This window comes from Hypomesus nipponensis, chromosome 17 (genome assembly GCF_054491055.1).
Source record: "Hypomesus nipponensis isolate SF chromosome 17, ASM5449105v1, whole genome shotgun sequence".
In the NCBI taxonomy this organism is placed as follows: Eukaryota; Metazoa; Chordata; class Actinopteri; order Osmeriformes; family Osmeridae; genus Hypomesus; species Hypomesus nipponensis.
Window position 1 is genome coordinate 10,033,424 of NC_140377.1, and position 254,077 is coordinate 10,287,500.

Below are 254,077 nucleotides of genomic sequence, written 5' to 3' on the forward strand. Positions count from 1 at the left end.
ATCAAAAGCACAAGTCAGACAACCACAAAAAAAAAATGAAATGAACATCAGATTTTTTAGTCCTTTTGTAATTCACTTCATTTACATATTTTGTTCTCTCAGGGGTTACACTTTAAGTATTAAACAATGGACAGGCGTTTTGACCGGTAATCAAATATTGATGGAGATACATTCCTATTGTGAGATGTTTGCATGAGGATCCAAAGTTCGATCATTCAGTCAGGTCATTTATTATTTAAACAGCTGCAATTATATCAATCATTTACCAAGGTTCCCTCTCCATACTGTGAATGGCACAGCCCTGGTAGTTGTCCCTCATTTGTAAAGAGTCAACGACTGCCCTTTTCTGCGCAAAAAAAAAAACCCTTGTGTGTTTTGTTGGGGCAGGGACAATCAAGGTCAAGGCTCACCCTCACTCAATCGGTGTAAAGAAGACCACATTAACAGAATAGACAGTGTCCATGATATAGACGGCAGTATTGATGGCAGTCATGAAGGACACTACAACCAGGTTGTCCCACAGGCAAGGCCGTCCATTGCAAGGGTTGGGCCGTGGGTTGTTCTCAAAGCTGTACAGAGGCCATATGACCGTGGCCGTCATGTACATAAACGCCGCCAGCCCGTTGTAGACGATGACCAGCTTCTCAAAGCCAAACGGGAAGATGGAGAGGCGCTGGCCAATGGTGAGGAGGACGATGAGGAGGGCGAAGATGAAGCAGATGGAGTACGCGGCCACGCACCACTGGAGTCCGGGGGAGTGATACTGTCCTGGGTCTAGGGAGGTGAAGATGATGCACGCCACGAAGGTCTCCAGGATCTTCAGCAGGCCCGGGACTGTGGACAGGAACCCGCTGACCTCGCCGGCCCGGAAGCGGGTCAACGCCACTTCTCCGACGTAGGCTCCGAAGCAAAGCAACGAGACAACGGTGGCGGCAATCTGGCGGTAGCAGGTGGGACAGGTGAAGAAGGTGGGGTAGATGATGGAGGCGGCCAGACACATGAGCGTGGCGAGCATGGCGAAGGCGGTGGTGAAGTCGTCCCAGGAGATGGGCACCTTGGTGCTGAGGCTGGTGAACTCCATGATGAGGATGAAGAGGGTGAAGAAGCAGCAGAAGCACCAGGTGAACATGCTCCAGGCCCAGTAGGAGCTGCTGTTGTGGCCCACCGAAGCCACCAGGCTGAAGGAGATGCAGGTGAGCACCACCTCCAGAATCCGCAACACACCCACCGGTTGGGTGAGGGACCTTAGGTTCAGGGTTACCATAGTCACAACAGGAAAGCTCTCCTCAGTTAGAAAGTGGAACTAATTTAGGCGGCCAACGGTTTGAGGTTTTCTAGTTGTCTCTGTCTTCCCTTCTTTCTCTCTCTCTCTTTCTCTCTCTCTTTCTCTCACTCTCTTTCTACCTCTATCACTGTCAGTAAACCAACCTGCTTTACGGTTGAATTGCTCCCATTCGGAATCCCGACTGTGTTTCACTCACTCTAAATGTTCCAGATAGTCCTCTCCATGCCCACCCTTTTTTTTCACTATCGCTTTCCCTCTTTCACTATTTCACTCTTTCCAATATTTCACCTACACATCTCCTATCCTCCTCTCTCTCATTCCCTCAAGTGTCCCTGTCGGCTGAACAGTTGTGAAATTCCTGTTCGATAAGGTAAAAAAAAAAAAGAAAGATTTCTCTTGACAATTTATCCAAAGGTTTCACTCCTCGTTCCGTGAGCCTAAACAGTTGTGTGTGTGGAGGCAGTCAGAAAATGTGTGGGTGTCTCTCTTTCACCTTATCTGCACGCTTTACAACTCGTCTTCAAGGTCTCAATTGGCTGTAGGCTCGTTCTTATCACATCAGCAGTCAAAACTCATGGCGGACTCTGGTCTGGAGCTGAATCCCCTCTCTGATCCCACGCACCTGGAGGATCGCACATGCTTACCAAAGCTCAGCTCAGCCCGAAGCTCAGCTCAGTGTGTGTCCAGGAATGGGGAGAGATTGAGGGAGGGGAGAGAAGTGTTTCATGAAAATGTGGTTGTGAAGAAGGTAGGGCTGTAGTTCCTTTCAAAAAAGGATACAGCATACTCGTTGATAAGGGGAAATAGAACCATAGTGTTGTGTAAAGATAACGAATATCGGAATAATGATTGAAAGAATCAATTTGCACCAAGGCAGTCTGCGTGGTTACTGTGGGAATCGTTTTTTGTTCATTCTTTCATTGCATAGAATACCATAAAACAGCCTTTACAAAATAAATGTGGTTCATTGCCTTCCACTTAAATCTTCCTTTCACCTCTCTTTCTTTTCTTCCATGTTCCATCTCTTCCCTAGCCTGGCTGCCAGCCGAACTTCGCCCCACCCACAAATACATTTGGTCTGGAAATTCGGTCTGGAGTTGCTCGGTCTGGAAAAAACTAACGTCCGAACAGGAGCTGTTCGGACCAATCGAATTGTCAGGGTGGGCTTTATACGATGATGGACAGATGATCAACAGTAACGTAATCAACCACGTTACCAAATAGCGCTTGGGTTGAATTCATTTTCAACAAACAACATATTACGCTGCTCTGATTGGTTGGAGGTCTATGCAATTAAGCGAAGAGGCAATTTTTTCCGGCTTTGGTTTAAACACGCCCCATACTCACCGCCCAACGGAGCAGTTTCAGACTCAGATTCTGACTACAATTATGAGTATGACAACGTCAGGCTATCTCCTCCCTCCATCTTCTTGATCTTTTCCCTTAAGGACATCCTCTCAAATCACTGCAGATCTCTCTGCATTCTTAGGAAGACAGAGCAGCATTGCTTTGTCAAGGTAGCCTGACATTGTTATACTCATAATTCTGGTCAGAATATGAGTCTGATAACACTCCGTTTGGCTGAGAGTATGGGGCGGGTTTTAACTAATGCCTCTTCGCTCAATTGGATAGACCTACAACCAATCAGAACAACGTAATATGTTGTTTGTTGAAAACAAATTCAACCCAAGCGCTATTTGATGATGTGGTTGATTACGTTACTACTGATCATCTGTCCATCTTCATATAAAGCCCGCCCTGACAATTCGATTGGTCCGAACAATTCTTGTTCAGATATAGTTTTACCCCAACCGAGCTGCCCCAGACCCAACTTCCCGACCACATTATTAGTGGGCGGCGATAAGTTTGGCTGGCACCCAGGCTATTGTCAAGGGTTACAGAAGCCTAAACACAGCTCATGCCCAAGAAGATTGTCCTATTAATGTCACCATATGCAGATCAAAACCAACACTACCCCACTAATTAGGAAAAGTGTTCTTTGTTCGTCCACCGTTGGCCTCAGCACTACTCCTCTCATTCTCCATCAGGAGGAGTCATTTTCGAACTATTCGAAAACCTGTGTAGGAAGTGATGTCATCCCGGTGAGACAGAGTGGAGATATCTCTTATCTCTCTGTGACACAGTAAACACAGATAGGAAACAAAAAAGCTTCTCAGGGACCGCCCATTGACTCAACCCAACATCCCACACCTTCCATCCTCAGAACTGTATTATCAGCCATGCCTTAGCAACACAGGCATGCAGGGAGGGAGGAAAGAAAGGGGAGGGAGGGTGGTTACGTAATGTGTAACCACCTGACTTTCTTCTTTTAGTCAGACTTTTGTTTCATGGAAATTAGACTAATAGGCATTGCTTAACAAGCACGATAAAGACAGTGGACTGGGTTAGGGAAATAAGGAGACAGAATGGTTCAGTCTGTTTCTATTAAATTGTACTGTTTTATTCCTTTAGAGCAACACCGTTGAGACATGAGAGGTGGAAGAGTTTGGTGATTTGAATGTCTATTTGAGCTGGAGCTTAGTGTGGTCAAATTGGTCATGACGGTGCCAGAGGAGGAGGAGGAAAAGGATGAGAGAGAGAGAGAGAGAGAGAGAGAGAGAGAGAGAGAGAGAGAGAGAGAGAGAGAGAGAGAGAGAGAGAGACAGAGAGAGAAAGAGAGAGAGAGAGAAAGAGAGAGAGAAACAGAGGGACATCAATCAATAATCTAGCCTTAGTTTTAACTTTTCACCTTAACATTTGATCAAAATGAATACTACATCATAGAAAGGCACATACAAATTTGAACCTGCTAGAAAGAGGCCAAAAAAAGACAAATCCAATCCTGCATGTAGAGGCTGTTTCTTTTGCCTGTCAGGAAACTGTCAAGCCCTATACTGGAGTGAGGAAGAAGACCAGCTTGACAGAGTAGATCGTGTCCACGATGTAGACGATGAGGTTGACACAGGTCATGAAGGAGACCACCACCTGGTTGTCCCAGCTGCAGTGGTTGCAGTTGGAGGGCCTGCTGTTGTTCTGGAAGCTGTAGAGGGGCCAGATGACCACAGCAGTCATATACATTAAGACCGCCAGCACATTGTAGCCGGTCAACACCTTGTCCAGGGGAATGGGAACGAGGGCCAGGACACGGCAGATGGTGAAGAGGATGATGAGGAGGGCGAATATGAAGCACAGGGAGTAGACGGCCACGCACCACTGGAGACCGGGAAACCTGGAGAATCCAGAGTCCAGCGAGATGAAGATGATGCACGCCACGAACGCTTCTAGAACCTTCAGCAGGCCTGGCACGGTGGACAGGAAGCCACTGATCTCGCCAGGCTTGGCGCGGGTCAGGCCCACTTCCACGGCGTACAGGATAAAGGCGATACAGGAAGTGACTGTGGCGCCGATCGCCTTTCCACAGTTTGAGCAGGAGAAGAAAGTGGGGTAGATAATGGAGGCTGCCAATACCTGATGAGGAAACACAGGTAACGTTTGAAATGCAGGTTACATATGAACCAAAGATTACATATGAAGCAAGTTACATTTTAAGACCAACCAGAAGGCAAATCTTTAAGACACACAGCCCACTTCGAACCATTCCTTACAACTGCATTTTGGCATTTTGTACTTGTAGAAGGTATAAACATCCAATGCAAATATGTTCTGCATTATTAAAGCTGCTGGCTGTTCAACAGACTGCATATGTATTCTCCCCTTGTCTCTGTACACTCCATCAGTTCTTACACTGGAACAATCTGTTGCATATTATTCATACTACTCTCACTCAATCATGGTAATCATATATAATTAGCGATCGTGAATATTTCATTTCATCCACTCTGTTTTTCTGCGTTGGCTCAACTTATGGCCTCATTACGTCAATTTCCCACGTCCCTCTGTGGTTCCTGTACACACCATGTTATGCATACAGTAGAAACTGACTGAAACTGACTACATGCTTTCTTTAAAAGCCCAACACATTATATAAAAAGCTGCCTGAAAAAAATAGAAAAAAAGCTGTCTGACAGGAATGAATCACCCACCATGAGCGTGGCGAGCATGGCGAATGCGGCGGTGAAGTCGTCCCAGGAGATGGGCACCTTGGTGCTGAGGCTGGTGAACTCCATGATGAGGATGAAGAGGGTGAAGAAGCAGCAGAAGCACCAGGTGAACATGCTCCAGGCCCAGTAGGAGCTGCTGTTGTGGCCCACCGAGGCCACCAGGCTGAAGGAGATGCAGGTGAGCACCACCTCCAGCATCCGCAACGCACCCACCGGCACCGTCAGGGTCCGCACGTCAAGGGTCACCATGGCAATGCTGGTTTGGTGGTTAGACCCTGGGTCACTCGACCAAGTGAAGTGTTTTTAACCACTGGTCCCAGAAAAGCTCTCCAGCTCCAACAGTTTCCCCTTTCACACCTGCAATTAGCTGAATCCGACACGGCTCTGTCTGTGTCTGCCCTCTCTTTACTCTCCTCAGCCTGTACACAGCCGTATGGTTTTGTGTTTGTGATGTCGTAGTCAAAGCCACAGGAACTGGGGAGCAGGGCGTTGAAAACTCTGGCCGCTCCCAAAGTCTCTTATCAACCCTTCTTCCTCAAATGGGTGTGTTTGTCTATGTACGTGTGGGGGGGGGGGGGGGTGGATGTGTCAGCTTGTGTGTGCAGTGCGTGTGTGAGCACACAAGTGTGCGCTTGTATATATGTGTGTGTGCGTGTGTGTGTGTGTAAGAAAGGATGGATGAAATGCCTCTGTGTGTTCTCCCCCTCTTTATATACAGTATGTCAGACATACTAAAGTGTGTATGATGTGTTCAAGATACACACCTCTATTTTATCATTTAGTATCTCTCTGATATCAAAGTGCACACATACTGGTGAAAGAGAAAGAAAGAAAGACAAAGGACACATGCCTAGATGGACGCACACATGCACAAACAAGCACAACACACGTGGCAGCCCATTTTTCTCCACGGGTCATTCTCACTCTCTGTGGGAGCGATATTCCTAAAGAGAGAGGACATACACACAGACAGACAGAGAGAGAGAGAGAGAGAGAGAGAGAGAGAGAGAGAGAGAGAGAGAGAGAGAGAGAGAGAGAGAGAGAGAGAGAGAGAGAGAGAGAGAGAGAGAGAGAGAGAGAGAGAGAGAGAGAGAGAGAGAGAGAGAGAGAGAGAGAGAGAGAGAGGAAGGATGGGTTAGGGAGTAGGGGAGGAGTCAAAAAGATCTGTTTTTCTAACCTTAACTCTTTCTCAGGCCTTTTGTGACTCATTTACATAAACGATTAAATGTTGTTTCTAACGTCATCCAACAATAATTCAAATTGTACTGCGCATCAAGTCAACAGCGTAATTCTTCTCGTGATCATTGAACCACAGATGTGGATTGCTCGAGATCCCATCACGTTCACTGACCAGTCAACAAAGGTAAAGAACAAGCAACACACAGTGAGGAGAGGAGGGAGAGGACAAACATATCTGTGGTGAACTGCCTCACAATATCAACAAAGAAACATGCACAGCATCGGCACATCTAAGACCAGAATAAGCTTCCAAGTTCAGAACTCAACTGGACCTAAAACAGCAAGCTTACTGACTGTATGCCTCTCCAATTTAATCTCCATTATCCATGTTATTTTAAATGCAAAGTACAGTACACTTTTTCTATTTTAGGGGGAATGTTCTTGTCAAGATTAATTTAACCGAATAAGGAGATGTCTTGCCTTGTCACGTCACACAGACTGTAATCCTCTTGCTCTCACACACACACATGCATCTCTCTATTAATGCCAGGAATCTGTGAGTGTGTGTGTTCGTGTGTGTGTGTGCGTGTGTGCAGGGCTCTCAAGTTTTATCAAAAGTTTAGTGTGAGATTCCCATACCTGTCAACGTTTGGGGGAAGGGGGGGGAGGGGGTGCTGCCGGTGATGTTTTCTGATTGGCTTTTTACTCGGTCTAACACTATCATCTCAGTATGCCTGCGCCTCGTCCATTCATTGTATATAGCGGGTCATCCCTTACTTCTCAGTGTGAGAAATGGTTAGAGCATTGGCAATTTGTTTAAAATAATAAGAAATTGCTTTGATAATGTGCATAAGTGACTAGAAAAGATGATGTGGAGGTTGAACAAGTACTTCAGAGATGCGAGAACTGTTATCACCAACTGCATCACGGGCACTGCATCTATAATTCCAGAAATGTGTGTGTGTCACCAACATCATTGCGGGCACTGTGCCTTATCTACAATTTCAGGAATCTGTGTGTGTGTGCCACCAATTTTTATGACGGCACTGTGCACTTGATGAATATTTCGGAAAATGTATGACCCGCCTTATCATGCACATCAAACAATTCGAGTCAATTTTGCGAATAAATTATTAAGGTTCTAACATCATTTTCGACACAGGAAAAAAACAACAATGTACTAAACATCCAGGGATGATGAGCTGGTGCTTCTTTTAATGAATTGAATTTGAGACTGAGACAGAAAACAAACAGAATCTGAAAATAATTTTCAGAAGCCCTTTTTTGTAATGAAGAAGAAAAGATTGTTATAGTGTGTCCAGTGATGTGGATCTGTTTTCTTAGAGATCGCATGGACGCTCAGTGGTTGAATCAAAGTACAACAAGGTGGTTTTATTTCTCAATAGGGTAAACAGAAAAAGTATGGCAAGAGTGTCTGGCCGAGCGCATGGCAGAGAGGCGCTCCGAGGCAAAGACAATACAGTCCAATATTTATACTGAATATTGTCTCTCCCCAAAGGAATTTCAACAGCTGATCTGAAACTCCCTATCACTGTTCTTTTCTGATACACAAATCTATTCAGAGGGCTCCTGTTCTCATGAAACCTTTCATGAGGCATCTCCATGATATCTCAGATGTCGTCTGATTTAATCAACCCTCTCTTTCAGAGAGAGCGAATAAGCTGTGTGCCAGGTTTATTTGAGGGAAGTGGGTCTAAGGTCATCTTCTAGTCTTTTCCTTGTTACCAGCTGACGTGTAATTAACCTGAGAGAATGTTATGTGTTACTTATGGCCTTTGGGTTTTTACTTAATGAATATCAGTCAGTTTTTCTGCCACGACATAGCTATTATATTATCTAGCACAGTTGGAAGTTTAAACAGATACGTTTCACATTTGAAGCTTGATATAAACACACACCATCGTCACACTGAAGCTTCCATGTATTCCTCTTCAATGTCTCCATACAACGTATTTAAACTTGTAACTTGTCCTTGTTTTTTTCTTTTTTTTATCATATACAACCGGGTGTTGTGAAGTACTTTGATGGTTTGACTATGTGATGTAATCAACAATATGCGTTTTGATTGGTCAGATGTGTACGTGTCGCCGCAAAACCTCAAAAGAATCGACCTTCATTCGAGAAAAAAAATGCCTCAAAATCGCTCAGAGGACTAACTTATTATTAATTTGTGAATTCGTTGCGCGAAAAAGGCGTCCAGTGTGCAAAGACCTTTAATCACCAACTGCATCACAGGCACTATGCACTAGTACCATTAATTGCCTATAGGTGCCCACAGGCACTGTATGTCTCATTATCTAAGTTTCTGATTCTCTTTGAAAATGAGCCGGACCGTTTTTTGATGAATAGGTAAAATATGTATTCATGGAGCCAGGCAGAGAGAATTACTCCCTCAGCAAGATGTGTGTGTGTGTGTTTGCGTGTGGCGGGGCGTCTGTGACTTTAATGGTGTGTGTACGGATTTGTCTTTGAGTGTGTTTGCCTGTGAGTGTGTGTGTGTGTCACTGAGTCAGGTGGGCCTCAGCCTAGCCTCTGTCCTATCCCATTTACCATAGCTACATCTCTGCATTCTTGTGCGCACATTCAGTGTAAACTGGAAGCAATTCACTAACCACCAGAGAAGACTTGGCTAACCAACAGAGGGACATAGAGCAGGACCAAACTGGATGGCCAGTTTAAAGTCACGCATTATGTGTTATGAATGATTGTATATGGTATATGCAATGTTTCTTCTTTCTCACTCTCTTCTTCTCTCTTTCTCTCTTCCTCGCTTTCTTTTGCGATCTATTTCTGAAGATAGACTTTTGCCAAATCATGTCAAGCTGTAACATTCTCAGCATCTAGAAATGTAAACAAAACTGAGAGAGAGAGAGAGAGAGAGAGAGAGAGAGAGAGAGAGAGAGAGAGAGAGAGAGAGAGAGAGAGAGAGAGAGATCACATAGAGGACACAGGATGCAATAATGGATCAATAAAGTGCTCATCGTCTGATCACCTGGCCACTTTACACACCAATTTACCACGCATCAATTCCATCTCACTGCAAAACCAAAGAGATTCACCCATATCGAAATACACTCCCACACACACATAACTGAAACTATCCCTTATTAGCACATATTGCCATACCCACACACAACCGCCTTGACCCCAAGCATACACAAACACACATGCACACACACATCAAAGACCAACAATCAGTCAAGTCAGCAGTTTAGTGTCCTCTCCCCCCTATTTTGTCTATGTGTGTTTTTCCTGCACTGCTGATGTCATGACTGTGTGTTTATAGTGTCTATCTTTCCATCGGTGTACAGATGCACCTGTCTGCAGGCAGAGCAGAATTAATGGATCATAGGGGGGCCTGTAGTTGGAGCTGCAAGACACTGAACTGACACTAGAGCTTAACACTGTTTCAAATCCTCTCATGTTCCGTGAGAGTTGACTTGAATCCTCCCACTGTGTTAGATGGGAGGGTTTGACTTATGGCGTCAGACAAGATAATTCAACTCAGATAAGTGTCACAAAAGGTACACATTGCCGCTGTGACGTCTGAATGCCATGTGATTTGTTTAATTAACAATGACAAAAGTAGACACTGTGGTTTTGCGAGTGGTACCAATATTGGAGCCACCCTCTAAGCTCTCTTACCCCCCCTATGGGTGACAGAGGAGAACTTCACAACACACCCATTTGTTGTGGCGTAGGTGACTCAAGAACCGGTACGCTTATGTGAAAACCACCTTAACAATCACGCCACGATGCTGTTCCACTGCTAAGCTAAAACATACATTAAGAACAGAAATGTATGTTTTAAAATGATCGTATACAATTTACAGTATATTATATTATTGAAAATGATTAGACTCTCTTTGTTTAGTTCTCTCCCTATTGCTCCATATCTTTCTGTAACTCTTCTTAAAGACCTCTCTTTCTCCAGCTCTCTCCCTGAAGATCTGTCTCCTTTTTCTCTCTTGTTATTCCATGGATTTGTTATCCGCAAGGTACAGGACAATCTGACAGGGTGAATAAAAATGAGGAAAAAAAGGTTGTTGAAGGAGAAAGGAGATGAGGGAGGGGAGAATCAGAGACTCCAAAAGCCTTCAGCGTTCCTAGGCCGACATTTCCTCCGAACATCCTCTCTTCTCAACAGGGGGATTTTTAGTAAGGAGAAGGGAGGGAGGGAGTAACAGCTCTTCAAAACATAATCTATCTGACACTCCTGAAGATGTGTGTCTCGACAGAGAGCGAAAGCTCCTTCACATGTACATTACCTTAGAAATGGCATACATATAGAATCACTCCTACCAAGGACAGCAGTCTGAAACATGTGACCGCTCTGACCAAAAAATATCAGATTGTACTAAATGTTATTACGTAGTATGCATACAGCATACAGGGGAGGAGGGCGAGGGGGATGGAGGGTGTTCAGCTCCAAACTCGGATTTGCCTCTAACATTCCGCAACTTCTGTGACATATTAGGCTTTTCATCAATTAGCTGGTCATTTTATTGAAACTGAACACATCAGCCCTCATAGTGTGAATAACTTGATATATTCATGTAATCAAGCACTGGTAGCTCCATGAAGAAGTCACCAGCTGTGAACAGCACGTACAGGGCTGCAGCCTATGTTGTTCTGATTAAAAACATTGTGTTGAATGACATGCCAAGTACCTAGTTCCTAGTAATCATCTGTGCTCCTGTCAATTTCCTACAAAGCTGTGCTGCGGGGACAGCCAGTGTTGACACTCAGGGCACTTCCCTCTCTAGTTCCTCCGTGGCCCCCATCATTTGAGGGTATGGAGAGATTGGATAGCTACTCTGAAGGAGGAGAGGAGCTTTAACAGACACTTTCTCTCAGGCAACTTTCCACCAATGGAAGAGAATGGAAGAACGGGGTTTGGAGAGGATAATGAAAGAACTGTTGACAGCTCTCTGCCCTCCTGCTGTGTCCTGGTGGTGTGCTACTCTGTCACAGGGCTGGCTGACAGCCCAGTGAGGCTTTCAGACTTGCCTAAGAGAGGTTATGATCATGTGTCTTTATCTGCATGTCTATGAGTCATACATCTGACCTTTCCAACCTCAGGGTCAACATTTGCTCAATGTCTCTCTCTCTCAATCCATGTGCTGTATCAATATCAATCTCTCACTATTAAAGTTTTCAGAAAAAACACAGCAGGCATCCTCCTCTAAAAAGATGATTTTATGGATGCCCGCTCCACAGATTAAGTGACGCTCTTCAAATGTCAAGCTGCCACTTTGATTTTCTTTATCAAACATGTTGGCAGCAATTCGTCCCACCACCCCCTTTGTAAAAGATGAGTGTTTATTTGAAGTCTAATTTTAACTCACAGTTTGTTCATCAGCAGGTCTTGGCTTTAGAATGGAAGATAATATTTCTTGCAGTGGAATTCTTATAATCATAGTTTAGGAGGAGAAAGAAAGACATTTATGAATACAAGGACACTTAAGACTATAAATCACATGTTAATCAGATGGGGGAGAGGGAGGCAGAAAGAAAGAATGACAGAGTGAGAGAGAGAGAGAGAGAGAGAGAGAGAGAGAGAGAGTGGAGGGGAGAGAGAAGGGGGAGAGAGAGAGAGAGAGAGAGAGAGAGAGAGAGAGAGAGAGAGAGGGGAGGGGAGGGGAGAGAGAAGTGGGAGAGAGAGAGAGAGAGAGAGGGGAGGGGAGAGAGAAGGGGGAGGGAGAGAGAGAGAGAGAGAGAGAGAGAGAGAGAGAGAGAGAGAGAGAGAGAGAGAGAGAGAGAGGGGAGGGGAGGGGAGAGAGAAGGGAGAGAGAGAGAGAGAGAGAGAGAGAGAGAGAGAGGGGAGGGGAGAGAGAAGGGGAGAGAGAGAGAGAGAGAGAGAGAGAGAGAGAGAGAGAGAGAGAGAGAGAGAGAGAGAGAGAGAGAGAGAGAGAGAGAGAGAGAGAGAGAGAGAGAGAGAGACAGGGTCTCACGAAAGATAAGATGTAAAGAATATCAATTTACCATTGACAGTCTTCCTTGCTGAAACAAATTACATTTATTAAATGGCCTGTAGGTAAACCATGCTGACCAGAGTACCCGGAAATTGCTCTTTTAATGACATTGTCCATGGCATAACTCCGGGAGGCTTAATTGATGTTTGAGCCAAATGGTCAGGACTGTTCCTTGTCATTGTGCTTGACATTAGGTTTATTTGATTACTTAAGCCCTTAGACAAGGAAACGCTGGGAGGGAGGGGGGGGGGACGGGGGACGGACACAGTCATTGCTGAATATGAAGATGGATTGTTGGTGGAATTAGATGTAATCATATTCGACATAGGTCTGATTTGTGGTCTTGGATTGATTGTAATTGTATCCTAATCCTTCAAGGTGATGGATGTCATAATTGATAGCGATTTTCCTATTGTATACCTTTTCCCTGTATTGAACTTTAAATTATTATAATATTTAAAATATATATAAAAGGGGGACCCCCTTGTGCCCCCCTAAACGTAGATCAACATGGTATTTTGCCTGTTAATGCCCTCCCCCCCTACCCCCAGTGTTTCCAAGCATAGAGCTTACATTTTGTCACACATGCAAAGGCTACAGAAAATATCAAGTTATAACATGATTGCAAATGGGAAGTGTTGCATGAACTATGGAAGGTAGCCGACTCGCTGGGGTCTTGACATTGGCCATCGCTGGGGTTTTCACGCTCCTCATAAAGTTGAGAAAATCCAACTTTCGCCGCCCCGTTCGCCTTCCCACAATGCCCTACGCGAGCGGCGACGCCCCGCTCGCCTTCCCACGATGCCCTACGCGGGCGTCAACGCCTGGTTTCATTGAAAATGAATGGGAAGCCGAAGCCCCGCTCTGCCCGCCCGCTGCAGTGTGAACGCACCGTTATGCGCAGCGTGTTGATGACGTTTATGATTCTTTACCAAAGTTTGTTTGCAGTATCCATGGCAACCGGAGGACTACACATGGGTTTACGTTACACGAGTGAACTAGCCTGCAGAAAACAACTATTTTGTATTAGCTATATCAAAAGTAAGTTTTCTTGCTGTACCAGTTAACAGAAACAACACCATGGTATTCACTTTAAAAGCTGCTACTTTAGCTAATTCAGAAAGCTAGTCAGCAGCTCCCCCATCTAGCTAACTTTGATAACAAAAAATCTGACAAAGTTTAGTTTGAGAGCTTTTTGTCTGAGAACGATGGCATTTGGTTTGAGAGCATTTGGTCTGAGAATGTTAGAGGTTTATCTGACGGCGTTTAGTTTGAGGACGTTTTGTCTGAGAATGACAGAGGTTTTTCTGAGACTGAAGCCGTTTGGTCTGAGACTTGACGCCTTTTCGTTTAAGTCTGAGGATGTCCTAAAATGAACACCGTACTGCGGTCTCCCACTCTGCTTGTTGTATCATTGATAAACTGTCATTATGCTGTTAGCTTATACGTTAATTGTAAGGTGTGACTAGGAAATGCCTGTGACACTAGTGTAGGTCAGAGGTCACAATATTACCAATAATAAGTGTATAATACCATGCAACTTTGAACAAGGAAAATAGAAGGAAGGTCAAAGCCATAAGAGCCATATCTAGAGACCTAAACAAAAGCTATCTGGCATGCAGTGTCCCTTTTCTGTGCTTGCTAAGGCTATGCTGATCTTCACGTATCCTTCCATATTGTGATACTATTTAACTCCCTTGATTTCATGATCCAGTCTTCTGAGATGCACTTCTGAGATTGACTTGAGTATCAGACACCTGCACCTTATAGATCTATAATAAATACGTTGATTTTGTCTGGTACTTACACAGCAATGAGTTCTATACGTCATCAGCAGTGTTGGGGAGTATTGGAATACAATACATGTACCAGTGTTACGTAGGGGAGAACTGGGGCGAAAGTAACGAAGCGATTGTCTCAGAGCCCTGACTACATTTGCATTCCAAGTTATGATATGATAACAAGTATGGATCATAAAATTGACAGATATTCCTTAGATGTGATAGAGTGGGAACTAATACAAAACCATGGTAAAATCAAACATCTTTATTTTGTGTTGATGCCAACATGCTTTTACTATTCAGTCAGAAGTATGTCATTGTGTAACATATTATTTGCTTCATTAAAGTCAGGTAATAAACGTAATGGCACAAGTTATTGGTGTCCACCAGTGCAGGCGGATGGTATCAGGGCTGGGTCGTAGGGCGGGGCAGGAAGCACGGTGTTATCTAGCAGCAGGGTGGTCAGGTCTAGACCTCTGGTCTTGTTCTCTTGGTCCAGAGAGGCTAACTTGTCCTGCTCATTGGTGCTGTGCTCCAGTTCAAATATGTTTCCTTATTGCATGAAAAAAGGGTGGGGATGGAAGGTGAGAGGAGAGGGAACGGTCCCGGCTGGACCTATTGTAGCAAGAACCTACGTTGATAGAAGGCACCTGACGGGCCCAGGCTGGATGTATGGGCTTTCTTCGCCTTCTTCCGCTTCTGAGCCTTGACCAGGGACACGTTTCCCTTGGCTATGGCAGGAAATAGGCAGGGAGGTGCTGGTTCAAGGACAGGAACCACCTTGGGCTTGTTCATCTCAGCCCTCCTGGCCAGCAGGGGGACTCGGTGCACTAATGGATTGGGGTTCTTGGGACCGGGTTTCACCTCTCTGGCAGGCGCTCCAGCCAGGTCCAGCTCCTTCTGAACCAGGTGAGATTTGCTGGGAGTAGAAGTAGGCACTGGGTTGCCAGGTCGTGGAGGTATATTTCCAGGCTTGTTGGGATGAGAGTCAGACCGAAGAGTAGGACTTCTAGTCTGGATCGGGGCCAGGAGGTGCCGCATAGGCTTTGCTCGACGTGTTGCCATGATGAACTTGTCGGTGTCGACATCAGAAAGTGAGGGAGCCCGGGGGACAACCGTCAGCTTTGGGAGGGAAGAGTGCCTTGAGTAGAAGACTGGAGCACCACCGTCTTCTTCGCTCTCTTGGGGCAGTCTTCCAGAACGCCGTGGAGCACAGTTGGACATTGGATCAGCCCTTTTCAGGCTGAGTTGTCTCATGATCTTCAGTTAGGCACGGACGATCTTGGTTTTATGCACTTATCTGTGAAAAAAATGTTGTCCAGTTGAAATGACAAGTTTTAGAAGTCTGTTGAAGAATGAGACAATTGCACTTATGGCTTCAACTAATCATCCATACCTTTGTATATTATCCTTTTTGATTCAAGAAAATGATATTATTCAATTGAGCCAAGAACCAGGTTTACAATTTTTAGAAAGGAGCTATTTTTCTTACCTTTTAAAACGCTGAATGTCAAATCGCGAATGATCTGAGTTCTCAGATGACATCTATGTATTGGAATATTGTACATTGTGACGCAACAATACACCAATCCCGTTTGATGTCGGCAGAGTTCACGAAAGCCCCACAACAACCACCAGATAGCAGTTTTAAGGAATTGACATATTAAATACATTTGTGTTTTTATTTTTTGTTATTGTAACTTTATTGACAAAGACCTTGCTATCACCCATGTTACCCGCATTTTGTGGGTAATTTATTATTCCATGTTTATTAATGATTCTCCTTTGACTTTGCTTTCAAGCTGAGGAGCTGGCGGGTTGGGTGCTTATGGGTCAATTGTTTTACTCAGTGTAGCGATTTAAAGTCGGCATATAAATTGTGTAACACAACAATACTTCTTACGGGAAACTTGCTGACTTCAATAATATTTCCGGTTTTATATTTTATTGATTCTCAACAATCAAAATCAAATGTACAAAATGTTGTACATTCATATTTTGCAAATATTTTTTTGAAATACGTAATGTCTTCTCCTTTGCAACTGTGGAATGGATTGTGTGCCCCAGCAGACGACCTAATAAGATAACATCTGGCACAACCGATTGTTAACATACGTTCAGCATAGGGCTGCCTCAAAGGACTTGAGAAGGTTTTGCATATTAAAAAGAATTCCTGTTCAACCAAACTGGTTCCATATAGGCCCTACTTTTTGCAACGAGCCAAACCTGGTGCTGTAATGGTTGGGTTCAGCACAGAAAGTCTGTCTTTCTACTTAGATTTCGCTATTGATGGTCCTCCTCTTGCATATTATGACTATACCTTCAGCACGCAACCATTGATGGAACTGCCAAATTTCACGTTATATCGTCAACGATCGTTTGCCGCAGTTAGGTGCGGAAAGCACTTTTCGAGTGTGTAAAGTAAATTACTGAGGTGATCCTTTTTTGCTAATGACAAGTTGTGTTTCCCGTTTCATGTGTCACAGTAATGATCAATCTACAGGTTATTTAGTGCTGTACACATTCTGAAGGTTGCCTTGTCAGAGTTTTTCAGTATAAAAGTAAATCTGGTTTAAATGTCAGGAGTTCCTGTCTGGAAGAAAGTAACACTCGTTACGTTACATGTGTAAATATTATAAAAATGTATATTGTTGAAGATCAAGAGTTGGACCCACGAGAGCAAAATTACTTCATGTTTGGCAAACAACAACAGGTTGAATGGAGATTTAAACTCAAGAGCTTATTGTTGCAAGTCAGCCTCTCCATCCTCTCTGCTACACCTAAACTGTTGAGTTTATATGAATAGATGAGGCAGAGTAATAGCTTTGGTCAATGTTAGATCCAGCCAAAGTTCAAACAGCTGGAATTCCCGCATCTTTTGACATCTTTTGATTGGATCACCCTGATCCAGATACAAACTTTTCAAGATTACCAAATTCGGAATGATCTTGTTTTTTACATATACATTTATTCACTTAGCAGACCCTTTTATCCCAAGCGACTTCCAAGAGAGAGCTCTACAAAAGTGCATAGGAGCATGTAGTTAAACAAGTTACAATAAAACATCATGAACCTCAAAAAGTGCAAGAGTGAACCTGTAGTAAAGCAATCAAAAGTGAAATATTTCACAGCGAGTACAAGAATGTGTAATCCGTTACAACAAACCAACAAGAGGAACAAGTCTCTCAATAAGAGTCATTGTGATCCTGGGAGGAAACTAGCATCAGGTCCAGCAAATCATTCCTAAGTACCGTTGTAGCACCGGAACAAGTGCGTTTTTAGATCAAAGGTACAATACAACAATAATTAAAGATAATGATTATTTTATTACTTTTAGACTGTATTCTCTGAATATAATAAACAATGATTGATCTATACTCTATATTAAGATCATGAGAACATAACTATTAATCTATGAATTATGTTGCTTGTTGTATCATTGATAAACTGTCATTATGCTGTTTGCTTATACGTTAATTGTAAGGTGTGACTAGGAAATGCCTGTGACACTAGTGTAGGTCAGAGGTCACAATATTACCAATAATAAGTGTATAATACTGTGCAACTTTGAACAAGGAAAATAGAAGGAAGGTCAAAGCCATAAGAGCCATATCTACAGACCTAAACAAAAGCTATCTAGCATGCAGTGTCCCTTTTCTGTGCTTGCTAAGGCTATGCTGATCTTCACGTATCCTTCCATATTGTGATACTATTTAACTCCCTTGATTTCATGATCCAGTCTTCTGAGATGCACTTCTGAGATCAACTTGAGTATCAGACACCTGCACCTTATACATCTATAATAAATATGTTGATTTTGTCTGGTACTTACACAGCAATGAGTTCTATACGTCATCAGCAGTGTTGGGGAGTATCGGAATACAATACATGTACCAGTGTTACGTAGGGGAGAACTGGGGCGAAAGTAACGAAGCGATTGTCTCAGAGCCCTGACTACATTTGCATTCCAAGTTATGATATGATAACAAGTATGGATCATAAAATTGACAGATATTCCTTTGATGTGATAGAGAGGGAACTAATACAAAACCATGGTAAAATCAAACATCTTTATTTTGTGTTGATGTCAACATGCTTTTACTATTCAGTCAGAAGTATGTCATTGTGTAACATATGATTTGCTTCGTTAAAGTCAGGTAATAAACGTAATGGCACAAGTTTTTGGTGTCCACCAGTGCAGGCGGATGGTATCAGGGCTGGGTCGTAGGGCGGGGCAGGAAGCACGGTGTTATCTAGCAGCAGGGTGGTCAGGTCTAGACCTCTGGTCTTGTTCTCTGGGTCCAGAGAGGCTAACTTGTCCTGCTCATTGGTGCTGTGCTCCAGTTCAAATATGTTTCCTTGTTGCATGAAAAAAGGGTGGGGATGGAGGGTGAGAGGAGAGGGAACGGTCCCGGCTGGACCTATTGTAGCATGAACCTACGCTGATAGAAGGCACCTGACGGGCCCAGGCTGGATGTCTGGGCTTTCTTCGCCTTCTTCCGCTTCTTAGCCTTGACCAGGGACACGTTTCCCTTGGCAATGGCAGGAAATAGGCAGGGAGGTGCTGGTTCAAGGACAGGAACCACCTTGGGCTTGTTCATCTCAGCCCTCCTGGCCAGCAGGGGGACTCGGTGCACTAAGGGATTGGGGTTCTTGGGACCGGGTTTCACCTCTCTGGCAGGCGCTCCAGCCAGGTCCAGCTCCTTCTGAACCAGGTGAGATTTGCTGGGAGTAGAAGTAGGCACTGGGTTGCCAGGTCGTGGAGGTATATTTCCAGGCTTGTTGGGATGAGAGTCAGACCGAAGAGTAGGACTTCTAGTCTGGATCGGGGCCAGGAGGTGCCGCATAGGCTTTGCTCGACGTGTTGCCATGATGAACTTGTCGGTGTCGACATCAGAAAGTGAGGGAGCCCGGGGGACAACCGTCAGCTTTGGGAGGGAAGAGTGCCTTGAGAAGAAGACTGGAGCACCACCGTCTTCTTCGCTCTCTTGGGGCAGTCTTCCGGAACGCCGTGGAGCACAGTTGGACATTGGATCAGCCCTTTTCAGGCCGAGTTGTCTCATGATCTTCAGTTAGGCACGGACGATCTTGGTTTTATACACTTATCTGTGAAAAAAATGTTGTCCAGTTGAAATTACAAGTTTTAGAAGTCTGTTGAAGAATGAGACAATTGCACTTACAGCTTCAACTAATCATCCATACCTTTGTATATTATCCTTTTTGATTCAAGAAAATGATATTATTCAATTGAGCCAAGAATCATGTTTACAATTTTTAGAAAGGAGCTGTTTTTCTTACCTTTTAAAACGCTGAATGTCAAATCGCAAATGATCTGAGTTCTCAGATGACATCTATGTATTGGAATATTGTACATTGTGACGCAACAATACACCAATCCCGTTTGATGTCGGCAGAGTTCACGAAAGCCCCACAACAACCACCAGATAGCAGTTTTAAGGAATTGACATATTAAATACATTTGTGTTTTTATTTTTTGTTATTGTAACTTTATTTACAAAGACCTTGCTATCACCCATGTTACCCGCATTTTGTGGGTAATTTATTATTCCATGTTTATTAATGATTCTCCTTTAACTTTTCTTACAAGCCGAGGAGCTGGGGCGGGTTGGGTGCTTAGGTCAATTATTGTATTCAGTGAAGCGATTTAAAGTCGGCATATAAATTGTGTAACACAACAATACTTCTTACGGGAAACTTGCTTACTTCAATAATATTTCCGGTTTTATATTTTATTGATTCTCAACAATCAAAATACGTAATGTCTTCTCCTTTGCAACTGTGGAATGGATTGTGTGCCCCAGCAGACGACCTAATAAGATAACATCTGGCACAACCGATTGTTAACATACGTTCAGCATGGGCCTGCCTCAAAAGACTTGAGAAGGTTTTGCATATTAAAAAGAATTCCTGTTCAACCAAACTGTTAATGTACCATTTGCAACGAGCCAAACCTGGTGCTGTAATGGTTGGGTTCAGCACAGAAAGTCTGTCTTTCTACTTAGATTTCGCTATTGATGGTCCTCCTCTTGCATATTATGACTATACCTTCAGCACGCAACCATTGATGGAACTGACAAATTTAACGTTATATCGTCAACGATCGTTTGCCGCAGTTAGGTGCGGAAAGCACTTTTCGACTGTGTAAAGTAAATTACTGAGGCAATCCTTTTTTGCTAATTACAAATTGTGTTTCACGTTTCATGTGTCACAGTAATGATCAATCTACAGGTTATTTAGTGCTGTACACATTCTGAAGGTTGTCTTGTCAGAGTTTTTCAGTATAAAAGTAAATCTGGTTTAAACGTCAGGAGTTCCTGTCCGGACGAAAGTAACACTCGTTACTTTTGTCCCGCCCCAGACAGCAAAATGTGTTTGGGCCAGATTTGGCCCAGGTCTTCACTAGCATTTGACGCAGATCCGTTAAACGGACCTGGACCGGGCTCATCCTTTCCAACGGCCCAATACCGGAACAGGTTGGAATTACGGATCAGAGACGGATCTGGCCCAGAATTGGCCCAGAACAGTTATTAATGCCATGACGTGTGGTTCAGGGGCTCATCTGGCCCTGGTCTGTGATTTATACTTAGGCTATCAGACAATTAAGGGCCAAACAAATACCCACACAATTTGTAATTTTCAAAGGTTTTATTTTATTTTAAACAGGCACAAGAGAACATTACAGCATAAAAAACATCTGTTACGGGATTATGTACCAGTTCATTTCAATTTTATTTCATAGCGTGTTGATGTTGAAGACTATATGTGTATAATACAGTGAGACTTTAGACATGGTATTGACGTACGAACGAGTAAATGTATTTGGACTTGAGAAGTCGGTGCTAGCAGTAGCTAGCAGTATAGTACTATTAGTACTAGCAGCTAGGCTAGCTACAGACAAAAGAGTGGGTATAGTGGCTATAGCGCTAACATGGCTACGATGTTGCAGCTAACACACAATGGACACAATATTCAGCCATGTTTGTGAATAATAAGAAAAGATAACCGATTTGGCCTCATGTTCACATTAGTTGTGGATGTTTAAAAGAACCTGCTGTACCAGCTAACAGTAGCTATGCTACTAGCTTGTCTAGCACGTAAGCTACGTCTGAGGTTGTCAGAACAATGTGGTGTAAACTAAAAGTTTGTAAACTTTTATGTTTAAAATAAATATTTAACAGACTAACATGACTTCAACACCAGGCCTACTAATAATGCACTTACCAACAATCATAAATCACAACAATCACAACGACGTTGCAGCCTGCGGTCTCCCACTCTGCAGTCAGATAGAGTGGCAGGTTTATGCGGGGGAAAAGCGTTCCGTTAGTTGTGGCGCGTTTGGCCTGCGTAGCTCCCGCGGATCCGGCCCACACCCGCCGTGCGGACTCGATTCAGTTGTGGCGCGTCTGGTCTGCGCAGCTGCCGCGGTACTGCCACCTGTTGTATATGTAAGGAAATCAACACATGTTGAGTAACAATGATTATCACATAAACAATAACTTACTAGGCTACTACTACCGACACTAGGCTACTACTACTACACTAAGTTTTCACATTTAAAATCTTATTGGAAGTTCTTTGTATAATGACTTTCTAATACGATGCCAAGAGGGATATCAATCAATTATGTTCTTTATAATGTGGGTGCGTAAGTGTATGTGTACCGCTTGTGGGCGTCATTGTTACACTTTGACAAAAGTCAAGTGACCAAGCGTTTAAATAGTTGGAAGTCGCCAGGTGGTGCTATACCTTCATCCAATATGCCTGAAAGCCTGCTTATGCTGTAATTGAATCCTTATTCCCCAACCAGTTGTTATGGATGAAGGTCCAGAGAGTGGTTAGCGCTTGTTGCTTTTTGCAGTGCAGAATGTTGGGTCACTCGCTTTAATCGTGATGATGGACTAATAACCGCGCGCCGATACGAATAATACATTTTGGAGTGTCCGACACCATTGCGCTTGGCTTGGATACCGTGCAACACAATAGCGCGAGGTCGTTCCTGCGTTTTAAAGGGTTGAATTTGTGAACATTTTAAGTTCTGTGGTGGATTTCTCTAAACGTAATGTGTATTGTGAGAGTGATTTATCAGCGCGAGGATTTACGTTTGGAAGTTTGCAAGACAATGTTGTTTTTATTGTGAAAGTTGAGAAGCAGTAAAAAAAACTAAAACATTTATAACAGGCGTCTCTACTTTGGAAACTAGCACTGTTCTTATAAACAATTAGACATTCCAGGACTGTGGAAATGTCCAGCGATTTGAAACCGCGGCTTTGTTTCATGGTAAAGGGGGAGAGTGGGTATGGGTTTCACTTGCACGGCGAGAAAGGAAAGAGTGGACAGTACATACGCAAAGTTGAGCCCGCGTCGCCCGCTGAGGCTTCGGGGCTGCACGCTGGAGACCGTGTCATTGAGGTGAACGGTGAAAATGTGGAAAGAGAAACGCACCACCAAGTGAGTATACCGAACTTGACATGAATGGACAACTTAAACTTTTGCCCACTATTATAGGCATCATATAGTGAGAGTTTTCATAAATCAAGTTACTTTGAATGACATGCATGTTCCAAATCCAGGTGAGAACTTTTACCACAGGGCCGCATTTTTTATGGGAGACTGAAATCCCACGTGTGAACATAGCATCTTGTTGAGTCAACAGTGTTATATGCCTCAAAGCAGCCAGTCTGACATTATTTTCTGCTAGAGATAAATTGATAGCAGCCGGTTACAGAAAAAAACGTCAGATCTCAACTCTTTACTTTCATCTAATAGTGACTCTCGAGCGACAAACACCCAACGAAAGTCCACCTCAACATCACTTTAGTTGTGCGCAGACATGACAACCCAGCAACAAACCTTAAACAAACCGCATCAAACTGCTGTTTAAACAGCTAATCTGTGTTTGGCGTTTCACTTTCAGGGACGTTTCTTGGTATCTTGGAGGCGCCGTCTCTTGGCGCGCTGTCAAATGGTGACAGAAGGCTCAGATAATGATTTTCCCAGCTTCACGAACATACTGAAAGACACCCAGTTACAACGTCTTTCTGAAACTATTAACATGGGGGAAAAAAACACAGGGCAAAGATAGAGACTACTTGCTGTTTTGTTTCTTACAGTGTCAGTTTGTTGGCATTAACAACATACCTGACTGTGCAATCACTCTCTTTTAAGTTCCAGTCCCTCTAGGGTCTCTAGAGTGTTTACTCTGCAACCCCCTGCCTCCCGTCTGCCTACACTCTTGTAGTTTAAGTCATCTGCATAATGCAAGAAAGAGAGGCAGGCAGAAAAAATGCATGCATGCATAAACAAACTTCGACAAACAGACTTGACAAACCAGCGGGTTCCAAATGAGAAAATTCCAGTGGTGGCGACATGATGACTGTCCCATGTACAGAAGGTGTCTTACTATGCTGAGAACCAGCCTACTGCCAAGGGGGATCTTTCTATCGTCTCTTTCCTCCTTCACCTTCTCATTCCCTGTTTGATCCTGTCCTTCTGTCATCCCCGACCCCCCCCCACCCCCCACCCAGGTGGTGCAGCGCATCAAGGCGCTGGAGCAGGAGACCAGGCTGCTAGTGGTGGACCGGGAGACGGACGAGTACATGCGGAGCCTCCGCCTCACCTGCACGGAGGATATGGCCCGGCGCGTGACCGTCGAGCCCCCCTCCTCCTCCACCCCTCCATCCCCCTCGCCCTCCTCCCCTGTCCCGGCCACCCGCTCCTCCGCCCCCTCCTCGCCCCCGGCCACGCCTGCCAAGCGGGAGAACGGCTCGGTGTCCAAGCTGCCCCTGGGCCTGAGCAGCGAGATGCCCAAGCCCACCCGCAGGTCGCCGTCGCGGGCTGCCAAAAAGGTACGTAGAGCCGTGGTGGTCCTCATCAGGGGACAGATCGCTCGTATGGGTCACATCACTGGGGGACGTCTGCTCGATGAAGTTGTCCACTGTATCAAACTGGGAATAGGACGATAAGACCTTAGTTTATTCTTCGAAAAACACTAGCTTCAGATATCGAGGGCGACTCCCTGTCAGTTAAATATATATCCGTCATGTATACCCATCTTGCCTCCCTTGGTCAGCGGATCCTGAATGATCATCATTCAACAGTCAGCGATGGCTCTCTATCAATGAACAACGTTACCATGGTGTCTTAGAGACAGATCATAGATCCAATTACCGTCGCCCAAACCTTCAACCTTCAGAGACCTTCAGCCTCTTTTCACCCAACTCCCGACACTGATCGCCACTCCATCTCATAGATTACATGAGAATATGGAGATTATGTTTTTCAAGAGATACAGTAGATCCCAGATCAGATGGTGTAGATGAGATGAGATAGATTAGGCCTATTTAGGGTCGCAGAGAGTTCTAACCATAACCCAGACCCTGAGACCACTTATTCTCAATGGCAGGCTACTCTCCTGGGATTACGCAACATGGCTGGATGAATTGCTTCCAGATTCCATGGTGGGGTCAAAAGGGTACCAAAAGGCCAAAGGTTGTGACCTTTGGGCAGGCAGGCTTCTGACCAGGGACAGTGATCTGATTCTGTTGCAGCTCACTCTGAGAGGTCACGGTGGGCCGGGGGAACTGAATTCTACACAGCTGGAAGCTTTTTGAGTCTTGGATCCTTTGTGGTCATATCTTACGTTTATGGCGAGCAGTGTCATGTGAGTTACGAGACTGAAAGATGACTCGGGTTTGCAAAACAAAAAAGTGTGACTGGTATGTTTTGGTTTTACTCCATGTTTTTCTTATTGCAGATTCTGTTTGGGTTTTTCTATTTGGAAAACAGGATATGTTTTCCTTTGGGTCGTCTTCTTTCCTGAGATCGTCTCTGATTCTGTTCTACATCTGCCGTGTGCAGCAGGATGAGGGCTGTTTTCTCCATTCACACATGTGTTTCTACTTAAGCTCCGCTTGCCAATATCTGTGCTCGATCCAGCCTCGTTTCTACATGAGCACTGACAAGGCCAATCAGTTCCAAGTGGCAAGAAAGAGAGATAAAAGGAGAGAGGGAGATGCACATTTGGATGCATACATGCAAACACACTGTATGCTGTCTGTCTGAGCCATGGAGACTAGTCATCTGCAGCCCATGGGGTCAGAAGACTCGGCTAAGCTCTGGAAATGTTTGGATCTTCGAATCTAAGCCTCTCTCTCCCTTTGTTGGTATGTGAAGAGGCAGACAGAATGCAGAGACACTTCTGCAGGCAATCTCATCTGAAGGAGAAGAAACTAGAAGGGGAGAGAGAGAATAGGGGAGGAATGAGAAGGGGTGGAGAGACGAGGAAAGAGGAGGAGAGACGAGACGAGAAAGGGAGGGGAGGAGAAGAGCAGATCAGCTGGGCTTTAGGCAGGCTCTCATTAAGCAGCATGCTAAAATGCAAAGTCTGATGTTTAAAAAGGATCTGTTTGCTGTAAGAAGTAGCATTTTAGGAAGGTTTTACGAGTCAAAAATGTTGCTATTTCTCAGTATATCAACTTAGTTTGACTGGTGTGTGTGTGTGTGTGTGTGTGCAGAAAGTGTGGCCTGTTGCAGCTGCACAGGCCTACACTCATCTGTAAGAGAAGTGCTTTTTTCTGTTTCCTCTGCATGCTCACTCATTTGTTGACATTCCACCTATTATGTCACATGCAGTGAATCTGTCGCTGCATGTGTTTGATCATAGTATTTGATCTTTGTATCTCCTGCTGTCTTAATCAGTTAGTTTTACCAACCACACGGGTCAACGTCCCACAGAAAATCCACCCAAATATCCAAGAAGACAAAGTTTAATCTGTATGTCTTTTAATATTTGAATACCTCAGAATCATGACTACTGCAGCTCTGTGTAGTCCAGACAGCAGTAGACTGGAGGGGGGCAGAAGGGGGGTCAGGAAGTGGGGCCTCGTGTATGGGGTGTAGAAGTGGGGGGAGGGAATGGGGGGAGGGGGAATGAGTCACTGAGGGGATAGGGGTTGACGGGGAGAAAGCGGAGGGACAATGGGGGACTTAAGAAAGTGAGAGTAAATGGCAATGTTCTCTGTGGGACGAGAATTCTCCTCACATTGTGTGTGTGTGTGCGTGTTAAGCCCTGGCTGTTTCACACTTCCTCTGAGCCAAACGTGTCAGCTTTATGTTCTCACTCTCCTCAGAGGGCTGTAAAGACAGCCATCAAACAGCCAGGTGGAAAGGGAGACAGGAAGTGACCGGCTGCCTGTGTGCGTCTCCTCCCTGGACACTCGTGTCTTTATGTCATGTCTTGTCATGACCTGGTTAAAAGTGGGGGCTGATGATCTAGTCTTACATTTTCTACCTGACTCTTCCATTCCACTCCCCTCTGCACTCTTCACTCCTCCCATCTCCTCCACTCTCATCCCCTCACCTCTGCTCCTCTCCTCCCCATCTCTCCAGACTCTTCCCTTCTAATCCCATCTCCTCAACTCCTCTAGTTGCTACACAAAGTGAGCGTAGGCTCCCAAGCGTTGCCATGGTAGCAGGACTCCTAGAGTTACCTGAATTCCATTACTTCCTGTCAGGAAGTTCCAGGCCGCTCGTGTTCTGCAGGCAAACCCCTGTCACCAGCCATAATCACGAACACGTGTGTGGGTTTGTTTGTGTAGGTTACGTGACACTGACTGTTCTTTTAGGTTCTGTTTTACGGCCTATCATCCCCCTGGTCTCCTTTTCACTACATTCCTCTGATGTTTACTCTGCTGTTGATTTGTAGGACAGCTAAGAGTGTCCAAGGACCGAACCAACTCAAAACCTCTCTGCCTTCACTCTATGGCTGTGTATGTGTGTGTCTGTGTGTGTGTCTGTCTGTGTGTGTCTGTGTGTCTGTGTGTTTGTGTGTGTGTGTGAGTAGCTGATGTAGCACCAAATCGAGAAGAAACCACAACCTCAAAACACTCTCACAAACCTTATCTGGGTCTATGTGGGTGTAATTACAGTGACAAAACCCACAAATGTTATAAGATATTTCTCTAACTGGTCAACATCCCTGTCAGTCTGGCTATGACCCATGTGTCCGCCCAGGCTTTTCAAGAGCTCATGTTGGAGGGCTTTAATGGAAAATGACAATACAGGACAGGACAGTGTGTGGTGACTGGAAGGCTTATGTAAGGCAGTCAAGCCCTGGTTCTGCTAAAGGCTACTCTGTGCTCTCGCAGGCTACGTTCAGAATGAGATCCAGAAAATGACAAGGCCTTGACTCAGGCTTCTTAAGGTGCTGGTTTCACTCTGCCGTGCCTGGTGATGACGGAGGACATTGCCTTGAATGTCAGTTTGGTTTTGTCTTTGTTTCTTTTTTCTCTCCAGTCATTTGTGTTGTAAAGTTCTACTATTAAATCTGGGTGAATGGTGTCTGTTTGTGCGTGCGTGCATGCGTGTGTGTGTGTGTGTGTGTGAGAGAGGGAGAGATACTGAGACAGACATCACCAAGGTGTGTGGAGAGGAAAGAGGATACATCTGAAGACCACGTGGGGATGTTCTCTTTTCTCCTAATTGCGCGAGCGCACACACGCATGCACACACACACGCATGCACACACACACACACGGCTCTCTCCTCAAGGTATTCCGTCAGGGGTACAGTCTCATTCTCCATTGTCACCAGATCCCTTTGACAAAGAGTCCAGTGTCACTTTCTCACCACAGAGAGGGTACCCTCAGCAACACACAAACACAGAAACACACGCAAGGGTGTAACGTAGCCGGGCATTCCTTCCTTGTCTGCTTCAAAGCGTGCGATTGGACGCCTACCCATGTGGACGACATCAGCTGTGTGTGTCAAAGGTTGCAAGGCAGAACTATCTCCATCACTTTGACGTGGGAGCATGTGTTCTTGCACCCTTTGATTGCTTTCATGTGTGTATGTGGGTTGACGCAGCCCACACACACACTCCCAGAAGTGTGTGTGTGTGTGTGTGTGTGTAGGTGGAGCAACACTTGTTAAACAGGCTTTAGGGATCATCTGTCCATGCATTCAGACCACATTGAGAAACCTCTCCATGAAGAAATTGGAAGTGGAAGAAATTGGATTTCCTAAGCGCTTATGTTCATCCCAATCAGCTATTACCTTATCATCTGTTCATACATTCTGTCGTATTATCCATTCATATATATATATATATATATATATTTATATATATATATATATATATATGTGTGTGTTCCTACTGTAACCTACTATGTTCTGATGACAGTCACAGTGTTACGATGTTGTGTCCGCCTGCCTATAATATCAAACTCCCATTGGCCGTATGTTATCTTTGTTTTTCTCTATTCACTATAAACACCATCCTTTGACCTTCATGTATGAAAGAGACTGCTAGTACCGTTGTGTCTACAGATTGCTCATACGTATAAAACCTAGAACTCAACCGAACGTAGTCACTCCGTTATCGAAGAGACGAACAAAACACGTCCTTCATCACTGGCTAGCTCTGTAGCTCCATAGGTAAGGAACCTGGTATCCCCACACCACGCACTGCGAGAGCACCAGGCCTTTGTACACCTCACGGGTCAACCTGAGCCTGGCAAGGGGCAAGGGAGACACAACAGGTCGGGAACATTTGAAATGATCCGCAAGAACCAGAAAGAGTGAGACAAACGGCTGGACAAAGAGGGTAAATGGCCAAGAGTGAGAGAGGGGGGAAGGGGAGAGTTTAGAGGGATGTATGTGTAGACATGCCGAGAGAGAAAGAGAAAGCTGACATAGGAACAAACTGCTATGATTTCCAACCTTGCCCTTCTCAGTTTGTTCCATGATGAGGCGGGACAAAAGTCATGCTGGGATTGATGTGGCCATTCCTCCCACAGTCAAAGCAGGGGACATATTTTGTGTTCTGTGGGTTGTTTTGAAGACGGCAACATTTTTGGACAATCTCTCGCTCCTTGCCTTCTGGTGCTTTTCTGCTTTCTCAGTCTGTTTCTTTCTCACTCCATTTCTCTCACCCTCTCGTTCTCTCTTTCTCACTCTTTCTCTCTCTCACTCTTTCTCTCTCACTTTCTTTCTCTCTCTCTCTCTCTCTCTCTCTCTCTCTCTCTCTCTCTCTCTCTCTCTCTCTCTCTCTCTCTCTCTCTCACTCTCTTTCTCTCGCTCTCTCTCTGGTGGGTCTAAAGACATTAGCTCCACCCTAGTTGGGTTATCTAGCCTGCAATATAAAAACAAAGTAGGTTGTTGTTGTCCTCTCCCCTGGTGAGTCACATCTACAATGTTGCAGTTGATGATTAGAAATAATAATATTAAAAACAGACAAACACTTGCTGCAGTGCTTATAATTCGGTAGGGGTGCTGAGTTGCATTTTCAAAGATCTAAATATGTCTTGGGTGACTCATAGGAAATACATGCACACTTCAGCACAGTTGCAGAAACGCATGCATTGGTTACACACACTCACACACAAAAACACAAATTGCGTGCCCATGTGTATATACATGCAATATAGAATGTATAGTATGCATGCCCATGTGTATACACAGGCGGAAAGTTCACAAACCAACAGTCACTACCCACACACATATACACATAACTTCCACAGGGTATATAATAGGGTAAATAATGAATGAGGTCGTTCCTCTAATGGTCTCCTCACTGGGTTTCCTCAAGCCCTAACTGCCATATGTGTCCCATTTACCAGTATTTGTACACTTGCAACCCATAACTGATTCAGACTCAAACACACACGCACACATGTGTAAACGGTCAACACGCTCTTCAATATCAAAACCATACCCCACATTATCTTCCAACTCGGTGGTATTCTACAGCTTTACTACAGAACGCCTTTGTTTTGTTTTTGTTTCAAAACAACATCATATAGTTCAGTGTTAAGGACTTGATGAGGGTCGGAACACCTCCTTCGTGAGAGCGGGACCATATCCTCACCAGGTGCAGGACCACTGGCAGTTCTAGAACATCATTTGCCGGGAGTGGGAGTGGGGAGTGGTTGAGCTGAGACGTACGATAACTTCCTGTAGTGCGTGCATCTCCCTGAAACATGATGTTTGGTGTTCAGAAAGACGTCCTGAAAACGCCCTGCCCGGATCCTACTAAACATGAGTTCAAACATCTCGGTGTTTGCGTGTGTGTGTGTGGTGTGTGGTGTCTGTAAGTGTGCGTATGGTGTGTGTACGTGGTGTTTGTGTGGTGTACGGTAAGCCCATGGGTGAATGTGTCGCGGGCTTACAGCACTGGTCTGCTTCTAAACAACAGCACAGATTAAACACGCCACGGCTCAATGTCAGCCATGGAGCTGGAGAGAGAAAGAAAGAGAGACTCAGAGAGGGATGGATGGATGGACAGACAGAAAAAGATCGATGGAGTGACAGAAAGAAGCGCTCTCGACACACAACCAACCCACTGGGGTGCTGCAGGATAAAACAGCCAGGAGCAAAGCGATGGATGAAATGATCTATGGTCATGGTCCCTGCTGAGCTTGGCTGAGCACCACAAAGGAATCTGCGTTGGGGGGGGGGGGGGGGGGGTTACAGAGAGTACACAGTGGTCAGGGCTGGTGGGGTCAAAGGTCACGTTTGTGTAAACAGAGAGACAGCTCCTGGATTTGAGAGAGGGGAGAGGGAGAGAGAGATGGATGTGAGGAGGCGGTAGAGGGAGGGCAGAGGTGGATAGGGGGCGATGAGAGGCGATGGAGAGAGAAAGAGATGGAGGTCGTTCTGTGGACAGCTAGTCGTGCACAGCCATCAAGAGAGAGGTACACACACAGAGACGCATGCGTTCCCAGGCCGCCTCTATCCTACGTTCTACAATACGGCTTTTCCATTCTTCTGTCCACAGATGTTGTTTTTGTCTCGGTCTTGGTTGTCAGTGTGGTTCTGTGGCCTCACTGGTGCCTCGTGTCCTGTTCTGACTGTCTGTTTTCACTGTGCTGTAGCCTTCTCCTATCCGCTCTGCTCTCATTTACAGTAATATCTCTCAAAATGTCTCTTGGTGTCCCCTGGAATCGATTCATTCAGGGTCCTTTAAAGACTAGAAATCATGATAGTCATGTTTTTAGTCTCCCCCTCCACCCCCCCCTGTGCATGTGCTGAATGCCAGCTGTGTTCTGTCCAGATGTAGGGTCTGGGGGGTGGCGTGGTGTCAGGGCTGAGGAATGCCTGAAGAAAACGCTGGCATGTGGGATATGGGGTTCTCCCCTGGTGGGGGTGGTGGGGTTGAAATGGGGGGGCGGAGGGTGTTGGTGGAATTTGACTTATTTGTGTGTGTGTGTGTGTGTGTGTGCGTGTGTTGGAGAGAGAGAGAACCATATGTGTGTGTTAGAGAGAACCATGCGTGTGTGTGTGTGTGTGTGTGTGTGTGATAAGAGTGTACGAACCAAACTTGTGGGAAAGAGAGGACCGGCTGTTATGTCTCTTATCCCCCCCAGGCGTGACCGCGTGGTCAGTGCTGGGGTCGTTCCCCCTGCTGACCCTGCACACAGAGGTCTGACACACACACCCCAGGGGAGGCTCTGCTGGAGCAGAGCGTCTGTCCACCTTGGACCCTGCTCATGGCTCAAGCAGGAAGCGCTTCCTTGCGCTGCAATCTTTAACCAGCGACCTTGGACAAATAAGAAAGCCGAATTTCCGATCCATGTCGGAAAGTTGAATATTTCTCTCATCCAGTAACCCCCAACCCCTCCCACGCACACCCACACTTCTTCACAGGACTGTGGTGGTGCTGGAACAGTGCGCTATCAGAACAAATCCTAGATAGACGAGAGATCAATACACTGCCCACTCGCAACCACACTAGCTGAGTAGGGGGAGGGGCATTTAGTTAGACGGAGAGAGGAGAGTTTTGTAAGGACCGAGAGTGTGAGTGGGAGAAAGAAACGAGGATAGAGTGAGTTGGAGGGAGAGAGGGAGAAACAGCAGGAGTGGTCGAGAGGAATATAGATAGAAAATGGGTGGGAGAGAGAAGACAGTCCAATATTCATTGTATTCCAAGATTCATATCCAATATTCAGTGTATTGGATATGACAGTGTCTTTCAGTGAAAGAAGCCATCAAAAGTGCACATTTGGAGAGTTGTCTGTTCATGCTGTGGTCCTAAACTGATTGAGGGGAGATGAATGTTCACACACACAGCAACACTGCAGATATAAAGAGAGAGAGAGAGACAGGTAGGCTGGCAGACAGACATGTAGGCAGGCAGGGAGGTCGTCAGTTCACTGGAATGCTGAGTCCAGCTGTGTAGCTGCAGTCCTCGTTTCATAGCCCCCACACAAGCACCCCCTAACCAGAAGGTTCCTACAGTCTTCCATACTGCTCACCCCACTCTACCCAACCCACTCTCTCTGTCTGTCTCTCTTGATCCTATTCCGCTCTCTCTGTCTCGCTCTTTCACCCCTCTCTCTTCCTTTATTCTCTCTCTCCTTCTTGCACTCTCTTTCTCTCACTGTCACAGGCTGAAACACACACACGCTCCTTATCTCATTTGGTCTCTCCCTGACCTTGGACCAGATTCCCTGCATATCCTGGTGTCTCTCAGCCCTCTAAAGGACTGCTGGGATCAGTGGGTTGTGGCCATGGTCACTCTGTGGCTTTTCTAAACCCCTTGGTGTAACACTGTGTGGCGCGTGTGTGTGCATGCATGTTTGTGTGTTACAGTAAACAGGGCTTCAAACCAGAATTGTTTTTTCAATCGGTTCGTTCCGTGCCGAATCTGTATTTTAACGTTCCAGTTTTACGTTCCACCTTCACATTATCGTTCCTGAACCGGTAAGAGCCAAATGACACCACTACCCAGGCCTGGGCTGGTAATTTGGCATACCGGGCAAATGCTCGATGGGCCAACGCACTTGTGACCGATATGATATGATATTATAATATTTATTAAAACTTTTTTATAAACTTTAAATTGGTCATTGACCAGACCATAAAGCAGGGACAGTGGCCCATTGGTTCATTACCCCGCCCCCCCCCCCCCCCCCCCCCCCCCGTTTCTTGTGTCAGATGCAGTGGCTCAGAGTCCGACCGATTGTGGGGGGCCGGTCTGAGCAAAAATGTCAGGGCAATTTTATGGGTCCCAGTCCAGCCCTGCCAGTACCGGTTACTAACTTTCCATGTAGGGATGTGGGATATGTATGCTTTGTATCTTTTAGACGCTATTTTGATAGAGACTTTAGGCTATAGAGCAAAATATCTATCAATGTCACAAAACATTACAAAACCACACAATTTGCATTACAAACTAGGATTACCTGCATCTGTCTTTGGCAGACGTCCACTGTGGCTTCCCGGTCAATTGATTGATTTGCAATTGTGGTCAGTCAGAACTGGGGATTTTTTATTCTTGCTTCGTTTTTGTTCCTCGCAAAATATCAATTTTTTATAGTTTTCTTTTTTGTTCCTTGAACCAAATTCAAAGCCTTGTTAAGTTTCAAAGTGTTAAGGTGCCAAGTGTTGAGGTGCCAAGCATAGAGAAGGTCTCCATGCTATGTAGATGGGAGGCCATGTTGTACACTGAGAAAAATGTAATTGATTCAGCATGCTTTGAGAATCTGAGAAGGGCTGGAATCCTGGTTGATGTGTGTGTGAAAGAATGTAATTATTTGCTGGAATCTGTCAAGCTTTGTCCATGGGTTGTCAAAATATGCATGGGGTAATGATGTTGAAATTCTGAGCAGCAGTTTGCTGGTGTTGATATAATCTCCTTCATTCCCTCACTCCCTAACTCTTTCCCCTCTCATCGCCCATCACTGTACATCCTGTTGGGCCTCATGTTTCCTGGTTGGGGAGTGGGGGGGGGGGATACACACACACAGCAGCGTTCAGACGTGCACTATATAAATGTCTGGGCCTCTGTCGTAATAGATGGCCGGGGGGGGGGAGGGGGGAGGGGGAGGGGGGTTCCAAGGCCCAATCAACCCTCAGAGGTCCCCCATGTATACAGTACACACACACACATATTACGCTGTCTGCTTCAGACTGATAACAGGGGCGGGGTCCTACGCTTGTCATCCCCCTCAACTACATGTCACATAAACACAGCACACTGGCACATGCACAGATGGAGAGTAAGAGAAATTGAGAAACACAGTACATGGGAGAGAATGAGGGGTAGCGAAGGAAGGATGGGGGGAGCTGATGAAACAGAGACAAAGGTACTAAAAGAGACATTGTGAGATGAAGGGAAAGGGTGTTAATGAAGGGGACAGGTGTTAATTAATAGGAAAGGTGTGGACCTCTTATCACTGCTGATGAACCGAGTAATCCAAAAGAATCTTGACTAAATGATTTAGTTCAGACTGCCCGTTTCCAGTTAAGGATTCTTATGGTGAATCTTTACACCGACAGAAAACACGACAGACATGTGGAACCGCTGTTCCTCTTGATTTAACATAGCACACGCATGGCATCCATTTCCACTCCAGTCCTTTACAATGACCACGAAAACGCATGCAGCATGTTTCTTAGAGAAAGTGTGTCTGTTTGTGTGTGTCTGTGCGTATAGTTGAGTACTCTCCTTCACATATCTGAGATGTACAGTAGGCTACACAATAAGTTTGCACGAATGGCAAGGATGTGCAGTCATTTGCCCCTGTGTGTGTGTGTGTGTGTGTGTGTGTGTGTGTGTCCGTGTGCACTCCTAAACGCTTGGTAGATGTAGAATTGCACCGTATGTTCTCGTGGAAACAAAGCGGTTTGCCTGTTGCAACTGAGTTGCATGTGTTTGCTGTGTGAACCCAGTGAAGATTTTCAGGGTAGGAAGATGACTCAATGTGCTAGTCCCTGATTACACAATGCGATTGTGTGTCTCTGAGGTGGGCTGTGCTTCAATGCCTTAATGTAGTTTGGTCTAAGTTACCCCCTGGGCTGTGAGCAAAGACTGGAAAGCATGACAAAAGCAGCTTTCTTCAATTACATGCTATGGCTTTCATTTTGGAATTCTTTAGAGTTATATATTCAGTGTTCTGACATTATTGTGGAGAGGTAAAGTTTGACAGAGGATGTACTGTGCCAAGTGACAGCAAACGTGACAGCACGCATGACACCCGATGACACACACATTTGTGGAACATTCCGGGAGCCATCATGACAGTTGAACCTTTTTTACACCTTTTCTCTGCCTTGTCACACCAAAGCAATGTCGGTTATACTTTGGCTGCAATAAATCATGTAGCAAGAAATCAGCAGCACAAAATGATTGATGGTCAGGTGAACTGCTGGTTGCAATTGGTCATGGCCAGCAATAAGACTTCCTGAATCTTTACCTGTGGGATTTTACAGGGCTATGCTCAACATGAAGGGAGATTGTGGATGTAACTCTCACCAGATGAGCTGCCCTGGCACCTGGGAACTGTTAGAATGGAGGGAGAGAGGGCATGGAGGTGAGGCAAAGGAGGAGAAAATGGATGTAGATAAAGAGAGCTTTGAATCATGTGCAAAAGGGGGATCTGAGGAGGACTGAATGGGTGTATGTAGGGGAGATAGAAAGGCTTTCCAGGTTTTGCCAGGTATACACAGGACTCCTTTATTTAGCTTTACTTTGATTCAGTTCAGGGATTTATGGTCAAACAATGCCCATACATCTGTATTTCCTCAAATTCAATTTCAGTTGGAATAGCTTCTCTGACCCACTCCCTGCTGAGTCACCCAGCCAGAAGTGGATTAATGGTCCAGCTCACTAGCGCTAGTAAACAACCCTGCACTAGCTTCTATTGTTGCCTGCACCCCAGGTTGTGTTTGGGCTTCAATAGCCTGGCTCACTGATCTGAGCATCTGGACCTTAAATTAGGGGACAGCTGTGACATGGCCAGAATGTCCTGCCAGGTAACTGTGGCTGCTCTGAGACCTGTTTGACTTTCCTCAGTCACAGACTCAAAGGGCTCTCAAGTTGCTTGACAGACTAGTGTGTTTTGTGTGTTGGAATTTGGGAAGGTTGTGGATAATATGTGTGTGACTGTTGTACAGGAAAAGAGTCTCACCTTAATTCCCTTGTTTTGGGGTGAATGTGTGTGTGTTTGGTCAGTGACAGCATCAGGCTTCAAGACATCCCAGGCCATCTGCAGTCAGTTTTTCAAGCTTTTGTTATTTCGCAAACCAACGATTTTGTCCAACCTGGCCATCTTATCATTTCTTTATTTATTCATCTCCCCGCCCAACCCAGGGGAGAATGGAGGTGAGGCTGAAGCCCTGCCCAACACCAGGGTGAAACTAGAGTTCAAGTGAGACTAGTCTACATTTAAGCTCCACAGAGAATACATCACAGCCTGTATGGATAGGGACTGGGCTCCAAAGAAAGCATATGGTTGAACTCACTTCACAATAAAACCCCTGGAAGGCTGTAAATAACTTCACAAGGACAGACACATGTGGGCATTCCCTATCTCTTTATCTATCTCCCTCATTGACACACACACACACACACATACAGAAACACACACACACATAGACGCTATACAGATGGACAAGAGAGAGGGCTTTGAAAAGGAAGACTGTGCATGGGATTCCACGCTGAAGTTGACAGAAGCTGGGATCTTGCACATTCTCAGCACATCTGCTCTAGCATTAGGTAACAACAGGGGGGATAGTGACAATAAATTCAATTTGGTATTGTTGTTTAATAGTTCACTTTTTAAGGTTTGCATGCAATGTTTGGTGGTGTAAGAGATCACTTTAAGATCCCTTTTGATCTTAAAGTGTGGGATGGGTGTAGATACTAGACGTCCTGGTGTCTCCATCTATAGATGAGATCTATCTGATCTTTTTAGATCTACCAAAGAAGTATTTCCTGCTGTGCAGTGCACTGTGCTGTGCCCTGTGCTGTGCCCTGCCCTGTGCTGTGCAGTGTGCTCTGCCCTGCCCTGTGCTGTGCAGTGTGCTCTGCCCTGCCCTGTGCTGTGCTGTGTGCTCTGCCCTGCCCTGTGCTGTGCAGTGTGCTCTGCCCTGCCCTGTGCTGTGCAGTGTGCTCTGCCCTGCCCTGTGCTGTGCAGTGCTAAGTGGCCCCGTAGTGTTTCGTCTACATGCAGACTGATAAGGGGTTCAATCAGAGGTCATCGCAGGAGAAACAGTAGCACCTTTCATCGCAGCCTTCACGACCCCCTGTCCTCCTCCCTTGTCTCTTTCTGCTTTTGCGTCTCTCTTTCTTTTCCTGTCTCTCGACTCCTTATCCCTTCCACTCCCCTTCATCACTGCAGTGCTGTGAACTCTGAAGCGGGGAGAGTGCGACACAGTCAGCAGGTTTCACTGTTTCCCTCCTCTTCGCTTCTCTCCCCCCCCCCCCCTCCTCCTCTCTCCCTCCCCTCACCCCAGCAGTGTGTCCCAGGCGGTGGAACCGCTGGATCCGTCACACATTACAAACAGGCCTTACCTCAACACACACCAACCCCAGGGGGGGAAAGGCTTTGGCAATGCAGCCAATTGAGCCAACCCATCTTTCTCTCTGTCTTTCTTTCTCTCTCTTGTACCTTGGGCACTGGTACTTACTTTATATATTACCTTCATCCTTTTCTTTCCCTATATCCCTCTGTGCTCTCCATCTCTCTTTCCTCATTCATTTGTTTCCACTTTCTCCCAGCCTATCTCTTTATCTCCCCGTTTCTGCCCTTCTTTCTGTCTTATGTTCGTTTCCTAATCCCTCTCTGGTTTCCCCAGAGAAGGATTTGGTCACTGGCCCTTGCTTGTTCCCTCTTCCTCATTCTCTCTTTCTCTCTCAGCTACCCCACTGAGAGTTCTTAGCTTTATATCCTCTCAGAGTGAGTATAAACACACACACACACACACAAAAGCACACACGCAGCATGCTTTACGTCTGTGGGCGGAAATTGTTCCATCAAACAATCCTAGACAAGTCTAATTGTTAGCCTTCCGAGGGCTCTTCAAAATATACATGTTGACATGTGTTCTGTGTATCATGTGTAGACATTCAACTCTAAGTTGTATGTTATTGACTTGATAGTGGTTTTATTGTGAACAGTAGGTAATTGTGTCTTCCTTTGCCTGTAAGCCACGCCCTTCTCAGACCCTGAGACAACAGACTCAACAGGCTGAGCCGGTTACAGTCACACAGCCATCCGCACGACAACGGCTAGTGTTCATGACATCTGTAGTCTGTCCGTGTGCTTCTTTGAGTGTGTGTGTGTGTGTGTGTGTGTGTGTGTGTGTGTGTGTGTGTGTGCGTGTGAGGTTTCAGGATGAAAAGGACAGCTACAGCTTGCCTCACTGTTAAAGAGGGGAAATATTTCAGGTGGACGTGTTTCATCCAGCTACTCCTTCAGTTGTGTCTCACTCGAGGTTTTTTAACAGAGAACACGGGGGAAAACCCTCACACCATCGACACAGTGTTGACAAACTGGATATTAACCTCAGGAACGAGGATCATGAAATCCTATCCTTGTGTATGAGTTTCTGACACACTACATAGAAGCCCGTAGGCCTCAGAAGACACCTGATCCCTGACCGAGTGGGCCAGGCATATTGACTTAGCTATGATTCCCTATAGGAAGAATACATACAAGACACACACATACACACACACACACACACACACACAGGGTTAGGGAATTCCCCTAGGTTGAGAACTCCACACATGGAACTCCACACATTCACTCGTGTGTTACAGACACACATACACGTATAATACACACATACAGTGCAGTACACACACAATGGCTGCCACAGTCCAGTGGTGCAAAGACAGCCAGTGATCCCTGGCTGTGAAAGGGTTAACAGTGGTCATGATCCAGCTATTCCAGCAGTCTCACTGTGAATAATTCAACAGCAGGAGATCTGGTTTCACCACAAACACCATGACCAGTGGTGGCATTGGAGAAAACACATAGACACACAGATATGTTCTTTCTCATACTGTACACACACCCGCTCACTTGCACACACAGACACACACACACACACACACACACACAAGACACACAGTGTCTGACACTTCCCCATTGATAGACAGAGAGATGGAGAGACAGACAGCACAATGGCTGATTGTGACAGGAAATTGGAGGAATGCATGTCAGGGCACATGTCCACAGACCATCCGGTCCTGATAAACAGGGCGGTGCCAGTGGGGCAGGGTGGGTCAGCTGTGGGACCATGAGGACCAGGGTGTGTGGGGAGTGGGCCACAGGACAGCATGTCCTATAATGGCCGTGGATAGCCTGGAGAGAAAAAACCTGCATTCCATATCTGCCTCCCTATAGGAATGATCCTGATTTATTTCCATAAGTTTCCTATGGCCTTACTCCATGGACTAAAACAGTAGTACTCACATGGCACCACCACCAGGCTATGGAATTCTGTTCTCTTTCAGACCTTGGCCGGGTTTCCCAGATTTGTTAAGAAGCTCTTAACGCTAAGATCTTCTAAGAGCGCTGTCGAACGCTCTTAGAATGTTCCTAAGAAGCTCTTAGCGTTAAGAGCTTCTTAACAAATCTGGGAAACCCGGCCCTTGCTGTTCCTCTACCCAAACAGGACTATGTTTTCCAGAACATGAATCCCGTGTTTTCTTTAAACTTCGATTTCCTGATTATAGGCTAGTTTGCTGACAAATGTGGAAAAATCATACTGGACTGCATCTGTTCTTCAGCTAAACATTTAGTCAAAGACCACAGGTCATAAATCCACCCCCTCACGATAAAATGATTCAGTCTTAAGAAGCTTTAGTTCTAAATCGTTCCATCCTTAACCTCAACACAGGGATGGAGACACCCTGGGGAATATCTATAGTAAAAACATTCTAAGTATATGGGAATTGCTTTGTAAATAAAATAGTTTTACGTGTTAGCCAGGGGCAAATCTAGGTTCCCACTTTTGGGGGGGCTAAGCCCCTAGATAAAACCTATTATTTTTCCTGTGACCCAGCACACCTAGGGGGCCTGGGGGCATGTTCCCCCAGAATAAATGTTTGAAAATATTATTTTTAATAGTGTCCTCTAGAGGGGTTTCGGAAGAGAAATGAACAAATTGTGATTTTTTTTTTTTGGGGGGGGGGGCTAATTAAACTTTGGGGGGGCTCCAGCTAGATACACCCATGGAGTTAGCTGTATAGGTTATTATAAAAGTGTAGGAAGGCACAACATGGGGAAGGGGTGTAAGGGTTGAGTGATTGTTGTAAAGGGGCAGTTGAATGTTACTATACCAAAACAAGATCAATGTTAACATCCTCATACCCCTGTAAAGCCCAATCTCCACCATCATAACTTGTATCACTGAACAAAGTGTGATTATATTGCAGTTCCCATGTAGCTACAGTGTCGTTGCCATAGGTGTTGCTAGGTAAATACATGAAAGGTAATGTAACCTAACCCATAAAGTGTTGGCGGGATGGATGGCCATGCCACTCGAGACAATGCTCATTTCTACAGAGGAAATGGCGTTTCCAAACATTCCCTACTTTATATCCTTCTGGATGTCATTATTAAGAGGAAATTACATTTTCGGTGTCTCTAGCATAGATGGATTCGAATCTGATGCCTCTTGCCAGGGGAAGAAGAGTAGCCCTTAGACCTTGCAGATAGTTCAATGATAATCAAAATATTCCCAAAACGCTGTGTGGGATATGACAGTTGTTTACCAATGATCTAATTTGTACCGTTTTATTTGTTTGTTTATTTTGCATCTCTCATATTTCCTCAGTAATGAGGAAGTATTGGGGAAACAGTCACGCAACATTCAAACAGTCACACAAGCACATCCTGGTTTCCCTGGGAACACCATTTGATTATCTTCCTTTGGCTGGCAGCAGTCCCATTTAGCTTTTCACTGTGACGGCATTTTACTGGGACCACTTGGCTGAAGGAGATGGCTCTATTGCTGAGCAACCTGTGTGATCTGGTTTTGTAAACCTGAACTGTGTTTCTCCTGTGAGAATCCTGTTAGGTCTCTTTAATGAAGATCTCAGTCTCCAAGTGGCAACACTTCAGTATGGATCTGTGTGTATCGATTGGCGCTGATTAATGTGGGGCAGCAGGGTATTGTTCCACACAAAACATAGGGCTATGACGGGGATGGACATGTTGCTAGTGTAGCCGGTGTCGATTGGTTAAACTCACTCCTCAGGTATGTTAAAGGCCATCCGCGCCAGTAAAGAGCTCGCTTTTCGTTGGCGTAGCTGGTAGTGGTTGTGCTTGGTATGTCAGAGGTGGCGGGTTCGATCCCAGTGAGGGGCGAACATCCGCCAGTGTACGTTTGATGGAGCAAAGCCACAGCTGTTACACTAGGTTAGGGTGGCTAGTCTATGGCAGACAGTCAAGTAGCCAGGCAAGGGTGGGCAGACGGCCAGGCGAACATAGACAAGCAGCCTGGCTAACATAAACACATGTAGCTAGACTAGGGTAGACAGACATGTAGTTAGGCTAAGGTATACAGACATGTCGCTAGGTTTGGGTAGACGGGTATGTAGAGGCAGTCCGAGCTTAGCCTGGGAGAGAAGGCCATCTCCCTACACTAATGTCTACCAGCTGTGCTGCTCTGTGCTTCCGCTGTTTATGTTACTCCAGCTCTTCTATCAAAATCTCTTACTCTATCTGTCTGTCTCTCTTTTTTTTCTCTCTGTCTTGTCTCTCTGTCTCTCTCTCTGTCTCTTTTCTCTCTGTTTCTCTTTGTCACTCTCTCCCTCTTTCTTTCTATGTATCCCTCTCTCCCTGTCTCTCCCACTGTTCAGAGTGTTAATAGCTAAGGGACCTCTCTCCAGGAGGCCCCTCCCCTTCCTGGGGCCTGGCAGGAACTCCCCCCCCCCCTCCCCCCCTGTGTGGATTGGGAGTGATGGGAATGAAATTAGGCTGAATGATTCCATTGTGCTTTGGACCCGGACCTCGTCTGGCTTGGCCCGACTCGGCCCAGCTAGCTTTGGCAGGGCAAGCTCCCCAGTTCACTGTTGGTTTAAGACATTATGCGCTTAAACTAGGCCATGTATCTTGTTGATGTTGTTTTTTTAGGCAATTTTTTACTTGATTTATGGCTGTTACTAAAGCATTTATGGTCACTAAGCTTGTTCTCTGATGACTCGGGGTAGGTGATGCATAGAGGAGAGGGAAAGACTGAATACATTTTCATAGTTTATGAATTTTCCGTTTTATTCCACCCCCCTCCTTTCTCTCTCTTTTTCTCTATCTCTATCTCTCAGTTATTGTCTCTGCCCCCTCAGTCCCAGTGTGTGTATTTTTAGCCCCCCCACACACAGGGCGGAGTGTGAACAATAGCTTGAGTTTTCCATCTGAACATTAACGTTGCGTGATGTGAGGTTGATAATATGTGGCAGGCTGGACTTCCTGTTTGTCCACTCAGAGTACAGGCAGTCCTGATAAGCCTTGCCTCCTGTCACTGTACACTGGCTTCACCTGTACGTGACTGCTCATGAAGAGGTAGGGTTACACTGCTGCTCAACACTAACTGTCCCTTCCTCGCACACACACACACAAACTGTTGTGTCAACACACGCACACAAATATTTACATGCAAGGGATTCATCATGTCAATATTGCCTTGACTTTTCCTGGTTTCCTATTGTGACGTACATAAATAGAAATGATCAGTTGAGGAATTCCCATAAACTGCATGCACTGTGCTGTATGTATTATGTACCTGGTGATAGTAGTAGCCCATTTCAACTGTTCACAGATATAACTTCTAACTGAGAAGGAGTGCTGGTGTAGAACCTGTCAGACTGCATGGCGACCGAAGAAGGTTTTTCCCCATTAACAGGTGGATAAGTGCTTCGGTGCTTTGTTCGTGTGACAGGCTTTGTGATGCCATCAGGATATCCTGTCAGTGTTAAGCCTGTCTACTTGAATGGGAATCTTCTGAGATCATTCTGCAAGCATTCCGTACAATTAAGAACAGCATTCAATTTAGATGTTGTAAGGTGGCTACCAACAGATGAGATTTTACCCATCAAATGACATTGACAACTGGTCAAATGACATCAGCTACATTGTAGTTTACCTACACAGCACTGGATACACACATTCAAGTGAACAGTAGGAACAGTATTAATATGGCTGTCTGATTCCTCTAGGAGGCCCTGGCTCACATGCAGGCCGAGGCGGAAGCCAAGGCCAAGGCACGTCCCCCGGTCGACCCCTCGGAGCTGTTCCCCCGGCTGTGCCACCTGGTGCGGGCTGAGACGGGCTACGGCTTCAACCTGCACAGCGAAAGGTCCCGGCCCGGCCAGTACATCCGCTCCCTGGACCGGGGCTCGCCGGCCGACCTTGCCGGGCTCCAACCTCAGGACAGGCTGGTGGAGGTGAGGGAGAGGGGGCTGTAGAGGGCGGGGGTCCTCGGGGGTGGGGGGGGTGGGGGGGGAGGGGGGCATGGCGGGGGTTACGAAGCGGTGGAAACGAGTGAAAGATAAACTGGTGGGAGTCATGGCGGAGGGACAGTTTCCCATTGGGCGGCTGGCAGACATGATGAGACCCTTAGCTAATGAGGCGCTTATTGATGGATGGAGGTCAAAGCCAGGTCACAGGGACGCCCGGGAGAGGAGGCTTCATAGGGACTGTTTACATCAGGCACACCGGGGATGAATGACAGCGATAACGGGAGAGTGCTTTATCCCTCCCTGGTCTCCACCTGTCACCCCCAAGGCATGTTTATGGACTGAAAGCATGCCTGTATTCTCCGACACCCGTTAGTATGCATTTGTCATGTCATAAAATCAAGGTGTGTGTGTGTGCGTGCACATGCTTGTGTAGCAGCAGACCCACCAGTCAGACCTATCACAGCCAGTGTGTGCTTCTCCCATCCCCCCCCCCCTCTTACAACAACACCGTCGGCACCCCAGACCCTCCACAGTCTGGAGGAGCCGCTGGTGAAGACGACAGGCTATCAGTCAGACAGCAGATGCCCATGAGCCCGTGATTGGTTGGAAAGAGAAGGGAAAATAGAATAGGGGGCAGGGAGAGGAAAGAGGGAGGGCTGCAGCCGGGGTGGGACACATACTAAGCACTGAAGGATGGTTCGATAAAGTATGATGGTTCAGGACGCGCGCATGCACACTCACACACTTTATCATCATTACCACATACTGTGTTCAGACACCCTGTAATCCCTCATCTCTACAAGCTCCAGATGTAGTGTGTGTGTGTGTGTGTGTGTGTGTGTGTTCAGTTCTGGAGGCATGTTCTCGTGAGCTCTAACATTAAAGCAGCAGGTAAAACCCTAACAGGGCCAAACCAGACTAAAGAGGCCCATAGACCCTACCAAACCAACTACACCATGTCAAACAGGACCCAACTGGGTCATATAATCTCACAGGGTCATAGAACGGTTGAACAAGGCCAATAAGAGTTTAAGCACATTCAGTAGCTTCAGAGTTAAACCAAAGGTTGGAAATTACCCAGCAAACCCCACTATTGGTAGTGTTTTCTGCCTTTGTGAGTATTACAGGGTGGCACCAAATTGACAGGAATGTACCAGCTGCTTTGATGTCAAACTGATAACAGGAAGCTAGGGAGATTGCATGGGAACTTCCTGTGGTTTGGGTAGTTGATGACAATAGCAGGCCCATCCCTATCCCTGTGTGGGCTTGTCAATAGACTTAGCCAAGTTTATAGAGACAGAGAGAATCTGGCCCTGACCACACAAACATAGTCACTCACTGTACATTGTGCAGTGCATCCTGTATGCAGAACCCAAAATAAAATGTTCTCTTAGTTCTGAAACCTTGGGTCAATCACCTTAGTGTCAATGGCCTCTTGTGAACCCCCAGTCGAAGCATTGGACCTTTTCCCTGTGGAGACGCATGTATCTCGCCAGTGTTAGCTTAGCCTTGTTAGCGTCGTTTGAACAAGGCTCACAGAGAGGGATTTCTAATAACCACAGTCTGTTCTTTAGAAAACAAAACTGCTTGTACAGTAGGTCATCATAGAACTGAGCTGAGCCACTCTGAGCCCCCAGGCTTTCACGCCTGTAATCTCGGGTGGCTGGCTGCAAGTCACTTGTGTGTGTGTGTGTGTGTTAGGGTTAATTGCTGAGAGTCTCCGACCAACCACCCCGCTTTCATTGTCTGTCAGCAGCTCGTTATGGAGGTGAGGACCCATGACAGACCTTTCAGCCTCGCTGACTTCCCACAACCCCCCTCTCCACCTCCCTCCCCCTCCTTCCTCTCTCTCTCCTCGCTCCCGCTCTCCTCCCTCTCTCTCCTCCACGCTCCAGTACACTGGTGCTGCTGGGGTTGTGGTATCGTCATCATTACTGTAAGGAGAAAGATGAGTACTGACATGTGTCTCCGTAGAGACCGGGCCGGGAGAGGGACCCGTGCCCGCTTAAAGGTGTGTTACACCTTTAAAGCAAAAGAGGGTCCACGCAGCCAGACATTCTGCCCACTCTGCCCACAGTCTGCCCATTTCTGATGTCATGAATGACCTCCTGTACATCTACGTTCTTTTCCTTTCTTTTGATTCTTTTGATTCTTTTGAAGCCCTCTGTTCCATGACCGGTGACCATGAGTGTGATAATCAGCTGTCTCTCCACCTCCCACATACGTTGCACATCCTGATAACGCTCACAGACACACACACACACACACACAGTCCCCATCACTTCACCAAGCCCTGTAGGACAAGGTGAGGTGTACTCTTCCTGAAGGGACAGGCTTAGATACAGGTGCTCAGACACAGCCGTGGCATCAAAACACGCACATACACATACACTTTGTGGAGGAAAACACCATGATAATGAATAGTACTTCTGTTGCAGCGTTGGTGCGATTAGCTCAGTGTCCCTACTGTAGTGCTCTACTGTACTATTCATTAGCTGAGTGGCCTGTTCTGGTGTTTGGGATGGTTAGCCAATGAAACCTGACACAACACCTGCCTGCTAACCCTAACACAAAAGCCACTTGTTGTTCCCGACTCAGCGCTGCGTCGCCCCCAGAGCGGGCCAATCTGTCTGACTCCCTGCTGGCTTCTCACACCCCAGCTAATGTAGGGGAAAGGGGGGAGAGAGATTTGGGATGGGTTCCGCTGAGACGTTGCTGCGCTGCTGTTCTCTCACATACTCGTTCTCTCACATACCCCATGTCTCGATTTCTGACTCGGACTCGATCCGGTTCAGTCATGGTTTGGGTTCATCTCTCTCACACACTCTCTCTTTCCCTTTATCTCTTTTTCACAGACAAGCCCTCTGGATTTCTCTGTCGTTACCTGGCCCTTCCTTTGTCCCTTCTGAGAGTTTATGAGAGACTTTCATAGGGCTTCCCCTAAAGACTCGTCCTCCTTTTCCTCCTCCACCTTAGCCCCTCATTTCATAAGTAGGGTGAATTTTCAACAAATTTCCCCTGTGTACAGGATACCTGAAACCCTAGTGCTGGAGCGGAGGCCTGCCATCAATATTTGATGGTGCACCAATGTTAATCCAGCCAGTGCCTAGCGAAGCTACAGCTACCTAGCTTCCTAGCTCCAGCAGTCCTGAGAGACATGGACTCAAGACAAACAATACTGCATCTACACAGTAGAAGGACTAACTCTGAGTCTCACTTGGCTTCCCAACGGTTCTTCGTTCACAGATAACTCAGACACAAGACATACACTTGTACTGTTTTGAGCTAGAGGATGGCTCTCTAGCTGGAAAAAAAAGATTATAAGCTACAAAAACTTGGCCAGCAGCCCAACTTTGTGTTTCTCAAATCTTCACTCACTGCCATGACGTTTTACTATCGAGATGGTTAATGGTCCATTCTGATAACCGTAGGTATGAACATTGGAGAATCAAGACAACACTACGTTGAGCCGAAGCATTTAGGAAAAACTGCTGATAGACAGCCTCAAGCTAAGATGTGCGATTGATATCCCAAAAGGTTTTTCTCCTCTGCTGGGTCCAATGTATTTTGGCTACAATGGTCCATAGCACCACCTAGTGATAATAATGTAATAATGCAGCTAGTGTTTGCTCCTAGAAAATAATTGCCCTTCTAGACCTAGAGCTTTGCCAGTGTGATTGTCGCTGTTAATGCCATTCAATAACAGAAACAGTCTGTGTCATTACCTAGGAATTGTGTTGTTGCAAATGTCATCGCTCTGTGTGTGTACTAAGTTTGATGTATCATTATTTCTTTCTTCCTTTCTCAATTTCTCAATCATGTCCAGGTGAACGGGGTGAACATCGAGGGCATGCGCCATGGCGAGGTGGTGGCCTTCATCAAGAGCGGAGGAGATGAGACCAGGCTGCTGGTAGTGGACCCCGACACAGATGACCACTTCAAGAGGATGGGCGTCATCCCCAACGTCAGCCATGTCAGAGGTAAGAGGCAGGACTACGCCGCCCACAATGCACTGCGGCCCAACAAGACCAAGTGTACCTCGTCAGTCAGGCCTGCATACTACTTTGCTCCCATTCAGTGCATCTCACGACTCTGTTGAACTAAGTAATATTGAACAGGTTCAAAAGTGTTTTTAATGATAAACTCTAGCCATTGGAGTGCTTTCAGCTTCTTCTGCTGGATTCTGTATGCTTGTGACGTGTGTGTGTGTGTGTGGCATGTCCGGTACATTCCGACCTGATCCTAATGAGTGTGTGTCTCTGACAGACTACTCCGGTCCATCCATAACCAACGGCTCCTCGCCCAGCCCTCAGATAAACGGCAGCTCCTCCACCCAGTCCATCAAATCCACACACTCAGACTTGAGCAGCCAGGGCAACAGCACACAGGTAGGGGGCGCGCGCGCGCGTGGGTGCGTGCTTGCGATACGTTGCCATTCATTTGGTATGCCGTCAGCCCGGTGTGTGTACCACCAGAGTGCGTGCGTGCGTGCGTGCGAATGGATGCATGTTTCGCCATACGTCGCTATGACTTTTGTATGACGTCAGAGTAGCGTGGGTTCCAGCCAGTGTTGGAATGCCTACAGGTGACATGTCTCTCTCCCGGTTCCGTTCAGCTGTGTGAGGATGAGCCGGGCCATCTGCTGGACCCGTTCGCAGAGCTGGGCCTGCGTCTGAGTCCCACGGCGGCCGAGGCCAAGGAGAAGGCCCACGCCAAGCGGGCCAGGAAGAGGGCACCACAGATGGACTGGAGCAAGAAACACGAGCTCTTCAGCAACTTCTGATGGCTCAGCGCCGCCGACCCCAACGACCCGCGTCTTTTTACACGCACGCACCCACACACAACCCTCAATGCTAACATCATGGCACAGAGAGAGACTTGGAAGGATGTGCTTCTCAGTGGTACTGGGGTTAGCCGGAAGTCCAGCCCTTTGTCAAAGGACAGGGTCCATGGGGAGAGTGGATATAAGCTTTGTGTCAACTTTTGAAAACCTTTTAGTATTCCCTCTCTTCCAACACAGAGTCCTACGTAGACTTATATGCAGGGCTGGAAGAAAGAGATGCAAGTTTGGATCAAGCTCTGGAAGCCTTTATCCACCTGTTTAATTTTTTCAACCTTCAACCACTAGACCGTAACCCTAACCGCTCAAGACTTTGGTTTTGGACAGACATGGCTGTTATTTTTGTATTTAAAGGCATAAAATAACGATTTAGATGAAGTATTACCCCACTGACAGAACATGGACGTGTGTTTTAGAGGAGAAAGAACACTGTGACTTTTATGATCATGGACATTTTGAGGGAAGCTCCTCTTCTTTGTGTTATTTTATATGAACACCTTCAAATGGAAGACCCCACCCTCCCCTCATTGTTGCTTTCTGTAGTGTTCTATGTTGTTGTTAATGTGACATGATCTCAGACTGCAAGTGTTGACTCGTCAAAAAGAAGCACAAACTGAAGTGGAATAGATTTGTTTTGCTAATAATTGTTATGTTTTGTCGTCATTGAATTTGTATCTCAACTTTTTTCTATATTTTTGTATAGAGCTAAGGAGCTTTTAACCATCTCATCACCTGGATATGCCTTTTAACTCAACTATCAAAGTCAGAAAGCCACTACTGTCTGCTGAAACAAACCCTTGTTTTTCTCTCAAGTCCATCAAAGGGAATGGCCAGTCACGTAATGCATCACTGGCGTTGTCTCCATGAGTCTCAAGCCACCCAAACATAAATGTTGCCCAGCCCAATCTATTTCAAATTGTTTTGAGTTTTTTTGCATTCATTATAGTAATTTTGCACCTCATAAAAGCCCAGAATTGTCTGTCATCCAATCAAAGAAAACCACCCCAAGTCAGAGGTAGAGACTGGACTGCTTCAGTGAGAAGGCAGGAGATGTTGGAGAGTGAAAAGATGAATGCTGTCCCCCCAAGGGGGCGCTCTTTATCCACTCTGGACCGACTCCCCAGACTACCAGCATTTTTAAGATAGACAAGCAAGAATTTGTGTCGAGTAGTAGGGATCATCTAGGAATGATTTAACCCCAGGGCAGTTTTTTATTCTGGACAATGGATCTTATGGAAAAGTTCATGAAATATAAATAACCTGAAAGGAGAATGCGAGTGTTATGTGAGATGACCAGTCCATGACGACACTGTTGGTAACCTAATGGATGAAGAATGTGGAAGTGGAAAAGATGGTTAACATTTAGTGTTAATGTGATGTTTAGCATTGCTATGAGTAATATAATGCTGTTGCTACATGTGACATTTAACTGTTTGTATTGGAAGCGTTTCTAGGTGGGTTGAAGACAGATGAATGACCTCATGCCTACGTTGAGTAAAGTAAACAATGTTTAGAGAAATAACAACCCACCACTAAATATAAAAAAATTAGATGTCTGGAGATGGCTGGAGAGCAGAAGAGGTCGGTGGAGCAGGTCAGTTGTGAACAGAAAGTGAGTATACTGAATGTCTGTGAAAAGTATATATCCTTCGTATAGCCTTGAAGTCACTGTAGCTACTGTGGCTGCAGGAGTGAGGGGGCAGATGATCGGGTCTGGGATAGAGGGGGTAGAAGAGGCCTGGAGGTCAGAGAGAGAGATAGATGATGCGTGTGTGTGTGTGTGTGTGTGTGTGTGTGTGTGTGTGTGTGTGTGTGTAAAAATGAATGAGACCAGGGGAGCCACAGGGCTTAAATGGAATTAGGGGAAACATTGGGACAGCTGTCATACACACAGACACATCCCGGAACATGCCACCATCAAACCCTGGAAGGGGGTCAGGGGTTGCCTTTAGAGGGGACCGCCCTGACCCCTGAATGCTGGGTGGGTGGTACGGCCCGTTATGCAAGCTGCCATTCCCTGGTTCTGATAGGTTGAAGGAACCGGGCTGGGTCCGCTGTGCTATGTGGCGCCAACGACACACTTATAGGACAGGGAGAGAATATCTGTTAACATTTATAGCACAGTAATCTGAGTTATGTCTATCTTTACTATTACTCCTAATAGTACTGCACATTGTTTTGATGTACTCTTGTCAATGTTTAGAGGTCTAGCATTCTCAGCTTTGCAGTAAGTTGTGTTACTATTGCATACGATGATGGCTGTTGACCTTGAGGTGAATGGAATGTAAGGAATGGTGTGTATATATGACAGAATATATGCGTCAGGTTGCATTTTCTTTCCAATAAAGTGTGACAATCTCATTCTTGAATATACAATATGACATTGTGTCCCTGTGTGTCTTCTTCCTCTGAGACTTTCTCTCGTTCTCTAACTCTCTCTCTTTCTTTGATACACATTTTTTCCCATGTGGTGCGTTCTTCTCTTTAAGTCATATGTTCTGTGAGCTAATCTGCCCACAGCTGTGACACTGTTCTCTGTCTGAGGAACAGGCATAGTATCTCTCTCTCTCTCCTGTCCTCCATCATCCCTCCATCCCCGTGGATTATAAGAGAATTGGCGTACGGTTTCAGTTTGTTCCCAGAATTCTCTACCTCCCAGCTGCCGTGCGTTGTCAGTTCAGTTTGAGGTCAACTAGAGGTCACAGGATTGTGTGAGAGCATGTCCAGCCAGGTGTGTGTGTTCACTATTACCTAATGCTATGCTTGACCTGACAGGAAGCCTGTTTGCACTGGCTTCACACTGAATAGAAGTCTTCCCAACTGTTAAAAAATGTGAGCGTGCATGCCTGTGTGTGCTTTTGGGTATGTCTGTGTGTGCATGTACTCATCCGTGTCACTGACAGGTCAGGTTGGTGTGAGACAGGAATGCAGTGGTGACATGTCTTCATAAAGGGTCACTGTTGAGGTTTTGTCTGAGGAAAGTTGAGGTCAGACTTGCTGTCAGTAGCCACGGAAACACTTGAAGTATGTATGAAGTGTGGGAAAGATCCGCAAACACGCAGCCCGACGTGACATGAACGGCAACATGTGCATGTCACAGTGGCCTATTGTGGCGGTGCAGACTCGGAGCAGTGAGCACATACTCTCACAGACAGAGAGCCGTCAGTGACAGCACGTCTTCCACCACGTTCGACATAGAAGGAAGATCTTCTCTTGAGGTGCTTGTTCACAGTCAGAATCGTTTCGGGAGAAGTACCGCCAGTTGACGCACATTGCAGGAGCAATGATGGTTCAGCAGTTAAAGTACTGGCTTACCCGTAACCGTACTGGTTTCGCAATAGCCCTACTGGTTCAATAGTAACAGCTCTGGTTTGTTAGTAACAATACTGGTTTAGCAGCAACAGTAGTGGTTCAAGAGTAATAGTTTTGGTTTGATAGTAACAAAACTGTTTCAATAGTCTGGTTCAACAGTTACAGTACTGGTTCAGCAGTGTCAGTACTGGTTCAACAGTGTCAGTGCTGGTTCAGCAGTACTGGTTCAGCAGTAACAGAACTGGTTCAGCAGTACTGGTTCAGCAGTGTCAGTACTGGTTCAGCAGTACTGGTTCAACAGTAACAGTACTGGCTCAGCCGTACTGGTTCAGAAGTGTCAGTACTGGTGCAGCAGTAACAGAGCTGTTTCAGCAGTACGGGTTCAACAGTACCAGTGGTTCAGCAGTATCAGTACTGGTTGCCATCGCTAGGGGGAGGTGCAGCAGCAGTGAGAAGTTAGCGTGTGGGCAGTGGTTGCAACCACAGGCATATCTTTTCTTTGTGGAAATGAAACAGCCCACGTGACCACATCAGAACCTGCTGGCAGGGCCAGACGAGCAGCGCCGTGACGCCAGCGCTTCAAAGGACCAGGCAGGTTCAAAGCTAGCTACAATTTCAGAGCAGCAGAGAGGAGAATGGATCCACAGGTGGGCATCTCTATTCTCTATTCAGGCTGTGTGTGTGTAGGTGTGTGTGTGTGTGTGTAGGTGTGTGTGTGTGTCTGTGTTTGAGTGTGTGTGTGTGTGTGTGTGTGTGTGTTTGAGTGTGTGTGTGTGTGTGTGTGTGTGTGTGTGTCTGTGTTTGAGTGTGTGTGTGTGTGTGTGTGTGTGTGTGTGTGTTTGAGTGTGTGTGTGTGTGTGTGTGTGTGTGTGTGTAGGTGTGTGTGTGTGTGTCTGTGTTTGAGTGTGTGTGTGTGTGTGTGTGTGTGTGTCTGTGTTTGAGTGTGTGTGTGTGTGTGTTTGAGTGTGTGTGTGTGTGTGTGTGTGTGTGTGTGTGTGTGCGCACAGGCATGTTCCCCCTCTCATTATGGTGTATGATGGACACTTGCTCTCTCTCTCTTTGTTTTCTGGCTTTGTTGTCATATATTTCTCTGTCCCTCTCAGTACTCTCTGTACTAAACTGTATTGCGCCCCCCCCCCCCTCCCCTTTCTCCCCAACACACACACACACCGCCACCAGCCCTGCCACAGCCCAGGTTGGAGTGCCACCTATTGGCCGGTCCTGGAACAGTCAGTGTCAGACAGGTCAGACCAGAGTTTGCCACGGAAACACACAAGCTGCGAGGGGGAAGGGCAAGAGTCTCCATGGTGATGGTGTGTTTTTGTTAGCGCGCGTGAGTCAGGCTAGCGATGAGTCACAGTCAGGAGGAAACACATACTGAGTCACTTCACACACACACACACACACACACACACACACACACACTGGGACACTCACATGCATGCACTCCCTCTCTCTCTCACTTTCTCAGGGGGAGCCAAATAAGGACAACTATACCAACATACAGACTGAGAGAGAGAGCCCAAGAGACAGAGAGAAGAAAAAGTCCGGTGAATAGGAGAGACAGGAAAAGAAGGAAGGCAAGTCGGGGCTGAGATTAACGTCAAAGAAAGAGGAGTGAAAAGGAGGACAAATAAATAATTTGCCGATAAGAGAGTCTGCCGAGGGAGGCAGACAGAGAACGAGAGAACTTTGATGACAAGAGCACACAAAGAGGGAAGGGGGGGGGGGACCAAGGAAAGAGGGCAGGATCGCGGGCACATGCCCACTCCCATGAGCAACGTTTACATGGGTGGGGGAGGAAACGGACACACCTAGTTGGTACACACACCTCACCCTATTAACCCTAAGCCTATCTATTCCAAGATAACGCCTCCACATCATATAGAAAAGGCCCCACCCTTGTGCATTGAAGGGCGCCATGTCTTTGACGATTGGCTGACGGCCCTGGTTTCGCTCATACCGCGTGTGGCCTGTGTGCAGGCCCGGCCGTCGTTGTCATCTTGATCCCCTTTCCGCAGTTTATTTTCCCACAGCTGGCTGTTTGAGTGGAGGAGCCTGTGGCAGGGTTAACACGGTGGGTTCTATTTACTTTAGTGCTCCAGGGCTTCGTGTGTGTATCTGGTGAGGTTTGTACACGCTCCACACAGATCCACTGCTCATCCCCACCCCACTCACTTCATGTGTGATTTGGCTGCCACTGGCTTGTGTGTGTGTGTGTGTGTGTGTGTGAGCATGGACACATCTATCTGCATACTGTACTTTTGGGAGGAATGAGGGTGTTTTTTCCATCTCTGTTTAAGAGTTAATTGTCAGTTAATTGTAGATTGCTTAACTACACGTTCTTCTGGTTCTACCCATTTGCACTTATTTGCTTTTCACAATGTGTGCTTCATTTTTTGGCTACCCGCAATGTTTTTGGGGCTATCTCGTCGTTTCATTTCATTGACCTATGCACTTTTTGTAAAGCTCTCTCTTGTAAGTCGCTTTGGATTAAAGTGTCTCATAAATGAATACATGTAAATGTAATGTAAGAGTGTGTGCATTTGTGTGTGTGTCTGTGTTTGGGTACTTGCTTCTCTAGAGGCAAATCTCAAGCGGAAAAGACAGTGCTTACACTCTCCCTGATGTGAAACGGAATAGTAGACAGAGACCAAACCAAACAGTAGCCCTCTAACTCTCCACACACCAAAATCCTTGTTTTTACTACATCATAAAAGCAGTGATATACTCCAAGTACTCAGCACTCTGCATCATAAACATCCCTCACACTGACCCCTGGTGTCCCCATGTGCCTTCTGAGCTCGCAGATCAATCTGTCGGAGATAACATTATCATTGTCAGCCTGGTGGTGTAGAAGGAACGCTGGGTCGTGATCTTTGTTACGAAAGGTTTGTTACGTGTCGGTTGTGTAACATGTGAATGTTCCTCCTCACACGAGCAGGTGAATGGTTAGAAACAGGTGCAGACAGCCTGACTGTAAGTTACAGGCCAGCCCAGATGCACTGCCCCCGGGAGACAGAGATCAAATTGGGTGTGTGCGTGTGTGTCTGTTGGGGTGTGTACGTGTGTTGGGGTGTGTGTGCGTGCGTGCCTGTGTGACAGAGGGCAAGCATGATTTTATTTGTGAGTTCAAGGAAGTAGACAGATCCGATGATGTGACAGATACAGTCGGCGGGTCGGTTAAGGGAGCGTTGTATGGAAATCCCCCTCGGTCACCTACTAGCTGACCACACTCCCTGTCCACTCTATCAATGCTTACATCGTCCCGGTTACACAGTCGCTCTGAGATGCTGTCTCAGAGAGTCTACCACTCACTTTTATCATCACATTACTAACCGTGGTTCTTGTAAATATCGTCATCTTTGTTATGTTGTTTTTCTTATTTATAAACAGGATATTATGTTCATCCTGTTGTGCACATTATTCCCAGTCTTGTGAATAATTCTAAAGATCAAGTATTTCACTAGAATTCTTCTGTGTTTGGAAATTACAAACTCCCAGAGTAGACCTACTGGTCTTATGTTACCAAGGGATATAAGAGGACTCACTTTAGGTACTTCATATCCCAGCATACATGCCAGTACCATGATATATTCTGAAAACAAAGACTACATACATTATACTAGTTGTGATGACATATTAACAATTCATAAACTAGCCCCCCCTTTTTCCCTGCCAGCTCCACCCAGCTATCCACCCTTTTTTCTCTCAGACACCTAGCGCCACATATCCAGATCATCCAGCCGATGACCTCATCTCAGGAGAATCCTCCCTCACACCCTCTCTATTTGGGTGTCGGGAGAGAGACAGAAGGAAAGTGGGAGAGAGAGAGACAGACAGACAGAGAGAGAGAGAGAGAGAGAGAGAGAGAGAGAGAGAGAGAGAGAGAGAGAGAGAGAGAGAGAGAGAGAGAGAGAGAGAGAGGAGAGAGACTAATCGGTGCAGAGTGTTCCCAACCTGCCCTCATTATCTCTGCTGGCTGCACTTACACTTAGTGACACGTTGAGTCCGCCTCAGGGGACTGGGTGGAGGCACCCCTATCACAGAGAGAGAGAGAGAAAGAGAAAGAGAGAGAGGGGGGGGGGAGGGAGGTTTACAAGGAGGGGAAGAATTGGGGAGTTGAAGAGAGGGAGGAAAGCTGTCATGCAGCAGATAGTGTGCGACAGAGCCTGAATGACGAGCGTGAGAGGCACGGAGGTCAAGAGAGCGGGGCAGATCGAGAGGGGGGGATGAGGGAGGAAGAAAAGAAGGAGAGGAGGGCAGGAAAGGTGGTCTTGGGTGGATATATTTAGTTGGTTGAGGAGAGGGCAGTCTCCTCACAAGGGGGTTTCCAGCTGGGTAAATTTAGACTCTGGCTGTGTAGAAACAGGCAGGAAGGGAATGATGTGCATACGGTACAGGACTACCAGACTGACGTAACCCAGAGCAAGAAGGCCACACACAAATCAACACATACACACACACACACCCATAAACACGCATGTGTGCACACGCATATACACACTTGCCCAGCATTTCATGTGGGACGCCTGCCATCGGGGACAAGCCTGCCGCCGTGAAGTACCACAGCGGACTACACGGATAGCTTTTCAGTCCAACCGACAGAAAGCGTTGCGAGTGCATCGTCCGACAACCGGGTGTCAGACACCACCAGTGGATTCGACAGCAAGGGAGCCCACACTCCAGGGACGCAGTGTTCTGTGAGCATCACTGTTGCTACTGTGGCTCACATGAAAGAGGAACCACAGCTGTGAAAGCAATGCTAATAATAAAGAGAACCCAAAAAGAGAGCCGTCCGGGCAGCGTCGAGGATAATAGCATGCGTCCTGGCCGTGGAGACGGGCGAGCGACGAGCCGCAGTGACGCCATTGTGGTTCCACGGCACTTCCTGTCTGCGAGCCACAGTGTTTGTGTGTCTTGTCTCCATGGCGACTGCCAACACATAAATACCGGAGTGAGAGAGAAAGAGAGAGAGAGCGGGAAAGAGAGAGAGAGGCACAGGGGGAGGGGTGGGGGGGAGAGCGAGAAAAATAAAGACACATCCATTACCCTTCTAAGTCAAGTGGACCCTGCCTGGGCCTCCCTCACAAGAGAAGCCAGGACTGGGTCGACTTTATGACTGAGCTCTGGACCCTCTTTTGTAGACGTGGTGTTACAGAAAAATTATATTGAGCTGAACTAAACCTTGGGTACCTTGGCCAGGTCTTACTGTCCCATGCCATATAGTATAGTAAAGTATAGTATAGTATAGTATAGTATAGTATAGTATAGTATAGTATAGTATAGTATAGTATAGTATAGTATAGTATAGTATAGTATAGTATAGTATAGTATAGTATAGTATATCATATCATATCATACCATAGCATAGCATAGCATAGCATAGCATAGCATAGCATAGCATAGCATAGCATATCACAGTATACTGTAGTATAGTTTAGTGGTAGTAGTGGAATAGAACAGTACAGTTCTGTTCAGTATGTCACTGTATATAATGTAGTGTGATATCATAGTGTATATTGTCTAGGGTAGTGGATTTGGTTCCCACTATAGACACACTCCTCTCTCTCTCTCTATCTGTCTATGTCTCTCTCTTTCTCTCTCTCTCTCTAACTCTCTCTCTCTTTCTCTCTCTAAGGAAGAACGATTTCCTCTCTACTTGCTGATGTCTGATTACATCCCCGCTACCATGACAACCAAATTGAGTTTTCATCAAGGTTGAGATTAGTCACGTAGAGTCGTGTGATTCACTGTCTTAGATGAACATTCACTCTGATGTACCCACTTTAACACACACTTGGACACACACTCATTATGATATGAATATACTGACAAAATCTGGACTTTGCCCTCGACACCTTTCAAGTACGTATAAGAACTGTGACCCACAAGGGCACTTCTGTTGCAAGGTTAGCACTCTTCTCCTTTATGATCCAAACACACAGACACCTGTCAACATGCACACCCTCCATATATACCTACACTAACTTACCACACACACCGGACATAGACTGTACACTCAAGGGCACACACAAACACAGCAGCCTCATGCCCTACTGGAGGTGAGGACTGCATGAGAAGTGCAACAAGGTGGTTCGCTGAATATCGGCAATGCAGGACAAAGGTTAAAGTGGGACACTTAAGCCTAATCTTCTGTAAAGACAGTCAGTCTGTCAGTCTGTCAGTCTGTCAGTCTCTCTGTGTGTCAGTCTATCAGTCTGTCAGTCTGTCAGTCTGTCTGTCTGTCTGTCTGTCTGTCTGTCTGTCTGTCTGTCAGTCTGTCAGTCTGTCAGTCTGTCAGTCTGTCAGTTTGTCAGTCTGTCCGTCTGTCTGTCTGTGTGTCTGTGGCTCTATTATCTCAAAAACCGGGCAATGTATGAAGCTGAAAATCGACTGGTGCATTGCTCAGGAGGACACAAGTAATAGTTGTGAAATCGTCCCACTTTAGCAACATTCTCCATACATGTCTGGAGAGCAGAACACGCTGCTGTCAGAACTGAGATCCTCGGAAACACTTCAGATCCAGGTGCTTGTAATAAGCATTAGTTAATAGCTAATAAGGCCTTAATGCATTACAAAGTCTTATTAACACATATTCATCTCAATAAGCTTCTTATGAGAGTCATATTGCAAATGACATGTGCGCTTATCTCATCTTACGATCAACCTAGCCCTTACTTATACTGTTAAGACTTATATAGTCTTGTAACACATAGGAATGTTACCAAGCATCTAACAAGGGCCTTGTTACATTTTAACTAACTCTTATGATGGGCGCCTGGATCTGAAGTATTACCAGATCCTCTCCTACACACCCAACACAGGCCAACCACAGGCCATCTGAGGTCTCACACACGCTGGAGCCAGATGTATACAGATGTGTGATGTATTGTACACACACACATACACACACACACACACACACACGAGAGCCTTGTACACATCTACAGTAATGGCACATGCTGTCACGCAAACGAGCACCCTCATCATGCATGAATCAGGACGATACAAACAATCAAAATGGATCAATGCAAGTCTTCCAGTGAACATTCCCCAGTTCACAAAGGTCATTCATCTTCAATGTGAAACAAACAGAACGTCCATAAACAAACAATCCGAATTTATTCTATTCAAAGGCAAATGATGTGATCGTCTGTCTTTGCGGCCTAGTTATGACATGTGCCCGTGTGTGGGGGTTGCTAAGATACTGCTTGTGTGTACAAGTGTGCATGTCTGTGTGTGTGTGTGTCTGTCTGTGTGAGGAATGTGTGACGTAGGTTTAGTGCTCACAGGCCCTGCCCGTCTAAGTGGCCTCCCTTTTTCTCACACAACCCACGGCTCGCAGCAGTAAGGGAGGAGTAGACGGGATGGAGGGAGGGTTGGAGAGAAGGATGAAGGGAGGGCTTGAGGGAGGGATTGAGGGGAAGTAGTAAAATCCCTGATGGCCTCTCTCTTTCTCTCTCTCTTTCTCTCTCTCTCTCTTTCTCTCTCTCTCTCTCTCTCTCTCTCTCTCTCTCTCTCTCTCTCTCTCTCTCTCTCTCTCTCTCTCTCTCTCTCTCTCTCTCTCTCTCTGTGAGTCTCGTCTTACCCCTGGGTGAGGAAAGGGAGGGTTAGAGGCTGTTTCAACAGTAGACAGGTGCAGATCAAACCACCATGGAAACACCCCGCACAGTCACTCCCCACCCGCCCAACTCACCCCCACGCCTTCAGGCCTGTTCACCACCAACCACCCCCCCCGCCCCTGCCCCTCCCGCCCCAGCACTTTAAAGAGACCAGACAACTCATAAGATGGAGTCAAAGCCGTTGGTCCTCAAACATCCACCAGAAAACACTTTGCAAAGATGGAAAATGAATACATTGTAGTAAATGGCCGCGCAAAAAAAACGTAACTTCTTAATTTATTGATTTCCAACTTTACATGCTTTTGCTTCTTCTTTGGAACACAGAGCGCCTGCAGTCGTGAAGCCAACTGTGGGGTGAAATAAACATTGCCCTTTATGACCAGCTGTGTGGCTAATTAGCTCCCTACCCCCTCCCTTACTCTTCTTCCTTTCCTGCAGCCCAAGCATCCTGCCAGTCAGCCAGACAGTCAACCAGTCAGCCATTAAGCCAATCAGCCAGCCAGTCTACAGGGCTAAGAGCCTGTGAGCAAGGGGAGGTCCCAGACCGTCTGACGTTTTCAAACAGGAATCCCCTGACTGGGGTGGGGCCACAGAGCAGAGGGCCGGGCTAGCAGGATTGGCTGCTTACTCTCACCCGTCTGGCTCCCAGACACTCTCTCTCACACACTCTGTCTGCACCGCTGCTGAAGGAAGGAGAGAGACAGAGAGAGAGAAAGAGAGCGAGAGAGGCTGCAACCTTGAAGTTCAACTAAGGCTGTGACAGAGAGGAAAGAGACAGGGAGCAAGGATAGAGGAAGAGAGAGAGAGAGGGTGAGAGAGAGGAAGAGAAAGAGTCAAACAGACTTCACCCAGGTACGTTATGCTTCCAGACTGGACGTTATTCTTGGTCTAGACAAGAACTGGATTGTTTTATTGTTTTATTGTTTTATTATCCTCTGAAACTAGACGGTATTCTTTCTCGTAGCTTTCAATGGAGGGTGTGTGAGTGAATTTGTGTGTACTCATGAAAGGAATAACTTCTCTACAACAGCCTCAACAACCTGTGGATCTCTTTTATGAGACTGCAGTTTATGATAGCTAAACAGACGCAGTTGGGATATGGGAAAAATGGTCCTGATCTAAGAACTGATTTCTGGCAATAAAGTGTCCACTCAAAGGTCAACTGTAAATAGTTTCTATTGAATGGGACATCTGTTTCAACTGTCTATGTGCCTGTCTGTATGTGTGTCTTCCTCTCGGTCTACACGTCTGCCTGTCCTCATGTTCTGTCTCTCCTCCTCTGTGTGTGTGTGTGTGTGTGTCTGTTTGTGTCTCTGAGTGTGCCTGTCAACCAGCCTTGGGTTTGGCACAAGGAGCGGACAAGGTCATAAAAAGTTCTGGAAAAGCAGGCGAAAAGACGCTGAGCGGAGCGCCCAAACATTCCTCTCATTGTTCTGAGGCCCTGTAAGTCTGCAGAGAGCAGAGAGCCTCCATGAAAGGCAGGGAATCCAGCTATCCTGGTCGCAGTCTAGGGGATTAGTCTGTTCAGGACTGGCCCTATCTATCTCTCAGACTCACCCAGGGAATGCAGCCCTCGCGGAGCTAACCTTAAGTTAGGGCCAAACGGTTCCAAACTAGGGTAAACTGAGACTAGAGTTTACTGGTGTCCTAGACCCTCCATTCTCCAGCAAGGCTACTGTCTGGAATTTCACCCCCAGACCACAGCAGCCCATCTGGGGACGGTGGCTTGGGGAGAGAGCTTAGCTGCGTGGAGGTTTTTACTCCCTCCTCTCTCACTGTTCCCATTAGCCTACTGCAGTCTGTGGGCATTGGGGAGAGGGGCGGTTGTCAGAGATGGTACAGAGGAGAGGGATAGAGGGAGAAGGAGGAGGAGAGGGAGGTGGAGATGAGGTATTGGAACAAGGCCAGGTTTGATGGGGCTGATGGAGTTCCTAGGAGTGGGCCGGGACTGCGAGATGGTGGCGTAGTGGAATAAGACAGGGTGCGTTGGACTGGCAGGCTAGTGTGTGTGTGTGTGGTGTGTGTGTGTGTGCACGGGTGTGTGATGTGTGTGGTGTGTGAGGCAGTGCAGTGTGCCTGTGGCTCAGCGGCCCTGGGCTAAGTACAGGGCTGGTGCTGGTTCTGGTGGTGGTGGTGGGGTTTGGCAGAGGATCAAGCCCAGGGTAGGGTTACACACGCTGGGCTGGGGGAGAAGACCACGACTAGGCCTGGTCTGGCCGAGCTGGGCTGGGCTGGGCTGGGTACTGGTCTGGAAAGCCTTTGAGATTTTCACAAAGCCTGAAAATACTTTTTATTTTCAGACTTATTTCCCACATGAGACCCGTTGTGTTGATTCCACCATTGCACGTTTCCTTTCATTGGTTACCGCTGCAAAAATGGAACAAAAAAACTTGAAATGGAGCCATCTTGAATTTGAATGTCATTGAATGTCAGACACTCAACATAATTGTGCACTCACACGCAAGGCAAATTACACATGAGCGTACACTCACATGCACACAGCACACACTCACACATACTCTCACAGGAACAGGGTGTGGTATTTTGTAAAGGTGTGTGGGTTCAGAGAAGTACAGTAGGTTAAAGTCAATGTGAAATCCTTTCTGCTGTGTCAGGGTCCATTATATCTGGGGTTTTATCTTTTCAACCTTGTCGACTAGTCTCGAGAAGTATATTTTTTCATGACAAAAAACATTTCTTTTACTAAATATTTGGAAATTGTTACCTCACACAAATCCAGATTTTTTTTTATCAAACTGAAAAGCTAAATATTTAAACTATTTTCTTAAGTTTCCAAAAAAGTCACATTGTGGTCTAATCATGTGACTTTGACATGACTGCTTTCATAACATTAGTGACAAAGTTTTATCAACAAATTCTGTTTTAGAGTTTTTTCACACCCACCAAGGTGAGACTGCTATCAACCTGGACTCTATTTGTACTCCATTGTTGATTTATAAGACTTAGGTCAAAACCCTAGTTCACACACTGCACATTTGCTCAGCGGAACACAGACCACGTTGTTTGTATATTGATTGTGAGCGCACTGTGAGTCTGTGTGTGCTGAGTGGTAATTGAGTGTAGTGTATGCGTGTGTTGGCCCTGCGGGCCTGCTTTGGTAGGCCTGGGTAGAGAAGCTATGTGTAGAAACAACAGAGACTTGAGGGCCAGCTGTCTCAACAGAGTGTTTTCCACTTAATGGTATGCCCTTATGTCAACGACCCTATCGATGCTGCAGTCAGAGCCGCACACAGGGGAGTGAGGACATCAGTCTCGGGCAACACCCTGAGAGGAACAGGCCACGTCTACACACAGTCACGGTGTATTAGCATACAGAATATGTGCACGCACATTCACACACTCACACACCAGTAACCCCCAAAAGTAAAAGATGTTGCCACTGTTGGACATCTGCTTCTGAGTATCACTCAATGATCGCATTTTCCTCACACACACTTTACACTTTGCTCAGAGTGCAAAAAAAATTGGCATTCGTTGCACGGCCTGAGAATTAGCAAGTATCCACATGGGTGGCGTGCTTCCAGCACGGACTGGAGGCTAGAAGTCTGGCGCACTGAAGTAAGAATGGGAGAGAAAGGGTCAATGCAGAAGTGAGAGACATTAGTTCAAGATCCTTAAATGAGAGTTTGAGGTGAGGCGGCGTGCGTCACTGTGAGTGCTGTCATTGGACAGGCGAGGGAAGGAATGAGCTCATGTGTATTAAAGGCTGCGGGTTCGATTGAGGAAGGAGGAAAAGAGCGGAGGGCCAATGGAAAAGATGAAACGATACAAAGAAAATAAGAGGACACGAGTCCGAGCAGCAGCCTCCCGAGATGTGGGGACAGAGAGAGAGCGGCTTTGACTTGATGTACTAAAGGAGAGCAGGGAGGTCTATTTGATGGGTGTTGGAGACCTCAGACCTCATATGACCTTTGGTTTCAAGGTAAGGATAGTTGGCCAAGGGCCACACATGGTGTGAGTATGTAGTAAAAGGCAGAGGCCTTTTGAATCATGGAAAGGATTTACAGGAGAGTTCAAGTAGTTTCATTTATGTTTATGGTCTCTGTGTCTGTGAACTCTGAGCCAACTGTAGCTCACTTTGTGAAGAGATGTTCGATGGTCACTCAGGTACTTCAAATTGAACTGTTAATTGAAAGTCAGTCAATGCTCATACCACAAAAATGCCTCTGGAACTTCAAATTATAGAGGAGAGAGAAGAGAGAGTAAAACTTGCACACACAGATAGAATAAAAAGTAGTGGAACTTTTCTTTAATTCCATTTTCTTTTCAGCTCTAGAATCAGGTCTCTTGTAGCTGTGTCACTAATGTCCAGTGATTGGTAAATTGAACCAAAGACTGCAGTACAAGACTGTCAGAGCATGGGGCCTGGCACACAGGAACAGATATTTTGTTCATGTTAGCATTTGCCTGTGGTGCGGCGCCACAGCATGCTAACGTTTGTATCTCTTCTAAATGTTGGTTTGTGTGGGCTGCACCTCACAATGGCATTGTTTGTTACCTTTTTAAAGCCAGCAGAAAGCTAACACACTGCTGGCGTTCTACGCCATTTGGTGGTGATGCAGCATGTTAGCGATTTGCCGTAACGATGGCTCATAGGTTTACTCCCGAATAAACGTATTTAGAACCTGGAATTCCCCAAAAGTGAGGTGACTCATCTAGTGCACAGGGTCCAAGAATACATCTGTTGTCTAAAATAAGAAACATTAAGTACCACTGAGACCATATGACATCCACGTCATAGAAAGGAAACGGGCAAAGAAACTAAATAGCTAGTGAATGTTCTTTTTTTGCTGGTCTCATTTAGTTTTGAGCCTTGCCATTAAAAAGTCTGCTACCTCAAGCTTGAACCCCAAAACATTTTGTTGTGGGGTATTCTGACGCTGTTGTTTGTAAACATAGGCAAGGTTTTGTTAAGGTTGTCTCTGACTGAGGACCCATGCTCTCCGACCTTTTCCCCAGACAGGGGCACAGAAAGGAGCAGAGCGCAACTCGCGTCCGCATGGGAGTGTCACTTGGCGGGACTTCCTTCAGCCCTGATTCTCCATGCTGTCATTGAAAAGCTATTTTTATAAGAGGCCACAGGAAGCTAGCCTCAGAGAAGCACCCACGTTGCTGAAAAGGGGCATCGACAACGACCTGCACGTGACAAGGGCCCAGCAAACTCACAGTCTCTCACGCTGAAACATGCGCGCGCTTGTCTCGGCTCGGCTAATTCATAAAACTGGAAGTAGTGAGGGAGGCCAAATGAGGAAGTAGAAGAGAAGCAAACCCACTGATAAACCCCACCTCTGTCCTCTCCACACATGCTGGCTAATATATCGTCTGGCAGCCAGGGGAATTCCTGGTAGAGTGATTTTTGCACCTATGACTGAATCACATTGCCAGGGATTTCCAATGGCTGGCATGAAATGATCAACCTGGGGGTGGGATGAGCCGGGCTTGTCAGGGCACCATAACACAGACATGCTGTACTATGAGCCAGGCTTGTGCACGTGCAGTCCCACTTGCATTCTCTCTCAACTTCCCTTGCTCTTTAACGTTTTCTCTTTCTCCACATAGTTAACACACACTCATTCAGGACACAGGACCCCTGGTTACGTGGCAGCAGGACTTAACCCACATGTGAACACTGTAAGTTCCCTCCATGTTCACAGTGGTTAAGTTCTGCCACCACAGAGCCTCAGCCTGCAGTAGTGGATGATCAGCCCAGCGTTATAGAGCCCTGACCGGGGGTGAAAGTATCAGAGGACCCCTGCCTGCCTAAGGAAGAAGTGTTACTTTGTGGTCCAGTTTTACTCTTAGTTTTATGGGAGACACCATTTTCCAGTCTTTTGTATCTGTTGCTGTTCTGACTGATGTGGCTGTTGCATTATGGAGTTTGTTTAGTGCGTTATATATCCCATGTACTGGCTGTCTTTGAAGGTCTGTGTACACAGGTGGTTAATGTCAGTTTAACCCTCTACATGAGGGTTTGAAGCTGGAGCTGTATTCATATCTGACATAATGCATGCCCATCCATCACATTCTCTATTCTTTACACGATTAGGGTTAGGGTCTGTCTGCGCTACAGTGTGTCTGTGTCTGTCTTGAGTCCATGCATGTATGTGTTTCGTAAGGGCATTGTTATTTTTGTCAGCGTGCTACTACTCTTTCTTATATGGGTTATGTCGACTTCCCAATTTCCTCAGTGGGCACATGTGAGTCTTAGTCGTGTGGTGTGTTCCCATAGGGTGACTTAGCCTGCCTTCACATCCACTCAACATATTCTAACATCTGCTCTGCAGAAAACTGCTGGTGGAAGTCTGGAGGTTACAAAACACAACGTGTTCTTTGTCCAGCTACTGTTAATGAACCCTCTGATCTCTTTGTACCATTCTCAATAGCATGGTAATACGTGAATGTTTTTGTAATAATCAGTCAAATGGCGTGCAACTTTTGCACTTAAAGTGTTATCCTCTGACGTTTCTTTGAATGTGTGCAGGTCTGAGGGTGGGCTAAATACATTAATGTGTTCAATGTGTGCTTGCATATATGTGGTGTAGGCCTAAATGTATATCATATGTGTGTCTCTCCATTCCCCCACGGGGCTTGTCTCCCGTGCCTGCTGTGCTGATAATCAGTGTGTGACATTCGCTGGCTCAGTTCAGCAGGAACAGGGGCCTGGTCTAACCTCCAGACCCAGAGGGAGAGACAGGGAGAGAGACAAGTCCCGGCGATGAGAAGCTTGTATGGGAATACCATGTGGTAACAAAAGTTTGGACCAGCAGCCAGGCCTGCCAATCTCCAGGCCATGCGTTCCCTCTGGCTGCAGGGTAAGAGTCCTGCTTATCTGCAGTGCACAAACACCCACAGCAACACATCCTCCTCTATCTTCTCTGACGCGAAAGGAGGTAAGGTAGGTAGGTACTTTGTTGATCTCAAAGAGAAATGGCTCATGTCGGCTGACCTCAACGAGGTGAGTCATTCGCTCCTTCCTATCATTGTTATGGTCTCACCCAAACCTTCAACAGCACTTAATGGACCTGAAGGTTGTGTTGTTACCAAAACTGGACTGTGTGCTGTGACCGTATACTGTGCAGGAAAGTCATCCTTGACCGTGAATTCCAATACTGTGAATTTACTCATGCTCATTTGTGTACTAATGTGAATTGTGATTGGCTGCCAGAATGAAATAAACTGAAGATACTTCTATTGTGAGTGTCTGAGTGGTGTCTGTAATGTTTGTCATCACTGGTAGACTGGCTGACGCCAGGTATAACTTGCAAAAAGAGTTTGATTAATGAGGTCCTCTGTCTGAAAACTGTGCGTGCATCGTTCTCACCCCATTATCTTTCTCTTCTGTGCTCTGTCTTGCTTTACGATGGAATTGTCTCTGTGGTGAAATCTGCCACCTTTCACAACACTGTTGACGTCTATTGGGGAACAACAGGCTAAAATCGTAAATTCCAGAGAGGCCACACAGCAGAAAAAATCGAACGACTCTTGTGCAACTCGGGTTCAAACGTCATAGCTGACAATAACTTCATCCACTGTACACCTGTATTCACACCCCGAGAGTCAACATTGTAGAGACAGATGTTAATAGTTTTTTTACAATGTAATTACTTAATGATAATGAGTGATGATTCTGTGAGATACTATGAATGGGGTTTTAAGATATGGGTGTTTACTGATAACAGAGGATCAACTAATATACAATTACGCAAATGTTGTACATGGCAGGAATGCCCCATCAAAATATTTTAAAAGAGCTTGCTTATACTTAAAACAAGTACATTTGGAAGCAAGAAAATGTTCCCTGATGAGATTTCTTAAAATAATGTGTGCTAATATCATGTCACTAGATAATCCATTGATACCCAAAACAAACCTAACTAGATTTAAAATCTAAAAACAAGTTACCACACTCAGATGTAGAGTTTTTGCAGTGCAGAAACGAGTAGAGTAGTGATGATGATCAGGACCAGGTGTATTTATTGCTGAAGAGGAACAGGTGAGAGACGATTTGTTGCCCAGCAACCGGAACGGGGTACGTTCAGGAACGTAACACAAAACACAATACAAACCAGACAGACAGGGAAATCAGCTCAAGGGGATGGGGTTGTGACAATCATATGGCACAAACCCCCCTACAGTTTCAGATCAGGTTGTGGTCTGTTGCACAATGGGACATTTTCTCAGAGGATGTCTGCCTCCATGGTTGCCTAGGAGATTGAAGTGTTTCTGAACACATGAGATATGCACCATACACGACACTGTGGGCTAACATGGCAGCTGATCACACAAGGTGCTCCAGGTGTTCAACTGGAGGAACAAGGTTCATCGTCCTCGTCTCTCCGCCATCCCTCCCCCCCGCCCTCCCTGCGACAGCTGAGGCTGCAGTCCACCATCGTTACCAGGGTGATAATGGCAGTAATGATAAGGATGCTGATAAAGAGGTTACTGCCGGTCTGAATGTTTGTGCTCCCTGTGTTGTCACCGAGGCAACCAACGCCTTGTCTGTCAGCAGTGGCAGTTGGTTGCGTCAGCGAGGGATACGTGCATCAGGGCTGCACTTCCTGTTTCTGAGAAGGCAGCTAAGGTGAACCCCCTTCTCCCCTCTCATCTGTTCTCTTTCTCAATCTTTGTCTTTCTCTTAGTTCCTTTCATGTGCTACACTCTTTCTCAGTCCTTCTCTCTTTCACTTTGAACCCCCCCACACACAAACACCCATGTATATACACTTTAGTTGGCATGTGCCATTTTTCCCTTACACGCCCCAACTCACCTGCAGGTTAGCCTGGCAGGGTGCTTGGGCGGGAGTTCCCATGGCAACATAACAGGTAAACAGTGGAGAGAAAGATAAGAAGCCAGGACATTGCTCTTTGATAGGGAGTTTCATGCACACACACACAGATAGATACATACACACAGATAGATACATACACACACAGACACACACAACAGACTTCCCAACGCTTTTACTCCACCCTACAGCTGTGGAGCTGCTTATCACGTTTCATGCGCATCATGTTCTCTGGGCTCTTTCTTCTTGCCCGCCTGCCTTCCTGCCTCCCCTCCTCTCTCCTGCCTCCCCTTCTTCCTCGTGCCTTCCCTTTTTCCTCGTGCCTCCCTCCCTGCCTCCCTTTCGCACAGTAGAAAGCTGCCACTCGGGCTGCAGCACAGACATAATTGCCACTATGACTGCAGTGCCCAGCCACATCACACAGACTGCTGATTGTTCCAGAGGAGAGGGGGCTAACACTGTGGACTCTGTCCACAGAAGCCACACAACATTATCATAGCGTGACTGCAACTCATCTATGTTCGCACACACACACAGTTCTGGCCAGCACAAAGCAGATTGTCACACACACACTGTGAGTACTTCCGAATTAACAATCATACACACATACATGAGCACGGAAATATACACCCACACACGCAAAAACTCCAAATGAAAAATACAAAGAAATATGTCAAACGTGGACACATACAGTCACTACCCAAGCACTATCTTCCTTCTTTCAGTCACTCCCTCTCCCTGTCACCATTGATAAAAAAAAAAAAGTTAAACAAACATAAGCATCCATAGGTGATGGAAAGTCCATACAGGGAGGCCTTTGTACAGTCAATCCAGCTTCAAGCCTTAGGTAAACACACACTCTACAGTACACGCACACACTCTACAGTATGCACACACATGCACACACAGCACCACAGAAGCAAACAGCCAATAGGAAATGAACGAAACATTGAATGGAAAAGCAGTTTAAGCAGAAAGAGAAACGCCCTGACAGGAAAGGACACATTGGGCTGAGGTTTCGGGAAAGTTGACCTTATCCCACTTATATATTCTCTTTTTTACCCGCCTCTCTATCCAGGAAGGAAAGGTCACACAGTGCTTGCTAAATATGAAACTGACAAATACACATTTCCCCTACCGCTCGGGGCTACTTGGGACAATTTGGAAGCTCCCAAATTTTGAAGGTTGCAAATATTATTAAGAGGGGAGGATGACGTGGATGGGAAGTCAGGGGACCGATATTACATACCAGAGGGTTTAGTTCCCATAGAAGAACACTGTTCTAACAAGGAACAACACTTTGTCACCACTAGAAAAGTTCTAGGTCTCTCACTAAAACCTGGTCACAAAAACTTTGATTTTCCTAGACACTTTGCAAGGTGAATAAAAAAGTATTATTATGAAAGGAACTTGATTCTTATTGAAAATACTGCAGCTCAGACCATGTGTTCTGCACGCATGTTAGTGCTGACAGACATCGTCACAGAATAAACCACGCATGCAATTTTAAATTCCCTCTTGAGTTCTCCAGGGGAGCGGAGGGGGAGGAGCCTCACCCCCAACAGCAGCCCAGTGATTGGTGGAGTTGTCACCTGACAGGACCTTGCATTCCTCAGAGCCCACAGCGTCACAAACACACTTGAACTCAAAGCGCTCTCACCTAGTCTACAAAACGAGCCAGTGCCAGACCTTCTGCCACACCTTGGCTGTATAAAAGGTAGTCCATAGGTGTGACGTCATTGTATGAAACTGACCCAATCTAAGAACTGCTGTTGGATACGCAGGCACTTGGTGCAGCAGTCCTATTTTGGGATACCAGAGATGAGCCCACAGCACTCATCATAATCTACTTGATGGTTCACAATGACGATGCCTCCTTCCAGTTACAATCACGACTGACGACACTAGATGAGGTGCTGGAGTCCCCTTATGGATCTATCAGGCATTACAGCGTTTGGTCAATATCCACTTAAACACACACACCATCCCAGTATTTGTATTTATTTACATGTACAGCCATGTTATTTAAGTCATATTTAGGACAAGCGCAGGTGAGGGAAGATCATGTAAAAACAAGAGTTATACGATCATCACATTAATCCCTTGTGTAAACAGAGATGGGATCTATGCACCGCCAAGGTGTTTCTCTCTTAAGTTAAATACATACAACTTTTAACTGAGACAGAAAAACAAAAATTATTACTTTTATCCGAGTGAGATAACCGCCTAATAATTGCGATAATTAACTTACTTGCTCTGTCTCATGTATAACAGTTTATTACACCGCCCATCTTTGGTAATGTACACCATGCTAAACCCTCGGCTCATCCTAAACAAACCTCATACAACCAGGGCATAGACAGTGTGTGTGTTTGTGCGCACACTTACTGTGCTGTGTCACAGTAAACTTGACTTCAGTGTCACTTTATGTCTTTCTTCCCCTTTTCACCAGGTCCTGGAGCCCTGCTTTAAGTGTAGGGCTGGATTCTGGTCTGACATACTTTTTGCTATAAAAAAATACATTAAAATAAATAGTATTGAAACTTGAGAGAATTGAGAGAACTCCAGACGTGCTGCGTGTGTCAAGTAGGGGAGATTCCCTCAGTCTTTCCTGTCGGCCATCAGGCGGTCGGCGTTGAGGGCAAACGTCTCAGCTACCAGAAGGGGGAAGACTATGGAGGCATCAGCGTACACCTGGTGGGACCAGGAACAACAACATCTAGTTTACCAGCCCAGTCTGCTTAGGACAACAATGGTGGCATGAGACTCCATTAAATATGATTTGCACACAGTGCAACAAAACTTTAGATTGAGTAAATTGGTAAAAGTCTGTGAAAATAATCTAATAAAAAAATACATATATCAAATGGTATGTAAATGTATGCAAGTTCAATATTAGTTATGAACTTGCTTATGCTTATACCAAGTTAATTTGGATACAAGTGCAGTAAGAAAATTGTTTTACAAAATAATGTGTAGTTTACATAAATTAAGTCACTATTAGAACTAGAAACACGAGTCCAACAAGAACACTAGAAACCAGTCCAATAAGATTTAAGATCTAAAAACCAAGATGATCACACTCAGCTAGATGGAGAGTTTTTGCAGTATAGGATCTTATTAATCTGGTGATGGGTCTGGTAGAGGGTCGTAGTGCCGTTGAGGTACCTTGACGGGCTTAGCCTCCATACGAATCTTCCCCCAGGACACTGCCTCGTCAGGCCGGGCCCCTGAGTCAGAACCGTCAAACTCCTGGCCCGTGTTCACAAACACAGCGTAGTCTGCTCCGTTCCTCTGAGGAGGAGGCGGAAGTGGTCGAGCGAGAGAAAAGAAAAGAGAGACACAGAGGAACAAAACACAAATCATATAGAATGAAAACAAAGTTGAAATTAAGATTCCGCCTTTAAGAATTCAAAATTGAAATTACACAAAGTACTGAGAACTAGAAATAAAAGAATATGGTATTCATATCCAATTTAAAACTTTCAAAAGCACCATAACCAAACTAAACTGATCAACCACTGGAAAACAAAATGGCAATAAAATAACAAACAAGTAAACAAAAATAAAACTAAAGATCTGCTAAAGTCACTGAATGTATTCACCATGAGGTTTGCGTTGGCAATATGGTGCTTGATCAGCCCTCCTCCAAGAATGATCATCCCTGTGCTCTTGGCAAACACAGCTCTGCTGTTTAACCTGCGAATATCTGAAACATACTGTTCGTGAGTGTCACTACTAGCGACCATGTACTAACTTCTTGTTAAATGGTGATGGCCCTCCCCGTCTCTGACCTTCCACTATATCCAGCACCAGGCCAGGGTTCTTGTAGGAGTGGAAGTAGATCATGTCTCCAAGAGAGCCGTCAGTCAGAGCAGGGCTGAACACCGGGATGTCATTCTGAACCCCAAAGACGACAAAATAGATCAACGATAGGCGTACAGTAGTCCACAGCTGCGGTAAGCGTCTCTCTAACATTTCCTGTCATTATACACTATATCACAATATAGTAGAAATGCCCTTGAAAACATTTAATACATTCTTTAACGTGCAATAGTCCTTTAAGTTGAATTCATAGTGTCTCCGGCCATCTTTAGTGCTCTGCAATGTCAAAGAGGAGCGGGTTCAGATCTCACCTTGTAGGCCCAGTAGTAGACAGAATCCGGGTTGTTGATCTCCTTCCCCAGCCTGTGGATCATCTTCGAGGGCGTCCAGTGTGTACCCTGAAGATGGTAGGAGGTCAGAGGTCAAACTGGCCATTTGCCAGGTCACAATACATGCTGGCATCATGGTCTTGTCACAAAGCCCCACCTCTGTTGTCTGCTCCTGCACCATCTGGTCCAGGATGGGCATCAGCCAGTCCTCAAACTTACAGTAGTTGTCATTGGGCACCAGAAGGTTCCCTATTCTATATGGGTAAGGAGGGAGGTAGGGAGGGAGAAAGAGCAAAGACAAAGAAAAACAAGGAAACGAAGAGGAAGTGTGAGGATGAGAAACAACACTATAAAACAGTAACGACCAATTCCTGCAGTCCAGACCGCAGTGCCCAGCGGATTTACCACAATTTTCCTGAGGGGATTAATAATTAGTACCCACCCATATCTCCCCCTCTCCCCTCTCCCCTCTCCCTCCCTCCCTCCCTCCCTCCTTTTATCGTTATTGAGCCTTTCTTTAACCGCCAAAGTCACTCTTGTACCGTTCCACTGAGCTCTTTCAGGTGAGATCCAAGTCTAGATCCTCTCTATGGCGATGTTACCCGTTTCTATGGCGATGTTACCTGTTAATGCCTCTCTGGCGCAGCTCCTTGCCTGACAGGCTGAACTCTCCCAGGAAGGTGGGGGCCATACACTTGATGAGGTCCTCCTCTACACCTCCAGCTGTGGTCACTATCACATCCACCTAGACAGACCAGGTGGGGGGAGGTAGAGCGTTAGAAGTGAAACCTCTTTATCACTCTGATCCAGTGGATGAGACTTCTGTGGAGAGCTGGTGGTTGTTTTTATAATGGGTTGTAGTCTCACCATTTTGTGCTGGGCCAGGTAGCGTATAGACTCCCTGACTCCAGAGCTGATGAGGTTGGAAGTGTACCCCAGAAAGATGGTGCAGCCTGACTGGGAAGAAGAAGCAGGCTCTGACGAGACTTCACTTCCCTCTTCCTCCTTCACTGCCTCCAGACGCTTGTCAATCTGGGGTTATGAGGGCAGAGGCCAGGGAGAACCACGTTACCACGGAACATTGAGAGCATTTAGGTCGACAGCTACCATGAAAACCACATCCAAACAACTCAGCAGCCTATGGCACTGTGTAATCCATCTGCAGAGTTCTTCAGTAGGAAACATCAACATTATTAATATGCCCTCGGCAACCCAATATAATAACATACAATCTGAGATACGAACAGCCGGGTCCTCTACCCACCATTTTGTTGATTTCCTGGATGGCCTGACCCATGCTACTGGCCTGGAAGCCTGTGGTAATGTAGGACTGCAGAAGGGCACGGTGGTCCACCCCCTGGTTAAAGTCATAGCCCCGGATCTTGGGCATGTCCTCTGGGAGGGCGGAGCTTGGCTTCAGCACCGCCTCCATAGCCACAGAGGGGGCATGGTCTGCCATGACTTTATCTTCTGATAAAACAACAAGAATAAAAGAGAAGGCATGTATTAAGGATGCAAGGGAAAACGTTTAGATGTGCTACTGTTTTAATGAAGGTTCGTGGTGCACTTCTTACAACCCCAACTCATTTAAGTGGACTTCATTGCAATTTCACGCTACTCTTACTAAATAAGAATAAGGTTTGTTTTGGGAGGCAGGTTCAAAGAGCAAAAGACCGGATCCAGTTCGTGCCATCAGCGGACAGCAGCTTGGCTTGAATAACCACCCAGAAGGGCAGAAGAGCGCTAAACATGGAAGATGCCACCTCAGAAGACACAGGCTGTGCTCCATCTCAACATGGACTGTTAATGTAGCCAGATAGGGTCTTACGAGTTGGCACTGTCAGGTTTGGGTCCAGGGTTTGACAGAACCTCTTGAATGATGGACTCTCCAAAAGACTTAAGGGCACAATGTTCTCTGCTATGGCATTAGCTAACAGAGTGGGGCTCTGTAGTGGGCGAGCATGGGTTGGACTTGATTTCTTCACCCTGGGCATAGACTCAAAGAGGGCAGGATGTACTCTCTGGAACAAAGATGGATACAAATGTCTATCACTTAACTCATGACTCATAAGGTTAAATCAGTCCCAATTACACATTTTCAGTATGGAATGTATTACCTTTATATGCGCGTGCAGATTGGAGAGAGCCTTCCTGGAGCACGCTATTGATCGGTTGCAGTGTCTGCACACAGCTTTGAAGTTTCCCTCTGTGTCTTCAGGCATGATGTAGTGTTCCACAATCTTGGATCTCCCAGGTGCCATCTTATTTTGCTTTAGTGCTTATTGCGGCTACTTGACTACAGAAATGTTTAAAGGAATGCTTTTATCTGCAGCAATGTCTAAACTCAAGAACTACCAAGCTAACTTACTAGCAAGGTACAAAGCCAGTTCTACAATGGCTAGTTTACAACTTTACAGGCCGACTCCATCTGAATTGTAAACTAACTGATGTGCTCAATCACCGGTTTAACATGGGCAGCTGTAAATTACAAACTAAGATTTCTAGTATTGTATTTCGTCTGTTTTCTAAGCCAGCGATGCTAAAAGAAAGAACTGTCCCGCCTACTTTTGGTTGGTGGACAGAGCAAATTTGTATTGGACACCAAAACTGTCAGTAGCCGGTCAGTGCTACATTTGTGACAGGCCAGAAGTCTAAAGATTATATTGTTAATGTACAGTGACAAACGAAGCAACATACCACGTTTTGTAGATAAGTGGGTGGTCGTCTTATCAGTGGATGCTGGTAAAAATGGTCATTTCATTGCAATAAAGGTATCCAATTACTACTGTAGCTAAAACCATAGGCTAAAACGCATGGGACTTGCACGCTGCGCACAAGTAATATGTGCTACGGAAAGCGCAAAGGTTCAAATCTAGCAGACATGTGTTCTCACTTGTCAAGTGTTGCCAAGTGTTATAATGCGGTAGTAAGTACTAGTATTCAGATGTTTACCCTACGCCGCCAATACACATGCAGGCACACAAACACTAGAGTTCTTCTTTTCGATATGCACACCCTTAGTTCTAAAAGTTAGTTTTATTTTCTCAGCATCAAACGTACGTAGGTGTGAGCTACTTAATTCCATCTCCCACAATTTCCTTTTATCCAGTCTGATGGTGAGGGATGCGTGTGATGTAGCTGTGACATTTTCCAGACCTGTGCATGTGACCTTTACTCCTGACACACTTCACATAAGCTTTTGAAGTGGCCTCTGCAGAGTCCACAGAGCAGAGGAAGAGAGGAGAGGTTAAAAAGGAGGCCAGACCCCACACGCAGTCAGAAATGAACATCAAGCTTCATGCATTAGGTTCCAATACATATTTCTTTTCAATAGACATATAGTACTTTGTTTGGTACTTGGAATCAACGGTATGTGGGACATGCATTTTCACTTTGGGGAATTCCATTCCATGCACATTATAGTGGTCTGATTTATCTTCCTTGATCTACATTTGGGGAGAGGAAAGAAACAAATAATTTGACCTCCACCAGGGCTTGTGTCTTCTGCTGAAGAGAATGTCAGGGAAGGTGTGCAGCAGCAACAGCGTGTTACAGGCACGGAAGGCTGTAGAACAACTACGAGTGGAAGCTAGCATAGATCGAATTAAGGTGAGTGCGTTTGTGTGTGTTGTTCTGTCATGGTGAGTTTAACATTTAATTGGATACAATAACAACTTTTTTACCCAATTTCTATGTCGCAGTTTCCATCCAACGTTCTAGTTTTAAGTCGTGTGTGTTTCTCGCATCCACACCACATCCTCCCCCTCAGATTTCACTGGCAGCTGCAGAGCTAGTGCAGTATTGTCAAGAACACAAACGAAGTGACCCTCTCCTCACCGGCATCGCTGCCTCCTCCAACCCCTTCAAGGACAAGAAGACCTGTGTGTTGTTGTAGACCCTCGCCACTCTAGACACTGATGCCTAGGTTACAGATTTACACTTCATTGTTCATCTAAATGGTTACAATTCTGCTGCGGACTGTTCTCCAATCTCTCTAGATAGGTAGCATAGTGTCTTGACATGTCAGGTTTGGACACAGCAGCCTGTAAAGAAATGAATGTTTGTTTATTTAAATTGGAGAAATTACAAAGTTTATACACGCAGTAACAAAGTAATTTGTTGAATCAACATTGTTAATATCAGGGTTGGGATGACTTCCATTTCAATCCAGTCAATTCACAATAAAATAACACAATTTTCTGAATTAAAGTGTTGGAATTGCCTTATGTTCGTCCTTGTTAAGATACTACAATGTGACAGTAGCTACAGTACAGTAGCCTGTACAATAATAGCTAGGGAGAAGCTTGTCGGTTGGACAAAATGAATGGATTTGCTCTTTCTACGTTGAGGCACTTCACCATGTCTGATAAGATATAGTTGCTCCTATATGGGTAGACATGCTCAAGATCTACAAAGACCAAACTACAGAGAAAGATTCAATGACAACACACTATGAAACTGTGACAATTAGTCACCAGGCCCCACATTCATATACTGATCTACCAAAGACAATTGGTATGTCACAACTTGACTCGGCTTAAAGCAGTATGTCTTTTACATCATCTTATATTACGGACCACAGACAAGTTATCAGTTATCACTACCTTCTTGGCTCACTATATGGAATGCTTAAGGCAAAATGCCAGTTTTTCTATGCGTAGGAATCAGTCCTTTGAAACAATGCACTGTTAAAGCTTTAAGTATCACTTACGTATTCACCCAATGTTCTTGCCCCATGAGGAAAGAATATGTATACACACAAGGACAATAACATCTCCTTAAAGCTATACTCCAGTTCATTACTTTGGAAGCCAATAAAGGCTAGATGAAAAGGGTGGACGAGGACACACCATAGTGGTACATTTAGCCACAAACTCCTTCATTTAAACATGCTTACAGCCTCCTTTCCCAGAAGGAAACAACAACACCATATATTAATTGATAATCTAATGTCAGTTTCAAACACCTTTTCAGTCTTGAATGACTTCAATGTCATGACAGCAGTGTGGACTGTGGGGAGCGTGGCCCAGGCTCTCTGTCCAACTTGGGCCGTCTGCCCGTCTGCCTTATTTACGAGCTTTCCAAACCTCGACACACATGTCCCCTGAAGCGATAGCCAGCACCCCGGCTTCCACGCTCAACTGGAGGAGAGAGGGAGAAAAAGACGTCGACATCTTGTCAGCTCATAAGCGTGCCGTCTGCATTGGTCTCGGGAAATGGCAAAGACAGAAAGACGTACCCCGTTGACACTAGCTTGGTGGCGCAGAGTGCATAGTGTCCTTGGAGGGGCGCATGGTAGATGCACCTGGCACAGTCAAGGATCGCATTAGACCATAATCACAGAAGGGGGGGAAAAAAAACGGTGGCTCGAAACATTACAGGTTGTTAGTTCATTGATGCCATAAGAAAAAGTAGACATAACGTGTCAAACAAAGGAAAAAGGACAGAGGAATAACAGCACTATGCTTTGTTCACTTAATGCAAGCAAAACACAAAAACATCTGTGACTGTGATAGCAAGTCCATCCTCTGGGAGCTCGCTGTACCTTGATGGTGCGGTCTGAGGAGCAGGTGTACAGGGTCCCGGGGGACCTGTGGATGCCAGTGACCAGCGAGGTGTGTCCCACGTCAAACTGCGACACGGGCCTGAGGGCGCCGGAGCTCACGGAGAAGGAGTGGAGCATGCCCCTGTTGTCTCCAGCCCACACCTCGCCGCCGCTGTAGCACATGGACAGCAAGTAGGAGCTCAGCTGGGTGGAGGGGGAGGAAGGCATTGGAGAGGGAGGGAGGGAGGGATGGGAGGGAGGGAGGGAGGGAGGGAGGGAGGGAGGGAGGGAGGGAGGGAGGGAGGGAGGGAGGGAGGGAGGGAGGGAGGGAGGGAGGGAGGGAGGGAGGGAGGGAGGGAGGGAGGGAGGGAGGGAGGGAGGGAGGGAGGGAGGGAGGGAGGGAGGGAGGGGGGAGGGAGGGGGGAGGGAGGGAGGGGGGAGGGGGGAGGGAGGGAGGGAGGGAGGGAGCACAAAAAAGAGAGGAGGGAATAAAGGAGGAAGAGAGTGAAGAGAGAGGAAGTGAGCATAGAGAGAACAACCAACGGAGAAAAACAGGTGTGCACAGTAACAGCCTTGCTTATATGAACGTGCGCGCACACCTGGAGCTTCTGGAGTGGTTTTCCTGCCCTACGGTCATATATGGCCACAGTGTGATCTTTGCTGCCAGAAATGATGTAGTTTTCATTGGCGGCCAAGCACAGCACTGCATTACCATGGAGACGGAGACTTTTCACCAGGGGCTCCGCCACTGCCGGATAGAAAACAGTATGACAGATGTCAAACGGAGACGCTCTGCATTATTTTTCTGTTATTCGGCTCTGCTGCGAGAGACGACGGGCTCAAATAGGGTCCCACTTGAAAAGACCCTGGTGGCGTGCGCGACACTCACCTCGGATGTCGTAGATGCTGACCTTCTTGTCGTAGGTGCCGGCCAGCAGCACGTCCGACTGGAAAGAGAGGCAGAGCACGGCGGCCTTGGTCCTGATGAGGCCCTGCTCTGTGCCCCCAGACCCCAGGTCCCACAGCCTCACTGTGCTGTCGAAAGAGCCAGACGCCAACTGGTTGTCGCGGGACGCTAGGCACCACACCCACCCCAGGTGGGTACTGAAGAGGCCCTGCCCCCCCAGTGTACGCAGCAGCGCACCCTTAGACCCTTCCCGCAGGTTCCAAAGGTTGACATTCCTGTCCCGTGAGCCTGAGGCACACACCGCCCCCTCCCCCCCCACCAGCAGCACAGAGTTAACCTCAGCAATGTGCCCTGACGGGAGGGAGATATGTTCCAGGGCCGGGGGAGGACTAGGGGACCTGGCTGGCTCTCTCTCTCGATCCACAGCTCCCCCCTCCTGCCTCTCTGCCACCCCCACCCTCTCCTCCACCTCTATGGCCTCCATCACTCCTCTCGCCGCCCTCTCTTCCACCATGTCAGCCTCCTGCCTCTCCTCTCCCTCCCTCGGCCTCCCTCCAGCAGGTGGACCACCATCTTGATGCCTCTCTCCCTCTCCATCTTCTGGTGCTACCTGCCTCACTTCCTCTGGGACAAACCCTGCATCCTGTGCCAGTGCCTCTACCCCCGCCTGGGCTTGGCCCGGTTTTTCCCCTTGGACACCACCCACTTCTGGCCCCTCAGCCCCTCGTTCAACACCCACACCATCCCCCTCTCTCTCGGCTTCTCTGGTGGCCCACTCCCCCTGACCAGCCCAGCAGGTAATCAGCTGCTCCATCTCAACACAAGCGGTGGGCCAGTCAAAGTTGTCCCTAGGTCCCACTGGGAAGCATGCCCTGGGGCCTGTGAGTCTGCGCGCTCGGAGTTGCCATGCTGTGCTGTCCTTGCACACATTACCCAGAGCATGGCACACCTGTACAGGGTTATAGAGAGGCAATAAAGATCAAGTTCAAGGTCCTAACAATAATTTCTGGATCAAAAAGTCTCTGGGCATGTTTGTATATAAAAAAAAAAAGAAGAGCAGTAGACATTGTCAGCTATGCAGTGTGTTACACACACAGTGTGTGTGCTTGTCAATGGAACCCACTCACCCGTGGTAGGACTGTGATGACACACTGAGCTGGAAGATGGGAGGCAATGCGAGCCACCATCTCCCACGGCAACGATAGCAGGGCACTTCCCTCCCCAGAAGGGGAAGGGCTTGGTTCTGCAGAGGAGAGATAAGACGCTGAAGAGAGCCTGTGGGACAAGTACAGGGTTGTGAGTCATCTGGAAAATGAGATCAAGACAAAACAGCAACATCCAAAAAGACACTAATAGACACACACCGTAACTGTTCAGGTCTGGGGGTTTCATTCGACTCCTCGGTTGAAGGTCCAAGCGGCTGACAGTCAGTATGTCTGTCTAGCTCTGCCCCCTGCTCTTCCACGTTGATATGTGGCTCCGACATTCACTCCTTCTACGACAGTAGAGAGTAGAAAACATTGTTAGAAAATTGACTAGCATCGTGGGTAAAAGGATTGTGTACCAGCTAACAATTATGGCTGACCAAGTGTATGTCAAGCTAACACTTACCCACAAAGCACTGTTTAGTAACTTCCAGCCGCAAGCTCAACGATCTCCTCGTTCAGTCATGTTGATCAGTCAGTGGCCATTTTGCTATGAGTCTAACAATTACGGTGCATACGAGTTATCTTTTACCATCGTCGGTTTAATACTGTAGTGAGCCAACCTTTGTTCAGAATTGGCGAGCACTTGTCTTCACAACTTACACATACTGCACTAGCTACTCAAGCTACTGTAGCTGACTTACTGGATCTTACGACCACTCAAACGGAGAACGGTCTGATTGTCACATCTAAACACTCTCCATCTTTTATGTTATTTATGAAAACCGTGGCATTTTATTTAACACATTTTACAATCAGGATCATTCTCAATTCGATACAGTTAAGTTGCTAGCTTCTTCAAACACACACCAGCTGTTGTCTTAGTCAATTGGTTCCGTCTTCCGGCGCCGTCCAAGTGTCGTCATCCACAACCAGGACGCCAGTGACGTAAACAAGGCAACTAAACAACGAGTCACAGCAAGTAAACCCTAAAAGTCCATTATATTGGATTGTTTGTATTGATGTAGCTTTTATTCTGGAGAAATAAATACACACAGCTTCAGTTTTTCCCAGCTTGATAGAAAACATTTTATTTCCCCATTCACAAAAGTAAGAGAAAGGGATACATCAGTTAACATCCCACCTGCACCACAGTTGAGAAGAAATACCGGTACTACATCAAATTAATTCGCGAGACTGATTAAAGATTGCAACTAAATTATGAGTTCACATTCTTCCCTTCTTCCCCCAGGTATGCACCAAGCTCTGTCTATCCCTCAGTCCTACCACTTAACACTAATTTGACAAATCAAAATGGTCCGCTATAAAACAACGAAAACAAAAAAAATTCTTTAAATAAAAAGAACATTACTGAAAAAAAACTTTTAAAGTCTAAAACATTTGTGCACTTCAGCACACAAACAAAATTAAAATATAAAAAAAATCTCAAAGCAAAATGAACATAAATAAAATGGCAAATTAAATTAACAAAATAAACACATTGAAATAAAATATAAAATATAAAAAAAGAAAGAAAAAAAAAAACAATTCTTGAAACTAAATAACTGTTACATCTGAAATAAAGTTTGCCTGTATTTTGAGATAAAAGTTTCACTCGAATTTTAAGAGGTGTTTTAGCTTGACATTTCACCCAGTCTGGCATAACAACAAGGGTCATTTTAGGGCAGATTGCAAAGATTGTGGCATTTGTCAGAGTCTGTGCACACCTACCCCCTCTCACCACCTGAGAGCAGATACCCATCTATCAACACTTGCACGTCAGTTCACCCCTTAAAACATACAATTAGGTTTCACCATCTAGGGTGGAGCAGTTTACAAAAGTGTGTAAAGATCGAAAACAGTGTAGTATCAAGCACATGCGCATCAGTGTGTTTGTGTTTTAAAATAATCCATGTTACATGGACTAAAACAGATACTTCTGTGCCTTAATTTCAAGTTACACTTTCACAGTTCTGCGCTGATGCTTAAGGCAACGTTATCTTTAGCTGGATTTTTTTTAAGGATTTTTTTGCTGCAAATCTCACAGATCTCAATATATTCAGTAAGAACCCCCTAAATGTTAGAAAGCTGAGCGACCTATGGTCCAACTGTCAATCACAAAGTGATATGGTAACTGAGGGGCAAGTGTTGATACTCTGGGTCTCTTCGCAACTCGAGATGCGTGTCACATGTCTACGACATCACCTTGGGGGAGGGCCGGCGCAAAGCCTAAGCTACACACACACACAGACAACCATACGTACAGTAAGATACAGACAAAAGGACTCACAAACACATGCACACGCACATTCAACTGAATAGTCAGATGTGATAGACCTATGACGCTGGCAAATACAAATGGACACAGACGATCACCCAGGCTTATAACGTATATCCAATCTAAGTGGGGATATTAACAAGAGGGGACCAGCGTACCCCCAACATCCTACACAGTATCAACGGAGGAGGACATGGCTCATGATGGCGACCGCCACCGGGCCAGAGAAACGTATTCAACGTTCTCGGCCCGAATAAAGAGCCGCCGCATTCCGTTATCATCACAGCAACGTGTAGCAACCGAAGCTCTTATTTATATTTAAAAAAAAAAAAAATAATAATAATAAAAAAAGATTGCTACGAGAGGGTGCTGGTCTTGAGATGATGGCCTAGAAACTTGTTTCCCCCAAAGGAAAATAAAAACGCATCGGTCTTTCGTTTATGACCACTGACAGCAGGTTTGGATGACCACCACCAACTCGTCACAGCCACCTCTCATTCTGCAAAAAGCGGAACCGCTGGGAGCACTACAATTGGACAGGCTGGAACACTGGGATGTGCGCCGAATTCAAATACTTGGGATGTCCCTCCCTTCTAAAGCTGTCCCACCATCTCATTGGATGGTGTTCTTAAAACTTCCCTAAGAACGGAGGCCTTAGTCTTACCTACTCACTTACCATTGCTTTATAATTATCCTTACATTGCTTTTTACTTTAGCAAGCTTTAATGGTCTAAAACTCATTGAACAGAGAGACCTTATGACAGGTATATACCTGACATTAAGAGACTAATTTTACAAAACAAAAAAAAGTGCATTATATCAGTAAGAACCTGCAACTCATTCTCTAGCTCTTACTGAGGCCTTATCACTCTTTTTAAAGTCCATTGAAAATAATCTAAAAACCAAGAAGCAGTAGCAGCAAACAGATTCATCTTACTACAGTATAACGCGCGCTGCAGTGAGTGATTCTCTTACTATTGGGTGAGTTAAACCTCGTCTTAACTAAGCAACACTGCTCAACACTAAATCACCGGTTCTATGGCAGGCAAAGAAACAGGTAAGACACGATCACAGAGTAGATGTAATGGAGTGGGTGATACCTATTGGAATTTACTTCTTCCTACGAGCATTGTGTCTGAATGTAAAAATGGACTTGCAACATAACAAACACACACACACACACACACGTCAGCACACACACAGACGAATCACATCACTTGACAAGAGATGATCATTGCCATGCAAACCTTGTCTCGTTCCCTTATCACAGCTAATAAAAGAAAAACATGACAGACTTCAGCATTACAGTAATGATTCCCAGAAGTATGACTGCTGCAGTATCGAACAGAAAAACAGACTACACTTTAATTAGTAGTTCTTTTGAGGGGGGAAAAAAATGAATTCTGCAACCAAGGGAAGAGGGAAAATTCTGCTAAATGTAAACCAAAAATAAAAAGAATAATAAAAAGGATTAGACCCAGTATGAAGTGTATATGTATTCTCTATGAATGCTTGTGTAGTAGTAAAGGTGCAATTACACTTGGAGACCTCCCCCTTATTACGTACGAAAGCATCTCATGCTTTTGCCTCTGGCTAGTCTCCGGGCTGCTAGAAACATTAGCGCTACGTCAGTCCCACCCTGTTAAGAGATTATCGATGCCTACTGGAATAAGGATGCATGTGCCCAGGCCTCGGGCCCAGGGCAGCTGCCTGCACGCCTGAGCACGTTCAGAATATGTGTCAGCCCTATTTATTATGAGTGTCGTCATGGTTATCCGTTTTTGTTGTTGTCGTTTTGTTTCTTGTTTTAAACTGTGGCTTCCAGGCTGGTTTCGATTTTCCTCGAAAGATAGTATCCTGTGAATGTGGTCGCTGCCGACACCTGCCCTCCCCCCTCCCAACACTGCTGTCCTCTAACCTGGGTATTGAATAGACTTAGTTAATAGAGGGGGTCCCCCCCCCCCCCCCCCCCACCCGCGCGAGCGCTGGGCCCCCGTCTACGCCTCCCTCCCTCCCCGTCTAGAATCCCTGTGGCTTTGCGTGTCATCGTTTTTTTGGAGAAGTGTCGGTTGTAAGTTAGGCGTTTGATCCAGAAGGTTGCGTGTTCCCCCCCAGTACCCTCCCCCCACCACCCTCCCACCCACCCTCACAGGAGACACACAGGGCGTGGGGCCCGTCCGGAGGGGCAGGCTAGTCGCGTCCCTCCTCCTTCCCCCCACGATCAGGGCAGTGCAATTACACAGATGGATGAGTTCCCCCAGTAAACCCTCCCGTACATTAACCTGGGAGAGAGGGAGACAAAAATGGACGGAGACGGGTCAACAACCGGTTTCATCCAGACGTCACCCGAGGAGAAACCCCCCAGCAGGTGGGGAGAGCGCCTGCGGAACTTACAGGCGTGTCCCGCGTTGTCTAGGGGTGGTGGGGGGGGCTACACGCCATAGCAGGCCGACAGCCGCTCCTTCAGCAGAGGGGGGAACTGCTCGGAAAACTGCTGCCAGTTCTCCTCTCCCACCTGGTCCTTGAAGCCATGTAGGATCTAGAAGGACCACAGGTGGACATGAGGAAGCGTTCTGGCTTTAAATGGAACCTTCTTGGCTTCCGGCACCCCTCACTTGAAATATCACCTCGTTTGGGGATTTTTGGAATGTCTACAGAGATCGTGACCGTGCGCCGAGGCCGTTCTCCCGACTCGAACATACGAAGCATAAAACAGCACGCTTCCTGTCGGCGAGCTCACCTTGTAGAACATGTCCCTCAGGTCATCCTTGGGGCTGACCCAGGAGGCTACGGCGTCACAGAAGAAGATGAAGTCCTGTGCAAAAGAAGACACCGCCACAGTGCTTAGGACGACACCCATGAGGTTCATCTGGCCTCCTCCGTGTTCCCCTGACCCCCCCCCCCACCCATCTTGCTCCTACACTCCAGTCCTCGTGTCCTCTGAGGACTGGAGTGTAAGCCTGAGAGCAAGAAGTTCAGGGTCTATCTATGCACCCTTACGCAGACCAGCTTCTCTATATCACTCTCGTGCAGAAAGACTTATGAACACCCAAAAACTTGAGATCCAGATCCAAAATATGTGACCATATCTAATCCCTCCACGTCCCTCTAGGGAGCCACCTCTCTCAGCAGTTTCTCAGAGTAAAAAAAAACAAAAACATCCACATGTCTGATTCAGATTTCGAATGTCTTAAAGACTTCGTCACGGACGCATGGAGAGGGGAGGGACACGGGGACCCTGAGGACGTCACGTGCTAGCCGGAGTCGTGGCCACAGCTCTGCTCTCCTACTGTGGGACTAAAGGAAGTGTCCGGACCACAGGGCGCTACCTCACCTGCACCACTCCTCCGGGGTTGACTCCGATCATCATGCAGATGCCGCGGAACGCAGAGTCCTTCTCCTCGTTATCCCGGATGTTCCTCAACGACGTGCACCTGGGCAGAGAGGAGGGGGAGGGGTCAGCAACAGGCCGGCCGCGTTGGAACGGTCAACTGGTCAAAACCGACCAATGGAACGAGACCTGGAAATTCCTGTGTGTGCAAAAAGAGGGACTCACCATGGTCTAATAAACTGCTGCAGCTGTGGCGCCACCTCCTGTGGACACACATAGCCCAGCCGGCCGATCGTGATGGCTGTTCAGGGAAGGCCCAGAGAGAGAGAGGAGGAGGAGAGGTTAGTCAGTATCACAGGATGGTATGCCCCATTCGAGCGAGACGCGCTTTATATCCTAGCCACACGCTCAGAGCTAAAAACCTCCACAAAGAACAGTTCAGATTTCGAATGTCTGTTAGAAGAGTTCATCATTGGTGTACACAGCCAACAGAGAAAAGGTCGCGTGTGAGTGTGTGTGTGTGTGTGTTTGTACCTGTATTCTCCAGTAGAGTCTTAGGTGTGTTGGGTCTGTTGATGATTTCCACCAAGTTGTTGAGGACCATGCCCACGTAGGGCTGCATCTCTGCTCCTGAGGTCACAAAAGGAAGGAGCAGATCACACACCTGCCAACACGACATCACAGAATGACCACATCCCTCCTTAGAAAAGTCAAGGACCACAGTAAGGCCTTGTACTACGAGCGGCATTCAGTCACCACCACGTAGTGGTTGATGAAGATTGAGTGTCGGGGGGGGGGGGGGGGGTCCTGCTAACTGGTCCGTGTTGGGGTCTGGTCTCCCTAGCTCACCTGCACAATCCCCTTCCTCCTGCTTGTGATCTTTGCCTGTAGAGATAGTATACACACTGTCACTACTCTGACTGCTGCTCTGGCATGCGGGCACAAACACACGCACGCGCGCATACACAAACGGCAAAACGCAGGCACACTCGCAACGCACATGGCAAACGCAGGCACGCGCACACACACAATTAGTGGGAGCGCTGGGCCTGGTGGCTCCGGGACACCCGAGCACAAACAGGTTACTGGGAAGTCCGTCTCTCTGCTGGGCTTGAACACTGAGCATGCGTCAGATGCAAGAGGAGCACCAGCTGAATGCTGGCCACACTCCAGCAGGCTTACACCTTCTCCACACACACACACACACACACGTGAGGTGGCTGCAGGAAGCACAACGCGTATCTACATCCACTCATTCAGTGGCCAGACAGGGACAGAGCGTGCGAGAGAGACCTAGCGAGAGAGAGAGAGAGAGAGAGAGAGAGAGAGAGAGAGAGAGAGAGAGAGAGGACGAGCAAGAGAGAGACCTAGCTGGAGAGAGAAGACGACGAGCAAGAGAGAGACCTAGCGAGAGAGAGAGAGAGAGGGCGAGTGAGAGACCTAGCTAGAGAGAGAGAGAGAGAGAGAGAGAGAGGGCGAGTGAGAGACAGAGACATGCGGCTCACCCATCTGCATGGAGATCTCTCCTATGGCCCAGGTGGCGTTGTTGCACACAGAGATGAACTCTGGGTTGAGATTCAGCCCCAAGATGGGCATGAACTCAGCTGTGGGGAGGAACACACACACACACACACACACACACACACAGGTTAACATTCAGAAATACGCAAACATTCGCATACAACATTACCCAAACACACAGATATACCATACCACCAACACCACGCATACAAACATCAGCATACAGAACAAAAACAAAGAACGTTTATTTCCTGTGAAGGGTGTTCTGCTCTGTGTGTGTGTGTGTGTTGCCACTCACCAATGCAGGGTTTGACGTGAGGGAAACAGGCCTTGGTCAGGTCTCCCAGTAGAGCAAAGGAGCTCTGTCTCACCTCGGGCATACTGTCCTGGAACACAGAGACAGACACACACACAAACACAAACACTCAGACAAACCCAAGACTCACAGTACGAGTACAAATACATTGAAAACACACATCTTGGTTAATGTGTACGAAAGCTGGAGAGAGAAAGAGAGCAATGCACCGGCTACGTCTTAAATGCACTCAAGTTAGACGGAGCCCGGATGCGATCTCTTAACTACAGCCATGGGGAAAGGCAGAGTCGGGCTACCGACATGATGCACGCCATGCTGAAAACTGAAAAGCGTCCACGTCCCCGTGGCTACTCGGGCTCCCAATGGTCTGTTGGGAGGAGTTCCTCACAGACAGCGGCGGGACTCCTCCTCCTCCTCTCCCTGCCTGGGAGAGGGTGACATACCTGCATGCACTGGAAGAGCAGGGTCATGATGTTGGAGCGGGCCACCAGCTGCTCCACGTGGCCCCCCAGGCCCTCGGCCAGGCCGCTCAGCAGGTCCAGGGCCACGATCATGAAGTCCTTGTCGGGGGCCTCGTACTGGTCTGGGTGCTGGTTGTACATCTGGAGGAGGGAGGGGGGGGGGGGCACGTGGGAGTGGGTGTAGCCATGAGAGTTCATACTCACAACTTGGAGCCTGTTCATTCTGAACGTAGACGTTTGTTTGACTCAGATTTGACATTATTTAGTTACACAAATAGTGAAAGGATTTTGGGCTACAGTGAGCGGTGTGAGAAGATGGGTTTGCACGTGTGTTTATGAGAGTGTGAGTGTGTGTGGTTTCACCATGGCCTGGGCCTTCTGCACCAGGGTGACAGTGCTCTGTGTGTGTGTGTGCGTGTGGTCTCACCATGGCCTGGCCCAGGGTCTTCTGCACCAGGGTGACAGTGCTCTGTGTGTGTGTGTGTGTGTGGTCTCACCATGGCTTGGGCCAGGGTCTTCTGCACCAGGGTGACACAGCGCTGGTAGACTGGCTCACAGTAGGGCAGGAAGCCACTCTGCAGTGCTGTGGCTACTGACGACAGACACTGGGGGTGGGAAGAGAAACATCCGAGTCAACACAACGAAAAGAAACCAGAGCAATCCGCTTCCATCCCACCATGGTCATGACTTACCTCCAGCAGCGGGAAGAGATCCTTATCCTCGTCCTTCAGCTCGTTCCATTTGGCGATGAGGGGGGGCATCAGCTTCTCGATGTACTCCTGTGAATGGAGCAGACGGACCTCTTTAACACAAGCGTCCATCTGTTGGACTGAGCTGCAGAGACTACAACTGTCAATCTGAGGCGCTGCGGAAAGGAAACTTTTAGGACACCCGTATCGGGCTCTCTGGATCAAAAGAGTTGAGGCATTCTGGGAGGTGGAGTTCTGTTAGCAGTACACAGCCGCGGGGTCGTCTCTGCGTACCGGCTGGTTGAGGTGGTGTGTGTGTGTACCGGCTGGTTGAGGTGGTGGGTGTGTGTGGTGTGTGTACCGGCTGGTTGAGGTGGCGGGTGTGTGTGGTGTGTGTACCGGCTGGTTGAAGTGGCGTGTGTGTGTGGTGTGTGTACCGGCTGGTTGAGGTGGTGTGTGTACCGGCTGGTTGAGGTGGTGTGTGTACCGGCTGGTTGAGGTGGTGTGTGTACCGGCTGGTTGAGGTGGTGTGTGTACCGGCTGGTTGAGGTGGTGTGTGTACCGGCTGGTTGAGGTGGTGTGTGTACCGGCTGGTTGAGGTGGTGTGTGTACCGGCTGGTTGAGGTGGTGTGTGTACCGGCTGGTTGAGGTGGTGTGTGTGTACCGGCTGGTTGAGGTGGTGTGTGTACCGGCTGGTTGAGGTGGTGTGTGTACCGGCTGGTTGAGGTGGTGTGTGTACCGGCTGGTTGAGGTGGTGTGTGTACCGGCTGGTTGAGGTGTTGTGTACCGGCTGGTTGAGGTGGTGCGTGTGTGTGTGTGTGTGTACGCGTACCGGCTGGTTGAGGTGGTGTCCCACGGAGTCGGCCAGCGTCCCGATGGCGTCGTAGAGGATCAGCAGGTTCTTGTGTTGGTACTTGCCGAAGGCGAACACCAGGGTGTCCAGGATGAAGCTCAGGTAGGGGACCAGCTCTGTGCATGCCTCCTCCTCCAGGGTAGCAAACGCACTGGGGCGGGGAAGGGGGAGAGTAGAGGGGTTAGAGTCACATTTGCGAGGCTAAGCCATCAAAACCAAAACCACCGCTGACCCACTTTGCATCAACACATGGGGGGGGAGACTGACAACAGCAGTCTACCAGCGCTGTGTCACCCTGGTGTGGCGTGTCAGATACAAATTTGGGAGGCTAAGCCATCCAAACCCTAAACCACCGCTGACCCGCTTTGCATGAACAACCTGTGGGGTGTTGTAAATAAATAGAAACACAAACCAGCTGCCACCCCTACACACCAACACACTGACACACACCTGCAGGCAGCCTCCTGAACCCTCTTGTTGCCGTCCAGGATGCGTTTGAGCAGCTCGGTCATCAGCGGTTTGAGGTGGGAGTCCGGCGGCTGGCTGACCACCCAGTGGGCGTAGCGGCTGAGCGTCCAGCAGGCGATGGAGCGCACCAGGGCCTTCTTGTCACACAGGCATTGGATGAGGTGGGGGATGAGCTCCGGCAAGTAGGGGACCATGCCCTGCATACAGCCTGGGGGGGGGGGGCAGGGGCGTTAGTTCACCTGTTTACAATTCAGGCTCAGGAAAACAATTCCGAGGATGTGCGCCCTTGAGCGAGCACCAAACTCCTGGCTGAAGGGAGCGCGCATCGGTGGCATGTCTGGCCGGCAGCGGCACCGTGGGCCACGGCCGCCGCGGTGGCCTCCGTATATCTGTAATGTCGATCGCGTTGAGGGCGTCGTTTTAAGCGCTAGCTTGAAATCGCTACTTTGCCTGGCTTGGTACGCCGTCCATTAGAGCTGTAGCCATAAGGGGTGTGTGTTGTGCATTCATTAAAAAAAATAAACAATTCTCCCTGACGGAATCCACTTAGTCGACATCCTATTAGTGTTAAGTGGGTCAGCAGAACTGATGTGTCATTACTGAGGGCGGAGTGGAGCAGCTGAGCTCAACATCTGCAGTCAACAGCCTGACGACACGCTGCTTTTGGGAAGGGCTGATGGCTGTGGCTCCATCTGGAGGACTGGCCACGGCGGCAGGGCAGGTTAGCCTCACATACCGTGGGAGACAAAGCTCCAGATGCCAGGAGGGGAAGAGGTGGACGTGTGTCCGTGTTGCTTTGAAGCAACTTCTGCTTTAGTGGGCAGAGTGTGACGAGTGACATATGAGTGAGTGAGTGAGTGCACGAGAGAGAGCGAGAGAGAGAGAGAGCACGAGAGAGAGAGAGCACGAGAGAGAGAGAGCACGAGAGAGAGAGTGAGTGAGTGCACGAGAGAGAGCACGAGAGAGAGAGAGAGAGCACGAGAGAGAGAGAGCACGAGAGAGAGAGAGCACGAGAGAGAGAGAGAGAGCACGAGAGAGAGAGAGCACGAGAGAGAGATAAGTGTGTGATCAAGAAGGGGGGAGAAACAGCCAAAGACAGTGAAGGGGGCGCCGGGGGCGCCGGGGGTGGAGACAGTTGCGAGCGCGTACCCTCAGCGATGGCCCCCAGCACCAGGATCCCAGACTCCTTGATGACCCAGTCGGGGTGGAAGAGTAAGCCCTTGAGCAGCGGCAGCAGGTGGGGCAGCAGCTCGTCACGGAACACGTTAGCCAGCACGTCCAGCGCCGCCGCCGAACACTTCCCTGCACGCCACAGAGAGGACAGGCAAGTTACCACTACCGCTTACACCTTTGGCTGTCCCCCCAAGACACTTTTGAACTGTTGAATGCGAGCGGATGAACAGGCCAGTGCGCTCACGTAGGTTCCAGTCAGACAGCGTGTCGTCGTCGTCGTCGTCGTCCTCGTCGATGTCCTCCCCCTCCTCGCCCTCGCCGCCCTCGTGCTGGAGGGTGACGGTGCGGGACTTGTGGAAGCGGGGCTTGATGTCCTGCTCGCTGTCGGGCACCGCTTCGTCCTCTTCCACGTCGCCCTGGAGAGGAGATGGAGAGGAGGGGCCGAGGGGGGGGAGAAAATATATGTTAGTGGGTGGATTATAGAAGACAATATTAAGAGAAATGAGCGGTCTTTAAGTTGTTGGTTTTTTGGACGTGATTAATGGGCCCGCCCCATCTTGCTGAACTAGGGCCATGCTGGATAGCCATCCAATAGATATCCCCCCACCCCCCCCCCCAAAAAAAGCAGCTAGAAATAACTGCACTAGGCAATCGTCTAAATCACCTGCTAAATGTGCAAATGAGTGTCTCGAGACAAAAATCAGTCAGGGCTGTCTGTAAGAGTCTCTCTGGTTTAACGTGACGATGTGGTGGGAAACGTGGTGAGGGAGAAAGCATGAGGAAAGAGGAGAAGAAACGCCCCAGATTCCGGAGCCAGCCCAGGAGGCCATGAGAGTCCGTTTCAAATCCCAGGAACAGTGCAGCTCAAGGCAAAGAAGTGAAATAGCCAGAAGGGGACAAGGGCAAAGACAAAAGAACCTGGGAGGAGAGGCGAGAGGGACAGATGGGGAGGGGGGGGGGCTCACCAGAAACAGAGAGCGTTACAAGGCACGCGTTACCTTTAGAAGAATGATGTCGATCTCGGAGTACTTCATGCCATTCACCAGGATAGGAATGAGTCTGTGGGATGGTTGAAGGAATGTTAGGTCAAACAGCATTCCTGAGCATTGCACTAATTCCTTAACTCGACAGCCTTCGCGGTTGCATCTCCTGCCATGCACAACGGTCCGAAAGACACGCCATTTTGAGCCCATACAGCCCCCCCACAGACCACATGGTAGGCCCGGGGCCAAATATTAGCCTTATTTTGCATATGTATCGCAAGCGGCTACTCACTGCACCAGGTGTCCAGCCAGAACCTCCTTGCAGATGGGCTGCTCGGCCAGGGTGAGCCAGAACTCGCAGGCCTCCAGAGCCACGTTCTCGTCCGGGTCCTGGGTGCGCTGCAGCATGTACTGGGAGTAGGGAGACGGGGCCAGAGTCAGAGATGGGGGGGGGGGGGGGGGGACCGACCGGCTGGACGTTGCCCGGTGTCCATCAGGAAAGGAGAGCCTCTCACCTGGATGATGCTGTGCATGTGGGGGATGAGGCGGTCGATGCGGACCTCCAGCAGCATGACCAGGGCCCGGCACACGTTCTTCCTCACCTCCGAGTCCTCGTCTGCAGCCAGCGCAAACAGACTCTGGGGGGCGGCCGGTCGGTGGAGCGGAGGCAGGGTGGAGGAGGAGGAGACTTGAGTTAGCATGACCAGTTGACAGCCGACTGCGGCTTACTGTGACACCGTTTGACACCCAATGATACCGGTCCCAGCTCACCTCGATAAAGGTGTCAATGTTGTCCATCAGAGCCTGTGCTCTGCCGATGATAAACTGGTTCACACACGCTATGGCATGGGATCTGGACGGGGGGAGAACATATTCAGAAACCACGGGGGAAACACGCTGGGAAATGACCGTCCTTCGTGACTGTACTGCAGGGTTGTTTCAGAGATCGGTCTAACTGGCAACCTGAAAACGTACCTGATCTTGGCGCTGCAGTGCTTGAAAAACTGCAGGAACTTGGGGATCATGATGTTGAGGGGGCGGTTGAGAGCATCACTGTCCAGAAGCTCTGAGGAGTCCTCGCAGATCTTCTGCAGGGCGCCAAACGAGCCCTAAAGCGCGGAGAATCGAAGCAAAGGCAGACAGGCGTGAAGAATCCAACCCAGATTGGGTTGCGGACGTTTTCGAGGGCAGCGGGACTGGATCAGACAGTATGAATACGACAAGCGTCACTGGCAATCACCGAAGGTATGTTATGCATCACATCCAGGACATAAGGGGGCGAGGGCCAGCCTCGGGAAGGGGGGTACAGACCTCGCAGGTGTTGTAGTCCTCCGAGTTGAGCAGGTTGCACAGCTGAGGCAGGAGTTCCGGCCATGTCTGCAGCTCCCCTTTGGAGGAGATCGTCGTGATCAAGATGCCTGAGGAGGTTTGGGGGGGGAAAGAGGTGGAAAAAGAAAGCCTTTATCCGACTGAACGGAGTGCGGTTTGGTGGATGGAGAGAGCCGAGAAGAGCAGGGGGTGGGGGGGGGGGGGGGGGAGTCTCTGGATCAGACAGTATGAATACAAACACCTTCACGGATAGTCAGCTGTCATAGTGTATGCATCATCTCCAGAGAAGGGAGAGACAGAGAGAGAGAGGGATGGGGACGGGGACAGACTGGATTTTACAGAGGGTAAGCTCGAGGGAGAACTTGTGTAAGGAGGGGCGAAAGAAACACCAGGACTGCAAAATGCCCACAGTTGGCGGCAACGGTACATATTTCATAAGAAAGGAAAGTTCACGTGCAACAACAGACTAAGAAGACATTTGTTACATTTACAAGCAGTCGTACACACACACACACACACACACACACACACACACACAGGGCCAGACTCACCGATGGTGGCACGGATGAGTGGTGAGGGGTCGCCGATGTTGTTGAGACATTCCTGCTTGATGAAGTCTGCCACGGCCGGGGGGAAGTTCTGGTAATGGGCCTTCACATTGTTCTTCAAGATCAGACCACTCAGGGAGCGAGTGGGCTCATCTACAGGGAAAGACATCAAATATACACTGATATGATTATATAGACCTGGAATGAGTGCAACCACCATCTTGCTAGCTGTGACCAGTAAGTGGAAGGGTGTGCAGGAAAGGAGGGGGACCCTCAAAAGGAAGGAGGTGGCAAAATGTGTGACCATATCTAATCCCTCCATGTCCCTCTAGGGAGCCACCTCTCTCAGCAGTTCTCAGAGTCCAAAAAAACATCCACATGTCTGATTCAGATTTCGAATGTCTTAAAGAGTTCATCACAGGTGCATTGAGAGGGAAGGGGACTTTGGTAACTTTCTGCAACTTCAAAAGACGCGTCTGTCATTGCTTTATTGCGGTTTGAAACTTTTATGGTCAAGTTATAAAAGATGGCAATACAGGAACCAGTCACAAGTGAATTGATTGGTGAGGCAAGTATATGAGCTTTTCTTCTTTGTTTCTGTCTACTAAGAGAAACAAAGAGGTCCCAACCCACCTTCGGTTTTCAGTCTTGTGAGTACAAAGATGAGATAGTTGTTGAAATCCGGGAACTGGTTCAGCTGCTCAAGTTTCTGACAGTGGGGTTAAGGGTCATCCCAGACTACGTCGTGAGCATATCACAACAAAGAGTAGACTCCTTAATTCAACTCTTTTAAAAATGTGAGGTGCCATTCAGGTTCTTCTTTCAGATACATCATTCCCGCAGATAGCACTACTGATACTGAAGTTGACAGGATGACGTAATCAACCCAACTAACAAAAAAACAAACACAGAACGGCATACTTAACTAACGGGAACTCTTATGTAACACAGCCACCCACCCACAATCCCCACCCGTCCCCTTCAATGGCACTCAATGGTGAGGATACTTGTTGAACAGCTCTCTGTGTGGCTGTGTTGGGTGACTGGGAGTCCTTTAGGAGCTGGAGGACCTGCTGAAGTCCCTGTTCGTCTGGCTGCCACTCCATCCTGGACACACACGCACAATGAAGAGATGAATGGTAAACGGGAGTACTGACGAGTTTGCAGAGGGATGCAGATGAGCGTGTGAGGGTTCTGGATCAGACAGTATGAATACAAAACCATCACTGAAAGTCAGAGGTCATTGTAATATGCATCATCTCCAGGGGGATAACCCAATAGAAACTCAAAAGAAAATAGACATGTACCTGCAAGCATTTGTTACAGTTCTAAAAGTGGTGTGGCTTTGGCTCCTTATTGTGAAAGTAGCAGATGGTCACCTTTTTACAGTTAGAACGATTTATGAACAATTAACAATATAGAAGGCATGGATTGTTAAGGGAGGGTTGGTGTTCTAGAAGACCTAGAAACGCTAAATTAAAAGTGAACGTATTTATATCGAAAATAGAGCCCTCTGCGAGTTTGTGTAGTGTGAAAATGTTTTTTTCAGCAGAGTAAACACAGACAACACGCTCGTTTCTGGGTGTTCACATGTAACGCCTAAATTATAATTGGGAATCGGCTTGTGGCACAAAACGAGGCCATGTCTGTTCCAACACAGGGAACAAAATCTCTCGGTGACCCGGCTTAACCGCCTTAATCCTCCCCCACCCCCACGCCACCCGGCCGTTTCCGCCGGTGAGAAACTCTGGTTAGCAGTGTTACCAACTTGCAGCGTTTAATAACCTTCAAATTAATTGATTGTTAGGATATAACATATTCGAATGAATTATACATGGATTCAATTAATAACACTTTGCCGTGGATGGCATGCTAAAGCGCTGGTGTGAAAACAGAACTCAACTTAGTCAGATGTCCGTGTTGTACAAGATAGCCTTTGCCACACTTACTGCTTGTGAGTAAATTAGCTGCCTCCGACTAGTAGATTGCTTTCTTCTAGAACGAGACACTTTGTATAGTTATATTCAGAGTTAGACACGATTGGTCAATTGTGAGTGAGGTCCATGTCGTACGAGTATAAGTTGGGTCTAAGGCACTGAACTTGCCCTTCTCACCACGACAGCCCCCGGCTTCACCATCCATGCATTTTTAAGGGCCAAACATGCGGCCTCAACATTGGCATGGGCAATAAAGGTCGACAAATACCTCACTCGTTTTACACTAGATAATACAAATTATTATAAACCTGTGCTATAGTATTAGTCAAATCGCAACGGCTAGCTATTTGTTTCATTGCTTGCACACACCACATAGCTACGCTGTCTTCGCCTGCTTGCTAGCTAAACCAGTTGGCCAACCGAGGCTCCGAATATTCACTGAAACATCCACGATCAATGGCGGTTTGAGTTGCATGTTTACAATTTACCGTCGTATGTAGGAACCAAAACTAACTTGTAAAATCACAGACCCCTATACGCACATGATTAACAACACTAACAAATACTACACAACCAGGGAATAAGTATTTGGCCAGACCACAGAATAGTTTGATTCCAGGAAATACACTAAGCCTAATGTATGGCTAGCTAGTTAGCTTCCTAGCTCTAGCTATAACATTGGCAACGTCTAGCTAACTAACATTCCAACTGCTCAGCTATTTGCGAAAAAGCAAACCATTTCGTCTTCAACCATTTTACGGATGCCACTCGGCTAAATACTAATTTAAAAGAGACAATTTGAATGAATACATTGTAAGGTATTTACGTACAATATTGATTTATAGATTGAAGTTTTTCGACGGGGCCGCTTCTTTCTCGTGCTCGTTCGCGGATCCTTGCTAGCTACTGAACCTAGACGAGCACGCCGATTCACTCACTGATCCTTTTCGCCTTCCGTAATTTTCGCGAAGCGTTTAATCGAAAAGGAACAAAACATGGCTGGGGCACCTATGAGAAACCCTAATTCATCTTCTAATACCCATGATAAACCCTAAACCCCCAATAACATTTTTACGACACAAAGTGAGACAGTCAATAATTATGACAATATTTTATATGTAGGCAACTATTTTAAAATAGTTTTTGACAACGGCATATAAAATAGCTATATTTGAAATGGTTACTTGTAGGCGTAGGCCTAGTAGCTACTTTTAAACTATGAAAACATTACAATGTGATGATCATGCACACACAATTAAGCATTTTAGTCGTTATGATAACTAGAGTAGGCCTGCCCGAACAACTAATTGTCAGTCAGTGTCCAAATACTTTTGTCGTTAACCACAATTGCCTACATTGTTTTTCATGAATTTAAGATTCACACAGCTAAGGTCTTAATTCAAATGTCCTCAAAAGACCACTTTCTTTGAGTTTGATAACTCGAACCTAACGTGTCAATTTCGTGATTGTTTTAATGTTTGTAGCCTAATTTGTCGTTCGAGAAGGAATAAAGGAAATTTATGAAGTTCCCTGATCTCACCCTTTCGGTTTTTGTTATTTTTAAATAAATACAAATTTCAGAGTAATTCCATCATCCATGCTAGCAGACACATTTTGCAGTTAATTATTTCCACAGGTCCTACTATATAACTAAAAAATATTTTATTTAACAAACAGGACAACATAACATTTTGTATGACAGTGGCAGTATGGCTCAGAAGTCTGTGAAACAATACCATCTATGTACAATCTTAAAATGTCTTCTTTTTTTAAGCTCTGGTCATGCTCATAAAGAGAGGACCCTCTTCATAGATTACTTAAATACAGTACATTTATCTTCTCTTGATTCTCAAAACACCCCTACCACACACACACTTATATGCATAAAGACATGTATGAGATCTCCTGAACATAGCTGTGCAGCTGTATTTTTGTCAAAGATAAAGACATGAACCAATAGAAATAGCACAGTCCCTTATTAATCATCAATTTGTGTCTGCATACCCATTTACATGTTAATACAAAATGCAGGGTAAGAACATATCTATACAACAGTCATACTAGTTTGCATTAACAACCACACAACGAGGTGGGGTAAAGGTAGAATAATTGATATACAACTCTATGAAGGGGTCATATATCCATAGCAGTAGGCATGAAGTGCTTCTCATAGTCTTGAAAAAACAGTTCCTCCTCTGACAAACTAGCCGTGTCACCTCCAATCTTCTCTTCATCAGTGTCAATCATTGTACTGTAAGCTTCTTCATAAAATTTACCCTTCCCCTTTGTTTGTATCCATCCCCTTTCCATGTCTGCATTTTTTTTCTCTTCTTCGGTCCCTGTTCCTGTACACTCCTCCTCATTTCCCGTTTCCATCAGATTATTTGTTTTCCCAAGGAAGGCCTTGATATCCCGAGGCTCAATTTGGACCACCTCCAGCTGAGAGATCTTGGGAGTTGGCTCTGAAGGAGCGCAGATAAAGGAGCAACTGACCTGCAGAATTACACAGATTTCTGTCAGGTGTGTGATATATCAAAGCTGAGTTTTCACATACCTTAAGATCAGTGTCATTCTTGCTGTATGGCTGTATAGCATACATATAACTGTTTAGATTTCCAGCAAGATAGAGGAAATTCTGTCAATTACAGTTGAAATGGCAGCACACATTACATGACAAATCAGGACAGAAATTATAACAGTAGGTCAACACTGACCAGTCACATTAACATAATGGCTTGTCTCACCTGGGACTTTGTCATCTGTTGGAACAGTTGGCTGTTTTTGGGGTCAGGCACCTTATCACACCCCACCAGCACTTTGTAGGCAAACCCCATCAATAGGAAGGTTATGACCGGTATGATTAATATGTACATTGTTATATCTGTGAATGGGAGAGACATAGATTGAAAGAGAAAAAGAGTGAGAAATCAATGCAAGGTTTAAAAAAAAAAAAAAAAAAAACGTTGAACTGTTGGCTAACCCTAACATAACCAGCGAACACAATGCATAACAATCCCAAGATTAAAAACAACTAGAGGGTACAGTACCATAGTCTTGCTTGTCCTTGGTGGTGATGTTGATGATTTTAGCTTGTCCAGACCCAGCTTTAGTTACAGCACGGATCCCCACTTTGTAGGAACGGCCAGGGGAGCGATCTAGTATCACGTAGCTGTTCTTCTCTGCACTCACATTTCCCACTGGCCAAGAGAAGAGAACTTCTCATGAGAACTAGGATACTGTTGCTTCATCATAGCTTGAAACTACTGTTTTAACAAGGATGTTATGGCAAGGCAGGCTGTGTGTCTCAAATGTTCTGTCCAGTCCAAATGGGTGGGGAGAAACATTGAAATGTTTGGTAGGTTACTAGAACATGATGTTTCAAGAGGGGTCGCTACCTGTCTGGTCGTCTACTTCCAGAAGGTAGTGCAGGATGAAACCTCTTGTCTGGCTCAGGGGGATGTGACCCCAGGAGAGGGTCACCTGAGAGTCAGTGATGTCATGGATCTTGATGAAGGGTACCTGGGGAGGGGCTGAGGAGGTGGGTTGAGAAGACAGGATAGTTGGAATGAGTAGATTAGAGGTATGCTGGCACATTAAGGATAGTTAAACAAAGTATATATTTCTGTACTGGGTACAGGGCACACACTTCTGTTTCTTTACATGTTAAGTGCATACATTGTGTATATGTATTTTCATCAACAAGGATTTAGGTGTATCACTGATGTGTAACAAGGTCTATGGATCTCTATGATGATAATGCATACCTCCTTCTCGTGCATATGCAGTAGTGGATGAAAGGAACACAGAACTGTTTCCTAATACTCCAAACAACGACACAATGTAGGAAGTGTAATTTTCAAAAGAACCTACAGATGGAGACAGATTGTTTGCGATGGATTGAAAGCATAGGCGATTCTAGGTTTTAAAACTGGGGGTGCAAAGGGTAGTGATTTTCTTTTTTTTTTTCGCTTACAAAGAACATGCTCAAAATTTATACAAAATATTAAAATTTAAAATTCATCATTAGAGTACAACAAACCATGATAGAACATACAACTCTGACATTTCTCAGACCTGGCAAAGGGATTGACGTCTGGCTGTTGTTGTGTACTTTCCTCCAACCAAACCCCTGGGATGGAGGAAGTCCTGCCTGCTTGTACTGCACTACTAGCTCCAGTAGGTTGTTGGTGAGTTGGGAGGACAGATTCCATGATACCAACAGGCTCACTTCATCCATGTTACAAATGATGTGTGGCTCTGGGCCTTGCACATCTGTAGGACGAATATACTGGTGTCATTTCTGTGGCATCACACTAAGGCACCAAACTTCCACAGTCTCCGATGCAAAATCAGCCAACACGTGAAGGCGCAAACACAGAGGCTGTTTTTAAACGTGGCAGGTTGGATATGAGTCATCAGCATACCTCGTGTCGGTAGAGCGAAGGAAGAGGGTTCTGTAGCACCTTGCGAGGTATGTGTTGACACGTGCACTCCTGACACACCCAGAAGAGAGGAACGGAGATGACACTGTTCTCCCGTACAACCCGACTGGCCCCCATCATCTGTCGTGGACACGTTGACAATTTCCACAGTGCCATTGGTGTACGAAACCGTCACCACGTATCTCAGCCCATGCACCACAGGAGGAGATGGCAGCTAAGAAATCAAACAGGGTTCAGGGGTTAGATTTTCTTTTTAACTTAAAGTATTTTTGTGCTTTTGATTTGATGTTGTCGACACACCTTCCACATCAAAGCACATTTAGAGAGGTCAGAGAGGCTTTCACAGTCACACCACACATCCATCTGTCCTGAAGGCCCTAAGATTGAGTAAAAGAGAGAAACAGTGTGGAGAAAAAACAATAGATATTTCAACAAAAAGAAAGTGAGTGAATTCATCCAAGGCTGCAGTGTGGAAAAGAGAAGTACCAGTACCTACCAACTCTCTGCACTGAGTTCCACTCACTCATGATGGTATCCTTACATCGACACCGTACCTGGAACTCATACTTGGTGAATGGCAGTGGATACAGGAACTCAAACCTCGTTTGGAGGTTGTTCACCACCTGAATAGAACATACAAATTACATACAAATAGTAGACATGGTATTGTTCAACAGGAATATATAAAGATATATGCTGTGTTGTTAGAAATAGTTCTGTGTGTGTTATGCAAGCTTAAAAGAATACTGTTCAGAAAGAGGAACCTCTCATAGTTGCGAGACTGACAGTTCTTCAGACAACTTTGTATCACCATAGACTTGTCTCCTTGCTGCATGCTGCAAGCAATAACCTTTCTTGACTCCAACAACTCTGTGCACTACTTGATAAAAGAGTTTCCTTACATGTTGTCACTGGGTTGGTGAGACAGAATGCCTAGTGCTAGTCTGCACATTTGACCTGGTATTGTATTCTCTACTTTGGGAAATAGAGGATAGAGGAGCCTGATGCTTTGGAACGCTTCCTCAAGAGATGTTTTCAAACCATTTATTCACAACCTGTTTGTCTGTTGATTACTGGAGATTGTTTCAATGAAAGATTTACACGTACAGTAATGAAATATGCACCAACTATTCTATCTGATTACATTATCTGATGAACAGTATAGGACACTGCTCCATGTGCGTATCTAGACCTATGTTTGGGGGGCTGGAGCCCCTAAATATAAATGTGTTAATTTCTCTTCCTAAAACCCACTAGAGGACACTATTTAAAAGGATGTTTTCAAAACTATTCTGGGGGAACATGCCCCCAGACCCCCCTAGTTTTGCTGGGTCACAGGAAAAATAATAGGTTTTATCTAGGGGCTTAGCCTCCCCAAAAGTGGGAACCTAGATTCGCCCCTGCACTGCTCAGTGATGACACTGGCTAGCACAGAACAAGAAAGAAGTGAAAATATGATCTGGCATATGTCAGGTTTCACAAACCCTTATTGATGTCTCAGCGCAACAGCCTTATTTGAGTGCTGAACTTATTTTTCAATTCAGCAGCAGGAACACAGTGCATCCCTGTGTCGTAGATTACATTTATGAAGGTGGCAAAGGTTATACGCTTCAAAAATAAAAGACCTATAACCAGTCATCCTTCTAGTCTAATTTATGTTTGCCATGTCATCCTGTAAATATGAACCAATATAGTTATAATATGTTTTGATTGAGAGGATAGCCCATTGTAAGTTCCCTTACCTCAGACCATTTTTGCTGGTCCTCAGAACGGTAGCGGACATCACAGTCTCCTTCAGACAATTTAAGCAGGCTGCAGCCAGAGTCCCAGGTAATCTCCAGGTAATCTCTAGTGAACATGGTTGTAATGGGAGCGGGAGGCATCCCTGTTGGAGAAATAAAAAAAGGTTGCATAAAAAAGACGAGAGGGAAAGACGAGATAGAGAAAGGCGTGCGTGTAAGGAAAGGGAAGAAGTCAAAGTTAAGTGAGATACAAGGCGACTCACGGATCAGATCTGTTCTGAAGGTGGCATTGTCAGACTGGGCAGAGCCGTACTGGTTCTTAGCCACCACCCACACCCATAATGTTCTATGACTAGGGTAATCATCGCGAGGAATGACACCACTGGACCGCTCAGACACATTGTAGCTTCTGCATCAGTCGTGGAAGGAAAAGGATGTAGTAGGTAATTACATACACCTCAGGAAACATTTAAAGAATCTCACAGACAGCGCCTGTCGTGTGGTAATGTTCACTCTTCATCTTTGTTTGTGAGCTTGTAACATGTATACATACAGCCTGTATAAACATGACAAGGAGTTGTTTCAAAACCAGTGTCAGCAGATGGGATTGTTTTTACTTGGTATCTAGGTCTGCGGCCCAGTGAATGCTGTAGGATGTTGGAAGACCTGGATCCTGGTCTGGCCCTGGGTCCCAGGAACATTGAATGGTCAAGTCTTCATCAACGCTATAGGGGATAGAACACTGGGGAGTGGAAGGAGTATGGGGTAGAGGACCTACAGGGAGAAAGAGAGAGATAAAGAAACAGAGACAGAGTAAAAACAATCCATTTTGAAACCACAAGGAACTGAAGTGTGAATCCAATTTTCAAAGAACATTGGCTTTGTTGTGGAGAATGTAAACAGGAAACCAGACTTACTGCATGTTACCTTCATCTGTCTCAAACAATTGCTTGAATGATTTATATCACTACTAAAATTAGAACTAAGGAGAAACCATAAAAAAGGATAAACATAATGTAGGCAGCTATTTAGATCAACCTAAAAACACGTACCTAGCTGATGCAACAGAATGGAAAAATAACCAACCAGTGCAACTGCTAGATGCTCAGAAAGTATCATAAAGACACTAAGAAGTGGACACTAATGTCCATACAAAACTACTGCTAGATCTAAAGGCTCACCTGTATGGACTAAACTGTTAGACTGAGTAAACAGCAGCATCAACAGGTGAGATATGAGCCAGGCCCTGGGTCTAGCCATCACAAGGGCAGACTGCGGTTACCTTCAAATGAAAAATACACAGGCTACGTTATACTTATGGCTTGTTCTGAAAGCACGGGCAGGAAGTAAAGTAGGCTAATTGGTGAAAGTAAAATGACAACACTAAAGAAAACAGAGATAGGATTTAGGTCTAATTGCACAAATGCCAACGATAAAGGACAAAAGTAGAGAATTGTATAAACAGATTAATCAAATCATTAGCCAAAAAAATGATCAAGACCGATTTGATTTACAAAATTACCGACACTTACCTCGTGAAGTGAATCAAACTCCATGAACTTCCTGCCATGCTAATACTAGCCTATCAACTAATCAAGTTCTATTGTTTCACTTAATCAAGTTGGATACTACACACAGCAAGAAAACTGCTGTTAAAAAAGTCCGCCCATCTACCGGAATTGCCTTGGCACGTGGACATGACAGGTTCCCGGAAAACCCGTTTCCCTAAAGCACAGCAGAAAATCAAGGATTAGAAGTGTCTCTAACTGTTAGAACAGTGTTTGGGTATATATCCAGCTGTATTTCTCAGGCAGAATATTTTAAAATAATATATTTAATATGCCGCAGCACCCAACCAAACTTGCTCTGGCCGCGCCACTCTGGCAGGAATCAAGCGCGTTTTCTCTCCTGGGACCTGAAGGCTACTACGAATCAAGATTTGGAGTTAGCGAGGTAACTTCAGGTTCAACCCAGGGTTTTCTGTACTACGACGGTGGATCACTTGTTACCGGGGTAGATCGCCATGGTAACACATGCTGAATGCCGGAGAAGGGTCCAAATGCCGAAACTGGTCGGAAGCAGGTTAAGTTGGAGATCAGAGATCAACCGGTATAAAGCCGCCCACTAACTCATTCCTGACGATAATGTCGTCACCGCTCATAGAAGATCCTGTGGAGCTTGGTGCGCGGATAGTGAGAGGTGCGCTCAAAAGAGCCAGAACATTTAGAGACCGACAAAACCTTTTCACATTCCCTCATGAGTAGGCCAATCTTTATGAAAGATATAGATTCTTAGCAGAGAGAATTACGTAGCCTATCTTTTCCAGCTTCTTGAGCCGTATGTTGCTAATGCGACACATTGAATCTGTGCACTTAAAGTTCCACAGACTGTATGCATAGCGTTTCGTTATTTCGCTATGGGTACTTATAGTGGGTGATGCGGAGAACCAGATCAAGAACACGGTCTGCCGCGCAATTTGCAACGGATTTTCTTTAATGGCTGTTGCCATCATATTCTGCGTAATGGAGTGATGAAAAATAGATTTTTCCTTGCCCTTTGTAAAAACTTAGGACTCTAATATGTTGACAATTTTCACTCAATGTTCTTATTTCCGTTCTGGAAATGTATGCAAATGATATCATATTTTACAACTTAATGCATCATTTGCTCATTTGAACATATATTTACAGGAAACTAGTCATGAAAACAATATTTGACCTACTATTAGTTATCAACTGGGGAGGTTTCACGTTAATATGTTATCCCATATTCACTGGGGTGTCTCCTCTTAACCCTTTTGTCCTTGGGTTGCTTTGACCCATTTTCTAATAATTTCCATATCAGAAATTGGGGTTTCTTTCAACCAAAACCTTTCAAACCAAAAAGAACAATGTGTATCTGTACAATGCTCTTCACACGTTAAATAAATTATAATTTAACTACTTTAATTGAATTTTGATGTTTCATTCACTTTTATAGCAATTTTTCAAAAATAATAAATATGACATTTAAAGAGAGAAGTGGCGAAAAAACCCTAAAAAAGCACAACAAAAAGGCATAAAAAGACCAAAACATAGAAAAAAGTTAACAAATACATCCTCACGTGTACTCCCTTCCCTTAGCCTGGCTGCCAGCCCAACTTCTCCCTGCCCACAAAAAAATGTGGTCGGGAAGTTGGGTCGGGAGGGTCTCGTATTGGGAACAACTACATAAAACCAGGATCTGGGCGGACCAATGAAATTGCCAGGGCAGGCTTTATACGATGATGGACAGATGATCAACAGTAACGTAATCAACAACGTCACAAAAGAGCCCTTGGGTTGAATTTGTTTTCAACAAACAACATATTACATTGCTTTGATTAGTTGTAGGTCATCCAATTGAGCGAAGAGGCATTTGTTTTACGAGTTTGGTTGAAACACGCCCCATAGTCACAGCCCAACGGAGAGTTTTCAGACTCATATTGTGACTAGAATTATGAGTATGACAACGTCAGTCTACCCTTCCCTAGGAACACAGAAAAGAGAATGTCAGTGTAACTAAGAGTCATTCATTCAGTCATATCTCTTCTCATATTCCAGTTTTTGTATCTCCAGCCTTGTTTTTTAATTAAAAGCCTCTTATACTCTATATCGAGCTACAGGGTTCTTTTATACAGGGCCCTCACATTGTCTGCTCCAACCTGAAACAAATAAAGAACATTGTCCCTTTGCAAGGCACATTTGGAGAAAGTTGAAGGTGTCCATTTGTATCATGGTTCATTGCTTATACCTTGTGTCTTTGTCTTGGCCTTGAAGTGGAGGCCCTAGGCTCAGGGGGAGGAAGAAGTTCCTCTTCCTGCTGAGTTTAACACCATAGCAATTTAATCAATTGAGTCATGTTTTAAATGAGCACTTTAAGGACTTGTGTCTTATATTCAGACCACCACCATTAGTAAGTCATTACAGACATTTTAATCACAGCCACACGTTCACACGCTCTCACCATCTGTGTTGCAAGTGGTATATAAAACTCAAAAGTGTACCCCCAAAATGCTCTCTGAGCAGGCGGACAGTTTCCTGATCATCTAGGACCTCCACTTGAGAAAGTAAATGGCATATTTGATCAATATTCAGCAACCACATATGGCATACATACTGGCGTATGACTATTAGTTTCACTGTTATTTATTTTGTATTTGCTCCCACGATCATTTGCCACTGCCAGGGTTGCAACTAAAATAATATAGCAACAAAAGTTTAACGTTATGGAATGCACAAGTGTAATTATGGTCACATCTTGTGACCACAAGATATCAGTAAGTCATGTAGCTTACGCATTTACAGCGTTTGCTATTTTCTTAGTTGATTTTTGCCTATATATGTCTGTATTCCAGACATCCCAAGTTGCAGAAACTAATTTCCGGGAGGTCCCCCCCCTCCCCCCGGGACGCAATCCGGACGCATTAAGTACCCCCTCAACCAGCACGTAACCCCCCCCCCCCCCCCCCCATAGTCGATGTTTTGCATAGTCGATGTTATAGGTCACTTTTAGAATAATGTCATTAATTTGGACGCCCTGATGGGGGGGGGGGGGGGAATGTCACTCTTGCCTGTCTTCAAAACTTGAGAGCCCTGTATAAGTTTATGTATGTAGCTCATATCTACGGAGTGCAAGGAAGCATTCAAGAAGAAGGTTTATCTTGTCTAATGCAAATAAAGTTTTTATTAAACAGTTGTGACACATACAAAATTCCAATGAACTTGCTGTAACTTTAAATGGAGACATGTACCATTCATAACCATTACAAAAAGTACAGAGATTACAAAAATGCTATTTTATCCTAAGACAAATGGTAAGAGAGAGAAAATCATAGTCGATATGCCGTTTTTACAAAGAGTACAATATTGTAATGCGCAGGACACTGAACATAACACTTCAACTGAGGAACTCTGCAAATGATATGAACTGAGTCATGGATAGTGAGGTGTGTCTGTGAAGGGAAAAGATTTTCAGCAAAGGGAACTGATTTCACCCTTGCTGCAACCCCACTTACAGCAGGCGTTGGACAGCCCCACCACCACGTCGCGACCCTTGCGGTCAGCCGTACGCAGAGCCTCCAGGATCTCCTCTGAGATGATGGAGCGAGCTTGCCTGCTGACAACAGTGTCCTGTCCGTCTCTGGCCCGACCCTGGACCTCTAGGTCATCAGCCAGCTGAAAGGGACGGTCTGCCACAGAGTCTGCATTCCAGCCCTCAGAGGACTCATAATTGTGGGAGCTGAATGGGTCTTCAGAGAGGTCCCCTGCAATACAACGTAAAAAAAGACTGCACTGTGATCTCCACCATTACAATGCAGCATGGCATGCATATCTAAGTTGCAGTTGTTCATATACTAGTTCATATCAATATACTCCAATACCACACACTAAGGGATGGTGGGCAGCTGAGGATTTCAATACAAACCAGATTTATAGGAACAGCCCAACACAAAGATGGAAATACAGCTTGATATATACCCAAACACTGTTAGAGACACTTCTGATCCTTGATTTTCTGCTGTGCTTTCCAAATGCACAACAATTTGTTGCATTGGATAATATTGGATTGTATCTGCATAACAATGCCAGTGGATTGGTTACAGATAAATAACCCAGAGATTATTCCAACTATAAAGTAAACCCTGGACAATTGTGAAAAACAACTATGAAATAACTATGAGGCACCTCTGAAGGTGTCTATTCTTGCACATAAAGACAAAGCCAATGCAAACCAGTCTCACCTTCACTCATGATGGACCTTCTCCAGCGAGAGCCTCCACAGGTGAAGATGACCGCCCGGATGAACTCCCGGCCACACAGCTTCACTCCATACGTGGGGCCTTCTATCGCCTGCACCCCTGCCACCAGCAGAAATACAGCCAGGACTACAGCTTTCCACATCATACCCAGGGAAGTGAACAGAGAGCCAGAGGGTGAGACGACAGAACAGATTCTTCAGGTAATACTGCAGTGTTGGCTTGATTGGAGAAGATGTTTGTTTCTCTAGGTTGGTAAATGATGTGACTTTCCCAGTGACCTGGGGTAGGCTTATAAAGGGTTCTCTGGTCCTGTGACGTGTAACATGCGCACACAGGCCCTCACCATCGGAGTCACAGATATAAACAAGAGATAGAAAAAGAGACCTTTATGGAGACAAAGCCTAGATCAGAGGTGGAATAATTAACCAATGCAGCCCAAACAGTGCATGATGTCACCATGCACTGTAATCAGATTGAGAGAAAAAAAAACATTTTCATATCCTCCAGTCATTCACCTAAATCATTTCCCCCTAAAACACTTAGTTTTAAAGGTAAACTAGTTTTACAATTAAATATTATTATTGTACTTATGTCAGCCATACATGTGATATAGAACTGACCCTTTATGACCCCCCCAAAAAAACATTTAGCATGCCAGAAAGAAAACAAAAACACACTAAAAGCTTGTGGAATCTTTAACCTCTTTTTCTACCATGAGTAGTAATGCATGTTTTATGTTTTCACTTTAAATTTCATCACTGTCCCTGTATTACAGGGGTCCCCAAACTATGGCCCGCCAACGCATTTGGACCGGCCCTCTGAACAATACCAGATTTTTTTTAAATAAAAAATAAATAAAATACAAATGAATTTACACTGATTAATATGCATAAGCAAGTCAATGTTTTGATTTCAATAGCAATGAATATGAAAACATGTTATTACGATAGTAATAATGCTCTTTTAATAGGCTATATATCCCTTGATATGTACGGTGCATAACAAAATAATAAACTAATCTAGCATAATAAATACATTTAAAATCATAATAGCATCTCCACGATAATACTGGTAGTGGCCCTTGTAATTTTCTGTTACAGTCTGACCCGGCCCCACATTACAGAAATATAAAATTATCTGTCCCTCGCAGAAAAAAGTTTGGGGACCCCTGTATTACTTCAGTTTCCCTCCCAATTCTTTACTCTTTAGTAAGTAGCTGTCATTTCTCTGTCCCCCTCTGAAAGGGAGGTGCACAGAGGTGGAATAGGGGCGTTGAAACAGTGAGACAGCCCCAGTGACATTTACAATGTCAGATAACATAGAAGTCATAATAAGAGTCCAAAAAAGGGCAAGGCTCTATCTTTGTATCCGCTTAGTCAAAGGTCTCTCTTTTTGAAAAGGACAATGGGGTTGTGAATGTAATTAATATGTTGATAAAATACAATTCTAACAACATGGCATTTCAGGGGACATCAAGCAGAATATTCACTTGAACTGACTCAGAGGTGACCTGAGGTGTAGACTTTGAATAATATATATTTTTCCTTTAGAAATTGAGCAGTGTCTGCATATTTGTCACTGTGCCTCCCTGTGCAAGTAAACATGTGCAACTTTGCTTTCAATACAAAAAATGAATGTAACACTTCACAGCCTTATATGGCCATTGCAAACATGTCAAATTAATGTGTCTAGTTCAACGTCAGTGAGGACCACACCATGCATGGTGGTTCATTTTCCGGGTATAATTATTTTAGCCGCAAAATACATTTGTGGCTTTTTGTTCAGCACGTTCAGTTTCATTCTGGACGTGGTTCATTATCATATATATTAAACATATTGAACTATGTATCATTACAGTGGCTGCATATTCGTATCATTGTATGAAGGAGAATAAATCAACATTCAGTCACGATATAACAAATCATTGTCCTCAGAACGTCATTGACAGGGTCATGCTCCAATGGCCTTTAATATTATGGTATACGCCTTAGTTGTTCGTTTCATATTTTTGACTGACAAGTATGCTCAGCAAATCACCAGGAGATGCTTTGTATCGACGACATCGAAGATCCTATTGCCTTTAGACAAGATGGGAGTTGTCTACCAATCACTGCGGGGAAGAGGGCGGGATTAAATCGGGTGGGTAGCAACAGTTGCCCCGGTGAGGACGAGGCGCCATAGCCACGGTAGCCCTGGCGACAAGAACCCAGCAACGAGAATCAACAACAACAGCCCGAATCCTTGAAAAAAATAAAAAGCAAAATTACCGGTGGGAAATTCACGCCGATTCAGAGGTGAAACTCTAAACATCATAGATAGCTTTTGTGTAGACAAAGGTATCAAATGAAAATAATTTCATTGCTGCTGTTGTTTTTTTGCCTGCTGTTTCAGTAGCCATTAATAGCAAACTAGCTGCCAACGTTGGCTAACTAGCTTGATGACATATCCTATTGAAAGTGTTTAGAAACGCATAGCTGTATTGCCCGAGTATGTTATGCCTGTCATGACGCTTGAGCCAGCCACAGTAAATGCCCAGGCCGTTGTTATGACGATGTCAAATGCACGATAGGGGTACAAAATGGCGGGTGCATAGACTAGCAGAGACAAGCTAGCTTGCTAACGTTAGCCAGCTAGCTATCCGTTTGCATAGATACAGCTAGCCTGTTGCTGACAAGCTTACTAGCTTGTTAGTTAGCTAGGCTAAATAACGATACCTCGCCAACTGTACAGTGCCTAGCTAGCAAGGAACGAACGTTATGTGTTTGACTTTTACCAAATGTTTGGTAGTTATGGTGGTGATGTCCTAGACACAGAGTAGCCTAAATAGCCATGAAGATAGTTACACATTGTGTCAGTTATATTGTGAATTAGAGTGCTGGCTTTCATATTACTTGCTGTCTATCTCAAGACTTACAAAAGTTTGGTTTTCGGGCTCATGTAAGCCACGAAGGCAGAGAAGGATGTGGAAAATGTGAAAGGGGCGTGACAGTGATGGGCGTGACTTTCAGATACACTGCTGGTTTATCTAAAAGTAACCAATAGTAGGCTACCCGCTTATCTGGAGGTAACATTTGTGAGAAAGCTATTTATCAATTTAAGTTGGAGAAATGTGCTTGAAAGATGAAATATGATGTCCTTTGTATATTTGTTTCAAATCTCAGACTTTGCTCCCAAAAGTCAGACTTTGCTCCCAAGCTGGTTGTAAAATGTAGTTTTGTCTTCTTTTTTTTTACCAAGCGTGGTCACAAAACATTAATTTTATAGTAATTCACCCTTGTGGGTGAGCGCGCGCACGTTTGCTTATCATAGTAATGTATGTCAAGGTTAGAGCGTATTCTATTAAAAGACTGGTCTAAATTCTGATAGAAGACCTAGGCTAACTATTTCCTATAGGTCGCTGGTTAACAAAGCACACAATAACCAGCTACATAGCGTATTGTAAAATTGGTTCAGCAATTAAAATATGGGTCAACCCTTTAGACAGTTATTGCGAAACCACAGTATGTGGCTGTCGGTGATCGCATTTCAAGTAATGGGACACCGAATGCCTTTTCCCCTTCATCTCGCCCCCCCATCTCCAAGTTGCACAACGTTATGTTCAGGGTGAAGCACAAATAAATGAGGAATGAAATGTATTTAGATAAATTATGTACATGATTAATTTACCACAAATCATTAATTATGTGTGTAGGCTAGTCATTTAATATGCTTACAACTCAGTGGAGGTGTCACATGTAGATGAACATCCCCATGGTTTATGTCTAGCTTGACTCATGTTCATGTTTCACTCACAATGAAGTCTTATTTTAAAATAACTTGTCATTTAACTATTTGTTGTCCAGCCTGAATCCTTCTTAACTGGTACATTTTTTCCAACTTGTCACCAGTAGTGGATCCCAGAGTAAGTGATGGCCACATCAGGCTACGTAGGGGAGTTGCAGCCAACCAGCCAGCCTCAAGGGACAGGTGTAAGTGTGACAACGGGACAGACATCCACCTCAGACCCCTCCACACCGCAGTTCCTGGCTGAAATTCAGACCACAGTGACCACCCCGCCTACAGCAGCACCTGCAGGACAAACCACTCCCCCTGACCAGGCCCCTCCCACACCCTCTCAGAACACCACTCCGCCAACTCAGACTCAGTATGTGACTGCGGAGATTCAGAGTTCCCCCACGCAGTCTGGGAATGCCCAGAGCACACCTCAGTACATCGTTGTCACGGTCACAGGTGAGGGTCCAAAATCTCTTTACATCTTTCACCAGTACACACATTAGGCTTGACTGTTAAAAGTGATTTTGTCTCTTCATTGAGCTTTACTTGAATCATTTCAGTTGCATATCAGAGACTAAACAGATGCCCAATGCAATAGCTCCCTTTTTAATGTGTTTTCATAACAAGCATGGTCTGATGGGTGGGGACATTTGTGTGGACCGACAGAACGAGCTATACACCTCCTGGTCACAGCTAAAAATATTTAGTTAAACAACAGCCCCTGCACTATATCACAGGAAGTGGTCTGACTCAGCTTCAACTTCACGTTCAGACTAACAGAAAATAACTCGCTGTAAAAGAAGAAATGAAGGACGTGTGAAAAGAGTGTCATATGTTGCGCTGGCTGACAGAGCACTGAATATCACAATGGTCTCCCTTTTCCCCACTAACCTCTACTCTTTCCCCTCTTCCATCTCCCCCCTCCCCCTCTAGAGGGGTCTCTCCACTCCAGTGACTCAGTGTCCGACTCCAGCCCCCCTCCAGCCGTGGTGCAGACTGGGGTTCCCACCCAGGTTGTGCAGCAGGTTCAGACAGCCCAACAGGTGCTTCCCCCCCTACACACCCCACCCTCACATAACACACAAAGCCAACCATATCAGAAACCACGGTACACAAGACTTGCACAACGTCAACTGATCCAGGATGTGAAATCTAGAATTGTTTGTGTCGGTTCGACTGGTTTGCAAAGTTAAAACCTCATCGGGGGTCGTGAGGTGTTGTCTTTGAGGAGAAACCAAGCGTGGCAAAGAGTTTTTTTTTTTTGCGGTGTCCCGAGAATCAGGAAATGATTAGGGGATGTCATTATGATACTCTACAGTCTAGATTCAAGTCACATGCTCCCCGACTGACAGCAAGTTAGGACATGAGTAATATGGGAAGCAAAATGTGTGCTGTAATCAACGGTAGCTCTGGACGCTGAGCATGTCTGAACACAGAGACCCAAGGCCGCTAGCTTAGTTTAGCTTTGCATGCCTTCGCTTTGAAAAGCTCCGTTTATCTCATCTTATCTTATATGAGTATACAGAAATCATTTATGGACTCACGCAGCACTTGCTCCCTTTATATTTCCCATCAGCAGAGGTCAGTGGTACAGGCCACCTCTCAGATAGCCAAGACTGAACCTGGCACCCAGCTCAATGTCACCAACCTGCAGCCTGTCCACCTGACCCAGGAGGTGAGACATACACACATACACAAACACACACACACTGTGTTTATAGTATTGAACCTCTTAGCAAACTGTTAAACTGCGTTGTCGTTTGACTCGTTTAAGGCAGAGGATTCACAGCAGGTGTACAATCTAATACTTCCCGGTTGGTTTAAGGCTAGCGAGCAGAGAAGGAGGGAGACAGTTCTAAGCAGAGACAGAGAGTTAGCAGAGTGGACAGAGAAGAGGACAGAGTACCTGGCATGGGCAGCAGACAGACAAACAGACACCATCCAGGCAGAACTTCACCCAGCCCACAGCTTGGAACACTCCCCCTACTACCCCCTCCACCTGGGCTTCCAGCCCTTTGCCTTCCCCCTGCCAGTGCTCTCTGTGGGCTGGGAGACGGAGCTGGGCTTATACCCTGCCACAGGCCGGGGCCAGCCCCTGCTCCTGGACCCTGCCTACACACTCAGAGTAGGTCACTGCAGTAGGGAGAAAAGGAGTGAAACTGGTGGAGAGGTGTTAAAGGGTAACGACATCCACATTTCAGCCTTAGATTGTCCCTTTCTGGTCAAACATTTTTTTGTGTGTGTTTGGTGAGGTGAAGGGGTTAACGATTATTCCTCCTCAAATGCTCAAAGTGTTAAATGAACGCATGAGACAGTGCAGTCAGTGAAGAAAGGGGCAAACTGGAAGATCACCTATTAAGAAGATATGAACGAGTGTGTAATTGCTGTGGGAAGAGACTAAATGACTGATGTGCGTGTGTGTCACTCAGGTGCAGCAGCAGTTGCAGCAGGTTCCAGTACAGCATGTGTACACCAACCAGGTTCAATATGTGGAAGGAGGAGACACCAGCTACACCACCAGTACCATGTAAGTACTTACTGTCTATCTTTGGGCATGGGTTTCACTAGGGTGACCAGACATGGTCTTTTACCCAGACATGTCCTCTTTTCAGGATCTAAAAAATGTGTCCGGCAGGTATTCCAAAATCATCCGGGCTTTTGCAGATATTTGTGTTTCTCTGGGTCTTTCACAAACTAGTTTTTACGTCCTTACAAGTTTTGGATAGAGTATCTCTCTTACGTTCCACCTTCTTGCGCGAGCTCTGACTGTAGAGAGAACTGTCATTGGTGGACCGCCTTCTCAGTGTTGCCTGATGCAAGATAATTATCCTCCAAATACAACCATTTTGAGACTTTGGTATGATACTTCGCCATTTCCAATATGACAACACTGAGCACCTTGCGGCCTCCATTGCATTGTTGACAACAGCATGACATCTGAAGCCACGCCGAAACGTAAATGTAAGTTCACAGACAAAAAAATTAAAATAACCATGTTTTCACCTAGGCTATTATGCTGAGTGCATGACATGCAGAGCCGGCACTTATCATTATTGCTTTAATATATGGAAAAGACACATTAAATATATTAAACAACCACTGAAAGCCACATAAGCACTGGACTAAATGCCACAAAAAAAGATTTGCTTTACATTTTCACTTAGCAATTTTGTTAAGGTTCAATAAATAAATGATCTTGTAAGATATTTTATTGTGAAACTTCTCAGTTGACGGGTAATATAAAGTTATAGTAAATAGAGCTTTTATTGTGACAAAGGGTGTTCGATTCGGACGGGAGGCCTATGTCTGGGTTGAGTGAAATAAAGTGAGACGTACAGTGCTGTCTTGGTTGAGGCATTGGAAGCCTGTGTCCTTTTAAATCCGAACATAACCTTAGACTATATAAGAAACCCGCCGGCTACAATCATATAGCCTATGTCATTTGGGACATTTGTATGCATTCACATTGGCATGGTGCAGCATGCAATAGGCCACACTACCCGCCACCACCGCGGCAGTATGATTTTTCACAAACTCAAATCTGGTCACCCTAGTTTCACTTCCCTTTTGAAAGTAGTCATCTGCTGCAAAAGAGAAAAAAAAAATACAAATCAAAGATTTAGCATTGGCAACTGTTTTTTTTACTTCCTTCCTCCTCCTTGTTCCAGTCGTTCCGGCAGCTTCTCCTACACAGACACCCCTCTGTACACCCAGACCACTGCTGCCCCCTACTACGAAGCCCCTCCCTCCTCCGGGTCACCGGCCGCCACCCCAGGGACCCCATTGACTGTGTCCGTGACAACGGGCTCGGCGGGTGTGTCCATGTTCGTGGCAGGGACGGGCCAGATCGTGGCTAACCCTGCCACCACCGCCGGGGGAGGGGCCACGGTGGTGACCACTGGAGGCACGGCCAACGGGTCCGGGGAAGGGGCAGGGGCCAACGGTGGCGGGGGCAGCTATGTGATCCAGGGGGGGTACATGCTGGGGGGAGGCGGTGGGGGCAGCAACAGTCAGAGCTACTCACACAACGCCCGTGCGTCTCCTGCCACTGTGAGTATTACAGAGGGAGAGGAGAGTAGCGTGCCGTCGGCAGACAAAAAGGTATGCAGAGACGCCAATCGCCAAAACTGTTCTCACTCACAGTCTCGAAAGAGGGAGGCAGGGGCTGTTTGGGGGACGCACACTGATGATGTCATTGTTGAGTTTTGTCATTCTGAAAGCACAGTTAAAGTCAGTTGTCGTGGACTTTTTGTAAGCACGATGGCACAAATTTCATGAACATTTTGGCCAAGAGTTCCTTGTTATTATTGAGGACCTGAGAACGGGATTGATCTGATATAATCGGAATACTCAATCTTTAACTGTGATTTCGTCATCATAGACAATTCAAAGCCAGCCCATGACTTCACCATGTCTCATATCAACGGTGCATGTGATAGATGGGCATCTGTATCTTCTGTTCCTATCCAAATTCATCATATTGCCCTATATGATAATTGTTGATAAACTCAGCAAGCATTCCATTGGTAAATCAAGTCATGAATCATTGCATACCCAGATTGTATGCCACGGCACGCAGATGGTGTTTGTCAGTGTGTGTCAGTGTGTCTGTGTGTGAGTGATCAAATATGAATATATATAAGTGTAAATCTGTATCGTATGTGAACTGTTGTTGTCACATGATGAGTTAAATCAAGTCGCCTAACGCATAAATGACCTGCATCTGCTGCACAGCACATTGCCATGGTTTGATGTGTGTGTGTGTACACGTCAGCGATCTGACTGATCCCTCCAGTCCTCCTGTGTCTCTCTGCCTCCTGGCCAGGTACAGTGGTTACTGGATAACTACGAGACAGCAGAAGGAGTCAGCCTGCCTCGCTCCACCCTCTACTGCCACTACCTGCTGCACTGCCAGGAGCAGAAACTGGAGCCGGTCAACGCCGCCTCGTTTGGCAAACTCATCCGCTCGGTCTTCATGGGGCTGCGGACGCGCCGCCTGGGAACACGGTGAGCGGCAGAGAGACAGACACACACACAGACGCATGCTCGTACTGTACACACACAAAACGGCGTGGACACATACACCCGTCAGGCCCCAAAAGCCCCAAATACAGGCTTGCTCATGTCGGTTTGGTGAGCTGTGTGTGTTTGTTCCAGGGGTAATTCGAAGTACCACTACTACGGCCTGAGGATCAAGGCCAGCTCGTCTCTCATCAGACTGATGGAGGACCAGCAGCACCTGGCCATGAGGCAGCAGCCCTTCTCCCAGAAACAGAGGTGGACCCTCCCTCACCGCTTTTACAGCCCTCCGCCGTTTTCACTCCAACCCCTTTCTCCACGTCCCCATGAGTCATTCCCCCCCCCCCTCCCCGTCATTCCTTCCATTTTGCAGTTGTATTTCTGAAAGCCTGCGTGCCCGTATCTGACCAGTGGTGTGTTAAACCCCCCCCCCCCCCCCAGGTTGAAGCCGGTGCAGAAGGTGGAGGGGATGACCAATGGCACGGCGGCAGGCTCAGGCCAGCAGCAGCAGGGGGCGGGGCTCTCTGACATCAGCGCCCAAGTGCAGCAGTACCAGCAGTTCCTGGGTGAGGGGCGGAGCCTGTTTAGAAAGGACTAAAAGCACTTCTACGCCTACCTTTGCCAGCATGAGGGCGGGGAGGCTCCTCATGAAGGGGTATTTGCGTTGTCGTCGTCTGGACCGTGTGTGACACCTCTGTCGTCGTCCGTCCCCCCAGACGCATCGCGAGCGCTCCCAGAGTTCCCTGACATCGATCTGCAGGGGAAAGCCCTGCCGGAGGACATAGAGCCAGAGCACATCAAAGGCTTCCAGCTGCTCTATCGGGAACACTGTGAGGTGCCTGTCTGTATGTCGCACTGTTCGTTCCTCTGACTGACTGGTTGTGTGGCTGGCTGGCTGGGCTGGCTGGCTCTTTGTAGGTGTATACCACTGTCTGTGTGTCTGGTTTAGGATCGGTTATCTTCTCCATCGATTGACTTGTTGTTCTCGTGCCAGACAGGTCGCATTGAGTCCTTGTCTGTTTGCCTTTCTAAACGACATACATTTTCTGTCCGAGGAAAACATTTAGTATTTGTGAGATTGTCTGGACAACCCTGTCTGTGAGAGTAAGAGAGAGAGAGAGATACTGAGGTTGTTACCTTCTCCTTTGCTGTAGGCCATCCTGGATGTGATGATCAATCTGCAGTTCACCCTGGTGGAGACCCTGTGGAAGACCTTCTGGAGGTTCAGCCAGAACCAGGCTGGAGACTCAGGCACACTTGCCGTGTGAGTGAACACAAACTCAAACCCACACACAGTTTTACACGTCGACACAAACGTCGGCACATCTACGTACACCCGTATGACAGCCACAGTAAACCTGATGTCCGTTCGGATGTCTTAGGCATGACGAGTCAGAGAAGCGTCTGCCCAAGTCCTGCCTGGTGATCCTGTGTAAGTATGACCCGGTGCTGCGCTGGAGCCGTGACTGTGACAACACGCTGTACCAGGCCCTGGTGGAGATCCTCATCCCTGACGTGCTGCGCCCCATCCCCAGTGAGTTCCTGCCCGCAAAGGAGAGCTGCAGAATCTCCGCCTCCACCTTCTCCTCCCCCAAACTCCTGTTCCTCTTCCTCCTCTTCAAACTCCCATCGTCTTTCTCCTCTTCTCCTTCTCCTCCTCCACAGGTGCCTTAACCCAAGCAATCCGCAACTTTGCCAAGAGTCTGGAGAGCTGGCTGACCAATGCTATGATGAACATCCCAGAGGAGATGGTCCGCATCAAGGTGTGTGTATGTTCTTGTGTGTGTGTGTGTGTGTGTATGAAGCAAATAACACAAACATGCATCCTTTCATGTGTCATGGTTCTCTCCATTGGCGCCCCCTGACCTCTCCTTACCGACCCCGAATAGGTGACCTCTGCCAGTGCGTTTGCCCAGACCCTGCGGAGGTACACCTCCCTCAACCACCTGGCCCAGGCGGCCCGTGCCGTTCTCCAGAACACCGCCCAGATCAACCAGATGCTCAGCGACCTCAACCGCGTGGACTTTGCCAATGTGCAGGTTAGCTGAGCCGCGATGCCAGCCTAGGGGGGCTTCATTTGTACACACTGATAGGATGCATTATCTCTCTAATGATATCAATCGTCCTAACCACAGTTGGAGGCGTCACCGGTCAGATGGGCCTGGTTCCTGACCCCCAATGGGGAACGTGTTAACTCTAACAGGGATAGAGGAACTGGTAGTGTGTCTCTACTTCTACCTCCCGTTCTCCTTCTTCACCTCTCCTTCCACACTTTCAGGAGCAGGCATCATGGGTGTGCAGGTGCGAGGACCGCGTGGTGCAGCGGTTGGAGCAGGACTTCAAGCTGACCCTGCAGCAGCAGAACTCCCTGGAGCAGTGGGCTGCCTGGCTGGACGGTGTGGTCTCCCAGGTCCTAAAGCCCTACCAGCACAGCGCCGCCTTCCCCAAAGCCGCCAAACTCTTTCTGCTGAAATGGTCCTTCTACAGGTGAGGGGCGCTGGAGTCAGGGGGAACCTTGGGGGAGGGATCGGGGTGACAAGCAGACACGAAGGATGAAGGCTGGGGTAGCACCCTGTCCAAAGCCTCTTTCTCGCTTCCAATACACTTGCTTACTCCCTTCCACTGAGAAATTGCTCCTCTGACATGAGTCGATTGGTTAATGGCTCACACAGGCTTTATGGATCTCCCCTCTATAGTTCCATGGTGATCAGAGACCTGACCCTGCGTAGTGCTGCCAGCTTCGGCTCCTTTCACCTGATCCGGCTGCTCTACGACGAGTACATGTACTACCTGATAGAGCACAGGGTGGCCCAGGCCAAGGGAGAGACACCCATCGCTGTCATGGGAGAGGTAGCTAAGACACACGCACATCCAGAAGCCTGCTGATATGCTCCGTTGTCACCCTTTTACTACGACTGGATTGTTATCACTCGATAATGACACAGGTCTGTCTTTCCTTTCCAGTTTGCCAGTCTGGGCAGGAGTTTGAACCCCTTGGATCCTGACAAAGGTAGCTGGCGCAGTTTAGTCATTGGTATGTTATTATTGACTCTTTCTGTAGGTAACCTTCCTACCCTGTGTGTGTGTGTGTGTTTGCCTTTCAGAAGAGGAAGAGGAGGAGGACGAGGAGAGCGACGATGAGAGCCAGGAGTTGTCTCTCCCCTCTGACGGGGCGGGGCTGGGGGAGGAGTCACTGGAGCCCCCGGCCAAGCTGGCCAGAACCGACCAGAGAGTGCTCTTCTCCACGGGCTCGACAGACTGAGCGCACACACACCCACCCTGTCTTTCTCTCTGTGATTAACTCTAACCACTCACTTGATGTACAGTCATACACAAACATCTGATAAGACACTAATTTGTACATAAACACTCACATGCAGATGCTATATACACACACCAACACACTCAGAGAGAAAAGTGCTGCGGTCACCTTCAAAGCAAAAATGGGCCCCGCCAGTGTACTCGTACACGCACACACACACACACACACACACACACACTCATACAGACAAACAAGCCAGTCCCACAACTGCCCACTGTCACTGCTTAAAGCACAGACTCACAGGCACAATTGGGCGCACAATCACTGGCATAGTTGTCATTGGGAACAGGGTGCTCCTCCAACAAAGATGGAAACTTAGAACCTGTCGGAACCAGGAAGTGAGGAAAAAACTTATGTCACCTGGTGTCTCCTTGTGTGTGGAGTAAGATAAGCAGGGTGGCTCTACCAGAATGAATAGCAGTGGTCTGTTCCTCTGTAAGGTATGGCGGACTGCTCAGAGCAGCATTCTGGACAGGACACCTAGCCTTTGCTCCCCTTCCTTAGCTGCTCCTGCTGTCACCAAGTGTCCCAGGAACGTTTTGGGAGATGCTGAGGGAGGCATTAAGGCGTCTAAAGTAAACGACCGCTCTTAAGTGGCCCACCTCGCTGTCGCTCCTATGTCAATCAACCTCCCCCCCCCAGAGCCAATCAGAAGAAGATGGGCCTGCAGGTGTCAGCAGACTGTAATTGAGTCGCTAGCGTGTGTAATTTGTAATGTGTTGCCTGTGTGCTTGTGTGTGCACTGGGGTCTCGCTGCTGTGCTGTACTAGTTTGAGTGAACGTATGGTTTTTGTGCTGTTGGTGTGTCTGGTTGTATGACTGCGTTAGTTTGTGCTTCATACGATGTGTTGACTGTTTCTTTGGTGGATATTTTCAAAGGCATTCTGCTGTATATCAGTTTGGGGAGAGTGTTCTTTTAGAGTTTCTTGTGAAACACGGTTGGTTTGGTTTGCCTTTGTTTTCTTTTTACGAGTGTCTGGGGTCTAAAGGTTCCTGTCCTATCCGTTCACGGTCTCATGAACCATCCTTTTAAAAGGTGTTTTCATCCACCCCTGGAGCCATGAAAAAGTTCTCCTGATTTCTTAACTGCACGATACCCTTCACAACAAGTGAAGGGTAGCTCTTCAAGAAGGACTTTGTTCATTATGTGTGTTCCATCTGTTGCCTTTCTTTGTCCAGATACATCCATTTGATTGTTTGTCTGTGTTCCCCCCCTCATTTCCGTGCCAAATCTGTTTCATTCAGTATGTCTGCCTTTTTTTTTCGTTCTCACTTGTCTGTGTCGGTGAGGAGGACTGTTCTCGACAGAGTTCTATCAAAATATATCCAATCCTTCTGATTCTGTTGTGTCACTAAGTGAACCTTTGTATGGTGATGTGGTATCACACACCGCAACTATCCTTTTGTGTGTATTTATTGAATGTTTAATTGAGTGTGAGCCCTACGTTCGATTTCAGTCCTAATACAGTCAATCTACACATACATCCAGTACACAGGCTATAAAACTGCTGCTTCTCTGCACAGTCAACGATAGCCAGATGAGATTACCTGTCACAGGGTGACTTTTTTCAACCTCCAAAATTCCCTGTGGTGCAGTGCGGCACCTGTGTGAGATGATGGTGTTTATGGCCACAGGTGTCAGATTGCATGTCAGTAAGCTGCAGTCAAAGGGCTTGGTGTGTTTCTGAGAGATTGCTGCTCTTTCTGTACAGTCCTCCACCCACTACATCCTTTGTGTCTTTGAAGCGTACACGCCCCTCCTGCCAATGTGGTTTTTTTTTCTGTTTCTTCCAACAGTCATATTCATAAAACATTGCCCTACCGCCGTTTGCCATTCAAAATCATACATGAGAATATTAACAGATTTGATTTCCTATTTGTGGCTGCGATGCCCTCTCGGAGATTCATTGTGAGGTATCAACCAGCATGTTTTTAACCTCTTGAGGACCTTACTGGTACTATCGCTGATGTGACATATCACTCAAAAGACGATCTCTGAATATGGCCATGTTTTTCCAGACTAAAATGTGTTATCATTTTTCTATTGTTTCTTATGTAGAAAAAACTGTGAAAGTGGCAGTGTTTCATGAATTTGATCAGTTACAAGAATGACTGTGCCTTTGGAGGTTGTAGAATGCGATTCAGATGTTTTTAATTTGAAAATATATAAATTAAGAGTTTTTAAAATTGCTGCCGTCTCAATTGTTTTATTTTCAGACAAGACAAGCCGGAAGGGTGCTTCTGTTTTGCACACATTTTCCTGGCACAAACAGCAGGCGGTCACATTTCACACCTCCTTATACAAGGTTGCATCCTGCCGTGTTGCAACACACACGACATGTCGTCAGTACTCTTTTATGATCTATTACAGAACTCTACTTTCTGCTTCTCCTTTGTTAAAAAAAAAAAAAAAAAAGGCCAACCTGTCTCGGGAACTTTAACATTTCATGGCAGCTGGAGAGTCCAGTAGTCTAGAGGCCTGGTTCTAGGAACGATTGATGATCACACAATGTTAAAAAATCTAATCTTATCACTCCTCTATAACCCAAAGGGATCAAGCTTTCGAAATATCACCCCATGCATGTGTTAATGAGACGGGCCTCAATCCAAACAGCCCTGAATCCTTGCCTGCAGTGACTTCTAGTGGAGTAATTAGGACAGGCAGATCATTTCACAGGAATCAGTTGGGGGTTCAATGCAAGAGCCCTGCTCAAGGGTGACAGTTACGACTGCGGTGACTCAAGTGCACACAGTAGCACATGCAGCGGTAACAAAACAATCGGACACAAGTTTTAAAATACGTTGACGTTTGCCCTTTTTAATTCAACAGAGTATTGCTGCTGCTGGTGGTCATTTGTTCACAATATTCACACTGTGCTGCCAAATACAGGCTCGTCAGTGCCCAAGCTGCCATTCGTTCTCAGCGGTATTAATACAAGTCCGACAAAATAAACACCAATACTTTACTATCCTATGAAGGGATACATTAAAACATGACTCCAATCTTAGCCAGTTTCAGTGCAGCCATTTGTCACATGAGCAGGCTATGTGAATCAAAAAGTGATCTAAATGACAGAACGGGGAGGTAATGACGTCATTTATTGTGAAGTTTTTAAAAACGAGCCATAAAAAATAAAAGCCAAGCATTCAATAAAATGGGGTTGCAGACCTAGGAGAAACATGACACCATCACTCATATGATCAACAGCTGTCAAGATAAACTAGCATTCCCAAGAGCTGGCTTCCCATTGTAGATATAACCGTGGCTGTTGACTAACTTTCCACAATCAATAAAGACATCTCCTGTGCCATCACAAACACTCACACATGCATGTAGCAACATGTTCTTCACATTCAGACACTGTACACAGTCGGCCAAACACATATACAAAGGGAGACGATCAACAAGTACAATTAGGAAAATTTCAATTAGACTCCGGTCAGAACAGATTGAGGCCAAGCCATCTGGGCTATGGGAATGTTCCAAATCAAAACAGAAAAAGTTGAGAAGCATATTCATAATGAAGCCATTTAAAAAATGGGATCTTACCATCCACTAATTTATACAAGAAATGCTATTGATGGTAAATTAACATGAATTGCTATAAATGCAGTAATAGGATTAGAAGTCGCTTTACTAGAAGATCTTGTGGTGAACACTTGGGACAGTGGAGAAGTGGTGAGGTGATTTAATGAGAGAATCTGATCAGCAGTTTCCAGGGTCAATGTTCTTGATTGGCAGATGGACAGAAGGAAGGAAAAGCTTTGGAAGGGGAGGAGTGGAAGAATAAGGGGCTCAACCCTGCAGTCCATTCCACCAAACAGCAAAGTGTGAGAAAGGTTGTTGTTCTTTTCACGTTTTTTTTTATTTTTATTTAAAAAGGAGATGGGTGATGGTCACGGAGATTGCAGTTGTAGCACGGCGTCCCTCATGGAAAAACTCAAGATTATTTTAAAACAAAAACAAATAAGAAACTTAAAAAGAAGAAGCCCAGCAGCTATTAGTTGCTGTCTGGGTGAAGTGGTTTCCTGTCTGTCTTCTCCTCCTCTCATGCTCAAATTATGACATTTCCATTGTAGCCTCTCACTGTGTCTGAAACACAAAATGCTGTTATAAGAAACATAGGTCGCATGTATGAAAATACTGTGGGTTTTCCCCCTTGACACAACAAAACTAGAGATTCATTGTCTGTGCACGCATTTTTCACACGCATCCGCTCATCTCCACAATGCCCTTCCAATCTGCATTAAGGCCCCCCCACCCTGGCTGAAATGTGTCCTACCTGGCCAGGCTGAGGGGCAGCTGCCTGTCCTGGGGCCTGTCCTGGCTGGCCGTAGTAGGCAGCCTGCTGTCTGTAGTACTCAGCCCAGGCCGCGCTGTAGTCCTGCTGGCCTCCCGCTGAGGCTGGGGCCCCGGGGGCTGCAGCTGGCCCTCCGGCCCCCGCCGCCGAGCCTCCGGCCTGGGCTGGGTAGGGGAGAGAATAGGCGGGCTTATCGACATGGTACCGCACCCGTGGAGCGACCCGACGTCGGCATATTGTCGATATCCAAACTTAAGCGAGCTGTAGGATCTTTCGGAGCAGTTCTACGGGCATGCATAAAGCCCTCTTTGACATGACTTGGAAAAAGGCTCTTCAAATAAGTCTAAGTAATAGTCAACAAACCGTGTTCCTCACATTTTGTTTTCTCTCCCTCGTTTGGCTTGAGCTCTGTTGCAGTGGCTAGGACTCACCCATCTTCTTGTAGTACTCTTCCCAGGCCTTGGTGTAGTCCGGCTGTCCTCCGGGGGTCTGGCCGGCCTGGTCTCCAGGCGCCTGGGCGGCGGCCGGGTTAGCGGGGTGCTGGCCTGGCACGGCTCCGCCGGGCTGCTGGTAGTACTGGGCGTAGTAGGCAGCCCAGGCGGCGTTGGGGTCCGCGGCAGCTGCCTTGCCTAGAAAAGATGGCAGTTGGAGTGAGGTCCTCATAGGGGTGAGCTTTCCCTGCTAGTGGTCTCTGCTTGGAAACCAGAGGGGGGAGAAACAGAGACAGGGTTATCAATCACCGGCCCCGACACGGGACTGATCTGCATTCTCCCAGCGCAGACTCTGCACTGGTGCTAAAGGCAGCAGGTTCAAACGACTCCCGTTTGTGACCGCTGCTCTGAAACGACTGGGAGGGCCGAGGCGTTGTCCTAACTCCCAGGCTAAGCCCCGAGCCTCAGTCTGTGCTTAGCCAACGGTCTTTTCAACGTCAGCAGTCACAAAAGAGTACCAACGTATGCAATATCAATATCCCAACAAGCGAGTAGTAGCTCCTCATCAGACATGCCACCACTTCACTAGCAATAGAGTCGGGTGGAAGGTCGTGGGTCACTCACTGGGGTCATGGGGAGCCTGAGGCTGCCACTGCTGGTAGGTGTTGCCCCAACCCTGTGGGGGGTACTGGTGAGGCCCAGGGGGACCCCCACTGGTAAAAGAAAGAAGAACACGTTCATCATTTAGGAGCTATACATTTTCCATAGACTGCAGTTTACAGTAGACTGCAGTTTGTCGTAATGGCATATCTCCATGTACGACATTAATCCGCGACATACATTCAGAACTCCTCATTTCCCTTCATTTTCCCGTCTGACGCTTATCACCTAAATGAATGACGTACTGGGAAATATGGTGCTTAAATATGTGTGTGTGATAAAAACAAGACTCACTGTGGGCCAGGGGCCCCAGGGGGTCCAGGGTTGTAGGGGTTAGGGTTGTAGGGCCCCATAGGACCAGCTGGGCCCGGCCCTCCAGGACCTGGGCCTACAGGACACAGAGGACCCTGGAAAAACACAGCAGGAAGCGGCAATCAGAACCCACACTACTGGGAGAAGTAGTGACAATCCACCGTGACAGAATACCAACACACACAATAATCCATCAGCTTGAGAGAAGAAAAAAATCCATCCATAATCATCTCAATGTTGAGTCTCCGGGGTTTGTTTGTATCCCTATCACACTAAACGGCCTATTCTAGATGAATACGCTAGAATGAACTGTACCTCGATCTTGTCCTCAATGAGCTGCTTGGCATGGTCAATCTGCTGGGGGGAGCCCCTGATGACAAAGAGCTTGAAGTTGGGGTCCCCGTTGGGCGGCGGCTGACGGGAGATCTCCACGAACGCCCCCGTCTGCTGGTTGATGGACTTGACGTTCTCCCCTCCCCTGCCGATCACCAGGCCACACTTGTGGGCTGGGATGGAGAAGGTCATCTCTCCCCCGGGGGGGCCCCAGCTGCCCTGACCCCGGCCACGGCCCCTGTTCCCTGGGGGCATGCCTGGAGGACCAGGGGGTCCCTGGGGAAGGGGAGGAAAGCAGACTGTTACATTGCAGCTCATGCACGGTGACTGTCTGTTATGACTCATATTTAAAGGCATTCAGCTCCATTTCCTGGATTTAGATTGTTCAGCTGTAAATACTTACATTTAAATACATTAAATAAATGTTCTGATCTATAGCAGCAGCAACAAGGCTGTTTCATACACCTGTGTTGGAACAGCACCTCAGTAGAGTGTGGTTATTATACATGTTTATCCATGATAGAGCGAGCCAGCCAGAGAATATTAAACAGTGTGTGTGAGAGCAGAAGAATGTGTGTGTGTCCTGCAGAGGTGACTGGTGTGTTGTCGGTCAGCACACACCCCTTGCTCCTCCTCCCTGACCCGGATGCTCTGCAGCAGTTCGTTGATGATTTGGGCCGCGTGGTCACAGCGATCAGGAGGGCCCATGATGTGAGCTATCTTATCAGGACCTGTGCCGTCATCTGAAAGGGCACACCAGTTAGGCCAAACACCAGTAAAAAAAACAACAACAAAAACAACAACAACAACAATGTGACTTTCAACAAGAACCTACGCACCGCCATCAAGTCATACCTGGTTTGAACTGTATCCTAACTCCAGCATCATTTTGAATTTTCTTAATCATCTCCCCACTGCGTCCAATCACCACACCCACAGAGTGTCGAGGCACCGGGACCTGACCAATCAAACGAGAGTCATTTTGTCACTTACAATCCATTCGGCCTTTGGCTAATCGACTTCTCACCGACTCAAACACACTTACGTCCATGCCTCCGCCTCCTCCCCCCCCCATGCGGGAGCCGTACTCGCCCCTGTCTCCGTAACCGGGGTGATCCCTCTCCCTCAGGATCTCCTGAACCAGCTCCTGGGCTTGCTGAGCAGTTCCATAGGACAGAGCAGATATCAGGGCACAAGCACAACGCTAACTGCTGCATGGACTATTGCTACGTGAGCAATACCGTCACAGGCTGAGACTAACTGGGATGGGAACGACAGTCTTTAGATCAATGGTTCTCAACCCTGGTCCACGGGCCTTGTCCACACTAATAGGTTTTAGTTTGAAAAGGCATTTCTTTCCATTCGGTTTTGGCCTTCCGTCCACACAGACAGCGTTTTTGTCAGCGAAAACTGAGCTTTTTGAAAACACATTCCAAAGTGAATCAATTTGAAAACCCTGCTTTCGCGTTGTAGTGTGGACTGTGAAAACCGGTCACTACTTTTGAAAACAATGACGATAAAGATTAAATGTCACTCAGTTTGTACACAGTAATAAATAACTAAACACACCTAGAAGGAAAATGACGCATGTGGAAGCTTCTTAAATGTTTGTACAAAGACAAAAGCATTTTCATACGTTTTCGTGAGGATGAGAAACTTTTGTAAAACACTAGCGTGGACAGGGAGCATTTTGAAACAAACACACAATTTTCCGATTGCATCCGGATTATTGTAGACAAAGCCTCAGGGACCACATGCCCTGCATGTTTTTAGATGTTCCCCTGCTTCAACACACCTGATTCACATGAATGGGTCGTTATGAGGTTTCTACTGAGCTGGATAACAACCCTTTCATGCGGATCCGGGGCGCTGGAAGAGGGAAACATCTCAAACATGCAGGGCAGGGCGGTCCCTGAGGACCAGAATTGAGAACCGCTGCTTTTGACGCTTAAAATCAAAGAAAGAGTCGTAAATAAATATTGAAATATTTCGGAGAAACCCTCCGTAAACGCCCCATGGGCAGCCAGTGTACCTGGACTTTGTATGGTTCTCCGATGATGCGCAGGGGCTTGTCCATGTCGGGTCCCTGGGAGGCATCCTGGATTAGAATCATCTTCACCCCAGCGCGCTCCTGTGAGCACACACAGACATGTTCAATTAAGTATTGCAGTTGCAATACTTGCAGTTATAACACACACACACACACACACACAGCCAGTTCCCACTGCCCCAAGAAAACACCAATCATTGGGTTCTGTTGGTTTGGTGGGATGTGATATCCCACCAAACCGTCACTGACATGCCTGTTGGCGTTTGTTGGGGCAGTGTGAAACTGGCGGTTACTTTTCCAAACATTCTAAACCCAAAAGTAGAATATTTGGTGTTTGTTAGACATTGTTGGGGCGGTGTGAACTGACCTTTACACACCGAGTCTGGAACATTCCTCTGGCTCCGTACCTGTAACTGTTTGATGGTCTCTCCTCCCTTGCCAATGATGAGGCCAGCCTTGCCAGCAGGGATCATCATCTCCTGCACAGAGCCGCTCTGCCCATTGGTCGCCTCGTGGAAGGAAGAGGGAGGCGTGCCCCTCCCTCGAGACACAATCTCGTCCAACAGCATTTTGGCTTTCCTAACCAGGGATCAAGACAGCGACCGTCTCAGTGCAATTACAAACAAGCAGGCGGCTGAATAAAAACAGCTAATGCTAATTAGAAGGGGGAAAAAAGAAAGGGGGACATATGACATAACTGTTGACAAACATGCAATAAGCATGCAGCTGTGGTCCGGCACTCACTGTATGGAGTCAGGGGACCCTGTGAGGGAGACGCTCCTCTCTGGCAGACCTCCACTGTCTGAACACAGGCCATAGCCATTAATACTCAGCACAGGGAATATTCAACCGATCCAACCACAAAGAAAACCTTTTAGAGGTTAAACAATAACTTTATTACCAACGCTGATCAAATAGGCTTTTGACGTGGGCAGGGCCCCTCGGACCAAAACGAGACATACCTGGAGCTATCTGAACCTTGCAGCCCGACTCCTGCTGGATCTTATTGATCTGCTCTCCTCCCCGGCCGATGACTGGGGGAGAGGAGAAGGTTACTGTCCACGCTCAGTGGGTCTCTGAGAATTCTGCAGTTGCTTCTGTGGTTCCATGTTCAAAACCTCCAGCATAGACAAAGGCTGACGTGCTGATAGATGTACTCACTGAGTCCGACCATGCTATCAGGAACGCTGTACTCCTCTGAGGTGGAAGAGGGTCTGCTGCTACTGTCAGGGAGAGAGGAGCAGGTGGAGATCAGACACAAATCATACCTACGCTCTGACTTTTACAAGGGAAATGCAAATATTAAGCATTTAATACATCAGGTGTTGTGAAAACACAGACTCGTTACCTTTGCTGGGCAAGAGCGGCCAGTTGTGCTCCAATAGCTGTGAGGAAGGGGGAGACAGCAAGAGGATTCACATGAAGAAGAGGACATGACAAAGACATTTCATATAAACATGAGCACCAACCGGGTTGCTGTGAGTGACTGGCTAGTGCTCAAATATGAAATATTTACAGTTTGAATACCGCTGTATACAAGAAAGGTACTACTTACATAATGCTGTAGCTGAGTCAATATCACTCTGTGTAGCCATCTTCTTACTCTCCGGTTGATCTATAAGAAATAACATGATAGATTTGAAAGTTGACTACTGTTCCGTGTGTTCTGTGTACATGCAAAAAGAATGAATCTTAGTTACCTGGGTCTTCCAACTGTCTTTTTTGTGCAGAGAATGGAAAGCCATCAGATGCATTACTGTTGTTCATAGGGGGCACTCCGGTATCGCCACCAATCTTTGCAGCAATCTGGTACACAGAACGTAATATCTTCTAACGAAATGTGTATGCACAGAGGTAGCTACAGACAGCCGGGACATATAAACATTTAACTTTTAATGCGTTGATTTCAGGTCGAATTATCATCTGGAATTGGCAGAATCTTGCAATACGTAGCTAGCTAACTGGCTTACCTATGGGTTACCTGCTGACAGCTTTGCATTTGTAGGCAAGGGAGCACGCTAACTGGCTAGTTTGCTTGTTAGCTAGCCTAGCTAGCTAGCTAACAATAGCTGGCAACTACACTATAACACATGCTCTTTAGAACAGAAAGGTACCCTCAGCTAGCTACATCGAAGAATTGCCTAAATTCAATCAAGCATAATCTCCCTTTTAGAATGCTGAGGCTCTCGAATTACTGTAGCTAACTAACTGCTAGCAAGATAGCTATTTGCTAGCTAGATAGCACAACGACACCCTCCTCCCCTTCTCACTGAGTTGCACTCACGCGCATACTAGCAACCCTCCCCTTCCCTTACCTGCCGGGCCCGTTGTACGGCGTCGGCAAAGGCATCTTTTTTTATTCCTCCACCGTTCCCGATTGCTGCCTGACCGCCGAGAGCTGACCCGGCCCCGGGTGGTGGTACCGCACCGTACTCTGACATGTTCGCCAAGAGAAAAACGGCGGTGAGAAGACCAAAGTTAAATCACTGTTTAGGCCAGGGTAGAGCTGCGCAGGAGCGGGAAGTCGAACGGCCAAGATTCGGGGAGGAGCAAGGCAAGGGAAGGAATCAGAGATTGAAGGGCGGGCGTAAAGGTTCATTTGAGTTATCTTATCTACGTCGTAAAGTCAACTACACAAATTTAGAAATTATGTCATGCTAAAAGTACATTTCACAACATGAAAAAAAAAATTCCGTCTGTCTTAAAGCTCTGTTATCATAATTTAAGGATGTCATGTCAACCCATAATAAACCCACCGTGTTCAAACTTGTCACAGTAACAAAGCAGTGACGCATTGACCCTGTCACTTTTCAAACGTTATCATAATTTATTATGGTTTGCAAAAAGTATTTTGCAGACTTTAGTAAATTTGCTGCCATTGCCAAAAACATAACATCTGTTTATGTCGTCTATTTTCGTGATTGGTTGCGCCGGTAATGTCAAAGGTTAGCTCACTGGGCATAGGTGCACTCGTTTTTGTAAACTTTGTTTTCCAGTTGGGACTCCTGTGAACGGAGTTTGCTTCATAAGAGGCTACATGTCGCGAATTGTAGAGAAAAGCTAATATAATGTATCTCTAGTTGTTAATTTACTAGTTACATAAAGATTGTATATAGTTGTTATATCTTGTAAGGTCCACCCCACCAACCCCTTGGACAGTGGAAATGGTGAAACCAGAGAATGTCTAATATGGAACAACGCGTTATTGACGCCTTGCGTTATTGGGGACACCCGGCGTACAAAGCGTAGGTACTCTGAATTTGGCGCTCTTTGTATAGACAGTACAGGCGCGTTTTTTGAGAAGCATAGACAGTGACCAGTTTTCAATTTTACGAAGCATTTGGAGTTATTTCTTACACATGCATGACTTTATTTGCATGCATAACTGGTTTTTAGACACAATTTTGCTGACAATATTTTTGTTATAGTTAAGTATTTTGAGCAGCTAGTTACTATTGACTCAAGCCTTTAAGCTATGACACTGCCATAAATTGCTTGCGTCGCTAGTAGTAGCTAGCTAGTAACGCTAGATAATAGTTTCTTGTAAATGTAGCCTCTTTACCTGGCAGCAACATAACTGAACTGTACATAATGACAGTTGCTATCGTGACTTTGTCTAGTACATTGGGATTTATTGAATTTATTCGTCACTGGATGTGCGCGCGGACATTATAACTGGCAAGTACTCTTTGGGTCACGCTCGTGTACTGTACAGTACCATTGTTCTGCTGTCACTTAGCTCGCGAAGGCGCTGACTTGTTTTCCAAACCTGTTCTATTATTTTGCTTGTCGGATGTGACGAATATTAAGCAGTAGTGTAGACCTGGCTAGCTTGCACTTCCAGCTCCAGTTTCTAGACATTAAAACAACGAAACAAACCATTGTCATTATTATAGGTCTGTTGAACTATGGCTGACGTTGTTGCAATGGCATCTGTCATTGAAGACTTTGAGACTCAGGTATGTATGTTTACGTCATTGATTTGGAGCAACAGTGCGTGCTCAGCATCCATACTGAATGGGCTAGTGCATGTCACAACATTGAACTTAAACGTTGGTCAATGTTGGGATGAGGAATATGGGCCACACATTCTCTGTGTACATTCTCTTTTCCACAGCCATGCAAGAAACCACGCAAAAGTGTGGACACTCCAGCTGTCAAGACCATCACAAACTACTTTTCCCCTGTGCCAAAGTCGATGGAGAAACCCTTCTCTCCCCCTCGGTCCAACAACATCGTGGACTACTTCAATCGCAAGACCCCACCCGAAAGAGAGAAGGACACCACCGCAGAGCAGTCAAAAGAAAACCAGCAGGGAAACGAGTCCCATCAGGTTGTTAGCGGCACGGAGAAGACTGTGAAGCAGCCAGTTAAGCTCCCCAAAAAACGGGGGAGGCCCTGCAAAGCTGCTAGGCGGCTCCAGGAGAAGGAAACGGAGGGCTCCACAGATGAGTGTGTGATTGTTGAAAGCCTCGGCGATGATGGAAGCTCCGGGGAGATGACAGTGAGTGGCTCTGGCATCTTGGGGAGTGACACAGCTGCTCTGTTGGCCCAGGTCTGTGCTGACGCTTGTGTGGATGAGGACACCATAGGAAAAAAACGATCGGGAACTGTCACTGCACAACAGGGTCATAAAGAGGAACCTGATCAAAAAGACTCTACGTCTACCAAGAAAAAGTCAGGGAAATCCGCTGACGGTTTCGTCGCTAAAGGACCCCCCGTTGACCAGGTAGAACGTGCCCAGCCTGCTGGGATAAGAGCAAGGAAAGGGAAAGCTAAGCAGGAACAGGAGCAGCACGATGGGGAGGAGTGTGTACCTGAGGTGGAGGAGGCCGAGCAGTCCTTATGTGACGTGAGCATGGAGGTGAACGTGGATGAGGCATCTCAACTCAATAGCAGCACCATCACCATCTCTTTCGAGGACTTCCTGCAGAGTCAGGACCGAGAGGAAGACGAGGGGAGCAAGAAAGATGGGATGGAGGACGAGAAGAGCAAAGACAGCGTGGAGTCGAGAGAGAAAGAGGGAGATGTGGCGGATGTCCCCAAACCAGCTGGTTGTGAAGGTCCTCAAGTGTCTCCCAGAACCCTCACCTTCCAGGCAGAGGTGCACGCCATCTCCCTTAACCATGAGCCTGCCAGGGCTGTGGAGAAGAAGGTGGCCTCCATCTTCGCCAGGAGGAAAGGGGAGGGGAGCCCATTGGAAGTAAGGCCTTCCTCTTCTCTGCATCCCCAGCCAAGGCCTGAGCTACTGCCTATCCCCAAACGGAAGTCTAATGTGGTTCTCCAAGAGGAGGACCTGGAGCTGGCAATGGTGGAGTCTGATTCCACACCCAAGTGCAGCCAGGCCGAAAGAAAGCAGTTCATGAGTGCCTTCAAGCAGCCCAGCCAGGAGGGAGCAAAAGCCAAGCTAGCTAAGGGACAGGGCAAGCAGAAGCAGCCTGCAGATAAGGTCCCAGAGGAGGCTGGGGATGAGGGAGCTGACAGGGACATCTCCAGTGTTCCTGCAGTTGAACAGCCCAGTGATGGCGACAAGGAGGAAAAGGGAATGAAAAAGAAGCCAGGAAGAAAAGGGAGGAAGAAGGCCCAGAACGAGAAGTCCTCTCCCTCACCTGCCACACAGGCAGAACCCGACCCCAAGGAGACAGGAACTCAAGAGGCAGAAGAAGAACCGGCAGTGATGCCCACCACGTCCACCTCCACCACCACACCAACAGTCAAGAGACCCAGAAGAAAAATCCCCCTCAGACCGGTATGTGTAGCCAAGGAGGCTGGGACTTTGAACCCAACTCGAAAGACAAAAAGCCGTAAGAAGGGTAACGATGCCGGGGTCCCCCCGGACAGCCCGGCCCACATGTCAACCCCCAGGTCCAGACACCAGCCAGTGTTCCTGGCTCAGATGGTCTCCCCTCCTGACGAGAAGGAAAGTCCCATCAGGTAAGACGTTAACAATTGACCATTTAGTGTCTGTATGTTTTGTTGTGAAAACATATTTTGTCATGTTTTGTTTATATTGATGTATATTCCCGTTAGGATGAAATTCACACGGGTCTTTCCAACGCCTGAAGCCGTTAGTGACTTTGAAATACTGAGTCCTCCTGCTAATAAGGTAAATGTTATGAGCTATATGAAAAACAAACTGCTGTGCACATTTGTATTGTATTAACAAAATGACATTACAGGTGGCAATAAACAATCATTTTTGTCTTGCTCAGGGATCAAATGCCTCTAAGAAAAGAAAGCAGGCCAAAAAGTTGGTAGAAAAAGCCAAAGCGATACAAAAGAACAAGAAGGATACCTCAAAGGATCGGGGTTCTTTACGAAGGTCTTCGCGGAGTCATACCTCCACCATAAGGAGCTTCTGTGAGAATGAGGTACTGGAATCAGATAACAAGAAATAATTATATTTGAAGAGGAGGATATTTCTGTCTTAATTTGCCTACCTTTCTGCAAACTGCTTTAATTAATCAAAAATTGTCTTTTTGTTTGTGTGCAGGAGTCTGTGGTTTGCTTAGAGGAGGGGCAGAGTGACTCTGCACAGACAAAGAGAAAATCTCAGAAACGGTTACGGAGTCTTAATGAGGTTTTGGGGAAACCTGCTGCCAAGAATCCAGCAGGTATTTTGTCACTCTTACAAGGGTTCCACTGGAAATTCCCAATGAGCATAAAGAAAGCAATCGTTCGGAATGTTAAATCGTGTTTTTAAAAAAATTTTTTTTACTTGAATTCTTTCCAGCTTCCAAAGCCACCCCATTGGTCCTGGGTAGAAAGGCACAGAGGGCGTCGACAGGCATATCCATATTTGATGAAAGCAGGTAGAGACAGAGAAAAGCATGTACATGTTTCTTGTGAACTCAGTGCCTTTACGTATGCCAAACTAGTTCTGTCATTCATATCATTTCCAACATTGTAGAATTCTCCATGCACTGACACTCCCATACTAACCTCACATGGGGTCTTCTCCAGCCACGAGGGCTCGGAGAACTCCCAGGATGAGGAGCAGTTAAGAGCACGCAGAGAGTTCCTGAAGAGTGGCCTTCCTGAATCCTTCAAGAGGCAGATAGCCAGAAGTGTTGCCTCCCAGGAGGCCTACTCCGTCTCCTGCTCCTCCTTCCAGCCCACTGTACACGTCCTGCAGACGCCACAGGGTGAGTTCGATATGTTCATCGGAAATTCATTGTGTGGCTTGCAGCAATTGTCACACAAACGGACAACTACGATACCTACAAAACCCCAGCACCATCAACAAACAACAGAGCACCTCAACGTGACACATGTCACCAAAGTGCTTTACATATTACAAGGATCCTCATACAGGGGTCCAGTTATTTTTGTTACCCAATTTGTCGAGAGTCGCACAGCCCTCACCCCCTTTTTTGTCTTGTGATGTCATCTCTATATAAGACTTAATGGGTAGGTACTTCAGAGGAGCTTTGTTGTCATGGTGACATGTTGAATTTGAGACAGCCCCCTTTGTGTTTATATTGACAGATTGCTCTCTCTGGACTCTCCCGTGGCCTGTCACACCTTTACTACAAGGCTTAAAGGAGGTGAAAAGCCTCTCATCGAACCCTCTCCCATGTGTACACACTTCCCCCTTCTCTAAGACTGTGCCAGTGTCTCGAGTCCATGCTAAGGAGGTAAGTCCAAACGTTGTATTTGACAAGGGCCCAGGAGGTTTTCTCTTTCGACACCCGGTCATGCTCAGTATCTGCCGTTCTCCCGGGCCCAGGGCTCCGGCTGGAGGGAGGAGATCTCTCAGAAGGCTCGTCAGCTGCTCGCCGAGGAGATCAGCGCGGCCAACCCTCCCTTCCCGGCACACAGGTTCCTCACTCACTTCCTGAAGAGGCGGGCCGATCACCTCCAGCCGTGCGCCACCTCGGGTGAGAGGGGAAGATGAAAGAACTCATCATGACAGGGGGGACGGGACGACGACTATATTTTCTGTTTGATTCGGTGTAATGTCAGCTGTTTGTCGTAATACTTCCTCTTGTCTCATGATGCTGTAGAGGTCCCGCTTGTGCCCAAAGCCCTCGGCGCCCCTGCATCTGTCGAGGCGGTGGGGGGGAAGAGGAAGCGGGTGGATGAGGTGGTGGTGAAGGTGACCAAGAAGCAGAGGTCCAGCAGGTCTGAGGGGGAGGAGAAGGGCACAGAGGCTCCAGGTGCTGCACCCACCCCGGAACCCCAGCCCCCCAGGAGGCGAGGGCGGACCAGGGGGGCTGACAGACAGCAAGACCCCTCAATAGAGACCACGCCTCTCCCTCCTTCTGGAGACATAGTGGTGGTTCTGGACGACTCTCCTGTGTCAGAGGAGGCTGGGAAACTAGGTGAGAAACCTGCCCTCGCGAACATTACAGGGTTTCCCGCAGCACTTTTCAGTCAAGGCGGTCGCCAAAGCAACGCACGTCGTCTTTAATAGCGATATCCGCCGCGTTACTCTGTCGTGTTTTCTCACTTCCACTCCAAAACGCCAGTCTCCCTTCTCTGCAGAACGCATTCGTCTATCGCACACACTAGCTCTGTCTCGGAAGTACATCTATTTACGTTTGTTTCCCGTCATTGTAAATGTCATTCGACCGTGTTGGGTGACTTGCCGTGTCCATGTTTCAACAGACTCGATGAAGGAGGACGTGTTGTGGACCGAGAAGTACCAACCGCAGCACTCCAGCGATGTCATAGGAAACACCGGCTCAGTCAGGAGACTCCACAGGTAAAGGCGAGCGCGTCTCCTCTGTACACAAGGACACACGAGTCACCCCGGACGATACAAAACAGTGATTCAGTGGGCTTAGACGCGCTAATTGGACAGGCATTTCGGTCCGGTATCGTCCGCCTAAAGTTCGACTGAACCGCCCTACCTTGCAGTTGGCTCAAGGAATGGAAGCTCCGAACCGACCGAGAGGACAGCAAGGAACAGAGGAAGCAGAAGGAAGGAAACAGCAACGGTGAGAGCCCATCCACTCCGGGATCTCCCAACTGAATTTGACTTTTGTTCATGGACGGTGACAGGAACTGTGTGTGTGGTCCTCCCAGACTCGTGGGACTGTGGGGAGGACGACTCCCAGGAGGGTGAGGAGCTGACGTGTAACACCCTGCTGATCAGCGGCCCCACAGGGGTGGGCAAGACCGCCGCCGTCTACGCCTGCGCCCAGGAGCTCGGCTTCAAGGTCCCCGTCCTCCCTCTGACAAACCACACGTACACACGGGGGCCCGGTTACCCCCACGTGGATTAAGCCGAGTCCTAGACGAAACGTTTTCAATCCAGATCTTCATAGAATTTTACTCTTTAGGACTAAGCTTAATCCATGTTGGGGAAACTGGGCCGAGAAGATTAAGGTCACTGTTGGAAAGGTTGTCAAATCTTCTGTCTTGTTTCTCGATATCATTTTTGTAAATGCGTGCCTGCCCGCCCACCCACCTCCCTCTAGGTTTTCGAAGTGAACGCGTCGTCGCAGCGCAGCGGCAGGCAGATCCTGTCCCAGCTGAAGGAGGCCACCCAGTCCCACCAGGTGGACATCCAGGGAGTCAACACCCACAAGCCCACCTACTTCAACAGCTGCTCCGCCCGGCTGGGCTACTCTCCCAGTGAGTGGAGAGCGCACTTCATACCCCCAGAAAAACGCGTCTTGTTTTGTAGTTAGAGTTTATTGACTTGTTTTAAAGAATCGTTAAGTAGGGTGCCATGCTAGCATGCAAAGGGATGAGAAGACTGAGAAGAACAAAGAATAAAACTCTTTAAGCGCCTTAGTAGTTTTAGTCTTAACAGTTGTCGTCTCCATCCCGCCCCCCAGGGAAGGTGAACACCCCTCGTAGGGTGGTGTCCTCCCCCAGGAAAGTCCCCCAGTCCCCCCGCGGCCCTAAGAGGGGAGGCCTGGCTCCCACCTCCCTGGCCAGCTTCTTCAAGATGGGACGACCCCCCAGCAAAGAGCCCGCCAACCCTGACAAGACTCAGCCAACAGGTACGAGTCACCTTACGTCCTGTAGAGGGTCAAATGGCCCTTTTGGCTCTCCGTAGGTCTACGCTGTGTATGTACCCCACCGCACCTGCTGTCTAGTCAGACACGTCATATCCCTCTGTCTCTACCTCAACGCAGTTGCTCCTCATAAGGCCCCCAAACCCAAGGAGACTGCCGCCAAGACCCTCAAAGAGCCCCCGCCAGCCGGCAGCGCCACAGAGCCTCCCAGCGAGGAGAACAGCAAGAAGACGGCCACGTCGCTCATCCTGTTCGAGGAGGTGGACGTCATCCTGGATGACGACTCGGGCTTCCTGGCCGCCATCAAGACCTTCATGGCCACCACCAAGAGACCTGTGATCCTGACCACCAGCGGTGAGAGGACCAGGCCCACGGGGGCCCTGGTGGTCTTGTAGATAGAAGTGTAAATACGGAGCAGGAGTGTCGTCTTTATGTGCCCTTATGCTCTTGATGGTATTCTGGAACAGTTATCTAATATCTATCTCTTTTTTTGTATATATATATATATATATATATATCTTTTTAGATCCAAGCTTCAGTACAACATTTGATGGATTCTTTGAGGAAATCCATTTCAATACTCCATCAGTGGTAAGAAATCCACTATGGTCAACACCGTTTGCTGAGTACCGTGTAACTAACCCCGTAAACAAACAAACATGGCTACCTGAGTGATCCAGGCTAGCCCACCACAGCGGTGATCCTCATTCGTTTCCAAGTGAACAATCACGAGTGTGTGGGCTGCTAACGGCGCGCCTCCCCTCGTCCGTCCAGGTGAACGTGGGCAGCTACCTGCAGCTGCTGTGCCTGGCTGAGAACACGAGGACAGACCCCGGGGACGTGTCCACCATGCTCAGCCTCAACGGCTGTGACATCCGCCAGAGCCTTCTGCACCTGCAGTACTGGACACGCAGCTCCGGGGGGCGCCCCGCTGCCTGTGTGCCCCCACGCTCGCTCGGCACAGGTACTGACGCGGGGAGAGAGGACATCCTGGAAGGCAAACTCCCGGGGAAAAAAAACGTTGGAAAAACAAAATGGCCGTTTTGACACCTTTTTTTGAATCGATTTTCCGTAGTCGTCATGTTGTTTCTGCTGACTGTGTTCATCCGCAGAGTCCCAGGCGAAGGCCGGGGTGGAGGTAGAGGGGGCGGCAGGCGGCGGCGTGTGCGAGGAGGTGGCCCTGCCTCCCTGTGACACGGGCTGCACTCAGCAGATGCTGGGACTGCTGAATGTGGAGCCAGACAGAGATGTGCTGGACATGCTCACGGTTGGTGTTTTTTTTTTCCCTCACGAGGATTCACTGAGATTTAAAAAAATATCTTTTACAGCTGTGCCCTGGCCAAGTCGGGCATGAATATATATATATATTTTTAAAGCCCATTTAAAACACAACATTAGGAAATCAAAACACAGCAGCCATATCATCCAGTGCCAAAAAATAACCAAATAAATACAGCTGCAGTAATGACCCTCCCTGTGGTACATTCAGTGTAGGATCAGGTGAGGGGGCCTGACACTGTCCCGGAGTAGGAGTCGTGTTAGACCATGGCCACACAAAGACAAAATAAGTCCAATGATATTTACAGTATATGACACCTCAGGGAACAAGCCTAGCGTAAACTTCCAAACTTAAATATGCGGTTTGTTCTGTGTGGACAACCAAAACGAAGTTAAACGCTCATACATCGGTTCGGTGTATACGTAACGATGATAAAAACAAAATCAACTAATAACAACACGTGTGTGTGTGTGTCCTCAGAGCCAGAACGCAGCAGAGCCAGGCTGCCTGGAGGTGCTGAGGGCCAGCCGGAGGAGAGGCCTGGACCTGCTCTACTCCAACATGGAGGCAATACTACCCCTCCCTGTCACTCACCTGACCATCACGGCACCGAGGAATCCACAAGCGCTCGGCAAAATCCAGGACGTGCCTTTCGCCGAGCCCCTGGAAGCGGCCAGCCTCGCCCCTGACGGCCTGCCCCCTGTCGGCCTGCCGCAGGCGGCAGAGGGCTCGGACGGCGGCAGCCCGTTGAAGCGCTCCTCCGCCATGAAGAGGAGGAAGAAGAGGCAGCATTGCCTGGAGGACCGGGACCCCTTCCACTCCGACTCGGACTCTGGCGACGCCTTCCTGTCCCTGCGCGAGCCGCACCGCGCCCCTCAGGCGTCCCGGGTACCGGAAGACGCCTCGACGGACGTCCAGGAAGAGAGCGGCGGCGGCACCGCTGCTCCCGTGAGGGTGAGAAGGGTGCCGTTAACCCCAGAGCAGAGGGTGAAGAGTGAGCCCGTCTCTCGCTGCCTGAGCTCCCTGGCTGAGTTTCTGGACCACATGTCGTTCCTGGACTCCTCCCTGCTCCACCCAGCCACGCGGCCAGGGGGCGCCAGAGGCTCGCTGGCGTTTGGCCTCGCGAGCAGAGCAGAGGTGAAGGACGGGATGACAGACGAGCCCAGGGAGGAGTGCGATCGAGGGAGCTGGGCCGAGGGAGAGAGCAGGCTGGAGATCCAGGCTATGGTGGAGGCTCTGAGCTTCCAGAGGTGTAGACGAGGGGTGGAGGTGGGATTGACCAGGGCCCAGGCTCTAGGGGGGGAGCTGGGAGAGGAAGCAGTGAAGGAGCTCTCTCTCCCGGTGGCCCCTCACAGACAAGGCTTCAGCCTCACCCTGGACCTCCCCTGTGAAGCCAAGTAAGTCCAATTACGGTTCCAATTCCAAAATATTGTGTTCACTCTTTAGCGATGGAACGATGACAACATGTGGCGAATGAAGAGGAATGATCTGGCTACTGTTGCTAAAGGCTGTGTTCACTGTCTTATGTGTTTCAGAGTGCTCCAGGCTAGGAGGGGAGTGATGGACACCTTCCTGTCGGTTAACGGGACCCTGGGGAACCGACGGGCGGTAGCCCTCGACTACCTGCCCACACTACGAGCAATCTGTAAAACGGAGACACTGAAGGAGCAGGGCAAGACCAAACGCCGGTGAGACCACAGGCTCGGGATTAGAAATCGGGGGGGGGGGGCAGGGGGGGGAAGACCTGTGAAGTTATACTGACACGGGTTCATGGATTGAGCTCATTTCATGACGTACGACCACGTAAAGCTTAGATGTCCTGATTGTTTACGTCCCTGTCCTCCTTTTAGATTCCTCCACTACCTGGAGTCCATCCACCTGGGCCTGCCCAAGAACACATTACAGCACCTGGCCGAGGGCTTCCCCTGAACCAGCGGTCGCCTGGAGGTGTTGCCACTGGAACTCTATAAGAGCATGGCAAGTGCAGGAAGTCCCACACGGAAGGTGGTCTCCGTTCTCTCTCTCTCCAGCGTCCTCCTGCCCGTACGGCCCCAGGCAGCAGCCCTGTCTTTTAACACGCTGCTCATTCATCTCAGGACGGGGTGCAGTCAGAGTGGATTATGGGGGCCGTGGGCTCTTTGTGTACCTGACTTTGATTGCTAACAGAAGAGATGAGATTGAATCAGTCCTCTCGTCAGGTGCCTGAACCTGGGGCCGTACTGACAGCTCATTATGCATTTGTACAGTAATTATTAAACGGTAGTTGTGTCTTTTAATATGTGGGAGAGATTGTTTTAGGGATGTTGTTGCGTAGAAACGGAAACGTTTCTAAATGCTGTAATAAATGAGGCTTTGCTGGTGGATGCAATGGTGTATCTTTTTTTGTATTGGTGCTTGCATGAAGTTAACACACCTGTACAGTATAAAGCACACGTGTAGAAATGATTGGCTTGTATAAATATTGTTTCTGTCAATACTAACTATTTTTTATTAATGCACTCTCGACCTCACTTGTTGCCCTTATGATTGTGTGGCATCTCTATATAATTTCATCATGAATCACAATGTTATTTTGAGTTAATAAAGTTTTCACGTTTTAGCATTTGGTGTATTTTGATTTAATTCTTATTGCTCTACATTAATAACTTTTTGCCTCGAGGTTGTCTATGATATTGCAATGACCAAACTGGTGCAACAGAAGAAAAAAAATGCCTAAACGTTGCGCCATGTTTTTGTAGTGTTCAGCCGTGGGAGGTATAAACCCCGGGGTATTCGGTTAAAAGAGAAAGACGCTAAGAGTTGATTGGCATACAGTCGTACACAAATTCCAGTTAACTAACTGCTTCAAATTAGGTCGTGTGGAGTGCAGTATGCACCTAGGATTTCCAATACCACACGTAGCATCTTTCATCGCAAGATAATGGAAGGACGGGAAAGAAACAAAAAGATTTTACAGGAATTAGTGAAACTGCCGGACAACAGTCATTGCGCAGACTGTGGCGCGCCTGGTGAGTGTGCGTGTGGGAAATAATCGATAACAAGTTGATTGTTGAATTACTTCAATCTAGCAACCAGCAATTATTGTAATGTATATACATATATATGTGTGTGTGTAAAGGATGCGGGTCAATCTAAACATGAAGTAAAGTAAGCTGTTCTAAACATCCAACAGAGCCAGAATGGGCATCGTGTAAACTGGGAGTGTTTGTGTGTCTAAAATGCTCTGGGGTACACCGGAACTTCTCCGGTCGCATCAAATCTATAAGTCTCGACTATTGGGAAGATGATTTGGTCAAGGTATGGAATAATACAGTTATATTCTGTAATTTGTTGGACCTTAGTTTTCATTACGTCATTCTGATGTACTCTGATGTACTATGTTTTTATGGATGTTTATTGGGGTGTAACTGAAGTTCATGAAATCCAATGGAAATGCGACTGCTAAGGTCGAGTATGAGAAATCAGTCCCGGTGTACTACTACCGGCCCCAGAAAGATGATTGTGCGTAAGTATTGCCTGGCACCATTGGCTGAGAAAGATAAAGTATGCATTTTTGAGAAGTAAGTCTTGCTGATTTGACACTCCCATGTAGAAAGGGGAAGCAAACGGTCTTGTATAGTTCTTGAAAATACAGAAGTTAAGCACTGATTAAAATGTAGTGTAATTGTATCAGTAACATATTGGCTCTCAGAAGTGTTTTGCCCCAGATGTTCTGATTTAAAATGGCCTATTTTATACGTTTATTCACAATGCCTTGAAGCTCTGCAGGCATGTCATGCCTGGAACAATATAAGGGGATCTCATATCAATTAACATTTTTCCAGTGTCTTGAGGGAGCAGTGGATTCGAGCTAAGTATGAAAGGATGGAGTTTACCGGAGTGACAAAGTATCCACCTCTGGGATATACCACAGGTGAAGAAGTGTCTCTATGTCTCCTTAAAGTCACATCAAAAGACATTACACCTCTTACACCTACATTTTTGCGCACTACTTTGCATTTTGCAAAATATTTTAACTATTGAACTACTTCCAACTTCTAGGTGCAACTAGATTCTTCTAGGTGGAGCTACTTGAAAAACCAAACATACAGGAAAGACTACAATATGTAGTGCATGTTATTGGTTTCATTCCAGGTTTCTATGAGGGAATGCTGTTGAAGAAGGGGAAGGTGAATGGACAGTATCTGAAGAGGAAGTTTATCCTGTCACAGGCAGAATTCACCTTGACTTACCATAACAAGGAGGATGTAAGTCAGCTTTATCTTCCTTCTCACACTCAAGAGATGGGTGTGTTGAGTCCAAGTGTGGTGAAGACTTCATAATGAAGCATCCGCTTGTTTATCTTTGCATCCATCCAAACAACTAAATGGAACTCATGGAAACTTATGTAAAAAAGTTCAAAGTTGTTTTCTGACTGGACATCTGTGCATTATTTTGTTTTATCACCAGGAGTCCAAAAAACCTAAAGCATGTATCCACATAAAAGATCTGAATGTCACCTTCCAACCTGACAAGATTGGTCATGCCAATGGACTTCAAATCAGCTACCTGGTGGACACCCACACTAGAAACCTTTATGTCTACCATGAGAGTGGTGAGGTGGGTCCGATCTTAAAGGTATCTAGTTTAGGGATTGACTCTATGCTACACAGGTGGTACAACAAGGGCATACCAACATATTGTTATGGAAACCTCTTCTAGTAGTAGTAGTTGGTACTTTATACATCCTCAAGGGTAAATTGTGCCGTTCCAGCAGCCAATATAAAAACAAGAAATTGAAAAACAAAATGAATATAAAAACAGGTCACCAAAACAAAGTACACAGTATGCAAAATACAAAGCACACACATACAAAAAAACGACGTACAAATATATAAAACATTGAATACAAATATATAAAATACCTGTTGCATAAATACACATTGGCTGTACATTGGATAAAACACAGGGTTGTTAAACAGGAATATACAAGTGCAAAACGATTTGATCATTCTTCCCTGCAGGAGATTGTCACTTGGTTCAATGCCATTCGAGCTGCTCGCTTTGCCTACCTAAAAACAGCCTATCCCACAGGAAGTGACAAAGAAGTAAGTGCTCTTTCATTTAAATTCTTCACAACACTGCGTATTGTACAGTGTACATCTATCTGAAATAGACTGTATCAACTACTTCTTCAAAGGTGCAATGCATTTAGCCCTTTCTTTCCCAATCTACTGGTTTGCAAATAAGAGCTGTGCAAAATGTTGTCTCTTGAACCAAATTTAGCCATTGACAACAATGTAATTCAAAATAAAGACCGTAGTTCTTTGTTTCTTTAAATTTCTTTGAATTTTGACAGTTGGTTCCCAGGATTACCAGAAACTACCTTAAAGAAGGGTACATGGAGAAGACAGGCCCTACGGTTGGAATTTCTGGAATGTCACACACATAAAATATTACCATTTGTTACCAATTCAGTATGTGTTGAGATAATGTGCATGTGTCTATGAATGTTTGGATAGCAATTGGAGCAATTCAAGAAGAGATGGTTCATCTTGGATGCCCAAGAAAGAAAGCTCCTCTACTTCAAAGGCCAACTGGTAGAAGAATCAGTTACCCTTATCCTTTTCAGTTCAAGCGATTATTCACAGACCAAATTCTACACACACCAATGGTATATAAAAACTGCTTGTGCGTATGTGTTTGTCCAGGATGCCACGGAGCAGAAGGCAGTGTTCATCGGCACGGAGAGCAGCGGCTTTTCTGTAAAGGAGAGTCTTCCAAAGGGGGCCAGAGGGAACAAGTGGAAGTATGGCATTGTTATGGAGACCAAAGAACGTCAGTTTGCCTTCCTGTGTGAGCGGAAGGAGGAGCAGAAAGAGTGGATGGAAGCCCTCAAGCTAGTCATGGCGAAACCCATGCAACCTCAGGACTACACCAGTAAGAGCCAGCACACAGCTCAGCTTACACAAAGTCAAATGTATTAGTGGATTCATTAACTAAACAATAAATGGAAAGTAATGATGACTATAAGTAAATGGATCTTGTTTCAGCTGAAGCCAACCTGAAAGGATGACGGAGAGATGTACAAGAAAATACTACTGCCACTGCTGAGCCACCTCAAACCAGTTACACTTATCTATCCCATGGAACAATGGGATTGTACTGGATTATTGTACTTTTGGTTACATGAATCAAATGACACCATCAAATGCTGTTGTTAGTATCCACCATTGCATCACCACAACTTACAGTTGAGCTGAAACCAAATGTAGCTCTGAGGATTGTTGAACTGTTGAGACTGTTCTATAGTAACTAAAACAGCATGATACATAGGTCACTGTGGTGGTAAATAACTTACTGTGCACATAATTAATCAGCAAACTTCAGATATTTCATAAATAAAGTAATTACTTATGAAAAGCAGTTTGGTTGATCACTGTATCACTCATTAACTAATTTTATATACAAAATACAGTACAAAAATAATCTATTCAAAATGTATTTGTTGATATCGAAGTCGTGTATTTTATTTACAGCATTGACCATTTTTATGTTGCTGTTTTTAACAAATGGCTCTAGGCGGCAATAAATTGCCTTTGTTTACTTCTGCCTGGCTACGTTTGACAGTTACGGCCTGCCGTAGTTGCCGGATACTGGAGGTCAGCCGGAGGAGGTGTGCGTTGAAAGCATCTACAGCGAAATGTCATGAAAGTACCGAAACGAGAGGAATTAACATAACTTCAGGAATTGTGTACATCAAGCACCTGTTGACTGTATCACTGTTGGGAGGGAAACTAAAATAGTTGAAAGGAGAACCAAGCTCCAGAAGAATCTTTAAAAAACCTTCCGTCCGGTTTGTCCTACAAAGAGCCGCCGACAGTTGATAGTGCGAGGTGCACTGCGCAGGCCTGACATTGCATTAGCTACATAAAAGATTGCTGTGTCGGACGGCACCTGAAATTGCAAATGCTATTTATGAAAGACTTTGATTTGTGAATAAATAAGCAGTTGCAAAGATGAGAAAGGACGTAAGGATATTACTCGTCGGGGAGCGTAAGTACCCTATTTTATCTTGCCAGCCTGCTTTTGGGGTTTATGATTACTTGACATCATTAGGTAATGCTAACTTGCTTGCTAGCATTATGCTGCATTAGTTAGCTGGATGGACAATTTAATTAATCGAGCTAATACAACATTGAACTTGCGTATTTATATTATTCTCTAGCTAAACTAGTGGACTGTCGTTAGCAACCGGTGCTTGTAATCGGCAGAAAATTAGGGATGTTCATTGTACCTGACTTCAGTATTAAAAGCATTTTTCTGCTCAATGTTTTGCAGGAGTGACATTTTAATGCTTAAAACATTCGTTTTTAGTATGTTTTAGCGCTTTTCTTAAGGTACTGAAATTCACAATGTAGACATTTTTGTCGGTAGGTTTTTCTGTCTCTGGTGACCTTGCTCAAAATGCAGCTCATATGTTCCCCCTATAATCCAAGTTATTGGAGTGACACTCCTCTGATGGTAGGAAATGTGTAAAAGACAAATGTCCGATAACAGTTATGGGTTGAACTCGTCCAATTTTCGTGTTTGCTTTCTGTCTGACACACTCAGTTTATCATCAGGACTATTTTTATAGCAGGATGGTGAGATGCACATTACAGCACCTGGCCGAGGGCTTCCCCTGAACCAGCGGTCGCCTGGAGGTGTTGCCACTGGAACTCTATAAGAGCATGGCAAGTGCAGGAAGTCCCACACGGAAGGTGGTCTCCGTTCTCTCTCTCTCCAGCGTCCTCCTGCCCGTACGGCCCCAGGCAGCAGCCCTGTCTTTTAACACGCTGCTCATTCATCTCAGGACGGGGTGCAGTCAGAGTGGATTATGGGGGCCGTGGGCTCTTTGTGTACCTGACTTTGATTGCTAACAGAAGAGATGAGATTGAATCAGTCCTCTCGTCAGGTGCCTGAACCTGGGGCCGTACTGACAGCTCATTATGCATTTGTACAGTAATTATTAAACGGTAGTTGTGTCTTTTAATATGTGGGAGAGATTGTTTTAGGGATGTTGTTGCGTAGAAACGGAAACGTTTCTAAATGCTGTAATAAATGAGGCTTTGCTGGTGGATGCAATGGTGTATCTTTTTTTGTATTGGTGCTTGCATGAAGTTAACACACCTGTACAGTATAAAGCACACGTGTAGAAATGATTGGCTTGTATAAATATTGTTTCTGTCAATACTAACTATTTTTTATTAATGCACTCTCGACCTCACTTGTTGCCCTTATGATTGTGTGGCATCTCTATATAATTTCATCATGAATCACAATGTTATTTTGAGTTAATAAAGTTTTCACGTTTTAGCATTTGGTGTATTTTGATTTAATTCTTATTGCTCTACATTAATAACTTTTTGCCTCGAGGTTGTCTATGATATTGCAATGACCAAACTGGTGCAACAGAAGAAAAAAAATGCCTAAACGTTGCGCCATGTTTTTGTAGTGTTCAGCCGTGGGAGGTATAAACCCCGGGGTATTCGGTTAAAAGAGAAAGACGCTAAGAGTTGATTGGCATACAGTCGTACACAAATTCCAGTTAACTAACTGCTTCAAATTAGGTCGTGTGGAGTGCAGTATGCACCTAGGATTTCCAATACCACACGTAGCATCTTTCATCGCAAGATAATGGAAGGACGGGAAAGAAACAAAAAGATTTTACAGGAATTAGTGAAACTGCCGGACAACAGTCATTGCGCAGACTGTGGCGCGCCTGGTGAGTGTGCGTGTGGGAAATAATCGATAACAAGTTGATTGTTGAATTACTTCAATCTAGCAACCAGCAATTATTGTAATGTATATACATATATATGTGTGTGTGTAAAGGATGCGGGTCAATCTAAACATGAAGTAAAGTAAGCTGTTCTAAACATCCAACAGAGCCAGAATGGGCATCGTGTAAACTGGGAGTGTTTGTGTGTCTAAAATGCTCTGGGGTACACCGGAACTTCTCCGGTCGCATCAAATCTATAAGTCTCGACTATTGGGAAGATGATTTGGTCAAGGTATGGAATAATACAGTTATATTCTGTAATTTGTTGGACCTTAGTTTTCATTACGTCATTCTGATGTACTCTGATGTACTATGTTTTTATGGATGTTTATTGGGGTGTAACTGAAGTTCATGAAATCCAATGGAAATGCGACTGCTAAGGTCGAGTATGAGAAATCAGTCCCGGTGTACTACTACCGGCCCCAGAAAGATGATTGTGCGTAAGTATTGCCTGGCACCATTGGCTGAGAAAGATAAAGTATGCATTTTTGAGAAGTAAGTCTTGCTGATTTGACACTCCCATGTAGAAAGGGGAAGCAAACGGTCTTGTATAGTTCTTGAAAATACAGAAGTTAAGCACTGATTAAAATGTAGTGTAATTGTATCAGTAACATATTGGCTCTCAGAAGTGTTTTGCCCCAGATGTTCTGATTTAAAATGGCCTATTTTATACGTTTATTCACAATGCCTTGAAGCTCTGCAGGCATGTCATGCCTGGAACAATATAAGGGGATCTCATATCAATTAACATTTTTCCAGTGTCTTGAGGGAGCAGTGGATTCGAGCTAAGTATGAAAGGATGGAGTTTACCGGAGTGACAAAGTATCCACCTCTGGGATATACCACAGGTGAAGAAGTGTCTCTATGTCTCCTTAAAGTCACATCAAAAGACATTACACCTCTTACACCTACATTTTTGCGCACTACTTTGCATTTTGCAAAATATTTTAACTATTGAACTACTTCCAACTTCTAGGTGCAACTAGATTCTTCTAGGTGGAGCTACTTGAAAAACCAAACATACAGGAAAGACTACAATATGTAGTGCATGTTATTGGTTTCATTCCAGGTTTCTATGAGGGAATGCTGTTGAAGAAGGGGAAGGTGAATGGACAGTATCTGAAGAGGAAGTTTATCCTGTCACAGGCAGAATTCACCTTGACTTACCATAACAAGGAGGATGTAAGTCAGCTTTATCTTCCTTCTCACACTCAAGAGATGGGTGTGTTGAGTCCAAGTGTGGTGAAGACTTCATAATGAAGCATCCGCTTGTTTATCTTTGCATCCATCCAAACAACTAAATGGAACTCATGGAAACTTATGTAAAAAAGTTCAAAGTTGTTTTCTGACTGGACATCTGTGCATTATTTTGTTTTATCACCAGGAGTCCAAAAAACCTAAAGCATGTATCCACATAAAAGATCTGAATGTCACCTTCCAACCTGACAAGATTGGTCATGCCAATGGACTTCAAATCAGCTACCTGGTGGACACCCACACTAGAAACCTTTATGTCTACCATGAGAGTGGTGAGGTGGGTCCGATCTTAAAGGTATCTAGTTTAGGGATTGACTCTATGCTACACAGGTGGTACAACAAGGGCATACCAACATATTGTTATGGAAACCTCTTCTAGTAGTAGTAGTTGGTACTTTATACATCCTCAAGGGTAAATTGTGCCGTTCCAGCAGCCAATATAAAAACAAGAAATTGAAAAACAAAATGAATATAAAAACAGGTCACCAAAACAAAGTACACAGTATGCAAAATACAAAGCACACACATACAAAAAAACGACGTACAAATATATAAAACATTGAATACAAATATATAAAATACCTGTTGCATAAATACACATTGGCTGTACATTGGATAAAACACAGGGTTGTTAAACAGGAATATACAAGTGCAAAACGATTTGATCATTCTTCCCTGCAGGAGATTGTCACTTGGTTCAATGCCATTCGAGCTGCTCGCTTTGCCTACCTAAAAACAGCCTATCCCACAGGAAGTGACAAAGAAGTAAGTGCTCTTTCATTTAAATTCTTCACAACACTGCGTATTGTACAGTGTACATCTATCTGAAATAGACTGTATCAACTACTTCTTCAAAGGTGCAATGCATTTAGCCCTTTCTTTCCCAATCTACTGGTTTGCAAATAAGAGCTGTGCAAAATGTTGTCTCTTGAACCAAATTTAGCCATTGACAACAATGTAATTCAAAATAAAGACCGTAGTTCTTTGTTTCTTTAAATTTCTTTGAATTTTGACAGTTGGTTCCCAGGATTACCAGAAACTACCTTAAAGAAGGGTACATGGAGAAGACAGGCCCTACGGTTGGAATTTCTGGAATGTCACACACATAAAATATTACCATTTGTTACCAATTCAGTATGTGTTGAGATAATGTGCATGTGTCTATGAATGTTTGGATAGCAATTGGAGCAATTCAAGAAGAGATGGTTCATCTTGGATGCCCAAGAAAGAAAGCTCCTCTACTTCAAAGGCCAACTGGTAGAAGAATCAGTTACCCTTATCCTTTTCAGTTCAAGCGATTATTCACAGACCAAATTCTACACACACCAATGGTATATAAAAACTGCTTGTGCGTATGTGTTTGTCCAGGATGCCACGGAGCAGAAGGCAGTGTTCATCGGCACGGAGAGCAGCGGCTTTTCTGTAAAGGAGAGTCTTCCAAAGGGGGCCAGAGGGAACAAGTGGAAGTATGGCATTGTTATGGAGACCAAAGAACGTCAGTTTGCCTTCCTGTGTGAGCGGAAGGAGGAGCAGAAAGAGTGGATGGAAGCCCTCAAGCTAGTCATGGCGAAACCCATGCAACCTCAGGACTACACCAGTAAGAGCCAGCACACAGCTCAGCTTACACAAAGTCAAATGTATTAGTGGATTCATTAACTAAACAATAAATGGAAAGTAATGATGACTATAAGTAAATGGATCTTGTTTCAGCTGAAGCCAACCTGAAAGGATGACGGAGAGATGTACAAGAAAATACTACTGCCACTGCTGAGCCACCTCAAACCAGTTACACTTATCTATCCCATGGAACAATGGGATTGTACTGGATTATTGTACTTTTGGTTACATGAATCAAATGACACCATCAAATGCTGTTGTTAGTATCCACCATTGCATCACCACAACTTACAGTTGAGCTGAAACCAAATGTAGCTCTGAGGATTGTTGAACTGTTGAGACTGTTCTATAGTAACTAAAACAGCATGATACATAGGTCACTGTGGTGGTAAATAACTTACTGTGCACATAATTAATCAGCAAACTTCAGATATTTCATAAATAAAGTAATTACTTATGAAAAGCAGTTTGGTTGATCACTGTATCACTCATTAACTAATTTTATATACAAAATACAGTACAAAAATAATCTATTCAAAATGTATTTGTTGATATCGAAGTCGTGTATTTTATTTACAGCATTGACCATTTTTATGTTGCTGTTTTTAACAAATGGCTCTAGGCGGCAATAAATTGCCTTTGTTTACTTCTGCCTGGCTACGTTTGACAGTTACGGCCTGCCGTAGTTGCCGGATACTGGAGGTCAGCCGGAGGAGGTGTGCGTTGAAAGCATCTACAGCGAAATGTCATGAAAGTACCGAAACGAGAGGAATTAACATAACTTCAGGAATTGTGTACATCAAGCACCTGTTGACTGTATCACTGTTGGGAGGGAAACTAAAATAGTTGAAAGGAGAACCAAGCTCCAGAAGAATCTTTAAAAAACCTTCCGTCCGGTTTGTCCTACAAAGAGCCGCCGACAGTTGATAGTGCGAGGTGCACTGCGCAGGCCTGACATTGCATTAGCTACATAAAAGATTGCTGTGTCGGACGGCACCTGAAATTGCAAATGCTATTTATGAAAGACTTTGATTTGTGAATAAATAAGCAGTTGCAAAGATGAGAAAGGACGTAAGGATATTACTCGTCGGGGAGCGTAAGTACCCTATTTTATCTTGCCAGCCTGCTTTTGGGGTTTATGATTACTTGACATCATTAGGTAATGCTAACTTGCTTGCTAGCATTATGCTGCATTAGTTAGCTGGATGGACAATTTAATTAATCGAGCTAATACAACATTGAACTTGCGTATTTATATTATTCTCTAGCTAAACTAGTGGACTGTCGTTAGCAACCGGTGCTTGTAATCGGCAGAAAATTAGGGATGTTCATTGTACCTGACTTCAGTATTAAAAGCATTTTTCTGCTCAATGTTTTGCAGGAGTGACATTTTAATGCTTAAAACATTCGTTTTTAGTATGTTTTAGCGCTTTTCTTAAGGTACTGAAATTCACAATGTAGACATTTTTGTCGGTAGGTTTTTCTGTCTCTGGTGACCTTGCTCAAAATGCAGCTCATATGTTCCCCCTATAATCCAAGTTATTGGAGTGACACTCCTCTGATGGTAGGAAATGTGTAAAAGACAAATGTCCGATAACAGTTATGGGTTGAACTCGTCCAATTTTCGTGTTTGCTTTCTGTCTGACACACTCAGTTTATCATCAGGACTATTTTTATAGCAGGATGGTGAGATGCAGGTTGGCCTACATAGCCACATTCTTTTTGGCGTTGACAGCTCTGTTAAGTGCAGCCAAAACCCTACGTGCACATGCCTGTGTATGTGAGTCCTTTCTAAGGAGGCTATACAAATAATAATTTACTTCTGACCTCTATTATTACTAATATTATGGTTAGGTTGTATGTGCATACATGCGTCCATGTAGGTCTCCTCTTTCATTAGATAGCATTTATTAACACTGTTGTTACTTTGTTTATTTATTAATTAACTGTTGTTGCTGTGACAACAGCCACTCTGGCCCTCCTCCCTCTCCTTGCATACTAGGCTTTGGCCAAGGAATGAAACCTATTCACCTACCTGCCACAGGACACTACAAATGCCAGCTGTCCCTATCTATTATTCCATGTCACGCGTCACATAACAGCATTAACTGTCAAGGTGATGGTTAAGGTCAATAGTATCGTAGTCATTGAGGTGTCTTTAGGCTTTGTCTCTTGTCTCCACAGCAAAAGTGGGGAAAACGTCCCTGATCATGTCATTGGTCAGTGAGGAGTTCCCTGATGAGGTAAGAAACCGTACAACACATCACACGTCTGCCACTTCAGTACTAATGCTTTTAAAGTTGTCATTGGGTTTCTTCCCAACACTGTCAGAGAACGCTCGGGCTCAGTAACCTCTCGTATAAACTGTGATCAATAAATGAGTAATCACAATAGTGTCTAAAAGGAAAAGATGGAATATTGACATCCAAACAAAGATTTTCCTTTCACCCTATGGAATAGGCTTAGCGGAATATGGTTTCCCTCTTGAATGGCTAGTTTGAGCTTCCCTCGCTGTTTCTGCGTGACAGGTTCCCCTTCGAGCCGAGGAGATCACGATCCCTGCGGACGTCACCCCAGAGAGAGTCCCCACACACATAGTGGACTACTCAGGTAAGTCAAACAACCCATTCAGTGCAGTGGGCAGTTAAGTGTCCAACAATAAGGACCATGGTATCAAAAATAAAAGGCCCGTGGATTGGTAACCGTCTGCCGATGTTTTGACTCTTCTTCCCTCCTCAGAAGCAGAGCAGTCTGACGAACAGCTGTATCAGGAAATCTCTAAGGTTGGTCTGGCGTCACTGAAACCCTGTTACGGATAAAAGAATGGCCACCGCTGAGTGTAACGGTTCGCTTCCTCTTCACAGGCAAACGTTATCTGCATAGTGTACTCTGTCAACAACAAGAAGTCCATCGAGAAGGTCTGTTTGGCTTCATCTGTCAATTAATTTCTCTGTACATTTCTCACTTGCTGTTCTCCCTCCCTCTCTCTCTCTCTCTCTCTCTCTCTCTCTCTCTCTCTCTCTCTCTCTCTCTCTCTCTCTCTCTCTCTCTCTCTCTCTCTCTCTCTCTCTCGATCTGTCTCTCTCTCTCGATCTGTCTCTCTCTCTCGATCTGTCTCTCAATATCTGAGTAGATCATAAATGTTGATTGATGGACGTCTTCATTTAGCAACTGCAGTCTGACCATCAGCCTGCCTGCCATATTGAATCAAAGAGAGTGTCTTTGCTGGACCTCTGATGCAGTGTGTTCTGTGTTCTGTCTCCTAGGTGACAAGCCATTGGATTCCCCTAATAAATGACAGGACGGACAAGGATAGCAGGTGCGTGCGTGTGCGCGTTCGGTCAGGGGCCAAATTCACACAGTGAGGGCTGTGGGTCTTGCAAAGCCCCATGTCTTTCCATGAACCTGCTTGTGTACTGCAGCTGGGGCAGCAACTGACCCCTTTAACTCTGGCAGCTGGTCTTGGATTCCGAAGTGTTCCACTTGCTAGAAGTTGTGACTTTGACACCAATCCTGCTGTGTCGGGGTGTTGGTTTATGAAGTCACTGAAAAGCCAAGGCCCACATCTATGACCCTTTGTGTGTCACCGGTGTAAAAGTGTTGTTTTGACACGACGGAGTGACCATTATTTTCTATAGGACTAACAGCAGAGATACTGTAGTCAACTGACAGTTGTCAATAGTTGTCTTGTTCTTGTTTTTTTATCATTGTTGATTTTGTTTTTTTACTATGCCCTGTAAGGTGACCTTGGGTGCTTTGAAAGGCGCCCTCAAATAAAATGAATTATTATTATTATTAATAGCATGACAGTACCCTCTTTGCCTTCTCCTGGTATTGATTTAATAGAAATTATGAATGTCAGTAGGTATGGTGATATTTTGAGAAGTTTGAAACCCGACTTAACCCAGGATGAGTAGAGCCGCTGACCAAGGTCTGCTCCGATGACCAGTGGTCAGGGAGTTGTGATGCACCATCAGAACATGGTTGACTGATCGCTCTCCTAAAGGGGCTGTACAGTCTTCTTACCGCAGCTAGCTAAGTTAGCCTAAGATGCTACTGTGCTGCTGTTGCAGAGTTCCTCTGATCCTGGTGGGGAACAAGTCTGACCTGGTGGAGCACAGCAGTATGGAGACCATTCTGCCCATCATGAACCAGTACTCCGACATAGAGACCTGCGTGGAGGTAAGAGATACCAGCTGCGCCTGCCTCCTCCTAGTGTGGACCCACAACAATGGTGTTTGGAGAGGGCCAGGGCAGGACTCTGGGTGGTGGGGGCCCCTGGGCTTGAGTCATTTTCGGGCCCTACCTTCTATACAGTACATGACTTTAAATAGAACAAAATGCTACATACACAAGCTGTGTATTAGAGTTACGCGGTTCTGTGAAATAGAGATCACGATTCTGAACAAACAACTCAACAAAATAACATCAGATAGCTGGAGCCTATGGGCCCAGATAAGTCCGGCCTTGGAGGGGGCACGCGCACTCCCGTTCTATATCCCTGTTTACTCATTAACAGGGTTGTAGCTGTCCTACAGTACTCTCGATGGACTCAATCCAGAACTCTACTCACAACAAAACAATGTGTCCTCAAATGTTGTCCCTATAACCCAAAACCCTTTCAAATAGAACTTTAAGAGCTGTTATTCTGTCCTGAATGTGACATTGATTCAGTACCAAAGAAAATCCCATTGATGGATGCATCCTTGTACTGAAACTGCTAGCTCTGTGTTGCCTGCTGGACGTAATAGACCACTAGCAGCTCCTAAAGTTTCAGCCAACTCCTGACTGCCGTTCGAATTCAATGTCTCGTAATGAGCAGATGCCCTGCTGAACCCAGCTTGTGCAGAGGCACACTGGTGTCATGGAGGATGTTCGACTCTCTCCCACAGGGGCTCATGTGACAGCCCAGTCATGCTCTCCCTGCCTGGATTACTTTACAGGCTAAAAGGAGGAGAGGAAGACTGGTGGACGTGTGAGGGAGCACACACACTCTCTCACACACACACACACACTCAGCGGCAACGTGCCATTAAGCGCCCAGATTCATACAGAATCGAGTCAGGCTGTGTGTGACAGACACGTCAAATTGCCTGGCAGTTTGTTCCTTGTCTGTTCGTGCAGGAGTCGTCGGTGTAGAATACTGTCCTCTTCTGAGTCGAGCTGTCTCCTGTCAGTCAGTGGGAAACCTTCGACCAGAGCCACAGAGCAGCATGTCGTTTTGTCGCTAGTTGTATCCATGTCTCTTATTAGACTACTGTACATTGTGTGTTTTAAGGAAGTTATTAAGATAATAAGATTAAGATAGTATCGCCACCACTGTGACCAAAGTCCACAACCCTGATAGCTGGTTGACTCATAAAAGCCTCATTGTAGGGTTAGGGTATCGCAACGTATCTCTCCTGATAATCTCTCCTGCTAAAACTCTCACAGCCCAGTCAGAAGTTGATCGAACGACTAACTTTGACTGCCTCTCTATGGAATAGTGCATTTCCTGTTGTTGTTGGCAGTAAGATGTCCATTTATAATGTCCATTTATATTTATAAAATGATTTTTTTGCTCCTCAGTGTTCTGCGAAGAACCTGAAGAACATTTCTGAGCTCTTCTATTACGCCCAGAAGGCTGTGCTCCACCCTACTGGACCCCTGTACTGCCCAGAGGAGAAGGAGGTGAGCCCTGCCCGGGCAGCGGGACCAGAATACACGGGCAACATGAACCATCAGCGGTCTGAGATGTAGTCATTCTTCCACTGACTTCCTGTATTTTGCGTTGGGGACAGATGAAGCCCTCTTGCATCAAGGCTCTCACTCGCATCTTCAAAGTGTCGGACCTCGACAACGACGGCATCCTCAACGACAACGAACTCAACTTCTTCCAGGTACGCGCTGTCTCCCGTTTGGTTTGTTTGACTGCTTGCTCCATTTCATTTCTGCAGGAAACCTGCTGACTGCCAGCTCCAACACATACAGCCTGTAGAACTTGACTAGCTTCGTCATTCAAGTTATTACTGGAAGATGTCGCTTTATTTAGCGGCAGTGCAGTCAGTCGGCTAGCCTCTGATGTCGCGAGAGCGAAACAATGAGAGAAACGCCCGCATGCGTTTCTGTGCGCGTGACGCCTTGTGTGTGGTGTCGTGTCCCAGAGGACGTGTTTCAACACGCCGCTGGCGCCCCAGGCCTTGGAGGACGTGAAGAACGTGGTGAGGAAGAACATGACGGACGGCGTGAAGGACAACGGGCTCACCCTCAAAGGTGAACGGCGGGAACGGCTCACATCCCCATGTGCCGCCTCTCTGTCCGTCTCTCTCTCTTTCTCTCTCTTTTTCTTTCTTTCTCTGTATCTCTCTCTCGCTCTCTCTCTCTGGCGCTCATGTTGACGCACATGCGAACAGACTCGGTCCGCCTCAGACTCTAAGCTCATGGCTTCCGTTGGAGCAGGGTTCCTGTTCCTGCACACGCTCTTCATCCAGAGGGGCCGCCACGAGACGACCTGGACGGTGCTGCGGAGGTTCGGCTACGACGACGACCTGGAGCTCACCCAGGAGTACCTCATCCCCCTGTGAGGGCGCACCCCCTGATCACTCCACAACACTTCCAAACAAACGAGGAGTTTTATGCATTCGGGAGGGACGATTTTAGTCTCGGGTCTGTTCTGATGGAGTTATTCCTGTGTTGTGTTCCGGGCTTTTTCCAGAATGAAGATCCCTCCGGACTGCACCACAGAGCTAAACCACAATGCATACCTTTTCCTCCAGAGTGTCTTCGACAAGCATGATAAAGTGAGTCCAGGCAATGGCCTTTTTGATCCCTACCTCTGCCTCCTAATACCTCTTCATAATAGATAACGGTGTGTGTGTGTGTAACTCCAGGACAGAGACTGTGCCCTGTCTCCAGACGAGGTGAAGGATTTGTTTAAAATCTTCCCCTACATGCCCTGGGGCCCTGACGTCAACAACACAGTTTGTACCAACGAGCAGGGCTGGATTACCTACCAGGGATACCTCTCCCAGTGGACGTGAGTTACAGCCTCACACACCCCCTCATACACGCGTCCACACATGCGTGCACTCGCATACCCTCACATGCGCACACGTACCGACACATGTACACACAAACATCCACACAAATGCGTATTGCCACACGCACACGCGCACACCAGGCTTTTTCTTGGCACTGAATGAGCCTTTGGGGGGGGGGGGGGGGGGTGCATCCAACGCACACGTGTATACACACACACAACCACACCTACGTACACACACATCCACGGTTGGCTCGCCGTCTGTCTCCCCCGCCAGGCTAACGACCTACCTGGACGTACAGAGGTGTTTGGAGTACATGGGCTACCTGGGCTACTCCATCATCTGCGAACAGGAGTCTCAGGCTGCCGCCATCACAGGTAAAGCTCATCGTATCTGTGTGTGTGTGTGTGTTGAGCTTCCTGTCCCGCCGCAGTGTGCGCGTGTCATCCCCCCCCCCCCCCGTCCTCACACATGCGACCGTCTGCTCCCTCCCCCCCCAGTGACTCGTAACAAGCGCATCGACCTGCAGAAGAAGCAGACCCAGCGCAGCGTGTTCCGCTGCAACATCCTGGGAGGCCGGGGCAGCGGGAAGAGTGCCTTCCTGCAGGCCTTCCTGGGCCGGAACCTGCAGGTGGGGCCTCCACACCGCGGGGGGGTCTCGTTTGTCTCTCGTTCTCTGTCACTCTGTCTTTTTTTTCAGTCAGTCAGTCAGTAACTCACTTAGTCACTTACTCTCATTTCAGTCAGTCAGTCAATCAGTCTGTTTTTTCACTCAATTAGTCACTCACAAACAGCTTATGGTCGCATATGGCAGCCATTTTGTTTCGAGACGGTAGGGAATTCTGAACTCTCAGACGGCAGGCCCTGACCGTGTACGTCCGTCCCTCTCCGCAGAAACAGAGGAAGATCCGCGAGGACCACAAGTCACTCTACGCCATCAGCACCACCTACGTCTACGGCCAGGAGAAGTACCTGCTGGTGAGTCATCCTCCTCTCGGGGATTGCACTTCTAGAAGCTCCGCTGTGTTGTTGCTGTGTATTAGTATTGGACTGGATTCAATCCTGACATCTGCTCTTTCTCCCGTGCTCTCTCTGTCTCCTGCTTTCTCTCTCCCATGCTCTCTCCTGCGCTCTCTCTCTCTCCTGCGCTCTCTCTCTCCTGCGCTCTCTCTCTCCTGCGCTCTCTCTCTCCTGCGCTCTCTCTCTCCTGCGCTCTCTCTCTCCTGCGCTCTCTCTCCTGCGCTCTCTCTCTCTTCTGCGCTCTCTTCTGCACTCTCTCTCTCCTGCGCTCTCTCTCTCCTGCGCTCTCTCTTCTGCACTCTCTCTCTCCTGGGCTCTCTCCTGCGCTCTCTCTCTCCTGCGCTCTCTCTCTCCTGCGCTCTCTCTTTCTCTTTTTCCTGCGCTCTCCCCCCCCCCCCTTCCATCCTAGCTCCACGAGGTCATGCCAGATTTTGACTTCCTCTCCGAGACAGACCTGGCGTGTGACGTCGTGTGCTTGGTGTACGACGTCAACAACCCCCGCTCGTTCGAGTACTGCGCCAAAGTCTACAAGGTACGAGCGCCACAGAGCGCCTTCGCGTTGGTCTAGCCCTCACGAAATGGCTCCATTGAATGGTTTCGAAGAACGCCGTTTCTCCGCAACTCACTGTCGACCCTCGCCCCCCCCCCCCCCCCCCCCCCGCAGCAATACTTCATGGACAGCAAGACGCCGTGCATGATGATCGCGGCCAAGTCGGACCTGCACGAGGCCCGCCAGCATCACATCCTGACTCCGCTGGAGTTCTGCCGCAGGCACAAGCTCCACCCCCCTCAGCCCTTCACCTGCAACACGGCGGAGGCGCCCGGCAGAGACATATACACCAAACTCACCACCATGGCCATGTACCCGTGAGTACACACACACACCTGCTCCTACCCTCACCGACTGTGCCCCCCTTCTCTTCCCTCCCCCCTCCCCCCTCCCCCCCATCATCCCTCCATGTCCCCTGGCCCCTGCACAGGATGTCTCTCCCCCCACAGGATGTGCGTTCCCCCCACCCCATTCTCTCCTAGTGTCTCTTCAGCTTTCGTCAAAGGCTCAGCTGCGATATGCAGGCGGTGTGCTGTAGACCATGCTGCAGCTTGGCTCCCTCGGGCTTGTGGTTCAGACCCTGTAGCCTTGGTTTTAAAAGGCAGAAGGAATGAACCAAACAAACAAAGCGAAATCCACTGTTGGGGATGGCTTGTGGCAGGCCTTAGAGGAAAAGCCCCACAGTCAGCTGGTTCTGCTTACGGAGATATTGACTGGGCTACTGAGCCAGGGTTGCTAATTAGTATCTCGGACATTAGTGGAGATTAATGACGGTTTCATGAAGTTCACCTTTACATCCCACCTTAAAGGTGATGGACTTCAGTCACGAAAACCATAGCATGTTCAGTCTTAAAGGGATTACAGGGAGTCAGTCTTCCTGTGAGTAGTCGCCCTGAAGCGAAAGCTGCAGGTTCAGCTGTCTTGAGTCTGTTCAATAGTGGTTGCCAGCGTGATCCGTCATCGCCGAATCAGAGTAGCGTGACTCAGCCACCCGAGCTTACAGGAAGATGGGTGTTGTGAATAGAACATCCAAAACATCTGAAGGCTGGGTTCTGCGAGCACCGTGGAGTTTTGTTTTGCTGAAGGTGGAATCCTTTGTGTCCTCTCTTTCTTTGCCCGTCTTTTATCCTCTGTGAGTTCGCCCCCTTTTTCCTAAAATGTGTTTATTAACTCTGAAAATGTGCGGCCTCTTTTAGAAAAGATCCGATTTTTTGGTTTCGTAGGAGAAAGGAACGAGTGCCGAACTTTTCAAAAGCTTGACTAATGTTCTCTCACAAGTTGTAGTTGCTTGTGATCACAGGCTGCCTTGGAAACGGTGGGCCGCCCGGCCTAATAGCAGTTGTGAGGACCCCTCACTTTCTCCGTGTGTAAATGCATGTATACACGTCTGTGTGTGTGTGTGTGTGTGTGTGTCTCTCCACAGCCACGCCCGCCTCCGCTGCATGTGCTCCCGCGACAGGTGCACCTTCTGCATCGCTCACAACATCCTCAGGTCCCAGCTTCTGAAGGCGGTCAAGGCCAAACTCTACCGTGTGGTTCTCAACAGGTCCTCGTCTCTCTTCACCACAGTGGCTTTAACCTAGACCGCCCCTCCCATTCCTCCTTTTTCCTGTTCCCTGTCTCTCTCTCTCCCTCCGACAACTCTCTGGTCGGGACAGGGACCGCTAACGGTAGCTGTCTAACAGTGGCGAGGGGGTCAGCTGTTGTCTCCTCAGGGATCAGCCTGTCTGTGTATCCACTCCTCAGAGCAGAGACGCTGCTGGGGAGTTTAGGCTGCAGCTCTTAACGGCTGAGAGCCCAGCTCTTAGCGTCCGACTACCTCTGCTCATTTGCTTCAGTCGGATCGGGTCTTTTTATCAAGGGCGGATCGCGACCACACGATGGGGGGAGGAAGGGTTTAGGGGAGGAGCACAGTGGTTAGAGCGCTTGACTGTTGCCTCAAAGGTCGCCGGTTCACATTCCCCCCGAAGCCAACGTTGTTTTCGCGTCAAAGCGATTCATGACGTGACATAAGGTGCGCGCGTGTGCTTGGCAGCCCTGTACGGTGGTTGGAGTTGTGACCTTGTCCCCTGGTCTGTGCCCCAGGCCCACCCAGACCTCCCTGACCCAGCGCCTCGCCCTGATCTCTGCCTCCACGCTGCGCCGCCTAACCCCCACACTCCTAACCAGGGAGGTACCCCGGGGCCCCGCGCCCACATCCTGTTAGGCCCGCCCTGTCTGTGCATGTCTCGCCGGCCGACGTCTGTCGTTCATTGGCCGCGAGCGCGACCTTGACGATTTCGGTGACGGAACGCTACTCAGACTCTGAACTAACCGCATGGGCTTCTTCTGTTAAGTTGAGCACCTCTCAAGTTGGAGGTTTAGACCAGCCTCGTTGTTGAATGTGGTGTCGCCTGTCATGCGAGGTGGATATGCAAATAGGAGGCTAAACCGGCGCTAACGACCGCGTTATTGACATGGCGAAGGTGAAATGCGACCAGTGCTTGTGTTCTGGTTGGTTCATTTGACTGTTTGCCATCACGCCTTACAGAAGTCTGCCTGTCACGCCCTAGTCTTTACTAATGGAGACGGATATCTAACATAGATCAAAAGTGGGCTGCTTGCATCTTTAGTTTTTCCTCCTTTGCCTGTTTCGATGCCTGTAAAGTGCCTGATTGGATTTCTGTGGTGTTTTCAGTGTGAAACGATTCACACACCTGAAGTCTGTACCCACAGCTGGACAACTTTTCAAACTAGTACATTTCACAGGACTAGTCTTGTTCTACCTAACAAATATGAGTGTCTCTTAATGGAGCTCAATCAGTACACTGTAGCTCCGATGCCTCCGTTTCCTCAAGCTCGAAAAAAACGGCTCCATTATTTGGTTCTACATTCAAAGCTGTCTTGTGGGTTCAAACTGACGAAGCGCACATTGAATGCTCCCCTAAAACCTTCTCCTCGTTTCTCATTCCCATGGTCCGTATTACACATTGACGCTGTACAAATCCCACATTCATTTCATGGTGCTGTGTTTTGTTGTGTGTTCTCGTTTTTCTTTCGTCCTTCCACCCCCACAGGTGTTCATCCACTCGTGTCTGGCTGCCCCTCTTTCTCTTCCTGTTGCATGTGTTCACCTTCTGCTAACTCGCCCTGTTCCTGCCTGCCTGCCTGCCTGCCTGCCTGCCTGCCTGCCTGCCTGCCTGCCTGCCTGCCTGCTTGCCTGCCTGCCTGCCTGCCTGCCTGCCTGCCTGCCTGCCTGCCTGCCTGCCTGCCTGCCTGCCTGCCTGCTTGCTTGCCTGCATCTCTGTCCCTAACCCTCTGTCTGTACAACGGGCTCTGTCCTCATCCGTAGCTCAACATCGCCCCCTAAGGGAGAAACGTTGTAGCCCCTCTAAAAGCAGAAAACGGCGTAAAAACCGCCTGGTGGGATTGAGCAAATTGTATCTCAGTGCAGAGTCTGAATGGCCCACCGCTGTAAGCCCGACACGGCATGGCGCGTGTACAATAGAGGACTGTGTAGGATGTGTGCACTGTATATTGGTTAGTGGCCAGGCTGACAAAGGGCTTTGGGGCTAGGTGTGCAGGGACCCAGGCACGGCCACTCTAACACTGGTGTCTGACAATGCTGGACTAACTCTTTTGTTGTTCTTTTAACCTTTTACAAGAGGGGGTTGACATACCAGTAAGGGCACGTCACTAAAATACATTTGGCTAACTGCCTGACAGTTGGGGCCACACACTGCACTCCACGGTACAACATTTTAGTTTTGAAATCAGTAGGCTAATTTAAAAGTCTCTCTCCCCCCCAAAAATAAAGAGAGAATACTCTGCCCATGAGGCCCCACCAGTGTTTAGACTTGACTGCGGTGCGTGGTGGAGGGAGGCAACATTTAGCAAGTCGTACGTACACGATAGTGGTTCACCGTGTGCACCCAAGTATTGTTGGGTGGTGGTGTGGTTTCGTTTTGAGTGGAGGTGCTTCGTTCGTGTGTGTGTGCGTGTGCAAGCATCGCTTGTGTGTGTGTGTGCCGTCCAAGGTTGTTGGGCAGCGTCAGGGGCCTGCCTGGCTGACGAGGAGCCACAGCCTGGTCCTGCAGGGGGCCCCGTCCTCACTGCCGTAGAGGAGTCCATCGACATGCGGCTTTCTGTGGAGCTGTCTGTGCACCTGCACAGGTAACTCACACGCCAGATGGGTTCGTCGCCACAGGACTATGAAGGGTGTGTGTGTGGGGGGGGGGGGGGGGGGGGGGGGAGGGGGATGTACTTGGGCTTTAGCGGGGCGCTGTTTGTAAGTAGAGTGTGGCTATGCTGTTGTCGAACAAGTGTATCTAACGTGAAGCCCAGGAATATTTCCAGGAACGTTTCCAGGGGAGTCCATACAGTCACGTTCAAGGTCATTTTTTAGTCACATTTATTTCCTGCGAGTCTTTACTTTACATCGGTAGTAAGTTGGAAGTTTCTGTCAATAGCCTATGGCTGAGTTTGCTTGCTTTATTGTTGCGCTGATGTGGAAAGTCTGGTCTGCTTTGCTTTGGTGTGACATGCTCTGGTCTGGTGTGGTCTGGTCTGGTGTGTTCTGGTCTGATGTGGTCTGGTTTTGTGTGGTGTGTTCTAGTCTGGTCTGCTTGTAAAGAGGATTGGTGCTGGTGTGCAAATTGGAGAGTGTGTGAGAGAGTCTAGTGAATTTACATTTTAGTGTGTGAATCCAGTATTTTTTCCCCTCAGCTTTACATGTACTCTTTTGTATGTGCAGTTCACATCTCGCAGGTTTCTTCCAAGCTTTCGCTAAGCCTCTTGCTCCGACACTTCTCCAGTTGTGGTTAGGATATTTCTTTCTGCCCTGTGTCTGAGCTGAAGTAGCCACATGATAAAATAGAGGAATTTTACAAACCAAACACTACCCTTTCTGTGTTTCTATATTATTATTATTTTGTCCATTTCAAAAATAGTTCCGCTTTTGCCTTAAGGACGCAACCTAACAACCCAGCCCTCATCACCCGTCCCCGTTCATCTTGTCTCTAGTCTATCTATCTCTTCGCCCCCTCTGTTCTCTGTGTTGCTATCATTGTCAGGTCGGGGCCAAATGACCAACCAAAGAGCACGTTCCTAATCATCACCTCCTCTCACCAGGAGAGGAAATGCCTTCTCTTTGTTCCTGTGTGTTTCTTCTGAGGTCATTTAAGGAAGTTCCCAGCTTGGAGAACTGTGACTTTGGTTTGCCATTTTGTCCACAGACCCATTTGTTGAAAATCATGTTTTGATAAATACTGATCTGCTTCCTCCTCCTCCTGTTTTTTTCTCTCTGTCTCTCTCTCTCTGTCTTTCTCTCTCTGTCTCTCTCTCTCTGACTTTCTCTGTCTCTGTCTCTTTCTCAGACACATGGCTCAGGTGGACCTGAAGAGCTCTACGTTCTGGCTGAGGGCGAGCGTGGGCGCCACCGTGTGTGCGGTGCTGGGCTTTGCCATGTACAGAGCTCTCCTCAAACAACGATGATCAGCCGCCAGACATGAGGCAACTAACCCCCCCCCCTCCCACCCCGTGGTCCCTCAGCCCTGTTGCCCCCCCCCCCCTTTCCTTCATGGATGACAAAATGCCCAACCATTGTCCTGCCCACCTGAACCATACCCCTTCTCCAACGGAGAGAACAAACAAGAGAAATCATAGATGCATTTTATATATTTGAAACTGAACTGAGTGTCGTTTTGCAACTATGTCTGTTTTTTCCGGGGTTCTTTTTTTCCTTTTTTGGGGGGGGGGGGGGGACATCAGCTCACCACCGTCTAATCGGTCACAGGCCATCTGGGATCTTTTGCTCTTGTCTAGTCATGGGGGTTTTCTCTGCTCAGACAGTACTAGCAGTAGTTGCTGGTTGTTTTTTAAGTACATAGTAACATAACCCGGCTTTTTTTCTCAGGTCAGTATTAGCTAGCTGGTCATATCCAGGCCAGTGAGAGCAGAGGGCAGCCGCACTCAGAACCCACTTCAAAAGGGACTGAACAACATTGTTAATAGTTATGTATGTATATATTATATTACCAGGGTACTACTTAGGAGTACCTGACGAGAACACATTAAGAACAAAAGCTTGCCACAGTGAATGAAGGGTTCAGCTCCTCACCCAGGCTGCACAACAGGGTCGTCGTTCATCAAAGCCATTTTCAACGTCAAAGAAGTCAGGGGTTTCTGTGCACATTTCACCTGTATTAATTTATTAACCTTATTTTGTGTGTCTGTTTGAACAGTTTGCTCATCGTCGCATGAAGCACATGCAGCTACATGGGACTTTGTATTTTCCATGTATTTTTGTATCTAGTATTATCAAAGCCGTCTCCACCATAAATGTCAATCCTGTGCTTGGGTTTTTATTTTCCGCTTTTGAGATAGTTTTTGCCTCGTATATTTTTATGAAGTTAGAGACTACTGTCGAGCCTGTAGAGAGGATTCTGTTATTAACAGCCATTCTGTGCACCTTTCCCAGCCTGAACCATGGAACTGTTTATTCTCAGAACTGACTTTTCCAACATTTACAATAAAGAACTGTGTGATCTGAAAGGGTGTCTCTGAGTATGTATATGAATAAGGTTGTGAAGTACCCCTAGTAGAAAGTACCCAGTAGAAACACAAACTCTTTTTAAATGCCCTGGATTCAGTAACTAGTTGAACTACAGTCCAACAATGACACTATTCTTGGTAGTTTTTCAGTGGGTTTATATAGAGTAAATGGAGACAAAGGATTGTATGTGTGTTGGAATAGAGAAGTGAGTGGAGGATGGTGATGCATCCCTGCTCTCTGCTGCTCAGAGGAGGAAGTCAAGCCAACTCTCAGAGAGGCACTCAACCACAACTAACAACGCGTTTTGGCTTTAGTCTAGTTCTAATACAAATCAATGGCAGGGAAATATCTGCTTCACGAAGGATTCTTAAAGAAGAGGAAAGACATTCTGGTGAGAAATTTAATGTTCATGTTTATTGGAATCGGTACTGTTATCTGTGACTACGATTACAACTGTACAACTGTAAAGTAAAAACAATCTGGGATAAAGGTTTTTCAGTGGAGATTGCATGCAGTATGTACACAAATGTTTTTACCCGATGGTATTGAGCAGAATTTAGTATTGTTGACCCATTAATACTGTACACTGCTGAAGATCTCTTTTTTTATTATCATGTGTTAGAAGTTGACGTGGGCAACATACTGGTTCAGACTCCAGAACACGACTCTATTCTTCTACACTAAAAAAGATGGAAGTGCCGTAAGTAGGACGCCGGGATTCTGGAACAGGGCTAACAGCTTAACCAGTGTAAATGTTTTCGGGTTTTGGACCTGTGCTGCATTTATTAGACGAGATTGCTTCGTGAATTAAGGATTTTCTTTCATATCCTTCACAGCTGCACCTCAGAGGGCTCTACTACATCTACACTGTGAGTCCCACAGCTCTTTCTTCCACAAAGGGAAATAAAACCATCTATAGGCCGGTGCTTGACTTTGGTATTTTGATTTCATTCACATTTGTTATTGATATTATTGATATAATTATTATTATTGATACCTTTCATGTCGGGGCAGGTGCAGTCTGTCCGTGAGGTCCAGAAGGAGGGTACAAAGCACTATGTGTTTGAGATCACCATGACGAATGGGAGGAAGAAAGTGCTGGTGAGTGTCACTCAAGGTCATACTGGTTCCAGTTCACCTTCACAGCAAACACGGGGTTTGTCTGGTTGTGGGGCTGCTTTCTCTTAGGATGTTGCCTTTCACTCGGAACTAACGGGGACAGAATAACCAATTATACAAATACCAGTTTCACAGTAATTTATTGTTTTATTTTGGGGCAAGATTTTTTATTTATTTTATTTCATTTTTATATGTAACGTTAACATATTAGGTTATGGTTAGAGTAGGGTTTTGGTTCAAGTTTGGTGTAAGAGTAGGGAGCACAGAAGCTAAACTGTAAACCTACACTTAAACTAAATGTGACTTTCCACATTTGACCTCCCACACCGTGTGTGTCTGCAGGCTGCAGAAACGGCTGCTCTGAGGACAGAGTGGATCCGTCACCTCTGGAGGGCGATGTACCTGACCTCTCCAGGGGGGACTGACCCTGGCAGCTCATGGTAACATTACTGTTCAGTCCCCATCTGCTCTTATATCCTGAACCAGACAAAATGAGTGGTAGAAGAGGTACTTTACTGATACCCAAGGAGAAATAAAATAAAAAGTGATGAGAGGTAATGTGATGTGTGTATTACCCCATGATTGTATCATGTTTTACTCCATGTACAGCTCTGTGTATGGACATTATTTTGTATGTATGTATTTTTTCAAGAGCATCTATTTTAAACTTCTGCCAAAATATTTTGTGTTTCAGGCAAGAGGAGTGTGACTGCATCTATGACTCTCCAGTCTCTGCCCATCCACTCCCTTGTCAGGACCAGGACCAGGACCAGGACCAGGACCAGGACCAGGACCAGGACCAGGACCAGGACCAGGACCAGGACAAGGACAAGGACAAGGACAAGGACCAGGACCAGGACCAAGACCAAGACCAAGACCAAGACCAAGACCAAGACCAAGACCAAGACCAAGACCAGGACCAGGGCCAAGACCAGGACCAGGGCCAAGATCAGGACCAGGGAAACTGGAGCCTGTCAGTGTCCTCCTCTGAGGGTCTCAGCAGTGAGGAGGCCATTTACCAGAACACCATCTCATCTCATATTTCATTTTCTGATGAAAGGAACGACCACTGCAGGCTCGATCTGCCAAGGGGGAGTTGTGAACAGACAACAGAGGTGGTGGAGGGAGCCTATGATGTTCTACCTGCCAGAAATTGTGAGTTCTACTTTTATGATCTCTCACTTGCCAAAAGTGGAAGGTTGCATTTTTATCCAGTAAACTATTGTGTAGAGATGTCAACATCTTCATTGCAGTTGTTTTTTAACAAGTGGGTCGAATTGTATTCTCTCTGTAGCTTCGTATCAAACTAACCAATCCAGACCAGACATGACACAGCGAGAAAGCCTCTATGATGTGCCTCTCAACAACAGACGGGCCAGTGAGCGCCGAGGTGAGAAACCCAGTATGACAGACATTGCTTACAAAAATAATCCGAAGGTTTTAACTGTCACAAGCCATGGTGGCTACTTGCAAGGCCATCCATGCATCTGTGTTTCCCTCCTCAGCATACAGAGCAGAGGTTACCGAGAGTGTCTATGACGTGCCAAACTCCTTACTGAGGAAAAGGTCTGAATACACATCAGGTAGATTCTTTTCATGTTCTTTTTTCTGTTGACTTCAATCATGAGTGCTTAGATTCACTCACTCCAGATTCTTTTTTTTTCTTCTATTTCGCTTCCAAAACCTTTTCCACATGCATTTTGTAAAAAGTAATCTCTTAAAACGCTCATTAGTTAATTAATTACAATGTATATGTATTTTTTTCATCACACAATTGGGCCCCTGAAGAGGTCAGTGGTCTTTTACCACTGACCAATTAACCATAACTAATGATTACTTTATTACTTTTATACTATTTGTAATGCTCTGAATATAATAAACAATGTTTGAATAGCCTGCTATAGTATCTCACGAGAACATGGAATGTCAGGGCCATTTCAAGGAGCCATATCTAAAGGCTAAACAAACGCTATCTAGCACCATGAATATAACGTCTTCTGTCTTTACTTGCGAAGGCTGTGTTGATGTCACCCCCTAACATTTCGTATGGGAGTAAAATCTCCCATATTGTGACACAATTTAACTGCCCTTCATTTTTGTATTCTTTGTCCGGTCTTCTGTGGTACTCAACTTGAGTGTATCAGACACCTGCACCTAACATATATTTAATAAATACGTTGATTTTGTCTTGAACCTGTACTTAGCAATCCACTTCATTGACTTGGTACTTTCACAGCAATTGGGAACAAACAAATACATCTTCACCCCCCAACTATTTCGCTCTTGCGCACCCTATCCACTCACTCTTTCACCTACAGTTTTACCAGGGTAGTATACAATACATACTAAAACATATCCCTCTCTCTCTTTGCAGAGCCCCACTCTGGGAAAGAGCCACAGGCTATAGGACATCTGGAGGACATGGTGGCCTGCCTGCGAGTAGATCGTAGACCCAGTGGGGGAGGGCCTGGCGGGCCAGGGAGGGATGCTATGTGAGGCCAGAGGGAGGAGGTTCTGTGGAGCCCCACACGCTAAAACCCTTCTATGGCCCCCCAGCATACGCCTGGGCTGGACGAACAACCATGTGCTCTTAAATTCTGATTTGTGGCATGTGTAGCTCTTATGCTTTTTTCATATAGAAACAATGTCAATTTTTATCATCTAAGATCTGAATCAAGGGAATTTTGTTGCATTGGATTGCAATAGAGACAAAGCATAAACACGGAATCATATTATTAGTATTACCTTTTAATTACACAAGCAACCAAAGAGACATTTTGTATGGAAGAGATTAATGGAGGGCATTCAAATCCACAATAACAGGTTTGTCAGGACTGTCCCAGCATGGTCCACTACAAACGTAAACAGACTGAACACCTCGTTCACGATCAGATCAAAATTACTTACTGACTAATGTAGGCTAATATGTTGGCCAACATGGCAAACTCACCTGATAAGTGTAGAGGAGGTGGTCAGGGAAAAAATCATGCCATTTCAAATGAACAGTCTTTAATTCACAATGATATTATTATACACAAGACTGACCTCAATAGTACTGGAGTGAGTGTTACTTAGCGACAGAACACAGCCCATTCAACTATGCAATACTTTGCATGAGGCAAAACAGGACGTGTCGTCACAATATGTGCAAAGACCAACGTCAACTGGAGAAGGATCTCTCTCTCTGCACTAGTACATTTGGGAACTTTGGATTAAGTTTGGGAAGTCCAACATTGCATTTATCTAAAGGATTTCTACAGGGTTGAATTTGAGAGGGAACAATTCCTGCTCTGTCCCATACATCCATGATATATTATGCTGCACTGGAGACTTTCCATGTAAGTGGTTGAAGCATTTGTATATACCGGTACACAGACTTGAACATTGTATAACGTACATAGATTAAATTGACAAATGAAATATAGTAGGCATCACTCATACACAGTAGCAGCCATATTTGTACAAGAAATAGTGTGAATTGATGAATTCATTTTAAATTTTAGCAGGTTTGTAAGTGATTTGAGTTGTTTGACAATAAAGAAAGCTTGCAGCACAATACCCATATGTAATCTAGATACTCACAAATAACAACTAAAAAACACTTAATATAAGGCAAACAAATTATTTAGAGTTAAGTGTGTTAGTTTACATCCGTGAAAGTGTTTTTATTTTTATCATAATTTACTGGTTACTAGTGTAGATGCAGAACTGTTTTGAGTGTTAGGTTTTTAGAGTTATTGTTGAATCCAGCAACAACTTACTTGGTCCATGATTTTAGACATTTTTGTTGACATTGAAGGTTAAAATTCTCATATACCAGGAAGACACCAGCTACCTTGACAGGAAAAAGCATACATGCAGAACTCCATAGAGACAGTGGAAAGTGCCATAGGTAGTTACACAAGGACAAGTCAATGAAAAGCACTCTCGAGGTTAAGGTCGGCATCAGACTGAGGGGAACTTAATGCACGTGACATCGCCGCCCTACAGGCTGGGAGGAGTACACGCGGTTGGCGTTGACGCTAGCGTGCGGGGGCGCCCTGCGGGGCCTGCTCAGCGAGGAACTCGTCCAGCACGCGGATGATGCTGCAGGCCTCGGGGAAGCCGGCGTGCTCGGCTCGGGCGTTCTGCAGCAGCACGTCCCCGTTACCACAGCCCTGCAGGAACAAGCAGCAGCGGAACAGAGCGTAGTGACTCATCTCAGCCTGCCGGATGAACCGCTTCAGACTGTTCATGTCCTGGATGGCCTGGAGGTGGGATCGGGGGGCAGAGAATGGTGGGTTAAAGACGATGGAGATGACAGGTGCCAATAGGACTGAGACCCTGTTTAGGACCCTGTAGAAGGATCTGTGGGAAGTATGTGACGGTGCTTATCTAGCGTGCATCTCTCTGCCCACCTTGAGTTTGAAGTTCTCCAGGATCTGTCGGAGGAGGAAGGGGTTACAGCGCTCTGCTGCGTTCAGGAAAGCCTGGATCCATTCATCACAGAAGCGGTTACTGACTGTGGGAGGAAGAGAGGACGGAGACCGCTTTTGCAGGGAGGCGTTTAAGTCACACTACACACCTGTGTTGGGCCATGTGTGTGTGTGTGTGTGTGTGTGTGTGTGTGTGTGTGTCTCAGAGAGGCAGCACTACCCAAAATTACATTGTGTCCTTGGGCAAGGCACTTAATTTGCAAGGCAAACCCTAATTGCCTCGGGGGGGAATGACCCTGTACTTACTGTAAGTCGCTCTGGATAAGAGCGTCTGATAAAAGACTCAATGTAAATGTAACCAGACGGTCCCACCCACCGGTGTTGGAGAGTGTGGGGGGGCTGGTGGAGCAGTCTATGGTCAGGTCGGTGGGTGGGTCCTCTGAGATGGCTTTACACAGGGAGGCCGTGGTGGTGTCTTCCTGGACTAAACCCTGAAGACTGGCGGCCTTGATGAACCTGACAACACGACACAGCAAAGGGTTGCAGGCGTCAGCGCTGTTATGACAAGGTGTTTACACTTGTGAGTGTAATTAGACGTAGGGTGTTGGAGTTTAGTACACATGTATTTTGAGTGTATAGTGTATAGTGTCAAGAGTCGTGTTGGGGTATACTATAACAGAGTTAGAGTACAGTAACTGCTTTAGAGTTTAGAGTACTGTAACTCACCTGGCCACATCAGCTTTGGTCCTGTCATCTGTGTTAATGACGTCCACAGGTGTGTGACTCAGAGCCTGTAATAAACAGCATAGTGCAGTGAACAATGTCAAACCTGGCACTGCTGTATACAGTTGTAAAGTGTCACCTCAGCCTTGACATGGACCATTTCCTCATGCCTTTCCACTCATGACCACTGTGTAAACACACCAACAACAGGTTTGGTAGGAGGTGAAGTGATCCGTGTTGAATCTGGGTGAACCCTTTGCATTGTGACAGATGGAAACAATCCAGTAGATGTTTTGAGATGCGATCATGTGATTGTCCACTATTGTTTTCACTTCCTTGTTCACATTTGTTTTGGCAACACATACTGTAGTACGTTGTGTTGAATCAACGGCAAGTGTATGGAAAGAAATGCATGGTGACCAGAGGGCTCCAAGAGTAGTGGAGCAGTACTCCAATGACTCATCTTGGGTTATCTTACGGTCGCTTACATAAGCTGCGACAAGGGTTTAATGGTGACTCACGGCGTGTAACAGGAAGCTGATGCTTCCTTGGACCAGCTGAACCACTCTGTGCATGTGCATGACGGACTCCTCGTACCACCTGCTCAGGTAAGGCCGCACTTCTGTCTCCAGATTCTGCAGAGAGGAGGTGGGAAGATGAGTGACCCAACACAACCAAAAAACAGATAGAGCAGTGGCACAGTGTTGCTGTTTACTGTACCTCTGGTGTCTGTAGGCTGCTCTGTAGGCCTTGCACGTATTTGTCCAGCTCCAGTCTGAATGTATGAGCCATTAAGGGAAGCATTGAATCTGACCATTGATTCCACGGTTGTATTTCGGTCTTCATTCAAACGTATTGAATCCACAGAACCACCAATGTCTACGAGCCTGTGAAGGATATAGGTTGAGGCCTTTCTCCGACCCTCCCATGAGACACACGACATAGCCGTTTCCGTCAGCGTCAGGCTGTTCAGGGGACCTCTCTTGCTCCAGGAGGCAGCAGTAGCAGCCCACAGCCTGCTCCGGAACGCTGGGGAGGGGCACCACGTCATGTCATTAGAGGAACATCCACGGCTTCAATATCCCTACATGTGGATCATATGCACTGTAAAATGAATATAGGGACTGATTTGGAATGCGGCCCCAAGTAGGACATCACCTGAGCTCCACTGTGTGTGTGGAGGGGGGGGGGGAGGGGGGTATTACCTGAGCTCCACAGTGGCGATGTTGCCCATGCCCCCCAGCAGGGCTCCTTTGCTCAGCCTCCGCGAGATGTAGCATCGCAGCTCAGGCTCCGCCTCCGACGGCAAGCTGCTATCTACTAGTGTCAGACTGTGGGAGGGGCAAGACTTAGTCACTATGAGTTAGCGGGCTGCCATGGCCAATGAGGTGGAGATGAAAGGCAGCCGATGGTAAAAAGCCACATCCACACCATGGCTAGATACAGAGAGAGCAAGTCTCCCAGTTCCATTTCTGAGTCGCAGAGTGTACTGTTCTTATTATAAACTCCAAAAGAAGTAAGTAGGTAGACTTTGTGACTCAGTACAGCCATTACACCAAAAGCAGACAAGACATAGCTCTGTCGTTGATTGGATTCCAGCAGCCCGATGGATACACCAAAGCACGACACTGAAAGCCACAAAAGTACGATTACTACAGCGACGAGAGTGGGACCTTTGGTTACCTAAAGTCCTCCTGACTGGTAGTGGACTCTGTTCTTCTCTGGCTCCAAGCCACATTGTCTCCAGTTGCCTCAGATCTAGACAATCCATAGTTAACCCACGACTTAGTGGACATTGGAAAACAAATGGCCTGTACTGTGTGCAGGTCAGAGGTTGTGTCACATTGTACGACGTTGTAAACGCATGTTTGTGTCTTGAAAGACTACCCAACTTGAACTATTGGCATTATTTGAACATGCAAGCCAAATAAAACAGACAATGTATTACAATATTCTCATTTGTACTACTGTTGCACATCCGTCTTTTCATTGATTGGAGTTATAAAAAACGTTTCAATAGGGAGTCTACGAAGACATGTACACACATTACGTTTAGCGTAGACGCTTAGCTCGGAATAAGACGTGTGCATGCATAACCTTTGCATATATTGGACCAAAATCAACTAGGCTGCACAGATGAAATATGCAAACATAACCTAACGAAAGATAACTCGATGTAACTTGATAACAAATTCGCCTAGCAATCCTAGTTTGCTGGGCATCTAATTACCTGGTGCCTTGGTAAAGGTAAATGGTGTAGTAACAGTTCAGTTGTTTTTGATTATATCCTGTTATTTCTTCATTGTCAAAATCATCCTTTTCGTCCACGTCAATTGAATCCTGAAAGGAGGAGGTCTGAGAGGTAAACATTATTCTTTGACACGTAACGCTAGCTTCAAGAAATATAGTGGAATGTCGTTTGATATTTGTAGGACGCAGGTTTAGACCGGAAAAAATAACACACACATAATGATTGTGGGTAGACTACGAAGAGGTGTTGCAGTGTATTACACTCTTATCCACTCTTCAGTAGATCAGTGATCGTAGTCGGCCATGCGCACTGACTTTCAATCTGTCCGTCCCTTTTCATGATCCGTAATTTGATTGCTACGTACTCTTAAAGGTTCCGGACCTATGCAAATATTTGTTATTCTTTAATAATTAAGCATATGGTGATGCTACGTTTTTCAGTGTAGTCACTGAATGTGTATGTATTGTTTTCAACGACACATTGAAAATAGATCAATACAAATATATTTGTCTTAACAGCAATAATGCCCCGATGCCTTGTGGGATGTTGTAGGACTGGTGTACTGTACTGTACGCCATCTTCTGTCCTGTAATCAGCTGTTGTTCTTGTTGTTAGTACAGCAGCTAACCCCCTGCTTGTCACCTGTAATATAGGATAAACATGGGACGAAAAAAGAAAAAGCAGATGAAGCCGTGGTGCTGGTATCCTTTACCTTTATTCATAATTTATATGTCTCGCGTATATTAATTTAAGTCGTCGGAATATCCTTCCATAATATCGTCGGATCGACACATGACAGATGAGTAGCACTTGTTAGCTAGTTAGCTACTCTAGCTGGAAAAGGGACGGTAATTGATTCATACTGTAAATGCACTATACTGTAGGTCTGTTGTTTAACAGCAAAATTGTGTGGTTGAGTAGATCAGCTATCTAACAATATAACGGACACAGTCAGCATCCCAGCCCCATGTGTGACTCATTCAATGTTTTGGAAGTTGCACGGATGAGACAGTCCGACACGTCTGAACTAACTTGTATGGAACTAGTACAATACATTGATTTCAACCGTTGTTTTAACTACTGTTAACTATTAACTATACTGATACAGTATCTTATTATTTCCTGAACTATGAATAACAGGTATTGTAACAGAGATTTCGATGATGAAAAGATTCTCATCCAACACCAGAAGGCCAAACACTTCAAGTGTCACATATGTCACAAGAAACTCTATACTGGACCAGGGTTAGCCATTCACTGTATGCAGGTCAGAATGTCAAATGTTGTTATCTAAACCTATCCCAAGCTCCTCTTTAAAATTCAAGTTGTTGCATGTGATGAATAAAAATGCATGCAGTATGTACAGTAGGATGTCATTGAGTTTATAACGTCTGTTTTTGATGTTGACCCTGATGTAGGTACACAAAGAAACAATTGATGGAGTCCCCAATGCCATACCTGGAAGGACAGACATTGAGCTGGAGATCTACGGCATGGAGGGTATCCCAGAAAAAGACATGGAGGAGAGAAGGAGAGTCCTTGAACAGAAAACCCAAGGTATAAAAAAAACAAAAACACAAACAGCAATCGCCATGACAAGGATTATCTAACACTTACATGCTTCCATTCTCATCTCATTCAGATCTGTTGACGTGTGTAGCGTGTGAGTGTGTGACTAAACGCGTGTGCTGTGTGTTTCGCACAGAGAGTCAGAAGAAGAAGCAGAATCAGGACGACTCTGATGAGTATGAGGAGGATGAAGAGCCTGGCCCCTCCTTCCAGCAGCCAGCCGCCCAGCCCCAGACAGGATACATCCCACCAGCGACCCAGCCTGGCATGCCCCCGGTCCACACTGCTGCAGGGATGCCCCCTGGCAGCTACTCAGGTAGCCCATCACCTAGAGGTAGACACAGGTTGCTGGTGAATGAGAAGCATTGACTTACCATTGGGCTCACTTACACTTAAACAATGATTTGTACATCTATATATTTTGAATTGTGATTATCACAGATAATATTCCTTTTCATCTCATTTTTTTTTGTCTTAGGAATGCCCCCAATGATGCCAGGTGTGCCACCGATGATGCCAGGGATGCCCCCTGTTATGCCAGGCATGCCACCAGGGTGAGTGTTTATTGAGTCCAGTTGATACTAAATCTTTGGCAAGTCATTTTGATATCAGTTCTCTCAACAGTAAGTCAATTAATTTCTCCTCTCTGGTCTTCAGGATGATGCCAATGGGTAGAATGATGCCTCCGGGTCCAGGAATGCCCCCAATGATGCCAGGCATGCCACCAGGTACCACACACACATACACACATACACGCACACACACACACATTCAACCTCCTATCATCATTCCACCTAAGATAAAGTGAGAAAGTGTACGTATAGCGAGTGAAATCTAACCCTAACCCTGCATGTTCGTCTAGGCATGCCACCTCCGGTGGGGCACCGCCCAGGAATGCCCCACATGCCCCAGGGCCCCCCCACCACAGGCCCCGGAATGCCGAACAGACCTGCCATGCCAGCTGCCTCTGCCCCCCTCGCCCAGCCTGCCGTCACCAAACCCCTGTTCCCCAGCGCAGGACAGGTAAGGAATAATGCTGTGGTGTTGGGTTGACACACCTCTGTAGGCACACTGACATGTTGATGCGCAAAAACAGAGTGGTATACACTGCTCGTGCTCTCATCGTAGAGAGTGCCGTGCCATGCATGTCTTTGACATCGGCGTGGACTAAATATCGAGAGTTAAGTCTTGACCTTCTTCCCCCCCCCCCCCAGCTCTTTCTCAGTAATATTTCTGCTCTATGCTCTTGTCCCCCTGTGCTACAGATGGGGACACACGTTCCGAGCACAGCAAGTACAAGCACAGGCCTGTCGAGTGCAGACTCTCAGTCTGCCTCCTCCAAAGCTCCATTCCCTAGCTCTGCGCAAGTACGCGGCTCACTGCCCGCCGCCCCGCCTGCCTGGCACGCTTTGTGAATCTAGCGCTTCACGAAATACACTGAGGGCATGCTACAAGACAGCAACCAAAAACACATCTTCCTTTTGCGCCTAAAGATGTAGATGGCTTGTTCATTTTTTAATGCCGTGAAGCAACTTTCCCTTATGAGAGTGGGATGCTTTCGACTGTCAGCTCCAATAAAAACATTTATTTTGAATGAGTCGTCAGTCAGTGACAATGCAGCCTCCCCCCCCCCCATTACAAATCTGCATAATTTTCATATCACTGGACTCATCTTGTTTTCATCCGCAATCAGTGTAAACATGCCGATGTGTACAGTAGAAGAATATTTGACGGTTGTTTTCAGGAGCTGGCACAAGTGTGGAAAACACAGCATGTTGTATGAATTTGAATCCTGTTCTCTTTCCTGCCATAGCTCATTTGCATCCCTCCCTCCCTCACTCTCTCTCCCTCTGTTTCCAGAGTCAGCAGGCCGTTCCAGGGTCTGAATTCAAGCTCCACAGTGGCCCCACCACCCCCTCTGAGCCCTCCAAGCCCACTTTCCCAGCCTATACTCAGGCCTCTGCCACGGTGGGCAGCCCCAGCCCTGGAGGCATCGTCTCCAAACCCCCCTCTACAGTGACCAGTAAGCCTGCCATCCTCACCACCAGCAGTGCCACCAGTAAGTTGATCCACCCCGATGAGGATATCTCACTGGTAAGTGGCCCATCAGAACCGTGACTTCATTTCACATAGATTAGCAGCAACTAAGCAAACACAAGCCAATCATTTTTTGATTATTGTTACCACGGCCATTTTGTTGTATTATTGTTGTGCAGATCTTACGTATTGAATGAGATGTTGAACATTGGATGTTTTCGTGTGTATTCAGGGTCTTACTTTCCTGTCTTCCTTCTCTTTCCGTCTGGTAGGAAGAGTTGAGAGCCCAGCTGCCACGGTACCAGCGTAACATCCCCCAGCCAGGCCACGTCCCGGTAGCCTCCCCCCTGGAGGACCCATGATGATCCCCCAACAGCCGGGCATGAGACACCACATGCATGGTATGCTCCAGCTGCTGCTGGTCGATGGTGGTGCTACTGTACATTCTCACATCCTTGTATTAATAGGAGTGAATACGGTGTTCAATTCTTCTGGCCAAATTAGACATTATGGCAGTGTGCTTTGGGAGTCTTGAGATTTTGAAATGGTCTTGACAGTGATAGCAACACTGGTCCGAGTTTGAACCAACCAACCAACCAACCGTCTATCTCCCTCCAGGCCAGTACGGAGGCCCACCCCAGGGAATGCCAGGTTACATGCCAGGAGGCATGCCCCCGTATGGACAGGGCCCCCCCATGGTGCCCCCTTACCCAGGAGCCCCCCTACGGCCCCCAATGGGCATGAGGCCCCCCGTCATGTCCCCTGGAGGCCGCTTCTGAGGCCCACTCAACACACCGCTCTAGGTTTGGACATTCAACCCTTTTCTCATGTCCCCTTCTGCTTCTAGCCAAAACCAGTAATGGTAAACACACATTGTACCTGGTCTATGAAGAAGAGACACACGCAGACAGAACAACAAAAAAACACATTGCATGGGACTTTATTATTTAAACGAAGTTAACCTGCTTAGACTATGAACTGTTGCAAATCACTCTTCTGTGGCTTTTTCTTCTCATGTTCCATTTAGGTGTGTAGAAGTATAGTAGATATGGTTCGTATTATATTGAAGGCCCTGGAGTTACATGAGCAGTACCCATCTATATCAAGGCAAGTTTACGTAAACACATGACACTGTTTGCATTAGAATCAGTGAGGCCTTCACAGCACACATAGGTGCTGTTGGACTTTGCGTCCCCAACATTGCTTGGTGAGGGCTTCAGATGGCGTTCTATTCATTCACTGTGTTCATGTAGGCTATGTTTTCTCCCTGACCTCCATCTTGAATGCTACTTTAACCCTACATATAAAGTAACCCTATAGGCTCATGTGAACGGGTTCATGTAATGTTATGAAATTGTATTGGAATAAAATGTGCAGAAACCTTATGACTCTTCATTTGTGACCGGAGAAAGGTTTGTACCCACCAGGTTTGTACTCTGATAGTGGACATCAGTCAATGTTGAATCATTTGATGTATTATGAACGGTCTTCATACCTTCTCAACTAAACTGAAGTCATGCATCTGTGTAAAACATTGACCCTGTTTCTGCTGATGATCTTTGAATGATAATCTATTATAGCATTTCAGTCAGTGCAACATCAGTCATGCACTCCCCAGAACAATCTTGGCTTTTTCCAACGGACTGTTAAGCGCTCAGAGGACATGATCGTGTATTGTAATGAGTGCTTATGGGTGGCACTGGCTGTCCTGCTAAACCAAGGATTTCTCTTCTCCCTGTAGCAATGCCCTGGGTGGGGCCCTGCCTCAGTGTAGCCCTGGTTCAGCCTGAGGCAAGTCTCACTGTTTTCTGTCTTCTCATTTACACCAGGGGCCCTCACAGCTTACTGGCTGTTGGATCTCCATGTCCCCAAACTTGCAGCAAGTTTGGTGAAGGCCCTTGTTCTGTTCAGTGAGGCAACACACACTGCTCAGGCACAGCAGACTGGCAGAAATTTGAATAATAATTAATACTTGTAATTTACTATTGAACCAGTAGATTTGGCTCTAAACAATGATTTATGTTAGATCTTCTAGTAGCTCTTACTAATGAAGACTACTGACCAATGGCTGCCAGACCGTGAAACAACTTGGTTTTGCACCAATTAATCCTGTTTGTTCCATCAGCTATCTTCAGTCCTCAGTTTCTTCATTTGGTTTTAACTGCTAGTGAAGGAGAATCCCCTCCAGTTACAGGTTAGTTAAAGCTGTAAGTACCAGACACAGTGTTTCCTTAGATGCGTGTGTGTGTGTGTGTGGGGGGGGGGGGGAGTGCATTTGTGCAGGAGAGACAACATTCAGGTGACATTCATCAGAATGTTGACCTTTTTCAGCTAACTATATTCGTGTGATGTGGACTGGTACAGTGCCTTTGGAAACCCTTCTCTGCCCCTTCACTTTCCACATTTTATTGTGTTACAACTTTCTTGACTTTACACAACACAATGACAAATTGACCACGTTTGAATTTTTTTTTGCTCATTTATTTAAAACATTTGTAATTGTTCATTTACAGAAGTGTTCAGACCCATTGCAATGGCTCTATTTCTTTCACGATAGAAAGGCAACTGTTTCATTCACTGTTGTATTTATGTACATGTACAGTGTGTTGGTTGACTTACCCTGCTATATTTATTGTGGATACATTTGATAAAATGGTGGGTATACTAGATCACATACATTGCACAAAATAAATATCCTTTATTCACCTTGTGTTCTTTTTGGTGTGTTTCCCTTGTGTGAAAATTATTTGATCAACAATTATTCACTCTTAATAATTATGACCTGGATCCTTAAAATTCTTCAGTAATTTGGATTACTTTGTTTTGAGGATCGATCAAGAATATTAACAGCAGAATGCTGCTAACTGCTTCTGCCACTTTACAGCAAACAAGCTATGATGCTCTCCCTTTCCCTCTGTAACCCAATAGTTGAAATTACTGAAAAAAATGAAACAATACACTTATTATGAAAGCAAATCTTGAAGATGCACACAAGTACTACCATAATGTTAAACGTATGTAAAATTGTACATTTGTCTTGTAGGACCCATTGAGTCTTATTATTAAAATGTTATTTTCTTAATGTTACAAAATTGTTCATCATTAAACTCAGTGTGAGGTTTATAAATCTTATCACTCCTCTAACTTGTTACGCAATACAGAACAATGGCTTTAACATGTTAATGACAAGGGTCTGATTATTTTATTTTTTTACGATTTATAATACAGAAAATGAATTAGAACACCAATAAGCTGAGAAACGTATTACTATAACAAAAATGTAGCTGCATTCATTGAGAAATGTCTTATTCTCATTTGTCTTTCTATTTAGACTAAGGCAGTTCTTTTTCATCATCAAGCTTACTCTGAAACTTTGATATCATAAGCAACCACACCATCAAAAGAGAATCCTAGGTAAAATGTGACATTTTCATTTGCATTTGGCAGAGAGGCAGAATACAAAGGGATGGCCCTTATCTTGCTTTCCCTGGTTGCACCTTTGACAAAGAGTTTTCCATTTTCTGTCCATCCCTCAACTCGTTTCAGTAACTGTACAACCTCTTGGGTTTTCCACACTTCACCACCAAGCCACTTGAGTCTTCTTTCAGTGAGGGTTCCCTTTATGTGCTTTTCAATTGCACTCCGATGAACTATTTTGTTAAGACCTCTTGCTTTCCCAAGGAAAAAGTGGGTTGCTGTCCTACTTTTTCTTGGTTTGGTTTTGAGCATGCAGAGTCTGTGCAGTTCATCAATTGCTAACGCGAGTACATCATAATCTTTTTTTGACCTGGGCTCATCCTCTGGCCAGAATAAGATTGAAAGCAAAAAGAAAGCACTTGGTAGTTTGCTGCCTTCTCTGTAAAATCTCATGCTGATATGTTTAAGCTTTACAAGAGGAACACCCTTTGTAGAGCCAGGTGAAGAACAAGCTAGAGCTATCTGAGTTAAAATGTAGTTGACCAGGTCTGTCTGATCAAGGTCATCCCTTTTGGGGTTTTCTGGATACAAACTTATAATTTGTTCAAGGGTCTGAGTTTTCTTATCAGACAACAGAGAGAGGATCGTTGGGACCGTGCCACCACCTAGTTCGTAAATATTCATTTTCTTTTTAAAGGGGGTGGCCATTTTAGCATCACTATCGTCAAGCATTTGGCTATCTGCATCTGAGACTACACTGATAAAGAAACGAGCATACACAGCACATTTCCGTATCAGCCATTTTCTTGGCATCTTTACTTCATCAGGTTCCCGTATGTCTAGTTCCTCATCCTCCTCATTAATGTCAGTGCGAAAGTAACTGAGGTCTTCTGAAATTGACTCAAGAGCATTTCTAATACTCTGGTGCATTCCTTTCAACTGGCCATGAAACTTCATCCAGGGTTTCATAACTGCCTTTGGGATATACTCAGTAAGCAAATACTTCCTGAGCTCCGACTTTCCATTTTTCTTTGAAAATATATCCACTTTGGATATGAGTTGAAGCAGACGACATGCAACATCCACTTCCCCAAAATATGAGCTGTTTAGGCTGACTGTCTCCGATTTGGGAGCTTTTTCCGAGGCACGAAAAGCAGAAATTCCTTTTAGAGCAATACTGATGATCTCGCTTATCTCATCCGGCCTAGGTTCATCTTTCCCAAAATCATCATGTTGGGCATAAAACCATTTTTTGTACACCTGCCCCTCTGTGTCAAGGATGAAAGTATCATATGGAAGAATCGATTTAGCCTCTTCTGCCCAATGTTGAGCTTCAGTAAATCTTTTGTTTGTGTAAAGCAGCCGTGCAAGCTGCTGGGCTACGAAGGCATCCTTTCCAAAGCAAGAGTATGCAGCCTCCAAAATATCAATAGCTTTTTGAAGACCCTCTTTTTCTGTGTTGACATGTTCAATCAAAGGAGAAAATGTACTGTCTTTGGAGTCTCCTCTGCTGATATTGTTCCGTCTGATGAGCAGATCACGGATGAACTTCAAAAATTCCTCCCTGCCAAACCGATGATTCATCAAGACCTTGTCACACAGGAGATCCTTTGCGATGGAACTTTGAGGGCAATTTGTAGACAGCTGTTGCAAAATTTCTTTTGCGACAAGATGATGGATTTTAATGGATGAGATGTGTGTCGTGCTATCTCTCAGGTGTATGAAAACAAGTTTGGCTTGTTCACTTAGAGAGTTCACAAATGTATGGTATTTGAATCGATCCATTTGCATACCTAAGCCCAGAGAGGCCTCACAGTGGGATACAGATATGTAGGAGTTTTGAACATAACAGTTCAACAGTGCCACAAAACGGATAAGGCGAGTGGTGAGGGATGAATGATCAATTTTGTCTAGAAGATTCTTCACAAAGCCCTCAATATAACTTTTCTGAAATCCCTCTGTCATGAGTACAAAGGCCAGAATGGACTCGGGTTCAAATTCAAGTTCATGTAGTTTCTTTTTGAAAAGACTCTTTTCTCGTTCAGAGAGTCCATGTGTCACTGCTATTATTTCAGATGTCATTGTTCTGCTCATCCTGTGTGGATTGTGGCATCTCTTGCAAATAAGAAGGATGAAACATAAAACCGAGGAATGTATCTTCATTGTTTCAATAGCAGTGCCTAATTCCCTCCTAAGGTCTTCTACATAATCTGCATTGCAGTCATCTAATAGCAAGAGCACTGGGAGACAATTGTTTTTGTCTCTCTCTTCGTATTCTCGCAGACACACTGAGTTTTCACAAACAGTTTGAATCTGGTATGTTGACTTCACAACTGCACACCGGAGTTTGGTCCGGAAATTCCAGATGATCTGATGTGCAACTGTACTTCCACCGCTGCCGGGTTGGTGACATATATATACACTCTCAATAGACCTTTTGGTTGTGTTAGCCTGTAGAATATTATCCAACATTTTGGTTGTCTCTTTGTAAGCGTCTCGCTGAATAATCTCTTCACATTTGCTTTTTTCTGCAAGCCACAGATGCATCCAGCCAATCTTTCCACCCTGGTAGAAATACTTCTCAATGTTGCTGATTTGATACTTGCCCATGACATCCAAGTTTGTTTCATCACATTGGTCAGCACTTACTATATCTAGAGAAAGCATTTTGTCTTCATCAGTGGCCTTCAAGAAACACAGTCCTTTGTTGGACACAGGTATGCGTCTTGTTAGTTGTTTGTTAGAGAGTTGAATGCTTTGAATTGTTGCATCTACGTGAGTCATTGGCATGCCCACAACACTGATTTCTTTGAGCAATTCTTTTCCACAAGATACCTGGGCGAGGCTTGACCACTTGTTGTAGTTATCTTTTGATTCTGAAATTATGGCTAAATCCTCATGGCCGTTCATTTCCGCATAGAACTCATGGAATGTATCTACAAGTGGCTGTTCGGTTTCTGACATCAGCAAGAAAAGCACAACAAATGATCCTTTGGGGAGGATGTCATTACAGATGACAGACACAGTCTTTTTCAGTAGTTTTTTCTTTGTTCTGATCCAAGTTTTTTCATCACATGGACCCTCTCCGCCATGGTAATCTCCTCGCCCATTGCAAAATATCCAGCTTGTCATATCAAAGAGCTGTAAGTTTTTTTTTAAATCTGTGGTGCTCATAACATTTTCATTTGCATAGTCATGCAAAAAGTGCAGGTTGGCAGCATGGTGTTTTCGATATTTTCCACACAGGCCAGATATCTTTGAATCAGGGTCAAAATCAAAAACACAAAATATGTTCATGTGCACTAAGAAGTTGATAGTTGTCAGATGTTCTTCCTTAAACTTGTTTGTCACAATGATGTATGACAGTGAGTCATCCATGTATTTCTTTCCACAAGTCAAGAGGATAGATAGTTTTCTCCCAAGATCCTCATTGCAATCAGTTATAGTTTGATTAATTGAAGATTCTGCTTCTTCCCTCTGTAGGTCTTTCTCCTTCAGTCCTTGAATGAATTGGACTAAATCTTGGTCAGCAATGTGTGGTGTATTAGCCCCCACTCTGTAATATGGTGCTTTTTCCTCTAGGATTACTTTATTGGCCTTTTCACTAAATTTGGGAATTCCAACGCTGTACAGTTTACCTTTCACTACACTTGCTTCTGGGACAATGTCAAATTCAACGATCCATGTTACCTCACTGCCCTGCCCATCAATTACCTCAATAAACTTTGGATTCTTAATGCATCTTCTGGCCTCTGTTTGTTGTTCAGATCCTTTGAAACATTTTTCAATGTAGTCTAATGCATCCACATAGTCACTTTGGTTTTCAATTGGTATTCCAATTATTTCACCATGTTTGAAGCCTTTTTTCTTATCCATGACCCCAAAGTGTATTGTGCCATTGGTACGCATATTCATGCATCCACATGCAAACCTGAGTACTTCACTCGCGACTTTTGCCTTGAGCTTAATCGATTCTAATTTAATAGCAATTTCCAGTGACTTGTATTCATGGCAAGGAACAATCATGTTGTCTATGCCAGTCTCTGGAGGGAGCACCCTGTGCTTGACATATCTGAAGTCTTTGTCATGTGCATCAAATTTTCGGAAGTCACTAATAGGCAAAGTTGCTCCATCTGCAATTGTTGGGTCATTTTCATTTATTCCAATTATATCTTCATCCTCAGTCTGTTTACTGGATGCCTTAGAACTGCGGTCTGAGTTTTGAGAGGATGCAACACCAAGTTCTGGCTTGTTTTTGGGTTCTAGTGGTTTACTGCAGTCTAATTTTGTTTTATGTGGTCCTGGCTTTGAAAGTTCTTGTCGTTTTAGCATTAACAGCTCAATTTGACCACCTTTCATGTGAATTGTGTCCAGTAGATATTCTTTTTGTAGCTCCATTAGGACGGGCCCCGTAACCTCCTCTTCATCCATTTTCTGAATGTATTTGTCTTTTATTCCAATAGATTTCAACCAAGAGCTAACATGCAACTCTGTCCATGTGCTACATGGTAACTCGGTCCAATCTGTAAAACAGAAATCCCAGCCATTTTAGATGAGACTTATTACACGCATATTAGATTAGTACTTCAGGTCAAATAATTATGACAATTATTTAGGCAAAAAAGATTATAACTGTATTTTGCAATTTAGAATTGAGGTGTGTCCTATTAAGGACACAGTGTGATCTTAAGTCATAAAAGGTTGTCTGCTTGATAGTACTCTTTAGAATCATGTAGCACAAGTTATTGCAAGTGTCATTCCCTCGAAAAGTGTATCATAGCCTTGCATATGAGCAGTTTTTTATGGTCTGGTATGCACTTTGTAATGAGTGGAATGAGACAGGAGCTAAGAAATCTGAGGTAGTGAGAGGAGGTGAGAGATGATTGTGGACTGTGAGAGGTGGTGATGGTGATGGTTGTGTTTCTTTTTTTCCAGTTGTCAGCTTATCAACCTAGAATGTGTAGCAGCCTGCAATTATAAACACGATTGACTCACAACCGTTTGAACCGAGAGACCCAGAATTTGAACCACTTCAAAAGTGAAGGTAGTGTCACTGAAACAAGATAAATAGCTGCAAGGAGCAATTGGGATTCCTCTTGAAGTTAAGGGACTGTGGGACCATTGTTAGCACATGGTCACTTCATCATGAAGGAATGAATAATTAATTTAATTTAATGAGACCTCTCTGTCCAAAGTAGATGGTGTACAACTTATTGTTTTGTATTTTGGCAGAAAATGAAATATTTGACAATATGTCATATTGATACATATTGCATCATGTCTGATTCATTTCTATAAGATTTACTGCAGTGAATTGTAAACCGTAGTGAGGTGGCATTCTTGTTTTGTAAAGCGATTTTATAAAAGATACATCGTAGTCAGGAACACAGGGTAACTAAACTTACCCCGCACCAGATTGTGAGAGGCCGCGACATGCCAGTACCGGCGCACAGGCATCAGAACCAAACCAAAGTGAAACTTGATGTGTCAAACTGTACATGCCTTTGTGAAACAGGTCTCTAAAATCCAACAAGCCATCCACCAGCAGGAAAGGCCGAGGGCAGAGCTGTTGCAGGAGGGACGGGCCCCAGACGTCATCAGAATCCAACCTGGTGACCGGGTCTTTGTCAAAACCTACCGTAGGAAGTGGAACACTCCTCGGAGAGACGGCCCTTACACTGTGACCAAAGCAACAGCAACTGCTGTACAGGTTGAGGGATCAAACACGTGGTTTCACCTGAACCACTGCGTCAAAGATCCCCGGCCCAATCCAATGAGATCAGTTCATACCCTGTCTGCACATTCGAACCAAAGCAATGATGTTCCAGCTAACAATGAAAACTCTTCTATTGTGTGTGGTCCTCCTAAGCTTAGGAGGGACAATGGTGTTGGGGAACCCCCGTCCGGAGGTTCCCCAAAAGGAGGGGATAGAGAGTCCAGACCACAAACCAGATCCAGGGGTCGAGCCAGTGAAGGTTCACCAAAGAGGGCCAGTGCCAGAGGCCATCGAACCTCCAACAGCCCCGCCAGTGAACCCGATGGCGTCGCTACTCGTGCAGCCGCTAAAAGAAGAGCAGCTAAGCGAGCAAGGGACGATCCTGGCAGACCCCACACCTGCACCGCAGAACCCCCCTCTGAGCCACCCGCTCCGTGAGGGAGAGGTAGGTGGGATGACATTGGATGTTTTAGGAAACGGGATGAGCAGCAAAGACCTTGATACAGTATGTATAGCACAAGTAATCACCCATGTAATGCCATTAATTAACACATTGGAGAGTTTTGAGGATGAATTAAAGGTTGCACCAAAACATCTATACATTGGGATAAGGGGTGTCTGGATGATCATTACTGAGAAGAAATGTGGTCTTAAACATGTAGGAACTCAAATACTGGCGGCAGAGAATTGTCTAGACGGTGCATGTTCAGTGGCAGGATCTACATGGCAAATAGGTACAGGTGAACCCAAACAAACACCCCCACAGAACATGTTTGAAGTAGTAAGAGGGAGCCTCAGACCTCTTGGCCAACTAACCATGGAAAGGGATTACCCCCACAAAAAGTACCAGTCGATACCCCAGGGCCAAGAAAATATACATAGCCTGATATTATGTGCGGTAAATGCGCTTGCCACGGCTCTTCCCAAGCAACTAGTGATGCAGCTGTGCCCCCTAACTCTTACCAGAGGTAAAACAGGTAGGGATCGCAGCAGAGAACAGAGAGTGGAGACTTCTAGTACAGGGTGTGTCTGATGAGAAATGGGAAATAAGGGGCCCCAGTCAAAAACTTACCAGAAGGGTCAGTTGTTGGACAACTATTTGTCATGTCCAGTTACATCAACCAGGAGGGCTACTGATTGAGGGACAGCCAAAAGACGAGTTGCGAGATTCACTTAAGCTAATACAAGGAACCACGACTACTTTAACATGCCGCATCAGAACAGCACTAGAACCCGACCCTGAGAGTGATGTAGAGGAGTGGACCACTCCCCAGAGATACCCCCTAAGACAGTTCAAGCTCCCGATAGAAGGTGAACTACCTACTAACTGGGCACAGAGGAATATGGGAGACTGTGCTGTACAGGTCTGGATGAATGCAGCCCCACGTTGCCTACCAGTGATAATGCACTGGCGAATGATGATCACTGCCAAGATAGAGGAGGATGACACATGGTGGGATATTCAGTTGACTGACTATCCAACATTCCAGTTAGCAGCCATATCTGACTCAGGCACATGTCACCTCAGCAGTTTTAATAACTTTCACCTTCCCTTGTCTGTAGCATGTGAACAAAACAGGTGTGCCCTGGTGCGTCAGGGAGGAGCTTGGATCGATAGGAATGAGCTCTCCTACGGACGCACCAACTTACAAGGCTCTAGAATTTACAAAACCACAGACCAAAAGAGAGACCAGCTAACAGATACCAGGTAGGTATACTGTTCGGAGTTAGTCCCACCCCGGTGTCGCTAGCTTGAGCAGATCAGGTTGCCTTTTTCCATCTAGAGAACTGCATCACGGCAGCAATGACCTTATTGCTACCCTATCAGGATGAAAACCAGATCTGTGAGGTCAGGGAAACCTTATCACAGACTGACGGAACATCTTTCCTGTCAATACAAACAATCTCAGGGCTATGGAGGTGGGCATCAGCAGTTCAAACCCCTTATTGTGTTGTGATGGCAGAGACAGGGCCGGTGCATGTGACTGCAAGAATAGGGTGTTTTGAGAATGAATGCATGGTTGATCGCACCCACCTACCGTTGATCTCTGACGCACGAGCTAGGGTATACTGACCACACCCTCTTAATGAGGGAGTGGGGAGAGTAGATAAAAACAATGGGTGCCAGATACAGGTACCACCTGACCAGGAGGCCTCCAAGAGACGCAGACGACAGGTAGACCCCAACGCACCACCTGCGTTAACTACTCTACAACGTTTAATTTTGTCAACTAAAATACCTTTTGTCACCCCCGAAGAAACTCGATTCACCCGCCCCATGACAGTGAAGGCAGGAGAGGACAGCATCTGCGGCCTGTCCAGAGCAGGGACCAAGGACACCTTGCGGTAATGGGGTGAGTCAGAATGCACCTTCACCATAACCAGGGCAGTAAATGGCTGGGATATGGCTGTCCGGTTCGCGCCACAGTGGACACGGGCCTAGGAAATTGAGTATGAAATACAGGTTCAGGCCCCAGAGCAGATCCGACAACCAGCCCCCGTCCCCGCACTAAGAGAGTGGGGCCAGGGAAACGGACACACTCCAGAGGACTGCTCAAGGAGGGGCTGCACAATCACTGGTATCTATGGACAGAATTCACCACGCAGGCTAATGGGTTAACCGATTGCTATGTGCTCCAAGCCTAGACCCAAGGAGCTGTATGTTACGTCCACTCATTTAGGTTGGGAGGAGTGTGTGGATGGCAAGCCAGCCAGGAGTGTCTCTAATTCTAGAGAAGTCATTTGAGTGCTATGAGAAGCAGGGCAGTGTGGATGTAGGCACAGTACCAGAGGAGGACTGCAGCTATATCTGGGAAGTGGGTGGAGTCTGTACAAAAGTGATAGATGAACAAGCCAGACAGATAAAGGGAAAAAAGCAAGGCGTCCAATTCCACCGTCCTGTCCCTACCACTTCCAGAACCAAGTAGTCGCTGATGGTTTTTGGCTGTGTGACTATGCAATCCACTGTCCATTCTACTGGTGGGGTGGGCAGGGAGATGTGCCAGGGTACATGCAGTCACCCATGTGATCCACTTCAAGTTAGCCCAAGCATCAGGCAAACTCCAGGGGTCTCATCGCACTTGGCGGGCCTTTACATCTGACGTAACGATCAACGCTTTCAGTCAGCCAAGAGGGGTGCCCAATGACTTTAAAGCTAGAAATGAGGTGGCCTCAGGATTTGAATCCATCTTACCATGGATAACGGTAAATAAGAACACTGAATGGATCAATTACCTGTATTATAATCAGCAGCGTTTCATTAACTATGCTGATGAGGCTCTCACCGCCCTGGGACAGCAGCTGTCAGCAACTTTGGCCATGGCCTGGCAAAATTGACAGGTACTGGATTGGCTGCTGGCTGAGCGTGGGGGATCAGAAGGTTGCATGTTCAAATCACGACGGGGTCACCAGTTATGTTGCGGACTTCAAAAATGGCCACAAACTTCAAGAATAGGCTTTAGTCAGAGATCGGATACAAAGGCTTGTTTATTGCACAAGGTTGGGAAAACATGCGCAAGACAGTCTCAGCCGAGGTTGTCTAACTAAAACATGATTCCAGCCGATATTTATGCAGAGAGTTACACATCATACAGATATATTTGTGGCTACACATTGACAATCAGTCTTGGGTAATATCAGAAACAAATGGGAAGAATGTTTGTTTGGCCTTGTTGATGAGTCCCCAAGGGTCAGTTGTTGTGGGCTCAAAAACCCTATATTGGGGAATGAGCCTTTGAGAGGTCAGCTCAGGACACAGACCTCTTTTTAAGGACAAGCTATAATACACAACCCAGGCAAAGAGAGGGAGGAGTCAGCTGGTTGTTGTCGAGAGCTCAACATCCACAGGGTGTTTCCTTTTATGGGCCTCTTCTGTGTTCCTGATAAAGCAATCTGTATTAGAATGTTCTGCTCCTGCCAATACTTCCACTAGGTCAGGCTGACATTAAGAAGAGCTGCTGACAGGAGGGGGAACTGCCCTTTGAAATGAAGCAATAGTCTTGGGGAATAGCCCCCATCTGTTGATCAGTGCTCCAGGACGATTGCCAAGGTACAATCATAAGTATTCGTATGACGTGCATGAATTGTATAAATATCGGCTGTACTGACTTCTAGGCAGGCTTCTCTAGCTGAGACGCCTAACGAATGTAACTTACGATTCCTGGCACAAAAAAGGAAACCTTTGTTAACCGACCAACAACTTAAGACTAAAGTTCTTGTACTATTAAACCTAAGCCTTTGGACCAAGAGAAAAGGTCCACCATACAGTTTAATCCGGATGGGCAGTTTCTATGTTAAAGTGACCTGAATCTCTGTACCGTACAAAACTCAGAGAACTCTTGTCGGGACAAAGCATTTCATTGAGGATGACGTCAATGAGAGCACTAAAGTTGGCATATCCCAGGAAATGTTTATGAAAATGTGTTGCACACGAAAATGATCCAGCTAGTTCCTCGTGCACATGGACGTTGGGTACAGCCTGGTGTCATACCAGAGGCTACTTACAGAGGCTCGTGTTCTGATCTGACCTCCGCATGGGCTGTGTCCTTAGCTAACCCCAACATAGTGTGTATGTCTAAAATACAGGTTTTCCAAGACCACCACAATAACATTATTTATTATATGGCAACAACGGTACGAGCGTTGTGATTGGCTAATGGGGAGTCATGCCAGCCGCGTATTGCCCTCCTCGCCGGTCAATTCATTGATACCATGTACGTCACTGTGTTTAAGCGCCGCCATCTTTGTGTCTGAAAGTGTAGCTAAGCCCCGGTCACACCATAAACATAGAACAGAAAGCACAGAAAGTAACCCACAGAAAGTAAAAAATCCCTGCCATATGTTGTGCTGTTGGATGCAACAACAGTCGCCAAAATAACCCAGAGATCCAATTTCAGTGTATCCAAAAAGATTTTGATTGGCGTAATAAATGGTTGGCTGCAATTAGAAGAGACAACTGGCAGCCAACATCTAACTCAATATTGTGCAATGAACACTGTATCAGGTAAGTTAAAAAAATAAAATAAAAACCTTTGTATCTGATAAATTGGCACTAGCTGCGTTTGCCCTTTTAAGCTAATTATTTTTTTAACAGGAAAATGTTTACACAAGCTGAGTTGTTTATGGTGAGCTATAACATTGTTAAACGAACGTTAGCTAGTCGCTACGTTATTCAAATTGTGTAGTAAGCTAGCTAACGAAGCTGATGCCTCACATGACATGTACAACTAGTTATAAACCTACCTGTACTTAGTACAGTATGTGGATAAGAGAATATCTGAGAGAAAAAAATGAAAGGGAAATGACCTACCTTAGGTTGGCCAATATCTTAATAGTATGCACATATTTAATATCCTACCATTCTTTCCTATCTGCTTATACGTATGTCGGGAAAGGAGAGTTGGGGCTAACGTTTCGCAGACTTTAAGGGACAAAATAAAGTTGACGGTAATAAATATGGATCGCAGGCAATAATAAATGTTTTTTTCGAAATATCGTTGTCTTTCTGCTTCATTTATGTGCTATGTTTGTGACTCTGTTCGTTGGCTAACTATGAAACTGAGTTAATATAACTAGAGTAAGCTACTTTTGTCTTCCAAGATGGCGTCCCCATTCATTTCTATGAAAAGTGCTCAGTGGCGCAGTGAGGCAAGCGAGAGCGCGAGACTGGACGCGGCCATATTTCCACTTCCGTGTCTTCCGGTCTAGCTTTAAACAGTGGCTCTTTTTCTCTCTAGCTCCGAGACCTCGTGCACGCGTGCAACTAGCTGTACACGTCATACTTTGCAACAACCAGTCGCGAGCATAGATTTATATGGTTACGAGCGTGTGAGCTAAAGCATTGCAGTGGCAGAATCTATGGGCAGAAAGTCCGATAAGAATCAGAGACATGATGCAAACTTAACGGAAATGTATTCTGTCACTGTATAGTATTCCTTCCACTTGTTTTTTTGAAATAGGCTATAGGGCTAAATATAGGGCTATTCTAGATGGAACACATCACATAGGCCTATGTTGCATTCTTGTTGCATGTTTCTTTGTGATATGAGTATGATTTCCAACGCATTGTATCCGATTAAATAAACTGTTAACATGAACAGCTCCGTCGTTGTTATCGCCAGGCAAAGAAAGCTTAGTTATTTTGTTAACCGAAATCTTCCATAATGCAGACTTACCATAGACCTACTGTCAACTTTATATTCAAACGAAATGCCACAAAATTCACACTGCCTTCAATTTATCATCAGTGTAGAAATGTGGCCAGTGTTTTAAGTTCATCCTACAAAACCAAACGCCTATTAATGGATATAACGTGATCTAACAAGACTTGGTAATAATGTAATAAATAAAAGCTTGAGAACTGTGTCTAAAATATACTTTATTGAACACTTGCCTTTGAAAGGGGCTTATTCACAGAACCATATAGGCTACAAGACGTTTCCATCAGATGTAAGTGGGGGTGAAACATAATCACTGATGACCTTCATTGTCCCACAAATGCAGACTGGCTTGATGACACAATCAAAAAAAATGTGTTTGTTTAACAAAAGCTTCGGAAGGCAAGACTAATATTATTTAAATATATATCATTTCCGATTGTGGTTAACAGTTAAAGTATTAATCTTCGTCTTTGCTCCATGCAGATACACATGTCAACAATATGCTCACGCTTAACATAATATAGGCCTATTTGCCATCATGTCATGAACGTTTTTACGAAATATCAAATCTGTTTTAAAATAACGGGAATAAACTATTAACAACATTTCATGTATGTATGACAACCATTTGCTAAACTTGCTACAACAAGGCAGGCAACTCAAGCCATTTCTCCCTGTGCTCATTCAATATACAAGTCTATGGCACATTCAGCTCAATGTAAATCGGCCATCGGCCAATGTGAACTTTTGTGCTCGTGTCCTGTTAGTATGTAGTAGTTTGAGCCAGGTTCGAGAATGGAACAAAAATTATTGGGGGAGTTTTGTAAATGTTGACTGGAGTTAATAGAAAAAAAACTACATCCACCGGGGCCGTTGCTTCAAGCCGAGGGGCGAGGAGTGGGGGTCTGGTTGAGTCAGACACAAAGGCTGTTTCTCAATCCACATTTTTTTCCGTTCTTGTCTTCTTGCGAACTCGTTTGACGTCATCTTTCATTGCCCAAGTACCGTTCCAATCCAAAGAACACAAGTCACCAAGAACGCTCATATCCACTTCCCCCTAAGGTAAAAGAGATATGCTTCAAGATTTTAAATGAGATTTATCCAACAAACGAATTCTTAAGATTAAGATTTGGTTTTGAAGCAGATACTTGTGTATTTTGTGGTGAGGAAGTGGAAAGTTTGGAACATGTGTTCTTTCAATGTGAATCGGTGCAGTCCTTTTGGAATAATCTGTGGAGCTGGCTAAAATCCAAAGATATTATAATGCCACCTTTGACAGTACAGACATTCAAATTTGGTGTTTTTGTGGAGGATAAGAACTTGGATTTTGTTCTCAATGTTGTGATCTTATTGGGGAAGTTCTTTTTACACAAATGTAGATACTTTAAGACCAAACCCATCTTAAATCATTGGAAGAATGAGTTAAAATCTTTGAGTAAATCCCTAAAGCTGATCAAAGTCAAGAAAGCTCTTAAATTGGTTTCCTTGTTAGATACCTTTAAATTAATCTGAGATGACCCTATGTTGCGTATATGTAGAGATATTATTAGTTATATGTTTTTTGGTGATATTATTTGTCCTTATGTTTGTTATGTAGATATTATTTTTATTGTCTTGATCTCTGTTGTTGTCAAGTATTGTATATATCTGTCTATACGTTGTATTTTTGTTCAAACTGAGGCAGGAGATATATTCATTGATCTGGAATCTTCTGTTTAAGTGCCTGGATTGTTTGTATTTGATCTGAATAAAAAAAAAAAAAAAAAAAAAAAAAAAAGTCACCAAGAACGCCAAAAAATACCCGGAAATGTTCTTGATCCGCCCCTTTTATCGAGGATGCATCGGATGGTGACTTCAGAGCCTGTTTAAGGATAGCCTGCCCACTCCCTATTAAGCCCCATTGTACCGAATTTTGTTGCAGTTCCACCAGAGTTCCACTGGGAGTGATTGCGGTCGAGTGCAACATGAATGGGAGTCTATGGAGCTAAACGGCTAAATTTGTCTCTTTCGCCTGATTGTCGTTGATAAATCTGTGATTTGATGGTTTTCGCATGTTCAACATGGATTACAGGTCAAAAGTTGAATGAACGAGTACTTATTTCCTTCGATTTCTTACAGGGTAAGTCGTCGTTGCCCATAACATGCTAGCATTCTGCTAACGAATGCTGATTGGTTAGAGAAGGACTGACTACGACAAGAGATCCCGCTTGATGGCATCCGAAGCAGAAACAGAATGTCAGAGCATTAGCAACATTAGCAACAACATTAGCGAGCCAAAACTCTTTCTAGCATGTGTATTGACAGGGAAAGCCTAACCTGCCAGCTGTGTTGTCAATGCCTCGAGAGAAAAGTGGAAGTTACCAGAGCTTAACTTCAAGCAGTAGCTCTGGTCGTACAATTTGTATGACGTCAATGCCATTTTCAAAGGCTTTTTAGAACAGAAAGGCGACTTTAAAAAAATCTAACACCCAGTGGTGTGTATTTTTTTTGCCTCCCCTTTCGATTTCAGAATTCAAATTACTAGACAAAAAGTGATATCCTGAGAAAAGTGGATTTTGAGGGGTATAGCGCCATAGACTTCCATTCATTCTGCACTCGACCGTTAGCGCCCTCATATGAAACGTCAGTGGAACTGCAACCAGTTCAGAACCCCGGGAAGTTTCCCGAGAGGAAACGTAAAATTACAGGTAGAGGGACAATTTTTTTGCTTTGTTATCTAGTTTTTGTAGTTCGTCAGTGTTAACATAATGCTGCGACTCCAGGAAAACCCTAACCATCTCAATTCATTCTCCATCCTTGCAAGACCATTCTCGCAAGGACGCTTGCAAGAATGTTCTTCAAAAGAATGTACTTGCGTTCTTAGCGTTCTTCGGATTGATAAACAGCCAAAGATAGCGGCAGGCTTCACGGAAGTAACGTATTTGGTATCCATGCCCTCTGACGTCAGCTTTAAAATGAGCAATATCGACGTTTCAGCTGCTGAGTTTTACTATCCAGATGATGCTGAAAAGATTAGTCATCGAAAGTGAGGATGAAGACTAGACTCTTTGAATCACTTGTGTCGTTATTTTGTGTTGAAATTAAAGCCATTTTAGCAGAACCATGTTGTCCACTTTCTATCAAAAGTAATGAGTTGCTAGTCAACACATGAAACACACCGTGAGAAGACTTAAGAGCTAGCTACAATTAGCCTAGAGGTACCATTTATTTTCGTTTTCAAAATGAAAAGAAGCTAAATGCCATATAATAAACTACTTACTAACCTCGACCGTTCGGTCATGCCAGGAAATATCAAACCTCGGCTTTGCCGTATCAACCTCGCTATCGCTATATTTCCCGGCATGACCTCACTCTCGGTTAGTAAGTAGTTAGTAATGCTACCTGTTGCTAATGTTTTTAGGTCATTGTTTTATGAGTGACAAAATGTACTTGTATGGAAGCAAATCGTGACCAAAATTCAAATGAATGAAAATGCATTTCCAGAAATGCATTTTCATTTTAAGAATGTGGCTGCAAAATCGTGACCACAATTCAACTTCAAATGCATTTCCAGACATGCATTTTCATTTTCAAGAAAGTGGCTGCAAAATCGTGACCACAATTCAAATTCAAATGCCGCCCCCTACCGAACAAGCTGGAGAAGAGCGGCTACTGACGTCATTCTGCGCCGCTCAGAATGCTTTTTCGTTCATTGTGCATTTCACGATTTCTGGAAATGCATTTGAATTTGAATTGTTGTCACGATTTTGCAGCCAAGTTCTTAAAATGAAAAAGCATTTCTGGAAATGCATTTGAATTTGAATTGTGGTCACATGTTTGCAGCCACTTTCTTGAAAATGAAAATGCATGTCTGGAAATGCATTTGAAGTTGAATTGTGGTCACGATTTTGCAGCCACATTCTTAAAACGAAAATGCATTTCTGGAAATGCATTTTCATTCATTTGAATGTTGTTCACGATTTGCTTCCATATACTTGTTGGTTGATAACCTTTGCATTATCGAAGAAGAATTAGTTAATTTGAGACAGGCCTGTTAACCCCTTTATTGTGTTCACATTTGACCCGTGTTTGAATACATTGACAAGCACAGAATTAAAGCCCAAAATATCCAATTAAATGTTTTATCTGCCAAGTAACATATTAGCCATCCATATTCATGATTAAATATATACTGTATGACTTGGAATTTTGAACTTGAACTTACAATGTGCACGTTTTATGTACAAAAAGACACAATTTATCTATTTTCGGTTATGATGTACAGGTCAGGCAAATTATTTATAAGACCATAAGAAGAGGGTAATGATAATGTCACTTCCCAAAAAGTGGCCTCATTGTTTGATTTGTATACCCCAGGAAGGTACACCAGGTAAGCTTTGAAATGGCATGTGGCAATGTGGCAATGGCCATGTTGGTAATGTCAGTAATTGGTTGGGTGGGGGGGTGGGTGGAGGATGTGTGTGAAAGAGAGAGTGGGATGGGTAGGTGTGTGTGTGGGATCAGACTGCATGCTACAATTGAATTCAAGTCAATGCGATTCAGTGGCATGACACATAATTTGAATACTTTTACACAATATTAATATACTATTTTTGTGAGTTTAAAGGCCAAAAAAACCTACGGAAGAACTAAGAAGTTGGAATAATTATAAAGAGAAATAGGAAAATAATATGCTTAACACCATTTTCACAAATAGGTTGTGATTGTAAAAAACTGCCTGGGCACAAACCTGGGCAAATGACCGAGTAGGCTCCAAGCAGCATTTTTATGATGTCATTATGTAAACGTTTCACAAAGTATTTTTGAACTACACAAAGGTATTTTGATACAAAACATGTAGCCAGTTCCATCAACTCTATCAAATACAAATGTATTATAAATACTTCCCATTCCTGGGTGTGAGCAATTTAATGTATGAACTTGTTGCTTTTCATTGAACCACACCTGCCAACCATATAATGCGCAGAAGTAAGTGTGACTTTACTTAAGGATGAGACACTCTAGGGTGTAGTTTGTTAGAAAGAAAAACAGTTAACAGTTAGATTGACCTTGATCCTGCGAACTATAATAATTGACCATTATTATATATTATTCTGTATCTGCAAGAACTTACCCATGTTTGTCAGATGTCTTGGTGAGTAGTTATTGCTAAGAGACAGAGAGACAAGGCAAATATGGTGACTACAATATCTTGCTTTCTCAGAAACCAACGTCACATGCCAATGGTGGAAAAATGTGTGTCCTGCATATTGAATATGTTTATGGTATGCACCTTCCTACCTTCCTTGTTTGTATGAACTTACATGGTGAATAAAGCCTATTCTGATTCTGATAGTTGTTATCAAAAGTTCAAATCACATGTAAATAATAATTATAAGAATAAAAGAAAAGCTAAAACAGAGTTACTTGATTAGGTTTTCTAAAACCAAACTAATAAACTGAAGTAAAAAATATGCTTACCTGTTGTGTGTGCTGTTGTGGTGTTCGTGACACACTGGGAAACTCCCTAGTGATATAAATATTTATATTACCAAGAAGGTGAGCCAAGCTGTACCATGTCCTATTTGCATATTTTCTTGACCAACAAATTAAATACAATCTTTATATTCAGACCAACAGAGTTTCTAATATAGCCAAACGCTAATTTAATTTTGCATGGGTCAGTGCTTAATAAAAGTCACTACTTTGAAAGTATTCTGCACACTGCTGTCGAAGGACAATACAGTAACCAGGAAATAGAATCTCAAGCTACAAAATTGAAGCAAGCAGGAAACAGAAACTTAAAAAGAGGAATAGGTTTACTTCAGTATGAAACAAAAGTTGGATTTAAAGGCACATAGGAATTATAGGATAACAGTTCAGGATAACAATTAAATTTGTGCTGTTAGTAAAACTTTGATAGTAAAGTATAACCATTTGTTAATATTTAGTTCGAATCTAAAATGTTTATGTATCATTTAGCTGTCAAATTGCTATTAATTAAACTTGAAATCTCTTACCTATTTTGATTGATCATAAATGTGCATCTAATAAATGATTCAATCAACCTTGGGAGGATATCTCTTTAAACTTTACAAGCTCTAGGTGTAGACTGTTGACAGTTACACCTTTGAAGTTGTCTTCCTGTGCTGGAAAGTGGGGACAATATATGTTCTGTTTTCAAGCGTGTGGTTGTCTACACCACCTCAAAGACTCACAGCTCAGTAGGAAGTGGAAATAGAATAGCTGGAACGGACATGAGGGTTAGCTGTCTGAAATGGATACTTATTCTCAAACACATCAATTTTGGTAAGAAATAATTTGTACTGTTCCATTGTATCCTGGTTATATATAGAATAGATCAGCAGACCTGGGTTTGAATACGCCCATTTTTGACAATTGTGTATCAAAAAAATAAAGAAAAGTAAACATTCCATTGAGCCAAACAAGAACTATCAATCAAAGATTGGTCAATACAAATATTCAAAATAGTATTTGATCTGTAGCTGTATAGGCCTCCTTGGTCATTGTGAGTTAGAAAAGTCAATTACAACTGTATTCCCAATTTGTAACTTGGTTGTACTGTAAATATAAATTGGAAAAAGCAAGCTGCACAGTTAAATGCCTCGATTTGACATACAACTTATTTGGTCAGTGTTTTGCAAAAAATACTTATTTTTTTATGTAAACATAAAGACTCGTTCTTCACTCTGCCCAGCCAATCCTGAGATCGTCTTCCTCAGGAGGACTGATGGGCAGTCAGTGCAGCTGTCCTGCGTCCCTGACCCTGAGCAGTCAGGACTGGCTCCGTCAGGTGTCAGTCTGAGCGCCGAGACCTGCCAGGTCCAGAAAGACCTGCTGTCCATGGCTGACGATGGTGCTCTCAGGATCATGTCTTTGACATCGGCGTGGACTAAATATCTAGAGTTAAGTCTTGACCCCCCCCCCCCCCCCAGCTCTTTCTCAGTAATATTTCTACTCTGCTCTTGTCCCCCTGTGCTACAGATGGGGGCACAGCAAGTACAAGCACAGGCCTGTCAAATGCAGACTCTTTGTCTGCCTCCTCCAAAGCTCCATTCCCTAGCTCTGCGCAAGTACGCGGCTCACTGCCCGCCGCCCCGCCTGCCTGGCACGCTTTGTGAATCTAGTGCTTTACGAAATACACTGAGGGCATGCTACAAGACAGCAACCAAAAACACATCTTCCTTTTGCGCCTAAAGATGTAGATGGCTTGTTCATTTTTTAATGCCGTGAAGCAACTTTCCCTTATGAGAGTGGGATGCTTTCGACTGTCAGCTCCAATAAAAACATTTATTTTTAATGAGTCGTCAGTCAGTGACAATGCAGCCTCCCCCCCCCCCATTACAAATCTGCATAATTTTCATATCACTGGACTCATCTTGTTTTCATCCGCAATCAGTGTAAACATGCCGATGTGTACAGTAGAAGAATATTTGACGGTTGTTTTCAGGAGCTGGCACAAGTGTGGAAAACACAGCATGTTGTATGAATTTGAATCCTGTTCTCTTTCCTGCCATAGCTCATTTGCATCCCTCCCTCCCTCACTCTCTCTCCCTCTGTTTCCAGAGTCAGCAGGCCGTTCCAGGGTCTGAATTCAAGCTCCACAGTGGCCCCACCACCCCCTCTGAGCCCTCCAAGCCCACTTTCCCAGCCTATACTCAGGCCTCTGCCACGGTGGGCAGCCCCAGCCCTGGAGGCATCGTCTCCAAACCCCCCTCTACAGTGACCAGTAAGCCTGCCATCCTCACCACCAGCAGTGCCACCAGTAAGTTGATCCACCCCGATGAGGATATCTCACTGGTAAGTGGCCCATCAGAACCGTGACTTCATTTCACATGGATTAGCAGCAACTAAGCAAACACAAGCCAATCATTTTTTGATTATTGTTACCACGGCCATTTTGTTGTATTATTGTTGTGCAGATCTTACGTATTGAATGAGATGTTGAACATTGGATGTTTTCGTGTGTATTCAGGGTCTTACTTTCCTGTCTTCCTTCTCTTTCCGTCTGGTAGGAAGAGTTGAGAGCCCAGCTGCCACGGTACCAGCGTAACATCCCCCAGCCAGGCCACGTCCCGGTAGCCTCCCCCCTGGAGGACCCATGATGATCCCCCAACAGCCGGGCATGAGACACCACATGCATGGTATGCTCCAGCTGCTGCTGGTCGATGGTGGTGCTACTGTACATTCTCACATCCTTGTATTAATAGGAGTGAATACGGTGTTCAATTCTTCTGGCCAAATTAGACATTATGGCAGTGTGCTTTGGGAGTCTTGAGATTTTGAAATGGTCTTGACAGTGATAGCAACACTGGTCCGAGTTTGAACCAACCAACCAACCAACCGTCTATCTCCCTCCAGGCCAGTACGGAGGCCCACCCCAGGGAATGCCAGGTTACATGCCAGGAGGCATGCCCCCGTATGGACAGGGCCCCCCCATGGTGCCCCCTTACCCAGGAGCCCCCCTACGGCCCCCAATGGGCATGAGGCCCCCCGTCATGTCCCCTGGAGGCCGCTTCTGAGGCCCACTCAACACACCGCTCTAGGTTTGGACATTCAACCCTTTTCTCATGTCCCCTTCTGCTTCTAGCCAAAACCAGTAATGGTAAACACACATTGTACCTGGTCTATGAAGAAGAGACACACGCAGACAGAACAACAAAAAAACACATTGCATGGGACTTTATTATTTAAACAAAGTTAACCTGCTTAGACTATGAACTGTTGCAAATCACTCTTCTGTGGCTTTTTCTTCTCATGTTCCATTTAGGTGTGTAGAAGTATAGTAGATATGGTTCGTATTATATTGAAGGCCCTGGAGTTACATGAGCAGTACCCATCTATATCAAGGCAAGTTTACGTAAACACATGACACTGTTTGCATTAGAATCAGTGAGGCCTTCACAGCACACATAGGTGCTGTTGGACTTTGCGTCCCCAACATTGCTTGGTGAGGGCTTCAGATGGCGTTCTATTCATTCACTGTGTTCATGTAGGCTATGTTTTCTCCCTGACCTCCATCTTGAATGCTACTTTAACCCTACATATAAAGTAACCCTATAGGCTCATGTGAACGGGTTCATGTAATGTTATGAAATTGTATTGGAATAAAATGTGCAGAAACCGTATGACTCTTCATTTGTGACCGGAGAAAGGTTTGTACCCACCAGGTTTGTACTCTGATAGTGGACATCAGTCAATGTTGAATCATTTGATGTATTATGAACGGTCTTCATACCTTCTCAACTAAACTGAAGTCTGTGTAAAACATTGACCCTGTTTCTGCTGATGATCTTTGAATGATAATCTATTATAGCATTTCAGTCAGTGCAACATCAGTCATGCACTCCCCAGAACAATCTTGGCTTTTTCCAACGGACTGTTAAGCGCTCAGAGGACATGATCGTGTATTGTAATGAGTGCTTCTGGGTGGCACTGGCTGTCCTGCTAAACCAAGGATTTCTCTTCTCCCTGTAGCAATGCCCTGGGTGGGGGACTGTCTGAGGCCCTGCCTCAGTGTAGCCCTGGTTCAGCCTGAGGCAAGTCTCACTGTTTTCTGTCTTCTCATTTACACCAGGGGCCCTCACAGCTTACTGGCTGTTGGATCTCCATGTCCCCAAACTTGCAGCAAGTTTGGTGAAGGCCCTTGTTCTGTTCAGTGAGGCAACACACACTGCTCAGGCACAGCAGACTGGCAGAAATTTGAATAATAATTAATACTTAGTAATTTACTATTGAACCAGTAGATTTGGCTCCAAACACTGATTTATGTTAGATCTTCTAGTAGCTCTTACTAATGAAGACTACTGACCAATGGCTGCCAGACCGTGAAACAACTTGGTTTTGCACCAATTAATCCTGTTTGTTCCATCAGCTATCTTCAGTCCTCAGTTTCTTCATTTGGTTTTAACTGCTAGTGAAGGAGAATCCCCTCCAGTTACAGGTTAGTTAAAGCTGTAAGTACCAGACACAGTGTTTCCTTAGACGTGTGGGTGTGTGTGCATGTGTGCAGGAGAGACCTTTTTCAGTTCACTATATGTGTGATGTGGACTGGTAGAGTGCCTTTGGAAACACTTCAGGCCCCTTCACTTTCCACAGTTTATTGTGTTAAAACTCAAAATTGATTCTTTTTGGTGTTTGCCATTACTCTACACACCATAATGACAAATTTACAAAATGTTTTAAATACATATTTGCTCATTTATTTGAAAAGTTTGTAATGTTTCATTCACAGAAGTGTGAAGACCCTTTGCTATTACTCTAATTACTTTACCTGTAGAAAAGCAACAGTGTTATCTGCAATGTACTTTTACAGTGTGTCGGTTTACTTTCCTAAATTCCATCCTATATTATGTATTGGATACATTTGATGAAATGGTGTATACACATAATCACATATATTGCACTAAATAAATACTTTCAACATCAGGTGTTTTTTGGTGTTTCCCTTTCATACTGTGGAGGAATTACATCTATGCTGCTAATCTACAGTATGCTGATATTTCATATGTTCTATGTCTCTGTTACATAAAAAAACAATGAATACTTAAGATTTACCAAAATGTGTAATGACAATGCTGAAAATATATTCCAAACATAATTAATGCTTCAGGTATAAGAATAACTACTTACTAACCGAGAGTGAGGTCATGCCGGGAAATATTAAACTGAGGCTTGAACGTATGGCATGACTGGATGGTCAAGGTTAGTAAATTGTTATTATATGGAATTTTTAGCTCTTTTCTATGGAGGATTATTATGGAGGATTATAGGGGCCAAAACTAAATAAATAAATACTTGGATAAATAAATAATTATATACCGCAAAGCTTAAAGAAATGACTAATTATATAATGAAATGCCTAATTGACATACAAAATATATAAATAACAAATTAAATAAGACACTAAATATATAAATGTTACATGTATTTGTGTGTATATATATATATATATATATATATATATATACGTTTTAATGTGTTGACATTTATGTATTTATCCTTACATTTATCCACGGTGTAACTTGCTGTAACTTACTCCCTATTTTAGACATTCTCTGGTAAAGGCACGCCAGCAGCCTGCAATTGCTAGTTTCTGCTCCACCATTTCCACTGCTAGAAATAATCTCAACGCTACAACGATGGATGTTACATCCAGAAATCCAGAGCCAACAATGCCATCTGACCTCTGAGCAATTATGCACATTTAGTCAATGTTCTTAAACTCAACCAGGGGCATTGTTAGACCCTTTTTACTGGGGCACGTGCCCCAATATAAATCTGCTGTGCCCCAATAAAATCAAAAGTTTGAGTTTTAACAATTTACTCTATTAGTCAGTGCATTAATTTAAACTGCTAATCCCGGAAAAATAAACACAGTATCCCAATCAACGCTTGTGCCTGCAGAATTCCATGTCAGAGCGCTTTTCTGAGCTTGCCAAGTAGCATTGCAGCACGCACACAAGTTCAGGTGTCAGACTCGTACACAAGTAAAGAAGGTAGGCTAAGAAAAATAACAAAACTAAACAAACTTTCAAAATGATAGGCCTACCGAGCAGCTTATTTTGACTAAAACATAAAAACAATAATACATGAAGCTCATAAAACAGTGTTTGCGCTCAAATTAATTATTAATTATTGATATCCCTGCCAATGGTGATATCAAACTTGCGCCCTGAACCAGTAGCAGACTGGCCATCGGGAGCACCGGGAGAATTCCTGGTGGGCCGAGACACTTCTGGGCCGAAGGGCCGCTTGACTAATAATTTTTTTAACTAATAAAATGTTGGCAGAAGATTGAGCGCCTGTCGGCCCTTTTCCCCAAGGCCGGTTGGTCTATTCCAAATGAACGTCTGTGCAGCCTTTACCCCGCCCCCTTTGTCTCGCTTACACACGACAGCGACTGAGATCGAACGTTAGCTATTAAAGACTATATAACGATGGAAAACCAGGCTAAGAAACATAAGGGCTGAAAAATAAGAGACAAAAAGACTAGACTCTTCACTAGATAACGTTTTCTGAATTGAAAAACGGCAATGTTTATTTTACATAAAGCTCTAAAAAACGATTTTGCTCTCAAATAAAGGACAAAAAAGTTTTCGCTCGCATGAACTATGAAACTCCCTAACTTGCATTACATCAAACATAGAATGTGGATACATTGGCAGGGCAGCTGTGGTGGCGTATACTGGGCCGGTTCTGGTGGGCCAGTCTGGATACAATTCCAGGGCCTATTTTTACTCCCAGTCCGTCCCTGCCCTGAACTGTGTTAAGGAGAGTTTCTGTAGTGTATTGTGCAGAGCACGCTTGGAAGAAAAACATTTATATAAATAGGGGCCTGTGCCCCAGTAGAATGTTATGTCTAACAACGCCTCTGATCTCAACCGATTATTGTAATTTTATTGTACTGTTCATTTTGAACAGGCATCAGTGTGTTTATTTGGAAAGATTACTGTATATTTCCACTTTTGATTTGCATTTCCATTGTAAATTTGGTCTTAAATTTCATTTAGAAGTGGTATTAAAAGGTCTCAAAAAGTCTTACATTTTACTTGTTTATACCTGTAGACACCCTGTATATAATTAGTCATTTATTTAAAGCTTTGTGTTATATAATTATTTATTTATCTAAGTATTTATTCATTTAGTTTTGGTCCCTATAATCCTCCATAATCAACAGGCTTTACAATCCGGTAGCGTTTATGTTTGTATGAATATCATAATCACACCAATGAAAAAGTAGTACTTTAATGTTTGGGTCGCTGGTCCTGCAGACCCATGATGCAAGACAAGCAGCGTTTAAGAGAACTATTGCCTCCTAATGTGTAAAGTTGAAGTGTCTGTGCACAAGGATGATATCCAGTCGAAATAAACCTGATTTGTATAAAAGGGCAAATCATAATTAAAGGTGACATGACATGCTGTTTTTGGATGCTTTTATATAGGCCTTAGTTGTCCCCTAATACTGTATCTGAAGTCTTTTTCCCGAAATTCAGCCATGGTGCAGAATTATAGCCACTACAAGTGGTTCCACAATCAGCTTTCCTCAGAACGCGCTGTTTCTGTGTCTGTAGCTTTAAATGCTAATGAGGAGGAGAGGGGCGGCAACATGCGCTAATGTTTACAGGATGTATCGCAATGACTCGTTGCCCTCGTTGCTGTAAAATGCCTCGAATTTAGCCACTCTCATCTGATCACTCTGGTTTGCAGAGGTGCACACTCAGTCATTTCAATGTGGAGAAAGGCGGATATCGCGAGCCATAACACCAACAGCAGAACGGTTATCCAAATAACAAAGAAGTGTACAACCCTCGCTTTACAGCGTTTGTATTTACACACACTTGATGCTATTTATCTTTTACGTTAGCAACAGTAACTCAGCTGTTAGCTGCAGAGCTAATGTTACAGCCACATTCTAAGGGTAGCAAGCTAGGTAACCATATACAGTAAAGAAACCAAATGATATAGTGTTAGTTAACTTACTTGTCCAAGGTTTGTAGCTTGACCAAGGAGATTTAGTGATGATCCAGAATTTAATTTCACCAAGGCCAGCTTTGAGTTGGCTCAAGTTGAGGAAATGTTAGGAGCAGACATACAACACTTTGGGAAGTTGTGTCGGCGCATTTCCAGCGAAAATACAATTAAGATACGGGTTGTGCAGAGGCTCGGATGAAGGAACAGAAAAAAAGATGTGTGCTTGCATTTGTATATCCAAGCACTGAGCAACTGTTATGCTTCGTTTGTTTGCTCGCCATGATGTCTCTCCAGGAAAAACCGATATCGCACTCGCCCTTGCACGGTGGTAGCTCAGTTTCTCATGGGCGGGCTAGATGATCTGGTCGGGCAAAGCAGAGAGAGGGGAGGTAACCTTCCCCCTATCTACCTCACTAGGGGGAGATTTTCAAACAGCGCAATTGAGCCTTCATTTTATCAAAGGCGGAGAAGAACACGCAGGGCTTGGTTTACACTTATCGAAAATTCTAGCCACTGGGGGACCAAAGGCAGGCTAGGGGAACTCATATTAATGTTAAATAACCTCATAAAATAAAGTTTTCATGTCATGTCACCTTTAAATAAGTAAGGGATAATGCCCGACGAGGTGTCCAATATCATCTGATAACGGACGATGCGGAGGCGTGAACCGTCCGACGCGCAGCGGAGTCCGCGGAGTCCGTTATCAGATGATATTGGACACCTCGAAGGGCATTATCCCGCTTATACCATGGTCACTTGCCAACGATTTTTTTTTTTACAAACATTAATTTATGTTTTAAGGCGTTTTGCAATAGAAATCTAACGTTTTTCAACGTTAGCCAACTCTGATATTTATAGTCCGCTCAGCTCATAGAACCAACACCGGCTTTCCTTTGGCTGAGTTATTAGCCCAAAAGCTAACGTTATGCTAGCAAGATTTAAAGGCAATAACATTGTGTACGGTTGACAAACAGTAAAAATAATTTTACAGTATGTTTGACAATAAGATTTGCTAGCTAACCAGCCATGTCGCTGTCCCAAAATCAATATCAAGATTTTCACGAACAATATCGGCCATATACTAGTAGGCCTACTACTAGGGCCGCAGCATGTGGAGCGAGTTGAAAAGCAAATGGCTGTGAGATGATCGCATCAAAGTTTTTTCATTTTTTCCAAACAGTGATTATAATTTGTCAGTATGTTTAACAACAAGACTAGCCAGCTATCAAGCCACGTCATTGTCCCCAAATAAAAGATTTTTAAGAAGAAAATAATCGGCCATGTGTAGAGTTGCTACTAGCCGCAGACTGTCTGAAGTAGATTGACTAGCGAGGTGAATAGCGAATGGGATGTGAGATGAGCGGTTACGTGACACTGACACACTACATTCAGAAAAGAAACATTTTTCAAATTGGTTAAAATAAATATTGAAGTCACTCATTGTTGTAAATACAAGTTTGCTTGTTAAAGTATTTCACTTATTGTAAATGGAGGCTTTGACTACGTCACTGTTGTTATGGTTACTTATTTCAGATACTTTGTACAGGCTCCTGTGTAGCCAGCGGAATAATTTAGAACGGTGAAAAGACAGTTTTTCTGCAATGACGCAGTAGGTGTCCGTTATCACCCTATAATGTACACCCCTGCAGCCAATCAGAATCGAGTATTCACCCAGACCATGGTATAAGGTCATTATAGAACATCAACGTCGTTGGTTTATTTTTCAATGTGGGTGGGACAGCTTTTTAAAATCTTCAAACAGTGGATACCGCTGTTAAATCTTGATACAAAATGTGTGGTGGGGGGTACACATTTAAACTTTTCAAGACGTGTTTAAAACAGTTCAATTAAATGTACGCCACTGTATAACACTGATAACAGACCACGGCCTGGACTATAAACAGACCGGGTGTAAAGAGCGCCATCTGCTGTTTGATGACGTTTGCTGTATTATGACGTAATTCATCAAATAAACTGTAGAAAGCCGTTCTGATCACTGTTCTCATTTCGTAATGAACATTTTCTTGGACAAGGATTTGGATCTCTACGACGCTTTCACCTTGCCGAATTCGTAGCTCACAACGTAGCCTAATTAGCAAAACTACCTTAGTTATAGCAAAGTTCAATGGCAATCAAAATGTATTTTGAAATGTATTTAGCTAGTATGCATTTTCCTAGGTAAATCTACCTAGGGGAATGCACACTAGCAAAAGAAATGCCCATTTTAACGGGGGGGGGGGGGGGGGGGGGAAGAGTCTAGCTATTGTTATATTTTGTTAGCTAACTAGTCTAAGTGTTACACTAAAATGATAGCTAGCTAGCTCTAGCTAACAAGAAGGCTTATTTGACACATGTGTCTCTAGACAGTAAATGTTTATGGTTAAAAACGAATTAATCATGCAAACATACCTTGATCTTGCTGTTTTTTTTTTTTCTTCCTCTGTTTTCTTTTCTCTGCACCATAGGAATGTCTTTTTTGTGACATTGCTTTTTGCCGTGTCAGATTGCGATTGCCGACTGATCTTTTCTGTTCTTGAACAATCGACAACGTTGTTGCTGTGGACTAGTATGAGTGCTGACAAAGGCAGGCCCCCAAGATCATTTATTAAAACAGTAGTAGTAAGCTATTATCTTCCTTGCCAGCCGGTAAACATACTATTGAGTTTTTGCAAATTTGTATAATTACCATTAACATAATATCATTTTAAAATTAAGCTGTAACTTAAAGTGCTCTTGGGGGCCCCTTGGTGGTCATAGGGGCCCCAAGCTGCCGCTTCGTTCGCTTATGCCTTGGGCCGGCCCTGGGTGTCGCAGCTGATCAACAACGACAGGCTGCAAGACCTGCTGCTTGACTTGGAAGCTAGCCGAGATGTTCCAGGCGCCCAGACCTGCAGCACATCAGCTGCTGGGCTGCTAGCCCAGGAGACGCTGAGCAAAGTCTCCACCATGCTGCAGGCTGACGCAGAAAGCCAGGTGGCACTCAGCAGTCACAGTGGAGCCCCCTCTCCGGATCTGCAGGTGGAGGCCAAGGCCAGTCTGGGCTCTGTGGCAGCTGAGGTGATCGAGGCGGTCATCGGCAACGACCTAGCAGCCCGGGCCGCAGTTCAAGAAGAAGCTCAAGGGCCTGGTACCTTTTCCTCTGTGAGCTCCTTCTTCTCTGCTGTCTGTGCCGACGTGCAGACTCTACCGCTGCTGAGGAGGTCAGGGAGCAGCAGTCGGTCTTCTGGAAGGTCCCTCGGAGAGCTCCTGACCACCATGTCGAGGACCAACGTTGTCCAGGCTGTGGAGCTGAAGCTGGAGGAGCAGTTTGGGCCGTGTAAGAAGGAGGGCTCGATCACATCGCCATCCAGCCTATTGCTAACTGAGGATTTGGTCATGATCCCTTATCTGGGGAGCGGTTGCTCTGGACATTCCCTGGCCAGTGACCTGGTCGATGAGATCATTGAGTCTGTGAAAAGTGCTGTTGAGTTGCTGGACAGCCAGTCTTCATCATCCAGGGCAGGGAACAGCTCCTCCCTCACAGGATGGGACACTTTGGATGTTTCCTCTGCAGCCAAGAAGATGGTCTGCAAGGCAGCGGCCAAACTGACCCCCCTGATGAGCTCTTCCAGGATGGGAGATGTGACGGCGGACGAGAGCGTCTCTTGCAAGAACGAGACGCCTCTGGAAAGTTTGACCCCGTCTCTCATCAGGCTTCTGTTGATCTGGTCTGTCGACACAGTGACAGCACCCTGCAGAGCCATAAGTAGTGAGTTCTGCTTTCGGGAGAGCGTGAAGAACGAAGGCTTGACCAAACTCCAGGAGCTGGCCAACGAACAGATGTTGGCCTGTCTAAACAAGGGCGTAGAGGAAGTGGAGATTGATGAGCTCATCGAAGGCATCTCTGCCATCTTGGATCATTTGCTGATCCTAAGGCACCCGGAGATGTCCCTTTCTCACATCTACCGCTCCTTGTTTGTTGACTCCCTCCTGCCAGGGAGTGGACACAGAACCACCGAGGTCCAAGAGACCTTGATTTTTTAATGTCCTCAGGGCCCACATGTAGCTGGGCAGAGCCTGGCTCATAATGAAACGCGAGTGGGAGAGATCATAAAAGAGTACGTGATCAAAGGAAGAGATGTCTTCCAGCAGGCCTTGAAGAGAGCAACACAGAAGCTCTCTCATCAGCCCTCAACCCCTCGTGGCTCACCTCATGCAGCCAATCCAGAGAGCCCAGAGCGTCCATCTCTGCTGGTCTCCTCTGAGAACTGTGAGAACCTGCTTGGTGCAATCCTAGATGATCTCCATGAGGTGGTTGAGCAGCACAAGACCTCAGCAAAGACAAGATCTGGTGGCATGAAGTTCTGGGAACAGGTCCACTCCTCCAGCCAGCAGCTTTGTGACAGCACACTGAGGACCCTGCAGAAAGCTGCAGACAAGCTGTCGGCTCTTGAAAAATGTGCATTTGAGAGCATCCCCCCGAAGGCGTCCATCTCTTGGACCAAGAGGACCCTTGGGGTGATTCACAGTGCCATGAGAGCAGAAGTAGCAGCTTCAGAGTGCTCAACTGCTCAGAGTGAGGACAACCTCCTGACCTGTGCCCTCTTGGACTCCATACTGGAGAATCTCAGACAGTTATGTGTAGACGAAGAGGGCCCAACAGTCTCCAATGCCAACGTAGGACTGGACTCCCCCGGATTGGACGCGCTCAACACCGCCTCAGAGAGTCTGCTTGCCAACGTCCGTGGGCTCCGCCGGCAGACAGCCACCACCAGCCTGCATCTTCAGAGCCCCGTGAGCTCCACCAGATGCACGTCAAAGCTGATGCTGCCAGAAAGCCCCCCGATGCCCTCCAGAAGGGAGCTCATCCACAGCTTTGCTGCGAGCTCGGTTAAGAGTCAGCTGCAGAAGAGCCTGGAAGTGAACCTTCCCTCGACTTCCAGCCTGGCCTGCCAGGAGACCCTGGACCGCAGGGTCAGGATCCTGACGGAGAGTGATGGTCACTCTGTGTGAGTCTGGTGCTGCAGCTCCGTGTCCTGGGGAAGATCTCGATAAGCTCAGCCCTGCAGCGGTCATCATCGATGCTGGGACAGCGTCGACCTCTGCAGGAGAGACGAGAAAGCCTAAGAAGGACTTGAAGTGGTGGAGCCTGCAAAAGAAAGCCAAACTATTAAAGAACAAGGTGGGTTATTTATGTAATAGAGCCTTTAGAGCAGAGCTTATAGTATATTGTATGGGTACAGAATGAATGACCATGGGTTGGATATTCATGTAATAGAGCAAGTATAGAATGAAGAGGCAGTGTTGGGACTGAGTAGCTGTTCTGTGTTTTCAGCAGTTTCTGTAGAGAAGAACAGAGCCCAAGAAGCCCTCAGCCCAGGAGGAGTTTCCCCCAGCTCTCACGTCACACCTGGTGAGCGACCTCCACTGCTTATCATCCTTAATGAATCACACAGTAAACCTGAAGATTTGACTCGTTTTGTACTGGTTTGACAAAGCGTAACTTCAAATTCACTAATCTAAAATGTTGTCTTGTCACAAGTGTGGTTTACCTGCCAATCTGGAACTGTCAAATCACCATAAGGCCCTGGCGACCTTCTAACCCAACTGGCGACTTCTACTGTCAAAAGTGACTAGCGACAAAATCTAGCGACTTTTTCCTGTGTTGTTGGAGACTTGCTGGTGTTTTGGAGACTCTGACGTGAAAATACGGTTAGTTTTGCAGTACTATCCTCAATGAGCAGTGGGTGTTGCCGTGAGCTCCTCCGCCATCCCAAAGCACTTTCAGACTGCCAGTTTCACAATTGCCTTGCGCAGCACGCCTAGCTGGAGTCAGAGCAGACAGTAGCAGACACACACACTCTGCATCCAGACTGCAAATTAATCTCGCATAAGCTAACCCACCGTTGTTCCCGCCCTGGTTTATGAAGGACTTAAATTTGTTGTGTCTGTTCCAATATGTATTGATGGTATTCAATGACACAAGTCTGTGTTCTAGAAAGAGTGGTTTGGAGTCGCAGAGGTCTAATAATATCAGCTGTAATGCAGCAGTTGGAAATCAACAAGTAGAGTTTTGGGTTTTCCCTACCCACAGCAGAGTTTGGGTTGGTTCACAAAGTCCAACTAACTATCTGTCCCTGCCCCAGCATATATTATACAGTGCAGTAAAACAAAAACACAAGAAGAGGGTTGAGCTTGTTCTCCTGTGCAGCAGGGAGTTGTTCTTGCCGACGCGTCCCACTTGCTCGGGTGCCGCCTCCACCTGGTGTCAAGGTTGTTACTGAAATGGAGAGATAAAGACACAAAATACAGCCTTTTCCCCCACACTCTGGTCGAAACTTGTCTGGATTGTTCCTCTTTCTCTGACCGCACCCATGACTCCCCCCGCCCTGTGTGAGACGCAATGTTTCAGCCTGAGCACACTTCTAATTTCATAAGACATAACTTTAATAAGCACAATGCATAACTTCAATAAGCACAAAATATTATTTACTTACAGACCAAAATAAATACTTTACAGGATTTGGTCAGAGAGCAGCCCAACCTCAGTGGTTGGGCCATAATTTGGACATTTCAAATAGAGAACAGGTGAAAACTACTCTTCTCTACTGTTTGCAGTACAATACAGTACAGTAAAATGTAGCATACTATATGCACTTGTAACCGGGGGTTACAGGGCACAAATAAATTCAAATTTAAAAGAAAATTATTTATAGCAAGTAACAAATAACTATTATCTTCACAACAATGATATACAGCTTTTATTAATTTATTGAATTAGGAAAATGATGCCAGTGTAGTTCAGTCCCAGTTTCATACTGTGGCTCTATGTACAGAAATTATTTTGTGTTTTTATGTTACACTGTAATAATATTGCTGTGGGTGAATTTGTTTTTTCAGGTTGCAGGCGGGAAAATTGGGGGCCTCGCGCCAGAGCCTGTTTAAGGATTTATTAGACATTCTCTGCTCGCGCTCTCTCGGAGAAAGAGAGGCTACAAAAACAGAACCGAATGAGATCTGAGAGACAAAAAGAGAATTACATTTACTGAAAACAAAGAAAAATATGAAAATATAGATTTCCTGAGTTATTTCTGTTGTTATGTGAGTAAATAGAGAGTGGTTGATTGAGAAGATTTATTGTTTGGTGTATTGCGAAGAAAAAAAAAATTGTTTTGTGGTTGGCTAGGCTGAACTGTAGGCTAGCTACCCGTCCGTGTGTCCTTCCTTTCTATTTTTGGGGGGAAATTGATTGGATAAACTATCATCTGCGGCATGCTTGTTTCCGGACTGCTGGAGTGAAGAACAGACTGGCAAGCCTTTCTAGCTAACCGAGAGGCTAGCCACCCTTTTGTAAGAGACTCAGAAAGAAAGAAAACCTGGCTACTAACTAGGTTACTGTAGACTCACAGTGTTCTGTACAAACTCGGACGTAGAGCAACTTTAAATGAGGCTGCAATGGTCAAAAATAAGGCTACAGCTAATCTGATAGCATCGTAGTTGCCGGAAAACGCTTGGTAACTTTCTGAGCTATGATTGACATGATGTTGAACCAATAATATAGGTCAAAATATAAAAAACTTCGACATCCGGCGTTGTTCGGCACATCATGAGTAGCTCACGGTGTTCCCATAGAGTTAATATAACTAGAGTAAGCTACTTTTGTCTTCCAAGATGGCGTCCCCATTAATTTCTATGAAAAGTGCTCAGTGGCGCAGTGAGGCAAGTGAGCGAGACTGGACGCGGCCATCTTTCCACTTCCGTGTCTTCTGGTCTAGCTTTACACAGTGGCTCTTTTTTCCCCTAGCTCCGAGATCTCGTGCCAAGCCCCCACCCCTCGACTCTTGGCTTGAGGCAACATCCCCGGTGGATGTAGGTGGTATTGCATTTCCGATTTTCTACCCGACTCGTCCGGTTGGTTTTATTCTATTAACTCCAGTCAACATATCTAAAATTATCTCCCCCAATAATTTTTGTTCGATTCTCGAACCTGGCTCATACTACTAGCTTTTTAATAGAAGAATTTTTCCAGATTTTTGCTAATATTGAAACCAATCCGAAATGGGTAAACTAGCAGCCCATTTATTTGCTTACGTCAAGAAAAGTTGCCTGGAAACGTGCTCGCGGATACGAATAATGAACAAGCACAAAAGGGAGCATCAGCAAGCCTGCCTTTATTGTAGCACGTTTTACAAATGGTTGCGCATACATGAGGTTGTTTGTAGAGTTAATTTCAGTTATTTTAAAGCAGATTTAACCATTTTGTAATGAACGCTATTATGCTCATGGCACGACAAACGTAATTATAGCCTAATATAATTAGTTATAATATTGTGGCATGTTACAGCGTCATTATATATTGTTGACATGTTATTCTGAGGCAAAGACAAAGATGAATAAATCATGTCTGATAACGTCAATATTGTTATGGTCGTTATATTGTTAGAACTTTAAGTCAGTTAACAACACAACGATGGCATTAACAATAGGGATGCACCGATCCGACTTTTTCCGTCCCGATACCGATGCCTGGGGTTTGTGTATCTGTCGATACCCGATATCGATCCGATACCGTTGTTGAATTAATAATAAACTGTATACCTCTCACCTTATACCTTCCTTCTACCATGTGGAAAATATTAAAGGCACCAGACTTTCCTAATAAGACAAAATAACAGACATAATCTACTGCATTCTTATGTATTTGTTATTTAAAAAACAATTGTGCATTCAAAATGTGAAAATAGAATGTAATCAAACGTAGGGCCTATTAAAATAAATAAAATGTAGCAGTAGAAACAAAATAGTGTATTGGTCAAACACACAATAATAATCAAACAGCTACCAAACATTGTAAACATGTACAAAATATTTGAATTTGTATTTATTTGTTGTCGCTGGTGTGTGAACCATGGAAGTTTTTAGCTTGAAGCATTGCACCGTGCGGTTTACAGCTCGTGTCCAACCAGTGGACAGAAACTTAAAAGCAACATAGAGCGAGCCAAAGAGTTGGCTGTGTGGAGATATTTCACGCTTGCAACGCCAACTAGTTCGTCGGCTGTATGCAATGTCTGCAAAGTAAATGTTTTGAGGGGTGGTGGTAGTACTGCAAAGTACAATAGTACCAATTTAATAAAGCACAATGCTAGGAGCACGCCGAATTCCTGCAGCTCAAAGGCTCTACTATACTGTAGAATCTACAGGGTAGAACGAGTAGCGTCGCACATATGTGATCGTTCGAATGCGGGTCTCAAAGCTTGCATATGCGATTTCGCAAATTCCAACTAAATATTTTCCGATACACAAAACCTATGCGACAAACACTGTATGGCTTCAATATGTACTAATGAGAAGGCTTAACAAGTAACACTAGCATGCTAGTAGCATTGCTTTGAGTATTATACTTGCTGTGGGAACCGTCGGAAATATGGCCGGAAGGGTCAAAGACCGCACCGTTGCCGTGTAAGGGCCAGATTATGTGCTTTCCAAGTACATCACCGAAGGAGGGAGCTGGGGCAGCTCAGAGATGACAGGGGATGACAGGCTGTGTGCGAGGACCGAGTCCCCAGTGGCCCAGCCCCCAGGATGGGTGACGATTATCCAGTGGAGTACAAACCGGGTCCTCTTCATCATCAGTGAAGTGGTAGGCGCCGGCAGGAATGGTGGCGATGACAGTGGGACAGGATATGAAATGCAGAACATATTTAACAAAAACATTAAACAGAACTGGGTTAAATAGCCAAAGATAGCAAACATATATACAAAGATAGCAAACATATATACAAAGTGCTAGATCTCACTAAGAAAGCATTTGGGGCAGTACCAGTCCCCTGCTGGCATACTTACAATCCCCAAACAAGTGAGGTGGAACCAGAGCTCACAAAGCTCACACTGTACCCACTTGTAGATGGAATCCTCCACACCTGCTTCCTCACCTGAGGGAGGGGATAGGCTACGGCAGACAGCGCAGTGTCCGCCAAGGTCCTCCACTATACTGCCATCTGCCTCTCCTTCTCTGCCCTCTACATCTCCTTTTCCTCCCTCTTCCTCTGGGCCTCCTCCCTCTTCCTCTGTGCCATCTCCCTCTACCTCAGCACTTCTGCCTGTCTCCAAAGCCGAGCTTCCTCCTTCTCCTCTTCCTCCTGTCGGACCAGCAGCTCGTTGTACTCGTCACTGGTGACGACACGAGCACCAAGTGGTGGCCTCCTCCTCACCACTGGTAGCCGCTGGTCTTGACGGTTGGCCATCACAGGGGGCATTAAAATGTCTCCTCACTTGGCTGAGACCAGACCTGCTTGCACCAAAGGATTGGATTGAGCAGGTCCATGGCAGGTGCAGGTTCTGCAGCAAGGGGTTGCTGCAGGGGGGCAGGGCCAGTGGAGGGGGCTGGGCCGGTGATGGTCGCCGTGGTGGTGGGGGTTGGGCCGGTGGTGGGGGCTGGGCCAGGGGTTGAGCCGGTGGTGGTCGCCGTGGTGGTTGCCATGGTGGGGGCTGGGCCGGTGGTGGTGGCCGTGGTGGGGGCTGGGTCGGTGGTGGTCGCCGTGGTGGGGGCTGGGCCGTTGGTGGTTACCGTGGAGGGTGCAGGTCTGACTTTGGTCAGCTGGGTCTTGTTGTAGCCTCCCCTGTTGCAGGGGAAGAGGCCTGTCCTCCTGAAGGCTGCCCTGATGCTTTCAGGCTTGGCAGCCTTAGGCCAAGTCTCCTTAAGGAAGGGGCAAAAGTTTTTTTCCCCCTAAAAAACATCCCCCTTCACCAGGCCAAGGCGGGCAGCATCCCAGTCAAAAATCCTCTTCAGAGGACCAAACACCCCCACATCCAGTGGCTGCATGACATGAGTGGTGTGCGCAGGGAGGCACACAACCACCACCATGTTCTCCCTGCAGAACCGGATGGCTTCCCTGTTCTTATGTGGCTCCGCCTGGTTGACCACAAGGCCACTGTCCATATACCCCTTCTCTGACCTGCCATAGATGGCACCAGGGAGACCTTCCAGGGCATATGGAGCACTCGGGAGACAGCCAGTGAAGACGACTAAGGGGGGGGATGTCTGCCCCTGCAGCACTGATGCAGCAGTGCACAGTGATGTCCTCCCGGGTGGTCACCTGCTGCCGGTAGATGTGCTTCTTGCCCTTAGGTGCCAGCACCCGCTCTCTGGACTTGGGTTTGTCCCCAAACCTGGTGGAAGATCGGCTCATACAGCTAAAAAAAAACATCTATGGCTTCCTCGGTGGTCGCAAACACCCTGGCCCTGTCGATGTGGCTGGGGATCCTCGTAGACAGCTCTGGGTGGCGAGCCCGGAACCGTGACCACCAGTTGTCACTCAGGCCCCGCTCCAGACTGACCAGAGATGCCCTCCCTGAGGCTCTTACCATCTCCAGCGCGTAGACCTTTATGGTGGCCTGGCTCAATGGCCACCCATGGTCTGCCATCCACAAGGAGTACCTGATTAGCTCTTCCTCCTCATCCGGAGTGATGGCCAGGTTGGTGTGGCGCCCATGGGTGTACTTACCAGTCACCCAATCCTCGAGGGTTGTGGCAGGCATGCCATATTCCTTGGCCACTTCCCTCACACTCCTCCCCCCACTCATCTCTGCCACCCTTACCTCCATCTCCTGAAGGGTGTAGGTTCTCCTCCTCTTTGACTGTTTTGATGTCATGGCTGTAGAAATAGGCAGATAATTTGCGTTATCATTTGTGGCATAATAGATGAAGCTCGAGTTCTAGATATTGTTTTGGCTGGTGTGCCACGGTTAGGCTACAATACAGTATATTGATGATCATATATTGATCATGCTAAGTCTACTAATAAAGGCAAAAGACACCACAGGGATTTGAACCCCATCCTGACAAAGCAGGAGAGCCACCACTGGAGTCAAAGGGAGCGCCACACAGTATTACACCCTACTATACCTGTTTTATTCATAATATATTAAATAATGTTGACTATAGCATCAGTAATAACTGTTCAGTAATTTTATTTGAAATTAGAAATATCACGTCTAAACATATTGTTCAGTCTAATGATTTTAGGTTGCGGCTGCATAAGACACAACTTGACAGTTAAGGTTTCCTGAGGTAATAAAAAAAAAAAAATTGTCTTATTGGGTAGTTTCGATAATGATTGTAAAGGAATACTTTTGCATTAAATAAAAGACGATCAATTTGACGTAATTAAATACATAACAATACATTTATATTGGTTTCACTCAAAGAGACGCGTCATGACAAGTCAATTTTCCTGCGGTGATTCTAGCCTTAAACCATCACGTAATCAAGACTGTAAGTCATTTTAAAACAACAAATTGTATGAAATAATACGTCAAAACATACTTTAATATGTTTTTGTTTAATTTAAACATTTGTAAGTTGATAAAACAAGGCTAAAGGCCGTTATATGCTACTCCGTACTATACGATTACGGACACATGGGAAGGGCATACGCATAGTTGGAACGCCCTGAAACGCCCTCTCTGTCGTCTGCGGGGCCGACGGAGACCTTTCCCGTGCACCGTTTAAATTCCTGTCGATCCGTCGTGCCGTGCTGTACGCGACGGATACCCCTTGGCCGTGATTGGTCCGCTACGACATCATTTCCAAACGACATCATTTCCGACTTCGACATAAAGGCGTTTTCCCTAAGGTCGTCTTTTTGAAAGACGTCTGTGATGAGAACTTCTTGGAGAGAAATTTTATTGTGAGCTAGTTTATGCTCTACTCTAGCGAATTCAGAAAAGTGAGTTTGTTGTCTGTGCACTGACTGCCACAGTTTAGTGACCTAGAGTAGTACATTGTAGTTTTGACTGTACATACAGTTTGTATGGATCTTTTTGTTTCCAATTATATCAGTCTTTTTGTTTATCATTTTTCACATTGGATTATAGCTTGGTGGAGAAATGAATTCACAAAACCAGAGCCTTGTCTATATCGTAGGGGTGTCAAACCCATTTTCACCGAGGGCCACATCAGCATGGTTGCCGTCAAAGGGCCAGTTGTAACTACGATGTAACGTCAGTAACGATGTAAAAACATGGTGTTTTTGTTGTAGCTTTTGTGAACATAGGGCATATTATGCTGCAATTTAAGTCCGCCTTTTAATTCTTGGACAATCTGCAGTTTTTCTTGGAGGATAAATTTGCAATTTTTTCTCAGTGTTTGGTGACAAAATGCAAGCGCGCATAGCGCAAGAGCCCTTCATCTGAACGCAGAATAGCTTTTTGAGCTTTATGTAAAATAAACATTGCCGTTTTCCAATAGGTAAAACCTTGTCTAATGAAGGTGATGTCTTCATCATTGCTGGCTCCAAATTGTCGATAAGGGAAGCAGAAACATGCTAGCTTGGCTGAGTACTCTAACCAAGTTCGAGAGCGATACCAACTTGGGTTGAATGCCCGAGGACCTTGGCTGAAAATGCACATGGGGTACGTTCGCAGAACCGTCTGCATTGGAGTGCTGTCATTCAAATCATGCTCGCCTTCACCCAGTTAAACTTTGCGTTTAACACTGATGTGCATACACTGCTTTCTAGAGGCGGGATGTCGTCACTTCGCCGTAACACAATTGAAATGCATGGTGAGTATGGAACGCCGAGTTAGTCAAAATTAAATCAATAAATAAATAGGTAAATAAATAGTTAAATAGATACATAAATAAATACGGCTATGGAATAAATTCTGAAATAAAAAAAGATGGCAATAAATATATAAATATAGCATTATATAATTACATAGCTGAATCCATTTACCGACATCAATAAATAAATAAATACATGTATTTATTTCAAAATGACGTTTTTGTAAAGACAACATTTATTTATTTCATGGGACTTTTACACGCCACATTTATTTCCACATGTATTTCCACGCCACATTTATTTCCACACTACATTTATTTCTGTGCTGTATTTATTTCAAATCTCACATGCAAACGAGAGGGGCGTGGTTATCGTCAGACCAACGCAGCAGATAGCTATGCTACCTGTATGGGGGTGACAGTGGAATCGCACTGCCGAACGGCATGGCTTGTCGGGATATATTATTTTGGCACAGATAGTAGATTTTGTAGAGGTACTTGGGCGGATAAGTGCTCTACAGAACATAGATATTGAAGTCTTAAATAGTTTGAGACTTATCGAGCACTGTTCGTGTGCAAGATGTACAGGTAGTGGGGGGTGATAAGTGCCAGGTAATGTTAGCTAACACAGCTAGCAACAAAGAAGACAATCACTGCCACCACCGTTACATCGCACCTGATTATAACGATCTAGCCTCACCATTATGCCATGCATTACCATTTAGTGAGACGAGACCTGAAGTGAAGCCAGACCATTCCAGACATTACCCATACCTTTGGATTTACAGTAGGCTACTGCTTCAAATTGAAGTCAAGTTTCTTAACGCTTTGTTATTATTGGCAATTTAAAGTTGCAACTAACCAAGACGTGTCAAGACCAAGACCCATTCAACATGGTACACAATAACCAAACCCAGATATTAGGTACAGGTTTATGGAATTATTCAATATTAAATCAAACCACTACCACTGGACTCGTTTTAATGACCATTCAGTGACAAAACGGGTTTGGCTGTTCATATGTGCCAATACAGCACAACACTAGCTCTACAGTAGCTAGCTCTAGCTGAAATGGCCACACTGATGTCGTCCTTTTATTATTTTGTCAGCTAGCTAGCCGGATAGCCAGCCACTTGGCCTACAGTTGCCGACCTCAATTTGGACTTGTGTGCATGCTGCAGTGGCTATTTGGCAAGCTCAGAAGAGCGCGCTGACATGGAATTCTGCGTGCATATGTTTGTGTTTTCGATTAAACTGCTTTGATTTTACAAGCGTTGATTGGGATACTGCGTACATTTTTTCCGGGATTATCAATCTAAATGAATGTACTGACTAATAAAGTAAATTGTTAAACCTCAAACTTTAGATTTTTCTGGGGCACAGCAGAAATATACTGGGGCACGTGCCCCAGTAAAAAGGGTCTAACGACGCCCCTGAATGAGACCTTTCTGTCCAAAGTAGATGTACAACTTACTGTGTTGTATTTGGACTCAATGTCAGAATATTAAATATTTGTCAATATGTCATATTGATACATATTGCATCATGTCTGATTCATTTCTGTAAGATATACTGCAGTGAATTCTAAACTGTAGTCAGGTGTTATTCTTGTTTTTTAAAGCGATTTTACAAAAGATAACATTGTAATGCTACCATTTGCAAATCATTTTTAGGGTCAATGCTGTGACGAAGTGTGCTTGCTGGGTAACAACTTTTGTGTTATCGAAGACGAATGAGTTGATTTGAGACAGGCTTATAAAGTGTTTTGGTAATTTTTGTGCATTTTGGATGGGAAAATAACTGCTGTGCCAATCTGAGGTGGTTTGGAGACAAGCATGAAGGAGTTTCCAAATGTAGTGTAAGGCCGAATCCCAATACTCCCCCTTACCCCTTCCCCTTACCCCTTCCCCTTCGTTTTGCGCGTTCCCGTGAGAGCTAGTGGTGTCCCAATACTCTTTTTGAGCTAGGGGAAGGGCTAAGACTAAGGGGTATACACCCCTTAAAACCAAGTGAGGTCGGGAGCTTACTTGAAACCGAGGGCTATGTGAAAACTGCGCGACCGGCAACAATGGCGGCCAGATCATCCAGAGAGTCCGCTAAATATAATATTTTCGGCTTAATTAATTGATTAAAAAATTATGACAGTCTTGTTTTGTTATATACAGTCATGAACATATATATTTGCAACCATTTTCCTAATTGAAACGTTTCTAAAAATCGCTAGTTTGGTACGCTTGCTAACGCTACACAACAGTCCCGCATTTCTTTGACTAGCATGTCTACAGTTTAAAGTAAACTCCATTAGCAGCGAATTTCGTTAACACTACTTGCTTTGGAGATATCGATACGTGCTAGATGACGTACCTGTAACCAAGTGGTGTCCCATTTCTTAGGGCTATGTAGCCCTTACCCCTTAGTTTCGAGGGCCAAGGGCTAGGGGTAAATTAAGGGGAAGGGGGAAGGGGAAGGGGTAAGGGGGAGTATTGGGATTCGGCCTAAGTATTGAAAAGAATAAAGAAAATAGGTTGTGATTGTAAATAACCTGGGCAAAGTACTGAGTAGGCACCAAGCAGCATTTGTGTGATGTCATAATGTAAACGTCTCACAAAGTATTTTTAAACTACATGCAGGTATTTTGATACAAAATATGTAGCCATTTTCATCAACTATCAAATACTAATGACACAATTATATTTTGTATTTGAAATAGCCTACATATTATAAGTACTTACTAAAGTGACAAAACAATATTACAGCCCTATTTTGAGTTTGTCAACACAGGTTGCAAAATAGAAAAGCCAATGGGCACCAGGTACACAGACCCTTAAACTTCAAACAGTTAGATTGACCTTAATCCTGCAAATTATAAAAATGTATAATTATAATATTGTGTATTATTCTGTGTCTGTAAGAACTTACCCATGTTTGTCAGATTTCTTGGTGTGTAGTTATTGCTAAGAGACAGAGAGACAATGCAAATATGGTAAATATGGTTTAGGCTTTCTCTGAAAACCAACGTCACATGCCAAATATGTGTCCTGCTAAAGCTTAATCCACCTACTCTCATCTACTCAGAAGTACCTTTACAATGCACTTCCCCTGTTGTCCCACATATCTTACAAATATTCTAAAAGTAAAATGTACATTTGCTATAACCCTGAACAATGCTTTTCATAGTAAACAATAAAAGCTTAGAGCTGCCTCAGCACTGGAGACTGTCATCCTCAATCATTAATCTCAAAGCAATTGGAATGGCCCTAATCATCTTATCAAAAATATTTCTCACAAAACTCACTATACAGTAACACATTTCCCTTATCATCCAAGAAATGAGCAACCGCCCAAATCCCGTTTTATTTCCATTCCTTGAAATACACTTGAAATCTACCAAACTTGATATATCTGTTTTTCCAACTGGAGTGTTGTGAGGTGGGAAGTTATGTTTGAACAGTAGTTGCCAACAAAGCAGCACTTGCTAATGGAAGGCTGAAGGTAACGCGGGACACTCAAAGTCACAATGTAGAAAAAAGTGTATTCCTCCCAGTTTGTCAAAGATTGCATTGGGGACAATAAACCAGAAAGAGTCACTCATCATTATCATGCTTCCAGCTTGTCCAGAATACCACTCCTAGAATTTTGACTGGTACCAGGAAGAGGGACCATATCTCCCTTCACTGGCCTCTCTTCACTGGTTACCAGTCAAATACAGAATTGATTTTAAGGTGTTGTTACTTGTTTTCAAAGCTTTACATGGATTGGCTCCATTGTATATTTCAGATCTCCTTATGTGGTATCACACTTCCAGGCCCCTTAGATCATCGAACCAGTTCCTTTTAGCCATTCCACCACAGACTTGGATGAAAACAAAAGATGATCGTGCCTTTTCAGTTGTGGCCCCTAGTCTGTGGAATAAACTGCCCATCTTTATCAGGTCATCCAGCATCACCGAGACATTTAAGTCTCGTCTTAAAACATTTTATTCTTTGACTTTCGAGTCAGTTTAGGGTCACTCGTGCTTAATTGTTTTGTTTGTCTATGGTTTCTATTTATTGTTGTTTCCTTCTTTGATAACTTTGTACAGCACTTTGGTCGGTGTTGGCTGTTTTTAAATGTGCTTTATAAATAATCTGACTTGACTTGAATCTAAAACGTTTATGCATAATTAAACAGTCAAGTTGCTATTCATGTAACTTGAAATCTGTTACCTCTTTTGAGTTTATCATAAATGTGCATCTAACGAATGATTCAATAAACCTTTGGAGGATATCTCTTTAAACTTTACAAGCTTTTGGTGTAGACTGTTGACAGTTACGCCTTTGAAGTTGTCTTCCTGTGCTGGAAGGTGGGGACAATATATGTACTGTAGTCAAGAGCATGTGTGGTTGTCTGTACCACCTCAAAGACACAGCTCAGTAGGAAGTGGAAATAGAATAGCTGGAACGGACATGAGGGTTAGCTGTCTGAAATGGATACTTATTCTCACATACATCTATTTTGGTAAGAAATAATTTTGACTGTTCCAATGTATCCTGGTTATATATATATATGTATATGTGTATTAAAAAATTCCATTGAGCCAAACAAGAACTATCAATCAAAGATTGGTCAATACAAATATTCTAAATTGTATGTGATTTGTAGCTGTGTAGGCCTCCGTGGTCATTGTGAATTAGAAAAGTCAATTACATCTGTATTTCAAATTTGTAACTTGGTTCTGCTGTAAATATAAATTGGAAAAAGTAAGCTTCACCGTTAACTGCCTCGATTTGACACAGTGGTGATTTTAGACTCTTTTTAGTTTCCGCCTAAAAAGAGTGCACCCCTAAAAATAATAACAAATAAAAAAATTGAATTATTATGAATTATTATTATCTTAAATATGTTTGATGTTTGAACATGTTAAAGCAATGTTTATTTATTGTTGGCACATCATTGTGTTATTTGATGCTGGTAGTTTATGAAGAAAGGGACTTTCTTAGTTTTTCCATTCATTCAATATTTTGCATAATAATAAATACATGTATTAATTGTTATCCAGTGAAATTGTGAATAATTAGCAAGGGGGTTTAACATTTTTGCAAGGAACTGTATCCATGTCACATTCTCATTGGAGGCTGAGCCTCCCCAAAGGTCTGATCTTAGAATCGCCCCTGATTAGACATACTACTTATTTGGTTGGTGTTTTGCAAAAAATACTGTATTTTTTTATGTAAACATAAAGACTTGTTCTTCACTCTGCCCAGCCAATCCTGAGATGGTCTTCCTCAGGAGGACTGATGGGCAGTCAGTGCAGCTGTCCTGCGTCTCTGACCCTGAGCAGGCAGGACTGGCTCCGTCAGGTGTCATTCTGAGCGCCGAGACCTGCCAGGTCCAGAAAGACCTGCTGTCCACGGCTGACGACGGTGCTCTCAGGATCAGCTCTGCGTACAAAAGTCGTCTGAAAGTCGCTGGGGGAATGGACTCTTCACAGCTCAACGTTACCATATCTCACCTGCAGCACTCAGATACAGGTCTCTATGTCTGTGAGTTTACTTACGCAGTCAACAAAAACCCAGACCACCAATCCTTCCCCAAAAACATTTTCCTGTTCATCGAAGTGAAAGGTATGAAAAAATACAAGATATTGCCCGCTAGCAATTAACTATATGCTTTCTGCTGGTCTAGCATCTACCGCAGTTTGTGATACGGCCTATATTTTTTAAGTTGTATGTGTATGTATGTGTTGTGTGCAGAGTGCTCCAGCTACGTTCCTCTACTCTACATCATATCAGCAGCAGTGGGACTGCTTCTCTTCAACCTCACCTGGCTGTGTGCTGTCGAGTGTGTGAGTAGAGCTGAATTTACCTCAGCTTAACAAGCAGAGATACACACATTGTTGGAACAAACAGAATGTGGGCCCTGTAAATAACCAATGACTCAAATGTTTTGGGGGGACTTAACATAGAATATGGATGACTCATGAGAAATGATGTCAGGGTGTAAAAAGGACATAATGCCTATATGCTAATATGACATGTTGGTATTTCAGATCAAGATGAGAAACCAACAGAAAACACAGGGCCTTCTTCCGATCTATGAGGATATGAAGTGTGGGAGGCAGGAGAACGGAAGCCCCCAGAATATCCATCCGGGCCCAGCAAAACCAGAGGAAACAGACCCCCCTGAGTATATCCAGGTCAGGCATGCACAGAACCACTATGCATGCCCCAGGCCAACTAGGATGGTGAAGACTTAGAGAAATAAACACCCATAAAAACTCTGCACAACACTTTTGTAACAGCCAAGAAAAAACTGCAATTTTATTAATTGTTTGAAAGAAGCTCCATATGTCATGAAAACTTGTTTTTTTCTGGTGCATGTCATTTAACGATCACATTCTATGAGGAGAAAGAGATATACAGAGAGAAAAATAAAACATTACAAGCCACTGACTTTTCATTAAATCTCAGTACAGACATTTTCCTTAATATTTCAAAACAAAAAAGGCAAAAAGCAGCCCTAACCCCCCCCCCCCCAATCCCAACAAAACTAGACAACGAAAAAAATTCAACACATACATGCCCTCAAGGGCAACGGGCTAAAATCCCACAGTGCTAAAGAGTGAGACGCTCATTGGTTTAGGAATACACAGCATGACGATGTAGCGCTAGGTCAATCTGAATCAGGGGGGAGGAAGTAGGATGTGGGGGGTATTAGTGGTGTAGGGGACACTCAGCATGTGAGCCCCAGCCACACTCCCCCCCAAAACAAACCAAAAAACAAACATTTAATCCAAATAAACCCTGCAAATAGATGAGCCACACTGATGTAGGCAACCCCTCCCCTCCCCCCCCCCCCCCCCCCAACACTTGTGCATAGATCATGATCCTTTAGAACCAGCTCGTTTTCAAAACGTTATCCAAATGAATGCAGAAAACGTTTGTTTTGTAACACCCGAGAGAATTACAGAGAGGAAAGAAAGAGTAATGCACAATGTTCCTGATTCATTCAGGACGGGACCTCATTTAAGAAAATAAAATAAAGATTCCAACATACAGCATTTGCATGTCCTTCACGGTCTTTCTTGACAATCAAAATCATTTACCATTTTTGTTTTTAATGTAAAGCAATTTTTATATATATATTTATATAAAGCACTCCATTTTCATGTAAAGTCCATTATTTGGTTAATATGTAACTGCTACGGATTTTTTTTTACAAAGGTATTTTTTCTTCTTCTGAAATCCATAACTTTCAGTGCTTAGAATGGTTTCCCCCCCACAACTTTTTTCTCATAAAACGTACATTAAAATGGCGTGGAGTTGGTACTCTGGAACCCTGGCCTTCCTGAGACAAGATCCACTTTTTCGTGTGTGTGCAAGATAGTGAGCAATTATGTCTTCTTTTACAAAGGAAAAATATAAACATAAAAACATACAGGCTTCAGACAGTCTATGAAATCAACATCGACATTGAACAAAGAAGTCATCGATCAAATATAACATGACAACACTGTTCGGTCCCAGAGTTCTGAAAGTAGCACAATAATCTTCATTCTGTAAAGTGTTTAGTTATTCTTTTCAATGGAAGCATTTTGTCCTTTAGTTTTTCAAACATTCCCATAGTAAATTCCTTTTCGAACTCCAGAAAAAAGTGTTTGTAAACTGTTGGTGGCCTGGCAGGAAACAAACAACAAACATGAGAAAACTTAAATGAAACTTGAACAAAAGCTAACAAACCAAAAAGGTAGGCACCTCTGAAGTGAGCCTTGTAACCAACTCTCATGTCCTTCAGACTCTCCACTCCTCCAACTCTGTAGAGCTACAAGTCTCTTCACACCAATCTATGGCCACAGGTCTTCAAAAATACTTTTTTTTTAAGCTTTTTTTATTTACTTTTAGTTTTTTTTTAGTTTTTTTTTTGCTTTTCAACATTTTCTGTTTATAATCTGAAAATGGTGCAATACTCAATCATAATCCATAGTTTTTCTTGGATTATTCCACAATGAAAGCCACTATAAGGTAGATAAACATATTACAGATTAAAACACACTTATTTTTAGTCCTTGAGTAAACATGTACACATGAACTGTCCCCATCACCCCCCAGTGCTCTCGTCTCACCTAGTTCCATCAGCTGGATGAGGGGGGAGGCTGACACTCAGTGCAACGCTAGAGACTAACAACAAGAAACATCAGAATATACTTTTGACAAGCATAAAAAAAAAGAAAAAGAAGAAAGGACATAAACAGAAAACTAATATACTGAATTGAAGTCAAATGAGAAATACAGCAGAATCACTATTCCGCAGTAAATCACAAGCTCACAACCGTTTGAACCTCGCATTCAAACTTTCAAACAGACATTCATTCATCCATCCACACAACACAATACACGCAACCTTGTGCAAACACTCAAAATACAACAGATGCCATTTTTCTTGTTTTTCTTTTTAACACACCAATCTGTTTTCAACAACGCTCATATCTCAAATTTAGTTTACTCTGCACAGATGTTATCAAAAATCTCTGAAGTGTATGAATGAGACAAAACCATTAAAAAAGTGTTCACATTACATTATTGGCGCTTCCTTTGATTCAAGTATTCGTGTTTTTTTATTTTGTATTACTCTGATATGTTTATGATCTTCAATCTTCTGGGAAATACGCAGAGAAGGATGCACAGAGGAAGGCTGAAACTAGGGGCAGGGAGAGATTGGGCTTAGGATAAGTGGAGAAAGAAGCCTAGCCATATACACATATAAACACACATTATGTATTTTAGAGTATATACCTGTATATGAACTAGCATGTGCATATTCAACCCAGGCCCTTAAGAAATATGATTTTGTCTCTTGACTCTTTAGGGATACCTGCCCCTGAGCCTCCCTCTGTTGTTCCATGATTGAGAAGCATACTTTTCTAGAACTCCAGTAGCAGTTGAGCCCATGCACTTTAAAAAGGGAAAGCCTATGATTTACAATACTAGACACTAGCGGTGGGGGTGGGGTGGCCTCTCAGTGCTGGTGCTGCGCGAATCCTGGGGCGCCTCTGAGACTTCACCCACCCCAGCCCCACCTCTCCACCCACCTGCCCTTGTCTCCCGTGGACGACCAGTGTGGAGTAAAAAATGCAGGTTTTCAGAAACAGGCAATTAGTGATTGTTGCTAATGTCAAGTGAGTCCAAAATGACTCTGGAAGAGGACCTTCCCCCTTTTAAGACTTGCGTACCAGACTGAGATGGTGTCGCCGGCCCTGCTGATGCGATGGGCCCACCTGAACCCTGACCTGGTTCTGTGGAAATGTTCTGGTCCGTGGTGCCCCCCTTCAGATTGGAGCTCAGAAAGGAAATCAACACGGTGGATCCAGCGACCCCCGATGGCAGCCCACAGAGCCCCAGTTAAGTGCGTGTGTTTGAGGGAGGGGGGGGGGGGCTGTTTGAGTGCAGGGCACCAGCTCTGCTTTGAGGGGGGCACAGCTGAAATGATCTGAACAATTCTTCTGAAGAGGATACTTTTTTTGTTGGTTTTCTTTTGGTAAATAAACAAGATGTATGCAACGTAACCCTTCATCAACAGTGAACAAAGACTGGGACCGTCCCCTCGTCTCGCATACTATTCTCTCAGTGGACTTGGCCCTATAGTATAATCTTTGATAATTTGGACAAGGGGACTTCCTCAATGGGAATCCAAGTCCGCAAAACATCTGAGTGGGACACGGTTAGGGTAGTGGTCGGTATTTGTAGTCCAATTGGCACAGTGCTTTCTCACTTACACCTTAAGTCTGTAGTGTTACCTAGAAGCTCCTCAGGCTGCTAGCGCTAACTGTTCTGAACACCAAGGAGACAGCACACGCACACACCCTAAGCTCACAGGAAGGCGACAGCTGACGCTCTTCACCCACCGGTTCAAAGGACATCAGAGACCATCAGCTCAGGATGTTGGTTATGAAAGGAGCTGCCAAGTGCTGACTGCTTGGCTAATCGCCATAGGCCTGGATGGCTGGCTAGGTAGGTAGGTAGGTAGGTAGGGGGGTATACAGTCAGCATAATGTGTGAGTGTGTGTAGTTGATAGTAGATGGCTCTGAAGACACACCTCCTTGACTTTGCATAGAAACGGCAGGCTGCGTCGGTGTGTGTAGTTGGTACAGAAAAAAAGTGGTGATGTGGAGAGAGAGCCCACAGTACGAGAGACGGGGGAAGGGAGGATACCCCACCGAAGGGTAGAGAGCAGGCTGAGAGAGGAGGAGGCAGCAGGGGCAATAGCAGGAGCCTTCCCTCAACTGATGGTTGACCTGCATATCTCCAACCTCCTCCAGGGTCTAAAGTACAACGGCTTCGACCGCTCCAGCCCACCGCACTGAACCATTAGCGAAAGGCTCTTCCGTAGAAGTTGCTGATGTGAGCCTCCACTTGGGAGACGCCAGGAAGAGAGAGGGGCAGGAGGGCAGATAAACACTGCATTTAAACAGCACCTTCAACAGCCATACATCCTTATCATCATTGTCACCATAAAACATGAACACATCATCAACGATAACAGCGAGGTTAACAATGAAAGGAAAACACTGGCGATTCCATAAAGGAAAAAACAAAACAAACAAGAACCAAATCAAACCTCTCCCTCTGGGTAAAGTGATCCTTGCATGGGAGATAGAAAAGGGGGAGAGTATGGAGTGGATGTTGCTGATGACAGAGGCTGGCGCAGTAGTAGTAATAGTAGAAGTTGGTAACAGGAGTGGACCAGTTGTGATGGAGCTGCTCTTGGCCAGGAGGCCCAGGAAGGGCACAGGGCAGGGGGGAGCCAGTCTGAGCTTCTCCCCAGGGAGGTAGAGGGTGGGGTGGGGGTGAGAGCTGCTGCAGAGCCCTGGCTGGGGGGCTCCGGGAGCTCGGCAGCAGGCAGGCACTCAATGGCCACACTCATACGGGTTGGCAGGGCCTCCGAAAGAGAAGAGAGTAAGAGAGAGAGAGAGAGAGAAATGGCAATTCTCCCTGGTGATCGTGAAGGCTTCAAGCCTAATCTCCAGATACCAAGGCTAAAGTATTTCAGAGTAATGTAACAGTGATATTTACTTTGATATAGTTGAGAGGACAGAGAGATAAGAGGAGTCCTTGCTCCAAAATCCTCCACTCAGTTAAAGTCTGTTCTGACATTGTCTTTTTCCCTTCACTTTGCTACCATTTTGTATCCTACCAGGTCCCACATTCTGAGGGAAGGATATATATATATATATATATATATATATATATAAAAACAAAAAAAGGATTATTGTTTTCACATCCAAATGTACACTTCACACACAGAGCACGGAGAAGCCATGTTAGATTGCTTTTGTCTTTGTTTTCAGTCGCTTCTCCACTCTTCTGATTGGTTGGCATTGAAGGAGGAGCTGGGGACGCTCCTGCTAAGTGCTTTGATAAACCACCTATTTAGAAACCAGGCAAATCTTTGTTCCATACGTTTTTGTACCAAATACAACCACTGCAAAGAAAACCAAAAAAGAAAATGCCTCAGTCTTCTCTGTGGTAAGGAACACCTCGTATTTTGGTATGTCCCTCCCCTTGCCACTGGCATGTGTGGGTGTGTACATGCACAAGTGTGTGGGGACAGGAAGCGTCGGAAGTGCTTGGTGGGCCTCCTTGTGTACCAGACTGAAGAGCGTTCTAGTTCAGCTACAGCTCCCCAGATCACACACAATCGCAGGGTGGAGGGGTCGTAGAGTCCAGGAGTGTGACCAGATATCCAGTTCTTGAAGTATGTCGTTCCACACTGTCGCTTCTCTCTGAAAGGATAGGATGGGGAGAGAGCGCGATAGGAACCTTTAGTTTTACCGGCCTTGGTTACATGGACGGTAGGTGGGGGTCTGTGGCCTATATTGCACGTCACTTGAAATGGTGTGGGTTTCCTGTCAGATACCAGTGGACCACATATGACTGAGGTCATCCACAGAGTCAGAGAAATTAGCCAGGCTTCCGGACTGAAACCAGACGGTAAGTCGTCCTTGAAGAACACGTCGAGGTGCACCCCCCCCCCCCCCCCCCCAAAAAAAAGAACGCGTTTCAGTTTAATAAAAGCAGTGGTTAGTTAAAACTTTCCTATGCACCCTCTCCCTCAGAAAAGATTGACACATTTGAGAAACAAGGTTCTCTCAGCGTAACTTTGCAATGACAAAAATACAACGCATGACAAAATGGCTTGAATGAACAAGGCAGAACAGAGTTGCATCAATCCCTTTAAGAGTTGCAGGTGTGGGGGGTGGGGCATGCTTAGCGACAGGGGGCTTGAGCTGCCAGCGGTACCGCCCCCGCCCAGCCATGTCCACAACCCCCCCCCTCCTCTGATTCGCTGGCTCAGAAATGAGTGTGCAGTTTCTCAGTACATTTTCTTCAGTATGTACGGAGTGATGGGAGGTTAAGGCTAGTATTAGTGCTGAGAACACAAACGTGAAGTCCTGACCGCTAGGACGTTCTAGAACCCTCCGATGGGCTTGCTTTGGGAATGATGCCTTTCCTCTGAGGTGTCCGGTGACTGCCTCCGGGGGCAGCAGAGAGAGAGGAGTGAGGGTGAGAGTTTTGAGGATGGCAGCTCGTTTGTGTGTCAATTCGACTAGGATACACGTCTGACGTGAAATCTTTTTTTATTTGATTTTTATTTTGAAGTATGTAAGAAAAAAAACTGTCATCTTTCCTTTGTTGAGTCAAAGACCTCCTCTCCTGCTTCTCCAAAAGTAAAGTTGAGCACTGTAACCAAGTCTCTTGCCGACAAAGGACAAAAAAAAAAAGAGAAAAAAAAGAAGATTAAAAATAACAAAACGACACATGACGTTTCAGGAGGAGTGGAGGAGCGTCAGCAGCGTAGACACTGAGTTTGGCCTCAGCCTCTCCTTCACTAGTCCACCCACACTGATTATCACCACAATGATTTGCAAAGTCTTTGCTCCTGTGTGTGTGTTTGGCCTGGGCTCCATGTCTCTACATGGACTCCCCGCTCAGCAGATCCCCAGGCAGCAGGGTGTTGATGGGGGTGGGGCTCCCCATGACCCGCCCCTCCTCCCCGCTGGGAGGCCCCCATAGGCTGGAGTACTGCGGCACGCTGCCCCATAGGAGCTCTCCGCCCGTCTTGGGTCCGCCTCCTCCGAGGCCGCCGCCGCTGTTCCAGTGGCCAATGGGGTGTTGGGCTCCATGGCCGTTCCCGCCCATCCGCGTCTGATTGGTGCCTGGGTTGGCCTGCCAGCTGGTGGTCGCCCCGAGAGACTGGCCCTGTGCAAAGAAGCGATTCACTTCCTCCTCCCCAGCAAATTCAGCCAGGATGGTGGTGTTCCCCAGCACACACCTGGAGAGACGGAGGAAGGGTGGTGGTAAAGCAAAGTCGAACTCGGATACTTGGGCACCTGGAATTCTAAGAGTGTGCGTGTGCGAGAGTGCGTCTTACATGTGCAGGGACTTCTGGGCTTTGGCGGCCTCGTCCTTGGAGCTGTAGCGCACCAAGGCGTTGCCCTGGGTCAGGTTGAGGTGGAATGTGATGAGGGGGCCGTGCTGCATGCACAGCGTGCGCAAGGTGGAGCCGTCAATCTGGAGAGCACACACACACGCATGTCACAAGGGAGTGTAAAGGCTTAGAAATACATGTCTATGAATGGGCTGAGTGCATGCGGTTGACAGCTGGTACCTGTGGAGTGAGGTTTCTCAGAACCAGCCAGCTACTGGTCCTGGTGGAGCTGTCTGTACTCCATGTGGTACCTGCTGAGAGAGAGGAGGGCAGGACGGAGGGAAAGAGAGGGGGAGAGAGAGGGATGGGGGGGGAGGAGGGAGAGAGAAAAGAGAGGCAGGCGAAGGGAAAGACGGACACAGAGGGAGATGGAAACAAAACAGAAAGGCAGCGAGTGAGTTCACCACTTAGTTGTACCACATGCACACTGTGCAGGCAGACTACAGTCGGTGAGGTGAGTCCACCCACGGCACAGCGGTGTTATTTGGGCCTGGTCAACCCCGCTTGCTTTGCCCAGAGGAGTGCCTCGTCAGAGTTGGGGGCCCCGTGACAGGGCTGACAGCTCCGTAATAGACAGGACGCCCACACACCTGACCATTCTTTCAAAACTCAAGCAAGACGTTGTTTGTGCGCGCCCGCTCGGTGTCCGGGCTGAGGGGTACCTGAGGTGTAGGAGCTGCTCCAGCCCTGGGCCAGGCCCAGGGAGTTGCCCCCCCAGGTGGAGGAGGGAGGCTTGGTGTTGGTGAGGCCCGGCGGGGGCCTGGAGGGGGCCGTGGTGTTGCGGGGCCCCTGGGGCACCTTCCACAGCTCGTGGGACAGGGAGGCCTGGCTGTGGGAGATGGGGCCTGGGGACCAGGTGGACTTCATGTCAGACAGTTTACCTGAGAGGCAGGGGGAGAGCGAGAGAGCGAGAATGCGTATGTGACAGAGAGAGAGACAGAGAGAGAGAGAGAGAGAGAGAGAGAGAAAGATAGAGGTGTATAAACAGTGGAAATGGGAGGTAAAGTTAGTTTACGTATGTTTTTATTACAGTTGCACACTTATTCATGAGAATGTATAAAGGAGCAGGATTCAAATACATCTCTAACAGAGGGTCTGTCCATGCTGAACATATGGTTTACAGGGAGACTGAACATTACAGGGACACACCACACAGGAGATCATTCCCCAAAACACACCATAACACACTGTAGCCAGGCACGTTATTACAGAACACTTCTGCTTTTCCCGGGTTTAACAAAACACAGCCGTGACTCTCACACACACATTCACCAGTGTGTGCGTGAGCCAGTGTGCGTGTATGTCAAAGAGAAACAGACACACGCTGGGTGAATGTGTGTGTGTGAGTCATGGTGGAATTGTACTTCGCCGACCCTGTGGTGGTGGTGTTTTAAATAAGTGGGTGTGTATGTGAAAGAGAAAGACACACACAAACACACACACATTTATTTAAAACACCACCACAGGGTCAGTGAAGGAGAGTTACAGCTCAGTCCATGCCTTGGTCACAGCCCGATGACCTTTTGGGAACACTCATCCATCTGCCCCCAGCCCTCTCCAGTGTTCCCATGCTACACACAAACATAGGGGGGGGGCACTACTACACACTGCGTAGAGTTGGAGTTTGAGTCGATGGGGGGGGGGGGGGGGAGGCACACTAAACCAGATGCAGGGTAAGGATGAGAGAGGGGGCGGGGGAGTCTGTGTGTACCTGGGTCGTCCGTCTCCGGGGACGACAGAGAGAATGAGCTAGAGTAGGCACTGACGGGCCAATCAGGGGCTGGAGGCAAAGCCTCGTTCTGAGATGAGGTGGGGGAGGAGCCTATGGCGGGTCCGGCAAAATGAAGAACAAAATAAAGAAAAACAAAAACAAACCAAAAGAAACACAGAGCAAAGAAAGCGTTTGGAGGGAAAGGAGAAAAAGGAAAGAAAATGAAGTGAAGGAAAATAATCCCTAAAAGTGATGGCGTACTGCTAGTTTCAAAGGAAGGGTTGGGTAGAAGTGTAGCAGAGTTATACACACACACACACGGGTATGAGAAATAAAAAAAGAGAGCAAAAGTAAAGGGAAAAGAAGCCCCCTCCTTTGGATAAAAGATTGTATAAAAAGGGTGAAAGACTGAACACTATCCACCAACATTCTATAACAGCAAGGAATGCACTGTCTGTGTCCGTCTCCCTCCCTCCCATCCTCCCATCCTCACCTCCACTGCGGTCCCGGAGCAGGTAGCGGTTGACGTCCTGGATGTTGGTGTTGATGGTGGGCCCGCTGGGGACGCTGCCCGGGGTCATGTTGGGGTCGTTCTCCGGGTCGATGTTCTGCAGGCCCTTCCAGGGCACTCCGGGACAGAACTCTGAAACACAGCACGAGCCACGGGTTTCACAGAGGAACTGGACTATCGACGAAGGACCACACTGCCTGAATACTGACACCATCATCCACCCCAAGTTCAGGCTCATTCAGTCTTGACAGCGCCAGACCAAAGCTACTGACCTGGAGGCCAGGTGATGTTGGTGCCATTGGCCATCTTGTCATTGGAGGTCTTGCCCTGGCCCCAGCTGTCCGGGGGCACCAGGGGGCTGGTGGGGGAGTCCGAGCTGGGCATCATATTGTAGGGGCTGTATGAGTCATCCAGGGGGGGCTTGCCTGGGGGGCAAAGATTGGCACCTAATGCACATGCACACAGACATAAATCCTTCAAAACAGTCGGCCGGGATGTAATCGTACAACATGGATATGCCACACGTGACAAAGATCGTACAACATAGGTCAAGCTAGGCAGGATTTGTCGAGACTATGTTTTCACAACCTATTTGGCTATCGTTCCCTGGAGTATGTGATTGTTCCCATCGTGGCTCACCATGCTTCACCAGGTTGGACTCCAGGGGGGAGGAGCTTCCCGAGAGACTCTCCATGGAGTTGGGGTGTGTCCACTGGGAGAGGCGGGACTGGGGCTGGGGGGGCTCTTTCATGGACAGACCCCCCACCTCCATGCAGTTTACATTCATGTTAGGATTCAGTCCAGCTGAGGGTGGGATGGCAAAGGCCATTAATCATCAAGGTTATATAGAGGTTATATATCCCCCCCAAAAACGCAGAAAGGAATATATCATTGGACGTTGTTTGAAGAATAACATACTGAATCAGACATTAGCCCTGCGGCTACACTTTAGCTCTTTAAGATGCTGTGCGAGGCGGAGCGACGGAAGCACTCACAGAGAGGGTAAGGGCTGTAAGAGTTGGGAGAAGACTGCGGCTCTTTGGTCTGCAGGTCGGGTAGGCCCGGAGCCTGGGGGTGTCCCGGGAAGGAGTCCAGGGCTGATTTGCCGGCGCTGTGGCCGGCTTGCAGGCCGGAGTGGGAGGGGGGCTGCTGCTGCTGCTTCATCAGCAGGGCCTGGGCCAGCTGGCGCTGGTGCTGTTGGATCTGCTGCTGCATGTTATTGATTGTACGTGCAACCTGGAAGGCACACGCACGCACACACACACACACACAGAACAAGGTTAGCTTCGAGCCATACCAAGGGAGATGTTCTATCAGAGTGTATTTCAATGGAGCAGGAAGTGAGGTAGAGAGGAGGCTGCAGGGGAAGGACACTGACTTGCTGCTCTTGTTGTCGGATGGGGCCGGAAACATTGCGCTGGGCCTGCAACATCTGCTGCTGAATTTGTAAACGCTGGTAAGCCTGGGGGGGGGACCAAGAACACACACATCACTGTACATAACCGCACGCATGTGTGTTGCTGAGGTGAATACGCAGTGCAGAGGTGTGTATGGCGTGAAAAGTGTGTGTGTGTGTGTGTGTGTGTGTGTGCGGTAGAGAGAATGGAACTCACCAGTTGCAGCTGGTAGAGTTGATTCAGAAGAGTCATGTGTTGAGGGTTTATTGGTGAGGTCAAAAGTGCAGGATTCAGACCAATGTTTTTTGCGGCAAACTGTAAGAGCTGTGCTTGAACCTGAGGAAGGGAGGACACAAAAACAAATCTAGAAAATCGCGCACGGCCCGCCGTCTGTACGTGGGCTAGTGTGTGTGCACGCACGTACCTGAGGGGAGATAAACTGAGGCACTTGAGCGCGTAGACTAGGCTGGGAGGAGCTGAGAGGTGGCACTGACGGCTGGGGAGCAAGCGGCTGCTGCTGCTGCTGCTGCTGCTGCATGGCCCGGGCTTGTGCTGCTCCACTACTGCCAAACATTCCACTCTGCATCTGGGGGCAGCCGCAACGCAAGACACGTCAAAGTCTCCGCAGCCATTTCTGTGTCTCAGTTGATGTGCCTTTTGTGGTGAGTTTAACGTTTGAGGGTAGGCTTGTGTGTATGTGTGTATTCGGGGCTGGCAACTACCTTGTCCAGGAAGGGGCTGCGGTCTGAGGAGGGGAGGGAGGGGCGGCAGGCCATGGGCTTGTTGATGAGGCCGTTGTTGTAGTCGGACATGCCTCCCATCCCCCCGCGCTTGTCCAGCTCGGTCTTCTTCTCCAGCAGGGCGCTCATGGCCTGGTCCAGGTTCATGTTGTTGCTCTTCAGAGCCTCCTCCGCTGGGTCTCTCTGCAGGTAGGAACACACGCACACGCACGCACGCACACACACACATGCAGCCACGCACACAGCCACGGCCACAAACGCACACCCCCACAAACAAAACATTGTCAGTGTCACACCCACAACTTACAGAGACGCACTCCGACTAGCTCTGAGACAGGGTCGCGTCCTGGTGTGGTGCGGAGACGGACACTCACAGGGAAGCCCATGTCAGTCAGCTGCTTGGTCAGGCGGCTCATGATCCAGGCGTCCTCCTGCTTGCTCTGGACCTTCCCCTGGGACACAGAGACATGTTCACGGGCCACTGCTTGTCGAGAGACACGTGCTAGGTACTTGAGTGAACGGCGTGATTCAAATCGGAGGCGAGTCCTAGAGTTAAACCATAGTGGGTCGTTACAAAACCCTGACCGTGTCGTGTGTGTTAGTGGTGGAGTGGTACCTTGGGAGGGCCTTTCTTGGGTCCGTTGCCCCAGGAGTTGCTGCTCTCCTGGGAGGTGGTGCTGTTCCACATGTCCCCGTCGTCAGTGTCCCACTGGCCCCCTGACATCCCCATCTCTTCCCCTCCGCCACCCCAGCCGTCTTGCATAGATTTGGGGGCTGTGGAACAAGATGTATGCGGGACACCTTCATGGAATGTTCTGGAATACTCTGTCCTTAATTCGAAATATTTTCCTGATGACAGTGTGTGGAGTTTGGCATTGTACACAAACGCTCAAACGAATTAGGTGATATCCAAGGTAATCTAGCAGCAGACGTTCTAGCAGACTAAATGCAGTGTGGTCTGCCTGCCACCAGGAGTCAGTGTGACAGCATGCACAGTCAACGCGCCAGCCTTGCCTTGTCCTTGACTCACAACTGCATCAAACTTCAATAGTGGGCAAACAAACAAATATCTGAGTATTGACCCAGAGTGATCAGGATTTAGGCATCGGGACTGATCTGATTTCTAGCAAGTGTCATATGTTGTGGTGTTCTGACCTGGTTTGCAGGGTGCAGGTCCGAGAGGAGGGTTGCCCCTGCCATAGGTGTCGGGGCCGTTGTCCCCCCAGCCCCCGTGGCTGCCGGTGGGCTTGCCCCAGGCTGACGTCCCGTTGTCCAGGCTGACCGGGGGTCCCGCTGGCTCCCCCCAGGAGGGCTCGGCTTTGGAGTGGGAGGCGGGTGGCTCTCCCCAGCCTAGGAGACAAGACGTGAACTTCACTGACGTGTCGAAAACTCTAACCACCACAGACCAGTGCATGTGATGGTCGTTTCCTACAGAAGCAGGCATAGGCTTCGTATGCCTCGGTGTAGGAGAGAGAGGAGAGGACGGCCTGGGCCTCGTCTGCACCAGCTGACTTGAGAGAGTGCCCTGTCTGTCTGTCTGTGCCTGGGACAACTCCGTAAGAGCCAAAACCCAATTGAATTAGGCACATGTGAAAAATGAACAAGAATGGACTTAAAACAAAGCATATTTATTACTTCCAGACTCGGTCGGTCTACATGTGAAAATGTAACTGATGTAGTCCAAATGTGCAGCAACTGCCAGAAGCTCGAGGCGGAAAAGTAAGAATCTGTGGAAGTACTAAGCCTGTGTGTAATGCCACATCCCAAACAGTAGGGTGTGTGTGTGTGCCCAGTCTGAGCTACCCCCCTCCTCCTCCCGTCTCAAACTACTAACAGATGGCAGCTCCAATATAATCACACACTTCCTCGCCCGTCTCAAATGTTTGCTGTGAATCGCTATTTTCACAAGCCCGTTTGTAAACAGCATTCTTGGGCTTCCTCCCCTGGCCACGTGAGGTGGCCAGGGTTACGCACCCCCCAGGCTGCTGTTGTGAAAATGGAGATGGATCGAGAAGGAGGAGGAGCCAGCAAAACATTGATTTGTTTATTCAATTACATGCAAATCCATGGGGCACACAAGGTCAAGATCTTGCCTTTGCAGGGGTTTGGTAGCAATGAGCTTAGCAATGTTTGTGAACTCGAATAACCATGTCTTTCACCTTGAAAAGTCAACATTTTATACAGCATCTACAGATTGTAAACTTAAAGACTGCCAGAAATAGAAGTAACAATTTGGATGTGACAGAAAAACCCGACTAGCATATTATTTAGTCTATCGCAGGGTTAAGTGATGATGGAAGGGTATTCTTTCTCCTTGCCAGAACCATAATGACAGAGAGTTTCTTACCTGGAGCCATGAGTGGAGGTCTGCTGTGTGGAGGTCCAGCCAGGTGAGGTCCAGCCAGGTGAGGTCCAGCCAGGTGAGGTCCTGCTGTATCCATGGGGCCACTGTTGCTTCCGGGGTTCTGAGGGTTGTGGCCGTGGCTCTGCAGGGGTGGTGGTGGACCGTGGTAGGGGTGAGCGTGAGGGTGGTTGTTGCTGTTGTTGACAGGCCCTGGGGGCTTGCTGCTTCCTCCACCACCAGGGGGCGCTTTGCCCTGGGGTGTCCCAGGGTTGTTCTTGTCCCACAGGTTGACTGCCTTGTTGTAGGCGGTAGGGTCGCCCCAGGCTGAGGTACCGTCGTCGATTTCCATCTTGCGTCGGATCGAAGGTGGGGAAGGCTCCTCCCAGCCGGTGGGCTCTCCTCCTCCTGAAGGGTCCGACTTGCCGCCGCCCCCCCAACTGGAGGCTCCGCCCTGCTTCACTGAGCCAGTGCCCCCCCATGAGCCCATGCTCCCCCCTCCTCCACTATTGCCATTGGGCCCCTCCTGGGGCTTGCCCCCCCATCCCTGGGCAGGGCCACTGGGGCGCTGGGCCACTGTTTCTCCCCAGCCCCCTCCTCCTCCACCCCCACCACTAACACCTGCTCCAGGTCCAGCTCCAGGACCAGCCACCCCTGGGCCAGGCTTACCCCAGCCTCGGGAGCTTTCCTTCCAGCCTCCTGCCTCTCCCTCCCAGGGTGGGTTTGAGGGGGTGTTCTTCTTCCCATCTCCAGGTTCTCCCCAGTCTCCCCCATTGTTGTTACCACCACCTCCAGGACCATTGCCCCATCCTTGGGGTGGCTTGGCCTGGTCTCCCCATCCCTGGGGCTTACTGGCCTTGCTGTGAGGCTCGTCCCAGCTGGGGGACTTCTCCTCTCCCCAGGACTGGCCTCCACTTTTGGGAATGTTGGTACCATGGCCCCCTGGTGGAGGGTTACCCCAGCCCCCAGGGCCATTGTTGGAGGGCTTCTTGATGCTGGGGGGCTCTCCCCAGCCAGAGTTGGATGGGTTGGTGGTAGGCATGTTGCCACCCCACCCTTGGGCACCCTGAGGACCAGGCCCCTCACTCTTGCCACCCCGTTCAGCCCTGGGAGGGGGCCCGAGGTTGGGAGGCCCTTGGGCGTCCGTGGGGGTGTTGGGGCCTGAACCCCAAGAGTCGGCCCCCGCGTCATTCTTGCTTTTGAGGCGAGCGGCCTCCTCCATGTCCCAGGTGGTGTGCTGGCGGACAGGGGTCTGGCCCCAGCCTGTGTTGCACAGCACCCGGGGGTCCAGGTCAGGGGTGGGCAGCAGCGGGGCTGGCTCATCCCTGGTGGGGCGGTCGCGATGGCGTGACTGTCCTTCGGCACCATCGCTGCTGCTACCCTCACTGGCACCAGCGTTGCTCGGTGCTCGGTTCCAGGAGCTCGCCTGCTGGTCCTGGGGAGGGGAGCCTGGGGCCTCCCAGCCTGGGGCCTCGCCTGATGGCCGCTTCCCCCACTCTCCACTGGCCTGGGTCCCCCAGCCCCCGGAGCTGCCTCCTCCGCTGCCTCCTCCGCTACCCCAGCCGGACCCAGAGTCCCAGCCCGAGGCCTCCTTGGCAGAGGCAGGCTTGGGGTCTTCGTTGCTGCCCCACACAGAGCTGCCCTCTTCTCCGTTGACCTGGGGAGCTCCAGGCGGGGGCATGCCCATGTGGCCCCCCCCCCAGTTGGACAGACTGTGGATGGGGCTAGGCGGCTCTTGCTTGCTAGTGTGATTTGGTCCGTCAGTGTTAAGGTTCGGAGGTTCGGAGCTGAAAGACACATTCGTGGAAGGGGAGGAGAGAAGCTCCATGGGGTCGGAGGGCATCATGCCGCCCCAGGCGCTGCCACTTCCTGTCAGGTTGCTATTGGCGCCGCCCACGGTTCCAGCATTGCCGTTTCCCTGGGCGGATGGGGCGCCGGGCGGGTTACAGAGACTGGGTGGGGGTTGAGGAGGGGAGTTGGCTCCCCCCGAGCTGCCTCCCCCAGCGCCGCCCCCATCATGCCCCAGCACAGGCCAGGCCGAGGGGTTGGCGTTCGGGTTCAGGTTCAAGTTAAAGTTGCTGGCGGAGGAGGAGCCGGAGCCCCAGCCCCGGCTTCCTCCCATTGGCCCGTCACTCTTGCCGTCCCCGCCCCCCACTGAGGACTGAGGAGAGCAGTGGGAGGGTACGGGCCCGGATCCCCAGCCACGATTGGCTGCGGCCTGGCTGGAAACCACGGCGGCCCCGGTGTGATTGGCTAGGCCAGGCGCAGAGCTGGCTTTGCTGCTGGGGTGGTTGGCAGGGAAGTGGCCAGTCTGGCCGTTAGCCCCCGTGGCCATACTCAAACTACTGCTGCTACTGCTGGCCGGTCCACCTGCGTCAGCGTCCACCCCGCATCCTCCTGGAAGGGTGTGGCGGCTCTGGCTCTCGCTGCGGCAGATAGAGGGCCACGCCTCTGTGTCGTTTTCGGTGATGATTAGTTGATCCCAGCTGCTGTGATTGGTGGAAGCTGTGCTGCTAGGGGCACTCCAATTGGTTGACGGCTTTCCCCAGTAGGGGTTCTCATACTGGGTTCCCAAGCCACTCTGTGGGGGCGGTTCTGCAAAACATGGAAGGCAATAGGGGGAGAGGAGGAGAGATTGGTCACAAACATATACAGCGCTGAAGACAGGATTCCATGGTAACCATTAGGGCATCTCCATATAAGAATCGGGAATGCGACTTTACAAAGTAGCCATGATTGTGAATATCAAATGCAAGAACACGACCGCCAATTTACAGAACATCAACACTTTTTTAGGTGCGAGAGAACACTGGTATGAATGCGACAAATATAGCCTTAGGGAAACTGCATATCTCCCACTGGCCTCCAAGGCTGGACCTCCTCTCAGGAAGAGGAGCAGGACCCTCCAGTCAAGGCGCACTGAGGCTGGGTCATAGGTCCACACAGCCTGCTCTGCCTCGGGCCCAACTCCGTCTCGCTAATCCCCCTGGCGCCCACAACAATTACTCCACCATCGGTGTTGGTGATGATGTTGTTGTTTTCAGTGAAGTGACACATGCCTCTTCGACTCTGCACACACACACAACCACAGCTGACGGCAAGTCTACGTAGTGGTGGAAAGCCACAGCCTTTTGTGCGGTTGAACGTCTCTCCCACAGCAAGGTTCCCTCTACTCCGACAAGAAGGAGAGGGGGAGGGAGGGGTGGACTGAGTGAGGAGAAGAGGGCCAGTGTGTTCCTGACACAGCAACCGTTCCTCTGTGGCATCGCCGTGCAGCAAAGGGCGCCATTTTCTCAAAGCTGAACGACAGCCAAAATGCCTGGAAGCCAGCGCCCGTATCTGCCTCCCATCTCCATTTCCACAGCTGAACACGGTGCCCTCTGCAGCGGGTTAGTCACAGTGTCCCTCTCTCCCTCTCTCCCCCTCCGTGTGTGTATGTGTGTAGAAATGGACAAGCTGCAGCGAGAACGTCGAGGACACACGGAGAGAGTAGAGGAAGACTGGGGGCTTAAGAAGGCGGTGGGGCGAGAGGCACAGCAAAAAGAGGGGGGTCAAATACCTGAGCAAATACAACCCCCCCCCACCCCCCATTCAAGGGAGCGCTAGCGCAAAGCGGTGGCGATGGCGGCCATCCCTGACTGTCTCAATATGTCTGCTCGGCTCGCCAGGCTCCCTCGGCTCAGCTCTGAAAAGCTGCCAAGGAGCTACGGCTTTTGCGCGGCATGAGAGAGACAGCGCACTACAACCAACCAATCAACCCCCCCCCCCCCCCCCCAAATCCTCCTGCTCCTCCTACCTTCGTTCCACACAGCTTGGCAGTGTCTCCCCCCTCACTTTCTCAGAGCAGAAGGGGAGGGGGGGGGGGGGGGGTAAATGCAGAGTGTGTTTCGCAAAATAAAACAAAGAGGGGGAGATTCCTTTTAATGTCTCCACCCCCCCCCCCCCTCCGACTCTCAGCCTTTCTTCCCAGAACTGTCACTAAATATTTAACCAAGACCACTTCATCTGCAATTAGCACGGCCGCCCATAATGGAAGCCTTTTGAATAGCGACAGTCACCGAGACAAAAACTGCGTCTATCCAGAATTCTGGAATTCCACCCAGCATACATACTCATACAGACAAGCATGTGGCACACACACAAACACACACACTTCAAATATATAAAGTCTTCTCAACCAAATTTTCAGCTCTATTTGTAGCGCTTTCAAAATGCACACAGGTCATGTGCTGTTCGGGGCTGAGCTGTGACCCAAACAAACGCACACAGTTTCTGCAGCAGCACGGAGACCCGAGCAGCCCAGTCTCTGGAAGGAGCGACGAGAAACACAGGTTCCAGGGCTGCCTGGAGAACAGGATAAGACCTGCTCAAATGAGGTAGGCATGTAGCTAGAACATCGAGTTCTGCCTCTCTGCTGTACACATGGGGTGGGAAGAGAAAGAGAGAGGGCGAGATAGAGAGCTAGACAGAGAGGAGTGCGAAAGAGCAAGCGGCTCTTCGGGGCTCCAGGACAGTCCTTGCAGTGGCAGTGTTTACGAATGCTCTGTGCACCTGCAAAAAAAACAAAAAATCAAGTCACAGCGGACCCTGGGAGCAGTGTCATTATGGGGCGTTTCCCCAAAGGTCAAAGCTGGCAGTCTGATTGGCTCCTTTGTGCATGAATAAAGCAGGCCTCGTGCGAGGTTCCGCTGTTGGGAGAGGAACCGGCAGACTTGGACTGTTAGTCCTGCTGTGGCGTATGAGGACTCCCTTTGTTACCTAGGCTACTGGCTCGCCTCGTTCCATACCGAGGTCTTATCAGTGTTGGGGAGTCATGACAGGAAGAGAGGAGGAAGGCGAGGGGGATGGAGGGAGGCGAAGGTGAAATGGAGGGGGGGTCCCTAGTGTAAGGAAAGTCCCCCAGGGATGAGGCTGGAGAGAGCTGACGCCACCTGCTCTTCCCAGCCAGCCTGCCAGACAAACAAGCTTCACACGCGCAAGTCTACAACACTGCAGTCAGCCATCTCTCTCTCTCTTTCCACTTTGTTGTCTTTTGAAAAGGAGAGGTGGGAGACTTGACTTGACGCAGGTACTGACAACTCCAGCTCCAAAGAAACACAACCAAAACAAGTCAAATAAGCAGCAACAGGCACAGCAGGGACAACTGAATGTGGCCCTGAGTTCTACTGTGGCTCTGAAATAACATTTGATGCAGAATTCAACCGGTTTGTGGGGAAAACTGCCGTTTGTTTAGGGCCACCTGGGCTTGTTTTACTAACACTACCTACAATGTTATTCTGGTATCACTGCCAGTGTCCCCTGTGTGTATGAGATGGAGGAAGAGTGTGTGTGTGTGTGTGCAAACTGTATCCTCTGTGTGTGCTACAGCACTCTGTGTGAGATGGGAGGCACTTTTGCATTCATATCCTTCCATCATGCATTCATGGAGAGATTAAAAGGTGAAGGGAAGGTTGTATGTATGTGTGTATGTGTGTGTGTGTGTGTGTGTGTGTGAGGCCAGAAAGAGGCTCTTATGCAACTTCAACTGGGCTTGTGCCCTGCATGCATCGGGCCTGCCCGCTGTGATGCCAATCCCATGGGACAGCCCTGGGCGCCAGCACCAGTTCCTACCGGGCACAGGGAGGTCTGGGAGGGTTGTCAGGCTCGCTGGGAGGGGGGCGAAGACATAGACGGGCACTGAAATAGGCACCTATAGCTTGGGTCCTTCCATCTACAATTCTATGCGTGGCGTTGAGATATCCATTAGGACGACACCTTATTTACGAAGCCACAACTAAATGTCAGAACATGTCACAACATGTCACGTCTGGCTCCATGGCTACAGCACGGGTGCTGTTAGCCAGTGTCGATGATACATGGCCTTCAGCCATTCCTGCTGCTGCCTGTGAGAGCCAGGGGGTTCATCAAAGTGTCCCTCAAGTGCAACGCGCCAGGGGGACAGTATTTTAGAATGTAAACACAACATGACGCTTTTCCTAGAGGAAGAACTCCCCTGTCCTCGACTTCCCCACACCCGCAGTCTAATCCAGAGAAACAGAGGGAAAGGCAGGCAGGGACGGAGTGAAAACGGTGAGAGGAGAGAAACGTCTTGTGTTGCTCATAGGCACATGGAGGAAGGATTTGAGGGGGATTCCCTGGCCTTGTTGATAGCATCAGGCTAAAGAGCACATTAGCCAAGCCTGTCTGCTTTCTGCTGAGTACATTTACATTTACATGTATTCATTTAGCAGACGCTTTTATCCAAAAGGACTTTGAAGAGAGAGCTTTCCAAACTGCATAGGTCACTTATAATAACAACAAGATAGCCCCAAACATTGCGGGTAGCCAAAACAAGAAGCACACATTGTGAACAACCAAAAAATAAGTGCCAAAGGGAAGAACCATAAGACCATGTAGTTAAGCAAGCTACAATTAAACAACATGAATCGCTAAGTGCAAGTGTACCTGTAGAAAAGCAAGCAACAGTAAAAATATAATAAAAAATACAATTAAATAAAATTGAATATTTTGCAGCGAATACAACAGTTAAAATCAGTTACCACTAACCAACAAGAGCAGGGGGGGGGGGGGGGAGAAGGGAGCCAGAAGGAACACAGTGTCTCAGGGTTGCTGAGGACAGGCACACAGAACGGAAAGCAGACGGGGGGAGGTGGGGGAGAAAGAGGGGGAGAGATGCAGGGAGAGAAATAGGGGGGAGAGAAAAATAGAGCGAGAAGAGCAAAGGAGAGGGGGGAGGGGGGGGCCGAGATAGAGGGAGAGACGAGAGAAGCGGGGAGAAAAGGAGAGACAGAGGGAGAGAGAGAGAGAGAGGGAGACAGAGGGAGAGAGAGAGAGAGGGAGGAGAGGGAGAGAGAGAGAGAGAGAAAGAGAGGAGAAGAGGGGGAGGACATTGTGTACTGAGCCACAGCAGCAGCAGCAGCAGCAGCAGCAGCAGATCTCTGGCCGCAGCACACAGAGGGGCTGTGTTGTGTGCTGTGCGGTCTGGCAGCCCCCGCTTTACATGAGAGCAAACATGTGACTGGGTAATGAAAGACGGAGAGAAGGAGAGCGACGGAGAGGAGGAAGGAGGGGTGAGGGAGGGGGAGGGTGAGAGGGAGGGAGGAAAAGGAGCTGGGAAATGAATGCAGACAGTGTGCTCTGCCGCTGTTGGGTCTGCTGGTCTAGTGTGGACAACCACGAGAAGCAGCCGTCCATGGGGGCTCCCCGTCCCACCCCGCCTCCCCCTATCCCACCCCTATACTGGACAGGCACTGCGCTGGACTGCATTCCAATGGCCCCCTGCGGAGGTGATGGAGGGATCTGGTTACAGGACTGACAGAGCGTTACACGAGAGAGAGAGAGAGAGAGAGAGATAAACAGAGAGTAAGAGAGAGGGAAGAGACAGAGAGAAAAAGAGAGAGAGAGAATGCGTGGCACTCGGTCAAGTGTGCGTCCCACACAACCAAAAGGCCGGTGCACGACACGGCAGGAGAGAGCAGAGAAGAGGATATGCAGAGAGGTGGAGATTAGGGGAATGGTGAGAGGGGGTGAGAACGAGAAGTGGAAAGGATGGAGGGAGGGGGGGAGCGAGAGACACTGTCAAAATCAATACAGTGGGTGACAGGCTTTTTATAGCCACAGGAACTGCCTTTAACCTCGCCCCCCCCAGCTTTCCAGAGCAGTAGAGCATGCCGAGCAGGGTGTGTGTGTGTGTGTGTGTGCTTGAGGGGGGACTCAGGAGAGGAGGAAATCTGGTAGGCTTTAGGCAAGAAGACTGGCTCAATATGCATACACTGGATATAAGCAGGGAGGATGAAGAGCTATACAAAGGGCTTTGAGTTCAATCTCAGGCATCCACTTCCTTTGGTCATCCCAGCCACACACCCACACACACACACACACACACCCACACACACACACACACGTGCAGTCTTCTGCATGCACACATGTGAAAAACATGCACACGTGCCTAATCTAAATTCTGTGGTGCGACACAAACCCAGACATGCAGAAGCTCTTTGCTAGACACGCCAACCCATCTTACCAGGCTACAGGGTCAGGTAGGTCTAACCCTGCTCTCCCGACAGAGGGAAAGGGAGAGAAAGAAAAAGAAAGAGTTGGCTGCCAGAGGGGCGGAGACACTCAGGAGCTTTTACGGTAAACCATGAGTCACTCAGCCCACAAAGCTGGGCCTCTGCCATTCTCCCTCTCCCCCTCCTCTCTGTCTTTCTATTGGTACCAGGCCAGTCCCTCTCTGGCACCGCCAGTTCCCTGTGACTCCGCCCCCTCGAGGGAGCAGGAAACGGCTCAGGCCAGCAAAGCAGCACACTCCACCAGGAGGAACAGGAGGAATCCACCAGCCAGACACGGGCCCCCATATTCAGGAAACATCAAAAGGCCTGGCTGGAGCTGGGGGGACTCTTGGTGTTGGCTTGTGGGGAGGGGGGGGGGGGGGGGTTAGTCTGACAGAGTGTGTGTTTGAGAGTTCTTGGAAGGAACGAGGATTCTTTCTAAACTATGATCTAATCTGAGGTCTGTCTGTTCTTGGGAAGAGCATTCGGGTTTTTGCAGTGACATTGCTTGGGCAAAGATAGCATTTTGTTATAAGCTCATACACACACAGGCAGACACACACTGCCAACACTCCCTCTCTCACACATACACACACCTCTATAACCGCCAGCTGTGTTTACTCCTAGTCAGGCCAGCTACTTTACCCTGCTCTCTCCATTTATAATGCTGGGCCTGGTAAAGTAGGATTGAAAGAAACACCACACGAGGAAAAAGGCAGATAGCCATGACTAAAGCGGAATGCCAAGCTAAACAATGTGAACCCCCCAGTGTCAAAGGCTACAACCATGGTTATACAGAGTGAATTAGGAGGATACATAAGACAGAGACGAGGATAAAGAGAGAGGGAGAGAGAGAGACAGATACATGGATAGAGAGAGAGAGAAAGAGAGAGAGAGAGAGAGGAAGATACACAGAAAGGAGGATAGAGAGAGAGGATATACAGAAAGAGACAGAAAGATGGACAGAGAGGAGGATAGACAGAGAGAGGATACAGCGAGATGGGAGGATACATAAGAGGACACGCTAACCTGTTGGCTGGCTGGCTGCAGAGTGGTGCGGTGGCGAGTGGGTGGCTGTGGCCTCAGGGCGCCCTGGGGCAGGGGGCAAGGTGCCGGGGGGCAGGGGCTGGCCCCTCTTCAACAGTTGCTTGTGCTCTTGCTGGCGGAAGCGCGGAGGCACCTCTCTGGCCGGGTAGCGCTGTGGGGGCTGGCTCGGGGTCTGTTGCTGTGTCGGCTGGGCACCACAGGGGGGGCGCTTGCCATTGCCACTGCTGGTGGAGGGCACGGACGGGACTGCAATGGGGTTGGCGGGGGGAGGAGGAGGAGGAGGGGTGGGGCTGGGCTTGGCAGAGTCTGGCACTGTGGGATAAGTGGATGAGGTAGAGAGAAGAGAGAGAAAAACGGGTTACAGAGCACCTGGATGGCAAAAAAAACACCTGCATTCACACAGCCCTCCCGCAATTTTGTAATGGGTTGTGTGAGAAGCATAAATCAAGACCCAACCACCCTTGGACTCCCTTTCTGGCTGCCACAGCTGATGACGGTGTGGAATGAACAGTTCCCATGAAAATTTGCCACAGATTATTAACCATTCAAGGGGTCAAGAGTGCGATAATGGACTTAAAACCACCCCTCTACACCACCATTCCCTAACAGGCCCATCACTGGGGCATTGTTAAAGATCGCCACACCACAGTGTTCCCTTGCATAGGTCACTACCCCTGAACAATCACCACCACATAAGCTAGCCATTAGCTGCTGAGGATGCTACGGCTAAGTGGCTCGGTCCATCTCAGACCTTGGGTTTCCCCTGGCAACAGACAGTACAAGAAGCCAGCTTTTAAAGCTTGCTCGCTTCCCTCTCTCCAGATATCTGAAAGCTGACTGGAAAAGTAGTTGACCTGGCAATGACCTTTCTCTCTCGCTCTCGCATAATTCCTGACCAGCTGTTATTATGTCTAGGGGTCACAGTCCTGAAATAACAAGCCTCTACTCGTTTACTTCCTCCTGGTCTGTGTTAGCCTTAGGGCTGTCACGATAACTACTTTTTCTTGTGCGATATATTGCACCAAAATTAATTGCGATAAACGATATTCTTGCACACACGTCAATTGTAGTTCAGTCCATTTTATGCCACTGATTACATAATGACCGCTCATGTCCATATACCATGCGATAAGTCAATATGTTGACTATTGCGACAGGCCTAGCTTAGCCTGCTAGCTAACTAGCATCGCTTAGTGCAAGGAGTATGCTAATGCATTGGCACTGGTAGAAAGTATATTAGAGGTATATTAACTGGTATATTGTATATAAGACTAGGTCCATGGGGAGGCTAGCTTCCCAGGGCGGGTGAGATGCATGATGGGAAGCAGAGGACAAGCTGGATAATAATATCTATCCAGTAGCTTACATAACACATGAATTTGTCATGCCTTATGAGAGGATGGTACTGTACTGTCATAGCCATTTCCATGTTTGCTTAAAGACATGTTTAGGTGATGTTGGAGTGCTCAGACACTGCAGTACAAGTGAACAAGCAGGCCTGTCCGTTACACACAGAGGCAGCTACACCGACAATAGCTGGGAACATGAACCAAAACATCAGCTGACTGTGCTTAGGCAAACCAGCATGAGATTAACATTCAGGGTTAGATCTAGACAGGGTGTGTGTGTATGCGTGTGGAATAATTTAACAAATGAAAACATGTTGGCTGAGGAGAAGCACAGTAAACACGAGTCGCCTGTATGGCCTGTACGAAAACAAGAACAGGGCTTCGCCATTGGATGTGGTTCAGTGCATATGCAGCAAAGCACTGAGCGGATCTCACACATGCGCGCAGTCTCTCGCACACACACACACACACGCAGTTATATAACGGTGAGGCCCATGGTAAGGGGAGAGGACAGGATGGTGTCATTCTAGAACACAGGGGCAGTCACAGAGACATGCAGACACACAATTCTTCTTCAAGGTATCCCCCCCGCCCTCTCTTTCCCTCCGTAGACATGATATTTTGTGAAGTATCTGCCTTGAAAACAAAGCTTGACATTGGGTCACTACCCCAGTCTCAAGCTCCCGCTAAGACTTGCATGCCAGCAGCAAAGGAACCACAGGAAAGCACTTGAGCTGGAGCACACTTTGCGTGTGATCGCTTTACATGTTATTTTTTCCCCTCCTTCTCCTCATTCATCCATCCTGGTCACCTCATTGTCCCAACTCATTAAGGACAAATTACAGCCAGCAGATGGAAGTCATAATTCCTGGCCAACTCTGGCTTGTGGACTGTAAAATGGGGATTTTCCACCTTGAAAACGAGAGGATTTCATGTTGCCGCCGTCAACGTGAGTGCAGAGGCAGAGTGTGCTCTCTCAGAGCTCTGTGACGTAAAACCTTCTAGAAGCTGGGGGAAGGGAGCTGCCGGCTCTTTCTCTCCACCAATCCGAACAAGCACAGGGAGAGCGAGATAAAGGGAGACAGTGGAGAGGGCTAAGGTAACAAGGAGGGAGGAGGTTGGGGTTGAGAGGTGCAGAAAATGGTGTGTGTGTACGTGTGTGTGCCACATAGTCCAACCGCCTGAGCTCTCTGCTTTGCACCGAGCAAGCCTGAGTCTCAATGCCTGAATCCAACTCCTGCTAACCCTCTTACAATTAGAACACCCTGAGCACACACACACACACACACACTCTCTCTCTCCTTCCCTATAACGAGAGAACAAAAAAGACAACTGCCCCATACTTTCCAATTGGTTGATTTTACACTGTGATGCTGTAAACAGCGTCCACATGACAGGTGAGGATGAAATGTGGGCTTAAGTGTGATCGAGGGGCATAATTTGGATCTGGTGAGGGGGAGTGTATTCTGTAGTTAATCACTGGATAGGAGCAAGCGCTGTCGCTGCAACTCGCCTCCACCGAGGTTCGTACAGGAAAACCAGACGTTCATCCAGCCGTTTAGAGGCCCAGCATCTTATCACACTAACAAACGGCGAAGAAGGCAAAAAATGCCTGTGGGCGCTTGCGAGACATAGCGTCAAACGGGGGAGGGACAAGCTCTTTGGGGAGGCAAAAGAAAAAGATCACAGGAGAGAAGACAATGACATACAGCAAGTGCACGCTCACACACACAGTGCTGCCAGTGCACCGGGTGTCGAGGAGCTGCTTGCACGAACGTGCCGAGTTCCTACTTCATCAAAGATGCAGATCAAAACTCCAACGGCGGGATCTCTGCGCATCATGCTGAAGACGACCCATTTTTACCCTTTAAAGCTGCTGCACGTGTTGTCACGGAATAGAGACGCCAGCACATTGAGACGAGACTATTTGAGACTTGAGGAAAAGACAAGAGGTGGTGAGAGAGTTGGGTCTGTTGGAGAGAGACGAGAGACAGAGGTGGGTGGGGAGGACGAGGAGACGAGTAGTCCTACCCTGGCTCTTAGCAGAATGTCTTTGAAGTGGAAATGCAGTGCCAAGTGTGCACTCATTCATGAAATGAATGGGACCGTATCTACACACACACGTACACAAAACACACCCACGTTTAGTTAGCCAGTGATTATAGGCTTTCCGTAGCTGAGCCTTTAATCAGCCCAGTGAACACCTGAATGGGGCGTTTTCAGGGCTCCATTCTGGAGGACATCTTACAGCTTCCAACACACTGATGCTGTTCTGCCGACACCGTTTTACACAAACACTTACCAATTAACAGAAAGGATTTTTATTTGTGCTTTTATCTTATCTTAAAGCCTTATCAGGATGGCTTACTCTCCTGTGGTAATACTGCACTTTGCACAACAGTGCACAGATCGAGATGGCTTGCTCTCTGCGGTACAACTCACTGGTTGGGTTCCCAAGAAATCCTGGGCTGGGACTGCACATCGCCAGCCACAAAATAATCCAAAAGAAAAAGGACAAAACGCTGGAGATACTCATCTGAACCTATTAGATATGCGGTCAAGGCTGGAGGAACAAACCACTAACCCACCAAAAGGGGGATAAGAGGGTTAGCCGTCTCTCTTAGATCTCTTCGGCTTGTCTACCCCCCCCCCCACACACACACACACACAACACTCTGGGTCCTACCATCTGAGCAGTGGGCCCCTGAAGGGATTGTGGAGATTACGAAGTGTAATTAGGACAGATTAAATACAACGCTGTAGTTAAGAAGAGCATCTCTCCCACCAGGCTCGCCAAACGGTGGTTAACACGTAGTCAACGTTTGCCTGTTTATCCATTCTTCAAATGGATGTGAGGTATGAGGCTGAAGCGTGTGTTGGTGTGGGCGTGTTGGTGTGCGTGCGTGCGGGCAGTGTGTACACGGGAGCAGAAAGGCCGTGCTTTCAAGAAATGCTTGGAGGACAATCCATCAATAACTTGTCATTTCCCAGGATTAGTTATAGGTCTAAACCTGCTCTCAGACTTGGCAATATAAACACAGTACTCCAACCGAGGACTCTCACACGGAAGTGGAAAGCTGGGAGCGCGTCGAC

General features: G+C 46.3%; 22 protein-coding genes, 1 long non-coding RNA gene and 3 other non-coding genes across 67 annotated transcripts in view; 12 read left to right on the top strand and 14 right to left on the bottom strand.

The window, feature by feature from the left end:
• Positions 1 to 327: 327 nt before the first annotated feature.
• On the bottom strand, positions 328 to 1,313 carry LOC146253461 (myeloid-associated differentiation marker-like). Its single transcript, XM_084678505.1, has one exon. The coding sequence runs from the start codon at positions 1,262 to 1,264 to the stop codon at positions 413 to 415; it is 852 nt and encodes a 283-aa protein (XP_084534631.1). The 5' UTR covers positions 1,265 to 1,313; the 3' UTR covers positions 328 to 412.
• A 2,430-nt stretch (positions 1,314 to 3,743) lies between these two features.
• Positions 3,744 to 5,643, bottom strand: LOC146253462 (myeloid-associated differentiation marker-like). Its single transcript, XM_084678334.1, has 2 exons — positions 5,329 to 5,643; positions 3,744 to 4,753 (listed from the first exon to the last, which is right to left on the bottom strand). Exons 1-2 carry the CDS (start codon positions 5,593 to 5,595, stop codon positions 4,175 to 4,177), a joined length of 846 nt encoding a protein of 281 aa, XP_084534460.1. The 5' UTR covers positions 5,596 to 5,643; the 3' UTR covers positions 3,744 to 4,174.
• A 16,470-nt stretch (positions 5,644 to 22,113) lies between these two features.
• LOC146253463 (Na(+)/H(+) exchange regulatory cofactor NHE-RF2) lies at positions 22,114 to 50,738 on the top strand. The gene is made up of 6 exons (XM_084678494.1): positions 22,114 to 22,774; positions 23,851 to 24,171; positions 43,275 to 43,502; positions 47,344 to 47,497; positions 47,784 to 47,905; positions 48,133 to 50,738. Exons 1-6 carry the CDS (start codon positions 22,568 to 22,570, stop codon positions 48,298 to 48,300), a joined length of 1,200 nt encoding a protein of 399 aa, XP_084534620.1. The 5' UTR covers positions 22,114 to 22,567; the 3' UTR covers positions 48,301 to 50,738.
• Positions 50,739 to 70,187: 19,449 nt separating this feature from the next.
• Positions 70,188 to 74,939, bottom strand: dhps (deoxyhypusine synthase). Its single transcript, XM_084678225.1, has 11 exons — positions 74,372 to 74,939; positions 74,083 to 74,275; positions 73,519 to 73,724; positions 73,122 to 73,286; positions 72,878 to 72,999; positions 72,412 to 72,508; positions 72,237 to 72,323; positions 71,895 to 72,000; positions 71,706 to 71,809; positions 71,269 to 71,394; positions 70,188 to 70,794 (listed from the first exon to the last, which is right to left on the bottom strand). The coding sequence occupies exons 1-11, from the start codon at positions 74,513 to 74,515 to the stop codon at positions 70,702 to 70,704; spliced, it is 1,443 nt and encodes a 480-aa protein (XP_084534351.1). The 5' UTR covers positions 74,516 to 74,939; the 3' UTR covers positions 70,188 to 70,701.
• A 332-nt stretch (positions 74,940 to 75,271) lies between these two features.
• fbxw9 (F-box and WD repeat domain containing 9) lies at positions 75,272 to 80,779 on the bottom strand. Of its 8 annotated transcripts, none has more exons than XR_014731826.1 (10): positions 80,722 to 80,779; positions 80,318 to 80,409; positions 80,071 to 80,198; positions 79,834 to 79,981; positions 78,689 to 79,655; positions 78,399 to 78,547; positions 77,800 to 78,003; positions 77,494 to 77,559; positions 77,221 to 77,395; positions 75,272 to 76,297 (listed from the first exon to the last, which is right to left on the bottom strand). XR_014731826.1 is itself a non-coding variant. In XM_084678224.1 (8 exons), exons 2-8 carry the CDS (start codon positions 80,190 to 80,192, stop codon positions 77,321 to 77,323), a joined length of 1,731 nt encoding a protein of 576 aa, XP_084534350.1. In that variant the 5' UTR covers positions 80,193 to 80,201; positions 80,318 to 80,779; the 3' UTR covers positions 76,303 to 77,320. The 8 variants fall into 8 exon arrangements, 1 of the variants encoding a protein (XP_084534350.1); XR_014731824.1 differs by having other exon boundaries at positions 80,071 to 80,201; XR_014731823.1 differs by having other exon boundaries at positions 80,071 to 80,201; positions 80,556 to 80,779.
• Positions 75,765 to 76,224, top strand: LOC146253466 (guanine nucleotide-binding protein G(I)/G(S)/G(O) subunit gamma-12-like). The gene is made up of 2 exons (XM_084678226.1): positions 75,765 to 75,863; positions 76,024 to 76,224. Exons 1-2 carry the CDS (start codon positions 75,771 to 75,773, stop codon positions 76,147 to 76,149), a joined length of 219 nt encoding a protein of 72 aa, XP_084534352.1. The 5' UTR covers positions 75,765 to 75,770; the 3' UTR covers positions 76,150 to 76,224.
• A 136-nt stretch (positions 80,780 to 80,915) lies between the features above and the next one.
• Positions 80,916 to 96,700, bottom strand: LOC146253467 (transportin-2). 2 transcript variants are annotated; one of them, XM_084678218.1, is made up of 26 exons: positions 96,569 to 96,700; positions 94,809 to 94,908; positions 94,435 to 94,510; positions 93,805 to 93,954; positions 93,236 to 93,342; positions 92,900 to 93,033; positions 92,696 to 92,777; positions 92,440 to 92,562; positions 92,217 to 92,335; positions 91,940 to 92,000; positions 91,186 to 91,357; positions 90,918 to 91,070; positions 89,751 to 89,976; positions 89,280 to 89,451; positions 88,451 to 88,537; positions 88,256 to 88,363; positions 87,741 to 87,899; positions 87,280 to 87,367; positions 86,966 to 87,064; positions 86,310 to 86,345; positions 85,995 to 86,090; positions 85,686 to 85,761; positions 85,464 to 85,563; positions 84,870 to 84,944; positions 84,524 to 84,668; positions 80,916 to 84,411 (listed from the first exon to the last, which is right to left on the bottom strand). In XM_084678218.1, exons 2-25 carry the CDS (start codon positions 94,905 to 94,907, stop codon positions 84,561 to 84,563), a joined length of 2,706 nt encoding a protein of 901 aa, XP_084534344.1. In that variant the 5' UTR covers position 94,908; positions 96,569 to 96,700; the 3' UTR covers positions 80,916 to 84,411; positions 84,524 to 84,560. The 2 variants fall into 2 exon arrangements, with proteins under 2 accessions (XP_084534344.1, XP_084534345.1); XM_084678219.1 differs by lacking the exon at positions 86,310 to 86,345.
• On the bottom strand, positions 93,121 to 93,191 carry LOC146253468 (small nucleolar RNA SNORD41). Its single transcript, XR_014731968.1, has one exon. It is a non-coding gene; the product is annotated as a small nucleolar RNA SNORD41 (small nucleolar RNA).
• LOC146253469 (small nucleolar RNA SNORD41) lies at positions 93,467 to 93,537 on the bottom strand. The gene has a single exon (XR_014731970.1). It is a non-coding gene; the product is annotated as a small nucleolar RNA SNORD41 (small nucleolar RNA).
• LOC146253470 (small nucleolar RNA SNORD41) lies at positions 94,996 to 95,066 on the bottom strand. The gene has a single exon (XR_014731967.1). It is a non-coding gene; the product is annotated as a small nucleolar RNA SNORD41 (small nucleolar RNA).
• A 685-nt stretch (positions 96,701 to 97,385) lies between the features above and the next one.
• Positions 97,386 to 104,038, bottom strand: il12rb2l (interleukin 12 receptor, beta 2a, like). Of its 3 annotated transcripts, XM_084678221.1 has the most exons (15): positions 103,932 to 104,038; positions 103,455 to 103,847; positions 103,104 to 103,204; positions 102,540 to 102,696; positions 102,186 to 102,331; positions 101,923 to 102,065; positions 100,677 to 100,803; positions 100,481 to 100,557; positions 100,163 to 100,394; positions 99,813 to 100,010; positions 99,503 to 99,604; positions 99,134 to 99,268; positions 98,786 to 98,935; positions 98,483 to 98,619; positions 97,386 to 98,231 (listed from the first exon to the last, which is right to left on the bottom strand). In XM_084678221.1, the coding sequence occupies exons 3-15, from the start codon at positions 103,180 to 103,182 to the stop codon at positions 97,872 to 97,874; spliced, it is 2,043 nt and encodes a 680-aa protein (XP_084534347.1). In that variant the 5' UTR covers positions 103,183 to 103,204; positions 103,455 to 103,847; positions 103,932 to 104,038; the 3' UTR covers positions 97,386 to 97,871. The 3 variants fall into 3 exon arrangements, with proteins under 3 accessions (XP_084534347.1, XP_084534349.1, XP_084534346.1); XM_084678223.1 differs by lacking the exon at positions 103,932 to 104,038 and having other exon boundaries at positions 100,704 to 100,803; positions 103,455 to 103,878; XM_084678220.1 differs by lacking the exon at positions 103,932 to 104,038 and having other exon boundaries at positions 103,455 to 103,878.
• A 2,602-nt stretch (positions 104,039 to 106,640) lies between these two features.
• On the bottom strand, positions 106,641 to 107,846 carry rln3a (relaxin 3a). Its single transcript, XM_084676738.1, has 2 exons — positions 107,684 to 107,846; positions 106,641 to 107,206 (listed from the first exon to the last, which is right to left on the bottom strand). Exons 1-2 carry the CDS (start codon positions 107,844 to 107,846, stop codon positions 106,914 to 106,916), a joined length of 456 nt encoding a protein of 151 aa, XP_084532864.1. The 3' UTR covers positions 106,641 to 106,913.
• On the top strand, positions 107,766 to 122,006 carry rfx1a (regulatory factor X, 1a (influences HLA class II expression)). 17 transcript variants are annotated; one of them, XM_084676718.1, is made up of 19 exons: positions 107,766 to 107,901; positions 111,589 to 111,931; positions 112,409 to 112,518; positions 113,052 to 113,150; positions 113,301 to 113,600; positions 113,905 to 114,002; positions 115,144 to 115,576; positions 116,271 to 116,482; positions 116,633 to 116,752; positions 116,936 to 117,060; positions 117,211 to 117,329; positions 117,649 to 117,758; positions 117,877 to 118,028; positions 118,160 to 118,257; positions 118,384 to 118,533; positions 118,773 to 118,981; positions 119,191 to 119,344; positions 119,459 to 119,504; positions 119,599 to 122,006. In XM_084676718.1, exons 2-19 carry the CDS (start codon positions 111,610 to 111,612, stop codon positions 119,754 to 119,756), a joined length of 3,015 nt encoding a protein of 1,004 aa, XP_084532844.1. In that variant the 5' UTR covers positions 107,766 to 107,901; positions 111,589 to 111,609; the 3' UTR covers positions 119,757 to 122,006. The 17 variants fall into 17 exon arrangements, with proteins under 17 accessions (XP_084532844.1, XP_084532843.1, XP_084532845.1 ...); XM_084676717.1 differs by lacking the exon at positions 107,766 to 107,901 and adding an exon at positions 109,844 to 110,037; XM_084676719.1 differs by lacking the exon at positions 107,766 to 107,901 and adding an exon at positions 109,844 to 110,037 and having other exon boundaries at positions 111,592 to 111,931.
• Positions 122,007 to 122,606: 600 nt separating this feature from the next.
• Positions 122,607 to 130,457, bottom strand: LOC146253474 (far upstream element-binding protein 2-like). 5 transcript variants are annotated; one of them, XM_084676734.1, is made up of 18 exons: positions 130,219 to 130,453; positions 129,604 to 129,709; positions 129,459 to 129,518; positions 129,252 to 129,288; positions 129,065 to 129,123; positions 128,866 to 128,937; positions 128,648 to 128,705; positions 128,311 to 128,482; positions 127,886 to 127,984; positions 126,899 to 127,009; positions 126,709 to 126,811; positions 126,475 to 126,596; positions 125,836 to 126,129; positions 125,503 to 125,615; positions 125,173 to 125,261; positions 124,549 to 124,746; positions 124,100 to 124,281; positions 122,607 to 123,909 (listed from the first exon to the last, which is right to left on the bottom strand). In XM_084676734.1, the coding sequence occupies exons 1-18, from the start codon at positions 130,342 to 130,344 to the stop codon at positions 123,901 to 123,903; spliced, it is 2,010 nt and encodes a 669-aa protein (XP_084532860.1). In that variant the 5' UTR covers positions 130,345 to 130,453; the 3' UTR covers positions 122,607 to 123,900. The 5 variants fall into 5 exon arrangements, with proteins under 5 accessions (XP_084532860.1, XP_084532859.1, XP_084532861.1 ...); XM_084676733.1 differs by having other exon boundaries at positions 129,065 to 129,126; positions 130,219 to 130,452; XM_084676735.1 differs by lacking the exon at positions 130,219 to 130,453 and adding an exon at positions 129,874 to 130,154 and having other exon boundaries at positions 129,065 to 129,126.
• A 504-nt stretch (positions 130,458 to 130,961) lies between these two features.
• Positions 130,962 to 141,749, top strand: atad5a (ATPase family AAA domain containing 5a). 2 transcript variants are annotated; one of them, XM_084678150.1, is made up of 23 exons: positions 130,962 to 131,148; positions 131,800 to 131,862; positions 132,021 to 133,837; positions 133,934 to 134,009; positions 134,116 to 134,274; positions 134,397 to 134,517; positions 134,637 to 134,715; positions 134,867 to 135,048; positions 135,392 to 135,540; positions 135,633 to 135,783; positions 135,910 to 136,227; positions 136,514 to 136,610; positions 136,766 to 136,845; positions 136,934 to 137,067; positions 137,329 to 137,485; positions 137,692 to 137,859; positions 137,995 to 138,228; positions 138,401 to 138,465; positions 138,649 to 138,838; positions 138,987 to 139,141; positions 139,634 to 140,550; positions 140,689 to 140,841; positions 141,004 to 141,749. In XM_084678150.1, exons 2-23 carry the CDS (start codon positions 131,812 to 131,814, stop codon positions 141,080 to 141,082), a joined length of 5,532 nt encoding a protein of 1,843 aa, XP_084534276.1. In that variant the 5' UTR covers positions 130,962 to 131,148; positions 131,800 to 131,811; the 3' UTR covers positions 141,083 to 141,749. The 2 variants fall into 2 exon arrangements, with proteins under 2 accessions (XP_084534276.1, XP_084534275.1); XM_084678149.1 differs by lacking the exon at positions 130,962 to 131,148 and adding an exon at positions 131,175 to 131,581.
• A 189-nt stretch (positions 141,750 to 141,938) lies between these two features.
• Positions 141,939 to 145,541, top strand: LOC146253476 (arf-GAP with dual PH domain-containing protein 2-like). Of its 2 annotated transcripts, none has more exons than XM_084677769.1 (11): positions 141,939 to 142,161; positions 142,326 to 142,450; positions 142,567 to 142,658; positions 142,978 to 143,066; positions 143,288 to 143,400; positions 143,603 to 143,770; positions 144,157 to 144,240; positions 144,492 to 144,554; positions 144,655 to 144,732; positions 144,844 to 145,072; positions 145,186 to 145,541. In XM_084677769.1, the coding sequence occupies exons 1-11, from the start codon at positions 142,074 to 142,076 to the stop codon at positions 145,206 to 145,208; spliced, it is 1,152 nt and encodes a 383-aa protein (XP_084533895.1). In that variant the 5' UTR covers positions 141,939 to 142,073; the 3' UTR covers positions 145,209 to 145,541. The 2 variants fall into 2 exon arrangements, with proteins under 2 accessions (XP_084533895.1, XP_084533896.1); XM_084677770.1 differs by having other exon boundaries at positions 143,603 to 143,752.
• Positions 145,542 to 147,676: 2,135 nt separating this feature from the next.
• On the top strand, positions 147,677 to 151,279 carry adap2 (ArfGAP with dual PH domains 2). 2 transcript variants are annotated; one of them, XM_084677774.1, is made up of 11 exons: positions 147,677 to 147,899; positions 148,064 to 148,188; positions 148,305 to 148,396; positions 148,716 to 148,804; positions 149,026 to 149,138; positions 149,341 to 149,508; positions 149,895 to 149,978; positions 150,230 to 150,292; positions 150,393 to 150,470; positions 150,582 to 150,810; positions 150,924 to 151,279. In XM_084677774.1, exons 1-11 carry the CDS (start codon positions 147,812 to 147,814, stop codon positions 150,944 to 150,946), a joined length of 1,152 nt encoding a protein of 383 aa, XP_084533900.1. In that variant the 5' UTR covers positions 147,677 to 147,811; the 3' UTR covers positions 150,947 to 151,279. The 2 variants fall into 2 exon arrangements, with proteins under 2 accessions (XP_084533900.1, XP_084533901.1); XM_084677775.1 differs by having other exon boundaries at positions 149,341 to 149,490.
• Positions 151,280 to 151,524: 245 nt separating this feature from the next.
• rhot1a (ras homolog family member T1a) lies at positions 151,525 to 165,950 on the top strand. Of its 4 annotated transcripts, none has more exons than XR_014731756.1 (20): positions 151,525 to 151,926; positions 153,015 to 153,073; positions 153,359 to 153,440; positions 153,570 to 153,613; positions 153,695 to 153,748; positions 154,097 to 154,149; positions 154,904 to 155,012; positions 156,399 to 156,500; positions 156,611 to 156,709; positions 156,974 to 157,082; positions 157,269 to 157,389; positions 157,525 to 157,609; positions 157,700 to 157,845; positions 158,126 to 158,226; positions 158,350 to 158,480; positions 158,744 to 158,827; positions 159,279 to 159,401; positions 159,534 to 159,736; positions 161,505 to 163,616; positions 164,774 to 164,897. XR_014731756.1 is itself a non-coding variant. In XM_084677682.1 (20 exons), the coding sequence occupies exons 1-20, from the start codon at positions 151,890 to 151,892 to the stop codon at positions 164,889 to 164,891; spliced, it is 1,983 nt and encodes a 660-aa protein (XP_084533808.1). In that variant the 5' UTR covers positions 151,525 to 151,889; the 3' UTR covers positions 164,892 to 165,950. The 4 variants fall into 4 exon arrangements, 2 of the variants coding, with proteins under 2 accessions (XP_084533808.1, XP_084533807.1); XR_014731757.1 differs by having other exon boundaries at positions 162,476 to 163,616; XM_084677682.1 differs by lacking the exon at positions 161,505 to 163,616 and adding an exon at positions 160,843 to 160,965 and having other exon boundaries at positions 164,774 to 165,950.
• Positions 165,951 to 166,158: 208 nt separating this feature from the next.
• Positions 166,159 to 169,918, top strand: LOC146253479 (uncharacterized). The gene is made up of 9 exons (XM_084677081.1): positions 166,159 to 166,342; positions 166,574 to 166,651; positions 166,788 to 166,820; positions 166,966 to 167,052; positions 167,413 to 167,510; positions 167,765 to 168,225; positions 168,365 to 168,460; positions 168,576 to 168,653; positions 169,445 to 169,918. The coding sequence occupies exons 1-9, from the start codon at positions 166,286 to 166,288 to the stop codon at positions 169,564 to 169,566; spliced, it is 1,110 nt and encodes a 369-aa protein (XP_084533207.1). The 5' UTR covers positions 166,159 to 166,285; the 3' UTR covers positions 169,567 to 169,918.
• Positions 169,919 to 170,062: 144 nt separating this feature from the next.
• c17h17orf75 (chromosome 17 C17orf75 homolog) lies at positions 170,063 to 174,668 on the bottom strand. 2 transcript variants are annotated; one of them, XM_084677079.1, is made up of 10 exons: positions 174,439 to 174,668; positions 173,892 to 173,966; positions 173,414 to 173,539; positions 173,107 to 173,237; positions 172,929 to 172,987; positions 172,730 to 172,843; positions 172,212 to 172,276; positions 171,862 to 172,001; positions 171,468 to 171,571; positions 170,063 to 171,317 (listed from the first exon to the last, which is right to left on the bottom strand). In XM_084677079.1, exons 1-10 carry the CDS (start codon positions 174,576 to 174,578, stop codon positions 171,093 to 171,095), a joined length of 1,179 nt encoding a protein of 392 aa, XP_084533205.1. In that variant the 5' UTR covers positions 174,579 to 174,668; the 3' UTR covers positions 170,063 to 171,092. The 2 variants fall into 2 exon arrangements, with proteins under 2 accessions (XP_084533205.1, XP_084533206.1); XM_084677080.1 differs by lacking the exon at positions 173,892 to 173,966.
• A 67-nt stretch (positions 174,669 to 174,735) lies between these two features.
• Positions 174,736 to 179,817, top strand: znf207a (zinc finger protein 207, a). The gene is given in 12 exon segments (XM_084677078.1): positions 174,736 to 175,160; positions 175,600 to 175,726; positions 175,878 to 176,016; positions 176,165 to 176,344; positions 176,507 to 176,582; positions 176,686 to 176,756; positions 176,891 to 177,051; positions 177,294 to 177,395; positions 177,889 to 178,122; positions 178,338 to 178,404; positions 178,407 to 178,466; positions 178,684 to 179,817. Coding segments are annotated over 12 exon segments (1,419 nt in total). The 5' UTR covers positions 174,736 to 175,119; the 3' UTR covers positions 178,845 to 179,817.
• A 906-nt stretch (positions 179,818 to 180,723) lies between these two features.
• On the bottom strand, positions 180,724 to 198,481 carry LOC146253482 (sterile alpha motif domain-containing protein 9-like). The gene is made up of 2 exons (XM_084677077.1): positions 198,470 to 198,481; positions 180,724 to 186,005 (listed from the first exon to the last, which is right to left on the bottom strand). The coding sequence occupies exons 1-2, from the start codon at positions 198,471 to 198,473 to the stop codon at positions 181,426 to 181,428; spliced, it is 4,584 nt and encodes a 1,527-aa protein (XP_084533203.1). The 5' UTR covers positions 198,474 to 198,481; the 3' UTR covers positions 180,724 to 181,425.
• Positions 198,482 to 200,703: 2,222 nt separating this feature from the next.
• On the top strand, positions 200,704 to 203,784 carry LOC146253483 (uncharacterized). 2 transcript variants are annotated; one of them, XR_014731934.1, is made up of 4 exons: positions 200,705 to 201,156; positions 201,372 to 201,500; positions 201,718 to 201,902; positions 202,127 to 203,784. It is a non-coding gene; the product is annotated as an uncharacterized LOC146253483 (long non-coding RNA). The 2 variants fall into 2 exon arrangements; XR_014731933.1 differs by having other exon boundaries at positions 200,704 to 201,156; positions 201,718 to 203,784.
• Positions 203,785 to 209,110: 5,326 nt separating this feature from the next.
• On the top strand, positions 209,111 to 217,079 carry LOC146253484 (uncharacterized). Of its 4 annotated transcripts, none has more exons than XM_084676779.1 (3): positions 209,111 to 212,221; positions 212,351 to 212,520; positions 213,709 to 217,079. In XM_084676779.1, the coding sequence occupies exon 1, from the start codon at positions 209,776 to 209,778 to the stop codon at positions 210,850 to 210,852; it is 1,077 nt and encodes a 358-aa protein (XP_084532905.1). In that variant the 5' UTR covers positions 209,111 to 209,775; the 3' UTR covers positions 210,853 to 212,221; positions 212,351 to 212,520; positions 213,709 to 217,079. The 4 variants fall into 4 exon arrangements, with proteins under 4 accessions (XP_084532905.1, XP_084532903.1, XP_084532904.1 ...); XM_084676777.1 differs by having other exon boundaries at positions 209,111 to 211,990; positions 212,144 to 212,221; positions 212,351 to 217,079; XM_084676778.1 differs by having other exon boundaries at positions 209,111 to 211,990; positions 212,147 to 212,221; positions 212,351 to 217,079.
• Positions 217,080 to 222,877: 5,798 nt separating this feature from the next.
• LOC146253485 (uncharacterized) lies at positions 222,878 to 226,845 on the top strand. Its single transcript, XM_084676780.1, has 4 exons — positions 222,878 to 224,869; positions 225,616 to 225,975; positions 226,105 to 226,196; positions 226,401 to 226,845. Exons 1-4 carry the CDS (start codon positions 224,728 to 224,730, stop codon positions 226,605 to 226,607), a joined length of 801 nt encoding a protein of 266 aa, XP_084532906.1. The 5' UTR covers positions 222,878 to 224,727; the 3' UTR covers positions 226,608 to 226,845.
• Positions 226,846 to 232,969: 6,124 nt separating this feature from the next.
• tnrc6c1 (trinucleotide repeat containing adaptor 6C1) overlaps positions 232,970 to 254,077 on the bottom strand; it is a 32,062-nt gene continuing 10,954 nt past the window's right edge. The window contains exons 4-21 of the mRNA XM_084676775.1: positions 249,618 to 249,947; positions 240,544 to 243,132; positions 239,352 to 239,546; positions 238,813 to 238,970; positions 238,571 to 238,648; positions 238,179 to 238,379; positions 237,881 to 238,042; positions 237,673 to 237,792; positions 237,438 to 237,521; positions 237,055 to 237,295; positions 236,699 to 236,863; positions 236,332 to 236,505; positions 236,042 to 236,191; positions 235,549 to 235,659; positions 234,500 to 234,718; positions 234,018 to 234,091; positions 233,781 to 233,920; positions 232,970 to 233,681 (exon numbers count right to left, since the gene is read on the bottom strand). Of these exons, the coding sequence (XP_084532901.1) occupies positions 233,321 to 233,681; positions 233,781 to 233,920; positions 234,018 to 234,091; positions 234,500 to 234,718; positions 235,549 to 235,659; positions 236,042 to 236,191; positions 236,332 to 236,505; positions 236,699 to 236,863; positions 237,055 to 237,295; positions 237,438 to 237,521; positions 237,673 to 237,792; positions 237,881 to 238,042; positions 238,179 to 238,379; positions 238,571 to 238,648; positions 238,813 to 238,970; positions 239,352 to 239,546; positions 240,544 to 243,132; positions 249,618 to 249,947 (5,552 nt within the window). The 3' untranslated portion in view covers positions 232,970 to 233,320. The remainder of the gene's footprint in view (positions 233,682 to 233,780; positions 233,921 to 234,017; positions 234,092 to 234,499; positions 234,719 to 235,548; positions 235,660 to 236,041; positions 236,192 to 236,331; positions 236,506 to 236,698; positions 236,864 to 237,054; positions 237,296 to 237,437; positions 237,522 to 237,672; positions 237,793 to 237,880; positions 238,043 to 238,178; positions 238,380 to 238,570; positions 238,649 to 238,812; positions 238,971 to 239,351; positions 239,547 to 240,543; positions 243,133 to 249,617; positions 249,948 to 254,077) is intronic.

Excerpts from the sequence above, each read along its gene's own strand:
- LOC146253479 (XM_084677081.1), top strand. The coding sequence starts at position 166,286 with ATGGCAGGGAAATATCTGCTTCACGAAGGATTCTTAAAGAAGAGGAAA. Across the intron at positions 168,226-168,364 it reads TGTTCTACCTGCCAGAAATT|CTTCGTATCAAACTAACCAA; the intron begins GTGAGTTCTACT and ends TTCTCTCTGTAG. Across the intron at positions 168,654-169,444 it reads AAGGTCTGAATACACATCAG|AGCCCCACTCTGGGAAAGAG; the intron begins GTAGATTCTTTT and ends CTCTCTTTGCAG.
- LOC146253466 (XM_084678226.1), top strand. The coding sequence starts at position 75,771 with ATGTCAGGGAAGGTGTGCAGCAGCAACAGCGTGTTACAGGCACGGAAG. Across the intron at positions 75,864-76,023 it reads CTAGCATAGATCGAATTAAG|ATTTCACTGGCAGCTGCAGA; the intron begins GTGAGTGCGTTT and ends CCTCCCCCTCAG.
- LOC146253476 (XM_084677769.1), top strand. The coding sequence starts at position 142,074 with ATGGAAGGACGGGAAAGAAACAAAAAGATTTTACAGGAATTAGTGAAA. Across the intron at positions 142,162-142,325 it reads CGCAGACTGTGGCGCGCCTG|AGCCAGAATGGGCATCGTGT; the intron begins GTGAGTGTGCGT and ends AACATCCAACAG. Across the intron at positions 142,659-142,977 it reads CCCCAGAAAGATGATTGTGC|TGTCTTGAGGGAGCAGTGGA; the intron begins GTAAGTATTGCC and ends ACATTTTTCCAG.
- rhot1a (XM_084677682.1), top strand. The coding sequence starts at position 151,890 with ATGAGAAAGGACGTAAGGATATTACTCGTCGGGGAGC. Across the intron at positions 154,150-154,903 it reads AGGACGGACAAGGATAGCAG|AGTTCCTCTGATCCTGGTGG; the intron begins GTGCGTGCGTGT and ends CTGCTGTTGCAG. Across the intron at positions 157,846-158,125 it reads GGATACCTCTCCCAGTGGAC|GCTAACGACCTACCTGGACG; the intron begins GTGAGTTACAGC and ends CTCCCCCGCCAG.
- LOC146253462 (XM_084678334.1), bottom strand. The coding sequence starts at position 5,595 with ATGGTGACCCTTGACGTGCGGACCCTGACGGTGCCGGTGGGTGCGTTG. Across the intron at positions 4,754-5,328 it reads CCATGCTCGCCACGCTCATG|GTATTGGCAGCCTCCATTAT; the intron begins GTGGGTGATTCA and ends TTTCCTCATCAG.
- il12rb2l (XM_084678221.1), bottom strand. The coding sequence starts at position 103,182 with ATGGCTAGACCCAGGGCCTGGCTCATATCTCACCTGTTGATGCTGCTG. Across the intron at positions 100,804-101,922 it reads ACCAGCAAAAATGGTCTGAG|GTGGTGAACAACCTCCAAAC; the intron begins GTAAGGGAACTT and ends TGTTCTATTCAG. Across the intron at positions 100,558-100,676 it reads GAACTCAGTGCAGAGAGTTG|GGCCTTCAGGACAGATGGAT; the intron begins GTAGGTACTGGT and ends ACTCAATCTTAG.
- LOC146253485 (XM_084676780.1), top strand. The coding sequence starts at position 224,728 with ATGTACTGTAGTCAAGAGCATGTGTGGTTGTCTGTACCACCTCAAAGA. Across the intron at positions 224,870-225,615 it reads TCTCACATACATCTATTTTG|CCAATCCTGAGATGGTCTTC; the intron begins GTAAGAAATAAT and ends CACTCTGCCCAG. Across the intron at positions 225,976-226,104 it reads CCTGTTCATCGAAGTGAAAG|AGTGCTCCAGCTACGTTCCT; the intron begins GTATGAAAAAAT and ends TGTTGTGTGCAG.
- LOC146253474 (XM_084676733.1), bottom strand. The coding sequence starts at position 130,344 with ATGTCAGAGTACGGTGCGGTACCACCACCCGGGGCCGGGTCAGCTCTC. Across the intron at positions 129,289-129,458 it reads TGACTCAGCTACAGCATTAT|CTATTGGAGCACAACTGGCC; the intron begins GTAAGTAGTACC and ends CCTTCCTCACAG. Across the intron at positions 124,747-125,172 it reads TCAGGCTCCCCATGACCCCA|GCAAGGCAGCTGCCGCGGAC; the intron begins GTGAGTGACCCA and ends CATCTTTTCTAG.
- atad5a (XM_084678150.1), top strand. The coding sequence starts at position 131,812 with ATGGCTGACGTTGTTGCAATGGCATCTGTCATTGAAGACTTTGAGACT. Across the intron at positions 136,228-136,513 it reads AGAGGAGGCTGGGAAACTAG|ACTCGATGAAGGAGGACGTG; the intron begins GTGAGAAACCTG and ends ATGTTTCAACAG. Across the intron at positions 136,846-136,933 it reads GAAGGAAGGAAACAGCAACG|ACTCGTGGGACTGTGGGGAG; the intron begins GTGAGAGCCCAT and ends TGGTCCTCCCAG.
- LOC146253461 (XM_084678505.1), bottom strand. The coding sequence starts at position 1,264 with ATGGTAACCCTGAACCTAAGGTCCCTCACCCAACCGGTGGGTGTGTTG.
- rln3a (XM_084676738.1), bottom strand. The coding sequence starts at position 107,846 with ATGATGTGGAAAGCTGTAGTCCTGGCTGTATTTCTGCTGGTGGCAGGG. Across the intron at positions 107,207-107,683 it reads AAGGTCCATCATGAGTGAAG|GGGACCTCTCTGAAGACCCA; the intron begins GTGAGACTGGTT and ends GTTGTATTGCAG.
- LOC146253484 (XM_084676776.1), top strand. The coding sequence starts at position 209,776 with ATGCTGCAGGCTGACGCAGAAAGCCAGGTGGCACTCAGCAGTCACAGT.
- LOC146253467 (XM_084678218.1), bottom strand. The coding sequence starts at position 94,907 with ATGGAGTGGCAGCCAGACGAACAGGGACTTCAGCAGGTCCTCCAGCTC. Across the intron at positions 89,452-89,750 it reads GTTCAGGAGGCTGCCTGCAG|TGCGTTTGCTACCCTGGAGG; the intron begins GTGTGTGTCAGT and ends TCCCCGCCCCAG. Across the intron at positions 86,091-86,309 it reads GGAGGAAGGGGATTGTGCAG|GAGCAGAGATGCAGCCCTAC; the intron begins GTGAGCTAGGGA and ends TTGTGACCTCAG.
- dhps (XM_084678225.1), bottom strand. The coding sequence starts at position 74,515 with ATGGCACCTGGGAGATCCAAGATTGTGGAACACTACATCATGCCTGAA. Across the intron at positions 72,001-72,236 it reads TCTACTACTGGGCCTACAAG|AATGACATCCCGGTGTTCAG; the intron begins GTGAGATCTGAA and ends TTTGGGGTTCAG. Across the intron at positions 70,795-71,268 it reads TGGAGGCTAAGCCCGTCAAG|GTGTACGCTGATGCCTCCAT; the intron begins GTACCTCAACGG and ends TGGTCCCACCAG.
- adap2 (XM_084677774.1), top strand. The coding sequence starts at position 147,812 with ATGGAAGGACGGGAAAGAAACAAAAAGATTTTACAGGAATTAGTGAAA. Across the intron at positions 148,397-148,715 it reads CCCCAGAAAGATGATTGTGC|TGTCTTGAGGGAGCAGTGGA; the intron begins GTAAGTATTGCC and ends ACATTTTTCCAG. Across the intron at positions 150,811-150,923 it reads GCAACCTCAGGACTACACCA|CTGAAGCCAACCTGAAAGGA; the intron begins GTAAGAGCCAGC and ends ATCTTGTTTCAG.
- c17h17orf75 (XM_084677079.1), bottom strand. The coding sequence starts at position 174,578 with ATGTTTACCTCTCAGACCTCCTCCTTTCAGGATTCAATTGACGTGGAC. Across the intron at positions 172,277-172,729 it reads TCAGCTTCCTGTTACACGCC|GCTCTGAGTCACACACCTGT; the intron begins GTGAGTCACCAT and ends TGTTTATTACAG. Across the intron at positions 172,002-172,211 it reads ACCAAAGCTGATGTGGCCAG|GTTCATCAAGGCCGCCAGTC; the intron begins GTGAGTTACAGT and ends TCGTGTTGTCAG.
- fbxw9 (XM_084678224.1), bottom strand. The coding sequence starts at position 80,192 with ATGTCGGAGCCACATATCAACGTGGAAGAGCAGGGGGCAGAGCTAGAC. Across the intron at positions 77,560-77,799 it reads CCTCAGACCGCACCATCAAG|GTGCATCTACCATGCGCCCC; the intron begins GTACAGCGAGCT and ends TGACTGTGCCAG. Across the intron at positions 77,396-77,493 it reads ACCAAGCTAGTGTCAACGGG|TTGAGCGTGGAAGCCGGGGT; the intron begins GTACGTCTTTCT and ends TCTCTCCTCCAG.
- rfx1a (XM_084676718.1), top strand. The coding sequence starts at position 111,610 with ATGGCCACATCAGGCTACGTAGGGGAGTTGCAGCCAACCAGCCAGCCT. Across the intron at positions 115,577-116,270 it reads TGCCGTCGGCAGACAAAAAG|TCCTCCTGTGTCTCTCTGCC; the intron begins GTATGCAGAGAC and ends TGATCCCTCCAG. Across the intron at positions 116,483-116,632 it reads ACGCGCCGCCTGGGAACACG|GGGTAATTCGAAGTACCACT; the intron begins GTGAGCGGCAGA and ends TGTTTGTTCCAG.
- LOC146253463 (XM_084678494.1), top strand. The coding sequence starts at position 22,568 with ATGTCCAGCGATTTGAAACCGCGGCTTTGTTTCATGGTAAAGGGGGAG. Across the intron at positions 24,172-43,274 it reads CGTCGCGGGCTGCCAAAAAG|GAGGCCCTGGCTCACATGCA; the intron begins GTACGTAGAGCC and ends TGATTCCTCTAG. Across the intron at positions 43,503-47,343 it reads CTCAGGACAGGCTGGTGGAG|GTGAACGGGGTGAACATCGA; the intron begins GTGAGGGAGAGG and ends AATCATGTCCAG.